Source organism: Odontesthes bonariensis, chromosome 7 (assembly GCF_027942865.1).
Source record: "Odontesthes bonariensis isolate fOdoBon6 chromosome 7, fOdoBon6.hap1, whole genome shotgun sequence".
NCBI classification, from domain to species: domain Eukaryota; kingdom Metazoa; phylum Chordata; class Actinopteri; order Atheriniformes; family Atherinopsidae; genus Odontesthes; species Odontesthes bonariensis.
Window position 1 is genome coordinate 27,819,200 of NC_134512.1, and position 217,154 is coordinate 28,036,353.

General features: G+C 42.4%; 6 protein-coding genes across 14 annotated transcripts; 5 read left to right on the forward strand and 1 right to left on the reverse strand.

Annotated features, from left to right (window-relative positions):
- The first annotated feature begins 1,552 nt into the window (after positions 1 to 1,552).
- snx22 (sorting nexin 22) lies at positions 1,553 to 9,583 on the forward strand. The gene is made up of 7 exons (XM_075470395.1): positions 1,553 to 1,817; positions 3,278 to 3,361; positions 3,642 to 3,746; positions 6,031 to 6,125; positions 6,385 to 6,417; positions 8,857 to 8,924; positions 9,009 to 9,583. Exons 1-7 carry the CDS (start codon positions 1,731 to 1,733, stop codon positions 9,125 to 9,127), a joined length of 591 nt encoding a protein of 196 aa, XP_075326510.1. The 5' UTR covers positions 1,553 to 1,730; the 3' UTR covers positions 9,128 to 9,583.
- An 18,089-nt stretch (positions 9,584 to 27,672) lies between these two features.
- On the forward strand, positions 27,673 to 34,331 carry adpgk (ADP-dependent glucokinase). 2 transcript variants are annotated; one of them, XM_075470397.1, is made up of 8 exons: positions 27,673 to 27,888; positions 29,145 to 29,379; positions 30,124 to 30,349; positions 30,465 to 30,527; positions 30,622 to 30,742; positions 30,824 to 31,020; positions 32,042 to 32,140; positions 32,275 to 34,331. In XM_075470397.1, exons 2-8 carry the CDS (start codon positions 29,162 to 29,164, stop codon positions 32,833 to 32,835), a joined length of 1,485 nt encoding a protein of 494 aa, XP_075326512.1. In that variant the 5' UTR covers positions 27,673 to 27,888; positions 29,145 to 29,161; the 3' UTR covers positions 32,836 to 34,331. The 2 variants fall into 2 exon arrangements, with proteins under 2 accessions (XP_075326512.1, XP_075326511.1); XM_075470396.1 differs by lacking the exons at positions 27,673 to 27,888; positions 29,145 to 29,379; positions 30,124 to 30,349; positions 30,465 to 30,527 and having other exon boundaries at positions 30,591 to 30,742; positions 32,272 to 34,331.
- Positions 34,332 to 34,853: 522 nt separating this feature from the next.
- ppib (peptidylprolyl isomerase B (cyclophilin B)) lies at positions 34,854 to 38,958 on the forward strand. Its single transcript, XM_075470398.1, has 5 exons — positions 34,854 to 35,086; positions 35,793 to 35,906; positions 36,059 to 36,152; positions 36,383 to 36,567; positions 38,518 to 38,958. Exons 1-5 carry the CDS (start codon positions 34,952 to 34,954, stop codon positions 38,638 to 38,640), a joined length of 651 nt encoding a protein of 216 aa, XP_075326513.1. The 5' UTR covers positions 34,854 to 34,951; the 3' UTR covers positions 38,641 to 38,958.
- A 16,794-nt stretch (positions 38,959 to 55,752) lies between these two features.
- oaz2a (ornithine decarboxylase antizyme 2a) lies at positions 55,753 to 66,116 on the forward strand. Its single transcript, XM_075470399.1, is given in 6 exon segments — positions 55,753 to 55,962; positions 61,650 to 61,716; positions 61,718 to 61,798; positions 63,247 to 63,419; positions 63,900 to 63,985; positions 64,279 to 66,116. Coding segments are annotated over 6 exon segments (648 nt in total). The 5' UTR covers positions 55,753 to 55,852; the 3' UTR covers positions 64,410 to 66,116.
- A 3,925-nt stretch (positions 66,117 to 70,041) lies between these two features.
- On the reverse strand, positions 70,042 to 76,742 carry psma4 (proteasome 20S subunit alpha 4). The gene is made up of 9 exons (XM_075470400.1): positions 76,666 to 76,742; positions 76,223 to 76,251; positions 75,639 to 75,681; positions 75,312 to 75,474; positions 75,027 to 75,104; positions 74,831 to 74,919; positions 73,544 to 73,674; positions 72,915 to 73,038; positions 70,042 to 70,324 (listed from the first exon to the last, which is right to left on the reverse strand). Exons 2-9 carry the CDS (start codon positions 76,223 to 76,225, stop codon positions 70,170 to 70,172), a joined length of 786 nt encoding a protein of 261 aa, XP_075326515.1. The 5' UTR covers positions 76,226 to 76,251; positions 76,666 to 76,742; the 3' UTR covers positions 70,042 to 70,169.
- Positions 76,743 to 88,527: 11,785 nt separating this feature from the next.
- Positions 88,528 to 216,602, forward strand: LOC142384281 (unconventional myosin-IXAa-like). Of its 8 annotated transcripts, none has more exons than XM_075470401.1 (44): positions 88,528 to 88,979; positions 121,048 to 122,017; positions 152,582 to 152,676; positions 153,789 to 153,851; positions 158,360 to 158,459; positions 161,222 to 161,275; positions 166,162 to 166,262; positions 166,460 to 166,586; positions 170,352 to 170,441; positions 178,614 to 178,730; positions 180,418 to 180,552; positions 188,146 to 188,267; positions 189,403 to 189,544; positions 192,209 to 192,404; positions 192,718 to 192,837; positions 195,579 to 195,654; positions 195,857 to 195,997; positions 196,143 to 196,182; positions 196,303 to 196,425; positions 196,646 to 196,726; positions 196,847 to 196,957; positions 197,041 to 197,163; positions 197,287 to 197,436; positions 199,581 to 199,882; positions 200,356 to 201,531; positions 201,778 to 201,868; positions 202,049 to 202,252; positions 203,674 to 203,771; positions 203,893 to 203,996; positions 204,249 to 204,469; positions 204,691 to 204,807; positions 204,913 to 205,101; positions 205,270 to 205,317; positions 205,421 to 205,532; positions 206,251 to 206,312; positions 206,924 to 207,116; positions 207,580 to 207,708; positions 207,878 to 207,983; positions 208,186 to 208,317; positions 208,897 to 209,020; positions 210,028 to 210,081; positions 212,426 to 212,685; positions 212,807 to 212,949; positions 213,675 to 216,602. In XM_075470401.1, the coding sequence occupies exons 2-44, from the start codon at positions 121,115 to 121,117 to the stop codon at positions 214,058 to 214,060; spliced, it is 7,461 nt and encodes a 2,486-aa protein (XP_075326516.1). In that variant the 5' UTR covers positions 88,528 to 88,979; positions 121,048 to 121,114; the 3' UTR covers positions 214,061 to 216,602. The 8 variants fall into 8 exon arrangements, with proteins under 8 accessions (XP_075326516.1, XP_075326518.1, XP_075326517.1 ...); XM_075470403.1 differs by having other exon boundaries at positions 202,052 to 202,252; XM_075470402.1 differs by having other exon boundaries at positions 166,165 to 166,262.
- The last annotated feature ends 552 nt before the right edge of the window (positions 216,603 to 217,154 follow it).

Sequence of the window (217,154 nt, forward strand, 5' to 3'; positions counted from 1 at the left end):
GCCTTCCACCGGAAAAGTGGTGCGATTCAAATATTGTAGAAATCAACAGAAAATGAAAAATTGTCATTCTGATACTTCCACTGGCATGCAACTTCATATAATTTAGCTTCCTCTTGGGAGATAATCTCTGGTTTAAACGTTTACAGTTGAATTACCCCAATATTAGCAATGCTAAACAGAACCTAGCGTAAAAAGAGTTGCAGGTCATCAGCAGGTGGGCGGGGAAAAAATTTGCATATTCATAGATCCCAACTCCTTGAATCAGTTAATTTCCCTTTTTAACAGAAAGAAAGTTTTGTTTGTTTTCATGGTAAAATCTAATTAACGTAGTTTTGAGGAACACAAGTGTGAAATGCTGAAATGGAACTTTAAGTCTACATAAATAACGGGTATGTTTATTGCATTGATGTTGTATTCGAGTGTTGGTTGGGTGTACCTATGATAGAAAACTGGAAATGGGTCAACACATAACACGGTTTTGCCGTTAAACCCGGATTTACAGCTGAATGCTGCTGTCTTTACTTCCTCAAAGTAGGCTTTGTGACTCCAAACAGGTCGGAAAATCACTCAAGAAAAGTGAGTATGGATGTCACACTTCTTTTTTTTTAACTTCCTTTTATTTCAAACTTTTTTACAATACACATGAAACATTTCTATATTATACGCCAGGGGATAAAAGAGGTCACGTGAAAATATTCAAGTGTTCACAGATGTCAACAGTCTTAATCGCTTTCTGGTTGTTTGAGAATTTAATGGAGGTCATGTGCTGCCTGAGGTCACAGAGAAAGGCAAGAAAAGATGTTTTTTTTTCATGAATTTACATTTATGGATATGAAATTTTGCCATTAAAATGATGAGGTTGATAATAAAAGTTATGTTTGCTTTTTCTTTGTTTTTTTTAAAGTCAGGGAGTCCAAACAATGCACTCCTCCAAGATAAATTAAACTCATTATCAATATTGTTAGCGATAAAGTTACAGCTATCACTCCACAGTCTTTGGACAATAGGGCAGTGCCAAAATAAATGGGTAACAGTTTCAGTATGTATAGAACAGAAATAGCCTATAGAACATTTCAAATAAATGTCTTTTTTTTAATCTTTTAACAATATGATCATTGGATGGATAAAATCTGTGAATTAACTTAAATTAAACTTCTCTGACTTTATTAGTTAACAGGTATCTGTTAGGTAAGAGACAGATCTTCTTCCAATCAGTGTGTTCCAAGTATTTGTTCCAGTGTGAGACCACGTATGGAACTATGGTGTAATCTCATTAGTTTGTTGCTTTTACCATTACTGGTCAAACAAGCTTTACCTACAGTCTGGGGTGTCTGACAACAGGGAGAAATGTCTGGATGTCACACTTCTACACCAACTTCCTCTACTCCCACCACACCCGTCACATTGCCCAGTTGCAGACATCAGACAACAGCCTCACACAGCGGTCATTACCGTCCGATTGACAACAGCTGCAGCGTCCTCGTTCTTCAGCGACTGCACCTTTAATATTTGTGTATGCGCGCGCGGGTGGGTTTGTCCAATTAGCGTGTAGGTGGAGCGCAGGAGGAAACCGACCGGAAAGGACAACACATACACACACACACACATCCGCGGACACTTTTTTTTTTTTTTTCCTCCCAGTTCCCGGGCACAGAGATATTCTCATGAAGTTTCCCTCACAGTTAGTTGTCAGCTGTAGAAAGTGAACCCCAAGCAGACGGCCGAGTCCGATGGTGCTGCAGGAGGATTTCTCCATGATTGAAGTATCGATACCATCGCTGGAGAGGGAAGTGGATGAGTCTGGCAAGGCGAAGAAGGTGAGCGCGCGCTGCGTTTTAATCTTGAGCTTTTTTTTTTTAACGCTCACTCGTGGGTTTGAAACGCGGTAAGCAGCTGTGCTGTTCGGCATTTGTTTTCCCACTTCAGCCTGAGCTGCTCATACTTTTGTTGTTTGGTACTTAAACCAAAGCGTCACACCAGGTGAGTCCGGTTACCTGCAGGAAGAGAGGGAGTGTGTGCGGCCGACGGAGATACTCGAAACGAATTTAAAGTCTGACACGTGAATTTAGGCTTCAGTCCACAGTGTAAAGTAGTATGTTTCGGGAGTGTTCAGTCAGGTAAAAGCAGCAGCACCAGCCTTGGAGAAGAAGCTGTATTACAGGTCACCGTCCTGCATTCAGACTGTATGTCAGCTGGAAAAGTACTGGCTGCAAAGCTCTGACAATACTTCATCACAATGGGCATTTTTGCACTGTTATATTATGGTGTGTCTTGATGTTGTGAGCAGCTTGAAAGCAAAACATCGTGGTGGCTTGAGAGTTATTTTTTTACTTACTTTTTGTAATCTTGCATGCTTTTAATATGCAGTTGAAAAAAAAGGCTTCTTTCTTCAAAGTAAAAGTCCTCCTGAAATCCAAGTTAAAAAAAAATATTTCTCATGCAGGCAAAAATCATACGATGTGACTAGAATTTCCCAGTTAATTAGAAGTCATAGCAGAATGATTACTCAATGTTTTAATCTGTATTTGAGTGATAATATGAGATGATGATAAAGATGTTCCCTCGCTCTAAAGCATGAGTTGAGTCCATGACTTCTCATGTGCTGTCATTTTAAGTGTATCTGTGAAATCAGTGCAGTGGGATGCAAAGTAAAGTTCTCTCTGAGCTGCAGTGGAGCACAAATGTAAAGAAAGAAATAATTGGAGCTTAGTTGTACCTCGGTAGATGTGAAGGAAAAGCTGAAAGGAGCATGTACGGTGTGAGGCAACTCAGTTTTGTAACCCAGGGGGCTCCCTGAAGCCAGACTTGCTGTTGAGCAGAGTTTCGTTCACACGCTTCATTCAGGCTTGTTTTTCAGAACGGTAAAAAGTGTTGCTGGTCTGAGGAATTTGCTCCACTTGACCCACAAAAACCCAACTTCCAACTCCTTATTGTAAAAATGTATCAGAGCAGGAGTTTTGGCACACCTTCAGATCTGAATGAACAATATTGTAACTCCACACAAATGTGTGACTGATTGTTCCACACGTCAGTCTTACAGTAATCAGGAGTGATTGTGTGTCGCAGCAGTAAGTGGAGAAATCTGCAGCTCTGTAGCTCCTCCTGCTGGAGAGCTGATGTCAATGTATCACAGATAATCAACTGAAACGTGGATCCAGAGTTAGAAAATCCCATTTCTGCTCTTTGTCTTTCATCCGTTGGCTCTAAACTCTGTTTAAAAGGCTCAGCCCCCCCGACTAATGACTATGAATGAATCTTCTGTGTGTTTTCTTGGCAGCTTTTCAGGGTTGAAGTCTTGTTTAATGAGAGGAAACATTATGTGCTCAGAAGAAACGGTGAATTCCAGACTCTCCACAGAAAAGTACGTAAATTAAACCTACCAACACTGCTTTATAGCCACAGCTACTGTTCCTATGGCGCCACTGAGTGGGATGTAAATGAAGTTTTGTGTCTGATGCTTTTTGTGCGCACTGTTTTAATGTAGCAGTGACTGATGGTCTCATGTATAATTACATGTATTCAATCGGGTTTGAAAGAAGATCAGAATTGCATTAAAAAGCTGTTTATGAAGTTTTCACATACTTTCGAGCAGTAATAAAGGGAATGTTTGAAGATTTTTGTTGTATCTGTCATCTCTGCAGCTCAGGAAGATCATTCAGACTCCAGATTTTCCCAGCAAAAGGAACCACAATCTGAGGACCAAACCCCTGGAGCAGAGGAGGCAGGAGCTGGAGGATTACATCCAGGTAAGGTATCGCAGCCAGTGATGAGACTCTTCTGTTGTTGGTAGGATACGTTGTCTTTCAACACAGTCACCATGGTTTGCATGCATGGTTGAGTCGAGCTACGGTTAGAGCTCGAAGCTCCGCTTTGCCATTTAACTGGACCACCATCCTGGACCCGGCTTACGTAAATGGGAATGAAATGGTTATTGACTGAAGTATGTCCAACATGGTGGACTGTGAGAAAAGAGTTGAAGACATTCTGCCGCTGCAAGAGATCATCATACATGTAACTATAGCTGAAATCACTGAACCCACTTTGTCTTTAAGGCAACACAAGAGAAATGTTGAACATTAAACCTGTGCTTCAGACTCTTTCTGATGTGCACCGACCTTTGTGCCTGGTTGGGTGTAAAAAAATTAAAATTCTTCAAAATAATTCCTTCGTTAATAATTGGTAACTAAAGGGGTTATAACAGACTAAATAGACCACATAGAACCCATTTCAGAATTTTTTTTTCCAAAATACCACCCCCCACTGTCAGAGATCTGTAATGTGACATATATGTCACATTGGGAGTTAAGAACCTGGATAATTTCTTCATCAAGGAAAATTATGGGGGACGTAAGGATGTGTGACACCTGTGTCACGGTGGGTGACACAGGTGCGGCTTATCTGCAGATATTCACATCTTCATTGTAAACAAATTAATAACATAGCTAATTACACCGGTCGGACTGTTCAGCTGTTTCAGACTGATACCCCCGGTTCAGGGTGCTCCTCATCCTCAACACGCACGTCTCTCTTTCAATCGCGGAAAATATTTTTCAATACTCATCTGGATTGAAGCAGCAAACATTCAGTGTAAGAGTTTAAAAAAACTACTTTATTTGATTCACAGCTGCTAGTGTTTAGACCTCGACAACCCAACTACATTTTTTTTTTTACGGCAAACTTGCAACTAGTTAACTTTATAAAGAAGGCGTAATCGCTTGTTTGCTATGGGACGGGTCGGGACAACATTGTATTCAAAATATAAAATATTTTTATAGGACTTTTTAATGTGTGATTTTACAAAGGTGCACGTGATACCAACCTTTCGTGAATTCTTTCGGTTGAGCTAATCTAACGCGACGCTGAAGCTAGCAAGCTTCCACGCTTCCAGGGAAGCACGGAGGGGAGGGGCTGTGTGTGTGTGTAGGCTATGCGAGAGAGACGGAGGGAGAGCAGGGAAAGGAAATGCAGCTTAACGAATACGAGTATTTTTTAAATGGCGTTTAAAAAAAATGATAATAACGAAACGCAATATGTGGCGGCCGGTGTTTAATCTGTGGCGCACCGCCACGAATTAGTCTATGTGTGGGAAACACTGCACATTATGTTGCACGTGTAGTGATTTCACATTAACGCCACATTCAGATCCTTTGTAAAAATATAAATCGGATCAAGCAAATTGTCTTCCATTTCCCAATTGTATTCTTGTGAGCACATTTGTTCATCACATATATCATAGTATTTGAAAAATATGCTCTTATTCTTGTAACGGCACCCTATGCTGTTTCTTGACATTTTTGGTGTCTTGTGGAGGTGTCTTTTGTCAGCCTCTGAAGCATGATACCAAATTCAAGTGAATAGCTGTGGGGTTACATCCCACAACTGTAGGGGAAGCCAAAGAGCAAAAACATGGCCAAATTATCTTGTGATGCTTTAAATGACTTGAACGGTGAGTTTGTCTGATGCTGTGGTTATAAAATTAGGATTTGTGACGGTCTGGAAATGCTGCTGCTGGTTGATATGTCGTCCTGATTTATCAATCTGTTCCCGACTTGTTTTGCTGTCTGACAAAGGAGAGGGTAAATTAAAATGAGAGCGGCTTTAGAGCGTATTCGGCTGCATTAATATATACTTGTACCATTTTCACTATAATATCCAAAAAGATGCCTCAGCCCACTTAAGTCTAGGCATCATCATGCAAGCCCAACTGGATTATTTTTGGATGTCTTAGTCCAGTCCTAAAACCAGCTTATGATTATGGTTGGACTAATATGTTTACATGTATTTTGTTTTGATCTGACTAACACAACATCAAATAAAAAAGTGAAGGAATCACGTTTAAGAATTAATGTTGAATATTTTAAGGGTGTTTTTTCATTTTCAAGGGAGTGATATGGTTTCTTTTTTCCCTTCATTAGGATGTCTTCCAAACAAAGGAGAGCAAGTGCACAAAACCATTCGGCACACGTTTAACTCTAACTTGATTCAAACTGATTTGCAGTGTGTTGAAGAGAATTATTTTTCTCGCGTCAGGATATCATCTATCAAAACGAAGACGTGCCGCAGGTTCTGCTGGACTTCCTCCATTTGAAACACTTCCACACAGGGAACAAGATCAGCAGCTTTGAGTAAGTCGGGCCCTCTGGTCTCCTGTGACAGCACCCAGAGATATACTGCTCATGTTGCTATATTTAGGCTCTCTGTTTTTGGACTGGGGGCAATGCAGCAACATGATAAAACTTCAAAAACATTTCTCACTGCGATGTGGAGCAGCAGCACTGGCCCTGACCCACATTATACTGGAGCTGATGATCCTGTACTTTTTATTAACCTTTATACTGACACTGTCCTCATGAAATATCTAATAGCTGTGTGATTTATTTTTAGATCACTGGATGAATTGGACAGTCAGGAATACAAGTAAGCTCTTTAGTATGTTCTATGCTGCAGTGTTTGTACTGTAATGACCTGCCGTGATCCTATTTGCACATTACTGTTTAATGAGTGTGTTTTACAAAACAATGATAAATACATGTTCATGAAAGCACCAGTGCTGGGAGATAAAAAACTCAAGGACTTTTATCAAAGTCATGGAAGTATGTTTAACGCCTGTCTCGTCAAATTTTTACCCATGGACTACCTCGATGTCACCAATGCTTTGACGACAAGAAGACGCACAAAAGCATCCTTGAAATTTCCCAAAACAAAGGACAAGGTCCTTCAAAGCACCCACAATCCTTTGTGCACATTAGTGATGGTGCAGATGGAGGATGGACTGAGGTTGTTCCTGTAGAGCAGTCATGTGTTCCATCAAAGGACAGCGCAGTAGAAATGGATGTTTGCTAACCAGTTAAGAGCTACAAGCTGTTTAACAGCCACATCCGTTTGTTAGCTTGTGTGTGTGTGTGTGTGTGTGTGTAGGGTGTAATGGATGGTGGAGCATTGCTGTAGCATATGCCCAGGAAGAAATTAGTTATTTGGAGCCAAAGACTTCGGGCTTGACTTTGAAGCTACTGTCCTACCATGAAAGCATCCGTGACTTCAGGGAGCACCAACTGACTGCACACTGTTCTGGTAACTCAAGTACTGCGAATAAACAACCTCAGTGCTGGTATTGAACAATATGGATGGGGTCTATATATTTTTTAAGAATCTAAATCATGGGGTGGCCCGGGGCATAGTGGGTTGAGCAGGCCCCCCATGTACAAGAGGCTATAGTCCTCGCTGCAGCCGGCCCCAGTTCGAGTCCCGCATCGGACGGCCCTGTGCTACATGTCGTTCCCCCTCTCTGTACCCCCTACTTCTTGTCTCTCTTAACTGTCCTATCCATTAAAGACAAAAAAGCCAAAAAAAATAATCTAAATCATGAACTTTACATATAATTAAAAGAAGGTTAATGCCCTCTAATCACAGGTCAACAACTCAGCTCTGGTGCTCCTCTTAAAGTGGGTGTCTGTGAAAATGCATTCATTCAAAGGAGGTTATTTTATTTTTGCCACCCTCTTTGCATCTTGTTTTTTTTTACAATTACAATGGTGGCATGAGCACAGCCAGTGTGTATTCTTTCCTTCTTCACCAATGTTTGCTTCTGACTCGGAAGCCCTGTTGACTCTTCAGGCATTGGTGTACTGGAGCAAAAGGTTCAAACTACTGCAGCTCAGAGTCACTATGGTCCTCCTACAGTAATGCCTACTTCTTGGAATTCTGGAGCTGAAAAATGATTTCATTTCAAAATGTTCTCCATGACGGGTGTCTTATAGTTCTGTGGAAGAGTCAGGCAGCTAATGCCTGGCACACTCAGGGCACACAGGATTGTCATATTAATCTATAGCCACACAGGCGATCTAAATTGGTAGCAAACGTGTTTTGTGTTTCCTGTAAACTCCAAATGTTGGCAAAGTAACCGTATACTTTATTAAAAATGTGGCTAAAGAGCAGGAATGTCCTTCAGATAGGTTTGTCGCTCAGAGCACAGATGGAATGTGGTGCAGGGGCTTCCTATGAACACACGGGTTTATGGCTGTCTAATGATGCTTAACAAGTGATGCAAGACTGCACAATGCTGCCAGTGTGTGACACACTCATGGGCCACTCGTCAGCTTTGGGCCATGTGTTGACTATTCCAGCCTAAAGGACAGGCTTGTGTCTGTCTCTCATTAAAAACATCCATGCCGGCACCAAACTTCCTCTGTGTCCTTCTGGCACATCCGAACAGCATATCCGTATGAACACGACATGTCGCTCTTGTGTGTTTTTAAAGCAGGGGTCTTCAACGTTTTTCAGGCCAGGGACCCCCAAACTGATGGAGAGTTGGAGCAGGGACCCCCCTACTATTCACATGGCATACAATTGTGTTTTATATTTAACGGGGCCTAGTGCCGTGTATAAGCATAGCTACTCTGTTATTGTACATTCAACACTAAGCTATTCAAATAATACACAGGTTAATATATTCATGTTTTTATTTTAAACATGTGCAAGGTACAAGATGGCCGTGCCACTGCCATTTATAAACAAACATCTTGCATACAACACTGAGCTATTCAAATAATCCACAGATTTTAACTTTAAACATGCATGTAGATGGGACAATGAATCCTTAAACCATATGTGGATGACACACGTTTGCACACAATTTGTGAGAAAAAACTGTTTGAAAAAAAAAAAAGAGAAATTTTGAAAAATCGTCTAATCAACCAAAGATTTCGCGACCCCCCCCTGCAGTACCTCCGCGGACCCCCTGTTGAAGACCTCTGTTTTAAAGGATGGACAGAGACTAGTGCTGTATGTTTCACATGAACAATGAGTTACTTCTTCAACTGCTGCATGAGCCGATGTTAATGATTTTTGTTTCCTCAGTATGCAGTTACCACATCAGCGTGTGTTGGGATTCTTTCAGGATCCTTATATCTCGGACTGCACATCGGGTAAGAAAGAGCAGACTGCTTATGTTTAACACTTAGTGGAATGCATTGTGAAACATTTTTGACACACACCGATCTGTTTTGTAGACCTCCCAGATATTGTTGTGGATGGGGTCCTTCAGGGTTTTTACCCTCGGGACGTCCGGGTCAGTTTCACTGCCTCCACCCTCTTTGAGCCTGACCCCACTCCTTCTATAGAGGCCTGAAGTACAGCAGAGTACAGTCATACACACTACGGGCAAAAATGAGAATAAAAAGCCATAAACGTATATCAAAGAATCATTTAATGGGATTGAAAGCCATCATCCAGTATCTGTTGCTGCGATGTTCCACCTAATCATTTCGCTCACAGCTTACTCAAACACCCTCTCTGCATGTCTGAACGAATTTCTGATCACAAAAGGAATTTAATATGTTGCCATTGAGCCCAGTAAAATGTAGACATATCTATTGATAATTTTAGTGATACTCTCATGAAATGTATGGGAATTTAAGTCATGGGATAGTTTTTACTTTTTAAGGACTTATTTTTTCTGACATTCTTGCTGTAACATTGTAAATATACCAAGTTCATATCAATTCTTAGTGTTTCCATTTTTTTTTTTTTTTTTTTTCATATATGGACTTTTGTATTATGTGGTTTATATTGAAATTTTAATAAACTATCAAAAGAAAAACTTGTGAGTTTTCTGTGTAAACTTGAGCCATAGTTGTTGAGTTGTAAATGCATGTGATGTGGTTATCCCATATAAACTCTGTTTGTTGTATTGAAGAAGAGTGTAAGCAAAGTGTGCCTTGTTCATTTGTGTTAAGGTCGTAAAAATTCCTTGTTAGGAATGCGGCCTGAAACTGGATCCCCCTGTCCTGTGTTTTGAGATGTGTTGTGATAAGATACCCCTTTCTTTGTTTCTTTGTTATACACACCCACTCTGAATAAAATTGAGGGGGCCGGGGGAGCAGCTTCAGAATTGATCAGGACGAAGCTGTGAAGGCTGTCTCCTCATCGGTTCTCCTCATGAGTTAAGATACCTATAACGTGTGTCTCTCACTACTTTATAAATTTGTAGGTATTTGAACCTGACAATAGTAAAGGAAAATGAGAACCCTAAAGTGAGGGCAGAACGCTGCTTGGAAACGGTGGGAATTCGGATTATTTTGAAGTCCAGGGAGCCAGTTTATGATCAGTGTTACTGCAGTGGGTGAGGAGAAATGATTGTGACGAGCCTTGAAAGCATGAATGAATTCTTTGCAGCTTGTGGCATGATTTACAGTATGTGGAATAAAGCCATTTATGGTGACGCTGGCATGCCTTCCTTAAATGTAAGGCCATATAGACACTGGATAACTCTCATTTACAAGGCTGTTATTGGCTTGGTTCCTACCCATTTATGCACTTTTCTTCTGAGAAATAAAAGCCGTTATGCCTTATAGTCAAATGACATTTTGTATTTCTCTGCTCCTCGTGTTCAAACTGTAACGGGAAAGAAAGCTTTCAGTTTCTCTGACCCCTCTGCATGGAATGATCTCCAATCTGTTTTGAAACTGTCAGAACTTGTTCCACTGAAAGCTTTCTGCTTTATTTAAAAAAAATTTAAAAAAAAAAGACAGTGGAAATCCTTCAAACAGTGCCTGTGTTTTAAATTTAGAACTTTTTATTTGGTACCGGAACAATAACTTCTGTACTTTATTTGTCAAACGGCTTGCACTTTATATTTTTAATGTTTGCGTATGTAGTTGTTGTCTGTCTTGTCCACCATGACCTGCTGCTGCCTTACTTGGCCAGGTCCCCTTGTGAAAGAGGTTTTGATCTCAATGGGTCTTTTATCTGGTTAAATAAAGGTGTAATAAAAAAAAAGTATTTTTTGATGGACCTGTCTTGATCTTTTTGTCTTTCATGGTAAATGACTGGACTTTTACAATATACAGGTAAAGTTCTACAAAGGGAGTCTCCTTTTTTTTTTGTTCTTTTTATTTCTCAGCTGCCACACCTCAGCTTAGAGCAAAATAGTTGACAAGCAGCAACATGTGGGTCAGACGGAGGAGGCGTGCTTGCTTGGCTTGAGGACAAAAGGCAGGCAGGAAGAGTTGTCTTTCATTCTGGCATTTTGTGGTCTTTTCTGATCATGTCGTTGTTAATTTATTCTAGACCCTGCTAAATCTGTTCACCCCAAAAGGGAACAAGGTCCTAATGGGGGTCTACACTCAAGTGTCCACTGCTCTTCCAGTAACAAAAGCACAGTCACATTATAACCATCTTTCTAAAATCAATTAAATCAGTGCTTTTTAAAATGGAAATCTTTCTTTTTCTCTGAGATTAATTTTGTTCCATAAAACTTACTGAAACGCATTGTATTTCACAGCTATTTAGCATATTTGTTAGGCCAATGCCATATAGTTTGCACACTCATGGGCACATACACGCTCTGTTCTCTTGTTTGGATCGTTTTGCTGTCTGCAGTTTTGTTTCTGTGGACTCTTCTGTTCAGTCTTTTTCAGGTCATACAGGACAGGTGTCAAAAATGGTACGTATCTTCATATGTTCCTGTGTGCAAAACCAGAGTCAGGAGGTAATGTGAGTTCCTCCTGCTTTAAGGAGCATATCCTGTATTGCACTTTTTCTCCTTGTTTATGATGTTTGTCTCTGCATGTTGGAATCTTCTTGTGTTCAGTGTTTTTTCAGGTCCTAGAGGTGTCAAATGGTATGTATGACATGTTCATATTTTCAACATTAAGCCTCTTTTCTGAGTCGTCTGCAATGTTTTAGAACCCCCCTCACCGCTTTTTTGATGTTTACTGCTGTCTCCGGTATTTGCCTAATTTTGATTCTTCTCAACCTGCTTCAGAATGGCAAGTCATGCGCATGTCCAAAAAGGTCCGTAAAAGCACCATAAACGTCCGTTTTCAAAATCATCAACTCACCGGAGTGGTTACTGGTGTGCACTGATAATCCATATCAAATTTCGTGGCGAAAAGTTGCTTCTGTCGTGTTTTATTTGGCAGCTCGTTCATGCTCGCACTATTTTCTTAGCGGTGGCAGAGTAATATCAACGAACATCCAGTACAAAATGTCTAATAAAACACGACAGAAGCAACTTTTCGCAACGAAATTTGATATGGATTACCAGTGCACACCAGTAACCACTCCGGGGAGTTGATGATTTTGAAAACGGACGTTTATTGTGCGTTTACGGACCTTTTAGGACATGCGCATGACTTGCCATTCTGAAGCAGGTTGAGAAGAATCAAAATTAGGCAAATACCGGAGACGGCAGTAAACATCAAAAAAGCGGTGAGGGGGGATCTAAAACGTTGCAGACGACTCAGAAAAGAGGCTTAATGTTGAAAATACTGCAGTTCCCCTTTAACTCATTGGCTGCCAGCCATTTTCAGTTCAGAGAGACCCATACTGCCAAGTGTTTTACAGTATTTTGACTGATTTTCCAAGACCCACAGAAAAGTGTGTCTTATGACTATGTACACACCGAAATTACCAAACAAAAGAGTAGACTCTCTTCTTTCACCAGGAAAAGAAAGTTTGTTTCTACCATTTTCAGTCCTTTAGTAATAGACAGTAGAACATAGGTTGGTTTCACCAAAAACAGCTGTTTGACCCAAAAAACGGAGAAAACACGCTTTTTCTTTTTGTGTGCAAAGTGGCACTGCTGCCACCTTGCGGGTAATTTTGCCAGTATATTCTCTGTTTAGTGTTTACAAGCCTAAGCTTTAGTGACAAACTCCGCTAGATTGTTCCCCAGCCCGCTCCGTTAAAAAACGCAATTGACGTCTATAGACGTCTTTGGCAGTCAGCGTTTTTTTTAAATTGACGTCTATAGACGTCAATGGCACTGAAAGAGTTAAGGTCTCCTCGTTCAGTTTTAATATAGTTCCTAGTTGTTCCTGACCCTGACTTGTACTCTCAAGAAGCACCCAGTAGGTTTGTAGTGCGCCTAAATCATTTACCAATAAGGGACTTTATTGGAGCAAAACATGTATTGATGGATGTATATATATTTGTAGAAAAGTCAATTAACATCTTTCAATAAGTACAATTACTTGGTGCTCGTGAGGTGTCTTGTTTTGCCATGATCATATCGATAAAACGTTTTCTTTTGAGGGTATCTGTCAAACATCGGTTTTGTCATCAACGTGGACACGTTGATGATGATGATTCCTGACCTGCTCCATGTTCAGCGTTATGTCTGCACATACCGCGTCAGTCAGGATCACTTGGAGCTTTTGTTCAATTCTGTCAGGGCATCAGGTAGAATTTTCACGTTTATAATTAGTCTTTTTAGTCCGTGGGCCAGACTGGGTACCATCTGGGTGGGCAAATTCTAGTCGAGATTTTTTAATTTGTTTATTATACATCCCTCGTTTACAGTATGTTTTGATGTGATAGACCTCTCAGACTTGTCACCTATTGGTGGCTATCATCTCATGAAGTAACCCTACCCCTAAAGTAAGCAGCACATCAGACACCAGTGAGATCTTTTTATAACCTACCTGACGGGAAAAGTAGTTATACAGTGTCCTTACTTACCCTCAGAAGATTTAACTTTTATGACTGACTGTCCTCATTAAACATCTCTGTAATCTAAGTATGTTTTTTATTTATTTTCTTTTTTTAGGAGGCTGGAATAACAACCCCAATGCTGAGCAGTTCCAGGGCATTTTCCACTGTCTGATGGTCTGTTGTGGTGTCTCACCAAGTGGGTCAGGCAACGTGTCAGCACAAGATGACACCGTGTCCCTGTCAGCTGCAGACATGCACTCTGCTTTAATGGCAGAGGAAGAGCTCCTGTCACCATTTGCAAACATTTCTGCAGTCATATGTGACCAGTTACCTGCCCACCCGCTTTGGTGGTCTTGTCGACAATGCCCTGGTCGATATTTCAGGGTTTGTTGTTAGAAAAATTCTGAAAAAACTGTCCTGTGAGGTGTGCAGTGCAAGCCTTGTCACAGCGGCTGTACACCTGCTTGAACTTAAAAACAATGGTGGGCTGATGATCCCCTCAGAGGGAACAGTGAAGGTGGTCAGAGCAGCGGAGCGTGTGATTTGCCAAAAATCAAAAGAACAAGGTGTCAGTGTGTCCTTTTTCAACCATTTCGTTTGGGCGGAGGCTGGTTCAGAGGATGTGTTCTTACTTGGGGAGCACATTGCAGAAACCCAATTTGGAATTGAGAACCATCATTTCATGCTTGTGTCATTTGTGGTGTCTGTATTACATAAAGTGAGACTGCACCACATCGCAAAACTAACCCGCAAGAAGCTGTGCAAAACGGTTCTTTTTCAAGGGTTTTAGCTCCCCAGCCCCAGTTGCAAGCCTAAGTAAGACCCTGGATTGACCTGGAATTATACTTTTATTACTTTTCTAGGCCTTTAAAAAAAAAAAAAGTACTGTGCCGGTACAGTATATATGGGAGCTTGTATGTATATGTGTTACAGAAGGGTTGTGTGTGTGTGTGTGTGTGTGTGTGTGAGATTATCACACAGGGTGTGTGTGAAGCGCCTAGTGCAGTATAGTGTAGAGGTGCTTGTAGTTAGTGCATGGTGCAAGCTGCTTTCTGCTTGTAACTTTCTGCTTTCAGCTACCGCCGCTGGCTAGCCGCCTCTGGGGGTGAAAAGAGGAGCCGAGTGCGTAGCCTCTCCACCACCAAGACTCCTGCATAACTGGGTACCTTGCAGTCCCAGGCCAAACTGCAGGGGATCTTGGAGCAGCAGTGGGCCGCACCCCATGTGGTGTGCAGGCCCACCATGCAGTGAACACGCCCTGATGCTCATCAACCACTGCCCCAGCTATGGGCAAATAGACCCACTGCCTCGTGGGTTAGTCTTTTGAGACAAAGGCTAAGGGAGCACACCCCAACAGTAAAGCATGTGCTGGTGGTACGCAATAGGTGGGCCTTAACAAGAGCTATGTCCCGGCAGCCTTCTGCAGCTAGGATGGGGAGCTGGTCGTCCTGGGCTTACCCATGCCACCAGACCTACCCCATCCTGGTGAAGATAGTGCTATTGGGTATAGCGGCGCACCCCCTGGAGCACTGAAAATGTTCTTTTGCGCAGGTATCCACCTTTGACCACGGTGAACTTACCTGGATCCACATCTGGTCAAAGTCTGGAAGCGATGGGGTATTTGGCAATGGGAGCAGGTTTGAATAGACTTGGAGCTCTTAGTCAGAGCCTTGCACATCAGCGGGACGGTGTAGGTCGGCAACACATGGGGCTGAGTGGCAGCTGTTCTCGGCAGACCCCTGTGCGACTGAGCAGTCCCTATTCAGGGACCACACTGCTCACCTCAAGCGAGGAAGAAAAGGTGGCCTAAAAATTGCCCACTCAACCCACACCTGGACAGGCAACCGCACCTGCCGGGTCTTTCTACTTCTGTGGTAGAAACAGAAGAAACAAGTATTTTAACCTCAAGCTGGCGTCATGGAATATAAGAACCCTCTTGGACTCATTTGGCAAGTTTGAACGACCTCATAGAAGGCTATAACGACATTGCTGCCCTGAGCGAAACTAGGCTCCTTGATGAGGGGTCTCTAACAGAGGAGGGCATGGGCTACACTTTCTACTGGAAAGGCTATCTCCAAGGTGGACAACATCTGCACGGCGTGGGACAGGCCATTAAGAACACACTACTGCCAAAACTCACTGAAACACCTGTGGGCATCAGTGAGGGGCTGATGACCCTCGTATCTCCCTGAAGAAGAGCCGCTATGCCACACTACTCAGCGTGTATGCTCCAACCCTACCATCCGACAGTGAGACTAAAGACTCCTTTTACCAAGCTCTGGATGAGAAACTAGGGGAGCTAGAACTCCTCCTAAGTGGTGACAGTGCCACAGAACAGCAGATGAGTTTAAAGTTCTGAAAGACCGGGATAGTATCCTAGTAAGGTGGGCTGAACATTTTAACACCCTACTAAATCAGGACTCTGATGCAGACTTCACCATCTTGGAAGAACTGCCTGAATTTCCCTCTATGGACAAACTGAGCCAACCTCCAACCTTCCTGGAAGTTCTGTCAGCTGTCCGCCACGTGAAGAATAACAAGTCTGCTAAAACAGGGAGGGTATTTGTGCACAAGTACACTGCACCGTTACATCACCAAGGTCTGGGCTGATGAGAACATCCCACAGCAATGGAGAGATGCCAGCATTGTCCCTATATTCAAGAACAAAGGTGATAAGGCTGTCTGGGGCAACCATAGGGGCATATCACTTCTTGCTGTGGCAGGCAAGGTCCTGACCAAGGTGATGCTTCAAAAGCTAATAAACAACATCACAGAGTCAATGCTACCTGAGTCGCAGTGCAGGTTTAGGAAGAACAGGAGCACAGTCGACATGGTTTTTACAACTCGGCAACTGCAAGAAAAGTGCAGCGAGCAACATCAAGACCTGTTTATGGCTTTTGTCGACCTCTCCAAAGCCTTCGACACTGTGAAGCGAGATCTCTTTTGGGACGTCCTACTCCGAGTTGGTTGCCCCATCAAGTTTGTTAACATCATCCGTCAATTTCATGATGGAATGACAGCTAGGGTGTTAATAAGAGGTCAAGAGTCCAGCCCCTTCCCAGTGCACACAGGGGTGAGACAATGGTGTGTACTAGCACCAGTACTTTTTAACATATTCCAGCTTCTCCACAAGGATATTGAAGAGAAGAGTGGGGTTACGGTAGTGTATAGGCTGGATGGTAACCTCTTTAATATTAGGAGGCTGCAGGCAACAACCAAACTACACAAAGTGAGGATACTTGAGTTGCAGTATGCAGATGACTGCGCTCTTGTATCTCACTCTCCACAAGACCTCCAGTCTGTACTAGATGCGGCAGCCAGGGCGTACAGAAAGAAGGGGCTGACCATCAACACCGCCAAAACAGAGGTAATCTGCCATTGGAGCGGCAACATCCCACCCACACCCCTTGTCTTCACTTTATCAGAGAAAAAACTGTCAGTTGTTCCATCCTTCAAATACCTGGGGAGCATTCTATCTGAAGACAACAACAATGACATGGAGATCCAGAACCGGATAAACCAAGCATCAGCGGCCTATCAGAGACTCAGATGCCAGGTTATTCAGAACAAAAACCTTAGCACAAAGAGTGAGAGAGATAAATTCAATTGAACAATCAAACTTGTTTCTTCGGATTTAAAAAATAAAAATAAAAGATGATGGCACTCCATAAGGGCTGTGTTGTTACTATTTCACTATAAATCTGGTGTGTGCGTGTAACAACTGTCATGTAGGTGTGTCGGATACCGCCAGATCCTGACAATGTCATGAATCCGTGGTAATTTTCAAAACGCACTCCAAAAGCAAATTAATGATATTCAAATAGTTTATTACACAAAAAGGAGCGACAAACACTTTTCCCTTATTGATTTAAAACTAATAATAATAAGTTTCGGGTAGCCTAATATGTTGGAGCCTCGTTGATTGAACCTCTTTGGTAGCATGTTATGTTTGTTCCATCAAACATAAGAGGAAAATACTGGATTTATGAAATGAAACATTACATGTAGCATTAAGTGGTCAAGTGTAGCGTTAAAAGTACCGGGATAAGTAAAAGTTTACTCATTCATTTTCTATACTCGCTTCAACCTGTTCAGGGTTGCAGGGGCCAGGAGCCAATCCCAGCTGCCACCAGGTGAGAGGTACGCCCAAGACATGTTGCCACCACATCTCAGGGCAAGCACAGAGACAAACAACCACCAATTTTTCACAATTTAGATTTAGAATCACTGATTTAGCCGACGGGTATGATTGTGAAATGTGTTAGAAAGCCCAAGCAGGTGCAGAGACCCCAGCTAAGATTTGAACTAGTAAGGCAACAGTGCTGACCAACACGCCAACCTATATAAAAGCTCTGACTGTAAAAATAGAAAATGCATGTTTGTTTACTTATTTATCAGCAATAATTTCACAACTGTCACAGCCACTGCTGTGACGCCTGGTCCTTGACTCGCCTGTGTTCCGTCTTCCCTGGATTCCCCCATTAGTTTAACTATTTGGTCTTCTCTGCGATTCTTTGCTTGTGTGTTCATGTTTTTGTTATGTCTGTTTAGTTAATAACCCTGGATCTTAACCTTTAGTGTTTCTGTGGATTAATTTCAGATCTTGGATTACCACGGATTTTGTTCCGATCCTGCTGGCCGACTTCTCTGCTTACCAGGCCAGGTTTCTCTCTGTGAGAGTTTTTTTTGTTAACAAATAAACTTTTTTTAAACTAAAGATTTGCTTCTCCCCACTCTGTGGCCGCACCGGGGTCCGCTCTTCAAAAAAAGTCTTAAATTTTACTTGTTGAAACCTGCAGATACCCTGGATTTTCACTCACAAAAATATGAATAGCCCTGTCTGAAAATACTTCGGAATTTGGTCGGTTGATGAAAAAATTGTGGAGCCTCGAGACAAATTCAAATGCAAGGTATGTAGGCTACAGTTAGCTTATCATTCCACCACCAGCAACATGTGGTTACATCTTGAAAACGCAGAAATTAATTTAGTTCATATGTAAGGACATGAGAACGATCAGTATCGTTGATGGGACAGGCTTCAGGGAGTTCTGTCGAGAACTGGAACCGAAGTACCGCATCCCATTCTCAGTCTTGGCCATCGGTTCATTTACTTATTTTTGTGTAAGTAATATGTTGTCAAATATGTTTAAACTTAAATAAACTACCTATACAAGTAGTTATGTCTCATTATATTAGTTTTGCCGGTTATTGATGTAATGCTGTCATCGCCTGGCAGTCTGACTGATCTAAAGCCCCCAGATGCAGCGGACGCAACCCACCGCAGATGCGTATGCGCATCATTGACAAAATGCGCAAATACAGATATTCGAATAGTTCGAATGTATGTGGGTTTCTTTCAGAGGGAATATCGAAAGTCCTTTTTGAGCAATTTTGACAGCTGTAATCCAGTCCATTTGTGTCTGAAATCCTTTCCAAGCAGTGACCAGGATCCTGCTGGTGGTTGACAGTGAACTAGTTATGGATTAAGTTGTTGTAAGAACAGCATGAAAATCAGGCGTTTTATGACGGCTTTTCCTTCTCACTATTCTTTTGTTCATGTTATTTGTGGTGTTCTTTTTAAATGTATGCAGAGGTGTTGTGATACTGCATACACTAACGTGTTCATTATCTGTGTGTTTTCGTCATTCTGATAGTTCTCCTTGTATCTAGCGGTTGTTCACATGATGTAAATCAGCTGGTTCCTGGTCACTGTTTGAAAAGGGTTTTACCCACAGATGATTGGATTCGCTGAGAAAAGCTGAAATACGTATGAACTTTCATGTTGCTGTGTAATATCAGAGATGGTTAAGAGTCGATTGTGGGAGCTGACCAATTCACTTTAGAAACAGAGGTTCATCTTCTACCAGAAGAAAAAGAAAATCAAGAATTTTGATGTTTGAACTCTTGGTTGACTTGATGTGAAATGTCTTTGACTTTTATTGTTTCATTTACTGTGTCTGGTTTTATTTGTTCGTGTAAAAGACGTCTAACATTGTTAAAGGGATAATCCGGAGTAAAATGCACTTTAGATCAATTTACGGGATGTTGGGAGTACATACGTTGAGTTGACATCAAAATCATGTCATTCGAATGTGTTTTGAGAATTTCTATTTGACCGTTTTTAGCCAAAAGTCGTTAGCCTGGAAGTGAATGGGGCAAATCATGTCACCGCTACAAAACGCTATTTTTATACCTCTTCTACAGCTCCAAACAACATAACACTTACGTGGTAGTGAGTAGAGGGTCCCTAAAGCCAAACCGAAGTGTCCCGAGGTCTTCATGTGGTCGGATATAGAGTCCAGAATGAATTTAATCAAGCCAGTACCTTTCCGGAAATGTGTCTGCTGCAGTTGCCGCTACAGACCGTGGTGAAGTTGGTTTGATATTGGTTTGAAAAAAAAGACACCTTATTTCCTTATTGTGAATATCTGTCGAATATCCAATATATTGGTATTGGTTCATTCGTCTAAAAGAAGGAGCTCGTCTGTTAATAAATGAATCATCAAATATTCTGATCGGGACTTCTCTGATTTTTTACATCATGTCATTGTCACTGGGAACAAAACAATGGGCCTCATGCAAGAATATTTTCTTCTTTTCTTCATTTAGAATATTCTTATTCTAAATGTCTCTAACTTTTTTCATATGAAGGTCTCATACGAACACACCACGTCAGATTCAACAAACGCTCCTAACTTCGGAAAAGTGTGTAAACGACCTGTGTAAATGATGAATGCCACCTGTGCGTATTTAAGTGCATTTAAGTGTATATAACAGTGGACTATTTGACGTGACTCCTACGACAGGTCTGGATTGCTTGTAAATTCTGTTCGAACCTGAAAGAAACTCAAAATATGAAAAAAAAAATGTATTTAAGCTCTCTTAAATCACTCGTGCGCACGATTTAAGAACAAATCTGTTCGTAAGAACATTTTCGCCACAACATCTCAATTCAAAGACAACGCAAGAGGGATTTCTTTTCTAAACTTCTCAGTTTGAAGCCTAAATTATACTTTTTTTTTTTAACAAAAGCAAACAAAAGAAAGAAGAAAGAAAAATCTTTTCTACCAAATTTCACAGCAGCACTTAGCTGACCGTCTGGAGAGGCCCAAATACTGAGTAAATCTAAAAGTACATATTAAAGCTGCCGTCGGCAGGTTTTTAAAATTCCGAGTCTAAAGTCGGAAAATTCGAACTGATACAACTTTTAGGTCCCTCCCCCTCTGTGGACGAGGTTGTGCACGTGAGTTCACACCAGTGTGTGCGCACACAAGCTGGGGGCAGACTCACGCTCAGCATGGAAGACGTGGTTGGTGACTGTTCTACTCAGATAATAGATAAATAATAAACCTAACGTGATTGGTTAAAAACAGCCGGGAGCGCTCGATTTTTGCAAGCACGATTACAGGCTTCAGAGGGAGCTACAGATTTCGGGATTTTTCCTAAACAGCCTATTTAATATTCTACTTCCAGAATCCCATGACAGTTCAAGCTAATATGACTAAAAAAAAGTTGCCGACGGCAGCTTTAATCAGTTTAAAAGGCTCCACTTTGAGTAAACTGTAAAAAAATAAAATCAATAGTGTCAAATCAAACTTGTAATTAACATTTTACTGGTTTTACTTTCGTACTTCAGGAGGTTCAGCTTGTGGTGAAGTCTTACTTTAACTTCAACACAGAAACCAAATTCTCTGTGTAGCGGTGGTGTTAAATAGAACTAGAGACTGAAACACACACACAGCTCTGATCAACAAGAGTTCTGTTTATGTCAAGAAAGAAAAAGCCCTGATGGGAATAAGAGCCCATCGATCATTTGATCACAAATCACGATGACTGTGATCTGAAATGTGCAAACTTTGTTTTCTTTTCGCTGGAACGAACTGAACCTGCGTGATCCAGTTTATGCAGGAAAATGACTGACCGGGTCTGCTGAAATCGTGTGCGCACACATGTACAAGATGACTGCATGCATGTCTGACCTCTGACTTCCTGACTGATAATTCTCAGAAGGCAGATCGGGCAAAGCGTGTCTTTTTCTAAACTTTTTCTTCTTGTCTGCATTTCAAATGAGGAGGCGTAAAAGGCACAAGGAGTTGACAGAAACGTCAGAGAACGTTCAAAGCTGCAGTCCTCCGGTCCACTTCCATAAGGAACACTTGCCTTTTACTTCTTCATCTAAAACAAATGCGAGCGATCAGGTGAGCTCTGTCTCTCTGTTTTGTGGGAGCAGAAAAAGTGAAACAATGGGCCTCATGCAAGAACATTTTCGTATTTTTAGGCCCCATCCACACGTAGCCGGGTATCTGCTAAAACGAATATATTTTTCTACGTTTGGACCTGTCATCCACATGAAAACGCATCATAAACGAATATTTTTAAAAACTCCGGGCAAAGTGAAGATTTTTGAAAACTCTGTTTATGCATTTGCGTGTAGACAGAGATAACCGGAGTTTTACGTTTTCGAACATCGCAATATGCGCCAAAACTACAACAAATCTGCTCTGACGTCAAACGTGCGAGCTTTGTTTACTGAAGAAGCATGGATGCCTTGAGAACTGTGGTGGTTATTATTGTGCAGGCGCTGTTTACTGCCTTGATTTTACACGCCCAACTACTGCTCCAAGAGCACAGGAGATGGGCAACATTGCGGTCGGTGATTTACCCCCTCATAACAACTCCACGTAGGCATTACTACTGGCACAGTGCTTACATTTATGTATAGAAACGTCCTACATGGAGTTATGAAAATGTTAATGTTAATACCTTGGAGAATGTAAAAGGAATTGAAAGTAAAATCAAGTCATTTTCATCTTTTTACCATGTTGCTTTATTTAAGATTTCTCACTTGCAAGGCAAAAGCACAATGGCAACACTGACAAACCTGCAATTCAGCTAACAATTGTATGTATGTGTTTTTTCATCAAGCAAATCAATGGACCTAAACCAGCAAAGAAGGCAATGTAGCAGTGTTCTGAGTTGACACACCTCTGAACCTGACCGTGTTATACACGCAGCATAGCAACCCACTCGCGTTGTTTTCTGTCAGTGAGTTCAGATTGGCAGGCAGCTAGCCACCATAACACCGTAACTCCAGCGCAGTAAACAAAACTCAAACCCTATCTTAACATTGGTGCATGGTAAAACAAAGGCAGAGTGCCATAACCATGGCCGCAACTCCGCTGTAACTTAATTCCAGCGCTCTAAAGTGCAGCGGAACAAAGCTAAAATACCGTAACTGATGTTACGGGCTTCTGTCTTGCTACAGGTGTTACACGATTAGCTTGTCTCGGCTTATGCTCACTATTGTCAGGCCAAAGTTAGCCATCTGAATTGCTAGCTACAGGTGGCAAATTGGCGGGTGCATTTGGCTTCGACTACTCAAACGTAACCGAGAATGTAAAAAGCTGCATTATCGTAGATAGCCAATCATTTAGTGCACTTTTCTGTAGCTAGAATCGAGGTTAGAAATGTAAGGAAGTTTATTTCAATGTACGTACCTTGACATGCTTCCGCAAGTTGGAGGATGAATTTTTGTAGGCGGTGATGAAGTTCTCTTTTGGTAAACAGAGCAAACACTTGAAGCGAAAACTATCATTAACTCTCATCTAATCTGACCATGGAGTTGACTTTGGCAGAAATCTGAAGGTGATTGCTGATAGGCTGTCCCAATCAGTGGTGCCTGCACAATCCAATCACGTTTGAGAGGGAAACAACAAATTGAGGGGTTTTTTTTGTTTTTTTTTTTACTCACGGTTATGGATAGAAATGTAGCGGAGTAAAGAGTACAATATTTGCCTCTCAAATGTACTTGAGTAAAGTCATGAGTACTCCCCAAAAATGATACTCGAGTAAAGTACAGATCCCTCAAAATTGTACTTAAGTACTGTACTCAAGTAAATGTACTCCGTTACTGTCCGGCTCTGGTAATGACGGAGAAAAACGAAGCAGATCAGTGCAGCAGTTGAGCTCACGTGTCCGGGATACAGTTTTTTTTAAACAGACTGCCCGCCGTCCAACCAACCCAAGCTGAACTTTAACTGTTTCCACGAAGTTGTTAGAGCTTATTTCTGGCACGACACTTTTTTTAAATGTTTTTTTTTTTTTTTAATTTAAATAGGCCTACAGACCTAGGCCCTAAAACTTAAAAGTTAAGGAACATGACTGATATCAAGTTACTCACCGATGTTTCCTGGAAAGCATGGCCCTTGACCAATTTATGCAATGATGGTGCATGTGTGTTTTATTGAGGGAACATCCGGAGATAGATTACAAACACTTTCTCCGTCTTTATTTTCACCAATAAGACAATCACCTAGGCGTAGCCTACTTTGGATAAATTTGGGCGCATGTCTAAATGCATACGGCTTATTCGCCCGCGACATTCGATGGACTGCGAGTGGCGGGGCTTAAACAGACTGATAAACTCTACAGATGCCGTCAAAGTTGGTTGATCAGTTGTGTGCCCAAAACTGCTTTTTCAGAACATTAAATAATATAGGCCTACAACACGTTTTTTTAAACACCATCCAAGTTGATAAAACACTGATTATAAGGCTGAATATGTTGCAAAACTAGTAGCCTAAAAAAACGACACACATCGGAATCGGTTGTTTAAAATTTGCTTGTTATTTATTAAACAGTATTGTATGATATTTCAGTCAAGCAGTAACTTGCTTTCACTTGGGGTCATAAAGCTTGTTACAACAATGAATACATAGCCTAGGCAAGGCCCTTACGTCTTACATTTATATATTGTAATGAACCATATCAACTTAATACAATTAAAACACATAACATAACATTTCACAACATGTAACACTCAACACTTCCTATATGTCCTTGTTGCGAGCAAGAAAAACTAGCATGTTAACCTTTTCATGTTTGAGAGACGACCTTAAATGGGTAACGATGCTTCCAGCGGTGCTGAACAGTGCACTTGTTGAGCATATGGACATGTACTTGCATGCAATCTTGGAGAGGAGAGGGAAGCGGAACTGGTTATCTCTCCACCACGCAAGCGGATCTGCGTTGGAGTCCAGCGGCTCCTCCTGGAGATTGTGAGCTCGCTGTCAGCTCGAACTCTCTTGGGGACAGCAGCAGAGGTGGTTACTTGTGCTTTTAGTAGGTCCCCAAAGGTTCTCTTTTTGGGGGGTGGTGGCATCGCTGTTTGTTCCACGGATAGGCCTACAGCAGGTGACGCGCCGCTCCCCCCATCTCCCATGCTCAGCATCTCTTCGATGAGCGCACCTAGCTGTGTTAATGTGTTTCTCCTGCCTTGCGGGGAATATACAATGTATCATTATTACTGTGCTGGCTTAAAAAAAGTATCAGTTCTGTCAGTCGCTTTGTATCTACTGTGCAGTCTTAAAAACTCTTTTAGTTTCTCGAGTTGTTCTGCGCGTGCAAGGGGGCGTGCGGTGGGCGGTGGTGGCGGTGGCCTGGACACGCACCGCGGAGGTCCTCTCAGCACAGCGGTGATTGCATTTTGCGGTTATCGCGACAGCCCTAGTATATATTTATTCATGTTTGCTTCAAAGTAATTAAATATACAATCCATTAGTCAAGTAAACTTAATTCGAATAACAGCGGACTATTTTACGAAACTCCTACGACAGGTCTGGATCACTCTTAAAGCTGCCGTCGGCAGGTTTTCAAAATTCCGAGTCTAAAGTCGGAAAATTCGAACTGATACAACTTTCAGGTCCCTCCCCCTCTGTGGACGAGGTTGTGCACGTGAGTTCACACTAGTGTGCGCGCACACAAGCTGGGGGCAGCAGACTCACACTCAGCATGGAAGAGGTGGTTGGTGACTGTTCTGCTCAGATAATAGATCAATAATAAACCTAACGTGATTGGTTAAAAACAGCCGGGAGCGCTCGATTTTTGCAGGCACGATTACAGGCTTTAGAGGGAGCTACAGAATTCGGGATTTTTCCTAAACAGCCTATTTAATATTCTACTTCCAGAATCCCATGACAGTTCAAGCTAATATGACTAAAAAAAAGTTGCCGACGGCAGCTTTAAATTCTGTTCGTACCTGAAAGAAAACGTAAAATACGAAAAGATTGGTGAATGCGCAAATTCTCTTAAATCACTCGTACGCACGACTTAAGAACAAATCTTTGCATACGAATGGTTCTTGCATGAGGCCCCATTAGCTTCAGAGACCTAATTTTAGTAATTTAATTATTTATCACAAACTAGGTTAAATTTGAGCATGCTAAAGCTTATATTGACAATTTATGGTTCCTGTGAGGTAAAATAATAAAGGCCCTTCTGATCCGTTATCACATTGGTGAATAACAAAGGTTACAAGGTCCAAGTTAACAGTGAAGCTTGAACTGTTTTGCTTGATTTATTTTTCCAAAACTTGTCAAATGTTTTGTTTTGAGAAAGGTTACTAAAGCTGGGGTCAGCTATAGCCAAGGCCCCACAGCCCTGCTTTAAAACAGAGAGCCACAGGTTAGTAGAATTTTTCATTTACTTCATCTGTTAACTAATACAGTCAATGAACAGCTTAGAGATTGCACAAGAAAGCTTAAGTTAAGTAGCTACTCTGGATTACAACGCTTTAAGGCCAGGAGCCAGTTAGCATTATGCAAATGTCATGTTTAGTCAAGTCAACTTTTATTGTCAATGCTGCCATATGTGCAGGACATACACAGAATTGAAATAGTGTTTCCCTCTTATACCTGCTGCAAAACAACAATAAACATAAAGTAAAATATAAAGTAGAAGATAAAAAAAAAAAATAAAAAAATTTATATACAAGCTAAAAGATATTAAAAAAAACGGCAGTTGCAAATCTGTATATATATGGCAGTATAAACAGAATTAACAGTATAAACAGAATTAACAGTATAAACAGAATTTACAGTATGAACAGTGAGCTATGTACAGTTAGTGTACAGTAATTGAGTGTATACAGTGCAATTTGGTTTGCAAGATTGTTTAGAGTTTGTAACGGGACTGGTGCCAATTGGTTTGTGCATGGGGGGTCAGTGTCCAGAGTTTTTGGGGCCAGGGGGCAGAGAGGGAAGGGGGGCAGTGCTGGGAGTGAGTTCAGCATCCTGACAGCCTGGTGGATGAGGCTGTCTCTCAGTCTGCTGGTTCTCGCCCGGAGGCTCCTCAGTCTCCTCCCGGAGAGTGGGAGAGTGGGTGGGATGGGTAAACTCACCCGCAATGCTGAGTGCTTTGCGGGCCAGGCGTGTGTGGGAGATGTCTTGGATCTTAATTTGGATTACATGAATGTATTTCAAAGGTTTGGGAGTTGCTCACCGGGAAGGGCTCTTATTTTGGCAAAAGATACAGGGCACAAGAAAGAATTATTGAAAGGGCATAGATCCACGGGTTCAAGGATCCAGAACCTCTAAAGTGACTTAAGACTTATTAGTGCTAAAAAGATGACTAATGACTTTGAGATGCAAAACAACTGAAAAACAACTACAAAATACCATAAAAATCAGTACGGAGAGACTAGGAAAAAACTGTCTTTTCAACTGTCTTCATACATATCTATCTGCCTAATTAGTTGTTAAACTTGGACAACACCTGCTCAACTACATTTAGGCACCTGATAACGCGTGGTTCTGCATATAAAACGGCTTTATTTCCTCACTTTTTCTCCAGTTTGGATGTAAATAGTCTCAAAGCTGACAGTCAAAACATTAAGCCCACATTTATTGTATATATATTGTGTATATATGTTACTTGAAAATGTCATGTTTTGGTGATAAAGAAAAAAGAAAGAAAGAAACTGTCAGTGTGCTAATATTTCCTGACCTAGATGTATGCCGGCCCATTGTCATTGCCTGACTTACTGGGAGACTTTGTGGAACTGGGGCGTCATTTACAAAATGTTATATCTGCATGGTGTGACAGGCCCAATTTGTCTTGTTTTTTTCTGAGTTGGTCAATTACATTTTTAGCTTAGATTTTAGCTCTTAGTTTTCCACATGTACCGTAAATTAGCGCCATAAGTCTTGCCCATAATACAGGATGGTGTTGCCCCCATTCATAAAAAAGCCAACACGTACAGCCAACTAAACAAACTTTTACACTTAAACTTATCCCACAACACGTTAAAACAGTTATTTTAAGCTCTCAATGTGATATAAATTATTAGTAGTAGTGAAATATGTCATTTTTGCGTGCATATGAATTCCTCGTTGGATTTTTCCGTTCTTCCCATTACGAACATTACTCGAATGCAGCGTTTATTCTGCAGTTGCGCATGCGCGGGATAGTGGACGGAAGCCACAGATGAGCGCTGGCGGTCTTGAGCTGCCCCTGTCTTTCTCAATCAATTCGTCTTCAATGACTTGTGCCGACTGTCACTTCTTCAGCTAACTGTCTCTCCACGGCGGTATTCAACCGACTAAATGCTCTTTCTGTCACTCACAAAGAAACGGTATCCTCTTCTCGGCTAACAAACCCGAAGCCTGCACATTACCGGTACGTGCCGCTAACGAACAACTCTTAAAGCTTTGGCGACTTCCCCCGCATCATAATATGTTTTCAGGCAAAAAGGAGGACTGCGGAGCAAGTGTTTGGCTGCCAGATTTCTCTCCAAATTGGATCGTTTGCTAAGCCGGGCTGGCTAAAGCTACTTGCCGCTGTCAGAGTCTCTTTCCTAAACTCCAGTCAAAGATACACCCTGCGTACAGTTGCTAGCGTGTTAGCTAACAAATTCAATGTGTCCACGTTAGCAGTAACTTAAGCCGTGAATACTATCCCATAATCTTCAGGACATAGCCGCAGCTTAAAGGGCAGAATCACTCAGTGCTCTCCTTATGGATGTCATCATTCACTTTTGAAGTGTAAGGGAGCACATAGAGTACATACACGCCTGCTCCGTCGTTCAAGTGTCTTGCTTATCACTAGAGTTTATTGCAACTTGATTCAGCATCTGCAGGGAGAGAATCAGTAAGTGGTGTAAATGTGACAATCCTGCAACGGCATGAAGCACTCTAATTTATTTTAAATAGATTTTCATTTGTCAAGCTCATTTATTTCTCTCAGGTGACCATGTTCCATCCTCGTCTTTAGTTATTTACTGTAGTGGATGTGGCAACTTTACTGTAGTGTGCACCGTTTGGACTGCATGTAGCTGTTAGTGTCATTATTGCTTTGTTAATGATTTGTCAGGAGATAATTGGCCTGTAATCGGTGTCAGTTTACAACACAAAATCTGGACGCAGCCTTATGAATTATTAATGGGAAGTCACCGGAGCAACTCTGAAAATCTGATCATTTTTCAGTTGGTCTGTAGATGAATCATCGGGGGTTATACAGCATGACTGTAGTGAATTCAGACATTGCTTTTGTTGATGTCAACATTAGTTATAATGGAGTTTTTAATATGACTTTGTTGTTTTTTATTTAGTTTTATTTGCCATGTTGAGATAACCGATATCTTGTGTTTTTGATTAGCTGTCGACATTTATGTAGTTGATACATTTTTTTTTTTAATAAAGGCATCCAGTAAATAGTTCCACTTAAGTAAACAAAATTGTTCTTCTAGAATTATCAGATTAGAAACCAAATCAGTTGACCAGTAAGCAGAAATGCATAGATGGCTGCATAGGTGGATAGATGTTCGTCATTGCTTGAAGTTGGTTACATTTAGTCTTTCACAGATAACGGCAGCAACATGAATCAGTTGGTTCTGAACCGTAACGGCGGATATGAAAAGAACTCCTTTGTTGCAGGAGTACGTGGGAGCATCATGTGGAGGAAGGCTTCGGCGGCGGTCCTGCTGGCAATAGCTGTTAACTATTTCTACAACAGCAGGCCGGACCTTTCTGAGCAGATCCTGCAGTACGTCGGCCTGCCAAACTTCCAGACGTCATCTCAGAACCCAAACAGCCTTGAGCAGGCCATCTCTTCCGCCTGGGAGGCTCTAATAACCTTACCGACCCGGCAGTGGAGCAAAGTGGCAGTGGGGTGAGTTACAGAGTCGAGCTGTTACAGATGTGGACGCTTTAGTTATTTTATTTGCAGTGCTGTGGCCTGGAGTCGATGTTTATTGCTGCATCAGTTTTCCTGCAGCTCTGCTGTGCACACGTAGAGAGGCTGCAGCCAGCTCCTCTGGTGAGAAGGAATGTGTTAGCGTGAGTCAGCTCAGATGGCTCAGTGCAAGAAGGAGGTGCCCCAGTGAATTATATTGCTTTACAGCCTATACCGAGTTTACGGCTTCAGTCTGCTTTTGGACAACAGTCTGAGTCAGGGTTTCAGGTGGCAGAGGATGATTGGCTGATGCAGAGGGACGGCCTATATGAGGAGGAAGTGAAGCAAAAATGCTTCAACAGGAGACTGAAATAGTCGTGTGTTTGCATATTTGATTAATCTCAAGATGAATAAGTAAGATATGTTTTATAAATTTAGGCCAAATGGAAAAAAAGTGTATTTGACTTAAGTGGAAAGGCTTTAGAACACAGAAGGATCAGAGATTATGAAAGTTTGAAAATACACGTTTGCAGGATTTGCCTTCACAAAGCCCTCTTATTAAGACACAGATGGTTTTGACACTTAAATTTTATCTCAAGTCATCAACAAGAATGTGGCTGTTTACTCAGGAGGATTTTTTTTTTTGCCTAACCAGCCAGAACATGATGATGATGATGATGATGATGATGATGATGATGAAGTTGTTCACAGTGAAGTGCAGCTTGTAATTCTCTCATAAAGGGTGAATGCCTGTGTCGACGTGGTGGTGTCCGGAGTGGGGCTGCTGCAGGCTCAGGCTGTGGATCCTGGCACCGGCCGGGATCACGAAGTGCTGCACTCCAAAGAGGACTTGAAGGAAGCCTTCATCCATTACATGGAGCGTGGAGCAGCTGCTGAGCGTTTCTTCAGCGACAAGGAAGCCTTTCAGAGGATCGCCCGTGCAGCAGCCGAGTACCCCGGTGCAAAGGCAAGGCCGCCTCCGTCCTCGGGCTTCCCAAGAGGACAGCTTCTCATTCTTGGATTCAGCCATTATTCCAGTGATCTCCTTCCCATTTAATTTGACTTTTGTCTCTTTTTTCCAGTTGTATGTGGGAGGAAACGCTGCCCTCATTGGTCAGAAACTCGCCACCTACCCTGATCTGATGGTACACCGGCATATTTCTGCTTCTGTTATAAACTCTTACACGTGACAGGAGGATGCATTTGTAGACTATGAAAATTGCCTTTTTTGTGTCACAGGTTTTGTTATGTGGGCCAGTTGGTCCTAAACTTCACGAGTTGCTGGATGAGCAGATACTTGTCCCCCCGGAATCTCTGCAGGAGACGGATGAGTTCCACCTCATTCTGGAGTATAAAGGAGGTAAAAAGAAGACGACGCCGCAGCGTCCACAGGATCCACAGCACTTGAGTCAAAATGACCGAGCTCCTCTTCTGTCTTCAGGTGAACGCTGGGGCTCAACGCTGGCACCTCAAGCTAACCGCTTCATCTTCTCTCACGATGTGTCCAATGGGGAGATGAGCTCACTGGAGACATTTGTGGCGAGTCTGGAGGAGTTCCAGCCTGAGTTGGTCGTCCTGTCGGGGCTCCACATGATGGATGGTCAGGGCAGAGGAGTGTGGGAGGAGCGACTGAAAGAGGTCAGGGCCCAAGAGCTTCTTAACCTGTATGTGTTCATCAGTAAAGCCTAGCAGTCTGCGGCCACCATACCACTGGAAATCTAACAAATACCATCTAATTTAAGTGATAGGTGACCCATCCTTCTTGCTAGTTCATATGGAACTCAAAAGTATGGCTGGCTTCAGTGTAGAGCAGTGATACTCACTATTTGTTTTCACAAGAGCCACATTGGCAGAGCAAAATCAAGGGAAGAGCCACTTTTACGACAACATACTAAGTCCCCTTTTGCAAATATGCATTTCTACATATAAAACATCCCACAAAAAAAGAAACAACACAGCCAATACATTTTCAATTAAGACCATATTTGCCTTAATACTGGGATGAGCGGAAGCTGGCATGCATGTCCTTGACTTTCTTCATGTTGTATTTGTAGTTTGTTGTTGTAATCATAGTGAGACATTCAGGATGGGCATGGTTTTTGTGCTGGTTTTTGCCCTTTTTTAATTAAACACCGATCCATTGTACCTGCATCTCGTGCTGGCTAAAGGACCTAGCGTGCACTGGGACGGTGGTTTAAGTGGGTTGCGTTGCCAGGTTTAACAGAGCCCCCTTTTGGAAACACCATTAAGACTTAATTAATACTTAATAAAAATACCTAATACTGTGCAGTATTCGCTGTGTGTTATTTGAAAAAATTATTGTTATTGTTACCATATTGTTATAAGCTACTATGCGAGTGTGAGCCACCAATTAAAGCTTGAGGAGCCACGCAATGAGTATCTCTGATGTAGAGGGTGGCAGTTAGAGAGCGAGCAGCTGTCCTGATAACGTTACAGCTGCTCGCCAAAACAAAACCAACAAGAGGGATGTCATCAGTCAGGCGTGAGAACGTTGTTGAGATGCAGACTGCCAGGCTAGAACTGTCTACTAATGGGAAACACTGCATAGATTTTGAGTAATTCATCACAAAGCATGCTTTATTATTATTTAATACATTCTGACCTGTATCATTTTGCGGTCTTTACTTCCTGTTTCCAGGCCGTGGCAGCCATATCTGACATTCCGAAAGACATTCCCATCCACCTGGAGCTGGCAAGCATGACCGACAAAGACTTCATGAACAGCATCATGCAGGAGGTACAAATGGAAAACAGGAGTGATGATTGATTCTTTCACTGGGAAAAGATGAATGTGCTCAAATCCCAGAGATCCCTAAAGAGTTCGGTATATTTAATTAAAGTTTTTTTTTTCTTCCTGCTTCCTGTTAGCAGGTCATGCCCATTGTCAGCTCCATTGGGCTGAACGAGCAGGAGCTGCTCTTCCTCTCTCAGGCGGCGGAGGGGCCTCATTCAGCTATGACTGCCTGGAAAGGCATCCCAGACGTGGGTCGGGTCAGTGACATCCTCCTCTGGATCCTGGAGCGTCATGGCCGCAGCGACCTGTCGTCCGAGGCCGATCTTACCCGCATTCATTTCCACACGCTGGCCTTCCACATCCTGGCCACAGTGGACGGGTACTGGGGGAATCAGGCGGCGGCAGTGATGGCTGGAGCACGGGTGGCCAGCAGTCAGGCCTGCGGCCTCCAGAAGGTTGACGTTGACAAAGTGGAGCTCAAGGCCCCGCTGGAGTTTCACAGCTCTCACACTGAGCCACGGGAGCAGCTGTCCCTGAACCCAGAAGAGCCCGTTACCGTGTGGCATCGTGGAAACGTCACCTTCCACCTCGCACCGGTACTGGTCTGCAAACGGCCTCTTCGGACAGTAGGGCTTGGGGATGCCATCTCTGCAGAGGGCCTAATTTACACAGAGTTAAAGACCCAGCAGCCATTTTGAGACTACCTTTAAGCTAACACACTATTTGTCTGGGAAATGTTGATAAGAAGAACTGAAAATGGCCGGCAAACTCACCTGCAGCAGTGGTTGCTGCGCTGTAGTCGTGGTTACTGAGCCTTTTGTCCATGATTCAGGTACATTATTCCCAAAGCTCTGCTGAGTTAAAGTGAACAATGGGGACAGTTTCAAAAAGCCTGCTCAGCCTCCTCTGTTGTCCTTGCTTTAACGCTGCAGCAGACAGAGAACTGAGCAGAACTGGATCTCACTGAGCTCAGAGGAGACCTCACTCCATGCGCCGGGCACAGCTCAAAGTCATCATCACAAACTCCAAGGACCTTTCTTTTTCTTTTCTTTTTTTTTTTTGACCTGCATCTCTTTAGTATGCTGTGCCTTTAGAAAAAGAAGAAATATTATCAACTATTTTAGCCATATTTCAGAGCCAAACAAAGGCAAAGCTTTGCGTCACTCACCGTCTGACACGTGTACGTTAAAAACTGGAAACCGTGTCAGATCAGATAATCTTGGCGTTCTTTGTTTTGTTTTACTTTTGGTGCATTCACTCCAGAGAACCTCTAGAAAACTTGAAAGCTCCTCCGACCCTGGATGTCCCGGGTTCGACTTGCATGTAATGACTCGACTTTTGTTACTTGCCGCGAGAGAAAGGAGATTCTGAACGTTTTTGAGTCTCCTCACCGTTTGACCAAAACACTCCCACTATAAAGATGCTTTTAGTTTAGAGTTTAGAGGCTTTTTAGATGTATGATAAACTCTTACAGTCATAAATGGTAACTATAAATCATAAATAATTGTATCTCTGTTTATAAAGTGAATAACGTATAATCAGATGCCAGCTAATTACCCAACGGGCTCTGTTACAAACAGAAAGTTAGGGAGATTCAAATTTCGAATGGGTTGTCGGTTGGAAGGTGTTAGAATTTCTGTTTGTGGGTGTTTTTTTTCTTTAGTACAAGCTCTTTCTTGTTTAAATTGATGTGCTTCTGTTAAGATTCAGATATGTGACATGATTTGTAATCCTTGGAGTTGGTCTGTGTAACCAGGTGGCAAGAAAAATGCTTCATGGTGGGTAGTTTGTTATCTGTGAACTTCTTTGACACTCCTGCATCATGTTAGAGGGACAGTACCCATAACTGTCAGAGCAATGCTTTTGTATACCTCAGATAGCCTCTTAAGGCATGCAATAATAATGGAGTCTTACTGCAAACATACGTGGAAAAAGGCACGCTGCATTTGGTTTCAGCGGAATAGATTTTTTTTTTTTTTTTTTTTGCACTGGTAGAAGCGACGGATGTGCCTGCAAAGGTGAATGTAACCTTACCCCCGAACCACCCCCCATTTGTTTGTTTTGGGGTTTTTTGGCAAGTACAATCTGTTAAAAGTTTACTCATTCAGTAGTCTGTGTCTCATGTTTTTGATATTTGTCACAAGTTTCTTTTACTTCCTCTTTGTTCTTTCTCATTAAATTGTGTATTGAGGGGTATTATTGTGATGGGGCTGCTTATTTTATGTCAGTGTTGAAGAACATATGTTTTAGTACAATGGTAATAAGCAATAATTTGGAAATTAATTAATTATATTTTGACAGTATTACAGTTTTGTGTCACGTTTAAATTTTAAAGGACAATAATGAAAATGACCCTATTTGAAATAGTTAGCCGTAATTGGAATAAACTGTTCTGTGTTCTAAGACCATATTTGTCATTGAATACATTACAAAAAAAAAAAACGTTTAAAAGTTTCAAACAGTAACTTGAAGTCTGCTCAGTACTAAAACGGGCAGTTTCCCACAATAACTGATTAGGTTTTAGCCGTTCTCTGATTGATGGAGAGATGACATGACAGGAAATCGCGCAAGTACTCCGGATAGCCCATTGTACGCGTCTGCCTGTGATTGGCTGAAAGGCCCCACTACGTGACCCAATCACAGCCCTGTGCGTTTTTTTCGCTCCACCCGGAAGTCCCGCCTCTGACAGCGCCATCGGGATCCTGGAGGTTTCAGTCCCCACCCAGGATACAGCACATTCCCCCCCCTCCCGGGCCATATAAAGCTTTCAGAACTACCAGGCTGTCTCCGGGCTGTAAATTTTTCCTCTCGTTGATGGTTAGACTCTGTGAGAGAAGGATGAAGTTCCTTGTAGCTGTTACGGTCATTGTGGGATCCCTGATTTTTCTCGCTTTCCCAAATGGCTCATCTGCGGACGAGAAGAAGAAAGGCCCCAAAGTAACGGCGAAGGTAGGTTAGCTGAGCTAGCTTGTGACAGGATGGGGAAAAAAAAAATCAAGGCTCTTCCTCATTGCTAAACGTTAATGCTAACCGGTAGCTGCAGCTGGTTAAGCCACGTCACACGCTGGCTGGCTGGCCTGCATCCTTTGCAGAAATCAGAGCTAACGTTAGCTACCAGGCGGCTAATATTAAATACCGTAGCTATCACTTTAGGTTAAATCCAAACAAATAGACTGACTTTCCAGTTGTGTGACCAGATGCATGACATCAAATCAGGGTCACGCAAAATGAGATGGGCATGCTTTTTGCTTCCTTAGATCGCATTCGTCCTCTGGACGTAACCTCGGCTGTGGGTAAATTCACCATAGAGCCTCGAACATTACGCCAGGACAAAACTGTTGTTTAAGTCCCGCTCTGTCTAACCTAAGCTCTCCTCTGGCTGCAGCTCTGGAGGATCTCATTGTGCCTGCAGGTTTGTCCACGTCTACAGAGACAAGGACGCTCAAAACTGACCCAGTTTGGGATCCCATATTGGGATTTATTGATATGAGTGATGTCCAACATTGTGGTTCCATCGATGAGCAGTTATCCCAACTCATCTTGTTCAGACTTTAAAAGTGTCAGTAAAAATGGATTTGAACCTTGAGGTAGAAGCCAGTACTTCAAATAACGTGGCAACCTGGACTTTTTTTTTTTCTTCTTCCTCCCCCCCAAGGTCTTCTTTGACATCAGAATTGGAGATGAAGATGTTGGAAGGGTTGTCATCGGGGTGTTCGGGAAAACGGTTCCCAAAACGGTGGACAACTTTGTCGCACTGGCAACCGGAGAGGTGAGAAACGCAGAGCCATTCTATTTTTTTTACTGAACTTTATTTATTTCTTTTTTATTTTTTTGTTCTAAAACGTCAGATACCGTTGGCTGCTATCATTTCAGCCCTTCCGAGCTTTGTTTACAGTGCTTTTGTTTATTCTACTTGAATAGAAGGGATTCGGTTACAAGGGCAGCAAATTCCACAGAGTCATCAAACAGTTCATGATCCAGGGTGGTGACTTCACCAGAGGAGACGGCACTGGAGGTAAAATATGACTTGACTTTGTACATCAGAACGCAAACATGACTGTACATAACATCATGTCATTATCCGTGGCTAAGAAAATGTCTTCAGATGAAATGAAGGGGAACATTTGGCAGCAGTCATGCAAATAAGGCGCAAAGGCCATAGCGGAAGAAACTAAGCATGACCTAATGTAATCTTATAAAGTTTTTTATTGTAGTGAATAAATGTTTCCATTTTCTCACATGAAGGCAAGAGTATCTATGGAGACCGTTTCCCTGACGAGAACTTCAAGCTGAAGCACTACGGCCCTGGCTGGCTCAGCATGGCCAATGCTGGCAAGGACACCAACGGCTCCCAGTTCTTCATCACCACAGTTCAGACTCCATGGCTGGACGGCAAGCACGTCGTCTTTGGAAAAATTCTTGAGGGCATGGTGGGTATCGCTGCATTTCCTCCAAGATCCCCCAAAATATATGCATGAAAGTCTTTCCATTTATTGAGGGGAACCCCCCACACACACACACACACACACACACACACACACACACACACACACACACAAACAAAACTCGTGTCTCGGTATTAGCTGCATTTGGACAGAGCAGTTCGAAGAACGCAGCTCTAAGAACGGTCCTCCTCGAATTTCGTTCTGATAACTGTCCTTCCCCAGTGGAACTGTTTCAGTTTGCATTCGCACATGAGTCGGGACCTGATAGACTGATGGGACGCAACCGCCTGCGACAGCGACGTGTTACTTTAGCGCCGCATTCAACAACAAAACAAAACCCGCAAAAAACACCACAAAGAAGCTAATATGGAGAGCGGGGAGGCCACCGTGTTTATGGTCTGCATGATGGTGATATTAATCATGGACGATCACATCAGGCGTCTAATATCGAGGCTGGAAAAGCTCACAGAGAGAGTCAGGAGACGAAGGATCGAGGGCAGACGATACTACTTCGTTTCATGAAGGAAGGAGAGCAGAGCGCTGCAGACAAAGGAGACCACGTGTAAGTTTAACTTATTAAACACGCGCAGGTTGTGTCCGTGCTGTATGAGGAAACATTTCAGCCGTGACAATATGACAAGGAGCGTAGCTACCGACCACCAAACACCTCCGTCAGATGTGTTCCTATAGAACCCTGAAAAGACCCAGCCTCGGAGAAGGAGCTGAAATAGTTACAGGAACTGAGGGCGATGGTCCCGAGTTCCTGTATGTGCGAATGTGGGAGAAAACGGCCCGGTTCCTTAGAAGGTTATAGGAACTGCCAAAGGTTTCTACTGTGCGAATGCGGCTATAGTTTGGGGTTCGTTTATGGCAGCACGTCGGTATCTGCCTGCATTGATCTCATACCTCGTGGAGTGATTAATTTTGGAGCATTTTTCCAATGTAGTTGGGGTTTGTATGCAGCCTTCTAAAAACTTAAACGTTTGTGGCCCTTGGAGATGTTGCTAAGTGTAGATCAATGCCGGCTGGTTGAAAGTTGGCTTTAGACGAAAGGGCAGAGCACGGAAAACTAGAGTAGGAAGAAGTGCAGGTGTACGGCGGCGCTGGACAGTCTTCATCATTTAGCGCTTGGTTTCACTCCCATCACAAAGCAGATCTTTGTCCACCGTCTCTTTTCCACAAGGCTAAAGGTCCAACAACGGCACTAAAAGATGAGCCCACAGCTCAGACCACATACGTTCCACATACTTCTGAGACTGCCCCCAAGTGGCTGATAAATATTATATTTTCCCTCTAAAGGCCTCGGTGTGCTACTCTGTAGCTATCCGACTGCGTGGTCACGCAGAGGCTATTAATCCTTTTGAAGTTGCGGATACGCAAGGCAATTCGCCTCCCGATCAGTAGGCGTCGCTACGTTAAACGACCCAATCTCGCGACGTCCATCGTGAAAGTCGTTGATTGATTATTTACCTTCCGGCTCCGTTCCACCCCTCGCAGCGCACGATGGCGACCGAGAGAGAAAGACTGTTGTTGGAGCTTATTGATATTGAAATGCAAATAATTTTGACCAAATGTTGACTGGCAGACAGTAAACTCCTGCAAAAATGGCGGTGTTGTTGTTCTGAGAGGAAGGCGCTAAACCGGAAAAGTGATTCCGGAAATTATGTTGTTAGCCGACCAATCACAACCCTTGCGGTCTCCGTCTCTTCGACGGATGGATAGGAATTTTGGCCGAAGCAACGGAGAGCGTCTCCGGGAGGGTCTCCAACAACGGAGAGGGCTCTCCGTGGCCTTTCCCAGACCACTATAAATCAGGCTTAATATTGTTTTTACTTCCACCGGTCCATCTGCTGCGGGCCAGCAGCTCGGGCGCGTCTGGTCACCTTTTCCTCTGCTCAAACCACCATTCTAACGTCTTCCTTTTTTGTCTTCCAGGATGTGGTGGAGAAGATCGAGGGCACAAAGACGGATGGCCGCGACAAACCTCTTAAAGATGTCACGATCCACGACTGTGGCAAGATCGAGGTGGAGAAGCCATTTGCGGTTGCCAAGGAATAGAGCGCTACTGTAAGGGCAAAACGGTGGGAGGGGGGTTTTAAAAACAAAAAAGTTGGACTGGGGGTTTTTGGGTGTTGAAGGAATTGTGCTGGCCACCTTGTTTTATCTCTAATAGCCATGCGGTCCAGGGGAAGGGGCCGCGGGCCATCTGACGTTGGTGGCTGCCATCTTAACGCACCAGTCGACCGTTAACGCAATCATGACATCACTCTGGGTCCATTTACCAACAAGCATTCCAAGGTGCACTTAACTGTTCATTGTTGGAGTATTTTGTAAAAAGAGAGGGAAATCTGAAATAAAGGTTTCAAGTTTTGTTAATTCTGTGTAAAGTTTATTACGCTTTCTGGTAAGTGTCTGCTCCCTCTTATTTTTGTTTAGATTTTAAAGTAGATTTTATGCACCCTTAATGTAGGATCACTCATCTTATTAGCACTAGGAACGCTGTTTCTTGTGGTGTTATAGGTTTTTATCCTGTCCGACTCCTCCAGCATAAGGCAAATTGCAAAGCTCGAGACTGACAGAAGCATGGATTTTTATTTTGCTCAGATTTTTACTATAAGCAGGAAGAGGGGGGGCATCACTGCCATATGTTGCAGGCTATTTGTTTTCTCACATATTGCATGGCTTTTAGGAACAAATTAAATGCTCTGAACAGTTTTGAGTGATCACCTTGACATAATCTGTAGCTGTTCTCAAGCTTTACTTATTTAGATCTATCCTTTTTTTTTTTAAATCAGGATTGATCTACACTGTTGAAACATTCAGCATTCAGTCATTTAAAATTGAAGTAAGGTCGAATAGTCTTTTCTGCTTAGGAAACAGTGAAAATGACCCGGCTGCGTCGACGTAGCCGCCGTGAGGTGGAGCCGTTTGAATCCTTTGAGTCCTTTGGGAGAGTATGGATATGGTTCCCACCCACAGTTGCTTGTGGTAGCAACATGGTTCTTGTAGATGAATGGGAGGGAGCAACCTATGTCAGCATCTTTCACTCTTATGCCATTTTCTCCTTTTTGAATGGCTAACCTTGATGATAAAGTAACAGAATCTATCTTGTTCTACAGCTGCGATTATGTGTGATCCAGCGTCTTTGTAACAATGTGGTAGGATTGCCGTAGACAAATTATTCAAGAGCGCTTTTCCTAAAAAGTTTCAATGCTGCACCTCATCACAGCCGAGTGTCACTGGGGTCAGATTCTCTCTGCTTTTCCAAAGTCCTCACAAACCGTCTTTCCTCACACTGGGGATATTTTCCAATGATAGACGAGGGGACGAGGAGATGATTTTCTTCTTTCACAATTGATACTCTAGGTGGGAGAATCGAGAGCTCCACAAGAAACATTTGTCGACAAAGACTAGATGCAGTTTGGAAGCTTGCTTTTTTTTTTCCTAACGTGAAACATTCATTCTCAAAACACCTGTTCAACATCAGTCCCATCACCTCTAAGAATAAGTAACGTTATGTCCATGCATTATGTCTTTTGAGTGAGTGACTTTTTAATCTGTCATATGTTTATCCAGATCAAAAAAAGTATTTGAATAAAATAAAACGAAGATTTCGATTAAATAAAAGCCCGTTTACACTTCGGCGATAGAAACATAATTTACAAAATGGGAACAGGGACAATAAACGACTCGAAGTTTAGTCATTATTCTTAAAATGGGATGGGGGTTCACCACTCTTAATTGTCATCACGTAGCCTTCTGTAGAGATTTCATCATCCTCGAATCCACAGCTATCTCTGCACAGGGGATTAAGGCTGAAAACCAGTAGCCCGTAAAATAAGAATCCATTCTTCAGTGGAAATCATGGACTCTGGAACATTTTTGTAAACGCGCTTTGTCATTGCATCTCGAAGATAAAACTACTCCTATCAGCAAAAAAAAAAAAAAAACGTAAAGACCTGCAGAGAAAAGGCAGCTTGGCTAAAAAGGAGAAGGACCTTTCGGTTCTGAAGCCAGCGTCTGTGATGTTATTTGAATCCGTGACAGTTAAACTCTGTTGAACACAGTGATAGACTTACCCTCATCCACACTAAACTAATCCCCATTTCTAATTTTGAGTTAAGAATAGGGCTTGTGGCCCTGTCTCTTTATGACCCCAATGTTTGAAAGAATTCAAAGTACATTACATTGCAAACAGTCTTCCCTACTGTTCAGAAGAGTTGGACATGTAGCAGTCTGTCTGATCTGCAGAGGGCTCCCTCACACCAGATATGCCAGCTGCACACCACGACAGAGACGTCGCATGTTTGTGGCTTCACGTGGTCTTGGCGCAATAACACAGGGAACTGTTCCTGTTGTGGTTCTCTGTTTATCATCCGGGAGGTAAAATGCCTCCCCTGGCTTTCGTGTTGGTGTGCAGACATTATTTATGGTGGAAAGAAGGAATGAGTTTTTAAAATGTCATGCTGCTCCTCGCTGGGTAGAGTCTAACCGCACCGAGGCAGCACGTTCAATAACAAAAAAGAAAGTGGACATTAGATGCTCCTTCCTGTGATTGTCTGAGTCTTCCTGATGCGGCTTCAAGCACATTAAAATAAACACTGCGGACGAGTTAAGGGTCTGGTTGTTGTTGTTTGACTCATGAACAGCAGTGGAATGGCCCCGACGCCACAAAGGGCACCACACAACCGTTAGTACGGTAAGTTACAGCCGCCCTTTTTAGTTCTGTTTTGTGAAAACAACATAAACGAACTGAAGTGTGATGTGTCGTTTATGGCCATGCAGGCATTTTTTAGACGCAGTCTGTGAAAACATGTGACAGTGCTGGGTGAGGGAGGTGCACGCTCTGTCAGCGGTGAGGTTTTTCATATGAAGATATCTTTAAAAAGAATCATGCTGTCTTTTATTTAGCCTCATTATTTATTGAATAAAAACTAAGCCAAAATGAAGAAACTGTGTGAAGAACAAAGCCCAACTTATGACTCAACAGCTTAAAGAACCACCTTTAGTCCCAATAACTTGAATTAATCCTTTTTAGTATGGCGCTATCAGTCCGCCACATTGCCGTGGAAGAGTCTTGGCCCACTCTCCTTTACAACTTCAGTACACTAATGTTTGTTGGCATTTGTTTATGCGCGGCCGTCTTGAGGTCCCACCACAGCATTTCAATCAAGTTGAAGTCTGGGCTCTGACTGGACCATTGCAATATCTTCGTTCTTTTCTTTTCAGTGACGTGGAAAACAAGCCCAAATCATCACCCCTCCACCACCGTGCTTGACAGTTGGTATGAAGTGTTTGTTTTTCACCAAATGTGGTGCTGTGCCTGATGACCAAACATCTCATCGTCTTTGCTGATCGCTTTCCTCCTCATCATTGTGATGACTCACACCTGAATGCTCCCAACTATGGAGGTGCTCACACCTGTTGATAATCAATTAATCAAGTGCATTTGATTAGCAGCACTTGGCTGCCCCTCACTCTTTCGATTCCTATGGAAGCAGTAAGGGTGAAGTAAGTCTTCAACACACTGCTGCTGCATTTTGGCTCAGTTTCTGTTATATAAACAGTCACATAACATGTGTTGTTGTTTATCTGAGGTTGTATTTGCATAATTCCAAGACCTGATAAGGATCAGATGATTTTTTTTTTCATTGTCCTGATGTATAAAGCTATAAAACACTGCATACTATGAAAGCATTATTCAGTTAAAGTTCACTTTACCGAACACTACAAATACACACCCTGACTTTGAATGCCTCCTACTGCTGGGAAAGTCTATTCATATTCATATTCAGGGGTGGTTTAGCATGACGTTGTGTAATTATAGAGAAGTAATGAAAAGCTATGATTGGGGTGTCATTTAGAGAGATTATCTCCCCATTATGTGAAATTATATCGTCCACTTTTGCAGTGATGAGTTGCGATTTTAAGAATGCTAGGAATTTAAAGCAGGAAAAATTGGGCCTCATTCGCCCCTTAAGGCACAGTATCCATTCTCTTTCATTGTAGTGTATGTTTCCTATTAATAAATGGCTGTCAGCAATCCAGCCAAGGAAGACTATTTTTTGAAGAGATGCAGAAAGCAGATCTCTTCCCTGCAGTCCTTGTTTTGCCCAGATTCACTCAGGCATCGAATGACTCACCAGAAGGGAAATATGGAAAGAATTCCCTGGAGTCGGCACAACCGTGGTTTTGGTTAAACCCTCTGTTGTTCAGTTTGCCCTTGTTTGTGGCAATTGGGGATTGTCCAGTGAAACTGTGTTATTCTTCACTTACTGGTCGTGTTGGAAAAGCCACGACGGGCCGGACATAGCTGGCATAGCTTCCTGCAAGAGGCTTTGTCAGAGAGATTAAAGGAACACTGGAGAGAATCACAACAAGAAGCGTGGACACATTCTGCCACACTGGAGTCGTCCACAAATGTTCACATCCTGTACGCCTGCCATCGACCACTGTTTTCCACCACACACTCACTGTCTGATAGCGGCAAATACAGGACTGATGTGTACGATAGAATTTCAATTAATTTCTCAGACAGAAAATGTTTTTGCCATGGGATAGCTTCTCACTTTTTAGCAACCCGTATGAAAGTCCTAAAACTAAAAGATGTGGTTTTTCTAATGTTTTTGGACTCCCTGCCCTTCAATATATGTTTTACCATAGCTTAAAGCTTTAATAGTTAATGATAGCAATGAGTTAAATGGCTATGTGTAATGTGAAGATGCCACTTCAGAGAGACAATCAACAGTAAAACAACAACACTGAGTTCATCTCAGCACGACAGTGATTTAAGTGGTTTAGGGTTGTGAACATCCAGGAGAAGAAAAAACAGACATGTCTCTCAGGAAGAGGTACAGACTATAGGGTTGAAAAAAAAGTAAATACTGTACTTAGGATATGCATATACTGGATTTACATTCTGACCAAAATTCCTTCTTCAAATGCTAATGTTGCTAGCTACCTGTGAACATAGTGGAGCATTTAGCAACTTTACCAGGAGACATTTGCTAATGGAGACCAAAAACAGAGCAAGAGCAACGGGTATTATTTGATGTACATCCACTGGGTGTAAAGAAGCACAACTCCAAACAAAGTAATATGAACTTTCCTGTTTTTTTTTATTAGCCAAAAAAATTGTTTGGCTAACACGTGATACATTACACTGTTTGTTGTTTGTGCTTTCTCAGCCTATTATATCTCAACCTTTCTCAGGTTTCACCTTAAATCCCTTAAAAAAAATGCTACTAATAGATAACAAAAAATCTAGAAACATTTCTGAAATGGATTATTTTGAGTTATGAGTGCTTTTCAAGAAACACTGCATACAATGCTAGTAATTATGTTGACAGTACATGCTAGCCTTTGTTTTGCTGGTAAAAGTAGTTGCTGGATTCTGTTTTTTAGTGAATCATGGAATGGAAGATGAAATAATCTTGTGTGTTGTCACTATGGATTTAACGCCATGTGTTTCTGAGGCTAACCTCGAGTCATGTGTTAAAAGTGGCTAAAGAGTTTCAACTTTTCAATATCCAGTGAAACCAGGATTATTTCTTACAAATTTGTTATTTAGCCTATATCTTATGCAGACAGAGTTGATATTAAAACAAGTTTGCAGAAAGACAATTAAAAGTTGAATATGTATTTCCTATTTGTATTGAGATGGTTGAAAACAGATGAGTTTGAAGACTTTGTTGCAGGATTTTTAAGGAACAGTTTCTCTTACAGTTTTTTTTTTTTAGCAGAGCCTTTTTCAGCTCTGTCAGTCTGGATTATCTGCTTCTGTTGTACAACCTGCAACGTTCAGTGTCTCCTCAGATTTCAGTTGACAAGGTTTAAGTCTGTTCTAACGCCACTGTAGTGTTGTCTCTCATTGTGTTTTGTAGCGTTGTTGTGTAGAAATTTGAATCTTCTTATCAGTCTTTTTTTATCGGTCAAATTTTAACGTGATTTCTTTAAGCTGCTCACTGTTTAAAATAAAAAATGGAATAGACTGCAGTCATTACCTTTTGACCAGGGCGCCTCTTTCTTACTTTGAAAAGGTCTCAATCTTAGTGGCTCAGTGTTAAAGACAGAGCTCATTTTGCTCCTTGGGGCCTTGTCAAAGCTTTTATATGTCGTATTGATGTCTGAACATAAAATCAATCTAAGTTCAACTCAGTGATACAGGAAAAAATATACTTAACTTGTGTTCCACCATCTTTTTTTTTTTTTTGTGTGTACATTGACACAAACTTGGTGTGCACTCTCACAGCATTTTATAAAACTAACCGGCCAAAAGTCTGGATTTAAAGGTGAAAGTTAAGACACATGACTGCCAGACATATTGGCTAGTTGTAACAAAAAACAAAAACAATTCTTATTAATCCGTATGGACAGACTGATTTTAATTTAGTGCCTAGTGACTGCACACGGTCATTTATAGTTTTCTAATGCTACGTTGTCAAGTTCGCAAATACAATTACAAGCGCCCTGTGCATGACTCCCTAGCTGCACATATGCAACTTTCTACATTTGTTATTTGCATCAACAACAACCACAGAAGATGTCATATTTGTGAAAATATTCGTGAGACTAGATTAAGACACACAAATGATTTTGAAATAGAAAAGTGTTTGCAGTAAATGGCATTTGGTTCTTGGGGAGGGCAAACAAATGTCCAGCAATTTATGAAAAGATGGAGAAGGATAAGAAAAGTAGAGGGCTAGCTTTTGCTGTTTTAGAAGCTAATGCGAAAAAACGCATGGAGTCCAATAGGCATCCTCACTCACTCGGACTAATAGGGCTGCATACTGAAATGATATGAATCAGATATGAAAATCAAAATTGATCAGATTTCTGTGTCTGCACAGCCTTGGAAAAAAACAGATTGAGGTCGTTTCAGCCTGGTAATGTTAAGGTGGCCTAAGAAGCCTGGTGTTGTAAGACCTTTAAAAAGCCAGGCTGCTCTACCTGCTCTGTTGCCTTCTCAGATATATTGTCAACTTTACAAAAATCTCTGCAGCTCAGAGGCCTGAATAAAGCCAAGATCAAGTTCAAAATAACAACAGCCAAGTCACGTCCACAAAGATAAGGAAATACAAACACGCAGTCTACAAGTCAGAGGGGAAACGGTTCTACAAGAGAAGTCTAAATATACAATACAAGCAGCAGCGTGGGAAAAGTCACTGTGGGAACTGGGCCTTGTTTTTTGTCAATGAGTTTTGGAAAGCATGGGTCTGACTCCAGCACAACAGACTTTTGGGCTCCCACCCAGAGTTATAACTGAGCAGTGGTGTCACATCCATTTCTTCATTGTTCTCCAGTTTCCTCTCTGCTTTCTTTACCCCTCCGTTGCAGCTCGCAGAGCTATGTTGTTCTCTGGAAGGAGCTTTCTACGGGACGTGGCTGTAGACATGCCGGTTCTCACGATCTCCTGCCCTTCCTCCAGAGTTACTGCTTGCTCACCGCTCTGGACAGGAAAACAGTGCAACAAGGCCACCGAGAGTGCGTGCTAATTTAGGCGAAGCTCTGCAGAGTTTCCATTGTCTTGTATAGGAATTACGTGAAAACCGAGTGCCTGTGTCTCCTCTGGAGCATGTGCATACATTAAGCTCGTGAGACTCAGATGCTTACAGAAGGATGGAGAGATGGGGGGGGGGGGGGGGGGGGGGGGGGAATGTTGCACACTTTATTTCTAGTCAAGGTCTGGGTTAGGAGTTTTCCACAGTAGACGCAACTTCTGAACCATCAGTTACTTAGTGACATCACCATGGAACACATCTGTATAATGAGTAACTAGCTTAGCACGCCTTAAACACTGAATGAGCCTGTTTACACTTCTCAACTTGAATTTCCACATGTATCTTGAGTGATCACTTGTGATCAGATGTCAACTGCTTACGGGATTTATAAATAAACACGTAGTCTACGTCTCAAGTTTCCATTTGCCACATCTGTGCAATAATGGGATGAAAAGTAAGAAAACCTGTCAACACAATTTAAAAAGTGAGATCATGGCCTCTAATCCATCCAGGTTATGGTAAAAAAAAAAATGATACCCCCAAAGTAAACAATTAACCTTTAAATGAGTATAGTAAGTGGTCTTTCATTTCAGCTCTACAGCTGTTTTTTTCTCAGTTGGTCCACTTTAGCTGGGTCTGAAGTAGCTCAGTGACTAATAAACAGATTGTTATGAATCTGTTTGCTTCTCAAAGCTTCTGCAAGCTGTGGTTTCGGAGTAAGAATTCTTTTAAACCTTTTTTTTTTATTATTGCTTTAACAACATCCCAACTTATCAGATATCTGTCTGAAGTTAGTCTTACTGTTTTTTCCCCCAGTAATTAGGGACCGAGCAGTGAAACTGCAAGGACCCTATTGTATCTGTAAGGTTTATTATCTTTTTTTCTGTGCTGTATGCATTTGATCTACAGTATGGATTTTGTTAAGTGACAAAACGTACAGTGCGAAACTGCTGCATTAGTTCCACACTTCCATCTTTTAATGAATAGTCTTAATGCTTAATAATCCATCTTCACCTCATCTTCTCTTCATCACCTCTGTCTCAGCCTCAGGATTGAAATCAAAATGTAGTTAATAAGTAAAATCCCAGGAGACAATGCATTCCCCTTCCTCTAAAATAGCTGTCCTCGACGCTCCATATGCTCTGTGCAGCATGTTCGGCTAATTAAAGTCGCTTCCGCTTTTGGCCTGCATGCATATTTCCAGTGATGTGATAAAACTGTGGACACACTGTTGAGAGCTCTGCCTGGAACAATAAAAGTGCTGCTGCATTCCTGTTCGTCCCATGTAGTTGGGTAATAACAGTTGCACTGGGTTATGCTGGCTACTACGCCGCTACTTGAGGGGGTTGTGTAAGCAATATGAAATATTTATCTTTCCATAGCTCTTTAGGCAACGGATGAGGTGCTGGTACAATATCTTCAAGTTATCTAGTTTGAAGATGGATGCATGAAAGAGTTAAACTGAGCACAGATGCATCCATTCAATACAATATTTATGGACCATCGCACAGAAGTAAGAAGCTATGACTTGATACTTCCACTAAAAGTCTTGTCGGCCCTTCCAGATTCTGCACTGTGGAGCATGTTCAGGATCTATGAACGGAAATAGGACAGCAGGACTTGCGTAATAAAGCACAAAGCTGAGGGGCAAGATGGGCTTCTTTTAGACAGAGCAGCTCTGTTGGCACTTCAGGCACAAGTCGATATGGAGCCCATGGAGAGATTACCCACTTTCACAGTTCCTGCTGTCTGCGTAAGCCACCCGAGGATGGCTGTAACCCTGCAGCCCAAGAAAGAGACAAATTAGTAGGAGAATAGTCTTGTCATCTCTGTATTAAGTTTGTATAATTGGTACTAAACCCCCTCTAGACTGTTTTTTCAGTTTAGTTCATCTTTCATTTTGTTCCATCATTAAGTTTCTGTATGCTCACACAGGATTCCATTTTCCTCATGATTGCTAATGTTAGCGATACAAGCCGATAACATCACATTCATCTTTATTTTGCGCATACAACCACGATAGTGATGTGTTCACTGATAGAGGTTTGACAGCACTGTCTATGTGATGGATTTAACGAGACACAAACTGATAGAAATGCTGATATTATACTGCTAATAATATCAATACCAATAGTAATAGTTCACACTTGCAACTATCACCGCAGCCAGGCTGGATTTTGAGATCCAAGTCTGGTGAGGTTTCTCTGATTTACCATGCTTGAAGTATGACTTTGGTATGGGGGTATTCTAGTTGATTCTTATACAGCACCATTTATATATATTAAAAAAAATAAATCCTTAGTAAAACTGCTCAGTCAGTGGAGACGCTCATCATTCATCACTGAAAACCACTTCGTTATCAAACTTGTCCCACCACTTACTTCAAGGTTTCACCAGGTTTGGTCCAAAGCCAGTGACTTTGGCATCAGGTTCTGCATCATTGGTGTGATGTTGTATGTAGCTGTGTTCTCCATAGCGCCTCCATTTCTCATCATAGTTGCTGAGTAACTACATTTATGTTTTCTAAATTGTCTTTGTTTTCTAAATTGTCTTCCCATTTGTCTAGGTACCTAACTTACTGCACTTACTCCAGCACTAGTTATGCTCTTAGCTGTTTGGTTTTGGAAGGAAATGCACTTATGCATAGCTTGGCGCTATTTTCTCTCTACCTTGTATCACTACAGGCTGTGTAGACCGTGCAGACCGAGCAGTCCCCTGCTTTCCAGCAGTAAACACCGTAACAGGTGCGGCTGTCGGCAGGTGGCAGCGCGCATTGATATGAAAGGAGAGAAAATAACGCCAAGCGATTGTGAGGTCTGACTTTTTCTGTTGAACGATTTTGTGATGCAAATGTATTACTCTTTTGAATGCATATTGTTTTGAGAAGCAAAACGCTTTATTTTTGTGGCCCCAGCCAACTAGCCGGACTACCTTCGTCAGCACCAAAACGAGGCTGGAACTCGGCTGCCAGGACGCAGCAGGGGGGTAAGTCAAATTTAATAAATTATATTGTTCATATGGGATGTCATACAGCTTCATGTCAAAAGAGGCGAACTATCCCTTTAAGTCACTCGAAGCTAGAATGCCAACAAAGGCTACGTTGTGGCTTATTGACATACTGTCATCAGTTCAGCACCGTCATGAACTTATGTATGAAGACAGATTACACGTGTCTGAAAACGAGATCAGCTGCGAGACACTCCTGCAGATGAGACAATCAGCTTATGAAGGTGCTGAGTGTGACTGCAGGGAGAACAGTGAGGCTCTGCGGCATGGACACAGAAGGTTGTCAGGTGAACACAGCCTCTGTTCATCCATAGTTAAAGCTCGAGCACAGGACTTTTACAGTTATGAATAAAAGGCTGTCACATTAAAGGTCATGCCTAGTCCACGCAATGCTGAATGGATCCCTGGGTTTTCTAGTACACCAGACTCTAGCCACAGAGAACTTTTTCAATGCATTTGCATGTGAAGTTCACAGTTGTGTTTGCAGCGATAATCTGCAGAAGTGAATCGAACATTTCCCTGCAGAAAAAGTGGGACGCTGCCACAAAGGAACATGGGACAATGGGTACTCGAATTAGATCAAGAAGTTGCTCGGGGATTGTCATGCAAGGGCAGGCCTGTCTGAAAAAAATACGTATTCACATAAAGAAGCAGATATATAAGCCCTGGTCTTGTCTGTCTTTGCTTTTTCTACACAGCAGCAGCTGTTTGCATGTAACCTGAAGATGGGTTCAGCAGTTCAAGCAGAGTGACCCCGTTCTTGTGTTTTCCCTCCGAAGAGTGTAAAGATGCAAGTGGGATCCTTTTGTTGTTCGTAAGTTGGACGTTTTTCCACAATTCGATCTGACTTGAAACATGATCCTGCAGGCTGTACAGTAAGATCACAATCTTTCAAACTGTTTGAGATTTTTCTCAGTCCTAGAAACAGCGGCGCAAGTTTAGAAACTACTAAATGCGGCATTTACAAGAAGCAGGCGGGATGCAGAGGCCTAAAAGGAAAAAATAAATAAACAAAAAGCTGTCAAATGTAAAGGTGTTAAAGTCCATGAAATGTGGACGTATTTTATATGATGTCAAATATTTATCACTAAATGAGCAACAACAACAAAAATATGTAAATAGACCATCCTAATTTAAATAAAGAAAAATTCGGGAATTCGATTGTTCGTGAATCTTGATTGGTGCCTGGTATCACGTGACGTTATTTTATGTTCGTTTTTCCAACAAGGCCACACCCACTTTATATAAAAAAAAAGAAAAGCACAGAGAAATACAGAAAATAATTCTTGTAAATAAAAAGTTTTGTCTCTGCAAAAAAATCCTCTGCGCCAACAGTTAGGTGCAGAGGTTCGTTGAAAACAACAGTAAGACTGCATCACTTCCCTCAGCCATAGCTGCAGCACGTACCACATTGTTGAAGAGGTCGGAGGTTGCTTTGAGCATGATTGTTGTGCAAGGCAGGAAATTCATGCAAACTAACTCCAAATAACTTGTGATTTGTGCCGAGTGCATTTTTATCTTTCACATTTTTACAGAAAAAGAAAAAAAACATGGAGGCAGAGAATTGCTCGCAAGTGGTGGGAGTAGTTCAACACAGATAACACCTCTGATCAGGCCCGTTTCCATTGTCAAAGCTCACCATTCCCCACCGAGCTCCTGCTGAATATTTCATCCTCCAAGCAGAGATAGAGTGTCCTGCGCGGTTCACACAATCTGCCTTTTGTTTTCTATGTGAAGAGCGAAACACCAGCTCACTTGCCGTGGTCTCAAACAGCATCGAGGAGATGTGTTGAAACACGAGAGTTGTTTTTGTTTTTCAGCCAGGCGCTCATGTGCGACTCTGTGCGGCTGCACGGGAGTTCATGATAGGCAGTCGAGGGACAGTTTGTCCTGAAAACTTAGAAGCGCTCACCTGAGATTCAGCGCGGGCTCCGATTGCTTTTACGTCTGCTGCTGCTGTACATGTGTCTCTAGCAATCCAGTATCAGAGTTATGTCAGCGAGACACTGAATGCTCCTTTTATATAAAGATGATACTAATACGGAATCTTTTTTTTATCATGAAATGTTTGCATTAGATGAGCAGTGATATCAGATAAAATAATCAACTCTAAATGTTTGGGTTTACCAAGGATTTCTTGGTTGCCACATGATGAACTCCAGCATGATGACGTTTTACGTAGCATATGGGGGGGTGGACATTTGTGGCTTCACATATAACATTTAAACAGCTTATTAAAAGTTATAAGACACATTCACATGCCCCTGTGCAGTGAGCCTGCTCTTCAAAAAGTGCAAGACAGGCGCTCAGTCCAGCCAGTTTAGGCAGGTATTATGTAAATATGTTTCACGGTGATGTCATTAAGTACAGAAAGAGAAGGCCGGACTAAAAACAAGGCATTTCAGGCAGGTCGGGATCATAGCCTCCTCTGGGAGTGAGCAAATCACTTTGGTGGGGACCTTGGACTCTGAATCTTTGGAGAACCTTTATACTCTATACTCTTTATACTTTATAAAAATAATATAAAACACTGAGGCACAGCGAAAAGTCCATGAAGCACAACCTCTTTAACCTCTTTGATAAAAGAGGTTAAACACTTAGAGGATTAGTGTGAAGGGTTTAGTGATATCCAGCGGTGAGGTTGCAGATTGCACCTAAGTATAGAGAAAAGCCTCAGTGTGGTCTTTTTAAGAAGGGCCTACTTTTTCAGTTTGAGAGCAGGATTCCCTGTTTTCACGCTCAGATATTTCACCGCTTCCACCAACATGATCTGCTCCAGTTCAAATCTATGTTCCTATCCTAGGATTCCCTTTTGTACAATTGTTCGATGGTCGAGTTGGTGCCCTCCTTACTCTTAGGTTTCTTCTGTCCAAACTTGCATGAAGTGCTTCATTTGATATGCTAATACGTAGGAGGCGGTAATACAGTAATCGGTCTAATCTCTCGGCCTGGGTTACCATGCCGTTACACGCTAGTCCTGAGGAATGTTAGCTCTTACCTGAAATCGGTACACTTGTAGTAAATCTAAACTGGATTTAGACTGAGCATGTGTCACTTTTATTACCCAACAAAGTCAAGTTCCCAGCTTGTCGGGTGGAAGCCAACACAGTGTGTGAGACAGACAACGAGCAAGTAGGGCTGTGGGTTAAACAATATCTCAGTGTTTCTTTGCATTGCCAATAATAACGCCAGGAATTTGACCTCTGACTCTTTATTGGTTTGTGGTTTCTGGGTGACTGAAATAAAAATGTCTGATATACTCTCTGCTGAGGCATAATTAGGCCATCAGTCTGCTTTCCACTCTACAGTGTCGGCTTGTTAACGAACTCTCCTATTCAGTATGTAAATAATATATACCATGCCCTCCTGTTAAAAGCTGTTTTCATTTAATCGTCAGCTGTCTTTTTTCCTTATATTTCATCACCTTTGAAATTTGTATGAACTTGCAAGCTAATTAAGGTCTGGGACCCTGCTAACAGTCAGTGGGTCTACATGATGAGATTAATTCAACTATAGCTATAGTTGGATTATGCTCCTTATTCAAGCAATGGCAATTATCCAAGTAAATATGGAGCTGAGTAAATGGAATCATTGGCACAAAGCATGTCATACGATAGGTGGCGCTGTACCCATTTCAACTGTTGCTAATAGAGCCACTTCCGGTTGACCGCTTCACCAACAACAACAACAACAAACTCAGGCATGCGAGAAAGATGGCGAACGAAGAGCAAGATGAACTACGTCCCTCTACATTTGGTTTGTGATGAGCTGCTTATTACACAAACGCGATGCACAACGGCGCATTCTCCAGCGCGTTGTTTGTTTGTTTTTCCAACGGCGGCGACAACAACAGTAATATCGTCTCCTTTGACTTCCGGGTCACGACCCCGGGAAAATATCTCGAGCATGCGCAGAACGCAAAGTCCAATTCACCACGTGCTTCACCGTCTACGAGCACGTTTAGTGTGACTTTCAACCGAGTTATCCCGGGGTCTTAATCTGACTGCGAGTAACCCGATCCGGTCCAATTTTTAGTCAAACTAAGGTGTGTACATGAACTTAGTAACTCAGTCTTATTGTAATTTAGCCATTAATCCGATTCTCTCAGTGCCACGTAACCCTACTGAGTTTTGTGAGAGTTCAAATCTCTTGGAGGGGTGCCTGAACTGTTGCATGGTGCTTCTTTATGTTAACTTTATGACCTCCGAAGTTCAAACTTTCATATGTCACTGTATGTTTAGTCAGTTTCATAATAGTTTTGGCTTCAGCTTATTGTGTATCTTCCTCCAGTTTGGAGGCCCCGGCTTGACTAGTGGCCTTGGTTTGTTTTTGCTTAGCCGTTTTAATAATTTCTATTGTATCTTAGTACAGCTCAAGGAAGTACATCTATAGTTGAATATGGACATCTCTGTACTAAATTAACATCAAAAGCAGACCTTTTTGAAGCTCCTAATACCCACATCTGCTCTTTGAATCATCTGTTCTCTCCCAAATCCAAACTTAGCATTCATTCAAGGTTTTGTTTATTGCCCTCATTGTTCAAGACTAAACTTCCTCTTGTGGCATTCTCTGAAGAGGCAAATCCTGGAAGGAGTGTTATCCGACATTACTGTTGGGGAATCTCAATCGCTTGAAAAGGAGGGGCCATAGATCAAGAAATGGGTTTACAATGGATGTTTGAAGGCTCCTAGATGCAGACTCTACACTGTCTGTTTCACCGAGACTCACGTGATGTTACATCTCAGCATACTTTCGCTGAGAAAGATGGGAGACGAAAATATTATTTTACCAGTAAAAGTGCCGTACAATGTTCTGGATACCCACGCTGTCGCTTCGTAGGTTTCACTCACTGTTACATCACAAATGTGCCGCAGCGTGGAGCCAGGCATGTGGCATTAACCCCCATGTCCTTTGCTCACCCAGTCATGCTGGACCTCCAACATTAACTTTGTGATGTGTGTACCAGGATCAAGTAGCCCGGCTGCTATCTTGTTACAAATCCAATAATCTGTTTGGTAACGGGGCAGCTTTCCATTCCTCCTTACATAACTGGGTCTATGTTCGGATTCACACTATAAGACTCTGAGCCAAGCTGAAGACTGTGGGGGACAGACAGACACTTTAAGGGGAAGAACGTGACTTTGTGGTCATTTTCGGATCTTTCGAATCATTCCTCCTGTTGTAGTGATTCCAACACAGGTTTCAGTCAACCATGATGCACAGCTCTGGAGTCTTTTTGAGAGTCTTGATCTTAGCAAATGACAGGTGGGTGCCCCTCTAACAAAATCCTTGTACCTGTAGCTTTTTAAGTGTTGAATAGAGTAGATGTGAACCTTATTGGTCACCTTAAGGCTTAAGGTAAGATGACACAATGTAGATTATCTCACACTTTTGAAGGACATAGAGGGGACTGCCTCTTTCTACAAACATTGCATTAGACAATGACAAAACTGTATTTTGACTCCCATTTGGTCAGCAACTTAATCACTGCCAGGACTGGTCTTGCAACAGAAGTTTCTGTTCCTCAGTCTGGTTTCCCCTTTTCTCCAGTTTTCAGCAGATATTTTTAAAATTGCACCACGCCGTGCACGTGTCAGCTTTTAGCTCTTTTACTTTTCGTTGTTCGACTTTAAACAGCACCCCCCCCCCCCTTTTATTCATTTTTCTTTGTACGTAGTACCTGGTCATCAATCATTTCAAACTACGTCAGCTGAGGTTCCAAGCAAGTTGAAATTAAACGAAAGGGGTGACATGAAAACCCTGCAGCACAGTTTCTCTACGGCGGCACTAAACAACAACACATTACTTTTATTCTTTGAAGCTTAAAGTGCTTTGCAAAGTATAGACCTGCGAGCATGGACTGCAAAACATAAGACACGGATATCCCATCCGTGGCCTCAGGTATGACGCATGATTTTTAATCTAAGTGTTTATTAGCTTTATTTTTTCGCAGTTGCCCGTCTTTTTCCAACTGTCACACACACACACAAGTGAAATTATGTTTTTAGGGCTACTCTGTTTCATTAAAAAACTAAGAAACAACAGTTAAGGATAAACTAAACTTATGCAACCTGTTCAAGTATCTTACAGCCATGGCACTGGGGGCTATTCAAAACAATTTGAATTACAATGATACAATTTCCGTGCATTTGTGTGAACATTTGAGTAGAAGCCATACAGTGGAACGTGTCCAACTTGCAAATACATCCTCAGTTCATTAAAGGTGTGTAGAATTAAGCGCACAGTTTGCATCTGAAGTTAGAATAGTTCAAACTAACCTGTGAAGTGTTTTTTTTTTTTTTTACCAAATTCAGTTTATATAAAAGCTATGAACGCTTTTGTCACCTCAGCAAAAAGTTAAATGAAAATGAAAGCAAACAACCACAAAAGGAAACGGGTGATTATTCTTTTCTCAAAAGGTCGGAATTTAGTTGTTGGTTACGGCTCATTTTAGCAGAAAATGTTACAGTCATGTCAAATAGAAAAAAAAACTCTACTCCAAAAATAAAGTTCATAACATGATTGCATGTGTGAGTTTGATCTGTTTCATTAGTGTAATTTCTGTTTTTGTTTTTTTTTTTGACTGGGAAAAAAAAATAATAACCTGAGGTGGATTACCCATGATGCCTTGCTGCAGCTATAAAACCAGCAGCCGACTAGCGGAGATCCGCAGACCTGCTGTGTTTATGCGACTAGTCGTCCTCTCATGTAAGCACTTGCGTTAGAGGCTTTAGCTACCGTCAGGTTTTTGTGTCAATTTACGAATGCTGAACATATCTGTGGAGCTCCTGTTGAACAGCAATAGTTTTAGTTGTCAAAAAGGATCTAAAGACCCGTGTTTCCTCGAAGCTATCATGCTGAACACAGAGGAAAGGTAGGGTGATGTTCGTATTTTTACAGAAACATTGAAAGCAGACGTTAACACTTGTGTGTGTGTGTGTTTGGGGGGGGGGGGTTTGTTTGTTTTTTTCCCGTTTTCTTTTGTCAGTCGGCCATGACAGCGCAGGCTGTTTTTAGTTCCCAGCTTGAAGCTCGCGAAAAATCTAGAAACGCGGTGGTTGAACTGGCAGATACTGAAGCGCTGTGTACGAACCAAACTGTGCCGTGGTGAAGTTGGTTTGATATTGGATATTCGACAGATATTCACAATAAGGAAATAAGGTGTCTTTTTTTTTTCCAAATACCTCCCAAGCCTTGTGACCTAGTGACTCCAAAAAAATGCAGAATAGTTCTCCTATGTAGTACCAACCGCACACACCTTTTTTTTAAAGCCAATTGTATGCACATTCTATTTTAGAGACCATTCCCTATAGGAAATAATGGCTTTTCCTTAAAAAAAAGATATTAAATAGAATGTGCATACAATTGGCTTTAAAAAAAAAGGTGTGTGTGGTTGGTACTACATAGGAGAACTATTCTGCATTGGTTTGGAGTCACTAGGTCACAAGGCTTGGGAGGTATTTGGAAAAAAAAAAGACACCTTATTTCCTTATTGTGAATATCTGTCGAATATCCAATATCAAACCAACTTCACCACGGTCCAAACTGTAGCTCTTCCCTGTATGTTTGCAGATGGACACAACAATGCAAAACGGTGGTTAATTTCCAGATATACACCTTTAAAATTGACTCTTAATCAGTCATTAGCAGAACTAACTGTAAGTCAAAATGAACTACAGCTATGTTAATAGGCAGATGTAAGCTTGGAGAGAGATTTAGTTTATTATTACTGTAGTTATTCTCACACATGGATGCTATGGAATTTTAGTTGGGATGCCTGGCTCTGAAATAACTCTGACTGGCCAAATGCTAAGATATTTAGATTTCTGTGACCTAAAATCACCTGATTGGATGGTGTAGGTTGAGGCTGGGGTTTCTGCCTCTGTGCATACTGAACATAGCCTTGTTGTAGCACCTCTTTCACTGTGTGGTTGTGATGTTACTGTGAGCATACACCAGGGTGTTGTGCTTTATTGCATCACCGTAGTCAGCCCAGTACGGGTATTGGGGGCAATTCTCTGGTGATTTTATCTTTTAATAAGTGATGCATGCTTATTTTCATCGAAGCATTTTCACGGTCAAATTGCTCCGTGAATGTTCTCTTTGTCCGCCGCTTCACTTAGAGACAGAAACTCTCTCTGGGTTTATCATCTGACCTGCAGTGGAGGGGGAGAGGGAGAGGTCCACCAACAACGGCTGTGACCCCTTCAGCTGAAGCCTGCATCAGTCTGGTTACATAACCCCGTCCCCTTCCGCGGGTTCACCTCTCAAGCATCAAAGGAATCTGTGTGTGGTAGTAGTGTGGAGGGGGGGCATTCACTCAGAAATTATCCTGAGATACCATGGTGCCGCTAAGTGCCCCTTTTAATTGACTGGCAGAGGGATCTCTTGAGTGGTTGCTGGGAGATTCAGGGCTGTATTTTTTTCCATGATGAAACCAGAACATAAACTGTGCCCAGTCACTTCCAGCTGACATGTGGAAGCACCGAGCCTGGCTTTCAAGCTCCTCCTGGAGGTATTGTTTTTTTGTAAGTAAGCTGATAAAGAAGCGGGAGTTTTTGGAGCAGTTGGGTCTTTAAATGATCAGTTGAGGTATGAAATTTACAGACTATTTGACATCTCGGTTGTAAGGATGTGTTGACTCCTCTCTTGCGCTGCCGGCTTGTATCGTCCTTCGGGGTGTTGGTTGGACAGAAGAAGACATTTGAAGACCTCGCTTTGGACAAAGGTTGTTATGTGACCTTTTTGGGGGGTTTTTTGTTGTTGTTTTTTGGTTGAGCAGCTGTTTAATCACAGCTCTTCCTCAAAGACATTTGGGCAGCATATCAAAATGAGTCGCTTTGCTTTCAATCTAAATGGACATGCACGTTTACCACCACAGCCATACCAGAGTGCTCAGGCAAAGCCTGTGTGGAGTTCAGCTAATGCAGGTGTGAGATTCCACAGCTTTTTAATTGGGTGGAACAACTCTGTAAGAGGCGTCCTTTAAAGTTTAATGCTTCCTCCTCCCACATCTTGGTTGGTTTATGTTTTTTTTTTTTCAGGCTAAAGGCTGATTTATACTTCTTTTAACTGCCCTTGGGCTTGCGTCTTGCGCGTATGTTAATGGCTCGAGACGTTTATGCTTAATTTTGCTTTGTCGGAGGTTGCGTGTGCTGCGTGGCGATTCACTGCCAGGACAGTAGGTGGAGTAGTGGGTTTTTTCAATGACAAGCCTACTATGATGAAAGGAAATTCACCGCCAGGACCTCTTCGAGTGGATTCATGCTTCTTCTTCTTGTAAATAGCCGGTATTTTGTCAGATTTTCAACACCTTGGGGGTCTAAACGACTACTTTCTTGCCTGAAAATGTTTCAAATGTTGCTAAAGTTATATATTTACAGAGTTTATAGCTTAAGGGAAATCAGCTTTTCAGGCTGGCTGATTTGGGCTCGGACAGGAGTGAAGTGCACTGTGTGTAAACGCTCTGCACACTGTCAGATCGATGAGTATGCCGTTTTCAAGTAGTAGGCGGTTTCGACCACAGCCAGTGGCTTGCGTCTTGCGTAAAGTTTAGAAAATTGAGGTGACACGCAAGCACGCAAGGGGGGGGGCTTGCGTTGCCGACTATAAACCAGGCTTTAAGCCAACCTTGCGAACGGTGTCTTTTTAAGCAGTTTAGTGCTTTGTTCTGTGATCCCTGTTGTCTTTAAGAAGCGGTTCAGCTCCTCACGTTGTTTTTTTTTTCTTTCTTAACCCCTTCAGTGCTTGTGTAACTGGCTTGGGTATGTTTGTTAACCTCTGTGTTCTGACCAGTCATGCACAGCCATGTGGGTTTATGGGTCAGAGCCATTTGTTTTAACAGGAATACGTCCTTCCACACTCGGGTTTCCGAGCACATGTTCCTTTCCTGTTTGTGTCTCAACATCTTTCCCGTCTCACTGTTCTGCTACACTTCCAGGGTTTTTGAGTCTCTAAGTTATGTTATGTGCAGAGTCTGGGTTTGTCTTGAGTATTTTTCCATGACTAAGATGCTAATTACAGTGTCAACTGGTTTTGCTGTGTCTTGGTCTTTTAGACGAGCTGTCGGAGAGCTTCCTGTTATGGTCGACTTCTGTGGATTTTGACTTTTGGCCAGCCTCTACCTCAGCGGCCCGGCCTAACCGGGCCATTCATCCCCCTGAAACAATTCACCTGAATCAGATCTCATAACAACTCACTTCTCAGGAAGAGCAACCGGGCAGTGGGAAGCATTCATCCTTTAAAAAGATAAATAAATAAATCCCTCACCCCTCCCAACACAACGGGACAATGACGCACTTGGCATCGCTGTGTCTCACTGAAACACACAGACGACTAAATCCTCACCGACATATTAATACTGCCCGAGCGTGCGAATGTGCTTGTCCTCCATGCTGGTACGGTCTGTGTCAGTCATCGACTTGAAGACGTAACCCATATTCTGTTTTTAGGGTGACCTTCTGACTTATTTGGGAGGGTGGCAGCTAAAGGGCAGCTCTGCAGGAGGAGGGTGGAGAGGGTGGCTGAAATGTCAGAGGCTTGTTTTGCCTTTCAAAACAAGCTGGTATTTCCATCAAGGGCAGAGTGTCTGAAAGGGAAGATGGGAGGGGTGGGGGGGTCGGAGAAGTAGGTCTTGACATCTTGGCAAGCGCTCTTGTTTATTCATCCATCTGCATCCTACCTGTTGTTCCCAGGCAGTCGATATCAGTTTGGTGTCTGTGAAAGCAAACAAGAGACTCTTGGCTATCGGCAATATTTTAATGGCGGTGTCAACTTTTCTATCACACAGTATTTTAGAAGGGACCATTATTTTGCTGTCCAAGACTATTTTAGTGCTCATTTGCTGTACTTTAGTACAATTTCCAGATACTAAGATGCTTTATATTACTTTACTTAAGACTCAAAAAATAAATAAATAAATTATTCAACTGTACTTATGTGTGCTCAGATTACTCACAAAACATCAGAAACGTTGCAAAATACCTACTACAATATCCCAAAACATGAAGGAATCCATTAGACCTAAACACTGGACACTAAACAATATTTAAAATGCTGTAATACAGCTCTTACTCTTAATTTTGGTCAAATAATCTAAATGCACCTCTGGAGGATGTGAAGCAGTGGTGCACTAAAATGGCACGTATAAGAGACTGATGTAATGCATCAGTTCATATGTCATCCCTGCATTGCTAAGAACTAATTGGAGAGACGAGAGTGCCCACAGCTGCTGCTGCAACATGAATAGGCCCGGGCATCGTTTGCTTTGTTTTCCACTGCTCACTCTCTGGGCTCGTGCAGATCAGGTCGCCCAGGTTACCTGTCCGGTTGGCCGGGAAACCGCGGCACACCTCCTCCGCTCCACAGAAAACACAGGTGCATGTAGGTCGATCTTCCTCTGTCGCGCGTGACTCGGAGACTGGCACTCGCTGACGGAACGGGTCAGTCTCCCCTGTTGCACTTAAAGATAATGGGATGTTGGTGCTGTTTGAAGGCCAAAGTTTGACGAAACGAGGATCCCACGTCCTCGTTTTCCAGCCCGTCTGCTGTCCGACACCCTGTCTGAAACACAAAACGCAGAGGATGTGTTGCCAAACGGCTCGCAAAGCTATTTACAGAGGTGTTTACGGATCATGTGCTTGTTTATGATAAATGCCTCCCACCACACGCACAGCCCATTAGGAACAATTTGAACGCAGTAATAAATCAGGCTTAGATTTAGTCACTGTGGCGGGCTCGTCATAATAAACAAACAGCCTTTGAGGGGGAGAGTCTGTGGACTGGAACTAGCTACAAGCAATCCTACATATGCTTGTTGGTTTTGTTCTGCTAACGCATTAGAAGAAGAAATACTGAAATCTATAAATATCCAAACTGAGGTTTGAGACCGGGTTACAGTCAAAGTGCAAATTCTTCTGATAAGAAAGTTGTTTGGCAGATCCGGTTTAAAACGCAACACTGCTTGTAGCACTAATGAAACTACAAAGGGGAGGAGTCTGTGCAGAGTTCTAACGAAGCGTTTCACCTGCTCGGTGATGGCGTGGGAGAAGCAAAAAGCACAGGGTTTACATCACCGCCGATGAGCCGTCATCAGTGGCTCAGTTTCAGCTCTGCTGCATTCTTGAAAGTTCTTCAAAGCTCTGTTTGCACAAAGCGCCTGTCAAGAGACGGAGATGAAACGGAGGCTCCCGGCTGTTGTATTCCAGCAGTCTTGTTGTAGGAAATTGGCCCAGTCGCATCGCTGCTGTGTGAATGACTAAATGTGAGAAACACTGAATGCACTCGGACATCTTTGGAAGCAGCTAAACAAACCAGATTCCTTTAGTAGAAAACTGAGAAGAACTTTGTGTAACTGTTAGTTTGACAGCTAAACCGAATTTCTTCTTTATTGGCGGGCCAGTCTTTTTTTTGAGAAACTATCCTTTTCATTGTGTGGGATTTGTTTGACTTTTGTTTAAAAAAAAAAAAAAAAGTAAAAAAAAACTTTTTTAACCTGTACGTAATAAGAGGGTACGATTTTGATGAGGAAAATCTGACAGTGGTTCATCTTTGTCCTTGCAGTTCCTGGTTAGCAGGGTCTTTGATGCCCAGCTCCATCCCTCAGGCTCCAGGGCCTCTGTGGTGCTCCTGATGCCCCTCACCCACAACTGAAGATCCCGGGTGGGCGAGGGACTGTGAGGGATCACTCTCATGGCGTGCTACTACACAAGGTAACAAAACTATTTTGTATCCACGCAGCAGCTCGACCAATAATGCTAAGTGCTACTTGAAGGCAGTAACGGTGCGAGCGGTGACGAGGTTACGGGCTTTAATATGCACCTATTGGACTCATTGCTGCTGTACTAAACCCCAAAAAGATTATTTCAGCTGTTAGTGTAACATGAACACAGGTCACTCTTTCCCATTTAAAACTGGGACTCATGAGGAAAAGCTTAAAACATGGCTAATGTTTGTAGTGATTTAACTTATGTAAACGTAATCCTTTGAAGCCAAATGCCCATCTTTAGTTTCTCCCTTTTTTTATTTTATTTATTTATTTCTTTTTTTTTTTAATGGTTACATTCACAGCACTGAGTACAGGAAGTGCAGCTCACAGTGCAACTGCAACAGGCTTCCAGAAGTCAGCCAATCAGAAGAAGGCAGGTTTCAAGGGGAGGGGGGCTCAGACTGCTTGTTCCAGACAGAAGATGAGCTCAGGTGCTGCACTTGGCCTATAAAAGATGAACGTTTTCTTAACTGTGACCCTTCTACAATTGTGGAATGTCAGAATTAGGTGTAGATTTATATTTATTTTGTATATAAATGTAAAATGGAGCTGGAAATTGGCTCAACAGTTGTTGTTTGTTTTTTTTAAAGTGGGCACATGTGGTTCTGATGGGCTGTAAGCACCTCAGATAATAATTGGGTTGAGTGCTTCATCCCTCAGGGACCATTTTCTGATTCCATGCACTGAACATGAACAATAATGAGTCAAACCCTTATTTTGCAAAGTCACTTTTAAAGCTAAAACTAAAATTAATCTTTCTCATCCATTTTGGATTTAATGCATGAATTCTTTCATTCACCTGGTTTCCTTTTGGGCACGCTCAGATTTAAGGGCATGAACTGCTTAATTTAAATCTCTTTGTTTTTTTTCCTTTTCGAGCCAGTGTGTGTGTGTCAGGTTGTCCCCCAGACATGTGACTGACAGGCTCAGGGGGGGCGGATTAGAGATCTTGGATCAGACAGATCAGTCATAACTGTCATCAACATCCTCATCTGTCCTCAGTGAGCGCTTAAGCAGATTTCGGTCACAGCTCTGAACAAGACAGTTGTTTTTTTTTGTGGGGGGGTTATGATTTTTTTTTAATTTATTTCTTCACTCTTACATGGAAGTCGGTCGTGACATGTTTTTCTGACACTTCTGCTGAGTGTTAATGACTAAGCTGGCCAAAAAGCACTTTTCTGCTTTTAAAATAGAATTTATGCTGCAAAATGAAATTCAGTTAATGAATAGAGCAAAGTTGTTTTTTTATAAACCACGTGTTTGTTACAGCATAGAACGCCGATGTGATATTTTTATTCATTTTTAAATTTCTTTGAGCATGTAAATCTGGCTTCAGAAACCTCCTTATTCTGAATCTGTTGCGCCCCCCCCCCCCCCGCTGTGTTGATGCAGGATGACAAGTTAACAGTGACGCAGGCCGCTCCAGCGAGTGGGAACCTTTCTCTCCTCCGCTTCCACTACCAGCTGAGTGAACGCCGCTCGGCCTTCTGGGATACGGCTCTATCGGAGGACAGCCTCTTCCTGGAGATTCCAGCTGGCCCGCTGGTGGAAGGAAGTAAAGAGGGGTACGTTCAAGAGGGTGTTTCCATTAAAACACCGAAAATGCTGCATCTATGTTGTGTGTTGAGCAGACAGTTTAGTGAAATCCTTTTATTAGATCTCATTTTATTTGTAACATTTTTTTCATAAAAGTGAGATGCATTTATTTCAGAAATCATTTTTTCCTCTCGACTGGAGCAGTTTAGTCCGCGGGCTTTTGTTTTGGAGGCTGTTTATCACGATCTTTCAAAGCTAGAAGTGCTTAAAGGAATGAATTGCTGCTGATAACTTGGCATTTCTCTGGCTTTTTATTTTGCTGTAATCGCTCCCCGGACAGAGTAACCTTCCCTGCTGCAGGCCCAATGCCAGCTTTGCAGCTGCCACTGCATTATTATGTAAAGTTTCAGTGCTTATGTAAAAAGAAGGGGGGGTGGGGAGTTTGTGCGTCATCACCACTCCTCTTTCCCTCGCTCACTGACTTGCTTGTCTCCCCGTGTCGTCCTCAGGCTAACCGCCCTGCTCGAATTCGCAGAGGAGAAGCTCAAAGTTAACTTCGTCTTCCTGTGGTTCCATAAAAGCAGAGAAGATCGATGTAAGGACTGCTGCTTTTAAAATTCTGCTTTTTTTTTTTTTTTTTTAGGCAGGGTTTGCTCCTGCTAGCCATTAATACTTAATGTGAAGATGCAGAGATGGTTTCAGATGTATAAAACATTATGGAGACACGGTAAACTGGGAATAGACTGCAAGGCCTGCATCAAATTTGAATGGTCTGTGCCAGTTTTGGGCTTTTTTTAAAAAAATTTTTAACAGCCCACATATAAAGGTTTTCCTGCTGACCGGTCTCTCTCTCTCTCTCTCTCTCACTCTCACTTTCCCCCCCCCCAGTGTCTATCATCAAGACGTTCCACTACATGGGCTTCGAGATGGTGAAGCCGGGTAACCCAATGGTACCAGCCCGGCCCGATCTGGCCTTCATGGTTTACTCTCTGGACAACAGCAGCTCGGATGAAGAGTGACTGCCACCGACTCCTGACACCTCCCACTCCCACCCTCACCCCACCCACACAATCACACCCTCTCCTTCCTTTTTCTTTTTTTTTTTTTTCCCTACTTCTTCTTCCTGAACCAAACCTGCCTTGATTTTTATTTTTTTACCCTCTGACAACAACCCTCCACCTCGGATATCGCCCATCACTGATGGCTGTGTCGCCCTGTTTCATACAGACTTCTGATTACTCTGCAGCCGCCCCCACCTCCCCCTCTGAAGATGACAAGAGATTGAAAAAGCAGGGAGCGGTGTAATTTGAACCGTGTCGTGTGATTCGGCCTTTTCTTTGTTTTTACCCCCCCCCCGATTCCTCTTTTGATCACATGATTTGTCTGTGTTGCCGTTAACAAGACAAACGACTGCTGGACATTCAGATGAAGGTGGTGTTTTACACTAAAATTCAGCATATCTCCTCTGACAGCTTCTACCTTTTTTTTTATAAGAGACTTTGGTTTGTCTTTGAGTGCTGTATACCACACAAGCTGTGTCGTTAGGGGTGTAAGTAGAGAATAAAATATTATTGCTTTATGATATAGATTGGCAAAAGCCAGATCTGCTACTCATGACTTTATTTTTATTTTTTTTCTTCTTTACTGTTCCCTCTGCAAACACATTGAGGCATCATTCCAGCACACGTCACTCACTCTGTCTTGAGCTTCTCAAGTATTTCATTGAAATCACCGAGCTGGGTATCCTTAGTTTTCTGTTTAAAAGCGTAACAGGATATCTGATATATCTGAAACTTAAAATGAGCACAGGCGTGTTTTTTTTTCTTCTTCAATGAGGCATTTAGTGGCAGAACCTGAGAAATGTATTGTGACACGGCTGTGTGACTGAGATGTATACAGGAGAAGTGAAAGCTGAGGCAAGTCGAGCCTTTTTCAGCCGTGCGGACACATCCACAGTACAATCCTGCACCAGTTAAAAGCTTTGTAGAAATTGAGGGGGGGTGAGGGAGGGTCGCTTTTGTGCCTAAAGAGGAGAGTGCAATGTTTGTTAGTCTTTTCTTTTTTTTTTTTTTTTTTTTTGGTTACTCTCAAGTCTTATTGAATGTCAGTTTTCACCCATGCAGATTCAGACCTGTGCTTTGTTGCACCCTCTGGGGTTAAAACAACAGGAGCACCTCAGGTGAATACCATATATGCAAGTAGAGTTAAAATCAAGAAGAAATCCTGTATAGTTTTGTTTTTATTTTCTAGATTTTAGTTCTCTGAACAAACCGCCAAAGAATCCCGTCTGTCTGCCGTCGATTCAAATCACCTTACTTATAAAATCCAGCTAATCTTAACCTGATATGGTATGTAAAGCAATATTAACCGACATTCCCCATGCGCTCCGTACTTATTCTAACATCTCACTCAGAAATATGTTAGTCTGTCCCATGTTGGGGTTTTCCTACTGCACGTGTTTTCCGATCATACCAGTCTTCATTGCTACTGATTGAGCCCTGACTATAAGCTGTTAGGAAATATCATTTTATGGAGTTTTTCAGAGGTATATTTTTATCTGAATATTTCTTTTCTGTTTGTTGTGATATTGTAGGGACTTATTGTTTGTTCTCAGTGGTTTAGTTAGCAACCATTCGGTGACAATCCACACTTGTATACAGATTTTTTTTTTTTTTTTTTTTTTGTCTTTTTGGGGAGGGCAGGTCAATAAATGTTGTTAAATAAAAGTGTCTTTTGTATTTTTCCTTTTTTCAAACAAACAAACAAACAAAAAAAGATCTAATGTGAAACTAAAGCAGTGGCTCTGCTTCAGCCGATTGATGACTCATGTTCTAATCCCCAGCCGCTTCACGCCATAAGTGGCAGCGAGCTTCCAAGTCGGTTGATGCGGGGCGGATCTATTTTCAGTGCCTGGGCCAGAACACACTCAGCTGCTCTGTCAGGCTCTTGGAAACAGCAGCAACCTTTTGTCTCCTGAAGGTGAAAACTGTTCGGGCCTGAATTCAGAGCTTTGGGCTGGGAACGCCGACGTCTTGGAAAAGGTTTAACCAAAGGAGAAATATTCTTAAAAAAAAAAGTTTACTTGTTCTGATTTGTCTTGTAAAATCTTACCTTTTTTTTTTTTTTACTGTAGAATTGAAGCAAAAGAAGAATGTTTAACCCATTTTGCTGGTTTAGGAAAGTCCCTGTCAATGCTGATATTCAGCTGCTACATGAACTGATGCCTTATGCACATGTAGGGTGCTTCGAGTCTGTCTGAAAGCCCCCTGCTGCTGGAGCATCATATATATATATATATATATTTTCTAGCCCCATCCCCCACCATCAGCATCATGTCACAGCAGCAAGTTGAGGCTGTGCCACTAATCCCCTGAACCAAAAATAAGAGGCAGATAGGAGCCTCCTGGCCTTAATCTTATGGTCACTTTACATAAACTCACCTTTAGATGGAAGCTGATCACCGGTTACGGCATCAGCTGCACTTAACTGCACGGCATTTCTCAGAAAGTGCCTCTGCGCACGTCCTCGCATCTCAGTTTCCAACGTCCTGTTTGTGGACTTAAAACCAGCACGTCAGCAGCTAATCCGCTCTGAAGATACTAAAACTGCTGCAGATCAAATGTTCTCAAATGTTCTCTGCTCCTACTCTGTATGGTGACCTGCCAGACAACTGCTGAGTGAATCCACCACCAAGTGGGTTTACTGGCTCTGGTGTTTACACAGTATGATCTTCAGCAGAAGGTGGGGTTCTCATTGTGGAGATGGATGTTTCAGCTTCTTCACAATGCCACATTTTGAATATTTTCAATAGAAAATAAAGATTGCAGCTGCAATACCAACTAATCTAATGATCAAGAATGCCACTACCTGAGCTTGAAAGTCAAAGCTTTCAGTATTAACATCCATCCCCAGTTAAAGAGAAACGCAAAGATTCAGTAATTGATGTCTCATATTTCAGAACGGTTTAAATTATGCATTACACAATTCGTACAAAATACGCTGAGTCCATCTGTCTTGCTCTAGAATACATTATGTCTAATCCTATGTTGAAAATATAAATCCACATGAATAAGAGCAAAATAACTTAATACCCTCAAAGTGGACTAAAAATACTCCAGTTTTCATGTAGTCGTATTTGTGCGAATGTCTGAAGGCCGTTCTATACCTTCACCGTGGTATCGCTGGCAAAAAGCTAACAATGCATAGGCTCCTGAGATGAGGGAGCAAAGAACAAAGAAGCAACAAGTGAAAACCACAGAGAGCAGCTGTCGCTCCACAATCATTATTTATTCAACACTTCGTTTCACACCACCACAAAGCAGCTCTTTGTGCACATGAGAGCAAAGCTAAAGGACCAACAACAGCACCAACACAACCAAGAGCAGGCCGCAGCTCAGACTGTTCCTTACCTTTAGAAAACTGCCCCCAAATGGTTGCAAAACTGTAACGGGTGGACGTTTAGCCCTTTAAGGAGTTATCAAGCAAGGCCAAAGCAGACTATCTGCTCAGGACTGCCATCTTTTATGGAGTGGTCTGCTGGGGCAGCAGCATCTTCACTTCTGACAGGAAGAGACTTGATCAAGTGATCAAGAAGGCCAGCTCTGTCCTGGGACGCCCCCTCGACTCGGTGGAGGTGGTAGGAGAGAGGAGGATGATGGCTGCTGTCATCTATGATGCTCTGGAGAGCTCCTCCAGCGACAGACTGCTTCACCCGAAGTGTGTGAAGGAGCGCTATCGCAGGTCCTTCCTTCCTTCAGCTGTCAGACTTTACAACCAGCAGTGCTCCCAGTGGACCACACACTCACCAAGACTGAACACTTTAATGTGCAATTGTGTAAGTTAAAACACTGTATATATACACATACACACTTATGTATATACAGTGCACAGTGAAAATGAGTACACCCTTGTTGAAAAGTAACATTTTGAACAATATTTTAATACACACACGTTATTCCCAAAACGTGCATAGAGTAAGTTTAATACAACATCTGTTCAGCTTACAACAGAAAAGAAAGGTCAATAATATAACTTAAATGACATATTTGTCCATTTTTGTGAAATTATGCTGGTGCTAAAGTGAGTACACCCCTATGTTAAACTCCCTGAGAATGGGCCGTGTTGGCCCGAAATGTCATGAAATGAAAAGGCATTAAAAGGGAGGTCATCGTTGTGCGTTTCATCCTTGCCTTACATTGAAATTTTACATTTTGAGTCTGCACCAGGCTAAAAGAGACGTGTGTGAGATTTGACTGAAATCCTATGGAGAGTATCATGATCTGCTTCAGTAGTCACAGTACATGTTGACAAGCATGTTTCTTTTGGTGAAATTCAGCTTCCTACTGTTGATGGCATCCATACAGCCCCAAACCATGTCACTCCCACTACTATGCTTGACTTTAAGCATGGGGCACTTTTCTTTGTACAAATCACTTTTTACCACCACACAGGCTTGACACCATCTAAAGCAAATTTGTTCATCTTGGTGTCATCAGATCACAGGACATGGTTCCAGCAATCCATATCCTTAGTTTGTTTGTCTCTGATGAGACAATGATAAACAAATTTGCTTTAGATGGTGTCAAGCCTGTGTGGTGGTAAAAAGTGATTTGTACATAGAAAAGTGCCCCATGCTTAAAGTCAAGCATAGTAGTGGGAGTGACATGGTTTGGGGCTGTATGGATGCCATCAACAGTAGGAAGCTGAATTTCACCAAAAGAAACATGCTTGTCAACATGTACTGTGACTACTGAAGCAGATCATGATACTCTCCATAGGATTTCAGTCAAATCTCACACACGTCTCTTTTAGCCTGGTGCAGACTCAAAATGTAAAATTTCAATGTAAGGCAAGGATGAAACGCACAACGATGACCTCCCTTTTAATGCCTTTTCATTTCATGACATTTCGGGCCAACACGGCCCATTCTCAGGGAGTTTAACATAGGGATGTACTCACTTTTGCACCAGCATAATTTCACAAAAATGGACAAATATGTCATTTAAGTTATATTATTGACCTTTCTTTTCTGTTGTAAGCTGAACAGATGTTGTATTAAACTTACTTTATGCACGTTTTGGGAATAACTTGTGTGTGTATTAAAATATTGTTCAAAATGTTACTTTTCAACAGGGGTGTACTCATTTTCACTGTGCACTGTAGGTCCTACATTGTTTATACTGTTATTTTAATTACTTTACTATTTTGGTATTTTTATTTTACGTTTCTATCTTTTTTTAATCCATTGCTGCGGCTGCTGCTGCAACATAAAAATTTCCCCACTGTCGGACGAATAAAGGTATTAACGTCATCTTCGACTCAGCCAAAAATTGCTTTTCAAGAGACCTGTTGACAGAAGCGCAAGAAGCCACACGATGAACTGGTTTGTCAGCTCAAGAATAATAATAAAAAGTTTACATTAGTACTTACATATAAGTTGGGTTTACATTGTGTGAGTGTTTTTATTTTGGGAAACGATGTAGAATTCCAAAGTTGAGTTAGCTGAATTACAAGTAGGACATCCAACTTTTGGGGGGTGTATCCTTTGTTTTTTTTTTCCATTTGGAGAAAGGAAATTCCGAGTTCACAATCACAAAAGATTCCAGCAACCTTATAAGGTAAAAATCAACTAAGTAGATAAATAACTTGACATTTGTTCTCATCAGTTTTGTTTTATTTGAAAGAAACGACGCATGCAAACGTACACACTCAAAACCTCACAATCGTACTTCTCAAAAAAAAAAAAAAAAAAAAAAAAAAAAAAGCGTTGCCAGGCACCATTACTTGTCCTTCTCTTTCTGATCCTTCTCTTTCTTGTCTTTCTCGGCTTTGGCCTCTTCGGCCTCGTGCTTCTTGATCAGCTCCTCCACCTCCTTCAGCTTCAGCGCCTTGATGCAGGTCTTGCCGTTCTCGCGGGTCAGAGTGGCGATCTCCACTGATGAAGCAAACAAGGACAGAAAAACAAATAAGTCAAATAAGTTTTAATAAATTCTTTAACAGACAACTGTGTTACACGTGCTCTGCATTCTTCAGGCAGACAAGGCGTCTCCAGCTAGCAGGCAGTGTTTAGAAAGCGTAAATGTCGATGGCTTGAGGACACGCACTCAGACGGCTGACTTGCCCACAAGCCGTGCGTAAACACTGAGCACCTGACTTGCAGTGAAAACCGGATGAACAGGTATGCGTCACCTGATGTTTACCTCACCGTCGTCTGTACACAATAGGCAAAGCTGCATAATTTGCACAAACAAATGACACCATGATAATGACACCTGGTCTTGTTTATGAGGAACAGGTGTCAACTGGTAGATCAATGCTTTTTATTTACAGGATGTATTTTTTTAGAGTGTTATTTTAAAGCATGCAGCATCTGTGACCTTGAAGATTGTTTTGTGTGTTGCATGATGTGTGGTGGACATTTTGCATGCCATTGATATTTTAATGTTGGACTTTTATTAACTGATTCGAAAGCAATTGATCTGACCACATCCTCACCTCGTCTCACTGGTTTGGGGCGCCGGTAATGAGTGATGGACACCAGGTGCGCTCACTGATGGAATGGATATAAGGTGGTAGAGGTTGGACACAGAAGAGAGGAAAAGAAAGGAATGACATGCAGGAAGGACAGTAGGACCGGTAAAGGGGGAACCCGAAAGAAAGGGAGGACAGCAGCAACGGCAACGGGGAGCTGATAAGAGGAAGGACAGCAGCACCATAGGAACGGCAAGGGGACGGGAGTGGAAGGAAAACGACCACACCGTCGCTGGTGCCGAATGGGTGAAACTGGAGCCTGCCGTCGGCTACGCGGATCTGAGCAGGGGTTTCATCCCAGGACGGTGGCACGGACAAGGACTTAACACAACGGCCTGCGTTAAGTTGGTCAAGGAAAGTACTTCCTCCTCTCTTAATTGTTCAAAGTATTTTGTCCTTTTTATCGTTGCTGGAAGCTTAGTACTCCTCTCTATTCTTTGAGGTGCAGTGGCGGGCCGTGGTTACGCCTGACGTGGATATCAGCTGATTACAAAGAGCCAAGAGAACTCCCCGGACCGGCCACTTGGCATATGACTGCGTACTGGACCTTGAAGCCCACTTAAAGACTCCTTGGGCCGTCGACTGCTGCATTTTATCCATTTAGCCTCTTTTATTTGTTGTATGAATGGTTTTAACCTATGGCTTTTTATTATTTCTGATCGGCACATTTTATTGTTTTTTGTTTTTTTTTTGTTTTTTAAAGCCTTTTTGCTTATTTGTTTTTTTTTTTTTTTTTTTTTTTTAATATTTGATCTGAAAATAAATATCACTGCGAACCCCAAATTTCTGTGGCTGCCATTTCTCAACAGTGGAATCATTTGCTGGTGTTATCAATATTTAATTTAGGAAATGTGTGATTCAGGAGCCTCTTAGTGGTTTGTTCCAAATCATTTTCATATTATGCCATCAATCCTAATAATCTAAACATACTGACAAGCCCCTACAGAGTTAAATTAATAACGACAGCCCCCAATGGAAGACCCGACTGCTCACAGTGGACACGTCAAGATGTCTCAGCTGTCTCCAAATTATGCAGAAACACCTCCAAAGCAACAAAGTTTGGTATCTTTGTGGCAACAGAATAAGCTCCGGGGGGGAAATGTGATGTTAATTCAGAGTTCTGCTCCAGCCCACCTGATGGCTGCGAGTTTCACATGTCCTGTTAGCTCGCATTTGGTTACCATGGAGCAATGAGCTCAGAGAAGCAATTGTTGCTGCCCATCCACCTGGGAAAGGTCATTTCCAAACTATTTGGAGTCGGTCATTCTACGGTGAGGAAGATTATTTACAGGTGGAAAAACTTTTCCCAGGAGTGGACGTCCCAGCAAGTTCACCCCAAGGTCAGACTGTGCAATGCTCAGAGAAACTGCAACAAACCCAAGAGCTACATCTCAGAGTCTAGCTTAGGTTTGCAAAGCTGCATCTGAACAAACCACAAGACTTCCGAAACAATCTCCTTTGTACAGATGAGACCAAAGTGGAGATTTTTGGTCATAATTCATAGTGCAACGTTTGGTGGAAACCAAACACAGCACATCAGCACAAACACCTCATACCAACTGTCAAGCACAGCGGTGGTGGGCTGATGATCTGGGCTTGCATCGCAGTCATTGAATCAGTCTTGACCTTATCTGCAAACCAAAGTATTCTGGAGCCAAATGTGAGGCCGACTGTCCGACAGCTAATTTCAAAGACCTGCTGAAGACCAGATCATGTTTTACTTTTCTTATTACAATGTTCACATAAACCGTTTGAATCCAAAGAGGATTCGTGTCTTTCTCCGTCACTTGAATTTATCCTTGGATGTTTCAGTGTTTATTTAATGTCTCTTTGTCCCACTTGTGCAGTCGCAATGTTAATTCATTTTGGCGTTTGAAAACAAAATCTCCCAGCGGGACTGTCAGTTTAAAAGCTGTTAGTGTGATACTGAGTTTACTGTGGGAAAACAAATGCTTGAAAACACCAGAGATCTGGGAATTTTAGAATCCGACTACCTTTCTCTGCAGACAGCTTGCTGACGTCCATCATTTTATTGAGGACTTTAATGGCGAGGGCGAGGGCAGAGGACAGGCTCATCTCCCCCTCCTTGAAGTCCTGCTTCAGCATCGACACGGCGGCCTAGAGGTGGGCAGAGAAAGCCATTATAAACAAAAAAAAGCTTCAGCCACTTCCAGTTACACGTAAACCTCAGCCGTCCTCGCTGGTTCACCATCTGTCCATCAAAACTGACAAGCTCACTGTGAGTAGTTCAACGCCAACACCGTCAGGGCCTCATTTAAAACAAACGTGTACTTATGTTACTGTCAAAACTTCAAAAATGTGCACGCACTGGTCCGAGGAGATTCCGCTACCCACAATGCTTTGTGTGCAACATTGTGAAAATCAACCATGAAGTGAGAGTTCTAAATTCAGCTGCTCCAACAGTCAGCACTGAGGCCACAGCTTGTTTTTTTTTCTGTGAGCGTCCAGTCTTCAGAGCTCCTGTGTAGCTGCGCCCTCTGGTGTCACAGTCTGGAATAGCTGCTCTGTCACACTTAAACCGGAACACATCTCCAATGTTTTAGCAACGTTTATCCACCTATTGCATACACAATGCCACGCGGGCCCTTTGCTCAAGACTTACGGCGCTGTTGTTTCCGATGCAGGTGGCCTTCCAGCCTCCGTAGTTCCCACTGGGATCGCTCTGGTAGAGCTGGAAGCCGTGGTGTTTATCCCAACCCATGTAGAGCAGCGACACTCCAAACGGACGCTTTCCTGTGAGAGCACACACACAAACTCAAATGAGACACGCAACACTCCCACCCTCCCCGATTCCGTGTTGGTTTAGAATCTATGCGCTAGACAACTTTTCCAGATGAGGAAAAAACAACAACTGCACGAATTGGTTTGTTGGGGAAACAAAATCCTGCAACTTGACAAATTAAACTTGCATTTAGTTTACTGCACAAATGACCTCAAAGCTGATCTCGTTGGGATAGAAGATCTACACTTATAGAGTACTGTGCAACAATCTTGAGCCATACCTGTGTTGTATATGTATGTATATGTTGCCAGGATAACAGGAAAGAAGTGCAGCGATTCATTGAAACATGCAAAAATAAATGTCTATAAGGGAATGTCAGATTTTATACAATTCTAACAAGCTTAAAAGTCAATATTTGACTGTCTCAACCCTCTTAGACGAGCTTTCTTGTCATTTCTGTAAGTGGTCTTCAGGAATAGTTCTCCAGGCTTCTTGAAGGACATCCCAAAGCTTTTCTTTGGATGTGGGCTCCCTTTTGTTCCGTTCTCCGTCAGGATGATCCCACACTGCTTCCATAATGTTGAGGTCTGGGCTCTGGGGAGGATTCCATAAGACCTGTTGCATCTGATTTTCAGTCCACTTCTGGTGTCCTTTGGCACAGCTCAGCCTTTTCACCCCGTTTCCCTTCCTTAAGAACAGCTTCTTGACAGCCACCCTTCCATGGAGCCCATTTCTGATGAGGCTTGGGCCAACAGTAGATGGATCAACTGAAGGTCCAGATGCATCTCTCAGGTTCTGTGTCAGGTCTTTGCTGGATTATATATATATATATATATTTATATTTCTTCTGTAGATAGTTTCTTTTGACCTCCACTTATCCAATGTTCATACATACTGAACATCATGCTGAGATATGCCGAATGATTTGGAAAAAGCTCTTTGAGAACCACCTTGTTGGTGCAAAAACACTATTTTATGTCAGTCGAACCAGGCAAGTTAGTTCACGAAGTGCCTGAAGATACAATTAAGAATTGGTTCTCTGCAATGTTGTCTGATATATGAAGACAACAATGGTTGAGATAAATGCATTGAAAGCTTCTTAGGTCAGCACAGTACCGCCGATATGAGACGCGTCTAAACGCAGAGCAGGGTGGTGGTGATCCTTACCTCCAAACTGGGTGTAGGCTTGTTTGATGTCGCACAGCGCTGTGACCAGCTGTTCGCAGGGGATCGGCTCCTGGTACTGCAGCAGGTACCTGCAAAAAGCAACACAGCCTGCCACATCCATATTCATATTCTGGCCCTGGTGGAGCCACAAAGGTGATCGCGATCCTCACTAATAAGACTCAGTGCTTGGGCTCACCTCTGAGCTATAAGCCTCAGCTCATTGGTCAGTACGTTGGCATCTGACGTGATTCCTGCCACACTGCACGCCATGTCTCTGTGTGGTAATGGACAGATGTGTTAGCATTGCAATCACAGGGTACTGCAGTTCTTTTAGCAATATAGACTGCTCTACATTATTCATAAGTAAACCTGTGAACACTGTGGAAACGTAGGTCCCGTTTAAGAACAGCGCATTACATTTAAAGCGTTCCACAAAAGGCAACAAAGAAATGACACTTAAGTGAAAGTTTGAGGGACTCACTCATTCAGCTTGTAGATTTTCTCAGAGAAAAACACGTCGTCCAGCAGCTTGTGGATGTTCCTCCTCTCTGCAGCCAGCAGCACGCCATCATTGGCTAAAATTCCCAGGCAGGTGCCGGCATGACCGATGGCTTCCATGGCGTACTCCACCTGGTACAGACGTCCTGCAAAAGCGGCACAAACAGCTGTGAGGATGAGGACGCACGGACAACGCGAGAAAAAAAAAACATTCACAACAAAGATGCCTTAGGTGTGAATGTGTGAGTTAGTCAGGTTTGGTTTTTTTATTCTGAAGAAGAAAAAAAACACCATGCTGAGCAGTTTTTACCTTCAGGGGAGAAGATGGTCGTCCGTGAATCATACCGTCGAGACTGTCAGGAGAAGAAGGGACAAAAAATAAATCCTCTTGTATAGAATAGACTTGTGATGATTTCTCGCTTTGAAAATCCCCAAGTGTTGTTAGCATCGATCTCCATCAGCTCTAGATACTTCTTAGTGGCAGTAGAGTGCTGAAAAGCTTACCAACGGGTGATTAAAATCTTATCTGTGTGACTAAAGGGATGTTTTCCGGAAACTGTCGTGCAAAATAACACCACTGCGTTATAGCATGTTAGCACTTCTTACAATCTTCATCAAAATAACAAAGAGGGGTTGAGTGCTGCTGCTCAGTAGAATCACTGACGCTGCTGTGGAGGATTCATTTCCCCCCACAACTCTATATCAATTTCTTTTGAGCCATCCAAATGTACGCAGCGGAAAGACTGTTTTCAAGCAAAAGGCCAAATGCTGTCATGAGACTACAGAAAGCTGCTCAGGGACGTTTCAGCCTGAACTGAACCAACTGTCAGCCTGTTGATGGGCTGTAGGGATGCTGGAAAGTACAAGAGAAAAAAACAAGTCGAGCTTACTCACCATTTTTAGACTGTAGTCAAACCCTGGGGCTGTGGAAGAAAAAAAATTAAAGTTTATTTGACTGTTTCTATGAAGACAGTGAGGTTTTCTGGAGCTCACCAGCTAACTGCAGCTGTCACACTGAAAGCGAAAGAGTCAAAACTGTCTTGCTCGCTAACCAGCACCAAACACACAGTGGTATAAAACAACTACTTGAACCATACGATTTTTTTTTTTAAAGAGATTAATTTTTAGCTTTAGATCAGCTGCTACTGGCTGTTAGCTACCTCTTCTGTAGAAATGGAGATGAGTCAACAAAATGTTCCCAGCAGCTGCGCGTGATAGTTTAGCTAAAAGCGCGTGCTTTTGGAACTCTGTTATAAACTGGCCAAGATATAACACACTCCCAAGAATTCAATAAAACAATAAAATTAAAATAAATCTAGAAATGTTTAAGTTCTTACCAATGGGAGAGCTTTCTGTGAGGCGCGTGCTGATGGCGTCACGCGTTTTGACAACTTTTATGTGCGCCGATTTAACAATATTTTTGCTGCGTTTGTCGACAACGGGAAATTCGGCCTTTCTTAATTTACAGGGCCTTCTTATTTATCCATGAAAGTTATAAGACATATACTAATAAATTCAAATTCGCATATGTTTAAATTTGTTTAAAGTTGCATAGAATTGTGACAAAAGGGGAATGTTTTTATTAACCCACAACACAGAGTGTGTATCTTATTTGTTTACCTCGCCCTGTCTAAATAAATAATAATAATAAAATATTCACAATAATAAAAGCACGGGACATTTTCTCCATCAATATTTAGTGGTCAGATGCTCAGAAAATATATACTTTTTATGGAAAAACCTGTAGAGTCAAGTAGGCCTTCTGATCTGTCAAATTACTCAAGGATTAAAAAAATAGCATTAATTTAACGGAAAGAAAATTTGCGTAAAATAAATAAACACATACACAAATAAATAAATGAATAAATAGATACAGCAACAGCTACATCCTTCATAAAGATTTTCCAAAACAGTGCACCTGTTTTGTAAGGCTGACACAAAAGATGCAATGCTATTAAATTCACTTGTCAATTCTGTAATGTAACTTTAACTACAGTTTTCATATGAATATATATATATTTTTTACTGTTTTAAAGGAATGTTTAACATGGCTATTCTCTTCAGAACGCCTCCTTTATCCAACACCTTTAACACCCTGAAACAGCTTACCTAGACTTATTTGCACCTCTATATCTCTTCTTTTGTAGAGTTAAGTCGATTTAGCACTAAATGCACAGACCAGGGTGTCTTACTACACAGCAGTTTCCTCATTTGGATGCTGCTTTGGATAAAAACGCCTGCTTAATGACTAAATGTAAATGTGATCTATCAATTTTCTATTCCTGCTTATTCCAATTTTAGGGTCACGGGGGGCTGGAACCTATCATGTCATTGGGCCAGAGGCAGGGTACACTCTGTCCATCCCAGGGCCACACAACCATGCACACTCACTCCAAGGGACAATTTAGAGACACCAATTAACCTGATATGCATGTTTTTGAACAGTGCACAAGGAAGCCAGAGCACCCGGAGAGAACCCACGCATACACAGGGGGAACATGCAAACTCCACACAGAAAGGACCCATTTTATCCTTTTTGTCTGGATGAAAGTCATTTTCACAATTCATACACCTGAAATAATGCAATAAACCTGACATTCTGAAAAACTCCAGTCAGTGTTGGCGTGGCAGCAGCACAACGGTGAATTTAACATTTTAAAAACAGCAGCAGCTATTAAAGAAAAACAAAAACAAAGAAAGAAAGACATACATGTAGCTTGTAAAATTATTCACATTTTTTACCAAAAACAGAGAGTTGCCAAACTGAGTTATCCCATTTTTCTGCTAAAGATGTCCACAGTGAAAATGAGATCGCACACACACAACCTTCTCTTGTAGGCCTTGGATGGATTGTTTAAGCCTTGTTCAGGTCAAATTTGACCCATCTTATATTATTACAAAATGAAAAATGGCACAAGAATAAATGATTTTCGCCTGAAGAATTGGTAAAATTAGATAAAAATGTTCAGGTCTCTCATTTGATATTTGAGACGAAAAAGACTTTCAGTCATTTACAATCCTCCACCAGCAATATGAGCAAAGGGTGCACTGCTCAGAGTGCCTTGGAGCTGCTCTCAGCAGACAATGAGACAGGTTGTGAATGGAAGGATAATTATATGAGGATTATGTAGAAACTAATTCTGATGATGATCAGGAATTTGATGAAGAGACTGACTCAGAGCATGCATCAAAAGGAACAACACAACCCCCCCCCCGCTGCAAAAGCCCCACAGCACAAAATACAGCAGCTGCTAACACTGGGAGGATGAATACGGGGTCCCACACGAGTGGCTGTGATGGACACTCATGATATGTCATTGTGTGAGCCGCTGATTCCTGACCCAGTCCGATGAAAAACATCCAGCACAGACCAGGCTTTAAGGGAGATGTGTTTTGGGGGACAATCTTGGGGGAGTCGACTAAAAGTCTGTGGGTTGCTGAGACAGAGGGAGTGATTTCTGGAGCTACAATGTCTCTGGAGAGCTTCCACATTTTCTCCGGGATTATCCGGTTCTTCACTCCCAAAAATGCGATAGTCGTATCTCTGTGCTTCTACTGATGTTCACTGGTTGTTGTGAACACGTTCCTGCTTTTACTGTTGCTCATGTGTTTGGTTTATGCCACCAGAGTAAAAATGATGATTTATCCCAAACATGAAGGATGTCCTGCGATGGACTGGTGACCTGTCCACCTCTTGCCTGATGGCAGCTGGGACTGTCTCTGTCAAACTGTCAAAATACAATTAAATGTGGCTTGGATGTAAATACTTTTGGGCTTAACTCAAACAGCCAAGCTTTTACTGCTCTGTGCAATAAACCTTTTTTACCACCAGGGGGCCACCTTGCCCTTAATGTGAAAATCTTATCATACACTTTCCATTTACAGTTTGCATCATCCAGTGTGAGAGTAAATGTTCTCTGAGATTTGTTTGAAAAAAAAAAAAACAGTGAATAATTTGCTTGAACGTGAAGAAGAGCGATGATTTAATGTCACTGATGACAGATCGCAGTGTGTGTGTGCCGCCTTTCAATCCCTTAAACTCTTTTTTTTATTTTCTACTGCAGTCGAAATCCAAATGTGTGAATTCAGAACAACTGGTTTATGGAAGGAGTCTCTTTAAAACTAAATTTCACTGAAGGTCAAACTAGTCACAGAGATTTTGACAAACAATGACACACAACCAGCCACCTCTGTAATTATCTAAGTCCAAATGCTTAATTCTTTTTACAATTCCCACTTAGCCATGGCTGCAAATTTAAAAAAAGTAAATATATCTCTCTTATTACCTTTTTGAAACAGCCCAAACTACACAAACTCCTTGTGATCGGATCCCAAGCTCAGATCAATAGAGCAAGTGACTAAATAGACCTTGAGATCAGTGTTTCTTTGTTAAAAGTAAACTACATTTACTTCACCAGATCATGAGGCATTGATTTAGATTTCAGTTGAAAAGGTGTATAAGACTGTATCACTAAAAACTTTTTTTTTTTTTTGGTATTTCATTTTATTTGACATTTTCCCGGAGCTTTACACATACCAGGCTCGCTAAAGTCTTGCAGGTTTCCTTGAGATAAAAAACAACAGCGGTGTTGTCCAGTGACTGCTGTAGAGAATCAGAGAGCTACAGCTGCACCCCCTCAATAAACAACTCATAATGCTGCAGTGTTTATTCAGACAGGAGACGAGCACAGCGTTATGATTTGTTTTGCTGTTCCCACAGTCCACTCCAACAAATCCTCTTTGTTGTCCCGGAAGACAAAGTGTACTTTCTCACATTTGACCTGAGCCTGCTTTGGATTTTCAGGACTGATTTCTTGAAGCAAACAACAGCACAACTTTGACACGCGGGCTCATTGCTGAGTGATGAACGTGGGCTCCTTGGTCTCCTCTGGCCTATAATTGTCTGGTATCATTAAACGGGCTTGTGATGTTGTAATCATTATTTAGCTGGAGGCCTGATAACACCAGACTTTTATGGGCCTCCATAAAAAAAATCAATGAGGTTGAGGGCTTGCTCAGCACCCAGGTGAAACATATGAAGCCAGGATGTCAAGCGACTAATCAGACTGAGGAGATTAGCTTTCTGGACTGGCAGAAGGCATCTTTTAGAGAATAATAGTTTTTAATCCTGAAAGGGATCCAGGTTGCAGGCTTGTGTGACAGTTTTTAGAAAGAAGCCACTCTTACACTCACCTCCAGAAGTTACTTCCTTCATTTAAGTCCACTTGCGTGTAGCAATGGAGCCTAAGTGTCTCATGTGCTCAGTATATACACACCAGCTGTGAAAGGCCCTGCAACACCACCAAGCAAGCAGCACAGTGAAGACCAAGGAGATCTCCAAACGAGTCAGTTACACAGATCTGGAATAGCGGAGATCAGAGTTGAGTAGTAAAAAAGACGAACAAGTATGGAAATCCCTCAGAGCGTCATTTAGAGAGGGAAAGAATATGACAGCAAATGGACCAAAGGTGAGCCCGATACAAACGCCACAAAGCAGTGGCCACATAAAAAAAGAAAAAACGGAAGAGAAAAAAAAAGTGAAAGAAGATATTAAGAAAGTATTTTTATCAGATGAGACTAAAATCCATTTGGCACAATCCAAACATCCCTCATATTCCTGACATCACAACCCCCACAGTGAAGCATGGTGGAGGCAGGATCATGCTGTGTAATGTTTTCCATCGACAAGGCCTGCAGGAATTTGTTAAACGAGAAAGGATGGTGCTGAATCCTAATAGATTATTGAAAAAAACACAGGTCTTCCAGAGCACTGACACCTGGGTTCAACTTTTAGCATGGGAATGACCTCACTGCTAAAGCAACACTGGAGCAATTTAAGGGGAAACATTGAAAAGTCATGGAATTTATGCTGATGAAATGCATATTAATTTACTATCAATTGTTCTACTACAAATATTAAGATGTATAATAAAACTACTTTGTAAATCGGCTCCAAATGTAGAGCAATTGTTTCACTATGTAACAGGAAAAATAATAAAACTTCAGTTCAATTATACAGCACTGCTCAGAATACTACCATCTGTCTTTGAGCGGTATGATGAAGTTAAACAGTTTCTGTTGGACGGAACTGATCAATCCGTGTGCTCCACGTCCTTTTCCTCAAAACTTTGAGTTTCAGTGGTGATTTGGTGTTTCCACGCTCACCGCTCATCACACGCAAGGAAACTGTGACACAAAGCAGGAGATTTTGAAATAGTGGCATTTCCAGGGAATCACAGCTGGTAAACTTGAGAGTTTGTCATCTCAGGAAAGTGTGAGACTGTGAACTTTTCTGTGGAATAATACCTGTGATGTTTCTACATGGCGAGAAAAACACTCACCAGACAATATCATCGAGTGACAAATTTGGGATAAGTTTTAGTCTTGCTGGATATAAAGGCATATCTAGGGAGGATTAGGTTTACCACACCCAAGATAGTCTGGTTCCTTGTTCACAATGGCTAAAGTGTCAAAACATTGGGAAATGTCAGAGAACAGATTAGACTGGGTAGACGCTGAGGTGACGCTCTGCGCAGCGTTCAGTTTGAGGGAGAGCTTGTATCGGTGAAGCAACACAACAAATGAAATTTTAAGGGAGGTATGGACCAAGAATCTGTAAAAAAATCTGCTTTATCATAAAACAACCCTGCTATTTGTACTGGGAAAACATCTTATATTGGAAGTTGTGGCAAACGCATCAAATGTGACATAAATTACATTTCACATGTCCTTATGTACATAACAAGGAAAAAAAAGTTCTTTATCTGGGCATGTATCATCTTCCCTAGGTCTTCACTCCACTAAGGAGCCTCTTTAAAGGTCTTTGGAAATCCAAAAACAAGGCAGATGTGGGTATGGTGTCACATAACTGTGGTCAAAATGGAAAAAAAAAAAAAATCAAAAGGTTCTCCTGTTGTTTCACATATGCTGGTTGCTACAGAGTTTGATATCTGTCAGAGAAGGTCATCCCAAAGGCAAATTGTAACCATTTGTCAGGGGTCAAAACAAGATGTTAGCCTAAAAACATGGCTTTAAAAAGAAAAAGCCAGAAGTTTCCATTTCTCCTGCTGTTGGGCGACGTGGAGTTTAACTAACCTGTTTCCATTTGGTGTGAGGGATTCTGCAAATTAGTCAGACAGTCTGAGTCAAGCAACGTCTGTGTCCCAGTGACTTAACAGTTTGAACTTTGCTCTGTTTTTGTTATCAGTCCAGTGAGTGATTAGATGTTTTTCCGAGGTCACGCCGTCAGGTGTAATAAGGAAACTGACACAAAGTGAAATAAACAGTGGGTTATGAAATAGTGAGGAAAAAAAAAATCACACCTCGGAAATGAAACAGTAAATCATATAAACGAGTCATGTCCTGCTGGAGGGAGGGAAGGTTAAAGTGAAAATGAAACAAACTGAAACTTTTTAATTAAAAAAAATAAAAATAAAAATTAATTTAATTCGTGAACTTGTCTGTTGACTTGTTTTTTTTCTTTTGAAACGAAATGTTGAATGTAAAAAAATGACAGAGCTGCTTCAGTTAATATGACCACAATACATTGCACATGGCGTGTTTAATTGTTTTTTAGGAAATTGTGATTCTATTCTGAAAAATATATTCTATTAATTTGAGAATAATCAGTGTTTGGTCACATTTCATAATAACCTGTCTTATCAGTTACTTTGATTTCATTTCTCTCAATGTCTATTTATTCATATCTTTAATTTCCAGATTTTTTTTCCTATCAAAAACCACTGGGTCTCCAAACGTGCACAATGCGTGTTACACATGAAATTAAACATAATGTGTAAGTTAGTGAGCTTTTGAGATGGGAAAGAGTCAGCTTAGCTGTTCTGATCTATCAGGACTCTTATTCTACAAGAGAAAAATGTCCAAACATAACAGTCACAAAAATACCAACAGCTTAATTTGTGGCTGCTGTCTCTGTCTTTGACGATTTTTTAATTTTTTTTTCTCATCTCATCTTACTTTTCATAGTTTGAATGCACAAGCCTGTCGCCCTCCTGGCTATGCTCTCAACCATCCAAGCTTTTGTCGTCAACTGTCTCCACCAGCCCACCCTTGGCCCTCAGCTACAGTCTGATATTTCATGTGGGGCTCCTGTCATTTTGGACCCTGACGCTGGCCTGAATGTGTGAGGCGAGGGCCCCATGACGTGGAGTAGGATTCCAGCTCCCAGGGCCGAAGGGAGGATTTCCTTTTCAACGTGTCTGAATGGTAAATATGTCACCAGACTGGAAAGTGATCCCGTGAAAAACAGGTGGAATGTTTTCAAAGCCGCCACAGGAGTATGCCTGATCTGTTTCATCCATAAAAAAGACTTGAAGGTGAAGAGATTCAATCCCCTGCCAGCAAAGGTATTGTCTTGTCAAGAGTAAGTGGTCCCGGAGCAGTTTATCTGAGATCTGCAGATTAATCTTCTCAAATTAAATTCACTGTGTGTTGTGTGACTATGCTACAAAAAGAGATGAATTTCACTGAACACCCCCACGGAAATAATGAAAATTAAGCCACATTGACCTTTCAAATGACAAAATCCATTTTGACAAGGGTGTGTGTTGTTTGAGGGCAGTGTTGACTCACATTTAAGGTAAGATTGTTGTCACCACTTCCCACAAGAAAGAAAAAAACTGTTACTCGTTCTCATAATGAAGTCACAGAAAAACACCTTAGTTTCAAATGAAAAGTTAATCAATACTTTCCAATACTTGCTCAATTTAACAACATAATAAAGAGTGATGATAGTGCCTCTGCTAGGCTATTCCTGTGCTAAATGCTAATGTTTACTTTAGTATGCTAGCAGGCTTACGTTCAAGTATTCACTCTAGTTTCCCACAAATTAAAAACCAAAATATATATAGTTGGTCCAGGCTCCCTTTTGAAGAAGTTGAGACACTGAATATTTGTCACTCCATTTATAGACACTGTCTCTATTGTTATCACACAAGAAATCATTTTATTTGGGAAATTAAGCATTTTTATTTCAAGAGAAACAGCACAACATTCATAGCTATTTCAGATTTCTTTCATACCTGTGCTTTGTTGCATAGACCAAACAGCCGTAGAAAACAAAAAGTGGCATGTGTACTGAAAGCAGCATTAAAGTCAAATGGCCATCTTATATGGAAAATACAATGGTCCAGTTCAAGGCTCAATTCAATTCTATTCAGTTTATTTATATAGCAACAACAAATGTCATCTCAAGGCACTTAAATATATTGTCCAATTCAACTCAATTGGAGTTAAATTCATTGTAATCATAATTAATTTCAATCTAATCTAATTCATTCATATAGAGCCAATTCAAAAACTATTTCCTACCGAATTGTCTTCAGTCCAATCTCCCGTCCTGAGCGTGCCTGAGGCGACTGTGGAGAGGAACGACTCCCTTTTAACAGGAAGAAACCTCTGGCAGAACCAGACTCAGGAAGGGCCGTCTGCCTCGACCAGCTGGGGTTTGAGAGGACAGAAAAGAGGGGACAACAAACACTGTAACACCATTCAAAGGATACCTGTTGGAACAGGGAAACACGAGTTAATGACCACAATAATGTCACAAGTACATAATATCATTCGAGAAATTAAACGGGGGAGTAAAGTGAGGAAGGGTGTGATAGATGAGGCCCCCAGCAGGCTGGGCCTATAGCAGCTTAACTATGGGATGTTTCAGGATCACCTGAGCCATCCCTAACTATAAGCTTTATCAAAAAGGAAAGTTTTAAGCCTGGTCTTAAAAGTGGAGAGGGTGTCTGCTTCCTGGACATTTACTGGCAGCTTATTCCACAATAGAGGGGCCTGATAACTGAAGGCTCTGCCTCCCATTCTACTTTTAGAAACTCTGGGAACTACAAGTAAACCTGCAGTTTGGGAGCAAAGTGCTCAGTTAGGAAAATATCTTACAATGAGATCTTTAAGATATGATGGAGCTCGGTCATTAAGAGCTTTATATGTGAGGAGAAGAATCTTAAATTCTATTCTGAATTTAACAGGGAGCCAATGAAGAGAAGCTAAAACTGGAGAAATACGATCTCTCCTGTTAGTTCTCATCAGAACTCTGGCTGCAGCATTTTGGATCAGCTGAGGGCTTTTCAGAGAGTATGTGGGACAGCCCAATAATAAAGAATTACAGTAGTCCAATCGTGAAGCAACAAATGCATGGACTAGTTTTTCTGCATCACTCTGAGACAAGATGTTCCTGATTTTAACAATATTACGAAGGTGAAAGAAGGCAGTCCTAGAAACCTGTTTTATATATGAGTCAAATGATAAATTTTGGTAAAAAACAACTCCAAGGTTCCTCACTGTAGTACGAGAAGCCAAGAAAATACCATCTAGAGTAATTATATAGCTAGACAGTTTCTCCCTGAAGCGCTCAGGTCCAAAGATAACGACTTCAGTTTTGTCTGAATTTAGAAGCAGACAGTTCTGAGTAATCCAGGTCTTTATGTCTTTAAGACATGCTTGTAGTTTGACCAACCTATTGGGTTCATCTGGTTTCATAGATAAGTACAGCTGAGTATCATCAGCATAGCAATGGCAATTTATGCCATGCTGTGTAATATTCGGTCCAAGCACAGAACCCTGAGGAACTCCGTAACTTACTCTGGTGTGTGAGGAAGATTCTTTATTTACAAGAACAAACTGTAATCTATCAGATAAATATGACTTAAACCAGACTAATGCAGTTCCTTTAATCACAATAACATGTTCAAGTCTCATTAATAAAATACTGTGATCGACCGTATCAAATGCAGCACTGAGATCCAACAGGACAAGCACAGACACAAGTCTGCTATCAGAGGCTAAGAGGAGATCATTGGTAACTTTCACCAGTGCTGTTTCTGTGCTATGATGCACTCTGAATCCTGACTGAAACTCTTTAAACTGATTATTTCTTTGTAAATGATCACAACGTTGAGCTGCAACTATTTTTTCAAGAACTTTAGACATAAAAGGGAGATTGGATATACGTTGATAATTAGCTAACACTTCTGAATCAAGAGTAGGTTTTTTTAAGTAAAGGTTTAATTACAGCAACCTTAATTACAGCAAGGCTGAGGTACATATCCTGTCAACAAAGACAGGATCCATCTCAGGTGTCCTTAGAGAAAGTCTTGCAGCAGGCTTATATTTCAACCACTGGTGAAAACAGTGTCCATCCAGAGATGTTAAACAGGGCAATTCTTATCTATATCTGTTGGTATAGCTCTTATGCTCCAAACCATAAACTGGTTATGGTTTGGAAGCAACTGCAGCCATTGTGCAAAGAATGCAGCAACTGCTGGATGGAAATATATAGTGCTCTCCTGTGTGTGTCTGATGGTTATTGACCTTGCTAATGCTCAAATATTTATTTTTTTATTCGACTGAATGATTGTGTCCATGCCACTAAATGTCACAGCAATCCATTCATCATTGTTTTGACATTTCACTTTTGAGTAAAAAAGGTCAACCTCCTCCTAACACTAGCTGAAAAAAGAAGACAAAGTTGTTTTTAGCCAGTGATAGCATCATGTCCAATAACCACAGTTCTGACTTGCTGGTCTGCTCGGCTGAAAGGTGTTGCAGATGCTACTGAAAAAGTACCCCAAAGACAACACCAGAAGTGGTGTTGTCTTTGGGGTACAGATATTCGTCCATTGTGGCATCACACATGGATGTTTGCATACACATGAATTACATTTCTTGCTAACTCCGCAGAAAGCAGTGGCAGTTAAATATATGGTACAGTTGTGCTGTCGTTTGTAAGTGTTACAGCCACTTGCATTTTCATTTTATTTCTGTTCCAATGCAAAAAGGCTAAAAGGTAAACTCTCAAGTGGCCAGGTGAAATGTAGGGACTTTGCTTGTGTGTTGGTATTGTTGACTGTGAATTGGTACTTGATCACATTTGGTGAGACAGCTCTAGTCTAGAGTTGGTTGCCTGATCTGGTCAGGTTTTGTTAATGTGGAGCTGGGCCAGCAGACTGATACTTAGGCCAGTTTTATACCTTTATGGACATATCTGTCTGCATTGCTCTCAGTACCCCCAGATAGCCATTTTTTTCAAGCAGATGGACAGATGTGTAGCTCTTCAAAATCCTAACGGTGCACTGGCTATGGAGAAGATGCTACATGTTAATCGAATGCTCACTGGTTTAAAGTCAGCTTAAGCAGGCAGGGAACTAATTCCATAACAAAGAGCACGAAAAGCCTAAAACCATAAATCGCAAAGAAGCACTGGTGACAGGCAAAGATCACAGCTGCACTGATTATTTAACACTAAACAAAGCTAAACAAAGCTAAACGATCAGCAACAACACCAACTCAACCAAGAGCAGCCCGTATCCCTGCTATTTCTGAGACTTCCCCCAGGTTCGCAGGAAAAGGCTATAACATGTAGAATTGTGTTAGTGAAGCCCCAACGCAAAGCAGAAAACCCGTATGTATGTCCAAAGCACCTTTAGACATATTCATACCAACAACAGACCATGCACGGTGACCTGAATTTGGACCAGATGGGCTATAGAGCTGGTTCTGTTTGAGCACCCACACTTTGGCCAGTGCTTGGGATGATTAAACATCATCATGCATAGCCTACTGGACATGGGTCAAGTTATCTCTTCATGCCTGCTGGATTTGAGGCACCATGGTGCAAATCCAAGTCACTACCTAAATTGAAGGTTTTGTAAGTTAAGAGCATACTATGTCTTTGCATCTCATTCATGTAAAAGAAGACTTATGTTTTTGCTTTACAAAACCTAATTTAGCTTCTGTTCCTTTTACAGAATACAATGGAAGCAAGCGTATTGACTAATATTTCAAAGAGATAGATATACCTCTAAAAAGATGTGTCTCCTTGTATATGCAGCACTGGTTTATATAATAGAGTATTTCTCTAAATAAACACTTTTTATTTACGTTTCACTGTGCAATGTGCACTGTGGCTTAATGCAGGCATTTTTGTGTGTCTATGTGTGTGTGACTGGGGGTTGGGGCACATAAGACCACTCAGAGGTCAACATTGGCCACACCCCACTTTCACGTCAGTCATGTGCTGAGTGACACGGGCCGCTATCAACATATTCTCTGTGCGAAAAGAACCCAACCAAACCCAGAGTGAATAGGCAATTCTTCCCTTGAAAACAATTACGTCGGAGGGTCCTCCCAAATCACACCCACCCACCCACCCTTATCGCGGCTATAAAGCTCCCACCCTACGTCCTACGTGGACGCGCGTCGCGAGTGCACGCACGGTGCTTGCAGCGATCGTAGACGTGAAGGAAAGCGAGAGAGGGAGCAGAGCGAGAGGAGCAGTGGGAGGAGGACGACGTGACGGGAGGACACAAACAGAAGCTCTCAGGACTACAACACTCAGACGGAGAAGGGAACCCAATTTAAAAAAAAAAAAAAAAAAAAAAAGACTGGATCATATCTGCAGCAGAAGTGGAGCTTTGCGCCGGCGGATACTTGGTGCGGATTGTTAACGCGGGACAGCGTTTCCCTGCGGTGAAATCAGCCTGAGTTTTTTTTTTTTTTTTTGGTCAGGAGGCGCACGGCTTGCTTGCTCTCCCTCGTCAGAGAAGGAAAAAAAAAAGAGGGTCTGTCTGTAGCGGGGAGGTTTACTGAGCAGCGGACTGAAGGCGCAGAGGAGGAAGAGGAGGTGAGTGTTCCTTTTCATTCAGGTTCAGCCCGTATTTACGCCGTGCTGTCAGTGAAACGCAGCGCAGAGTGTCAAATGTCCTCCGTCCTGCGGTCTGCTCACTGTAACCCTCTCTGTCAGCTCATCTGCTGCAGCCTCCCGCTCCCCCATTTGGTTTCAATGCCCAGAGTACATAACGCGCTTTATCCTTATAGAAATAAACCGACATGGTCTCAAGGCTCCTCAACCTCCCTCCTCCTCACCTCACCTCACCTCAGCTCACCCCCTCCATCGCCGCCGCCGCCTCGGACAAATGTCATGCTGTTTTCTTACATAATGCGTAAACGTGTACTTGCAGATGTTGCCGTGCGTGTGCTGGACGCCACATCTGGGGCTTCGGCCCGTGCGCATGGAGTCCGACACGGTGTATCGGCGGGGGTAAACGTGACGCACTGGTACAGGCGGATGGTATCATCGCGTAGAGCTCGGTTCACTGTCGCAGTGGCTGCTCTGTGCTGTTGGCCGCGTAAAAGGCGACACAGCTTTGTTTGTGTGCCGCGTACTCCCCTCATCGTTGCGTGTGCCGGGAGATGGGATGGATGGTTGGGACATTTTTCGTCATGTGAGGCGTAGGGGCAGCTTACATCACCCTGCTGCTGACCGACGGGGCAGGGCTGCTTTTTTACAGCAGGACACAAGGATGTTCGGCTGTTTTGCAATGCGTGTTAAGCATTGGGGGAGCTGCCGTGGATGAGCCTCAGTAGACAGCCACTGACAACCAAACCAGCTGCAGATGAAGCTGAAACGTCACTTCTCAGGGAGTCCTGTATAGTGATCATCCCAATATTTAGGAATGACTTGATGCTTTAATGACAATTCGTCAACTTCTGGAGCAGAACAAGTGATGGAAATGATGGCATGTCATAAAGGAAAGGATATTTTTGATGGATGTACTTTATTCTGGGCACAGTAGATGTTCTTGTTAGATATTTACTCCGTTAGAGGTGAAAAGCAGCATAAACCAAAAGGAGGTTGTTGCCCAGCCTTAAGTCGGGGCAGGAAAGAGGTTTTTCTAAACCATCTGACATGTTAAAACAGGCCTGTGTGACCTCGGCCAGACCAGGCCAGATTACCAGTGCCCCCAAGGTCTCTCTCCATCACTAGCTTGCCCCCCCCCCCCCCCCCCCCCCCCCCCCCCCCAGGCTCTGAGGTGCCTGAGCTGTGGAGTCATGCCTGCCTGTGATGAGTTGGCCTGTGGCAATCCACATGAAATGCCAAAGTGATGGCACTTTCAGAGGAACAGATGAAGCCATTTTTAGTTTGTGATTTGGAAATGCCAGAACAGTCGACTGCTTCTCAGCACGTCTGGGTGCAGTTGAGCCCCCCCACACACACACACACTCTGCTCTGCTGCTTAAGTCACAGGAGAATTCCCTTATTGCAACGTCAACTTTGCTGACATTAACATTTCATTCTGGTTATTATGTAAGTGGCGAAGCCATCTTGAGCAGAACTGAAAACATTGCTTTGACAGCTCCAGCTGCAGCTGCCCAGCGAATGTACTCGTGAGCGCATGCGGAGAGGCTCAAAAGCAGCTCGGGGATGCTCGGTGTGGCAGAAGAAGAGCGGAGTGACTTCTTATCCCACCCAGTCCCAGTCAATATTAACGTTGCTACAGTAATCGCAGTTAATGCTCTGGGTGCTGGAAGAGATGATCTTTTCTTTAAATTATTCAATTCTAAAGCACTGAATTTATGCTCTGGAGCTTTTTTTTTTTTTTTTTTTTTTTTTTTTTTTTGGTATTTTGGTTTGAACATCCCGGTGTGTCTGTTTGAACCTTTTCCAAACACTTGGGCACACATCCACTGTTCATTCAGTATTTATGAGGTTAACTTTGCATCCAGAACGAGGAGGAACATCAGCCTGATCTTGATCTGAGGGATATAAAGCCCCTTCCCTTTTTTATAATTTAAAGGGAGCCTGACATTAGAAAGCTCGTTATGTTGCAAAATAGTTTGAGAATATCATCATGCTTCCTATTTATTCATTTATTCCAGTGTTTGAATGATACCATCTGCTATCAGAAACGACCAATATGCTGTCCAGCAGTTCATAGTTTTCACATCTGCACTTTGTTAACTTGGTCCAGGATGGGACTAAAACTAAACATGTGTAGGGTTGAATAGTGGGCTTACGAAGCAGCAGCTCAAAGTGGCCAGAGTATTCACTTTGTAAACCAGAACAGGCCGTGATCCACTCCTAACCTTAGCCAAGAGCTGCCAAAGCCTAAACACTACGTCCTCAGTCACATGATAAGCTGCAGACCGACCACGGTACGTAGGATCATAGAGACGCAATCATCAGCAGATCTAATGAGCAGCCAAAGAGTGCATCTTCACAGCAAACCGCTGAAACTCATTTGAATCCACTCGACCGCTGAAAAGAATACGCTTTGCTGTTTGGAGCCGGTCGCCGCTGGCTGGATGCGCGCCAGGTTTCCTTGCCCCGAGCAATCGAGTCCCACTCGAACCTGCTGCTGCAAAACTGAGGGCCGGGTGTGAGACGACACCAGGATGAGGTCAAAGCTTCACATTCTGTGATAGTGCTGCGATGTTCATCCTTTAGCAGGTTTATTTATAGAGCCTTCCACAGCGGCGGTGTGTGTGTCTTAAATAGCGTCTGTCTTTGTCCTGACACAGATGACAAGACTCCAGAGGATGAATAGCTGTCAGGTTTCTTTTGTTGCCACTAGTGTTGTTTGTCAGAGAAATGTCAGTCGTTTTGCCCCCCCCCCCCGCCCACCTTTTTATTTATTTATTTATTTATTTTTTCTCTCTCCATGGATCATTATTAGTTATATTATGTTGGTTTGTTAAACGGTTCCCATTTGGAGTGTTTTTGGAGAAACATGCACTCTTATCACAGGATAAAAGAAGCATTTGAATAATTGTTGCATTATATATTGTTGATCCCGGAATGCCATTTCTGTGAGTCTGTGCTGCAGTTACCCCCCCCCCCCCCCCATCATCAGCTTGTGCAGCAGTGACTGATGTCCTGCAATACCATTTTGATAACTCCCAGAGATTGAGCTTGTTTTGGTTGCGTTAAGCTGTGGGATTTATGTTGTCGGGGTGAGCTGTAGTAAGTCTGGAGCTCACATTCAAATACACACAGCCACGTGGCCGCAGTGCATTATGGTCAGTTGAGGGAATTGTCATTTGAGGTTTTGGAATACCTTTTTGTCCTTTGACCTATTTGTCACTGCATGTTTTTGCATGTCTGTGCTTTTGCTTTGCTTTTTCTCTTTGAATCTGTTAGACGTTATTTCATAACTTAAATTATGATATTATATATTAATGTAATCATTTTCTCACTGAAATACGTGATGCGTCTGTATCATAGATCTTCGTCATTGCCTTAAATGTGCATTATGAACAGTATCTCCCAGCATTGCACTGCTTGGTGCGCAAATACTGAGAGATGGAGAAAGGCAGCGTTGGTTCTGATCTCGTCTTTGGATTTTGTTGACGGTTTAAATTGAACTATTCCAGGCAAGAACTCCACAGCAGGTGTAGGGAAGCATTGCATCGGGACACACATTTTAATTATTTCTGGCTATGTTGTCAATGAGTTGCTACAAAAAAACTGCTTCACATAAGCAAAAAAAACCCAACAACAATTTGAGCTTTAAAATTCTTTAGTCTTTGTAAAAGCTGGTTACTTCTCTGTGGAATTTGATGTGTCCTTGTGTCTATGGACTTGTTCCCAAAAAATATCCACGTCCACGTTAAGGATAACCTCCAATAAACATGTTTTCCTCCTTTTTCAAAGACGTCTTGTACAGTTGAGGTTAATTCAGGAACACATTTAGTTAGGTTTTACCTATTCTTCGGAGGGTAAAAATCAAAGACAAGACAGCCAGATAGAAATTCTTCCTTGCTTTTGTGCAGCTGTCTGATGATATTAAAATCTCACTTTTTCCACTGCCTGCTTCAAAAGGAATTGCCTCAGTATAAAACATGTTTCTGGATCACAGATCGTTTGCATGATAGCAAGAAGTCTTTTTGATTCCAGCATTGCTTGATTCTTAGTGAGGCACCGCTGTTTTTTTTCCTTCAATAAAGCCGAGCCCTCGGTGAATTTCTGAATCCATTATCGCTTCTCACATCTCTGCTCTAGTCATTTAACCTCACAGTATGGCTGTCGCTGCTTCAGGCACCATTTGAAGAGTATTCTTTGTGCAAATAAACATGTCTTGGGTTTTGTCTTAGGATTTGGAGAGCTTGATTGTGCTTCTTGCAACAGGCAGCAGCTGGTGTTAGCATGGATCAGTCCCCTGGCGCTGCCTGTGGGGGGGGCATCGCTCCCCGCCATCCTGTTGGATGACGGGGAGACTGAGACTGGCAGGAAACAAGCATGATTAAAAGAAGGAGTGAAGGTTCTGACACACGCTGAGGGTTCCACTTTCAAATCAATCAGCCCTTTCCACAGATTGGACCGTGGCTCCAGCTTTTCTGAATTGACTGTCAATGGAATATATGGTATGTAAAGGGAAAGTTGGGGTTTGTAACAACCTTGGACACGTTTTTTGTTGTTGTCAGATCTGTTATTCCTGTTATGCGTGCCAACACTGTCCTCACAGAGGTACGAAACGGGGCTCGACTAGGAGTCGTTGTGGCGATGATCACTTTTCCACCAATTCCAAATTCTAAGGGAGATATGGGGAAGAGTTGTTCCAGGACAAACAAAAAGATATAATCCCTCACCAGAACTCCTCAATTGTGCCTGGCCGGCTGTTCCTTCATGGCCCCCCATGCCTGTGGGAAGGTCTCTATGTAGACACAGTCCAGACTTTGTAGCCTTCAGCTCGTCTTTAGTTTGTTCTAAGCTTAACTGGGGACACACCCTAACGATCCTGCTGAAAAATGTCCACATTGTGTTCCTGTTTTTACTCTTTCACAACATCAGTAAAGTTCCATGATGTGGACTGACCGCTTGAAAGATTCATTTTCTCTCATAGATGTTGTTGTAAGTTTAATGCCGTAAAAGGTACAACTAACTCAGGGCTTGTCCAGTATCTCTTTATGGATTCATGCAGCTTTGTATGTATGTGCATCACTGGTATTGGTTTAATTTTTTTATTTATTTATTTATTTTTTTGAAAGGCACATCCACATGCTTTGTTTTTGTCATGAAATGCGTCTGCTTGCATTTAGAATGAGGAAGAGTCCAATACAGGCAAGATGCAGGTTTGAAAACCAAAAGCAGGAGCTAAAAGATGCAAAAAAGCCTGAATATCTGAGGGAAATTAAAAAGTTGATGCTTTATTACTACAGAACCAAACACTGATTATAGTAGCTCTGTATATAGAGTGCAAAAACATATGAATGTAACCGCTGTGGTGTCTCACATTGGTTTTATAGAATACATTTTAAGGCCTTGTACTTTTTTTTTTTTTTTTTTTTTTTTTTTTTTTTTGGGCCAGAAATGGCCAAATTGGAAACAGAGTGGAAGAATGAATGATCAGAAAATTCTAGCTCGACTTGTTTGGCGGGTTGCATCCTGTATTCACATTAAATGTTAAATCAACATGGATGGCAACTGTTTCCCGTCTCGCCAAAACACAGGAAAAAAAACATCATCAGCATTTGTGGTGCAATGAAAGACAACTGCTGTGTTTGATGCTATAATTGTCCATTAAGTACATTTAAATGGGAAACAACAGAATGAATATTTACTTGCCAACAAAAAAAAATCATGAGAATCATTGGTGGGTCTGTTTGTCCAGTTAACTTAAGAACGATCCATGATGGCAGCAACCAGCGACCTGATTTTAGAAAAAAAAAAAAAATAGAAATAAAATAAACATGAGGATTTGACACCTAATGATCAGCACACTGATCAGGACGAAATTGGGAACAGACACCATAAAGACTTTTGGGTAAAATGACTTATGGACATAGTTTTTTTTTTTTTTTGTTATGGGAGTCTGGAATTAAATGTTTTGGAGCCAACAATGGCAACTGAACCGCTTTATTTGGAGATCACGCCGATAGTTTGTGCTGCATTAATCCTTTTCCTTGCATTACAAAACCATCGACATGCACAGCCGAGCTGCTGCAGGTCAAAGCCGAACCAGAGAGCAGATCTGTGAACCGCGATATCTGACAGGAGACGCTTTGAGTCGTGGTTGTAGCTTTTCCAAATAGTCTTGGCTGATTGGGTCAAAGCCTTCACGATTATCTGAGTACAGGTGTCTTTTGTCCTGGTTCACAGCTTTTTAAACTTCTCCTCTAATGAAGATTTACTGCAGGATTTTAAGAATTATTTTTAAACGATGGCCAAAGAGACAAAAAAGACCCACATTGTGCGAAAGTGGAATTTCCCTCCGTGTCCACTTCTGGGTGGTTTAAAGAAAAAGATCCCATCCACATGACCCCATCCCGAGCATTAAGTGAGAAGTCATCTGCCCCGCTGAAGTGTCTTTGATCAGTATCCTGAATCCCTAAAAGCCTCGAGGTCACTGGCTTACAGCTGACCCTGCTCTCCTTAGACTACAGGCTGGGGCGAGAGCACGGGGCTTTCCCTGCAGTGATCGCTGAAATAGCAAATTAAACATTTTATCTGCTCATTTTGTTGTTGTTGTTGTTTTCTTTAAAGTTGTGTTTGTGCAAGTCAAGCAGCTGAAAGGAGCCAGGAGCCAGACTGTGAGCGTCTGTCCCAGCTGGGTGTCAGAAAACAATGGTGTGATTGAAAAAAAAATCATCAAAATGAGATGTTGTGACCCTGCAGTCAGCCGTAATCTGCGTTTGTCAGGAAGAGGAAGACGGTCAGACTGGTCCGAATGCTTGAACTTCCACTGAACGCCCTTCAGTGAGTTCAGGTGGCGTGTATCAGCCTGCAGTCTGTGTGCTGGTGCTGACGCTCGCTTTGTTTGTCTGACTGTGTTCACAGCAGATTGATGGAGCCGTTGCTCAGATTGACAGATCTAGCTCAGCCAGCGAGCCACTCTGCCCCAAAGCCAGCCGCCGAACTGCCTGCGAGGGTAAATCGGTAGTAAGTAAAACTCTCGCCCCCTCTGCAATTAGTACCGTGTCATTTAGGGGTTCAGAGAAGGACGATAACGTCGTCTCCCTTGTCTCTGCGGCTCAGTTGTGACTCTGACGGTGTGCCTGCTGACAGAGGAGGCCGCGTCGTGCGGCTCTACCGTCTTCCCTTCCTTCCCTGACTGCTGCATTACTGTCTCTGATAAGTGCTTTCCTCTTGTTTGTGCCGTTGGCTAGTTTGCAGGCAGTGTCTGGTCTCAGTGACCGTGGCCCCGTCTGTGGGCCGGGAGCCAGATGACGCCTTGCTGAAGAGTGCTGGCAGCCGCTACGCACGCGCAAGGAATTTGAATACACGCACGACACTACAGGCAGGCAAGAAAAGCATGTGACCTGCTGTCTGCCACCGCTCTGTTGCACGACGCTGTTGGCGGGGTGTGTGTGTGTGTGTGTGTGTGACGGTAGTGGCCAGAACAAAGCAGTCTGCACCCAGAGGACTTGGGTGTGGCATACTCGGCTTGATGAAGCACCACATGAAGTCTGTTTACTCCGTCTTTTGGCTCTCAGTGCTTGGGCTGCAGAGCCTCTGATCATGCACCAAAAACTGACTGACCTCCTGATGAGCGAGTGACATTTGTCTGTCACATTGGCCATAAGAACCTCTCAAGTATCAAAGCTTTGGAGGCCTTGCCAGGTCTTGTTTACCCACTATTTGATCAGATATCCCCTGAATTAGGTAACAATAATTCAGTGCTTTAGCCAAAACTGTCAGTTGATTTAAATCATTTATAGCACAACATTTTTTGAAAATAATTGTTCAAGAGAAATGAAGTATAAATGCATATAACGGAGCTTTCCTAACTTCTCATTCCCTTCCATATAAATCTTCAGCATCTTTGGCTCTTGTTGGGCTCATTTGTTCTCCTTCCTGTCTGTCCCTCTTCATCTCCCTCTTCCTGTATATTGACTATGAAAGCTTAGTCACTCTGCCAAGGTTGTCTGAAAGTTGCTCTGTCCTGCAGTCTGTCCTACTTTGGCACGTAACTCTAAACTGGGACGACACAATACGGATTTAGCAGTAGAGGCCAGTGGTTCGATCACTCGGAGTCACGTGATCTGCGGATGGGACGGTGCAGCATGCGGGACGCGTCTGTGTCATAGCGGTGCCATCGTCCTCCGCGCTGCTTTAACAAGTAAAGCAGAAAAATGTTAAAGTGGTTTGGGGATTCTGCTATGAGCCGTGGGGCTCATAAAGAATGTTCATTTCTTGTGTGTTTTAAACACAAGAGCCGCAACTAATAATAGTTTTTTGGTGTTTGAGTGCAACCTTCTGTTCCCTCTTCGAGAATCAGGGAAAATAAACTTCTATTACATCTATGGAACAAAAGGGGCCTGAAAGCACAGTCATGCCAACCAACCCGTTCTCTTTCCCAGGGCAGCAAACGCTGCAGTTGTGCCACAGCTGGTTGTCTTTCAGAAATGCACAAGGTGTCCTCAGATTTTTTTTTTCTATTTTGGGTGCTGTGACGCGTGAAAGTAATTTATTCAGACAGCAAACGCTGTGGCAACACGCAAGTCTGTTTGCCTTGTGAACAAGCACAAACAAACAGTAGAAAAATTTACAATCCGCTTCAAGTCCCGGGTTAAATGACTCTGCAGCAGTCACGCCACTCATATTTATACCTGACGGGAGCATCAACCAGTGGATAGAAAGAGGTGGGACGAATCTACTTCGTCAGTCCGCCGGGCAGCTCGGCCCCACCCCCGACATTACGGCACCAAAACTACATGTTTACCACATCTTTTGAAATCTTTTTTTAATTAGCTAACCATCTAATTAAGTTACACGCCACAGCAGAAGCCCTGTTGTTTCCGTGCCTGGTGTGACATCTGAAGAGTTGCCGTGCTCGTCCTTTTATGTCACACTGAACATCTTTGGAAGTAGTTTGTGCACGACATCAACATCTATTACATTTGCTTGACTGATCAGGTAATTTGAAAGCTAATCAGGTGATTACATGATTATTAGTTGCAGCCCTAAAGCGGCACCATTAAATATCCTCCTTCTGTCTCAGGAGCTCATGTCTGTTTTTGTTGGGCTCGTGAACACAAAGAGCTGCAGGAGCCATCGCGCTTTCCTCATCGTCTGCGCTATTCTGCCTCTGTTTTGTTTTCATCATCATTGTTTGAATGTTAATAAGCTATTAGTTATTTTTTTATTTCAGTGGATGTGGTGGTGTTCAATGCTCTGCCCTTCCTCCTCCTCCTCCTCCTCCTCCTCCTCCTCCTCCTCCTCACTCGGCTGCAGATCATACATTCATGCAGGCTCGTAGTCCCTCGGACAACGTAACCTATTCAACCTTCCCTGTCAGGCGGCAGTTGCTAGGAGCCAGACTCTCTTGTTGGCTCTCAAATAAGCAGCTATTTGGTAACAGTAAGGAGCGCTGCTGATGAGCCTCACAGAGGGTTTATTTCTTTGTGCGGGTGTGTTTATTAAGTCAGAAGCAGCATCAGGTAGGAGGGGTTGTTATTTCATATCTCTGTTAGCACAGACACAGTTGGACATAATGAATAGAGGCACGTTCTCACTCTGCTCAGGTGTGTGCTGATGCCTCAGAGCTGTCTTCACATTGTCCCGAGGAAATGTAACGTCTCCAGCTGAGCCGGGGTTGTTTATCTTGTTCTTGATTTGTAAATGTAGGCTGGCCATGTCAGCAGTTTATCCGAGAAACAAATCTACTGTGATATCGAGTCTTATTCTTGCATATTTTTGACCCGGCCGCATCACGTCCTAATGGGATAATCGGTTAGCTAATCAACAGACAATTAACCTGTAAGTCTTTGTGTCTTCTTGTTTAATGAAAATCGTCTCACTGCAGTGTCTCAAGTGCGAACGTGGAGCCTTAACGGAGACAAATGGGCGTCTTGTATCTTGGAAAACAAAGATGATGCATAGTCAGACATGAAGTGGAGCATGCAACGGTCAAAGGGGAGGCTGAGGATGCACAGCGGCTTCAGATGATGGATAAGGAGCGATATTTGTCAGGAAGCGCGCGGCGTGTATCCATCAGGGAGTCGAGGCGTCTTTGCAACTGCGCCGTTAATGAAAAGCTCTCAGGCAGCAGATGCTCTGCCATATAATGAGGAGAGCTGAGCAGCACCACTTCAGCCTCATGTGGAACAATGAAGAAAGCTGCTGGTGGAAAAAAAACGAGCCGCCAACGGAGCGTTCCCATTGGCCGGTGATGAACCAAGGGAGGCAAGCGATTGGCTCGCCGCTGCCGAGGGGCTGCAGTGTGGTTGGCTGTTGTCACGGCGCTTAAAAAGTCTCAACGGAGTGATGGTGTGTGTGTGTGTGAATCAGGCTCAAGGCAGATGTGTGACATGAGAATACTGTGTGTGTGTGTGTGTGTGTGTGTGTGCACTGAGGTGAGCACAGTGGGGTTTAATTTAGTTGGAGCCAGGTGTGAAAGCCGGCCCGCTGTGGCTGCATAGGTGTGAGAGCAGGGTCTCTGAGTCATGATCAGTTCATCAAACACACACGCACACGTACACAAATAACTGATGTGTATCAATTATTTCAGTGCACATTGCAGGGCTGCACATTGGACAGGTGCATTCTGCTCTACAGGCTTACACCTACGTTAAATACTCAGAATCAAAAACATCCCAGGTTTTTTATGCTTTGTGAAGGCTTGTTGGGGTGTGTTTGGTTCTACATGTGAAAGTGTGCAGCAGCAGCCTCCGTGAGAGTATTTCAAGCTAATTTCTTTCACATGTTACTGGACATCAATTTGTTTCCTCGTTCCTCAGAAGGAGGATACCATATGCCATTGCCACTTCCTGTGAACATTTTAGAGTTTTAAAATGGGCCCACTTTCCTCCTCAAACGGTTAGCTTTGTTGTGAGATATCCTTTTGCTGTGGCTGTGTTTTGTGCAGATCAGAAGGCTGGGCATGTTGATCAAAGAGGGAAATTTAAATCTCCGGACCTCTTTGGTCTTCTCTCTGACAGCTGATTAGGTGGTCGGAATGGAGAAAGGAGGCAGAGCAGCTGCTGCCGGAGAGAAAACAATCAGCGGGTCGCACACCGGCCTCTAAGTGGATTTGGTGGCTGGATGTAGAGAGAAGGAGCAAAAAAAATGGAGGGGGAGGGGAGACGGTGCCTGCGCTGCATGTCTAGATTGCCTTGTGGACGCTGTGTGTGTGTTTTTGGTTAGATGTACCTTTCGTTTTCAAGGTGTGTGTGTGTGTTAGATCTGTGCATGAATTGGTTTTGCCAGCAATGTGTCAGACATGTGTTTGTTGAAGATGAAATTTTAATCTGGGGGAATAAGTGTCTTTCCAACAACAAATCCATTAGATACAGTTGAGTAATTGAAAATTAAACAGATCCTTCAATTAATTGCAACTGTGCAACATCCAAACACAGCGTGGAACCACCCCTCATATCTTTGTGTTGCCAGGAAAACAGGAAATAATGGCAGAGATTTATCGAAACGTGCAGGCCGGGATGTAAATGCGGTATATCAGACAAAAACGGAGTTTGTACAATTCTAACAAGCTTGAAAGTCAGCATTTTATTGTCTGAACCCTCTTAGATGAGCTTTCTGGTCATTTCTTTTAGTAGTCTTCAGGAATGGTTCTCCAGGACAGTCCAAAGCTCTTCTGTGGATGTCGGTTCCCTTTTTGTTTCGTTCTCTGTCAGGATGATCCCACACTGCTTCAGTCATGTTGAGGTCTGCGTCGTCGGGGGGATTCATCCCTCCGGAAGACCTGTTGCCGCTGATTTCAGTCCACTTCTTGTGTCATTTGGCACAGCTCAGGCTTTTCTCCGCCCCTTCCTTGGAGACCATTTCTGAGCATGCTGCAGTGAGCAGTAGATGGATCAGCTGACAGTCCAGATGCATCTCTCAGCTCCTGTGTCAGGTCGTTCTCATTTCCTAAGGACATCGCTTTCAGATACCCTTCGTCTGCTGTCGATCATTTCTTTAGGTCTGCCACTCCTTTTGTCCTCCACTTGTACAGAGACACAGTCACCTTATTGGTAGAAAAACATTATCTGTGTGTTGTTTTTTTGGTATTTTTCATAGATTCAACTGAAGAAAGGATGTGTTTTTGCGACAGACTGCTCATGACAAAGTCTAAAGATACAATTTAAAATCGTCGTCTGTTATGTGAAGACTCAACACTGGCTTATCCCTTGACTTAGGGGCCTTGTTTGGGCTTGAATTATTTGTAGGTCAGTGTTAGGTGGCTCATCAAACAAAAACGCATTCCTCTGAAAATGGTCAGGCACAATGGGCTGGACTGAAAATGAGTGAAAAAGCAGCCGAATGTCCAAAGTACAACTTTGAAAATACTTTAGGAAAAACTGGAGAGATGTTGCTCAAGACTGCTTTGAAAGCTCAGGAGAAAGTCTGGCTCATTGGAAGCAAAATCTAAAGAAAAAAGGGGTGGCTCAACACTTTTGCACAGTACTGTATATACATATATATAATATACACATACAACATATTATATCTTAAACTTATTGAACTGATGATGCATGTCGAGGATCTGGTTTCATTTTTAGGAACGTTTGATCTGTAGAGTTTGTTTTGTTGGTAAAAGCTTTGCGAACCTTTGAGTCTGATTTCCTAACAGGGTTATGGTTAGGGCCCTCGTGCGGCTCTTTAAACTGACGATTAGATGAAACTTTACCAGGTTTTACATCCGCAGCTGTCGTCGCAGCATGCGATGACGTAGCCTGTGGCTGTATTTACCTAAAGCGTGTCAGTGTGTCTTGAATGCGGTCAGAGTTTGTGGTGCAGCATCGAAGGAAGTGTAGAGAGCTCCGTGTCATTGTTTCACTACTCTTTTTAGGTTGGCACAGTAAATAAATCCACTCGATGCCCGATAGCAGCCTGCAAGCAAATATTTAGCTTGATGCAATTACTCCTCGCTGTTCCCACTACCTGTGTTGCCTCGAACGGATGAAGCGCAAGAGAGGAAGTGTGGAAAACAATATAATATTTCACTGACGGATCATTTTCATTTTCTCCGTCTTGCTCCTCCACCCGTGAGGGCCCTCACGGTGACGCAGACTTCCTCTGGATTTCATGATTTCACCTCTGCATCCTTGCAATGATTTATTGATGAGGATGTAACCGGCGTCTTTGTTCCCAAAGCGGATTCACGCGAGCGTCTTTTGTATAATTCATCTGAACGTGTCGGTGTGTGTTAAAATTCACAGAAAGTAGTCTTGGAAACCGTGACCATGATGATGACTGTGTGTTTGGGAAGCTGCCTCCAGCCCCATCCATTTTTTTTTGAAACGTGCCCTGAGGCTCATCCTTGTGTGGGAGATGCGTTTGGTCTCGTAGTTGCATTCTTGGAGGTAAATGGAGTGTACATAATCCCTCGTCATTGATATCTCCTCCAACGTACACAGACACTGGAGGAGCGCTTGTGTCTTCCCCTCGGGGCCTCCGCTTAGGAAGCCAGTGGCCGGCGCTACAGACACATCTTTAAAATGTCATCATGAATGCGGCGCGTCGAAATGTTAAAGTCCCCGCTCAGAAATAGCTGCTGGCCATGAGGCCTCGTTACCGTATTAAATTTGTATTCTGACATCATCCTTCAGGATTCGGCGGTACTGCTGAGCTTTTTTTTTTTTTTTTCTCTCTTTCCTTTTTTGTCTCATTTGCTTCTCTTCTAGCCGAGAGAAAACACACATGCGGTCTGCAGGCGACTTGTGGGTTTTAAAAACATCCTCGGCGTTGTTTTGGAGGGTCGGCCTCAGTCTGAGGGCATTCGGTGCTCGGAGTCTGTCGCGGTCTCTGTTTCTGTGATATAATCCTCAAAGGATTCAGTTCCTCCGTTTGATGGTCATATCTAATCTGCGCCGGATTGGACTCGGAAAGCAGATGACTGAGCCTGGGCTGTTGCCATGGCAACCCTCGGACAAGGGATAATCATTGGGAATCTGGTTTCAGGAGAAGCATGCGTCTGAAGGGTTTCTGTGCCTCAGCGAATGGGAATTTCAGCCCAAGAGTCGAGGGGTCGATGCCGCAGAGCTGTAACTGCACATCTTTTGACACAATGATTAAATCTCCTTCCTTCTCCTCTGCTTCAAATATTGTTTCTCATCGTCTCAAATATAACCAAATGTAGCATGTATGACAGTCTGCACCCCTAAACTTAGGAAAAAAATAATATTTTCAATCTTGTTTTAATCTGTCGAAAAGAAAACGATTGTAAAGATGATTCTTTATGTTAAACAAGTTGCGCAAAGCCCGCATGAATCTGTCGTTCAGTGTCGGTCCCCGCACAAAGATGTTTGGTGGTCTGAGTAACTGTAACACGCGACGCTGATCTCGTTGAGATTCGACTGTGATTTATGACCCTGTTTGGAGTCGTCTTCGCTTGACCACAAAGAGAGGATGAGGACTGCTAGCAGCTCGAAAATCGTACTGATGCTGTAGCTCCATCCCTGTAGATCTAAAACTGTAGCTGTCCAGCACCACTGGCTACACACCGAGTTACAAAGCAGGAATAAAGAGTTTTTTCTTTTTTATAAATCTGTATGTTTGCCAACTCGTTGAACAGTTTTCCATGGTAAACGGTGAGGAGGAGTTTGCATTAATCCTCCATGGTCAGTAATGCACCATCCGGTGTAGGTGAAGTTGAACTGGTTGTTATTCGACCTGTAGCCCGATCTGCTGGTTTTAATCCCGACTGAACTAAAATTTTCATGACTGTTCCTGTTGGGATTCAACTATGGGAATTGTTTTTTATTATTTCTTTTTTCCTTATATTCAACAGGTCTTGAAATTAAGTTGAATTAAGTGGGGCTTTTCCACACAGCTAAACCATTCTGTAAATAGCCGCATTCGGACAGAGCAGTTCTAAGAACGGTCCTCCTCGAATTTCGTTCAGATAACTGTCCTTCCCCAACTGAACTGTTTCAGTCTGCATTTGCACATGAGTCGGGACTGATGCCACGCAACCGTCTGCGACAGCCAAACACCTCCGTCAGATGTGTTCCTATAGGACCCAGAAAAGACCCAGCCTCGGAGAAGGAGCTGAAATGGTTATAGGAACTGAGGGCCGTGGTCCCGAGTTCCTGTATGTGGGAATGGGGGAAAAAACGGCCCCGTTCCTGAAAAGGTTCCAGGAACTGCCAAAGGTTCCAACAGTGCGAATGCGGCTAATAACTGGCCTTCAGCACAGAGGGCGGCTCGTTTTAATGAGAATTTGCTTGTAGCTCGTTGAAAACCTTACCGCAGTTTGATAAAGAGATAGTTTTTTTTCTAATGGATCTAGCGAGTTTGAATCCGTGTATCTTTCGACGACCTTTGCTAATTAACAAGCTTCAGATAAAATGTGTCTCTTTAATTTATGGTGAATAGATTTCACTCAGGCTACATGTCGGCGGCTGTGTGAGGCTGTGCCCTTGACATAAACCATTCTGTGTTTAACGTGTGTAAATGAGACGGACATACGCTGGTCGTGGCCTAAAAGAGCGCTCCTCGTCAGGCGGTGCATCTGTAGTTGTGGGACTCTGTTCTTCTTTATGCTTTGGGTTGTTTGGGTTGTCATTTTTATGGTATTTTATGATCTGAAAAAATGCACATTACTGTGCCAAAGTGTTGAGCCACTCCATATTTCCTTATATATTGCAAGTAAAACGGTAAACCTTCAGACACTGTTCCTCTACTGTGGATTTTTCTTTTTGTCCTCCAGTTTCTGCACACCATGCTGAGTTATGCCAAGTTTTTTTGGTTAACAGTTGTTTGGGAGTCTGTTTGTGGGTTCAAAAAATAGTATTTTTATGTCAAACTGTGTTGTCTTTGGCATTTTTCATCGATGCAACGAGAGCACATTATGTGTTTGTGTAAGTGGTCTGTTCTGTGTAGACACAACACTGGTTCAACCCTTGAGTTTGGTGCATTTCTTTAATACTTGAATGAATCATAGGTCAGCGTTGAGTGGCCTAACAAACAAAAACACATTCTTCGGTAAATGGTTGGGTACAAGGACTGGACCGAAAATGAGTGAGAGCTTTGAAATGCCTTCAAAAGGCCTGTAGAACTATTGCTCAAGACCCCTTTATAAGATTGCAAGAGCGTCTGGCTCATTGGAAGCAAAGCATTAAGAAATGAGGGGTGTGGATCAACACTTTTGAACAATAGTGTAAATACATAAGGTTCCAAAGGATTTTGCATTTGGTGAAGGATGTGGAATGCTTTGCAGGACTTTAGGGCTTCGGAGACGATTGTTTTTCCAGTGATGGGATTGTTCTCCTCCGCCGGCCTTTTCCTGTGACGCCTCAGCAGAGCAGCGTGAGTCAACCTGCCGAAGGTGCTCCCATTTGGAAAAGACTCCTGTGCTGTAATGAAGGGTTAAACCAGCCACGCAGCCCTCAGAGCCCCCTTATTATGCCCCCTTATTATGTGTTGTAACTCCATGGCTCAGCAGTCAGATCTGCTTTTGACTGCTTGTTTTTGTCCCCTCCCATGTCTGTCTGACCTGCTCAGAGCGCTGCACTGTCATAGAAAACAATGCACCTTGTCAAGGAGGCTTGTGGGTAATGTTGGCCATCCTGTCAGTTCAGACACTCGGGTTTCCAGGGATATAATATCCAGGGCTCAGGTAGATGAGACGCAGAAGAAGACGGAGTGCTTTTGCTGATCAGCATATTTAAACTCACCCCCGCAGGGAAATGATTCATGTTGCAGAGGCAATGCAACGGGCTGAAAACCCTGAGATGGAAGTGAAAGTGACCACGTTGCCATGTTTATCCTCCTGCCTCTTATCGTGTCGTGTTTCACCAGAGTAAAAAGAGGACCTTGAAATCATCTTCCGCTTCCTCTAATTGGAGAGTCATTTCCTTTTGGGTTTCAGGGTGAAAGGGGAGCTGCACCGATGTGGCTGAATGGAGTGGGAACCGAGATAAACCTCTACCATAGAACGAAAGAGGGAACAGTGGGTGATGCAAGTGCCTGCGCGTGAACGTAGAGCAGTAAAGCTTTTGCACTGGTTTGACGGGGCCTGTTTGATTTCACTCAAATGCAGAGTCTGGCACACACAATAGGCGGGGCTGGGGAAAACAATACTGGCTTTTCCTGAGAAAACAAATCAAAACGTCAAAAGGACAGTTCTCGGAAACTGTAGCAGCACTTAACCGTGTACACCGATCCATTTCCCCAAATGAAACACCTCATTCTCTTGCAATTGTGCTTGAAAAGAGGCTGCCGGACCCGGTCGAACACGTTGTCGCCTCGCTTTCGGCTTCTGCTCAGCGTCAGAGGTCAAGGCTGAGATTATTATTTCCACCTCAGCATTCGAGTGCAGTGTTTACAAGCTCATAGGCAGGGTTTGTCGACGCTCAAGCATCTGGTCGAGGCACATTCTTCTCCTTTTTTTTTGGTCCGGTGTTGTCAGATTTCTGGAAGACCCCCACCCCCTTCCTCCCTTTTACAAACATGAACTCGGCCTCAGGTTGGATTAAGGCCCAGACAACAATAATACTAAACATGGGGCTTAGAAATTCCTCCAGTCTCTCAGTGAATGCATTGGACATGACGTTTCCACCAAGCATGTATTACACGGTGTCATTCCGTTTTGTAGGACAGCCTGTATTTAACTGGCTTTAAAGAATGGTCTTTACATATTCCTGTTTTCTTTTTTTTTTTTTTAACTGGTTTGTTGAGTGGGTCAGCCTCCATCCGTCTTCGCTGACAGTTGAGAACGTGAAGGTTCCTCTTCCCATCGGATGAGTGATGCCTCTTCTCAACACCAATGTTGCAACGGTTGGTGTCGTGACTCACTTTGACAGGAATCAGTCCTGGGGTCTCTTCTTTTAATCTGTTGTTTCCCATCAAGGCTTCTATGACTGTTTGTCTGCATTTCTCCCTCCTGCTTTGTGTTTACATTTCTTCCCTTTTCTGTCTTTTTCTTGCTTTAGCCACCAACAGAGATTTGAACAATTTATATATATATATATATATGTATGTGTATATATATATATATATATATATATGTATGTATATATATATGTATATATATATACATATATATATATGTATGTATATATATATGTATATATATATATATATATGTATATATATATATGTGTATATGTATATATATATATATATATATATATGTGTATATGTGTATATATATATATATATATGTATATATATATATATATATGTGTGTTGTGAGGCCCTTACATTTCAAGCTGACGTTTTGAACCAGCAGAAACAAAAAAGGGTCCCCAGCTGTGGGTCTGCCTGCACAAGAGGACTTAACTCTCCAGCGCAGAATGTGGACCACGTAGATTAAGCCGAGGGAAACAACGACTGCATAAAACCAGTTTTATTTGTCCAGTTTTTCTGTCTCACGAGGCATGTTTTGAAATGTTGAAACTACCAAAAAAAAACGTTGCATCGTTTAAAACAACACGTCACGGTTATTCTTTTGTACGTTCATTCTTTTATCAAGCGGTCCATCTTCATGCGTCACTACGTAGCGGGAGCTAATCTGAGTGATTTCTTTTACCAACAAACCCAAAACCGCAGTTTTGAAAACAAAGGTGTAAGACGTGCACCGACATTCCCGCCAGCCAACTGCGGGCTCACGGCGTCATCGACATGGACTATTAGGAACCGGGTTCATACCCCTTTACTCATGCTCATTTCAGGTTTCTGAAGATGTGTCAGCAGCTTTGTCAAACGGATCTTTACAAGTGCTGACTGTTGAAATATGCTGCATATTCAGGTGTTTAAATGCAGAATGTGGTGACATGCGCAGCACATAATTGGGGCACTCAAAAAATTCACTCATAACCATTACACTGGTGTGTCTTATTCAGCTGCACATAGTGGGATTGTTATCCAGTGGCTAATTTAAACCACACTTAAGACGCACGGACTTTGGTCGGGTGTGGAGATGTCACAATGCACCGTTTTTAAAAAAAAATTTTTATGCTTTTTGTGATATTCAAATCAATCAATATTGACATCGTGTTGATAATACACACATAATAATCTCAATATTGGTTCACCGCTGATTTAAAATCAAGCATGTTCGAATGAAGATTGCCTTTTCAAGTTCCTTAACTCCCATTTTTAGGGTAATGCAATGGGCCAAAAAAAAAAAAAAGAAGCTTAATGATGACGTTTACGCCCTTTAAATTTAAATGCCCTCATCTTGTCACTGACAAAAGAGCACCTGTTTCTCCTGGGCCTCCACTAGCCTGTCATGATATGTAAGCGATATTAGAATGATAATCACCATTTTCAAGAAAATCACGTAAGTTTTATAGACGTCTCCTATGTAATGGCAACCAGTGCAGGATCTGCTTTGTGGCTGCAGGGGTTTGTTTGGGTTCAGTGCTGGAGACGGCCACTAAAACAAAGTGGTAGTTGGGCTCTGACTCAGAGTTTCATTCTAGTTTGATGCCATCTTTGTTGGAGAGACAAATTTGGCCCTGGGTTAGAACCTTCCTGTGGAACCGTTCTTGATGTTCCAAAGAGTCTCATCCTTAAAAGGTTAAGAAATGATCAAAGCGATGTCATTTCAGTACTCATGCAGAAGTTAAAGGGACGTCGTCAAATGCAGTGCAACTGTCTAATGCTATCCCTTGTTTAAAAGGCATGCCACTAGTAATTCTCGTGGCACTCTTGTTTTGCTCCTCTTTGCCCTTTTCAGGCTGTGTGGCGACCAGTGTCGTGTTTCAGATGACTTTTTTTTTTTTGAAGTGCTGAAATATCTCAAAGCCGTTTCGCTCCGCTTGCTGCCGACTGCAGCTGCTTTCATGTATTTTTACACGCTCCCACGCACACGCGCACGCACCTGCATGCAACGCACACGCGCATTAGCCGCTGACCTGTTTTTGTCCGCATGCGAGGCGTGGCAGGCTGTTGACCTGAAGCCAAGGTAACAGGCCTGCAGGGAGAAAATGGGAAACGTGTTCCGACTCAAGTCACCTTTACGTGCCGTGCTGTGCTGTGCCGTGCTGTGTCTGACATGCTCTGATTTCACAGAATCTGTTCAGCAGACATCACAAAGAGGCCGGACTGTGACGGGGGCGGTTTTTTGAGTCTATACCCAAAAGCTGTTCTACTTACAAACAAACACACGCCTCTCTGTGAAAGTGACGTGTTCAGTTGTTCCTGGTCAAAAGCTGTGAGATCCATTATGAGGGACAGACTTGCTAAGCGTCGATCTTCCCCAAAATACAGCAAACTCACCGGCACAAGCATTACCGAGACGGATCTCCTTTTGGAATGACTGGAAAGTACCAAAGGAAAAAAGAAGGATGGCATCCTTTGTTTAATTGATCCTGACGGTTTACATCCACAGCCTTTTCTGGAGATGCATCTTGAGTGAGTCGTGAAGTATGAAATATGCCTTTTGTACTCTAAATTCTGAAATAACTCTGTATCCCTGCACTCTTTTAAAGGATGTCAGGGTGTTTACCCTAACTTGTGACAGTTGGAGCAGTGCAGTGGAATTAGCAATCGGAGCATTCATCTGAGCATTGATTTATTTGAAAAAGTGCACATCTAATGCACAAAACGGACTGGCTGCTATTGATCGCCGCGCAGCGAACACAAATCCCTGCACAGAGTTACGAGGCCAATGGGAAGCGGAGGTGGAAACTTGAGGATCAATGTGGATGATGGAGCCATTAGTGACGGCATGACCTGATAAGGTTCACTTGGTTTTTGTAGCATTGTTTGGAAAGTGGGACTTTCCATTCAGGCACAGCTGATGACAGGTCTGCGGTCGGTCTGTTGACACGTACGATGAAGGTTTCCTGCTACATTGAAAGGAGCTTGTGCCTCCCATCTGCCTTATTGAATTCTACTTTCATTTTCCACAGATCTGCGATGTCCAGTAGTTGATCTGTAATAGCTTCCTCTGGATGGTTTTCAGGGGCAAAACTGTGGGGGAGATCAGTTCTTGCTCTGGTGCTAAAGTCCAGGGCAAAGCTGCTTTAACGCAAGTTAACGCTAGTTTAATTTTCTTATATCAAGATGAACAATTCATTGTCTCTCCACAAATTAAACCTAGTTTTATGGCCTCAGTGGTTCACAGACAAAGGACAGACAAAGTTTGAATAACTGACTCTGAACTACAGAAGAAAGAAATTAAAGACGGAAAACAAGAAATATTGTGTCTAAAGGCTTTTGAACTCCATACCAACGTTAAGAACCAGCAGGGACAAAAGGCCCTCCTGCTAAGGAGAAACCACACTAAGTGGATTCCCCATCTATGCTGGCCAGCCACTCAGGATTATTTTTCTCTCTGACAGGCCTGATCCTGATTCAACCTGCTGAATCGGCTCCAAGAAAGGGGAGGAAAAAGAAAAAGAAAAAAAAAAAAGCATTGACAGGGTCTGACAGTGCAGTTTTGTTTTGACAGTTTTTTCCACGATGCACTTAAAAATAACTTTTCAACACTTGAACTCTGGATGCACCGTTTCTGCCGTTTAAAGTGCCGTTCGAGTGGATATTTAATATGCAACATAACACACGGGATCAAGTCCCCCTGACAGGAATGCATCAACTCTCTTTTCTTTTTGTTGTTGTTGTTGTTGTTGGTCGTCGTTTAGGCCAAATCTGAGGCAAGAAGTGAGCAGGACACACCCCACCGTGCTGCAGAGGTCGACTTCTCTCCACTCGCTGGTTCAGATCGATAACAGCTCACCGCTTGAGGAGTCATCTGTGTCTCTTGGGTGCTTGGTTAGCTGCTTGGTTAGCTGCATACTGAGAGATGAGCCCTGAGCCTGTGATTAAATGCTCTCTTTTCCAAGTATGCAACATTATTAATGCCGCTCTCACTGCTCCTGGATGTGCAGCTGCTAATGTAGATTGAAAAGATTTAAAGGGAAAGTAAAGAGGGGGGAAAATGGATGGAGGTAACAGAAAGACACAATGATAAAATCCAGTGTAGATTTGATTGAAGACCTATCATACACACACACACACACACACAATCTGGAAAAATACTAATGGATTTCATTCAGCTTGTAACCACGGCAACAGAGATGCTCAGTTGTTTTCATGCTGTTGTGAGGAGGGGCTCCCCAATCAATACCTGCGGTGGCTTTTTCTGATGCTCCAGTAATTTGTGTGTGTGTGTGTGTGTGTGTGTGTGTGTGTGTGTGGTGGCAGGAGGAGTGGATTGGGGTGAGGTCACGCCACTGGGGAGGTAGTGATGACGTCAGTGCAGAAGCTTTACAAGAAGCTGTGCAGCACACTCGCACATGCAGCATTGAGCTTCTCGAAGGACTCGGCGTTGCATGCGCCCACACATCTTGGTTTGAAAAAGCATTCGATCTGTTCGACATATCATACACTTTTACATTTCACTCTAAATGAATGACGTCTCACTCGAAAGAACAAAATACAAAGTACAAGTTTCATTTCATGCTGTTCTCCCTTGGGATTTTATGTCACATGGTAAATGAAACAGCCGAGCATCCCCACAACATGACACTTCCACCTCCATGCCTGACTGTAGGCTGAAGGTTCTGTTTGGTTAGCAAACCCATCCCGGATGTAATGGGACGCTGGTCTTTTAAACCGTGCAGTTCCATTTATCAGTGTGCAGCCGGTTTTTCCAACATGTTTGAGGGTCATCAAAATGTGTTGTCGCAAATTCACCGTCAATGACCGTAAAAAATGACCGTACTGGAAAGAGAGGAAAGAGAGGCCTATAGATGCTCGGATGAATTCCTTGGATCTTTTCTGACTTCCTGGATGAGCTCTTGGCGCGCTGTTGGAGGAATTTTTGAAGGAATTTTGTTGGAATTCTTTGTTCGTAGATAATGGCCTTCACAGATCCACCTTTTAATATCCTTTTCAAAAATGATGTATTTCAATTACTGTCTTCCTCATTTCTCCTGCAATGGCTTTTGATTTTGGCATGTGGTGCCGGTGAGAACTTCCAGGTAACCACATTCTTCTGGAAAATGGTCTCTTTAAACTGCCTTTTCCATTGAACAAAAACCCACTGACATTTGCCCTTCGATGGGAAGCGGTGCATTCAGTATTCAGTATTCAGTTACAGGGGAAGGGACTCTGCCTCAGTCGCATGCATTTATCAGCTCCAGCTTTGTTGGATCTGCGGTGATGCAAGCAACGGCTCCAAATGAACCAAATTAGCCAACCTAAGGCTAAAGATATGACGGAACCACCTTTATTGGTCCGCACAGCAGCTGCAGGCCCACGCTCAGTTCTGCGTTGGACTGACTCCTGCGGCCCAGTCGAGAGTAAACTCTTATTCTCAGGAGGACCTGCTTATCAGAAACGGTGGTCCACAACAGCTTGTTGGCTCTTTTCCTGTTGCAGTTGGCGCTGTGAGCAACAATTAGCTGTGTGTGTACTATCTGTCCTATATATCTATGTGCCAGACCACTGACTGTAAACACAATATTTTGGCGACTGAAATGGAGCTAAAGTCCTTAATTTAGTGGTTCGAAAGGCCATTTAGGAAATCTGCACATGCAACTTTTGGTGTGACGGAAGTGTTTGTCTATCGAGTAAGATAGGGCTGATATTTTGGGGTTCGGTAACCCAGAGAGCGAGTAGTTGCTCACACAGGTCCAGGTGAAGCTGGATGGCCTTTTTACTTTTATATCGTGCAAACAATTAGCATTTTAAAACTTGTCTCCGCTTGTTTCCTGTCCCAGTTTTCCCTTTTTTATCCTTATTTTCTCTTTTCTTTGTTTCCTCTCCTCTTGTCGGCTTTTCTCTCCTCTTCTACTCATTTCCTTTTCCACAAAGCAGGTCAAACAACAGTGTGCATAACAAAAATAAGGGGGGTAGACACGGTTTCCTGTGAAGGAGCGACGCAACACAGGTTTTTAGTTATTCTTTTCATGATAACAAACTATATTTTCTGGTTCAACATTTTTTTGTTTTTTTGTCTACTTCAAGACAGTGTTGCTGCTGTAGCTTGACTGAGCTCAAAGATATATATATATATATATATATATATATATATATATATATATATATATTAGCATCTTTTTGGGTGCAGAAGTTGCATCTCGCCCACTTTTTCCCACCCTAACAAACGATTGCAGCTCACACACCTCAGAGTGCTGTGCTGTGTGATTCGTCACTCTGCGTGCTGGTTTCTGGCAGAAGCTTGTGTCTGTGTGGGCTCTGTTCCCGTGAGCTGTGGTGGCCCGCTGGAATTGAGGAATGTGCACACATGCGCTTGCACACACACACACACACACACACACACAAAGCGTTTATTATTCAGTGTTTTTCTTTTATTTTAACTTTTGCAGAAACTTGCCCGGTTTTCCACCACAACACATTAAATGCAGCAGCACACCTCTTAATGGCTCTTTGGCCTTAAACAAACTAGTTTATTCAGCCGTGTCTGAAAGTCAAATTATGTTTTTTTTTTTTTTTAGCTACTGGCCTCACTTTGAGTTTGGGCGACAAACATGACATTCTTCTGAGGACCCGAGATGCAATGAATCCCATAAACGGGGGTTACTGCGAACACTCCCCCCCCCGACAGTTGAAGGTATTCATGGCGATACCCTCAGCTGTTTTCTTGAAAAGTCGTAGAAATGAGTTGTGGGGGAAGAATTAGGACCATATGAGCAAAGTGCAACTCCTGTGGACTGTCTCAGCTTAGCTTACACATGCAAAGTTGGCACAAATGTGGCTTTATCTGCTGTGGAAAGTAACAAATGGTTGGAACTGGCAAAGCGAAGGAAGGCGACTTTAGCTGAGATGCAGTTTTATGGTCTAGCATGAATATTTTAAGCATACTGACGACTGATGGGAGTCTTTATGTGAGAGTGAGAATCAATACTTGGTTCAAGAAGAACTCTCATGTGTTCACGAAGGCCAAAGTGGATCCTGCCATTTTTGTCCCAGTTATGTTAATTTTGCGATTTGTTGCCCCACACAGATGAGTATTTGGTGTTTTTGTGAGTAAATTCTTCTGCCCAGCACAGCCTGATCTTTTTGGCAGCTCCAGCAGGGCAGTTCTGAGGGTTTGGGTTTCACACTGAGGGGCACATCAGCTGTGGATGCTGAAAGAGAGAAAAAATGTTACAGATTTGTTTCCTCCGCCCACGTTCCCCTCAGACTGTGTGGGGATTTCAAATGGCAACTTTGTGGTCACAGATACAAATTCCTGACCTTCAAAATGTCAGCCTTTCAGGAACTGAGAACAAGAACTGTTTGTAGCGGGACAGGAATCAACAATGAATCTTTCGCAATATGCCGCAGATTCGAAGAGGTTTCTTTTGGCCAGTCATTTTTTTAGATAATTGCACTTTAACTCTGTTTATATTTTCAAAATCTGTCACAAATTTGTCAAATGTTACATTTTCACTGTATTAGATCAAAATCTTTGATGCAGTCTGTTTACAGATTATGAAAACAATGTTGAGATGGTGATCACAAGTGGTATTAATCTGTGATCTGTGTCTTTAGGGGCTTAAGTCTTAGGTAAATAGATAAATACAACTTCTTAAAAACTGCTTGTGACATTTTACGCACTTACGCCCCAATGCAGAAAAACTAAGTCCACCCTCTCTGCTTTTATAAGAATTAAGAGGGTAAATATGAGCAAAGTGCTGCTGATCTGATTAACTGACCATCAGCAAGTGTGAGACGGGAAATGGAAGGGAAGACGTCAGCAATGATCTTGGGCTGCAACAATTGCTTCTTTATATTCGCAAGTGGAAAACATCCAAGACACTTGCTAATCTCCCCAGGAGTGGACGTTCCAGCCAGTTCACCCCAAGGTCAGAGAAACTGGGAGAAAAAACTCCAAGAGTTGCATCTCAAACTCTACAGGCCTCAGTTGGCATGTTAAATGTTAAAGTTCATGTCAGTACAATTTGAAAAAGACTTCATTGGAAAGGTTGTAGAAGACCAAGCCTCTGCTCTCTTAACTGCACGACTTCTGGAAACGATGTCCTTTGGACAGATGAGACCAAAGCAGAGATGTTTGACTGTAATGCACAGCACCACGTTTGGTGAAAGTCGAACACTGCATTGTCAGCACAAACGCCTCATACCAACTGTGAAGCACGGTGGTGCAAGGCTGATGATTTGGGCTGGTTTTGCAAACACAACCCAACCACTGCAGAACTCTACAGCAGAATGGCTTAAAAGAGAAAATATTATAATAATAATAATAATAATAAAGGTGTTGCAAGGGTCCAGTCAATGTCCAGAGGTGAAACTGGTGGAAATACTGTGGCAGGACCTTCAGAGAGCTGTGCACGAGTGAGTCCACGAAGCTCATCGAACTGACACAAATTTTTTTTTTTTTTTTAAAAGGAAAATGGGGCAAAAATTATTTCCCAACAATGTGAGAGACTGATAACCTCCTAAAGAAAACATTTCATTCAAGCTGTTGCCTCTAAAGGTGACTCTACAAACTGTTAAATTATGGGGTGTGCTTGATTTGAGTTTTTCACACAAAGCATCAGTGTTTAGGCTTGGTGTTTGTTAAATAGATATTAACTCTGTGTAATATGTCAATCTGAGGTTTAATGTATGTCATTTTAAGACCGGGCACTAAATGGGTTACTTGTTTTTTATTTTTTTATTCCTTTATGTCTCGATACATAAAACCTCAGAATTGAAACGGGGCAAACTTTTTTTTTTTTCTCTCTCTCTCATTGCTGCAATAGATCAATAGACTTTAATGATTCGTGCGCTTGTGTGCATGCAGAATAATCTTTATATGTGAATCTGCAGTTGAGTGCAATTTCACCATGGAGCTCTTATTCTGCCTCATTTTAATAGCTGCGTCACGACTCTCGGTTACGGGATGAAAACGTATCTCCTTTGTTGGAGTGCGGGCGTGTGTATGTTTATGTGCATGTGAGCAGTGTTGAGGAATGCTGAGGTTTGGTGTTTATTGCTGGTGTATTGGTGAGAACCGGCTGTGAGAGACGAGGGGGTGTCTCTGTTTACCAGTCGGACTGAAGACCCGCAGGACGAGTTGAGCTTCTCATTTGCGTTTAATATCTTGATTGTCTGCCAGCTATTCCTGGCAGAGTTGCTGGCTTTTTATGCCACCTTAAAAATGAGCCAACTGCTGTTCTGCATTTGTTTCATAAGAAACCCAGTGTTATGCTGTAGTGCTGCTGTGAAATTCCTGTTTCTTATGTTTTCTTTGCCAGGGAAGCATCTGGGGATTTAGTTGCTTGAAAGAGGAGAATTATATGTCGCATACAATATATTAGCATTGTTAATGAGTCACACAATGTAAAAGTGCAGTTTTTTTTTTCTTTTTTTCTTTTTTTTTTAAATTTTCGACCAGCACCAGAATTGAGCTTGCTTATGCATTGCATTTGAAGATTAGGGTGGTTCAGGGTGTCGCGTTTGTAGGCTGTCAGCAGTGTTGGACGGGTTCAGATGGATTAAAACGGAAAACGTTCATGTATACAGTTCACCTTTTGAGAACTTTATTTAAGTCCCATATTGAACAAGTTCACATAATTCTTTTTTTTTTCTTCATAAACTTCTCTGTATTTACCTCCTTATATGGCGCACAGTAAATAAAAGTGCGTGACCTGTGTGACGATTAGCACATGTGGCTTTGACTTAGAACTCTCTAGTTGTTTTTCTTTCACTGGAACATTTTTTTTAGAGATATGTATGCATCGCCATTTAGCTAAAAAAAAATATTGAGCTTTGATATGATGAGATTTGTGGTTGATATCGCCCAGACCTAAGTGGGGTTGTGTGAGGTTCATGTGAGTAGTCACTGTCAGTCTTATGTGCAACACACAGTGGTCAGAGCGTTCTCAGTTGGGAGAAGAAGGAGGAATTGTGACATTCGCTCGGCGCTATGCAGCAGGTGTCACAGAAGGGCCAATTTTCTGCATCTCAACCAACTCAAAACCTTAGAAATCTGAGAGATGGTTCAAATGAAAACTGTATTTTGTGAGTTATACATTACGTCACTCTTGTGTCAGACAGTTATTTACTTTGTTATTATTTCCGTGTCATAACATGCTGCAGCCATAAGATGGCTGCTCAACGTATACCACTGAAGGGATACGTCAGACCTACCTCACATAACTTTACTTCAGAAAAAAAGGATCCTTTTAATAATGGTTCTACTCTGATGCCTGATGTTAAGAGGATAGCTTAAGTTGGCCGTGTCCCATGATGGAGGAGATGTCTTTCTAGTTCTCTCTTTTAACAGAACCATTTTTAAAGGAAAGTTTGAATTGGGCTGGTGTATTCTTCTGGCTCATCGGGTCAAGTCTTTATTTCTCTGCCAAGCAAGAGCTGAAAGGAGGTTTGTTTGACTGTTTTTTTTATTTTATTTATTTATTTTTTAGGAAGATTATTCAAAAATGACCAAGCTGAAATTGTACCCTGTACACCATGTGAAAAGCTGGAACATGTGCAAAGAAAGATGAAATGTTGTGGCTCAGGATCAGTCTTTACAACTATGAAATAACACATTGGCCTTGACAGTTTTAACAACTGCATTTCTATAAATGTGTGCAGTTAAAAACAAAAAAAGGTCCTTACAATTCTGAGTGTGTACAGTCAAGTCTTTTTTCTTTCCTTCCATGTGCTCTACTGTCTGAACGGTCTCTATGGTCAGTTTCTGTTCATCAGAACAGTTCGTATTTAACACGGAGTTATTTTGACAGTCCAGTCATGCACAGCTGCACAACATTAGCTGGCTCCAGGTGCAGATCTTTGTCAGGTAATAGTCCACTAACCTCATTTAAAGCTCTAGACTGGTGGTTGGACATCAAATTACATTTAAAGGCTGCATCTATGATCTCCGGTTATTGGTTTCTGCCATTTATAAACAGAATTAAAAGCTCTGGTTCAGTTCAGTTTGTCACAGGTGGATTTGTCCTCGTCAAACTTGAACTCCAAACCTTTTTCCTTTTATTTAACAGTCACATTTCTTTTGGGTTTAGAAGGGCCCCTGTTTTCTAACATCTGCAGTTTTCCACCACCTGAGTGACAGATGTGCATATCCGTGACCCGGAGCTGAACCTGCCCACCAGTCAGCCGACTGGCACGCCCTCATCAAGATGTCCTCTACTCTTTCATTCTCTCTTCACTTTAAAGCACAAGCTTATTGCTCCACCACATCAACTTACTGCCTTATCTTAACACACTGTCAGCACTTTAAATTTGACTGTCAAAACAAGACATAACAGACATTTAGCTTCCTGCGACTTTTCTCCCTCTCTCTCCACAACTTTCATCCCTTCGTCCCGCCTCCTCCCTTCTCTTCCATACTTGGCTTACATCACTTCCCAGCTACATTCATCACTGTCAAAACTCTGTCAGCATGAGTTTTTGCAATAAGTCATGGACATAGAGTATTTAAGTCATGTCCATTCTTTGCATTGCAGACTTTGTGTTTAACAGCCAATCAGTTTCTGCCTAAATGGCATCACTGCATGCAACTCTTCAAGGAAATGCCATAAAGGTATTATCGACTAACTAATCAATATGGGGGGGGGGGACCGGGACCATAACGACTCCATCGTGTGTAATTTGCAATCATGCATTGGTTTCCAGGACTGATCATCAGGAGGATTCATCACAGCCTCCCAGCTTGTAAAATCTTTGCAGGCCGACTCAGAAAAACAGGCAAAAAGGGTTGATTTGATCTAAACATCAGAGATTTTCTTTCTAACAGTTTTCTCGTGACTTGAGTTGTCCTTTGAAATAGTTCGGCACTTAGCTTTTGAGGCATCAGAAGAAGAAAATACGTCATTATACGAATTAGGGATTTGGATTACCGTTGTGTTTTTCAAACTGGTAATTCACATATCCTTTCATTTAGGCTACATCAGTGTGTCTGTGTGTGTGTTTCACTTGTGTATCATAGGGTCCTGCATTAGGAATCTTTTTCTTTTTCTTTGGATAAAATATGTTTAGTCTAAGTAGTCAATAGTAGTAGTCTAAGTAGTTCTCTTTAGTTAATTTAGTTAGCAAAACAGGCATTTATGCCTTAATGTGGTACTTTAGAAACAAGCACAGAATTCAAATTAGATACAAAAACCATAACCATAACGTTATGTTGGTAGTACTTCACTGCCACCCACAGACTCTCCCAGGCTGCTTTATCTACCTGTCATATATTCTCCCTGTGAAAGCTGCACGCTATTGGCTCTTAGCAGCTAGTGACAGGAAAGTATGAGAACAACAGTAATAAACAGTCAAACAAATCTGCACTCATGAGCTTATTCCATAGAATTCAGTAAACTGAGATTTCTGACTCATCACTTTGTATCACATCTGACAGGTGTAGGCTAATTAAGTGGTAATACCATACTGATGTTGAATTGTTTAGATTTTTAATGCAGTCATATTGGAAGAAAAAGTCATACTGGCCTGATGTCTGATTCTGACAGCATCTGTGACTATAATGCTGAACTAGCTTCCAGCCGAATGGCTACAAACACATTCTGAGAGATGCAACAAAATAAAATACAATTTCAGTAATAACAGTCTAATCTTCTCATTTTCTTGGAGCTGTTAATTTTGACCTGATTTTACATGCCCAGCAGCTGGTGCCATGAGCTGATGTACTAAGAGTTGTAGTCACGATACTGCAATACATTTTTAAAATTTTACAAACACTACAAACAGAGCTCCGCACAGCTCCAATAGACCATTAATGCTGAAACTTTGACCTCCTATCTATTTTAAAGGGTCATTTTCCCCCAAAGAGTGATTTTTATCAGTTATTTTGAGTTCTTCTTTCTCCCACATCTGTCTGTTTTTCTCTCCACTGTATCTTCCGCTGCTGCTCCGGCTTTCATCCCCCACAGTCCACCTCTTTGTTTCCCAGACACTCAGCTGTCTGTTTCCTCACTCTGTTCCTGTCTGGGGCTGGTGGGCCGCTGCAGACTGCTGTAGGTGGTCAGGATTACTCCAGGCAGCAGGAGGGCCTGCTGTCTGGAACACTCAAACGGCTGGCTCATCCGCTCTTTTCCTTCCATTTCTTTCTTTCCTTCTCTGTTAATGTAAACGTGTCTTAGTACTTTCCACATAGCTCAGAGAACTGCTCTAGTAAGCTGTTGTGCTGTAACAGAGTTTAAAGTAAGAGATGATCTGAGAGGAATCAGGAGATTTTGAGACTTGTTTGTTTTACTGTGAAGACCCAGAATGCAGTCTGAGAGACATGAAGTCAGATAGGAAAAAAGATCAGTGGAAAAATAAGTGATTATTATATTTGATGTAGTTCCTAGTAATATATATATTTTTTTCCACAAATGAATTAATTTTGCAAAGAAATACTCAATCCAACAGTTGTTTGGTTTCTCTCCCACACTCTATGGCACAATGAATTACACTTGCCCTCAGTTGACCCCTTTATTTTTTTCCAGTGTGACATTTGGAGCAGCTCAGTCAGTGAAGCTAGATGTGTGTGTGTGTGTGTGTGTGTGTGTGTGTGTGTGTTTGTTTGTGTGTGTGCACTCGCTGTGCGTTCAGGCGAGAGAGTGGGAGAATGAAGTGCCGTGTCCACTATCAACAGGGAAGTGGTGAATTATACCATTGTGCTCTGATTACAGCCACTCTTGTGTGGAAGGTGACAGCTGTTAATCTTGGCACACGTCTACAGCCCCTGGATTATCACGAGTACACACACACATGCACACACTCTAACAGAGGGTATGTATCTCTGATAAGCTATGCCAGTAGTAATTTATGAAGCAGCTACTGTTCCTCATTGTTTTGAATAGCTATCAGCTCCTTTTTCTCTCTTTGACTCTGTCCCATGCTCCTGTTGTGTAGCGTTTGTGATGGTTGTTCACGTTATGACCCAGAACAGAAAGGCCATTGAGTCAGCCCACGCTGTCATGGGACAGGATGAAATCGCCATGACTTTACTCATCCTTTTGTCACTCAAAGTAGTGGAATTGCCTGAAGCTGTGAGGGTATGAAGTGACATCTCGTGCCGCTATCTTTGTCCGTTGTGTTTCCGCCATTTTTAACCTAGTGTATCTTTTTCTCCCACTCTCTCTCCTTCTTTCTCTCCATCTCTGTCTTCCTGCAGTTGGGATGTCCTGAGTCAGTCCTACGGTCCCAGAGAGCAGTTTGCTGATGGGACCTGCTGCGCCGCCATGAGCTTACAAGATGGCGGCTGCAGCTACGCCAGCAGCGCCAATTTGGCCACCATTACTGGCAGCATGCGGCGGCGCCTGGAGGACCAGGAGTTCAGCCTGCGTGTCTATCCAGGCTCCCTGGCTGAGGGTACAATCTACTGCCCCGTCATCGCCCGCAAAAACACCACTGCTGCTGAAGCCATCGAGTGCCTCATTGAACGGTTGCATCTGGATCGTACCAAATGCTATGTGTTGGCAGAGGTGAAAGAGTTCGGAGGGGAAGAATGGATCCTAAATCCATGCGACTGTCCTGTTCAGCGCATGATGCTGTGGCCAAGAAGCGCCCTGGAGAACCGCAGCGGCCTGGGCAGCGGCGAAGACTATCGCTTCCTGCTGCGGGAGAAGAATCTAGATGGATCTATTCATTATGGCGGCAGTCTGCAGATGTGGCTGCGGGTGACTGAGGAACGTCAACGGATGGTGGAAAGGGGTTTCCTTCCTCAGCCAGCAGGGAGCGACCCTCCGTCTGATCTGTGCGCTCTTCCGGAGTTGACAGAGCGCGGCCTTTTGGAAAGCCTCCGCGCACGCTTCCGACAGGAGAAGATCTACACTTACATTGGGAGCATTCTTATTGTGATCAACCCCTTCCAATTCTTGCCAATCTACAATCCTAAATATGTCAAACTCTATGACAACCACACACTGGGAAAGCTGGAGCCTCACATTTACGCTGTGGCGGATGTGGCGTACCATGCCATGTTGCAGCGACGAAAAAACCAGTGCATAGTCATTTCTGGTGAGAGTGGATCTGGAAAGACGCAGAGCACCAATTTCCTCATTCATCACCTGACGGCTCTCAGCCAAAAGGGCTTCGCCAGTGGGGTGGAGCAGATCATCCTAGGAGCGGGACCTGTGCTGGAGGTAAGATTCTTCAAACGATTCTTCAAATGTACACTATTTGTGTCTTGATAACTCTTTTAGGACGGCTTTGCTGCTTGGTTTCTTCCATTTTCATAGCAACATAGCAAACATGAGGTGCTTTTCTTACTGTCTTACATTGGGGCAAGTGAAACTAGAGTGTCTTCAAAAGGCAAACTACTCGTGATGAACTGATGCATCTATCAATACAGCCCAAGATTGGAAGCACTTCCAGATCTTAATGTTTGAATTTAAACAGGTTACGGATGTTCGAAGTTTCACCGTGTTCAAAGTGATGTTCAAACTTCTCAGAAAACGGGACAGCCTTCCTGAATTCTCTACCCATTTGTCTGGTATGACTTTAAGGTCTTTGCAGTTGGACCCGGTAGTTCAACGAATGCAAGCAGTAACATGAAAGCAGAACTTTTAAGCCCCTCAGCTTGATTTCTAGTCTTCTTTATTTAGTTTTTGTATCATTTTGGCGGGAAAGAAACCAAAACAAAATGCAAATTGTATCCAACGCAAATATTTGGTGATGTTCAAAAGCACCTTTAGACACGTTCTTGGCAAATCACATCAGGGCAGTATAGTGAATGTTATTTAAATCAAGTGATTAGTAATTGCGTTTTACATTACACCCTGTGTTGTTGCTTTTTTAGTTTTTTTTTTTTTTTTTTTTACTGCTGACAATCCCTGCACTGTGAAGGGGCCTTCAGAGCGTATGATCATAACTCGCACCAACGAGGCTCCATTGGACATCCTGTGTGGGACTCATTATTCGAATGTAAAGCCTATTAAATCTTATCGCTGCATGAACTGTCACTGCGAGTTCAAGATGAATGCAAAGGCATATGTTGTGAATTATCCACAGATTGTGGAAAGGAAGTGACACAAGCGTGAAGAAATCTGCAGAGAAGTCAGCAGTTCTTTTTTTTTTTTTTTTTTCCCCCCAGCTTGTGATATTAGGCCTGAAATGGATTATATAGAAATGTCTCTGAAACTGGAATGCTTTAACAGAGAGAAACCTATATTTAGCACCAGCTTTAGCGCATATGACTTTATATACATATATTTGTATATATTACGTGACCCAGAAATGGGATTTTCCACAGTGTCCATTTTTTTTTTTTTTTTTTTTTTTCTTTTTTTTTCCGCATTGATAGAAAAAAAACCCGGAATGCTGCCTAATCCCCTTTGGATTATAAATCAGTAAAGGATTATGGATTATGGAATTTCATTGGGAATCCTGTGTTTAGGCAAGGTCTGTTGAAGGGCAACATGTTCTCTGTGGCCCGCTGTATGGGACTCGTTGTGGGCTCCGGGTCTCCCAACAGTTTTGTTTTTTCCTTCAACCGTTTTGTTCTGCAGCTCACAGCTTCCTGTCAGGATGCACAGGGATGTCATGTCAACATGCAGCTGTGCGTGTTGACACCATGTGCGTCCCATGTGGCGGCAGCTGGGGCTCTTAGCTGGATGCATTGTTTGCCATTTGAGAATTATCATTCAGCTAAAGTTTAGCTTTTGTGATGCACCTCTAAGAACCTCTTGCACAGCAACAGTACGGGAGGTGTAAAACGTGTGTGTGTGTGTGTGTGTGTGTGTGTGTGTGTGTGTGTGTAAAATGACAGACATTTTAATCGTGTTGGCTGTGGACCATCGGGGGAGGAACAGTTGCACTTCTCTGCAGGTCGACCGAATACCTGCACACAAATGCCAGAGGCAACAGACTGAAAGGCTTGTTTTGATGATAGTACTGATAGAGGAACATTACTGTACTCTCTGGGGAACTATGCACCCTTTAGTGGCTTGTGTGCTGTGTGTGGAAGCATGACTATGTTCCATATAATCACTTCCCCATTATTCACCTGTCTGGCCAAAGTGTCAGAAGCAGGGTGTGTGCATGTTACATGCGAGGAAAGGCGAAGGTGGTGAGACACTTCGTTTCTGCTTTTAAGTCGCTCTGCCTGGAGTTTCTCAAGTCTTAAAGGAATCGTGTGACATTTTGACAAACGTACATATTCACTTTCTGATAGAGAGATACATGGGAAGATTGATTCCCCCACCCCCCCCTGCCGCTGAACACGAGGTCCCTTATGGGCTGTTTAGATTAGTATGAAAATGACAAAATCCATCTTCCTGTTCCGGTAGAGCTACAAGCCCTGTAAACTGCTTAAAAAAAAAAAAAAAAATCAGATTAAACAAACATGATGATGATGATGATCAGTGAGTGAGCTTTAGAGACACTGGTAACTGGATTTTGCCAGCTAGCCTCAAAAGCATTCATCTGTAACAGACATGAGCCGGTAAATCTTGACAAAGCCTCTCAATCTTTTTTATTAATCCGCTCTAACATCACTGCGAAAGACACAGTGACCGTAGTAGTTGCATTAACAAATGCAAAAAAAAAAAAAAAAGTCCCTTTACACACACATGTAACATAGATGGCCTTATTTATCTGTCTAATGGCATTTAGTCATTCACAGATAATCACTTCTCTGTTAATGGCTCCGTCGCTCCTTCAGTTTTCTTACAGCAACAATTCATATCATCATAACAATCCATATTCGTGTTCTACCCCTTCTGGTTTAATTGCACTTACAACAAACCAGGCGAAATAAACCATATGAAACGTCCCATTTGATTTGAAAAATGAGACGGGCATCTTTTTTTTCTTTTACTATTTGTCAAGATTGCTCCAGCGTCACAAGACGGGCCTGGGATAAGAAACGAAAAGTATTTTTCAGGAGGAATTATGTCTCACTGGCAGGAGATGCTGTGGTTGGGCCCCGATTTGAGAACATTTGTATGAGAGCCTGTAGACGCAGATAAGTCATTCTTTTTGGATTCACTAAAGAAGCTTACTGCCAGCTGGATGAACGGAGGATGGGAGGAGAACCTGCAGATGAGTGAAATATTATTTTCTAAACCTTGTTCTTTATGAATACTTTAAATCAGTGATTGTAAATCTCCTGCGCCTTTTTGCATTGGACTGTCAAAATTGAAATGTGAATTATGTGGCATCTCACGGTGTGCTGCGAGGCATCAAGCTGGGATTACTTTTTTTTCCGTCTTATGTCTCAACGGTGAAAACTTCTTTCTGCTCAGGGGGAAATGAAAGACAATAAGATGTTTGTGAATGTGCAGGAAAAAAAAGGGAAATAAAAAGGGAGGCTAAAACGTGACGCATAACCCTTCAACTTCTTCCCCTTTGAATATCCCGTCCTCCTGCGTGTTGGATCCAGCGCGCCCATCAGCCCACTGCTCCACATCGTCTTAACATTAACAGAGGACTTGCACCTGTGTGGCAACTGTACTGACCTGTGTTGTTTTTTTTTTTTTTTTGTTTCTCGCACGCACAAAGTGCTCTAGAAGAAAATGTAACTGACATAAATGCTTACAGATGCACGCTGTGGTAGCTTTTCATCTTCATCTTCTCATGATCCTACCGTTGGCCTGACTTTTGGAGATTCTTTCTTTTTTTTTTTTTAAATCACGTAAAACAATAAAATAGGACATTTGCTATCCATATTGGCAAGTAAACTGTGAAGTTTATATCCACTCTCGATTACACTTTTTGTGTCCAAAAAACCTTTTTGCAATGGCTTCTGGCTCCCTGGTTTCCCAAACTGTTTGTCAGACAGCTTACTGCACAGAATTGTATGCTTCACTGCTCCCGGCTGCATGAGCACTTTATTTCTTGTTACATGAACAACTTTTGTCAATGCTGTCGAGAACCAAGTTAATGAGGTGATATGTTGGTTTTTTGTTTTACGTCTTGGGAATTTTGCACTTACATTTTGTACTAGAAAACTAATGTCAGGCCTGCTTTGCCACATAATCATGCACACAGCTTTCCATCTTGTGCTGAAGGCACAGCTCACTGCTCTTCTTTCAAGGACACACAGGTGTGTGTGTGTGTGTGTGTGTGTATAAATGTCCATGGATGTAAGTTCATTGTCTCCTTTTCAGTCCATCTGACTCGGTGCGGTTGGGCTCGCAGAGCTCTATCATCATGCTAAACGACCCCCGAGGTTCAGCGTGGTGACCTTTTTAGTTGCATAGTGACACATCTCAGAAATGCAGCAGTGCGGCTACTTGGCAAACCATCACCATTACATCACGGCAATGGTATCGTCTAACAGTTGTTGATATGCCCTGATCAACCACTGTAATCATTTCTTGTCATATAAAAGCCTTTAACAGTGCATCGCAGATGGCTCGTGGCTGCAGTCGGGTGTCATTTGAGCTGCGTTCAGAGTCAGGCCACAGAGATAGAGCTGCTGGGAAGACAGCTGGCAGGCTGATGGGAAGGACTCGTCTTTTGTGGTCATTAGTCTGGTGGTTGTTGTGCAGTCAGGTGATTTTGAGCCTCTTTTTTTTTTTTGTTTGTTTTTTTTGTCCCGTGTCTCACCATTGCTGCAGACTGAGTTTGAGACATTTCAGTATATACATGAAATACCTCATAAAAATATGAAAAACACATTAATGAGCCACATTAATGAAACTAGAAAAAAAAATTCAGTTCACTTTGCTTCAAAATTGATTTGGTTAGAAACTACAGTAATTTAACTGAAAAGAGGAACCAAGAGCTAGCATCTTCTTGTGAGGTCAATGGGGATAAAGATTGAAACCAGAAGCCATATAAGGCCAAGCTTAAGCTGCGAGACACTGAAACATTTGCATCCTTTTGTGCTACTTGGGGTTCCAAGACAACACTGGCCGTTGGGCATGTCTGAGTGGTGGTTGTCCTACATTCAGTTGGTGGGTTCAATCACCAACTTCTCCATCCCTACGTGTCAAAGTATTCTTGGGCAAGCTGTTGAACCCCACACAATATAGCATCTGTCAGGGGTCTTTGTGGTCTTTTTATTCTCTTTATCTGGGGCTATCAGGCATCTAGTCTTGGGAAATCTATGGATGCTGTTAAATAAAAAAAAAAAAAATGAATTGAGAATATTTCACACAACTATTTATTAGGGGTGGGCGAAAAAATCGATTCATGTACATATCACGATTTAAAAAAAAAAAAAAAAAATTTTATGGGATGATTTTAGAAATCGATTTTTCTCCCCTGAATCAATTATATTACGTCATATCCGTGTCCAGAAAAACTTCATCAATTCATTACATTAAGTTATGTTAAAACTCGCCCACATTTGTGCTGTGTGGACGTTTCAATTCATTTTGTAACTGTAAACTCTAAAAAATGCTGTACATGTTAAGAACCTATTTTTGTCTCAGTTGAAATAAATGTCAGCTGCTGGAATGACTGACACAGACTGATGTGCATTGTTTATGGGAATGGCATTCATTCTCAAAGTGTATGATTCAACTTGTTTCTTTTTTTAAGGAGGAAGAAAATTGCAATTACTGATTATATCGAATCGCAATACTTGTAGAATCGCAATTATCAAGAATCGTGATACAATCAAATCGTGACCAAAGCATATCGTTCCACCCCACTATTTATGGATGCTCTGTTTCAGATGTAAAAGACCAGTTTTTAACCTCACTGAACTGACATTGTCTAAGCTTAAATTACTTGAATGGTGGAATAAGTTGAACCCTGTTGTTGAGAAAATGAATAAATAAAGGAGCATCTTCATCCCCATGAGGTTAAAACTTCATTTGGTCAGTAAAGGCGGCTGATCCCCGTCTCAGATGGAACTAAAGGTGAACCAGCGGTTCTTGCATGACAAGCACACATCCGTACCTTTATCCAGGAAGGCCAACTGAGGCATTTACACAGACCTCATCTATACGATGCTGTGTCTTCAGCCCTCACACTGAGGGGCCCTGCAGGGGCCACAGGGGCCGCATTACAGCCTGTTTTTGTTCTGGTGGTGTGGCCAGTGGTAGCCAAACAGATACCCCTTCACCAGATGGTTCCCATCCAGATGTACCCCCAATTGCTTTTAACCAGGCCCTCAGGGACCAGGCCCGTCTCCTGTGGCTGATAGATAGCTCCAGGTAGTGCCTCGGTCCTCTGGTTTTAAAAGAATGTGACTTCAAAAGAGTGTGTATCATTAAGGTTGAGTGTGAAAGGGCTTGAGAGGCTACCCGGTACTCTTATCCAGCACCACCAAGGCTGGGATTGGAAACTGCTACTCCCTTTAAAGCTTTAAATCCTGTGTAGTCTGGTCATATGGACACACTTATTCCACAGTAACAGTAACAGGGCTGCTGTGGGTGAACCCACTGAACCCGACAGGCCAGATGAAAACCATAATACCTGTGACGAGGTTTGCAAAGGATGCATGAGCTACGGCGCCTTTGCTCCAGGCATGTGTGTTTCGTAGGGGAGCTTTTACTCCCCCTCTTCAGTGAGGGCACTGCTGCTCTGAATTGTTTTCCAATGCTCCGTGTGCGTACTATGTGTGTCTGTGTGTCCTGCTAACCTCTGTGCTGAGGAGAGGTGCCTGTCAGAACGTGTTAGCAGGCAGTTCTCCCAGCAGCAGGGGAATAGGAGATGTTCACCCATGACTGAGTGTGTCCTTAGTCTTTAAATCGCAATGAGACATCCAAAAGCTCTTTGCTATCAAGACTGGCCTTTGCAGGCTGGCTTTATTGCACGGCACTTCAGACGGTGGTGCTGCACTTGTGGGAGTGCTTCCCTTGGTGAATGGTCACATCGGCTCTCATTCATCTTGTGCACATGCCGCTTCAACAAGGCTGAAGGAACTACTTCCTCCTCATTTGATGATAACCCAGCACAGGTAGCATGCCAAACAAAGCTATACTTTGTGGTGAAATGTCCGACTTTTGGATTGTCCTTCTACTTCCTGTGCAGTCCTCCCTAGTGGATAGCAGATCCAATAAGTTGCATCAAATCCCAGCTTTTTTCCCAGCAGCAACAGTACAAGTCTCTATTCCATGACTTGTGGCTTAACGACGAGTGTTGCTAATCACGCAGCCCACCTCTGGCCCTCCTCGTTCCTGTTAGCACCTCCATCCCTATAATCTGTTCCCTCTGGGCAGTGAGCGATCTGCTCTCAAACATCTGCTCCCTGGATTATCCCCATCTCCTTCTCGTGCTGTCTTTTTTCTGGAGCATTCCCGCTTTCCTTTCACAGGAAGCTCAACGCACTGTGCATTTTCCCCCACAGACAGCTGTACAATGTACTCAAATGCTCTGTGGCAGTTTAGCGGACCTCGACGAGGTTCAGCCTGATCGCAGCAGCCAGGTTTTCTGCTCCAGCTGCTTCTTTCTGCAGCCGGGGAAATGATTCTCTGCTCTTTGTTTGGCCCGCTTCTGCTACAGAATGCTCCCCGTTTGTTTAAGAAATATTTCAGTGACCCCGCTGGTTAAGAAAACATGCACAGTATTTGCAAACCCAGCCAGTTTTCGGAGTTAATGGAGACATAAATGTGTAACAAGTCATTTGATTTAAACCTGTGGCTGATTTGTTTTTGCGAGCACTTCTAACCATTACTCATAGTAGTATGGCTTTATTGGAAGTTCTTCCTCTCTTCTTTCTTTTCTCCTCTCTTGAGGACTCCCCACTTCTCCACCCCACAGATTTAGTGAAAGGCTTCGAACAGGTAATTGATAGCCCAAAATGGACCTGATTGAATTTGAGCCTGCTGACGTGGTGTCACAGCAATCGGGTCCAGATGAGATTACAAACATTAGGAGTCTTAGTCGGACATGAGGCCATCTGGGCCTATGGAGGCAGTTGAGCAAACTAGATCTGCATTGGTGATCTTGACCATTTGAAACCGTTAACGAGACGCTAATCCATCAAAGCGAATCTAATCAAACAGCCATCGCCTGCTTTGTTTTCAGTTGTCAGCATTTTTCTGTACGTTTTGATTTATTTTCCAAAGCATTCTTTTTTCCAGATGGTTTTTATTTCTAAAGGTTTTAGAGAAAGACACGAGCCAGCCTGCTTTTTCCATTATCATCCCTCCTTGTAACCTGTGGTTGAGATCCAGCCTTTGAAAAGTTATTTTAACTTGGTAAAGAAAACAATTTAAGCTTTGTTTGTGAGTTTCTGGAGAAGCTTTGCCTCAGAATAATTGGTAGTCTTGGTGTATGACAGAGCAGATTGTATAAAGTAATGCTTTCTAAATTGGTGTGCATCACATGTTGGAGTTAAATCCATGTCTATACTTTATTTCATGAGTTAAAAAAAAATCACAGATTGGTCATTTGTCTTTGGGTCCTAAATGAACTCTTACCACACACGCAGTATGTTGTTTTTCTAGTTTAAATTTCTGTCAAACACCTGGAAAATTCTCCTTTAGCATTAACTGGTGTGTGTAAAGATTTTGTGCCACTCCTAATTTCTTTATACAGTTGCCAAGAAAACTGGAAAAATGTACAGCAATTTATTAATACATGTGCACACATCAATGGAAATACTTGACTGCATTAGAGTATAAGGCACAGTCGGTTTGTACCATTCAGGAGTAACAAGTTTAAAAGTCAACATTTGCTTTGAGCACCTTTAATCTTCAACACAGCCTGAACCCTCTTAGATAAGCTTTGGTGTCATTTATTTACGCCTTCAGGAATAGTTCTCCAGGCTTCTTTAAGGTCATCCCAAAGCTCTTCTTCGGATGTTGGCTGCCTTTAGTTCCATTCTTTAATAAGATGATCCCACGCAGCTTTAATAATGTTGAGGTCTAGGCTCTGGAGAGTACTCACCACTCCATAAGACCAGGGTCTGATTTTCGCTCCACTTCTTGTGTCATTTGGCATAGTTTTGCCTTTTCTCCCTGTTTCCCTTCCTTAAGAATGGCTTCTTGACAGCCACTTTTCCATGGAGGCCATTTCTGATGAAATCTCAGTGAGCAATATATGGTTCACGTGATTGCTCAGATGCATCTCTCTGGTCCTGTCAGTTATTATTCTTATTTCATAAAGAAATGGCTACTGTTCCTCTCCCTTGGATGGTTTTTAAGGCTTGCCATTTCTTCTTTTGTGCCACCGCTTGTCCATTTTCTTCTAGTTCTTTAAGAACACACTGTGCATAGGCCAAGTGAGAATGAGTGAAAAGGCAGCCAGTGGCCAAAGATCTTCAGAAAGTCTGGAGATTTATTACTCAAGACCACATTAAAAAGATTACAAGAAGGTCTGGCTATTTGGAAGCTAAATGTTAAGAAATGAGCTGCTAAGGATAGGCTTTGCATGTTAGAGTTGGTTAACCACACAAGCGCCTCCGTAGGGCTGCATTTCATTATTGTCTTAGCAGAATGCTAACAACAACAAGCCATCTTTTTCACAACGGACCTCCCTCTATCGAGTTTGTTTTGGTTCAGCCGCTGTTCAAGTTGAGCAATAATCAACCTATCAGACGGGCATGAAGTCATCTCCAGTGGCCTGTGTATTTGTCTTTGTGAGTGTGGATGATTAAAGATTTATCACACAAAAGTAGTCCCTATCATGCCTTTGGACTTTCTAACAAAACATGGCTTTACACACAAGCACTTAAGTAAGAAACCTTATCTGTCAAGTTGAAACAGGTCCCATAACCAAGCAAAGTACACTCAAAGCGGGGTGTTGTGGATGTATTAAATGGATACCGGGTTGAATGGTGCAGATGTGCCATTGAGTGTCCTGTTGAGTGTGTGAGTGGGTGGGTGAATGAAAAGGCAAGGAGTGGCTGGAAGCTTGAACACATTCCCACCCAAAGCCAGACGGGGGGACAGGGTTTGTCATTTTGTTCCATCTGCGTGTGTTTATGGTATTAGTGTTCTGTACATACAGTTGAACTGAGCTCATCTGAGCTATGTTTGTAGTTACTGTACATCTTAATCACGCCTTTACATTCTGTCTCTTTTATCCAGCAGCACAATAAGATACCTTCAATTTGCTGATAATTTTTCATAACTTTAAGGTCACAGAAATAGACGCTGCATAAAAGATAGCTTTCAGTCTCAGATGTAATCGTGAAATAGCTTTTTGGAGCCGGGGGTTGGCCATAGATAGAATAAAACATTTTCGAGGTCGCGCTTTATTACATTATGCTGATGAAAGACCAAATGAATCAGAGTTGCCACGGTGTATACTCGAGGCAGCTTGTCTCCACTTAATAAGACATGAGTTCTCCCGAAAAACATGATTTGTGAATTTTGGGCGGGTCTCTAAATCTTTGAAAGCATTCATTTTTCTCATGCAACAGTATGTTTCATGGATCACAAGGGACTTTCTCCTTCCTATCCTTTCCTGCTCATAACTGACAGCTTGCTGCTGTTTTGTTTTGTCATTGTTGTTATTGAACGTGTGAATCCGGCGCTTCGAGAGGAAGCACAAGGACGGTGCCATGACTTAAATCTCATTTTCTTAAAGTAGTAGAGCATGACCTAGTTTTTTTTTTTTTTCTTCCTGCTTGGCCAAACCAGAGCTCTGGAAAAAAAAATCATATCTTTTACTATTATCCCCTCAGATAAATCTAAGCCGTGGAGTCCTTGCACTTATCTAAGATGATTTTGTTCAAAGAGAACATTTTAGAAACCAGAGACTGTAAACTATCACTGTTTTTGTGACCATTATTTGCTATACTGTACTTGTAGTTTTTCTTCTGATTTCTGCCCTTTACTCTGCTGGTGCAATGACCTAATTTTCCCCATGGGGATGATTAAAGTTTAATTTAATCTAACAGACCCTAACAGCACAGTTGATGCTACCCCTGGCAGAAGCTCTGATGTTATAATTGGTTGCTCATTGGCTGTTATTAGTTGGGTGCTAACGTTTTTAATTTGTATTGTGTGCATGTCTTCTGTTTTCAGTTGATTAAAGTAAATGTGAATCTGGCTAAACTACGTAGAGTCCTGATGCAGTAATAGAAGTCAAATCAAATATAACAAGCTGCTTCACAGGTGTGCAGGACTGAAGTGCGTCTAGGCAGAGATTTTAGTTGGAGTCCTCCTCCACTAAAAATTGGTCTTTAACCTTGTTAATATGTCAAGTATGCTTTTTGTGTGTTACAAGACTTATCGAGGGCAAAATCATCCATCTATGCTCAAAGAGATGAGGTCATCCAGACTGTATATTTGTTAAAAAAATAGCTAGGGGCTAGCAGCCCCTTTCAAGGCTGAGCTAGGAGGTGCTAGTGGTTAGCCACTGAGGCTGGGCCAAGCAAACATGCAGCTGCTAGCTGCTAGGTCTTGGCCAAGTCCAAATGGGCGAGTGGTTGCTACCTGCTACTAGCTGGGACTCGGCCCACTTCAAGCAAACGAGCAGCTGCGAGTTGCCCAGGCCTAGTGAGCAGGTGTTAACTTGTTCGGCCGGGTGATGCTGTAATCACCCATAAACCCTGGCTAGCTTCTCATTTCGTGGCGGGCAAAGTTACGGATAGGGCTAAATTATCATTTAGCAGGATTGATAACTCCTGGAGTAGGGCTTTAAATACTGTTTTTTTTTTTTTTTTTTTTTTGTCAATTCTGTATTTTAAACTGATAAAGTTTCAAATAAAATTTGAATAAAAGTGAGTGCCTTAAAAGATGACTGTATGAATGCATTTTGATTGGTCAACATTTAAATTGAAAGCAGGTTATTTGAATCACAATTGTCTAAACTTAGACTTCAATTTATTCTGTTTAAGAGCCTGTCTAATCGCTGGTGTATGTGCTCGTTGAAGACATGTTGTCACAATACCCATTTGGCGTGTCTTCAAATATCTTGGTTAAAAAAAAAAACCTGCCAGAACAGTTGGAAGTGATGGTTTCCAATGCATGAAAAACCATACCCGATGCAGAGCTATATTGTCCCGGGTCTGCTGTATCACTGTAACCACTTACTGTGCCTTCTCCCTGATGCATGAGCCCTGCAGAGAGGAGATGAAAGCCCTCTGTTGCAGCATCGTGCTTCCCTGTCCTCATCCTCTTTTCATCCCACCCACCCCACTGCAGCACCAGGGGCACACTGGGAACAGAAAGATAAAAAAGGAAGGGGGGAGGATAGCAGTGAAGGAAGAAGGAGATGAGAGAAATCCTCTCTTAAATAATGGACAGCGAGTGAGTCATTTTCAAGCAAACAGGTTGCCAAGTGCCCCAGATCCAGGGGTTTAGTGAAATCGAGATGAGGCTTGTAACGCAGACAGATTGTACTCTGCTGTCTCCATGCTCCTTTGCCTTCCAGATGTGCAGCAGAAATACCCCTCAGGGTATTTTCGCCAGTCTGCCTTCACCTTGTAAACAAGAGACATGAGGAGTTGTGTCTAAGAGCCCTCGGAGCTCGGACTTCCGTAAGAATGTTTTAAAGGTGTTTATTAGGCCAGGTCTGTGCTGTTCATCACTTCCTCCCTGTAAGTGCAAAACAAAGCCTGTTTTATAGTAACGGTGACGACGCTCACTGGGAGGAGGTTGAACAAAAATGAGTTAGAGGAAGCTCAGTTGTCACACTAGTCCAGTGATACTCACTATTGTTTTCACAGGAGCCACATTGGCAGAGCAAAACCAAGGGAAGAGCCACTTTTACGACAACATACTAAGTCCCCTTTTGCAAATATGCATTTATACATATAAAACATCCCACAAAAAAAGAAATAACACAGCCAATACATTTTCAATTAAGACCACATTTACCTTAATACTGGGATGAGCGGAAGCTGGCATGCATGTCCTTGACTTTCTTTATGTTGTATTTGTAGTTTGTTGTTGTAATCATAGTGAGACATTCAAGATGAGCATGGTTTTTGTGCTGGTTTTTCCCCCTTTTTTTTTAATTAAAAACAGATCCATTGTACCTGTATCTCGTGATACACCCGACGTTTGCCTGCTCGTCCCCTCTCTGGCGTCTTCATGCTGATTGTCGTTTGGTTTTTGTGCTGGATTTTGCCCTTTTTTTTTAAATTTAAAAACCGATCTATTGTGCCTGCATCTCGCACTGGCTAAAGGAGCTACCGTGCACTGCGGTCAAGTGTGACGGTGGTTTAAGCGGGCTGCGTTGCCAGGTTTAACAGAGCCCCCTTTAGGAAACACCGTTAAGCCTTAAATAATACTTAATAAAAATACTTAATACTACAAAAAATGCAAACTTAATACAAATACTTAATACTGTGCAGTATTCGTTGTATGTTATTTGAAAAAATGTATTGTTATTGTTACCATATTGTTATAAGCTACTATGCGAGTGCGAGCCGCCAATTAAAGCTTGAGGAGCCGCATGTGGCAATGAGGATCTCTGCACTAGTCCAACACCAGTCAGTGACCCTTCATCCTCCTTCAACGTAATGCTTGTTTACTGAGTTAAGATGATCTGTAGATGTGATGCTGCTATCACTGAACCATCAGGACTTGGATGTTTAGAAGCAGTTTGAAAGCATAGGCGGGAGCGCCACAGTCTTTCATGGGAAGATGGATTTCTTTCAAATAAGCACTGGGAGCTTGTGGTGCGCATCTGAGGTTTTAATCTCTGCCTTGGATATGTGTGACGATACAGTGCTGTAAATGTATGTTTGTTTTAGGGGTACACGCAGCGACTACTGGTGTAATGTTCACTTTGGCGCCGTGCATTTTTGCGGCATCAGTGGCTGCTGCCTGAAGTAAAAATAGACCATGTCTCCTCTGCTGCTGAGTGAGGCATCATTCTGAAGTCTGAAACACGTCGGGTCTGGAAAGAAGTCAGTAACAATTAGAGGAGAACTGAATGACGAAGAAGGCGAAGGAAGCAGCGAAGGCTGCCTCAATAAATAAAGGGGGACATAAAAAATCTGAAACAAAAACAGCAATTTGATATTAGAAAAGTTCTTGTAGAATATGAAAGAATGAATGGTGTCTCGGTTTCCAAATGGACAAAGAGAAAATAGTGCAGTCTCACAGGAAGATGAGTGTCTGGCTTTAGGTCACATCACCTCCTGCCGATGTTTCCTCGCCCCCACCAACAGACACAGATAACACAGGAAATGCCTTTATTGAATTAGTTTGCCAAATCCACAGTTCATACAGAGCACTAATTCAACTTCCCCACTCTTTCCTCCCCTGGCACTTTGGTAACACAACTCTGTTCATGAGCGCAGAGATGAGACGATAATTCCACAGGACCTGCCATTGTGGCTCCTATCCTGGTGTTTGATGACTCGAAGTTAAAGCTGGAGTTATTTATTTGTTTTTTTAGGCAACGTTGGACATGGAAATGGCCAAACTGGACTTGTTAGGCAGAGTACTCTAAACCATCAATCTGCTATCTTTCCCACATCAATATCAAGATCTGTTCTTTTTCTTTCTTTTATTTTTATTTTTGTAATACATCAAATTTTTACTTAGGATTTAAAGCTGCACTAGATTTATTTTTGGGCTACTTTGGCCTTCGGAGGGTTCGGAAAGGCGGGAGAGACGCTGTGACATAAAGTGGAAACTGTAGGGTTCAGCTTTTTACACATTGCACCAGCTAAGCTGACGTGACACTCAATGCTGCGCCAAATCTAGCATTTAGCGAGATAACGCCACCTTTTCATCTTTTCTTGGTTTATTATTTCTCTTTAGATACGTTAGAGTTGTGATGGGTCCTCTGTGCCCATTTTCCCCTTCGCTTATTTTAACATGATACATTTACAACCAACAACTTTTACTTTTCTCTTCTTTCTCTGTTACTGGAAGTTTGAAAATAAGGTGTTCCAGGTTACTGGTCAGAGGAATTTGGACAAATAAAATGAATCTGTAAGGAATTCTAGTGTTTTTCATTTAAAACTGACAGCTGCTTTGGGACTAGCCTTCAGCCGGTTGTGTGCGTTTGTGGCAGGAAATTGGATTAAACCTTCTGGTAACTGACATCAGAGAAGTTTCTCCTGCTTAGTATTTTATATTATAGGCTAAGGTGATGTGTCAGATTTTTCAAACCTCCATGTCCTCTATGTGGAATATGACTCCTCATCCAGTTCCAGGAATTCCAAGAATAACCAGATGAGTGCTTTACCCATTTTTTTCACTTCTGAGACCAGAAAAGATGTTGGAGGCTGCTGCCTGTGTGCTCACACCAGCTTTGTTTTAAGCTGCTTTGTCTTCGTCAAAGTGGGCAAGTTCAAGCAGGGTGGAGCACTTTTAAGTGTGAGATTATCACTGATTGTCTCTAGCATTTTTGTGGTTATTCTTCCATGCTTTATCATACTGGTGCAGATATTGCAAAGACTGACTCACAGTGACAAATAAAAAACAATCCACCCCGAAGACGGCGCTTACTCGATCAATTTAAGGAGAAAAAAGAAAATTTGATTGAGCCTGATCTGCAGGTCACCAGTCGTATTCAGTTGAGTTGAAAATCAACTTATTCCAGTCACCAGTCAGGCCAAGCAATTGACACATCCTAATGTGCTATGATAAGACAATAATAAAGTGTTTCCATCTAGCGGCTCTTATTTATCTAGAACACTGAAAAAGATTTAAAGAAACCCTTACAATTAGGGCTGTAGCGATACACAAATCTTACGATACACGATATTCAGCCAACGATTCGATACACTTACATGATTTTCTGGGAAAAAAAGGGACAGTGTGATTTGACATGAATCGTCGCTGATTGGACTGGTGGTCCGTCCTATGAAGCGGAAGGACAACACCGCCAGACAAACAGAAACAAACGTGAGAGCTATGCACTTTATGTAACATTTTTATTAACTAATTTATCACTGTTTTGTAGAATGTGACCCCCTGGCATTGAATTGTATTATATTAATGTTCTGTGTTTTCACTAATTGGAATGTCTGACTTTTCAATAAAGTTTGCTTTAAAATAGATAAACAAAACCAAAACAAAAATACTCGTGGTCGAAAAATCGATACCTTATCGGGAAACAAAATATCGATATATATCGCAGTATCGATCAAATTACTCAGCCCTACTTACAATGTAGCAAAAAACTTTAACGTTTGCGAGAGGGGGAAAAGTTGGTATATTGATGAAAGGTAGATGCAAAGGAAAGAGGTGTAGACGATAAACGATGGTGCACAGAACTCGCATAACTTATGACTGCATACAGGGCTTTATTATTATTGATATTCCCATTGTGTTTAAAAAAAAATTAACAAGGAATTGGAGAGGAGTGAAATTGGTCTCATCTGGGGATCACATTTAAGAAAAGCTTATGTTCTGTATGTTCATTTCTAGTTACGAAAAGAGAATCCCAGTTACGTGTTCATTTGTTTATCTCCGACAATGCAGAGCTCCCGTCGGCGTTCTGCTCGGTTTGATAAACAGCAGCTCTCGGTGTCGACGCCGCTTGTGAGGAAATGAAAAGCAGCACCGAGCCTGCTTTGCCCCGTCGAACCGAGCTAATGAAGTGAATTTAAGAGCGTTGTTGACGAGGAGGAAAAGAAGATGAGAGGCAGGAAACGCCTGAGGTTGTTAGCGATGTTCCCTTCCCTGCAAGATTAAAAAAAGCACAAGCAGGTTTACAAATGCTATAACCATGCAAACACAACAACTCCAGATAAACTGCATGGATTCCCCATTAAAACTGCAGATTTGGTTTGTTTTAGAAAGAAAATTGCTCTGTCAGCTAAACTAAGGTATTTCACTGAGAGGATATGCAGAGTGGTCTTGTTAGTAAGGCCAGTAAAGACTACATAATTTGTAGTTTAAACAAATCTGTCTTGTATTTTCTGGAGGATTCATTCACACTTGCACAGTGTTTGTTTGTGGCTCGTGGATTCACGAGAACGCTGTACGTGCAGGGTGGGGGGGATTTTATATGGTAAATTAATAATGCCCACACAAAACGGCTGCCTTGAGTCACAGAGCCATATGCAATTCAGTGCTGGTCAAGTTTGTACACATCACCTGCACAATGATTCATGTCATGCGTGCAACCACAGAGCCGTACAGACGCATTAACATCTGTCCGAGGTGGAATTTCCTCACTGTGAATGAAGACACAATGCAGCTATAAATAAAGCTATCAAGGACACAGAGTCACAAGCAAGCAGCCTATCCTCGCTCTGTTAGATAGTGGGGCAACGTAATACTATTAAGTCTCTTTCTAATGTTCTGTCCAGTAACTTGACATTTGTGTGAGAGTGAGAGAAGATTTGTGGCAGTTATGGGTGGATAGTGAAAGTCGAAGCATTTACAGTGCTGGTCCAAAGTTTGGACATACCTACCCTTTTGAAATTAGTATGCAAGTGCGAATGTTTGACTAGTTTTATACTTTTTGCATCAGTGTGGCGTAACTACTCTTAAGGCCCATTTATGCCCTACGTTAACTACGGAAACGGACGCTTTCACCCGGTTCCGGGGGTCGTTTCATCCGTCAGTTTGTCCGTAGGTCAAGAGCTTAGCAATCCGGTGAGCTCCGGGCGAAACGGAGCAATACCAGAGGAATTCGTGGGGGCAGTAGAGAGTCAGGAGCATGTTGGCTCCGGAAGTTATGGAGGAAGAAGAAGAACGAAGAGTAGGAGATTTAAAAATTTTAAGATTTTAAAAATGCCAGGTAATGGAGGAGAGGATTTGTGAGATGGTCAGGGGGTATTTACATTTGTATGACTGCAACTTCCTCAATTGGCGCCATGTTCGTCAAACCCGCGGCCGACAATGACTCGATATATACCGCCCTCTAGAGGATTTCTTACGGACGTGCGCAATACAGACGAAGGCATAAACAGAAGCTCCGGGAGCAACGTATGGACCGGACAGACGAATTTCGTCCGGTTCCGTAGGGCATAAATCGGGCTTTACACTTCAAACTGATGTAAAGCGCCACGCAACGGCAGGATCCCCCAGCTCTGCCACCACTGTCTGGGAAAAGCAACTGTGATTGAGCACAAGGTGAAGAAAACCAGCTACAACGTACAATCATTGCCAAGAGGACATGACTTTGCAGTTTAGAAGTCTTTGTATTATTGAATAAGATAAAAATGTGAACATAAAAGATATTTGGGTAAAGTCGGGTCATTATCAGTTCAGTTTTCAGTATCCAACATGGTTCTATGAAGTTTTTAATGTGTTGAGACAAAAACAAAACAAAACTGCCATTCAGTTTAAGTCGACACATAATGGATTAATTTTTTCAACATTTCTGCTTTTGTGAAATGGTAAATAGGGTGTGCTTGTATTGCGTTTTTCCAGTCTAGCTGACCGCTCAAAGGGCTTTTATGCCACATTCACCCATTCATTCATACACACACACATAGAACATCTTAGTCTATAGAGCGTGACAGGCTGTGCTTTTTTAAAAATTTCCTCCTGTTACACACATTCTCACACACACGCACACACACACACATACAGATGGACGCATTGGAGGCGACGTGGGGTTCAGTTCGACTCTTCGACATGTGGTCAGAGGGAAGCTGGGAATCGAACCTTCCAATTGATCTTCCGATTGGCAGACGACTGCTCTTCCTCCTGAGCCACAGTCTGGGCTACAGCTGCCCTGGGAAGCCATTCAGCTGTATGCATTAAAAAAGAACTCAGTTAATGTCACATTAATGGAGTTCATTAACGGTTCCCAACAGTCAATCAGAGGGACCTGTCCCACTGACAGACCTGACGCTGATTCAACACGTTGAATCGGCCTAAAACGGAGTCCAACAGAGCCAACGGTTCGTTTTACCACAAACACAGGAGACGTTCACTGACGGACAGTTTTCAGCTTGCTGTATGTGGTCCCTGAAATGTCAAATTGTTCTTAGATTGTCATCGACAAAAACCCTAAATGGAAACTTTTTGTTTCTCAATAAAAGCTGGCGCTATAACCAATTTTCTGTCATATTTTTAATAATTGTGACCTCTCACTTGTGACAATGAGTTCAATCAATTATTTACATGATTCAAAGACCATAATCAGATTAAAACCCTTTCAGGTTTTCCTCTGTTCTTTAAAAGAACCTTTTTTTGCCCATACCTCAATATTTTTACATCGTAAGCATCAGAATGCTCTCGTTTCCCTCTCTCCCGCTCACATTCTTGCCAGTCATGGTGCTGCTCCTCCTGCACTCCCTGAACTATGTGAAACAGAAGGACAGTCTTATATAGACGTAATTGACCTTATTGAATTTTGTTCAAAAAGGTTCCTTCATGTTTTTCAGCTGGTGGATTTTTTTTTTGTGAAGGGCTATGAAGGAGTCTAAAAGTCAGTAAATGTAAATGATTACAGTGTGACCCAGCGGGCATTGCTCCCGTGATTGTATTTTGATCTGGTGTGTGTGTGTGTAATACTATATCTGCTTGTAGGAAAAAAAAAAAAAAAAAATCTGAATATATGAGTCGTTTACCAAGTATATTTGGGAGTCAACTACTTTGAATTGCAACTGTCGCTCAGCATGTTGCTGACAAACACAGAGGGAAAGGTGGGGGTGGGGTGGTGCCAGCAGGAGAAATGCACACAGGCAGCTTCATAGGGAACATAGACAGTATTAGATTATATCAGTATAAACGCCATCATCAGATTTCACTAGTTTAAAAATAATAAAATAAAAAATATCGGGATAGATTAGGAAATCGGTAAACCGCCCAGCTCTACTACACACATGAAAATTAATCATCCCACTGCTGCACACTCACACATTTCCACACAGCAGCATGTAGAAGTCCAGCTCTCGAGGGATTAACACTTCAGCACACTCAGTCGTGGGATTTTCCCACAGCACCTCGCAGGCTGAGTTACACTTACTGTCAGTCACACAGCGCTGCGTTGGAGGCTCACCGCCAGCTCCAAACACATCCCAGATACAGTCAGGATTTGCCCAACACGGAGAAGCTGTGGTGTGTAAGGGCACTGAATGGAAGCGAAACGGGCTCAGTGAGGCGTCTTACTGTTTGCAGAAGGGTGTATATAGCTCCTTTTTTTTATTTTGAGGGAACATAAAGCTTAGGGTTTAATGAGGCTTGGCTTGACTAATGTAGAAAGTAGTTTTATACACACAAACGGCGATCCACAGCCAGTTGTTCAGAGCTGGAGCGATAAACATTTCAACAAGGGGAATAGATGCAGACCTGTATCCATCGATATATCTCTGCAGCTTTACGGCCGACAGTTATTATGCATTTTGTGAACAAGAAAAACCTCAGAAGAAATGCTAGAATACTTGAAAAAAAGGAAAGAAATTAGGCTTTTTGCAAGCCAGCACTCTACCAGAAGGCCAAAAAATGAAAGAATAGAAGGCTGAATGACTGATTGTTTCCACCTGTCTCTGTAAGACAATATTCCCTTCTGACTTCGTCCAAGAAAGAAAACAAACAAACTATTTCTTTTTGAAGAAAAGACAATGCCAATGAAATCCATTTACAGTTTATTAGGGCATAATTTCACTTGACTCTTCTCCACCCTGAACATTTCCTCCATTGTCTCCTTCTGCTTCTTCCTTCCCTTCTCACCTCATTCCCACTACGTTTGTTTCTCTCCATTTCTTTGAGCCAGTCCCCCACCTCCTCCCGCACTACTTTTCTCTTAATCTCTCTCTTTCACCCCTTGGTCCTCCCCACCTCCTTGCTGACAGTGGTGGAGGGCCTGTTGACAGTCCTGTGCATTGGACGGAGGCTTTTATTGGGCCTCTGTGTTCAGCCCTTCCTGAGGCCAATGGGATCCAGATGTGGCCCGGCACAGCAGTGACAGTAGCCATTTATGGAAAAACGAGGAATGTGTGTGTGTGTGTGTGTGTGTGTGTGTGTGTGTGTGTGTGTGAGAGAAAGACTGTGCGAAAAAGATGTGAGTTTTCAGTGTCAGATGTCAGTGGGCTCTTTTTAACACGTGCACACGTGAACCCAGTAGGGAACTCACCAAAAGGTCATAAGCTTGTGATTAGAAGTGGCCACTTCTCCCCGAGGAAGTGAACCGTCCATTCAGCGCAAGGCTTTCTAGGTAACGCTGTTTAGTGCATGTGATTCAACTGGGCATCCTAATCGCCTGTGGTGAGAGAATCATACCACATAACCACAAACGCATTTACAGAGCGATGATGCAGGTCATCACTTTAACTCTCTCCATTGTCTGTCTGCCGTTTACTGTAAAATAAACCAAAATAAGCATCTAAACCATCGAAATGCAAATTTCACTCTCTTTTTTTTTTAATGTAAGCTATTATAAACCATGACAATGCTGCTTAAATGCATCGTTTTCCATTTCTCAAGAACTCACTTGGAAGATTCTAAGGAAATGGCCTTGGAGCGGGCGTTTCCATGGCAGCAGTTGACTGACCTTTGAGAGACGGTGTTGATATGAGACTGTCAACTTGATAACTAATACGGGCCCATATTAACACATTGGCTGATTCCCATCGGATGCTGCTTTTCATTCCTTTTCTTTTAGCCCCTGCAGAGTCACTGACAGCTCACGCCGAGCACAGCGCTGTATGTGTGCTGCAGTGTTGACCTTGCTGGCATTAGCCGCGTCTCTTCTGTGGACCGAGCTGCGGTGACGGCAGCGGACCAGACGGGCAAAATTCCCAGCCACATTTGGTCCTGGAACCTTAACACTGTTGTGTCACCCCAACATACCGTCATGTACAGAAGTTACTGAGGGGTACGCATGGTGTTGTAGCCACAGACTGGGCACCAGCTGACTGAACCAGTCAAATTACAGTAAAAGCTCACCAGCTCTTTTTGTTTGGGCTGTACACGTGTGATTTCTTTTCTTTTCTTTAGTAAATAAAAAAAAAAAATGCATGGCAGGGCTGTGTCCTGTGCGTTTGTCTTTGTGTGTGTATTGGTGTGTGACTGGATTAATGGGCCCCTTTTGGAAAGATGACCTTGATGCAGGCACAACAGACAGTAATACTATACCTTCATACTGGCACATTCTGATTTGTACTTGCATGCAGTTCTTCTGGCTCGAACAAGCCCAGTGCATCCTCTCTCTGGACTCCTGTTATTGAAAGCTGTTGTACATACATTCTTCTCCACTGTTTTTATATATGCGGACGGTTTGTTACTTCAGTGATCACGTATGCAGCCCTTCTTCAGAGCTGCATTTCATTCCACTGTGAACGTTTTGTTTTAGTGGAACCCACTCGAGTGTGACTGCATATCTATTTAGAATGAGCCTTTTGTAGTTTAAATGAGAATCTGTTATATGCTTTGGTGGATCCATGAGTCAATATCAGCCAGTTTTAGAGCTACTTATGGTTAAATTGGGCAATAAATACCATGCATATCTCAGTTGGATGATAGTAAACTCACTGTGCAAGAATTTTATGGGCATCACCAGCCATTAGGCTGTGACATTAACCGCTCACACTCGCCACATGAAGCACACCTCTGTTTTCAGTGCACCACCTAATAGGAGAGCGTTTTTGACCGATAGGTACACACAGATGGAGAGCCATGAGGTCAGATCTGCAGAAAGCTTACGCCAAAGGCGAGTAGATGCCGAAGGTGATGAGGATGATATAATGAATGTGAGTGACAACACATTTGTCTTGCAATATCCTGAAGATTCATGCTTTATTTTTGGATGCGTTAACTGTCAATGAACTGGATATCAAGTAGCAGATGGGCTGAGGAAGAGATGTGTAATTTAAAAGCACAGGATGTTACACAGGGAAAGGCAACCAAATGCACAGTTGGATCAATAGAAAGTGGCTTTAGAACAGCAGCACAAACAGATGTTTGATGGAACGCTATATTTATTGGCTTGTTGTGAAATCCTGTACAGGTATAAGATACCGTGTATCTTATGTACGATGCTTTTCTGGCTGTGGCTTAAACTCATTTTTATTCTCTGCTGCTGACGTTGGCAGCATGAATTTGTCCAACACTTAATTTGACACAACGATATGTAAGCATTAGTCTAATGCCTTAGTTTATGGCCAAATAGTTGCAGAAATAATGACAAACTTGGCTGGTGAACACGGTGGTGGCATTTAGCTGACGCGTAGCCTCCCAGCCGGTACCCTGACTGGAGAGTCATGATATCATTTCTGATGTAGGAAGGCAGCTAAATCTCTGATTCAATTCTGTAGATGTATTTGATAAATAGAGAAAAGGAAGCGGTAATAATTCAATAGAAGGCGTTTTGGGGCCGTGTTGTTTCCAGTGACTTTGTTGACTGTTCTGTCAGGACATGAGATAAACAGCGAGTTAACTGTCAAACAGGAAATAAGCTAATGGTTTTTAATAAAAGTCTGGAGGGCTTGAGGAAGTGCTCGAAAGCCAGTCTCATTGTGTGTGTGTGTGTGAGCTATTTTTACTACATGGGGTCTAAAACTGGGTGCCACTATACCTGTGGGGTCAGACATATTTGTGGGAATCAGAATGCTGGATCCCCACAAGTTTAAATGGTTGTTTCAGGGTCAGAGCTGGGTCTTAGGGTTGAAATAGCATGACTATGTGCGTACTTTAAAGCTGTGTCCAAATAATATTTACATCTATTTGTTTTTCCGTCACCCAAAGTAGTTAAATTTCTTTTCTACAAAAGCTGGCTGTTACAAAGAAGCCCCTCCTTCTCTGCGTGATCTGTCAGGATTATGTAACTGTACTCCCATTTCTCCGTCTTACTTCCTTTTCCCTCCCTTGCATCCTTTTTTCTCAGAAAGGAGGACTCATCCCATGTGTCTGAAGCAAAGGATAGAAAAAGAGCTGAAATGTATAAAACACTGGAAGAAGTGGAGGAAGGGTGCGGAAACACGGAGTGTTGCATGCAGAGAACAGAAAGATGAAAGTGTTTAATAAAGATGAGATGTAGACAAAAGGGAAATCTGTAAAACTGAGACAACTTTATTAGCTTTGTCCCCAATATTAGGAGCTCTTGTTTTAGATGTACGCCTACTAAGCCCTAAACTGTAACCTACATCTATATTTTGTCTGAAGGTGTAGGTCAGAAACTTTGAATACTTTGTTTTTCATTTATTTAAAAAAAAAAAAAGCATAACAAAAGTACTCCTGTTACTCCATTAATGACTGTTCATTATTCACATGTAAGGATTACTATTCGAGTAAACAGCTGCCATCTAACTTTACCAGTGATGTCACCTGCTTAGTGGCGGGTTGACATAGATAGATTGGATTACAAGTCACAGTTACGTTTAAAACGGCGTGTCAAAATACAGGCAGTGGTCTCGAGTAACTTCATTATATACACAGATTACCCAGGCTTAGCAGCCCTGCAAATGTATCCTAATAAAGTACAACGTGAGGGAAACAACTGTGGATGACAGTCATTTTATTGTAGGCGCATCCATCTGTTATCACTCTCCAAGCTTTAAATGTTCAGCAATAAGCCCCAAACGAGGTATTAAGGATGCATTACCTTTTTACTTTTTTTTCCCCCACCTGAGTACTAAATCCACTGGTCGCCACGTCGGTTCCTGCACTACTCTGACTACTCTGACTCTGGCTGCTTATGACAAATACCAGTCAGTTCAGGGATTGTGAACGCCCAGTTCCACGTGGTAGCAGCTGTCAAAGTTAGTGTTGGACATGTAGGGACAGCACTTGACCTAAGTCAACGCACACTCGTGCAATGCTGCCATTTGTCACATTCTACGAATGTTCCAGCTCACTGCTGTAAAGGGCAGAGCTCTTCACCATCACCTGCTTTCCTCTGTGTTTCCAAGCCTGACTGCTCACCCAGCGTGAGAGCCAGCTCGAGGCGAACCCCGACCGCACGTGCTCGCAGTTTTTTCCCAGCCTTCGCTGTGGTTGAGCTGCACCTGCTAGCAAAGGAATGCAAGTGTGATGTCATCTTGGTGCGTGCCATCATGACTGTAGTAAAGTTTAAAAGTAAAAAAAAAAAAAGAATCCAAACCTCGTGAAACCAACCAAAGAGGGTTATTTAGGCATTTCAGCTGCTCCAGATGCTGCTCAACAGCAGGAAACATGGAAAATGGATTTTAAAAGAATTGAGTTGATAGGATGAGTCCAAATTTATGGAGTGAATGGCACTGACATCTGTTTATCTGTGAGCTTTTTGTTATCCCAGGGATTAACGTGTTTCCTCAAATAAAGGCTGATGGTTTAATTTACTTCAACAGCTTATGGTATCAGGCCTCTATTAAAGGTAAGCCTATATTTCAGTGTCTGGAACGTTGCACATAAACACAATACCTTGTTTCCTCATACCTGTGCATTGATATGCTAGTCGGCCACAAAGCCATTAATTAAGACAAGAGTGCGAAGCCCTACTGTTGTTTTTTTCCCCCCTCAGTATTTCCCTCGAGCAAGTTGAAAAAGTTGAACTTTTGCGGTGGATTATGCAGAGATACCGCACTGTGTGCCGGAAAATGTTGAACGAACCAAGTGGGGAACAGGCTAATGAAGAATTAGCTTCACAAACTGTGACTACACACTTCTCGCATCCGATCAGATTAAAAACCGCGTTGGATATTGGACAGAAAACACCCTGTAATAGCAGGGCTTTCATGAGAAAGATGTGCAGTATGAAACAGCCTACAGAACTGCGCCAAAGTGCTATAAAATGATTAAAAAAAATAGTCTTTTTTTTCTCTTCTTCTTGAAAGGCTTGAAAATATTATACTTGCCAGCCTTAGAGCAAAGAAGGACTAAATATGGGAACGATTTAAAAAGAAAACCTGAACAAGTTAATATTATTGTTTGTTTTTTTTAGCAAAAATGTTCTAAAAGTTCTTTCACCACCTTGTTAATCATAATGTCCCAGATTTATCTTGGGAAAACAATAAGTCTTATGTATACTAGCAGATCATGACAGCAAAGGAACTGAAATTAAGCAGTAATTTATTACCCTCCAGAACCGTCTGTGATTGTGTCTCTCTATTTTTATACCACTGAGCTGTGCCTGTAGGGCAGACAAACTCTAAGAAGTGGGTACCAATAGAGCTACAGTGGAATAAATTGGGCTACTGTGAAGTAGACTGCAACGAAGCAGCCCAACACATCTTTAAAAGGAGATTCCTTTATTAGACTGCAGGGCTGTTATAGATCAAATGTCGTTTCTAACAGTATTACATTATTATTGTAGTTTACTCCTAAAATTGAGAGAGGGAAAATATTTCCTCTCGGTCTTATTTGCTGTGATTGAAAAGCCCTCACAGTGTTGGTACTTTGTTCTCATTAAATGACAGATGATTCAAGGGGAAGTTCTCCTCAGGGAATTGTTTCAATCCTTTTTCTCAGTTAATGCCGTGATTAATCTGTCAGTTGTGTGCAGTTTAGTGTGCGTAGCTTGTGTGTGTCAGCAGAGGAACTTTACAGTCAACTCCAGTCTACGTTACACCTGTTAAATGACGCAGAAAATGGATTTCATGTCACCATCCAAGATTGTGATCTTGAATTGAGGGCATTTGTGCATGCAAATGATGGCACTTACTGTGTGTGCCTGTTGATGTGTGTGTGTGTGGAGCCTTTCTGACACACTGCATAGAGGGTGTAGTTGAACTGCTGTGAAAGGCTGCCTGGATGCCCCAAAGGCTGAATTTAAGTTTCGATCTTTGGTTTGCTCGTGTTAGCATTACAGCTAGCTAAAGAAAAGAAGCAACATGATCTGTATCTGCAATATGTTGAGGAACTGTCATTTGCACTTCAATAATGACTTTAAGTCTAGAAAGTAAATCATATAAAATCAAATAATGTACAAATGTTAAGTAATATCCTTTATAATCTTGTACAATATCTGCTCTGTGGTTCCTGAAACTTGGACAGCAAGCTAATGGACAGCTAGCCCAGCTGTGGTTTTGGCACATCTCCATCTATAGTTCATGATATAGGTCAGCTAATGGGGAGGCACTGCAGATGTGTAGTGAATAAGACCAAGAAGGAAGGTGAAATAGTAGGAGAATGCGGCAGGTGATGAACATTAATATTTGAGCTAATTTTAGCCACGGTTTTAAGGAAGGTCTGGACATGCAAATGAACAGTCTTGTACCCATCTTGTCCCTCTACCCCCAACAATCCTGCACCGCTGCTTGTCTCTTCTGAGAATGTGGACCCCGGGGTTTTTCCCCAGATGTGGAGGAAATAACTAGCAAACGTAATGCGACAGCGTGGAAGAGCCCTCTGGGCCATCACATTGCATAAGCATAAATTAGCATATTGTTAGTTTGAAGTTTGGACTTAAATATAGAGACACGTGCACATTGTCACCGTATTATTAAACCTTTGGGTCAGCAGTTCTGCTTTAATATAAAATCTTAACTGACCTGCAAAGCAGTGTATCCTTTTATTTGTGTAAGTGGAAACTGTGATGAGCTGTTTTTAACATACTTAAAATGCTAATTTTTGGATTCTGTATGGCACCACAAGCTATGGAATGAAGACTTTGATTTATTCAGTTTATGTTCAATGAAATGACATTTTACAGTGAGTTGATCTTTTAAGTCTTAGTCCTGTATGGTGAAAGTGACTGTATCGGGTATTCCGTATTCTTGCCTGCTTCGTCAAGACAGAACAACCTGAAATCAGTTGTCTATTATTTTCAATATATATAATATCTGCCATTCATTTCATTGCCATGATTTTCTCCATGCAGTATGCATGTTCTGGGCTGTTGCATGTCAAATAAATCCAATACTTTCTCTTCCAAAAGAGTTTATTAAACTGATTTTTCACTGTAATTTTCCCAAAATTAATTGTATCACCTTACTCCTCGGTCTTTGTCACGTGCCCAGCAACAAAAAATGAATTTTAACCACATGATTTTTATACAGGTCAACCAGTCCATCATCTCAACACTCCAGTATCCTCTTTCAGTTAATCTTTCTCTGATAAATCATTTGACTCTTTGGCTTTCATTTGGCTTTTTTTTTTCATTGGTCTAGGGGCAACATAGGTTCACTTGTCGTCTTTGTTGACAAGTCCACCAAAGTAAGACCAAAATATCTTTGACCCACAGAAGTGTTTTCTGATTTGTTGCCTGCCAAAACCGTCTCAAATTTATTTTGTACAGTTAATCCATCCTCTAATGCGACAGCCACATGGCTAAAGTGTGGTCAGACTTAGGCTAATAGTAGCATATGTTGTAGCTTGGATTAGGGAAACATTGTGCTGTGGCTTGCAAATGACCACTGTGTGACGGCACATGCATCATTGTCTCCGCAGTTGCAGTAGTAAGCATGTGGTCGGGGAGCAAGCAAAAACAACATCGACTGAAGAAACTGATGGGAAATGAACTGGAGTCTCTGTTGTTACAATGCCTGACCAAGCTTTGTTATTCCAAAACTGCCGCTTCATCTCGCATCATAGCTAATACAACTACTGTAGGGTCTCATTCCCTGAGTTGTAAGAATGAGTGTTGCTTTGTGTCCTCCAGGTTTGTGGTTATAAAGAGCGAGGAGCTTGATATGCTGCAAATTGTGTGTATAATTTGTTTATCATGAACATTAATAGCAATGAAACAGGCCAGATGAAATTAAGTTCCCCTTGTTTGATTGACTTTCTGTCCCCCGTGCACTCTTTTCTCTTTTTTTCTATCATATAAAATTGAATTGGTCCTAAAACCTGCACGCTTAAAAGAAAGAGACAAGCTTTTGTTTTTGTAGTATTGCTCATTTTACTTTTACCCATCACAATCATTAAACAAAAAATACAGCTTGATTGAAACATCTTTTTTTTGTTGACTTATGAGGTTTTTAATGATCCTTAAGATCAACTCGTCAAACACTTGACAAATCAAGGAAGAGGAGCTGTCAGCCCCTGCCTCTAAAGTCTCAAAAGCACGGAGGAGGAAAGCTGCCTTAAGGCTTTTCCACTTTCAGATACTGTTCTGAGCCCTCGTATCACACGCACGCATCTGTTTTTTTACACGTAAAAGCCAACCAAACTCGATACTCTCTCCCCCGGTCTATGCACACTCATGCACACGCATTCGCAATGTGTGTGTTTTCCTGTGCTGTGGTCACAGCAGGCGTTGACCATGAAGCAGAGTTCACCATTAAATCATCCAGACACTGCCGCCCACCTCATTAATCTGTTTCAGACACACGCAGACGAGCTCCACGCGGTATGCCGCATGCATGCTCACATGGCACACATGCGTACAGAAATGTAGACATCTTTAGCATCCATCTTCTTGCATGCGCTAACACACAAACCTAGCAAAGAGAGTCCTCCCTGTTTCTACGTGCTGTGTTTTCCTCCACCATCGGTTTGCCCAGTTCAATCATTTCAGGAAGTGGATTTTCCCCCTAAAACTCCAAACTGGAAATATTTTGCCACAGAACGGCTCTTATATCCCAAAATTACGGAGGTTGAAAGCTATGTCATTATCATGCGAATTGCAGTTTCGATTTACATTTTGGATTCGGGATATTGGAGGAGAGCTCACTGGCCGCCCAATCTCTCTGTCTCTATGTCTCGACCCCGGAGAGATGGACACATATTATGTCCTAATAGGGCTGTGATGGAGGGATAAAATGGATATATTTTGTGAAAGAGGAATGAAGGGGTGACTGCGCAGGGGATTCAAGCAACTGTTTGAAAGATAGTGAAAGACTTCGAAAAGAGGAGAGAATCATCGACCTCAACTCTTGTTTCTCCTTCTGGCTGTTTTGTCTTTACTGCCTTTGTGAATGTGTGTCAAACTGGCCGTGTGTGTGTGTGTGTGTGTGGTGGGGGTGTTTCTGAATGAATCATTGCAGAGATCAAAGCCTGATTCAGAAGCAGGATTGTACTTTTATTAACCGTGTTATTCCAGAGCCGTAGTATTCACCCAGCAGCCACAATCAATTATGTGACGCCCACCTCTCCCTGAGCTTCTCCCTTTCTGTCCCCTCTGCTGCTTTTCTGCTGCTTCTTATGTAGTCATTTATCTCAGCTACATAATACTGATTGTATCTGCTTGAAATTTCACCACTGCTGCTCTGAACTGTAACACTTGACAGTCTCTTACCAGGCACATCTTTTCCTTTTCTTTTTTTCTTTTTAAGTTGTTCTCACCTCTGGGTATCCAGCCCAATTTCCATCTTTGCTGCTTTCTTTCTGCAGCTTCTTCTCTTTATACTTTCCATTTGTCTTTTTTTTTATCTTAATCCTCTTTGCTTTTGATCTTCTGTTCAGTCCTCATTTCCTCTCCTCTGTTGTCTCTCCACCTCTGTATCTCCTCTCCATGCTGGGTTTTCTCTCCTCGCTGCTGCCCTTATCCTTGTCATCTTTCGTCTTACTTCTCCTCTCCCTCTACCTCACTAACCCACCCCAGCAGGGCTCATCAGACTCCTAATGAGAACCTGAATGAGTCCTTCAGGGGCCTCTAACGATGGGCTCCCTCTGTGTGTATGTGTTTGTGCGTGTGTGCTGGCAGAAAATGCCCACAGACTCCCACAAGTAATGACTGTGTCTGTTTTCAGCTCCGGACTGTTTGCCTTCGCAGGAATTTGGCAGTTTAGTTCATGGTTGACGTGTCTGAGTGTGAGTTTAACTGTGAGTTTGTGTATTTGTGTGTGCGTGTCTGTTGCGGGCCCCTTGCTGCGCCTCCTGACCTCTGTTACTGTGCTGTGATTGGTAGCCTTTCCGTCTACTCCTAACACATTTTTTTCCCCCATTCCAATTCCCATAAAAAATTTTTTTTTTAAAAAGCTTGCAAAGAGATATCCAGACGCTGCAGACTGACACGTTTATCTGAAATTAAAACCTGCTGCTGAAAAGGGAGCTTAGTAGTATCATTTGCTGGTCAATTATAAAGAACTTTTCTGCTTTTCTTTATCAGTGTGGTGAATGAAGGAACACTCATTCATACTTTGGAATCACCACCTGTCTCGTATGAACTGCTGTACTTTCTCTCCTCAGGCCTTTGGGAACGCCAAGACGGCGCACAACAACAACTCCAGCCGCTTTGGCAAGTTCATCCAGGTCAACTATCAGGAGAGTGGCACTGTCAGGGGGTGAGACACACACACACACACACACACACACACACACACACACACACACACACACACACACACACACACACACACACGTGCGCAAAAAAAACTTGTATATAAACTGACACAGTCCCAAATAACACAATCCCATCTAAGGAAGAAAAAAAAGAGCTAGAAATGAATTGATAATGACTAAATCCTGTGTTATTCTCCACATAAAGGGTGTAAATCAGTGAAAAATGGATATAAAAACTGTTTGGATTAAACCTTTTCTCACTGTTTGCATAATTCAAATGGTGTGTTTAAATATTGTAAACTGCAATGAATTATGTATTGAACTGTAGCGTACATTTTTAAAATCTTGAAACGAAGCAATTCAGTAATCAGAACTGCAAAAAATCGGATACTTCTGCCTCCCAACATTCTCTTCTGCTTGTTGTCAACTTAACCTTTAAGGGGCGTCCGCAGCGATAACTATAACAAAGACGGCGATACACAAGATGCTTGTAAAGATTGTTCCAATCCAGGTGGATGGAGGAGTTCAAGTCACAACTATAACGACGATGGTGGTAATCAATATCATTGGGATTGATATTTGGATCGGTTGGAGAAGCAGAAAAAAGATGAGAGGGAATCAAAATAGACTCGGATCGCGTCTCCAAAGCTACACTTATTAAATGTACTATCACCGTGATATTTGGCCCCAAAAAAATACAAATAAAAGATAATTACCAAATTCAACATCCAATTACCTGCGGCACACGCTTGTTAGATTATGACAGGAGCCATGACATCATCAAAGAGTGAAATTACTTCCCAGTAACAGAGTGGTAGATCCCCCCCCCAGCTCCTCTCGTTCATGTAGGAATTTGTGAATTCCTACATGAACATGAACACTTTTCTCTTCCTTTCTCTGTGCGATGTACAGCAGCGGCAGGTCAACAAAATCCATTTTGGAGCGTGTAGAGCGCAGTGCCGGTGCTTACACCGTTATCGATTTAATTAGAGTAATCATTCCCGGTGTGGACGGCCCCTTTAGTATCAGTTGAGTTTTAGTCAGAGCCTCTGCGGCTTAGTCCTCAGGATCTTTTAACCTTTCTTTCTTTCTTTCTTTTTTCTTTTATTTCCAGAGCGTATGTAGAGAAGTATCTGCTGGAGAAATCCCGTCTGGTGTACCAGGAGCACAATGAGAGGTAAGTGAAGACAAAACTGATTCTGTTGTTCTGTTTTTTTTTTTAAATCAGGCTGTGGGATGAGTTGCTGGATTAAAGCTCTTTGACTACATTTGACTGGGTACTGATCAGTCGATCATTGGTACACCTGTTATTCAATTCAATTCAATTCAATTCAAAATACTTTATTAATCCCCGAGGGGGAAATTACAAGCAGTTCCAGTACACCCATCCAGACAGACAACATAAAAAACAAAAAGGGAGACAGGTGACCGAGGCCATGCAGCTCATTGTAAAGCGCTGCCAGATAGAAGAAAAAGGTAACACGTTAGGTAAGAAAACAACTCTTACAGAGTTGGCTCACCAACCACGATGTTGTCAGGTCATTGTCCTGGAGTTAATGGATTCTGACACATTTACAACCGAGGGTGTTACTGTTAAATATTTAAAACCAAAGCAACTTTTTGCTGTGTGTTTGTGTGTGTGTAGATGAGATGGGAAGTGAGACAATTAATTTAATTTTCTTCCCCTGTAAAAAGCTCAGAAAGATTAAAACAGTGAACCTGGAATAGCCCAAAGGGAAGTGATGCAGCCATGAATAAAAAAATAAAATAAGAATAAAAAAAGAGATCTGAAGCACCCATAGCCATAGTCTCATGTCTTGAAGAGATAAGATATTAAATCCATGTTTTTGTACTCGCATGTTTTCTGTCAAATAAACCCAATAATGAAGTAGTCTCCATTTCCTCTGCAAACTCAGATATATGAGGTGTCCATCCAAACAAGGCCTTTGTCATTTTCTTAAATATCTGTTCTCAGTTTGGCCTTTCCTCTTTCTAAAGACAGAGGGGGAATTACAGGAAGTGTTGTTTGAGACAAATGTATGTCAATACTTAGCCCCTTACTGGAGGATGAGAAAATATACAGATTTTTAAAAAACTTTCCTTTATGATTTCTTCTTTAGTGTAACTCAAACACAGATTATTTATTTATTTTTATCCCTTTTTACACAAAAGTGTAGCCACACTCATCTGTAAACTCACCTGCGTCATATCACTTACCTAACAGGCTGTGAGCATGTGCAAAGCGTTCATCTCCACGCTTAACCCAAAAATATTTCTTCTTCTTAGCACAGGCACATCCTCCTTTTTATCATATCGCTCAGATTACAGTAAAATAAATGTATTAGAAAAACAATGAAGTAACTGATCTTCCTGGCACGATGGCTTTCACGAGAGTAAAAAAAGATGTGAAAAGTCACCACTGGTCATTTAATCTCTGTAACCCTGAATGGCCTGAGGTTTCAATTTCACCCTGATGACAGGGCCTGGTGGCCATATTGATGGGGTAGAAACTAAAGACAGGACCTCCCAGACTGCTCTGACCAGAAGCATGAAGATGAAGTCGGAGGTCTGCTGATGATAAACTGCAAACCATCTTAAATCTTAAATCTGGGACATGTTGCCTCTGCACGACCCCAATTTAGGGAAGAAAAAAAAAACAAAACACAACACTAAGGAGGGAATTATCTGAGCTTTCAGGGATGCTGCTGAGCATAAAGTCAGAAAATGGAGTAAAAGTTCATTGCAGTGTTCATAGACCATTATTCCATTTGTAATTATTAGTGTGGTTACTGTGTAAACTTGTTAAAAGTTACTGTATTTAAACTTTTTGTTAGCTGTTTCACTAACTATTTGTCCTTGAAGGCATGTTCTAGTTTTTCCTGAGTGGGGTTGTGTGAGGAACTTATAAGTAGTGAGTAGTGAGAACGCTAGAGAGAGCGTTATCAGGTTGGAAAAATAGGAATTCTTGGAGCAGGAATTCTGATGAGGGAGCCAAGCGGGCAGGTGCTCAAAATGGGGACAGGACAGGTGAAGAACAAATTTACTTAATTTAAAACAATTCAAACCTCGTGAATTTATGGTAGTTTGAGTGAACGGTGTTTAAAGGATTTTCTCAGAGCTTCACTTTGCCCAGTACAATCACTGACCGGCGGCTGCGCGCTGCCTGCACAATGGAGCGAGAAGATGGCGTCCCTCAGAAAATAAACATCATAGAGTTAACTAAAAACTCACAAAATAGCATTCAGTCAAACCACTTTAAATTCACAAGTTTTCAGTTGTGTATGTATCTCCTGTCCCCGTTTTGAGTAGCTGTTCTGAGTAAGCTATCAGAAAGTTTGGTGTTCAAAGTTAAGCTAGTTTAACGAGCTGCTTGTTAGCATCTGTGTCCTTCCTGATTCTTCAAATTGAGAGCACTCTGGCGGCAGTCAACTTCATGGAAGACACTGACTACTCATAAATACCTCACACAACCACACTTGAAGAAAAAAAGACTATTATGGAATAACCCTTTAATGCTTAAAGGTGCCCTGTTGAGCTTTCTTCTAAAGATGTTTTTTTCATGAATTTTCATTTCTTTTTTTTCTTTTTTATAAACTGAAGATGCTTAATGATGTCAGCACGTGGTCACTATCAGCTGATAAATACTTTGAAATTAAGTATTGGCACTGACACATGATGGAAATCAATAGAGAAAGCTAGATGACACTGACGTTACTGTTTTAAAGAAACAAATGCTCAAGCCTGTGGAAGGCAGAGAAAAATTATGGTATTATTTCAAAATGTAACAAACTAATAAAAAAATATTGTGTGTTTTACATGCAAGCTTAAAAAGTTCTCTTGGTTTACGCAGTGAATATGTGCACTTGAAAAGCATTGTACTCTATCTTTCTTATCTGCCAGTAATTCATTATAATAAGAACACATCAAAGTTAGATTATTCATACGCTCATCTGGAATTTAATGGCAACAACATATCTCAAAATAGTGGGCAACAAAAGACTGTTAAAGGAGCAGTTCTACACAGGAACAGCTGGATGAAAATATTTAAACTAATAAGGTTAAGTGGCAATATATTGGTAACACGACTGGGTATAGAAACAGCACCTTAAAGAGGCGAAGTCTCTCGGATGGGCCGTGGTTCAGCAATCTGCAAAGAACTGCATCTACAATTTAATTCAATGTCAGTTCAATGTTCCTCAGTGTAAAATTGCAAAGACTAACTATTCCACCATCTATTGTACATAACACCATTACACGATTCCTTGAAACTGGAGAAATGCTTGTGATCTTTAGGCCCTCCTTTGTCACTGCATTAAACGGGCATAGTTCTGTCATGGAAAACCCTGCATGTGCTCAAGAACACCTCCAGAAATCATTGTTTGAACACAGACATCCAGCTTATCTGATGATATGGGGGTGCATTAGTACCCATAGAAATTGCAAGTTGCACAACAACATTGGTTCATAGCAGAAGAGTGCAGGTGCTGGACTGGCCCGCCAGCTGTCCAGACCTTTGACCAACTGAAAACATTTGGTGCACTGTGAAATGCAAAATATGCCAAAAAGACCCAGCAGACTGTTGAGCAGCTAGAATCCCATATAAAACAAGAACGGGACAACATTCCTGACTGTTGGGGATGCTACACGGTGGGAAAACATGGCCACGTCTTCATTATAGAGATTAGATGTGTTGCTGCCATCATATTCAGTATAAGCTTAATATTATCCACAGAATAGTAGAATGTTGCATTTTCAACATCTGATTCATTGTCTGTGTTTAGTTTAGAATGTTAATATATTGGTTTATGAGATATGCAAATCATTGCATTCTGTTTTTGATTTACATTTTACTTACCTTACTTTTGGAACTGATGTTGTGAAACATCGCTGTAGGTGAGCCTCATGGCTCAGCTTGTTGTGTCTAGCGCTTTAGTTTCTGCACTGCATGATTCTGCTCTGATTAGTTCTTTGAGGTAACTGCTCAAAGAACTAATCAAAGGTCCTTTTCTAGAACAACTGTATTAATCGAGCGACCTGATCTACACTGATTTGGTTACCTCATTAATTGTTCAGTAACAGTGTATTTTCAGTCCGTCTGTGTCACACACCAACCCACAGCTGTGTCAGATTGTTTTGATAGTCAAAAACTAAAGTATTATTAGTAGTGGTAATGCAATGAGGCAGCTTTTAGCGTCACCACCCTAAATTTAAGCTAATGGCAATCCTTGTTCCGTCAATTAAGATGGGGGTTCTTTGATCTCTTTCCTGGGTTTTAGAACTTTCCACCCTTCCGTCAAGCATTAAGTGTCCTTCTGCAGAGAAGAAAAGCTAACTTCCAGCTGTAATAGGGTTACATCTCAGCCTACTGGCTGAAACACCAGCCTTTGTCGTGGCTAATCAGAGCTCATTACGTTGACATGTGAGTCAACGGTGTGACTCATTCGTAACACGTTGTGGGCTTGTTTTTAGAGAAGATGCCATCATGTTGAATGTTCTTCACCGCTCTGAATTGTGGAGTGCGGTCTCCTTCTCAGATGCTGTTTTAATTAAGTTTTATTTAAGCAGATGGAAACACTGCTGCTCTCAGTTCACCTTTGAGGGAATTTAAGACTATTCAAGAAATCGATACAAGAGCGGTGTTTGGGTTTGTAGAATCTTACCTTCTAAATGTTTGTGTGTCTGCAGGAACTACCATGTGTTTTACTACCTGTTGGCTGGGTCCAGCGAAGAGGAGAGGACGGCTTTCCACCTGCTCAGACCCGAGGAATACCACTACCTCAACCAGGTCGGCACAGAAAACACACACAAAGACACTAACTTGAATCACAAAAAATGGATCATTTTTTGTCAAATGAAGTGAAGGTCTGCCTGTGTTGGCTTCTGTTTATTAATTTTCGTAACTGGAGCACTTTTAAATGCTCAGAAGTGTTGATTGCATCAGCCCAGAATTGGGCATCTGTGCGTGTGTGTGTGCATCTTGTGCAGTACATCTGTTTGTGCTGGCAGCTGATGCGTGAAGATTCATATTCCCTCCTTTTACAGTGCAGCCGCACAGTGGGGAGCCAACAAAAAGAAGACGAAAAGAAAACCCATCTTCTTTGTTCCGTCTCCCTCTCCTTTCCTTAAAAAGTAACGTTTTTTTTTTCTTATCCAATTTTCCTTTAATCCCCACCACCACAACAACAACATCGTCAACAACCCCCCTCTCGTTGCCTGCTACCATGCAGCTCTGTTTCCATGGAAACTGCAAAACTCTGGAGTCAGTCTGGCGCTGATTTGGTTATGTGTAGTGAGCGCCAGAAGTCGTGTGTTTGTGCACGCCTCACACTCAGTCCTTGCACCAATGTTTCCACAAAGGGGGCAAGCTTTGTATTATATTTAGCTTTTTCTCCTCTCAGAGATAGATGTCTGTGTCTATTTGTGTGTGTGTGTGTGTGTATCTCCCTTGGTGATAGATTGAACTGAGTACAGTTAATCAAGTATTAACCCTCAAGACTTGTAAATTTAAAGACCATCCACTATGAAATTTAAAGAGAAATGTGGTGTTCACGTCGTTCAGTGACTGTTCCAATTCCACAATGCACTGTGCAACATTGTACATATGCCAAAGTAGCAGATAAGTGATTCAAGAGCTGTCGTAAGATTTTATTTCACTACTATTCACTAATTAAGTGTCTCTTTCATGCTCAATTGGGAACAGTGAATAAGGGAAGGAGGGGATGTTTTTTAGATGAATCTTTCCCTCGTCAGAAATCCAGCAGAAAAGCTCCAGCTGTGCCAGCTGCAGCATGATTTAAATGGATATTTTGGGAACTTTGAAGTGGGGTTCTTTGTTGTCACTTTCTACTGCAGGTGGGTCGCTGATATACAAGTACTACAAACTCTGGACAGATGGTTTCTTGATGAATGAGCTGAAGCTAAAAGCTGCTTCTACTGAGGTCACTGACAGGGTGACTTTTTCGCCATCTAAAACAACTCAAAAATGGCATACGTCTGATTTATTTATTTATTATTATTTTTTTTAATTTTTTTGCAAACACTTCTTTTTGATAAATCTCACCTTTTTTTAAAAAAAAAACAAACAAAAAAAAAAAACTTCAAAATTTGAAAAGAAATTGAATTCAGGCGAGTCTCGCTAGATCTTGTAACATGAATCTTTGTCCACATGTCCAATACATAAGCTAGTAGTTTCGCAATCCAGGCCTAAACAGATGTGAGATTTATTTTAGGCAATCGTTTTTTTAAAGCAGTTGTTTTATGCAGGCTAGTGTCATGTGACGCGATGGAAACCGCAACCGGTAGGTGCTTTTGGATGCCCTCGGCTGCCCATTTGCCGAAAAGAACTGTTGTAGACATAAGCGGTGGTGTGTAAGACCGTTTCAGTCAGGCCGCTCGAGATACCGCTGTTTCCAGTCCTTCATCACACCGTTTTGCTCTGTGGTCGCTTTACATATTTGTGGGCTTTTGATATTTATGTATATGGCTGTACATGTGCGAGGCTCACACAGATATTTGTTTATCTGTTTTACCTTATTTTACAAGGTGACTCTCCGGTGACATCAAAGTCGGACAAGATGTCTAACCAGTGTGCGCAGCCTCGGGACCGTTATGTATCATGTCAAATGGCCACCAACCCGTGCCACATAAAATAGAATAAATCTATTGACTATAAAACGTAGTTTGTGACAATGTATGTTTTTCTAACTGTAACCATTAGCAGGTGGGAGAGAAGTAAAACAGCAGGTCATTGCAGAAGCAGAAAAGTGAAAGGACTGGGGTAAAAGTTTTGATGGAAGGAATTTGAACCATCGATATTTCGCTTGAAGGTTGGGAACCTTCTCGCTGATAAAGCATCTTTTTCCCAACTCAAGAGCGGGATCTATTGCTATCGTTCTGCCGTAGTTGTCAACATGTGGCAACGTCGTCAGGGGCGTGGCAGGAGCCTGTATCGCAGTAGAGAACAGCGGAAGCATAAAATTTAGCCTTTATTGTGACATTGCTGTGTATCTATCAACATACGTATTTTACCATCTGTCACATGATCGCGTTTTAACCGTGCTGGGTGGCATCAGAAGTGTTCATAGGGATGAATCAACATTTAGCTCGCCCCTTTTAATTATTAAACCTGCTACAGTTAGTTTACAGTTTTAGGAATTGATAAATTGCCTAATAATGATTTTATACACAAGGATTCTTTTTACGGACGTTGTAGCAGATAATGAAATGCAGAATTCTTTCACTCTTCAAACTTAGGTACTGTCACTTATGCTAAAGTAGATTTGTAATTGCAATTGTTTCCACCGCTTCAGTATAAGCAGTGCAGGGAATTTTTATACTCTCTCTGGTTACTGATTGAAATACTACAGTGTGTTACAGGACGTGTGTGTGTTTGTGTGTGAGGTTTAGATTATTTAACAGCATGCCAGAATTTTTTTTTTGCCCCCACTATATTTTTTTCTTTTCTTATTCAAAAAAAAAAGAAGAAGAAGAAAAAAAAAGATATGTGTGTAATTCAAGCTTTCTTAACCCGCTCTGCCTTGCTTCCAGATGACAAAGAAATCGCACAAACTCCACTGGGACAATTACTATGAAAGTGAGCCGGTCAGTATCGCGTGGATGACGAGTTGTCTGTGTACATCTGTGTTCAGGGTGTGTTGTGCTACGCCAGGTTTTGGGTGCCAGTCCTGGTCTTGTTGTCTCTTGGCTGTCCGCATCCGCCTGCTTTCAGCAAACTGGACCAAAGACGGAGGCGATCAGCACCGAGCTTTGTGATGAAATGCCTAAAAAAAAAAAAAAAAACGTTTGAAGGGATACTTTAGTAATCATTCTATTTCATTCATTCCTTCATCCCACAAGGTGAATTGTAGAAATCTGAACCTGAATCTTGAACTAGAACTTAAACTTGAATTTTCCCTCCTAATCGAAGTATAATGTAATTCTCTCTGAGGGGGGTTTGTTTGTTTTTACAGATAAAACAAATGGTTATGTGTCGATTAACCAAATACATTTCAGACGATAAGGAATCCCTTCAAACAAAGCTTCTGGATGATTTGCTGCTGGGAAATGGAAACTGCCATCTTTAAAGGGAAGGTTCGGGATCTCAGTCCATTAATTACATTATATGGCATTTAGTACTCAACTTTATCGCTGCTTACTGAGGGACTTCAGTAATACAGTTAAAAAAAAAATGTAATAGTTCTGAGCTGCTTTAACATGATTTCTTCACTTTTAAGGAATAACATCAATGATATTGATGCTCTACAGCAGGAGACAGATGGAGAACATGAGCATAGAGAGGAGCCCCATGTGCTCAAACACATGAAACACTTGAACTGAGAGATTTCACATTATAGTAGCGGCACTTTTGATAAGATTCCGCCAGCTTAAAGCCACCAGTTGTTGCAGGATATTTTGGTAAGGGTCTAAAAAACCACAACCACAGAAGCCATAACTTTCATAATATGCAGTAACATTTATGATACAGTAGACGACAGCTAAAACAACTTACATGCTAAAACGTTTCTCTCTTGTTCAAAGAGATGATTTTCAAAGCGATCAGTACTCCTCACATCCTGAAACTTCCCCACAAGGTGTGTAGTCCATTAGTTGTGTGTGTCTGCTGAGGAGCTGGTCCATGAGCCTGCCGCTGTCTTGCAAGCCTCCACCTCAAGTGTACATAATGTTTGGTCGGTGGGATTTGTTGTGTGTGTTTAAGGGATTCAGCATGTCCGTATAGTAGATTCTGTTACTCTGACTTTGCTGGTGAGCAAACACTCGAGACATGAGAATCGGTTCGTATAAATAACTCGTAGTCTTACCGTATATCGTTCTCGACGTTGGCTTCGTCTTCACACTCACTTCTTCTTTTAGCTCTTTTATCCAACAAAGGGTTTTAGCATGCTATCCACAACTCAAAATAATCAAAATGGGCTCGTGTTACCCTTAAAGTGGGCTCTAAAAAGCTATTGTCTTCTTAAATTCCAACTAGTTACAGATGTGACATGAAAGTTTTGAAGTATCTGTTTACATTTCTATTTTCTCAAATCGCTCACACAACACACTCACAGCAACACTGGAAGGAGCAAGCACAGCATCGCGTTATCTCAATGAGAGCTGTGCGGCACAAATCCAGACCGCTTCGAAAGACTTTGATTTTTCTTTTTCTTTTTCTGCTTTGACTCTGGGATACATTTAGAAGTAAATGTAACTTTTGTTAACCCACGATGACTACAGCTGCTGTGAAGCTGCAAACCCTTCACACGCTGTGCAAAGAGGGAATCTCTGAGTGTCAATAGATGGATTGACCTGTTTCTGTCCCTTAAAGACCGTTTTAAACTGTTCTGACCCGATGCAGCGCACAGTAAGTTTACTGTGCAGATGGGGCCTTTTGTCCTAATTTCTGAAAGGGAAACGTTTTGATGAACATGCTTAAAATAAGACGACATCAATGTACTTTTCCTAGCATAGAAGTTTAACAGAGGACATGGTTGGCCTGCTGAAACGGCAAGCTGTTTTTCTGGCACAGCTTTATAGCATTAACTGTACTCCAACTCAAATTCAAACTTATCTACACTTATCTTGTTATGTTTTGATTAAGCAAAACCAGATCAATTTAGTAACTAAATGAGTTCTGGAGAACTAAATAAGACTCATTGAAGCTGCTTGACCCGCCTTTTCATCCTTCAAATTTGAGGCTGTTCTTTTTTTTATATTTAAACTTCAGGACTGCTGCAATCAGGACATAATAAAGAAGGATCGGCTGGTCCTCACCAGGTCTTCGAATGAGGCAAATACAACCTCTGATAAACATTATTAACACGTGACATCATTTCTTTCACAAAAACTAAGCAGAAATGCAGAAGCAGTGTGTTTTCAAACACCTTTACTGCTTCCAACTGATCATGAGTAGGTGGGAGCAGCTCTGTAAAAGCCCACCTAGTTCAGCCATGTGTTGACACAATGCCAATGAGGAAAGAGATCAGCGTTTATCTCAGTGGAGCATTTGTTGCTGCCCATCAGTCTGGAAAGGGTTATAAATCTGTTTCCAAACTATTTGGTGTCCACCACTCTACAGTGAGAAAGATTTTTCACACGTGTTAAACCTTCACGACAAGTACCAATCTTCTCAGGGTCCTTAAGGTTGCACTTACCTAATTCTAAGATCTGAAGATCCTTTTTATGTCCTGATGTAAAATACCTTAGAGCTCACTTTATCCTTGTTTAGAAGTCTTTTTAAATACTAAATGGCTTTGAAAAGTAATGCAACAAACAAGTTTAATCTTTCTAAACAAAGGACATGTTAGTAATATTCGCATCTTATTTTCCAGGATGCAAAATAACATTCTCCTCCTCACCTTGTCAGACTACTCCTGTGTCTCTTCCTGTGCTCCTTCCCACACCACCTTCTTCCTCTTCCATACATATTCTGGCCTTACGCAACCGTCCCATCTCGCTTTGTGCTGACACAGCGTCTCCCTCTAAGGTCACTGACCCCCCCCCCCCCCCCCCCCCCCCCCTCCCCCCATCATCCAAGGAGATGATGTCACCGTCTTCACACACACACACAGAAAGTTTGGCAGCCTTTGACAGCTGTCTGAGCATCTGGGCCTATTTAACCTCTGACCTCTGCCACTGGTCAGTTTGCGCTGCAGTAAATAGAGACACGGAGAGCTTTGAACAGTGACAAGAGTACACGAACTCCAGATGCAGCGTCTGGAGCTAAAAATAGAAAACAAACAAATGTGAATAAGGAAACGTGGGTATTGCCTAAAGATCCCAAAGACCAAACATTTTCTGGTTGTCTGTTTTCTGATGAGTGCCGTTGGGTGTTTGGGACTGGGCTTCGGTGGTTTGTGTTTGTGTTTTATGCTTGTTTGGGTGTCTACAGTTTCTGGTTGTGTGGAATGTCTAGTGATGGAGTGGCATGCTGTATTTGGCACCAAAACGAGCAGGAGACTTGAAGCCATAAATCATGACCAAGTCATGGTAAGTAACGGCTAAGTGTAAACTAGAAGCGCATAGCTGCAATATTAACAGACTCCTCAGAGGGTCTGTTCCAAAGCTCCATGTGCACAGTCAACAGGGCTCTCGCCTTGAGGTTATTCACTGCCAATTTGCACCAGAAGTGTTGCAACTGGCATGAAATTTCAATTGTAGGCTCTGGAGTGAGAAAAAAAGCCTCTTTGTTTAAAATAAGTAATAAGAACAAGCTGTTTCTCAATCATCTCCTGACTTCACTTGGGCATCTCTTGTACTTTTCTGTCTTCTTAAAGCGTCAATAGCCAAGGTTTTAGTTTTCAACCAAAGCGTTCCCCCTGCAACTGTCAAAATTGATCTTTATTTTCTCAACTTCCTTCAATGCATCACATTGTGCTGTTTGGCACCGAGTTGGAACATACCCGGCAATTTGAAAACTTACCTTTCCGGGTCTCTCCGTGGCTCAAGAAGCCTCAAAACCCCTTTGTTGGAAGAGGAGAAGCTCACTAGAGAACACTGATTGTTGGCTCTGCAGTCCCCGACAATTTATAAGCCAAAGGAAAACAATGGAGAGGCAGAGGAGTGTGGAAGGGTGAAGTGTAGAAAAGGCAGTTTCGGAGTGTGGATTATAGGTTCCCGTGTTCTCTCGCTGGCCGGTCGCTGTGGTATGTGCTAATTACAGCCTGAGAGAGGCTCGCTGCTGGAGCAGAGACATGCTGACTGACCGGACGGCCCGAGGAGACGGATGATAACTGCATAAGTACACTTCCACACACTCCTTTACTCAACATTGCGCTCATTCATTCAACCATGGCAGCGCTTATTCATCTCAAAACGTGGTAACAAACACTGTATGATATCAGTGTCTCGTGATTACGCAGGAATGTGCTGGTGTTCACTTAGCAGGGTCTCCCCCAGCGGTGGCTTTGCTTCTCCGCGGCTGAAATAAACTCTGGAAATGATATGTTTTCTTGACATTATGACACGCTGGTTCAGCTGTTTGCTGTTAAGAAAATGTGCGATTTGACGGATTGATTGCTGATCCGAGTCGGACGACTGTGATAGATAATGAATGTGCGGGTCTTCTGACGGGTGATGCAGCCGACGGAAGGTTTGCTTGAAGTATAGATTCAAGTCGCATGACTTATGTCAAACTCACTCACGTGTTGATTCTTATTAATTAATCTGATGACAAACCGTTCTAAAAAAATGTGTAAAATGCCTTATTTTAAGTGTATTTTGAAGTCATAGATAGGAATGCGTTAAAAAGAACCCGTTAATAGTATCACATGTAGTGAGGGAAACTGATTCTTATACATAAAACATTTCATGAAACCCTGCTTTGTGAAACAGTAATTTTGCCTCTGATGGACAGTAAATCAGTATAGACAGCCTTTATTTTCTCAATGATGTTTCTTAATTAAGTTGGTGAGCTGTGTTTGCATTAAAAAAAATCCCACAGGTGTTGATTTTTCTCTTCTCTGTTTTTGTGTGCTTCCTCCCGACACCAGCAGGACTGCTTCACAGTTGAAGGAGAGGACCTGAAACATGACTTTGAGCGGCTGCAGCTGGCCATGGAGATGGTCGGCTTCCTACCCGCCACGCGCAAACAGTAAGATTGCCGACAGTCTGTCAGATTTTTAATTGACCAGTGGATCGGCCTTTTTTTTTTTTTCCCAGCTCGTGTTGCTGTCAGCTTGTTTTTCTTTTTCTTTCAATGGTCTTTCACAAATTTAAAAAGATAACTCAGCAGAGTAATTGCCCGAAAATGATCGAAATGTGAAAGTGACGGAGCGTCTTCCTTCTCAGGATTTTCTCCCTGCTGTCGGCGATCCTGCACCTGGGAAACATCCGTTACAAGAAGAAGACCTACAGGGATGATTCCATTGACATCTGCAACCCAGAGGTCCTGCCCATCGTCTCGGAGCTGCTGGAGGTGAGCGGATCACGCAGCCGTTTCATCCGCTCTGAATCGCATCATTTAGTTTTTTACCCTCTGAAAATGCAGCGGAAAATGTCTCATTAACATGCCGTTTGTCTCGTGTGCTTTATGCAGAAATGCAATCCTCTGCTCTTCTTGATGGGTGGTAAACATGAAGAATGGAAGCAGGGTTTTTACCACAGAGCTTGTTTATTCTCCCAAAGTTCTTAAGCTTTGCCATTTTGTGTCGCCCAAGTTATTCCATCACATCCCCACTAAAGATGCATAAGACTCCAATGAGTGGACTTTCAACACAAGGTAGCATCCATTTAAGGGAATAAGTCTTTCCTCTGTTCTGTGCTCTTTGAATGCTGTTAGAAAATGGGATTTCACCTCCCACATGTTTTTTTACAAAAAGCCTTCAGAGAGCAGACAGAGTACTCCTGGCACACAAGCACAGCTTGTGGTGACAGCGGAAGTTAAGAGGTGCTTCAGGTCCCAAAGAGCCGTCCAACCATCCAGTACTTCCACAAAGTACTGTTTGTGTCGAGGCTATTTTCAGAACTTTTGTGCAGGCGTTCTTCTCCCACCAGGAACAGCGAGTCTCTGTCTCTGTCCCAAAATCACCTGCATGGTTAAATCACTTTTAAATGACCAAACAGTCATATCAACCATTGATGCAGGCTTCAGAGACGATTCTTATTCAGTCAGTCAACTTTTCCTTCCTCAATACAACATTACAACAACATTACATATTTGAGAGCACATGAATTCTCTCAGTTCAATGAAAGTTCCTCCAGCCTCTGGTGTTAAAGTTGGATTGTAGAAGTAAAACTGAATATTAACGGTACTGGTGCACCTTCCACAATCTCGTGCTTGTTCATTATTCCTCTTTTTCTATATTTGGTTTTTATTTTTAAAACGGGCTAAAAGTGAAGGGCAGTTCAGTCTGTGAGTCTATACACACTAATCAGTGAGGCCTGTAGGTTTAGACTGCTGCGGACCTTTTATCTGTCCACAGGATGAAGCCAGACATGGAAAAAAATGTTTTCTGGCATGGGTCAATGCGCCACGCACTGTTTCCAAGTTTATGGGATTGAGAGACGGTGTCACCTCCCGGTCCCTGTTAAAAACCGCGACGATTAGCAGGATGTGCTTGTTGATTCGCTGACAAAACAATGTCCGAAGTGCACCGGAGACTCCTGTCAACAGCACCGCTGGGATGTTATGACTGTGGAGAGCATACCAGGGTTCCCCTTTAACATCCAGGCTGGTCTCTTTGATTCCCCAGAGATCCAAAGTGGCAGTGACGTGAGCTGAGCCACATGCCGGCCACATGCTCAAGGGTCAGTGTTTGAGTTCAAGTTTATTTTGGATGTCTGATAGGTGGCGCAGATGCAACGACTGTTCGTCCTCTGGGACCTATAAAGCATTCTTCAAGCAGAGATGAAGAAGAAAACCCAAACCACAGGGCATTAGATACAAAGAAGTTTTCAATTTGGCAACATAACTGCAGTTCTGCTGAGATGAAATGGCTAAAAAAAAAAAGATGTCAGTTAAAAGGAAAACAGTATTATAGATACATGTTTTTGTGGCACCTCTGTTAGTTTTTTTTGTCTTGCTCATCTAGCCCTACACCCGGTGGAAGTGTGTGTAGTTTTTAGAAGAAAAAAACATTTTTGAATCAAACATCACGCACATGTAAGATTGGATTTGATTTAATTCTTTGGTCTCATCGGGCTGCTGTAGTTAAGTGTATGGACCAGACGAGCACTTTCAAAACATCTTACCGTATGTTTTATTGATTAAGTGCTGTATAGCTTTATTTTGAGACACGTTGCATAACAGGGTCGACTAGATGGTAACATAGGTTGTTTATGATTGTTAAATGCGCTTCTATATGGGTCATGCCAGGCTGGAATTGCTTAAATGGAAAACTCAGCCACCGTATTCACACTCTGAACATAGAATTACTTCAGTTTGCATGAATAACAGATGTTTGATATGTAAGATAGTTCACATTTTGGACTGGATGTGAACCATTGCACTGTTTTTGCAAAGTGATGTGAAGCACCTCTCTTGGACTGTGTGGATTGATGCTTGAATGGGAATGAAACTGACTAGGACTTCCTGTTTCCTGCGGAGGTGCAACCTGAACAGGAAGTGGAGCATGTATGTATAGGCTGATGTATGGCTGACAAAAGTGATATCCTCTAGGGTTGAGAGTTGAATGATTGGAGATTGCCAGAAAGATTCCTATGCAAAGTGGAAACGAGTCCAGTGAGAGCACCTTTTTGTCAATTGAATTGGTTGACTGTTGGTTTGTTTTTACTCAGAAAACAGAAGAGCGACACCGGTCAGAATGAAAGTTTTGCCGTCCAAATTTTATTTTAGGTGTACTTCAAAACGGAAATTAGTGACTCCAAACCAGCGTTTACAAACCGCAGTGAGTTATGGAATTAGAGCTGTGATTATAAGAGAACACCGAGCCTGTTACCAAGCAACAAATACATGGAAATGTACCAGCTAAAGACCAATCACCAGGCTACAGAATAGGCTTTGCTCCTAGTTGAGGGATTACCAGGCAGTGTGAAATGAAGTCTGATTATACCACTCACTGCACACACACAGATGCACACGCACTCCCGCTGCTGTTCTCACCCCACCTCTGTTGAGCCCAGAGCCCTTTACAAAAGAGCTAACAGGCAAAAATAGATCCGTAATGGTATTAGTCAGAACGTTAACACCCTTTCTTTTTCTACGTGAAGACATCACGCAGACACTCAAAAGATGTGCTCTCACTTGTATTCGCACATCCACGTGGTCTCAGCAGCAGCTGTTCGGCCCACTCCCATAATCCCCGTAGATAGAGGAGATGTGTGCAGTGACATCTGCTTCTCCCAGTGTGGCCCTGTCATCAGCGGTTAGACTGGGGCCAAGTTTCCCACAGGCCACATAGGATTGTCCTCTGTGTGTGTGTGTGTGTGTTTGTGTGTGTGTCTGAAGACGGTATGCAGTGTTTACAGGCTTATCTTGGTCAGCTGTGTTAGATAGAAGCAGCAAGACAATTATGAGCTTCAGCACTGTGGGGAATAAGGTGTCGGTTAGATGAGTGACGTGAAAAGAATCATCCGACATGACATTTTATATCGTAATCACCATGACAGAGTCAACTAATGCATTGTCTGTAGATGCAACTGCTAAATGGGAACGTCTGTGTTTGACTGTCTGGTGCCTTAAATGCCTGATGAATTAGTTCAATTCATCATCATGATGGTGATTCTGGAAAAAAAACAAAAAAAAAAACAATGAATCTAATATACCAAAACAGCACAGTCACTCACCAGTTTGCCAATTTTTCAAGCTGCCAACATGCGCTCCACAAGGAGAAAAATAAAACAATTTTGTTAAAATCAACTTATTATCAGTGGTTGTGAAATACAATGTTTTGATTTTCTCAGCAGACATCAAATCACAGCGGCACGATATCGATATTTCAGTCTTAATATCACGACTTTTTTTTTTTTTTTACTTGTGTTTTTGGCAGACGCTTTTATCCAAAGCGACTTACAGGTAGGCAGGTCAGGGGGTCCTTAGGCAAGACCTCCTACTGGAGGAAGTACCTTTCATGCAGGGGATTTGAACCCAGGTCACCTACACGAAAGGTGGCAATCTTATCACTACACTATCCAGTCCCCTACATCTCTGTTTCCAGTGACACTGACCTTCATATTGCCCTTGTTCATGACTTTCTTTTTTTTGATTGTCTTCATTTTCCAGGTGAAAGAGGAGATGCTGCTCGAAGCCCTGACAACCAGGAAGACGGTGACTGTTGGGGAAAGGCTCATCGTGCCCTACAAACTTGCAGAGGTGACTTTTTAGTTGCCACACGATCGGCACCAAACAAGCACAATGATTGCTCCTAAAGGAATAAAGCCTGTCTGATCCTTTACTGCCACCACACATTCAACCCCAAGGGGCATTTGGCAGTAGTGAAGAGGTTACTGTGTGGTGCGGTGGCCAGTGTGTCTCAAGAAAGAATAGTGGAGCCGAAGGTTTTGTTATGAAGCACGTCAGCTGTAAGGGAGATTCTGTGTTTGTGTGCATGCTGTGGAGCATGTTGAGGAGGATTGTTGTGGCATTCCCCCAGCCCCCACCACTTCTGTCTAAGCCTCTTTTGATGGGGGTCTCTTCCTCTGCAACTTCCTGTTTCCTGTGGAGTCAGGCAACAGTGGTGTTTCTTAACCCTCCCCATACAGCCCTCTAGACTTGTAGTCTGGGAAATATACCTCTTGGGTGCCTCGGCTTGACCCAGATAGGCTCCACTGAAGAGCTGTAGTGTTGTAGTGCAACAGAATGTTAGCATTCGGTGGTTTTAGTTTATCTCTCTTGTCCCCAAAGCCTTTGGTGGTTCAGTTGAGAAACAGGTTTTTTTTTTGTCTGAGGAAGAGGAAATTTACACATGCAGTAAATTGCCTGTCAGCCAACGCAGCTACGAGCTAGTTTAGCCCAACAATAGTTGTTCCCACTCTCCCACACCCCATTGCTCCTGTCATGTGGTCTTGTCTTAGGAATGTGCAACCTCCACTGGAATATACAGCGCGCAGGCCAGAAACCAGATCCTTGTTCATTCTGTTTGTCTCTGTCTCCTTACACATAAATTAACTTTTTCTGAACCGGCTGTGGAGCACAGGCCCAGACGGCGTGATCAGAGATATAGTAACGAATGAGTCTCGCAGCTCTGATAAACTTTGTCCTGCGGCCTCTGTCGTCATGCCATGAAAGTTTTCCTCTTGTTATTCTAGACATGGTTTGATCTGAGGTCGAGGGATACACGAGGACACGCAGAGAGAAAAGCAAAAAACCCAAAGACCCTCTAAGGTCCCTGTTCATCACGAGAGACAAAACTAAAAGTGTGGAGTAAAAGAACATCAGCATAATGGGAAATCCCCAACTGTACGGCCAAAAGAGTCAGACACTGAGACATTGAATCAGCCTGGGGAGTCAGGGGGTCAGTGGATCAGTGATTCTGCAACAGAAGAAGGGGTTGTTTTTCGAATACCTCTGTATCTTTGTTAGGATAGTAAGTTTATGCTAAGAACGTGCCAAGAAACATCGCGATTTAAAATCAAAGATGGAGAATAGAATTACTGCTCGCTCGCAAATAAGCTAATAAGTGTAGGCGTCAGTGTATTTTTACCAGAACAATGTTACGAATGCTTTATAAGGATGAAATTAACTTTGTAAAAAAAGCTTGACGATGTACAGGAACAATGCTTTGGTAAGATGAAAAATAACAACACGGGACATCTTTAAGGCAAACTCGTAGAGTTCAAGATTGAAATTAGCTGGCATGTTCTCAAAGTTTTTGTGCCTGTGTATGTATTCCTAGCCTGGTCATTCCCAAACTTTGTCTCAACCTTTAAATAGAGGACTGGCTGAAATGTCTTTGCGTGCGAGAACTGCCCTGCCTCCTAAATCTTTGTATTCAAATCGGTCCTCACTTAGATGTAAAAGGGTACAGACACACACACACTACATGAATAGTGAAAGTGAGGGCCTGCCCCGATCTGACCGAAGGCCGTGGGAGCGAGTTGAGGCCACCTGTGGAATCCATAACACGCCTGTTTTTATACAAAGGAAACACAGGGGGAAAAAAAGAACCTGGCAAATGTTGCTGTCTCTTCTCAGAAATGATTTCTTCCTACTTGGATAAGAACATTTGAGAAAGTGTGTTAGGCAGCTGTCCCATCCACCCACAGCCGTCTCGGGGAGTTTTGGATGAGATGTCTCAGTGTCTGACCATCTGAACCTCAGGGTGCTGCACAGCAGAGGCTGGCATTTCCCTAACTTTCTGCCAAGAACAATTAAACAGAGAAAACTTAGTAGATTGGATGATGCTGTCGCTGAGTTAGGTGTAATACTTGTGTAATAAATGCCTTGAATTTAGTTCCGGAATAAGTTGAAGTAATTTCCTGTTCAAGCTGCAAAAATTGTGCTTCTCAACCATTTTGTCACTATTTTTGCTCATGGCCTCTGAAAAGACTTTTCACACCTTCCACAATTGGCTCAGTGGTTAGAGTGGGTCGTCCTTTAACCGGATGGTCCGTTGTTTGATTCCCACTCTAACCGCTCAAAAAGATTGACAGCTGGAGGGGTGGCAGTCCACCTCCTTGCCAAGGCTGAGGTGCCCGTACCCCCATGCTCCCTGAGTCTCCATGAGTGTGTGACCGCATGCATGTGCATATGTGTTCAACAGGTGCTGAACTGGATGGGTCAAAGGCGGAGGAGTAATTTCGTGTTAACATTCGTGTGTGCAAGTTGGGCATTCCTTTGATTGGAATACACATTTTCCAATCAAAGTGCTTCCCCCACTCTTAATATTCTTATTAAAGCAAAGATGGATGCAGAAACGGAAGGAAAAAAGCTCTTGGCTTCTGCAGTAATGAGTTCGGGTCTGTGTTTTGAAAATCAGCAGTAGCTCTCTTTATTCTTCCAAAGAGTCCCAGAGCAAGAGACGATGCCGCCGATGTAGTGTGTTTAGGGATAAAGTGGTAATTTGTCACAAAAAATAGGAAGAACATACACAACCTTCAGCTGCACTTTTTATGCAGTTGTACTTATCAAATGCGAAGATGCGCTTTGTCTGTCTCGCTTGAGGAAAAATTAATTGAGTAAATTCCTTTAAAGCTTTGAAATTGCTTTCCTATGTTAGATGGATTGACAGTCAACCTTATATTTCCAAGTGGAAACTGCAGAGGCATTTTGGTTGATATTAGAAGCGAGATAAGTTTGTAGGATGCTTGCTGTATAATGTAAAGAGTGCACACGCAGTTGTTTCCAGGAAGCATTTACCTGCATTAAGCACTAAGAAGCAGAGTCCGTATATTATATACACAGAGCAAAGCAATGTGGAAATCCATCCATTTCCTATACCTGCTTAAAGCTGCCGTCGGCAGGTTTTCAAAATTCCGAGTCTAAAGTCGGAAAATTCGAACTGATACAACTTTCAGGTCCCTCCTCCAACCTCTAACAAGCTCCGAATCGCCCCCCCAAACCCCTCACCCTCTGTGGACGAGGTTGTGCACGTGAGTTCACACCAGTGTGAGCGCACACAAGCTGGGGCAGACTCACGCTCAGCAGCGTGTGCACAAGCTGTGATTGACAGGTAGGATTCCTCCACCCTAACTTGATTGGTTAAAAACAGCCGGGAGCGCTCGGTTTTTGCAAGCATGATTACAGGCTTCAGAGGGAGCTACAGATTTCGTTATTTTTCCTAAACAGCCTATTTAATATTCTACTTCCAGAATCCCATGACAGTTCAAGCTAATATGACTAAAAAAAAGTTGCCAACCGCAGCTTTAATCCAGCTCGGGGTCGTGGGGGGTCTGGAGCCTATCCCAGCTGTCATAAGGCGAGAGGTAGGGTGCACCCTGGACAGGTCCAAAGTTAAAATCACAATAAATAAAATACAGCAAATCTGCTTTTTTGAGTTTGAGTTTTTACACTTTTTTTCGCCAACGATTCAATAGCATACGGAGGGAACGATTAACGTCGTCTGTTGAGTCTGAAACCGAACCAAAGGTTTGTTAGATTGTTTTGGAAATGATTTTGCTGTCATAGGACTACTTTGGAAGACAATGTTTGCCCTGTTATGCGGCTTAAAAGATGTAAAAGACGGCTTCTGTTGCAAAACATCTGACAGAACGACGGAGCGAGACATGTTAACAGAGAAGTTAATCTCCCGTAGCAGTCGCTGCTCGTGTCGGTAGATGGAACTTTAATGTCTTGCCAAGTAATTTGACATTTTTCGAACTGGGCTCTAGTGCGACACAAACTGTTTTTCAAATAATATTTGAATAACAGTGTTCTCCCACATCCTCTATCGTGCCTGAGGTGTATTTTTAAAAAGCAGTAGAATGCTGATTATAACTTTATGAATGTAAACAAACCAAATGTCTAACCTCACCTCAACAGCTGAGGTTAAACTCAAAAAGAAGTTATCCAGCTAAATTAGATTATATTTACTGCTGATACTCTGCACTTTAACTGCTTTTTGCATTTATTCACTACTACACTTAACATATGCACATACTCTGCACTTTAACTGCTTTTTGCACTTCTGGTTAGATGCTAAACTGCATTTCGTTGTCTCAGTACCTGTACTCTGTGCAATGACAATAAAGTTGAGTCTAATCAAATCTAATCTAAATCATTTGAAATTACACGTTTCCACTGGCCATGCAGGGTGCCAAAACTCTTGACCTTTGTGTGGTTTAGCTTAGGTTTAGAAAAGGTCCATCAGTTCACATGAGTGTTGGCCCAAGTCTGCAAAGATAATGTGAGCTGTTACACTCTGACATTTTCGATTAGAGTTCCAGATAATTCTCACACCACCACTTCCTTCTTCCTGTTTGAAAGACAGAAACGGGTAGGTGTGTGTGTGTGTGTTTGTCCTACTTAAGCACATTGCATTCTTATGCGAAGAACCATTTTATCTTAGTTTAAGAGAAACTGAAGATTTATGGTGAGCATATAAAACAACACGCTTCGTGCAAGGGGACTGTAAAATGTATGCACAGGGACACACATGCTCATATGGGCATTGACACAGACGGCAGGTACATAAATGCTTATTGAAAACATGCAAGTTAATATAATTTGGTGAAACACACACACGCGCGCACTCAAAACATCCTGCTGTGAGAAATCTTGCAGGCCACGTGCTGCGTGAAGTCATGCTGGTGTTTTACACCCCCTGTGGTTTTCAGGCAGAGGAAAAAGATAAATGGCGGCGCAACAACTTCCCCTCTTCAAGCCATTTAATTACGAACACCACAGAGACTTAGTTTAACAGCCACAACTGTTCCAGTTAACAAAAGTCTCTGATAAAGTCCTTCTAATTAAAATTGCCGTTTCTTGGGTGGCCCCCTTCAGTAAAACATTTTCAGCCCATTTGTTTCCAGCTATGTTTCCTCCTTGTTCCTCACCGGTCCCATTGTGTTGAATAATTAAGTTACATGGCAAAACACGGAGACAATACATGCTCAGTGAGCACGTCTCATCTGATCTGCCACTCCTGACATCCTGCTGGAGCATTTTTGTTGGGATTCTTCTTTAAACTTTGAATTATTCATGATACTCTTGCATAACTTCATTGGAACAGGGACGTCACAGGCCTGCCTGCTAAAAATATCGGGAATGATCAATAATGCAGGCGTGAAGAGACAGGCTTTAAAAGTGCGGTTTTGCTTCGTCATGCCAGCCGGCTGCGTGTGGCCTCAGCAAGTTTCTACGAGTCGTTTCAGACTTGGTGCGCCTGCAAAGGGGGTTCATAGTGAGTTACAGAAGCCTGGTTTTCAAATGTTCCATTCCAGACTTTTATGATTATTCATTTTTTTCACACTTCTGTAACTGGCCTATGTTTTAGAGACTTGTAAATAGTTATTTGTTTTGGAATGCAAAAGGAATGTTTTAGAGCAGTCTATGGTTTGTACTCTCTGTAGCAACCTATAAGGTAAAGGAGGAAGACCCCAGTGTCTTTGGATCCAAATGACTTGTTGTAAGGCAATAAAAACACCATAAGTGTCTTTTGGAATGTATAAAAACGCTCATTCAGCTAAATGACCCGACAGCCATCTTGACATGAGAAAATGTATCTTGTCATTCTCACTACTGCTTGCTGTTAATAACCATATTTGATGATAAGACAGGGATGATTGCTGGAGTTGTTACCCTCTCAGTCTGTGTTGTGGCATTGCAGTTCAAAGTGAGGCATCGAACCCGCTGAACATACTTGGTCATTAGCATTTATATGAGTATGACTTTGCATCTTTGCTATCGCAAGTTGTTGACATAGAGTCATATGTTTTACAGTCAAAGAGTCTTACCTTTCTTTTCTTTTTCTGATTACTAGACACACAAGTTAGGGATTCATGGCAAGAAAAAATGTTTGACCCACTTGAAGCAGATTTCTTTTGTCTTGTTCCACTTGCTTTTCAATAACAACGCATATCGCAGCCAAAGCACATGCTCTTCAGTCCAAGTCAAAACAAGTCACGTTGGCTTAGCATGCTTTTTGTCATATCAAAAAAGAATACATTCAAGTAGTTGTTGTTGGCTTGTTGAGATGCCATAATTGGTCTTCTTAGAAATGTTGTTTTTCTACGGATCAAAACGTGACCCAATTAAAGATCTGCTGGTCTGGAGGTACTTATGGCTCTGGTTCCTGAGTAAAAACATCAAAAGTGTTACTGAGGTGCTAAAAGCAAGACCAGTAACTGAGTTTTGAGCAGTCAGATGGAACATCACTTTAAAAGGCTTAAAAAACACAAGATAATTTCAACAATAAACTTATGATAATTAGAAACATTCAGGTTTTATGTAAAATAATGAACCTAAACAAGAACAGCTGGAAGTAATAAAACAACTTTAAAACTTGTATTGTAAAACAGTAGAAAGGTTTAATGCTACAAAGAACCGTTTCAGTTTTACATGCTCTGATAACAAATTCACGGTTACTGTGTGCAGCTGGGAAATCAGCAAAGCACCAAAAAAGGATTGAATAGAAGAGTGAGTGGCATCTGCACTACTGGGCAAAATATTATCACCCACAGCTGCAGAGGAAACCCTGCCATGAGTGTAAATTAGGAATAAAACAGGCCCTGGAGTTGAGCCTTGAGGGACACCAAATGTTTCTTGCTCTAGCTCAGATAGATGTAGATGCATATTGCTATTAGTCTAGAAAGTAACGTTAGAATTAAATTTCATATATTACTGGAGTGGTGGAATTTAAAACAAGAGGGGCATCAGTCCTAGTTTTGTGCTCGTCTTGAAAGCCTGAATGATGCATGCAAGAAATAGCATGCGAACAGAAAAATGGTTGGCTGATTTGAGAAGCCCGTGCGGTTCATATGCATAACATAGATTTCCAGATTGGCATCAAGGCAAGAAATGGATAAAAAAAAATGCATGTCACTCTTAATTCTCTTTATAAAATAAAAAAAGCTTTGTTTTGTTTTAGTTTTTGCTTTAACGTTTTAGTTTGTGTATGAATATAGAAATCAATGTTGTGTTTGTCTTGTCGAAGCTACTGCAGTGGGCAGGTGTTTGGCTGTAATCTAGTCAGGTTTCCTCTCCTACACTACCTACAATAGTTGTTAAAGGACCAACCACTCACACTGACAATAGTTTCTGCAGAGCTGCTAAAGAAAAAAAAAGAAAAGAGAAGATCAAAGTGCTTTCCTGGCTCCACAGCTGGTGTCTCTTCTTTCAGCACCATGATGCAACACCCGCAAAGTGCAATACAATTTAACATTGAAACTCTCTGGGGATTATAATGGAAGTGAATGGGCTTCCAGGTGGTATTGACCCTTTTTTAACGGAACATGTTATAGCAGGAAATGCAAAGGTGTTATAATGATGGCTGCATTCCACATGAGGGAAGGCCCTGCTGCTGTGCATTGTGCTGGTTCATTGTCAAAGTTTACTGAGGCACCTAAAGTAGCTTAACCACCGTCGGTGTCGACAGTACACTTGTGCTTGTCATGCTGTGACAAGCCGGACTGTCTGCTGTGAAAAAGGTCTGTGTCTGATGCACACGAGGAGGAGGTTGGAGCAGACGGATGAGTTTCACACAAAACAGCCAAATGTAGTTTTACCAACGCATTAACGTTCACATTGTAGTTTTTTTTTTTCTTTAAATCCTTAACATATTGTTTCACCAAACAAAACAAAATTGAAAACTACGATTTTCCTGTAATCTTTAACAGTCAACCAAAGCAAAAAATAAATAATTCAGCCAAGCTTCAGGTCAGGAAATACATGTTTTCTTCATTTTGGGATCCAAAGGGGGGAACTTGTTGTTCTGTTGGCACGATGAAAACACGGCCAGTCAGGAGAGGGTAGTTATTCCAGCAAGGCAGTGAGCAGGAGTGATAAAAACACGTTCCCAGGATTGGCTCCTTTTGCAAATAACAAATTCCATATGCTTTTGCTCAAGACATAACCAACATGTTGTTTTTTGTGTATATTCGTGGGTAGGCGGGTACAGTGAGGGACTCGATGGCCAAGTCACTATACAGCGCGCTGTTCGACTGGATTGTGTTCAGGACAAACCACGCCCTGCTCAACAACAAGGACCTGGAGGACAATTCAAAGGTAGGAAACCCAAAGCACACATGAAGACACACCTACAATATCTGGCTGAAAGGAGATGATTATCCTCCACCAAATGAAATGTTTATTTCTTAATAAAAGTGAAACCAATAATTCACAAAGACAACTTAAGGCACTCTAACATGTGTTTGTTACTTTATTTGCATCCTTTTTGGACTTTTTCAATATGATAGCATACAGTATATTGTCTTTTAGATTCATAGACTCGGACGGAACAAAAATACCAGATCAAAGGTCTAACAAGACCAGAAGCAGTGTGTCCACTATGAAGCTTATTATTAAAAAAAATGTACTGTCTGATTTAAAAAATAAATAATTAAATTAAAAAAAAGCCATTTTCCAAAAGTCTTTCATTGTTCTGTTCTCTTTCATATAACCAAATTTAGATATATTGTTTAAATTTGTGATGAATGAAAAGATATATGGCAGTATTTTTATTTCACAGTTTATCGTTTCCGTAATTATAAAAAAAATCACAACATGAATTATTATTATAATTATAATAAATATTATAATCTCTAAAACTGAGCATATACAACATCTCCAACATAATACAATTGACTACATTTAAATAGGGCATGTCAACGCTCTATTTTTCATACCTTTGTTTACTGTTTTTTTTCTTAGTCTTTTATTATGCTCTTTTGTGTGTGTGCATATTGAATTGGCAGCTGGCAAGTTTTACCCAGTGGGAGCATCTAAGGAATTAGAAAGCATATAACACTGTGTGTCTGTGTGTATATCTCTGTGTCTATTGGTCTGGTCTGTGTGCCAGGAACATTTGGACAGATGGCATCAAGTTCCCCTCAGCTCGTTTTACTCCCTGTGGTCCTCTGATGTCCCAGTGCAATGTGTGTGTGTGAGAGGGTATATGTATGTGTGTGTGTGTGTGTGTGCTTGTTTGTATTACTCGTATTGTGAGGATGTGGGGACAAAACAGCCACACTGAGAGGATTTGCTTCTCTTTCAGGAACAATAAAATCCCCATAATGTAAATCATCAAAGATAAAGGTCAGGCAAGCAGTGTTTCTGGTTGTAGTTAGGGCAAGTCTCCAGGAAATGCATGTAAAGTCTATGTAATGTCCTCAGAAGTGATGGAAAAACAACTTTGTGTGTGTGTATATGAGTGTGTGTGCGTGTGCGCCTCCCTTGGCACTCGCATCAAATGTCTGTGTGTGTTTGTCTCGGGGTCGATGAGGTTGCACTTGGTGTCAAGGTCATGGTTCTAATGTCAGATAACTGTGTATACATGCAGCCTGTGTTCATGTGTGCTTTGGTCGGTCGAGTGAAAAATACCCTTCAGAAAGAAATAAAACAAGGCTCGACGAAATCGAATAAATTGGAAACACCTTTTATAGTCCATTTCATAATTAAAGCCATTCTCCAAGTGAGAGCCTCCCTGAGATGGTGCACAGCAAAGATATACGATGGCATGAATCTTCCTGACACACAGCAACTGCAACTCTGAGGTTGTAAAGAATGGGATATAAAAAGCAGCACATTATTAAAACATAACTAAATAAGGTTGAAAAAGCATCATGAATCTTACAGCTGCTTACAATGTTGCCAAATAATCATTTTTCAGATTTCTATCACATTTTCTTTCATGGCTGGTCTCAGTAATATATAAACTGTAGAGACTTTATGAGCTGTTTGTCTTTCCCGTCAGATCCTGTCTATAGGAGTCCTGGATATCTTTGGGTTTGAAGACTATGAGAACAACAGCTTTGAACAGTTCTGCATCAATTTTGCCAACGAACGGCTCCAACACTATTTCAACCAGCACATCTTCAAACTGGAACAGGTACAGTCCTTTCAATTCCTTTTTTTTTTCTTTCCTTTCCTTTCCTTTCCTTTCCTTTCCTTTCCTTTCCTTTCCTTTCCTTTCCTTTCCTTTATACAATAGATATTGTGCAGCTGCTGATAACATATTGTTGCGTTTTGTGTTTTGCTGTCACTATGACGACACACTATCTGCTTCACTGTGCCACAATATGTGGTGATGTCAGTTTATGGTTTGCCGTCATGTCCCTGTACTGTTACATGCTGCTCAAAAACACTTTGATGTTTGTGAGCGATCGTGCTGATAGCGTGAACTATGAACCCACCAAGCCTCCTTTTGAAAGGGAGGACTTTTCCAGTTTTGCTTTATATGTCACACTGTTGGAAGTGAATGGCTGCATTGAGGGAACCTCTGAATGTACTTTAGTACAGTCATGTAAGAACAGTGTAAGAAGGGAGCTGCTTTGAACGTAGTTTAAAGTAAAATTGGGACGGGTTCCATTGAAGTGGCACCGGTGATAAATAAGCGCTAGCATCAAAGTCTGCCTCCCAGACAGTAGAAGAGTAACACAAGAGTAATGCAAGGAAAGAAAATGAAATTTGGGACATTGAGGGAAACCGAAAAAAAAGGCTGTTTTGCTGTTGAAACGATGTCGCTCTACTTGCTTCTGTTGTAATTTGAACATTCCTGAAAGCATCTGTTAGCTTTGCTGTACTAGCAGCAGAAGAGCTACAAAGCAAACATGAGAATTTAAGTTGCCTTCCTAGATGTACTAATAAAATGTAAAGATAATCTTTTATTTTTGTTTTTCTGTCATATACCACCAGCCTTTATCGTGTTTCATATGTACAAAGTTCAACATCCTTTCATGTGAGGTTGCTTAGCGCTAAACACCCATGTCCCCTCTGACGTTATGATGCTAACAGCTGTAATTATGCAGCTATGTTAAAATAGCAAGCATTTCCATTACAGTAAAAAGGTCTGAGGAAAATTGCAGAAGGCGGTTATGGTACTGGAGTCAATTAGAGCATGTGATCAGCATCTATCCTTCATTTTACCACTAATTTGGCTTTGATTTGACTCATCTCAGCTACAACAGAGTGACGTCCTCTCTGGCATTGGAACTACCTCCTCCAGCTACATTTTGCAACCATTATGCTTGTTTACCAATGTATTAGGCCTGCCAGGCCACTCAATATTGTGTGGGTATGTTTTGTTCTTATTCATATCCACAAAGAAAGCAAGACTGAGAGGGGAAAAATGTTCACAGATATTTTGGGTGCTATAATGACTCCTGATCAGCTGGATTGTGTCGCAGTGGCTGTCAGTTTTCATCTCCTCTTGCTGAATGCCGACAGGCCGTGGCAGCTTAGCAGGCGGGCACGTTGCTGTCGGCCAAAGCAGGAGCGGAAGGGAGTGAAAAAGAGCAGTGTTTCGGTAAACGAGTGCAATAACCCTCACCCTCAGTAGAGATTACAGACTGCCAATCAGCCTGCGCTAATGGCTGTGTTATCTGTCTCCGACTGTTAGCCCTCAGGCTGCACACACATCCATGCACAGAGACCTTTACATACACTGCAGGACGTGACATGTACTAACAAACTGGTTTTGTTAGAATAAATTATTTACTGTCTTCCTGCTTTTTACTTAGCAGGAAGATGCTGATTGTAAAGAAAACACACACTTTGACCTTAATGAACAATGATTAGGTTTTTTTTTTTTTTTTTTTTTTTTTTGAGATAGCAGGTGCTTCTTGATTAAATATCGTCTTAATGAACTTTCTTTTGAAGGTTTGTTCCATGTCCTATGTGGAACTAATAAGTGTCAAAGTGCAGCTGAGACACTCGCCCTCACAGGATGGTGCCCGGTATTGTTTCAGCAGAGTTCATGTTTGTTATCCTTTAATCACTGGGGGTCTCTGAAACTTTGGCTATCTGCCATCTCTGAGTTTACTTTACAGGACAGCAGTTGAGGTGGAGCTGGGCTCGGGGCCCCTCTGAGACGGGCTTTTGGAGCTTACTAATCGAGGGTTGCCAGATCTCAACTGATTTCTGTTTATTTGAATAAAGTTGAGCGTCATTTTGGGTATTAAGCTCTCTGCACCTTGTCTGTGGTATTGTATTCTGTTAGCAGTTGTTGACCTTAGATCAGCTGACACTTGCCTGTCGAAGATACAGAAACTTGCCTGGCTTCCATAAGCTGCAAGCTAATCATTACATTGCTGTATTTTTTTTATTCATATTTTAAGCTTACTGAGTTTCTTTTATTATTTGAAGAGTATTTTACATACTGGATTACATACAGCTGTGACTAAGATGAGGCTGTGATGGAAACAAAGCTGAACCTCATGAATAAAACAGACCATATACTGCAGTCTGCATCTTCCAGTCCCCTGCCGCTCCACTTTCTTTTTCCTCTTGCTTCCAGACCATTGTAGGAAAAAAGTAACACATTTGTTTTTGCATGCAAGCATTTTTTTTTAAGGCGCAACCTCTTTTTATAAACCTTTTAATTGTCACATAAAACTCATCAGGAATTCCGTGTTCGCATTCAGTGTTCTTGGATCGTGACTGAGTGAACTGAGCTGTGGGAGTAAAAGTGTCTGCTCAGATCTAAAAAGAGTAGGCGTCCAGAAAAGATCTACTGTCCGTGAATCCTCTGTTATGGAAATAAAAGTGAACTACTGCTTTGTATCAGCCTGCACTCCTGATTCAGAAAGGTGATTCTGACTATCCGTCAGTGGTGTTTTCCTCCTTTCTCCTCTCTGGGCTGTACTCTCCTCCAACCAATCAGTTGTCCTTATCAGCAGCGTGTATTTACCTTTGGAACTGCAGCCAAAGCTAACAGCACCTGACCAACCACAGCCCTCAGCTGGATGGAAGGAGAGTGTGTTTGAAGGCTCTGTGCTCCAGTGTTTGCACTCAATGTGCCAATTGGTGCTTGATTTCTTTTCACTGTTAGGACGATTTACCAAAGCGAGAAAACATACGATGGCCGCCGCCCAAGGCAAAACAGCGTCATGTTTAACTTGTGAGATATCAAGCTGGCTCACTGAAATCTAAAAACGTGTGGCCGGGTATGCTATCTTCTACATGGAGAATTCTGCCGCTTGCTGTTGAGTTTATGGTCAATATTCAACATTAAGCCAGGGAATCTTTGAGATTTCATCCCTCCTTCCTTAATGGGATCTTCCAGACTTTACCTGATATGTGCAGTTGTATTAAAGGTAATACTGAATAAGCATTCAGTCTTTGCAGATGTTAAACTCTATGCCTTGGCAAAACCCAGTTGCTGGGCATTTTTAATAGCAACCAAGCCAGCATGTCTTTTTATTTATTTTTCTCTCTCTCACTCTGTTTGTACTTCTCTTTCTCACTGTCGCTCTTACCAGGACTGGCTGCATCACATTTTTCCTCCTGTCTTCTCAATGAAAACACTCCGCTGTCATAAAAAGAGAGACAGGGTGTGTGGGTAGGAGAAATGCAAAGATAGGGAGGATAGAGAGGAGACGGGGGAGATGGCGGACTGCACGTAACCACATGCGGGCTCCCTCACCTCTACAGCAGCCAAACACAACTCAGGTTGTCTTTGTGCTGCACTGTGTTACGCAGCAGAGAGCAGAAATACACAGCTAACTAATGGATGAACGGATGGCCACAAATCCCCAACAACCTCATTGACCACAACACAACTCTCTGCTTTCTTCAACGCAGCGGGAGGTTGTTGGGAATTTTATTGCGTGCACATTGGCTTTAGCCTGGTATTTGAGTCCATTTCAAGGGCCTCGTATCCATTAAATCGCTCTGCGTTTAAAGAGATCAGCAGACATTTTAATGTTAATTTACCTCATTTCAGCTTGTTAAGGGACAGTCGGATATATGTAAGTAAGCATTAAAGTCCATTGTATTATAGTGGCGCAGGAACTTTTTCAAGTATTATGTCAAAGCTGAATTGTATCGGTTTACTGATGTCATACAGTAAACTCAGTAGATTTCATGTTTTCTGTCCACTGCTGACACACACCTTATTCCTGCTCTGTTAGCTTGACTCAGCAGAAGCTGGCGTTCATTACTATTTCATTCCCTAAACCGGTTTTTGTGTGCTTCCAGACATGGCAGTTATCCACTTTAAGTTATTTATTTAACCTGTGGTGAGTGTCAGTGTTGGAGAAAGACATTATCAGATCTTTCCCTTAAGAACATGTAGCAAGTAGCCATTTCGAAGAGAAAACGAGTTATTAACCCCTCGGCTAAACATGGATGATTGAAAAAAAATTGCATTATCCTCTTTTCTGAGTTGTTGAGGGAATGTCTGTTGAGGCTGTTTGGTTTGTGAAATCTTAAATGCACTATATAGATATAGAATATTTCTGTACTGTTTAACTGACTATTTAAATGACCTTTAGTACCAACTAAGCAAATTAGGAAACCTACAGTATGACTGCGGGCCACAATCTGCTGATGATGCCTTAACAAATGTCGGCGCAATGGAAAAACAAAGCTAGTGTTTGGTTAAGATCAGCAGTGGTTGTTAATCCTGGTCAACCTTGGTTAAAGTTTGTAAAGCTACTAAGAGTAAAATCATTACTACAAAGGCGGGTATCGGTGGTGATCCTCCCTCCTTCAGCTTGATTCTGCACAGAATCAATCCATTGGACTCAACTCCAGTTCTCTGAGTATGTGTGTGGCCCTTTAACAGCCACAGCGTACTTCTCAGCCTCTGCTCTTCACAAAGTCTGTATGTGCGCATGAAGTTCCCCTAAAACTTTGCCCTTCATTTCACTGAGCCCAACTCTGGTTCTCTGAGCACGGGTCTCGCCTTTTAGCATCCGCAGTGTCTCATTTCAACTCGTCTCATTTTTTTTGTCATTCCTCGAAGCTTGAGTTTTTCTGCAAACTCTGGCATCCATGCAGGAAAGATGCTTTCGTGTGAGGAAGGCAGATTAGTTTGAGAGCTACATGGCAGAATGCATAGCCAGTTGGTATACGGGTGTGTGGTCTTTTCACATTTCCAACTGCTTAATTCTACGCCTTTGAAAATAATGACTATCTTTAGTTTTGATTCTGACAGTAATCCGTTGCTTCAGAGTCCAATCTTTATACTCCCCAGCAAACTGAAGCCCTTTTTTTTTCTTCTTTTTTTTTTTTTTAACACTGCTGTTTAGTCACAATACTTTGAGTTCTCTTTTCATTGTGAGTGTAAGATAGATCTAAGTTTCACCACTAAACACTGCTATGAGAACCCCTGGCGATATTCCTCTATTTCACCAAACATTTAAGTGATTTCTGATGAACCTCAATCAAGATTTCTTTCTTCTTCTGCACAGATGATGTTTCACGACTATCATTCCTGGCTTTAAATGATGGTTTAAACTTTCCGTGCTTTCATTAGGCTGAAATGATGTATGATGGTTTTTCTGAGCACTTGCTTAATTAAGCTTTGTCTTAGCTTAGTGAAGTGAAACCCACAAAGATCAGGTTTCAGCAGACGAGCAGCTGTGTTCTCTGAGATGCTCTGACTTACTATACTATAATTAACATGCCGCTGTGGCTTTATGCTGTTTCCTTTGTTTGCTCAAAGAAGTCGGACATTTTCATTCTACCTCCTCCATCTCAGGGTTATAATTGAAGGTCAACCTTCAGGGTGCTTTTGCTCTGTTTTTCTGTGTCTTTATTAGCAATCTCTTCTGTTCAGTCTGAAATAACGCTTTCACTGGACCTCTATGGATTGTGTTGAATCATTACTGAAGCACCGTGTTTACGTGCTTCACACACTGAGTCAAAGCTTCACAGCTTTCTGTCTGAGGAGCCGGGCCGTTTACGTTCATGTGCGTACGTACTGTAAGGAAATGACTGAGTGTGTGTGTGTGTGTGTGTGTGTGTGAGTGTGTGTGAGTCTACCGCTTCATCAGTGTGTCTGCTTCTAATTGTCTCTCTTTCTCTGAGTCAACACATGTGTTCACAAACTGTCTCACAGACGCAACTAAATTAGCCAGATGAGCTGTATCAGCCATCGCTGAGCGCTCGCCTTGATGAGGTTTAACCCAGGGAACACACGCATGCAACTTTTTTACGGCTCTGTTTTCCTTCTGCACGATCCGGTTCAACTTCTGTACAAAACCAAACCCTCCACGTGCCCTGAATGCTTCCTCAGTGAATCAACAACCTAAAAAAAGAGAAGAGGAAGGCAGACATGTTGCGTATTTAATAGTATGTTCCAGCACTATTTTAAAATCGCTCGGCATGTGTTGCAGATAGTTGCCAAAATACTTCACATTTCTGTACTTCATTATAATGTTGTTAGTTCAAAAATACACGTCAACTCCGATAAAAACACACTGCTGAAAAGGGTGTAAACATGCAAAAATGAAGATATTCTTAAAGAAATGCACCATAGGTATACAATATGTCCAACACACAAGCTTGCATTCCATGTGTATAAAATCTCTAAGTCTACACACGCTGTGATATCGTAGCTTGGTGTTTTTTTTTTGTTTTTTTTTGGCACAAACCATTCTTGACCTTCCTCTGTATGCTGGATGTTTCGTGCCTACATACAGTACAGGTTATTCTTGTTGTGAATTAGTTTGTGAGATGCGTTATCTTACTTTCTCATGTTTGCGTACCTGAATAAACAGAGTCCAAGGCAAAAAAAAAAAGCCCTGAACACATGCACGCTCTCCTATTATTTATCAGAACTGCGTGCACAAGGAAGGGTATAAGCTCGTCTTTTCAAGAGGGATGAATAGTTGTGTTTGCAGTGACCCACTGGTTCCAGTAGCACGAGAAGTAGTCGGCTGTTCTTTTCGCTTCTGGCATCGATCAGCCCGATACGAAGCTCCTTCTCTTCCACCAACCGCCCCGCTGGAGCCGACTCAGGGTTATGAGTGTGTTTGCTCTTTCCAAGCAGTCCAACAGCAACACGCGGCGCGACCCGTGAGCTACTGGAGCAAGAACTGTTTATATGCCTTTCTCAAATGTACCACGACAACAGCTTCCCTTGGAGAGGAGAACGTAACCCACACACCCCAAAAAAAAAAACACTCTGACAACCACACACACACATTTTTCCAGCGATCATCCCAGCTGGCGGGGCATTCCAACTGGTGTCTTTCACTGGTTTCTCCCCTGTGGCTATTAAAGGGGACATGGGTCATATACCTCTGCTGTCATTGGCCCCCAGGGACATATACGCCTTACCAAAACACTTTTACTGACCGCCAACAAGCAGCCAGGTGTTTTCACAGACGTTCAATTCGGGTTTTTTTTGCTGCAGTGAAATCATCACCTGGATTTTTGATCCGTTACCGTGGAAAGTATTCTCGAGTATTAAAGTTTCTGACGCCTGTGAGTCGCACTGTTCTGTTTGTTATCATAGTCAGTGTCCCATCTGATAGTCTCAGCACTGGAAACTATCTCTACCATGAAAGAACCTCTGAGAAAACCACTTAACCCGTAAACTGTAAATAACTCGGTGTCAACCAGAAAAGAAGTGAGTGTTCCCTTGATTCCCCCCCCCCCCCACACACACACACACACACACACACACATCTTCCGCTGCGTTTGCTTTGTGTTTTTATTGACTGGAGTCCTTTCTTTGTGTTTCTCCTTGAAGGAGGAGTACAGGGCAGAGGGCATCACCTGGCACAACATCGAATACATCGACAACAGCGGCTGCCTCAACCTCATCAGCAAGAAACCCACAGCTCTGTTCCACCTGCTGGACGAGGAGTGCAAGTACGCCACCTGCTTATTTCAATAGATACCGACCTGTCCGGCCTTGTTCTCAGTATATCTCAGTATAGTAATCAGATGGCAGTAATCGGACTGCTTTTTCTGTGGTGAAATTTTCTGCCGCAGATCAGCACTTTGCCCCATGAATGAAATCCAACTCACTTACCCCCCCGCATGAAACCCCACCAGGCGGTACGCACAAAGCTGTATTTTTCTTTGTTAGCTGTCATCTTGACTGCCACTTAGCATAGCTGCTTCATCTGGATCTAATAACGCCTACAGTTGACCAAATCCTGTGCGTATACGTGTGGGTGTGTGGGAGAGGAGAAGGGGTCACTTTCTGAGAATCTGGGTCAAAGGGGGACCTCTTCTTAAATAAAGATGGGCAACTGTGTCTCTGTGGGGGTTTATGGTGCTAGTGGAAGAGGCCTCATGCTGAATGTTTAGAGAGAGAGGAAAAAAAGAAAGAAGGACACTTAGAGAGCTCATCCTTCACAGTTACTGGAGCTAGTGAGGCTTCAGGGCCTCTTGAGAGATGGATTAGGTTACTGCAGAATAGAGGGCTGAGTGCGGGGGGTTCATTTCTCCAGTAAAAGCATCAAGCTTCAGAACCCCTGCAGATATTCTTCAACCAGCAGTGTGTTTCAGAGGTGCAGGGAGAGGAGGTTGAGATGATATGAAACATCTCTTGGAATGCTGACTCAGCCAGCACAGGTTAGTAGCAAATAGGTCAAATGTCCATAAATCAAAGGTGAAACCACCAAAGAAGCAAGAGCGAGTGGAGGCAGTGCAGCCCTGGTTAAACTAAAGCCACAGTGATACGTTTGTGACAGAATGGTTACCCGGAGAGGAGCACAATTTATCTGTGTGTATATTCTCTCTTTAGATTTAAACAGTCCCCTTGAGAACTCCAGGATGTAGTATTCAGCTGCAGGAAAAGCAGCAGCAGATGTAAAATAAAACGAAGAAAACATTAAATGTACCATAACTGTTGTGTGTGCTATTGCATGTCGCCTCTACCCAAACGTCGCTGCGGAATAACTGCTAAATGAGAGTTTACTGGAAATGTCTAAAGATGAGTATTTACCATATTACAATTTGGATCTCATTCGGATTTAAATCCAAAATGTTTTTCCAGTTTCCCCCAAGCTTCCAATCAGACCTTGCTGGACAAGTTCAAGCGTCAGCATGAAGGAAACAGCTACATCGAGTTCCCTGCCGTCATGGAGCCCGCCTTCATCATCAGACACTACGCTGGAAAAGTCAAGTACGGAGTCAAGGTGAGATGAAAAAGCTTCGCTTAGACGTCCTTGTTTTGTTCACACTCTGGGTCACTGAGTGGACGCATCTATTAATGAGTGAAAATAACTGAAGTCATAATTCTTTAGTGCTCGTGTGATGCTACAAAATTGAGTTTAGGGACACTTTTGTGTGGTTCTTTGCCTTCCAAAAGGACGGAACTGTTTCTCCAAGTAACGCGTCAACGTCCCTGATCTTTGTAGCCTCCGCGGTGCTGTGTGTGTCTCTGTGGATTGTGGCGGCAACAACACGGGCAGGGTAAAAAAAAAAAAAAAAAAAAAAGGATTTATGTATCACAGTTATGGATTAGCAGCCTGACTCTGCCTGCTACATTCATAGTTGCAAAGTAGCCAAATATGAGGCATTATGAGTCATCCGTCTGTGACATGCCAGTCACAGTCTGAAATAATAATCGGTTCAAGTGTTCGCCAAGATACCGAAAGCTTCAACCATTATGAACGCAAGATCAAAAATTTAGTGGAGAAACCAGCAGCAGATCTACTTGTTGCCGTGTCGACCTATTTCTGTGGCTCGATTTTATTCTCTCAGCTGCGTTTTGATAAGAAGCACATGTGCTGGAGTGGGCTGAGCGTATTGTTGTTTCGCTGTATGATATAAATCCATAACAGCTGGTTATCATGGCTGTGGAAAAGTATCCCGTATCAGCTGGAAGCCAAGAAGTCGTTTAGGTGTCAATTTTGCAGCGGGAGCTTTAGTCGTGTAATGACGTTGAACACACAGCTGACTTGTATCATACGGAGAGTGAGAGAAGATTTTGAAGGGTTTATAGTCCATGGCTCTGTTATCGCGGCGCAGCTTCAGCCGAAGTTTTTCCTCCCTCACAGACAGATGGGCCAGAGGACACGGGGCTTGTATTTCTGAACTCATGTGGGTGTGAGGGGAATTTTCTCCACTTCACATTTAATGGGAAGTGAAAGGTGTAGGAAAGAGGAGTTTGAATCATTTCCATGCAGTCACGTGAAGAAGGAAATCCACCGTCTTTAGATTGTTACGTTCTATTTGTCAGGATATAATTAGGTCTTAAAATACTAAGTGCACTCCATGACTCAGTAGCTTGCAGAACATCAGTTTCCTGCATGATGTTCATCAGTAGTCTCCCACGGAATTGTGAGTGAACTTCAGGTCATTCAGGTTTGCAGCATTTGTTTGTGCACAGCTCTCTTAAGGTCCCGCCACAGCGTTTCAGGTTGAGGTCTGGACTTTGACTGGACCATTGCCACACCTTGATTCTTTTCTTTTTCAGACATTCTGTTGTAGATCTGCTGCTGTGCTGGGATCATTATCCTGTTGCATGACCCAGTTTTAGCCAAGCTTCAGCTGTGAGACAGATGGCCTCCAGAATTTAACTGGAACATTTAACTCCAGAATACTTTGGTATACAGAGGAGTTCTGCAAGGTACCCGGGTCCTGTGGCTGCAGAACCAGCCCAAATCATCACTCCTCTACCACCATGTTTGACAGTTGGTATGAGGTGTTTGTGCTGATATGCTGTGTTTGGTTTTCTCCAAACGTGCTGCTGTGCATTATGACCAAACAAATGTTCCAGAAAACTTAAAAGTTTGTTCAGATGCAGCTTTGCAAACCTAATCTGTGCTGCCATGTTCTTTTTAGAGAGAAGAGGCTTTCTCCTGCGACCCGTCCAAATAAGCCGTACTTGTTCAGTCTTTTTCTAATTCTACCGCAGAGTCTGAGACGTAACTCTTGGGTTTTTTTGCAGTTTCCCCAAACATTGCACAGTCAGACCTTTGGGTGAACTTGTTGGGATGCCCACTTTTGAGAAGATTGGCAGCTGTCTTGAATGTTTTCCACTTGTGAATGATTTTTCTCACAGTAGAATGATGGACTGCAGATAGTTTGGAAATTGCCTTATAATCCTCCCCAAATTGATGCGAAGCAACAATTAAATGCTCCAGACCAGCAAACGGCAGAAACTTCTGCTTTTATAGAGCTGCTCGCGCTTGTTGAATGCTGCTACTTCACCTTGAAAGTGTTACGGAAGCAGTAAGAGTGCAATCGGTGTTTCTACATTCTGTCTTAGTTTTTGTTCAATATATAATGACTTGGTGTGATATGTCATGTATTGTTGTTTATCTGAGGTTGTACTCGCCATATTTTAGACCTGCAAAGGAGCATGAAATTATTTATGTCCTGAAACAGTAAACCTTGAAAATGGACAGAATGTTAAGACTAGTTTGACTTATGAATACGTATATTACTTAGAACATCAAAATGCTACAAAAACTAAAAAAAAAAAAAAAAAAAAAAAAAAGAGGTCTCATTTTCAAAATGTGAAAATGTTCCTTTAACTGTTGAACTTAATTCCCGTAATTATGGAGTAACAATAGTGAAACATTTGCCCATAAGTAGTTGTAAACTCTGCTGCCAAGTGGTTTTCCACTACTTAACAAACAATAAAAGTCATTATAGACACTAATTGCTGCCATTGTTTGTTTTGATACTTGAGTTGTGTGTTTTTATGATTAAATGAAAAATGTTCCCCAGTGTTTACGGCCAATCATTTACTCGAGAGGTTAAAAAGAAACAAAGGGTAAAGGTAATGGTCCTACAAACTCAAAGGTCTCAGGAAATAACCACGACCTGGAACGGGACTTTGCTTTGTTCAGGACTTCAGGGAGAAGAACACTGACCACATGCGCCCCGACATCGTTGCCTTGCTTAAGAGCAGCAAGAACGCCTTCATTTGTGGTCTGATGGGAATCGATCCCGTGGCAACGTTCCGCTGGGCCGTGCTGCGGGCGTACTTCAGAGCCCATGTCGCTTTCAGGGAGGCCGGCCGCAGACACACCCACAAAAAGAAAGGTGAGGAACTTGGAAGAGTCAGAGTTTTGAAGTAGGTGGAGTTTAGCTTGGAACAAACAAGCGAGCAAAAAACACGATGGTCTGTCTCGTGCTAAAGAACACTAGTCAGCATTTATCAGTACAGTTGGTGGATTGTTGTGATTAAGCCGACTAGCCAAGTTCATTATTACCAATTTAGCTTTTTGTTCTCCGTACATCTGGTCATGTTCTTTAAGAGTGAGCATAGTAGAGTTAAACTCCTCTCTGTATAAACATGATGAAAACTTTCTTTCCATTATTAATCAAATAGAAATGCTTTTGTTTTCTGTTTTAGGGAATGATGCAGCAGTTCCTTGTGCTGTTGTGAAAACTGTTGACAATTTCAGTTTCCTTCACCATCCTGTTCACCAGAGGAGCCTTGAGATCCTTCAGAGATGTAAAGATGAGAAATACAGTGAGTAATTATGCGTGTTTCTGGGAACAGAAAATGTGAAGGAAGTGCTTCTGTTTATCGAAGCTTAAAATGATAATCGTACAAAAAGTGCAACCTTTTTTTGAGGCTGGTTTTCACACATTTTTATGTATTGGCAAGAAAAATAGAGATTCTCTCTTACGAAAAACCCCAGTGAACAGAGCATGGAAATTATCAAGGCAAAAGAGACTGACTGAATGACTGCATGTTTTATTCAAGCTTCTTCGTTCAGTCGAGTTGCCTTTTTGAAGCGGGAAGTAAGTGGAGCTGAAATGATTTGAAATGTAGTTAGTTTGAATCCAAAGTGATCTGCAATCTTCTTCATAAATGTCCATGCATGGGCATAACTCGGGTTATCCAGAACCAATAAAATGGGGGTTTATGATCTGTTTAGTTTGATTTCTTGAACCTGCAAACATGCAGTCAGACTGTGGGATCTAGATTAAAATAACTCTGGAAGTTTAAAGGACTGCATTTGTATAGTCTGTATTATTTTGAATAAAAGTGTAGACTTAATGATGGAAGGTGGGGAAATTGGTAATAGCTAAATTGAGGTTTAAATGCTTCCATATCTCCTTTTTTCAATCCAAAGCCTCAATCAGAGAAATCAGTCCTTGCCTTTCTTCTATAAAGTTTTGCTTCTGCACCACTCATGGTCTTTAGTCTTTCAGTAAGATAGTTTTTAATACGGCAGTTGAAAGGGAATCAAGTATGTGGGTCATTCTAAGCTCTGGACAGATTGACTCACCTCGGAGCAAAGCTCGTGACCAGTAATACTCTCACGCACGAGTGATCACACAAACGACCAGCCGGGTGTCAGGACACACACAGATTTTCCCGTCATCCTTGTAATTAAGTCTTTTCACCACCGATAACCACATTTGTGTGGCGGAGCGTGCCTCGGCACCGAAGCATGATTTTACACCTCCACATCAGTGTAGCTTACAGCATTAGTCATGATGAGTCCTACAAGTCGGCCACATGCAGGAGCTTTTTAAAAGAGAATGGGGGAGGGGGTTTGGAGCATGAATTTCAGTTGGCATCATGGTTTTTATTTTTTGTCTCAGTTCCACCATCTTCTTGGGATACACATCCACGCCCTCTAAATATGTTAGTTAGAAATGTTACCAGTCGCTCTAAAACAAAAAGCCTCATGCGGCCACAGACAGAGACTCTTTAAGTTACTGATCCTAGCTGAGAAACTTCCCGAACACGTGAAATTCTGTGCCAAACACGCCCTGGATATTAATCCGGTCAATAGAACAGCTTCTTTAACTGAAGCTGTGTATCGACCACAGGATCTTGAATGGGTCTTCCTCTCTGCCCCCTTCATTTCAACTACCAGAACCAGCAACTTAACAGAGTTCTGGGGAAGAGATTTTTTTTTCAGCAGTTCTGAGTTCTCTGAGAAACGAATAAAAACTTCTGAACAGAAGTGGTTCAGATTAGAAGGAGTTGATGATGAGCAATAGAACATTTATCTTCAATTCTTTTACAGCATTTGTTCCTTGGAAACGAATAAAAACACCCACATTCTGTGGACGTGTGTAACATAAACAGTTTTTGAGTTAATACACCTGAGGCAAACTTCCGGGCTGAACCGCTCTGATCAGCACCGACTCTTTGCTGAGGAATGTTGGCAAAGAGTGACACATTTCAGTGGCTTAATTTGCCTAACGTATCCCGTACCTTATCAAAAGATCTGAAAAATGCTCCACGCTGTTTAAGGTCTAATGCACCTTCATTATGATCACAGGCTTTGTTTGGGGGGGAAAAAAATCAATAAAATTAAAAAAAAAAAATGATTGAATATATAAATAAGCCTTCTAAAACATGAGGGTTTTCTGTTAAACTTAAAAAGCTCAGTGGGATATTTTATTTCTCTGCCTGCCTTAGGAGAGCTTAAAAATAGGAAATGAAAAAAATATTTGAAAGATTGAGCATTCATCTTTTATTGGAAACTATTGATTTTCCTCCTGTGTCGATCAGTGTTTTAAAGGGATATTCTCTGTTGTTTTTGGGGGTTTGTGTGAAGCAGTTAGAGCGCTTTCAGTTTGGAGAATCGGGGATTAATTCTGGCGGGGGAGCTAAGTTAAGAGCTACTGTAGAAGGGGGGCCCACAAACGAGAACATTTTCTCCATGTACAACATCTCAAACCTCAAATATCAGAATTTCGATTGAATAGTAAATTTTACTTTTTATTTTTATTTGTACTATATCTTAACTGTCCTATCCTCTCAAAGCTGCCTATGGACAAGTGTTGAGAATTAGCACTTGTGCTAAAACATTTAAACAATGCATCTGGTACGTCCAATGTAATTGCTGTCCATATCAAATAAATAGAGAAATAAATAAATAAATAAAATACACCACGTCACTTTTGTGTGAGACACTTCTTTACTTTGTCACTATTTTCTCAACCAAAAAACATCCCTTTACGGCCCACTTTAAAGCAAGAGAGAGATTAGATTTTAGTATTGGACTGAATGAAAAAAGCAGGATGGAAGAAGGTGCAAGGATAGTGAGTAAGTACAGGCTGAAGGCTCCGAGTGAAATTCATTGTGTGTGGGGTGAAAGTGAGCTTAAGGTGAAGAAAAGGTGGTTTGGGGGGTTTCTAGAGTATTTAAAATGACAGTAAAGGAAAGCGAAGATCAATTCAGTGAGCTCTAGTTCTCATTTGTCTTTCCTTTCCTTTGTGTTCCTGACCCCTCTCTGCATCTAGACATCACCAGGAAGAACCCAAGGACACCCCTGTCAGATCTTCAAGGAACTAACGCCCTGAATGAAAAGGCCAGCTGGTGAGTGCCGGACGATATGAGTGTTGGAGTCGAGGACGCCAACGGGAACCAGAAAATCGACATTCGCCCCTGAATTATTAATATTATATCAAATTACTCTGTAGTGTAGCTGACTTGAAAATAAGTGCTTTTAGTGGTCCCAAATCTGCTGGAGAATCAATGCCATGTTGTCACCCCGCTCCCGCTCCCTTTCCTTCTGTAGGGATGGCTATGGCGTTGGATGTAATGGTCGCAGCTCCAGATCAGGTCGGTTCCCTTCATCGGGCCCCACCCTAGAAGAGGATGGGATCTTCCTCAACTCAGCCAACAGCAAGCTCCTTGAGAGAGCTCAGGGTATCCTACTGTGAGTGATACAAACAGACAAACACACACACGCTAACGTAAAGTCATAAGATTCCTCTAAGGACACTGTTACAGGGTACATTTTTAGGGAATAAACTTTGCTGTTTATATTGGCTGCTTTAAAGAAAACTGTGTCTCATCTTTAGGAGAAACAAAAACTGCAAAGCTAAACCATCCCTTCCCAAGGTAAGACACTAAAACGACCTAAAACAAAGCACGTGTTTCAGAAACAACATGTTAAAAACGGGTTGAAAAAGGTTGAGTACAGTATTGCACGTTTCATATGTGATCTGGCTTTGTGTTAAGCACCTGTTGGACGTGAAGTCTCTGCGCTACCTGAGCAGTGTGACCCTCCACGACCGCATCACCAAGTCTCTACTCCACCTGCACAAGAAGAAGAAACCGCCCAGCATCAGCGCTCAATTCCAGGTCAGTGCTGCCGTCGCCATCTGCTGGAAGACCTGCTGAAGTACACCACCGTTAATCACACGGGAGACTGACCAAAGCAGATATCCGTCAACCATGAACTTTCTCATTCTTGAATCTCACATGTTAGATATTTAATGAACTGGTCGGATATATAAAAGCTGCATTTACTTTCGCATTGAAAGAGGATGTGACGTCACTGGCTTTGTGTTGGTGTGTGCAGGCTTCACTCAATAAGCTGATGGAGACTCTCGATCAGTCGGAGCCGTACTTCGTCAAGTGTATTCGCTCCAATGCAGAGAAGGTAGTAAACACTGCAACTGAACCGCAGCGTTTCTCGATGACTGCCTGCTGATGTGCCTCTTTTTAAAAAAATAAATAAATAAATAATTCTCACTGTCCTTTTGCACTTTGTGTCACTCAGCTGCCGCTGCGTTTCAACGACAGTCTGGTGCTTAGACAGCTGAGGTACACAGGAATGCTGGAAACCGTCCGGATTCGACAGTCGGGATACAGCATCAAGTACACCTTCCAGGTAGTCCAACTGTCCAACTGGCTCATTTCTTTTGAAAAGCTGAATTTTTTTGTCTCATTAAACACGCTCACAATTTCTCTTAGGATTTTGTGCGTCACTTTCACGTGCTGCTGCCTCGGGGCACAAGCCCAACAAAGTCGGGGATCAGGGAATTCTTCAGACGGATCCACCTGCCACCTGCGGGGTATCAAGTGGGCAACACGATGGTGTGTGTTCTCGGGAGTCCGTTTACCTGTTTTTTTTGTTGTTTTTTTTCTGTGGGTTTTCTTGCACGTACCATTTTTCCGTTGAACTGCGGCGGTACACTCATCTTCTCTGGTGTGATGCAGGTGTTCCTGCGGGAGGCGGAGCGTCAGCGTCTTCAAACCCTCCTCCACCAGGAAGTATTGCGGCGAATCGTCATGCTGCAGCGCCGCTTCAGGGCAGTCCTGGAGAGAAAGCACTTTGTCAGCATGCGACGAGCCGTATGTACCATCCAGGTGAGATGCTTCGATGGGAGGGCTGTTCTCTGATTCCACAATCACATTCCTGTGGCCTCCTAATCATTAGCTCTTCAACAGGAGTTTTAATAGTTCAATGAGACTTCTTTGTCCTGTGTAAGCATTCAGTGGTTCTCTAAATACGCTGTGTTTATTACACCTGATGATAACTCATGTCCTCACAGCAGGTTTCACTTATTACTTTGGCTGTTATTACTGTCTCCCTAGAGACTGTTTCGGTCAGTGTTGCTCATCATGGATATGGATGTCAGGGCAATATTGCGCGTTCACTGACACGTTTTTGAATCCACAAGTTTATTTATTTTGGAGGTACAGAAATCAGCGTTATGCACGCTTAAAATCATCAGTATTTAGTCAAATCTTCAGAAAGCTACAAAAATACCATTACGTCTCCTCCTCCTCATTAGAGCTTCCTGTGCCGATTATTGTTATTACTAAGGTGGATGTAGCTGATGAGAGTTTTTGTAACATCCACTGATTTGCTATAACAATGTATTTTGTTGCGATGTCTCCTTTTTTGATGAGCTGACCTCATAATGTCAGTCTTTTCTGGTGTTTTTCAAATCAGTTGAGACCCTGTTTCGAAATTCCTCTGATTTTTGTTGGTTATCCATTAAGCTCAGGGTTGTATGGCTTGCTTTTATAGTTGGGCTTATGCAGCTGTTCCGAACTGAAGTTGATGAGTTTGAGGCGGACTTAATGCAGCTAAGTGATTAAGGGGTGACTTTTCCCGTTCGTGAAAGTTGTGGTTTAGAGCTCTTAGCTTCTCTCCGCCGCCATACAAATGGTTTGTTTGACAGCACTCATTGGACTAACAACACAGATTACATTTGGAAAGTCCAAGGGCCTCAGTGCAGATGACAAAAGCATTATAGATTTACTCGAGTCAGGAATGTCTCCAAGTGACATTTCTAAACAACTGTAGATTCCAAGATCATCAGTTTAAACATTTGCCGGGAGGTACAAGCCATTAGGCAGCATATCCATTTAATCAAAGTCTGGAAGAAGGCCCAAGTTGTCATCCTCAGCTGGGAAGGAATTCTTTCAGTTGAGCAGAAACAACCAAGGCACAAGTGCGACGTGAACTGGGAGCTGCTGGAACACCAGTTTCACTTATTGCACTCAAGCTACTTTGTTAGTTTTGACTGAGGGGCTGCTGTTCCAAAATGAGCCCCTTGCTCAGGAGTTTACCGCTTCAAGCTTGACCGAATTAGCAGCTGACTCCACGGACGAGTAAAAAGCCTTCTCTTGGAAGGTTTTGTGATCACATTTGACAAAGATGTCTCAGATGTTTGCCCACAATCACCAGTTTAGAGGAACAAAGGTGAGAATTCAACCCCAGGAAAACTGCACCTACTGTTTAGCATGGTGTTGGTGGCATCATGCTCGGGGACTGTTTTGCTGCCAAATTGAACAAATAGACGAGGCAAATGGATGCAACGAAGAGTTCTTCATCATAACTTCAAACCATCAACCGATACAACTGAAAGCTGAATACGGCTGTGTGCTTATGATTGGATACTGAAAACATCAGGTCAAGGTGAAACCTGCTCATGGACACTGATTGAGCATGTGGAGATTTCAGAAAACTGACAATAGAGTAAATCCTGTGCACCAGATCCTTGTTTTCATTTGTAGTAAAACTGCATGTTGAAGCCTTTTTATTGCAAATTAAACCCATTCATATTCCAATTTTTAAATGAGGGATTATAAGCATGAAAAGAGAACAGATGGTGTTTAGTGAATCCTGTCATCTGTCAGAAGGGAAGCAAAGACGGAGAGCAGATAGACGATGGCACTTATGAGGAGAGCTGCCCATGTCTCTGTCAGGCTTTTATTTATATATATATATATGTATATATATATATGTGTGTGTGTATATATGTATATATATATATGTGTATATATATATATATGTGTGTATATATATATATATATATATATATGTGTATATATATAGAAAAACAGCTCTTACAGACACAAAAACTGAACCAGAACCAATGACGCAAAGACGGCTTTTGGGACAGAATAATTTGATAGTAGTGCCAACAATGCAGCTCAAGTTTGGAACTGGAGTTATTCAAGGGTTTCACCTCTTTCTCTCTCCTTGTCCGTCTCTGCAGCGATGGTGGCGATACTGCCTCTTCAAGCAGTCCGCTATCGATTTGAGTGTGGAGGAGGGAGCGGTGGTGTGTTTGCAAGCCGCGTGGAGGGGCTACAGGCAGCGCAGGAAGTTCCTACATTGGCAGGCCTCTGCCATCGTCATACAGAGGAGCTGGAGGAACTGCTCCCATCGCAGGTGTCGGGCAGCTACGACACTTCAAACAGCCTGGAGAGGGTTCAGACAGAGGAGCCACTACAGCAGAATGCAAGGGACGGTGACGCAGTTTCAGGCCAAAGGCAGGGGGTACCTGGCTCGACTCAGGTGAGTTAAAGACTCAGGCGGGAGCCTGAGGGTGTGATGAGTAGTTTGAGGAGTCTCTTCTTTAAAGGAACAGCTTGTTTGTTATCTATTTTTTTTTTATTTATTATTATTATTATTTTGGGCTTTTATGCCTTTAATGGATAGGACAGTTCAGAGAGACAGGAAGCAGGGGGCAAGGAGAGGGGGAACGACATGCAGCAAAGGGACTCGAACCGGGGCCAGCTGCAGCGAGGACTATAGCCTCTGTACATGGGGCGCCTGCTGTACCCACCCCATCTGTTATCTATTTTTAATGTTAAGAAAACGTATGTGCATGTGAAAGAAACACAACTTCCATTTACTTTCATTAGGCAAGAGACTGTGTTTAGACTGATTTCTATTGCCATCAAGTGGCCAAAAAAAGTAATGCTGTTCTGTGCGCGTCCTTTCTACAAGTACCCCAATGCCACTGACCTGTCTGATCTAATCTCCAGGTTTAAAGACCTAAAGGAGCAGCATGAGAACCTCGGGAGACAACTAAATCCAGCAGTAGAGGTGGATACAGGTACTTTGGAGGACTTTGCCTCACCAGGACACAGAGGTTACGTTGACGTAGAACCCTCTGCAGAATCTGAGCCCATTTTGCTTGATGCAACCGAGATGGAAAGAGAAGAGGACTCAGAACGAAGTAGGAGCGCAGATGACACTAGCCATAGGAACAGATCAAAGCGAGAGAGCAGACGGATGAGAGAGCTGGAGCAGGCTCAGTTTAGCTTGGAGCTTCTCAAGGTCAGAACTACCAGCATGGGGGGTTCCCTCACAGAAGATGCGGTCACAAGTAACAGCACCTGTCAGGTGGATGAGCATCACAGACATTCACCGCAGGGATCCCCAGCGAGTCAGGGAAGCTTTGAGCTGCTCAGTGTTGAAGAGATGGAGACCGAGGGCTCTGGAGGATTTGTCTCTCAGTCGACTCCACCTCAAGGAGAACCTCAAACTGTGGATGTTCTCAGAGACTCGAACCATAATGAAAAGCCTGTGATGAAGCAGCCACACAAGGTGGAAGGGCAAAGGCCAACATTTTTTATTGCTTCTGACCAAAGTCCAGTTCATGAACCGAAACCTAAAAGCCCCGGAAAATCACACAAAGAGAGGAGGGAGTCCACGTCTCGGAGGCCAGTGGTGGTGTTGATCAGTATGCAGAAGGAGAGTCCTGTGGATGAGGGAGAGCTGCTGGCAGCCCGAACTCTAGAAGGAGCTTCTCAAACAGGAGCAGCAGGCTCAGAAATGACACCCACCGCAGGCTTGGGGTTAGAATCGCACAAGGAAGAACCTCGTGGGATTTCAACCAAGGCAAAGAGGGACGTATCTGGGGTGGACAGGTCTTCTAAGAGAGAGAATCCAGAGGAGCTGGGGCTTTGTCCCTCTCAAGGGGACATTCAGATTGCCCTGCAGGCCAAGTCCAGTGGTCCCGCTGTTCCCAGCATTCTCCCAGGTCAGCAGGAGAGGAAGACGATCCGGCCTGCTCAGGAGGCTCCCAGCCCCGTCCTGGACACCAAACCACCAAAAGCTCAGAAGAAAAACTCCGCCCAGACTGTGATTGTGAACATGGTGGAGAAACCTTCCAACTCTGTGTTCTCCCCACCCAGACGCAAGCTGCCATTCTCCAAGTAAGCGAATCCCGCAAAACAGTTAGACATGCATACATCTCCGGGTCTTAAACATATGATATTTTACAGTACAAGGCATGAAACAGCAATGTTTGAAGAGTGGTGATGCTTTTTTTTTCCAATGTTTGAGTTTTTTTCTATTCCCACAAACCTTCACTCATTGCAGCGATGAGTTCTTTATGTCTGTCGAATTATCAGTGGAAAGTCTTTTTGAGAAAATATTTCCAACATGTTTGTGTATTGCAGGTCAGATAAGGATTTGGTGAACCAGGAGAGATCCCTTTCTCTCTCAATGTACAGGGATGACTCCAAATCTGCTGGATCCAGAACCAGAGAGGTGAGACACAAGTTAACAGTGCAATAAAAAAAAAAGATGAAAAGAGTAGAGGGTTGAAGAATCGAAAACATATTTTTCCAAGATATATTTACCCATGCTTTAATACAGGCACACACACACACACACACACACACACACAAGTAGGCTCACAGCTGATATGTTCCTGTGGTTGCCTGGAAGCAGGTGGGCCGCCCCGGCCCCAAAAAGAAAGCTCGAATGTCCCGGACGCGCTCCGACTTCCTCACCCGCTGTAACTCTGAGGGCGCCACCCAGTCAGACGACGATGATGAATACTACATCCCTGCCCACTCCTGCACGCTGCCCCCCTCCTTGTCTCCCCCACGTGCCCACCCTGAGGCTGACTGTCACAGTGACTCCGAGATGGTAAAATACCGGATCTCCACAGGTCCCCTGACCTCCGAACGAGTTTTCTGTCCACTCCGATCCTCCTTTCCACCCTTTTCTGCCGTGGGTCTGGCCACGCTGCAGGGGGAGGAGCTTTTTAACACCCGCTAACTCCATAAACAGACGTTCCTCCACTAACATGTAACGTGATATTTTCGAGCACAGATGAAGGTGAAAACATCGGACATCTTTTGCCTTTTGTAGTGAATGGTCTTGCACGCCGCTTTGGTTGCTGCTGGTTTGAAATGAAGCCCAAGCTTAGCTGCTACCTCCAGATGCCACCGCCTTCCTCATCTCGCCTCAGCTACCTCTTTTAGGAGTACATTAATCACCAGACTTCCTTCGATTTTACACGAGCCAGGTTGTGATATCCTGAGTCCTGAGATTTCACCTTCATTTAACCTTTTTTCTGTTATCAAATGGATAGCTCAGTCTTTCTAATTTGAAAAAGCGGCTTAGAGTGGCAACGCGACGTGACAAACCTGACGGCGACCCTCAAGTCGTTTCTGTTTTGATTAGCTGGTTGTCATTTTTTCAGACATAAAACGGAGACAAGCAGCAGGTAATGGCAGCTTTAAGGATGAATTGAGTAAATATTTGGCATTTTGCCCTGACAGAAAACTTCTTGCTAGTTGAGGCTGAGTCCTTTTTTGTTATTAAACTCGGCATCACTTTAAGCAAGCTTGAAATTATTGTCTGCTGGTGTAAAAAAAAAAAAAAAACTGCCAGGTTCTTTTTTGACAAATAAAGAAGAGAACCTCTGACAGTGTAGCAGTGGTCTGCTAAAACGGCTCATAATGTCGGAGTATTCGGGTATCCCTGTAACTACTTCATAGCAAGGATTCTTGTACTGTATGACTGATGGATTGTGGTTAAAGACATTGTCCTGTCATAAATTGATCTCCCGCTACTGACTTGTCCTGGAAACACAGCAGCCCGCATGCCATGTTGCACTGCATGCCAGCCACCTCTCCTGCATGCTGGAATTGATCAAACCTCGCTCAAAGTAACCTCAAATTAACCAGTTCCTCTCCTAACAGAATCGACATGGAAAGTATGACTTTTCATTCTTTGTAACATTCTCTTAACATCAGTGTAGTTCACGTTTATGATATTTTTCATTTCTGTAATAGTTTCTGATATTTTCGATTAGGTTCTGTAGTGCTTTACTTAAACTACACATAGTGTGTTTTGTGCACCTTAATGTAAGGCATGTCCCCCAGTAGTCCAACCTGTGGTTAACAGGAAACCATGTATTTAAAGAGTCTCACTGTACTCCACCTGCAACTACAGAATTTTAGACAAATCTGGAACCTGCCAAGGCCTTTATCACCTGACTGAGGTCGGGTTTAATAGGTTTTATGCCCTTTGTCACTCTGCATTATTTGCCTCCCCTCCAGTCATCTCACAAAGACCAGAAGAAGATTCATAAGACCATGTCATCGGGAGATCTCGGCAAGGTGGAAGTTATTAGGAAAACCACCAGTCAGGATGGAAGGTAGCCCCCTCGATTGACCCTTACAACATCTACAGCAAAAGTCAGATGATTTTTCTCACTTTGTATGGTGGATATCTGCTCAGGTTTTTTTTTTTTTTTTTTTTTTTTTCCCTCTTTCCAGCAGGATGAGAGGGAAGATGCGATTCTGGAGTAAGACGAAACACGGTGAGAAAAAACTTTCAAGAGAGAAGCAGGCCAGCAGGAGCGAAGCTGTGGAAACGCACGGTAAAACAAAAAAGATTCCGAATCTTGACTGTGACGATTTACATACACATATATTAAGCATATTTCAGTATATTCGGTATACACAGATAATTACAAACATTACAATGTGCTTGTATAAATTGCCTCAGCAGGCGAAAATATCATGAGGGGGAACTGAGGAGCAATATAAAGTTTCATTATGGAATTTTTTTCTTTGGTGATTTTCATTCCTGACTGATCTAATCTTCCATTTTCTCCATTTATGTCTCCCAGAGGGCTTATCTCCTCCTCACAGCCCAGATTTGGAGGCGGCTCCGTCTCATGGGCTCCGGGACAGCAAAGAGAACAAGGAGCCATCTCCCAAAATGAGGCGGCGGCGCAGTGTGAAGATCAGCAGCATCACTCTGGAACCTGCCCAGTGGCAGAACGACGCGCTGCACATCCTCTCCTCAGCCCACGACTACCGCAGCATGAATGACTTCCTCATGAAGAAGGTCAGAACTAACTCACTTTGACCCACCTAACATCTGTGTGTGGCTCCACTAAAAGCTTCAGTGTTCATATAACTCTGTCGAACAGTTTTTTTTTTTTAAAGCTTCGGGACTATTTTACTCCCAGCTTATTGTTAATATTCTAAAGCTGCACTCGTCAGTTGGTATTATAAATGACAAATTAGGCACTTAATTAATAAATCCAAACACTTTTGTCTCTCCAGATCGCCGACCTGGATTCTGAAGACAGTAAAAAGGACACTATGGTAGATGTTGTGTTCAAGAAAGCGCTGAAGGAGTTCCGGATCAACATTTTCAATTCGTACTCCACCGCCCTGGCTGTGAGTCATCCACACACTTTCCTGTGACTGTCTAATCTCTCTGATATGATTGTATGTTTCATGGCAGCTCTGTCTTTCTTTTTTTCTTTTATCCCTCATTGCTAGATGGATGATGGGAAGAGTATCCGTTACAAGGATCTGTACGCGCTGTTCGAGCACATCCTGGAGAAGACCATGCGCCTGGAGCAGAGAGACTGGAGCGAGTCACCTGTGAAGGTGTGGGTCAACACCTTTAAGGTCTTCCTGGATGAATTCATGACAGAATATAAACCCATGGAGGGAACCATAGGCAGGGTAAGAAAGTTGAAAAGCAAAGGGATTAGTTCAAAGATGACCGAGAAACGCTTCTTTAGGCTGCATGTGACACAGAAAATGACACACTATGATGTAAATAATCAGTTCCAGGGAAACCTCTTAAATGTTGCACACTCACAGTGCACATTTATCTCCGTCTCTTTTCAGGCTCCCAAGCGTGAGCGGAAGAAGTCGAGGAAGAAAGAAACTGACATTGTGAGTCTGGAGTCAGCCACTTTTTAGACTTTTGGATGACAAAAAAATTCTTAACTTTCATACCTTTAACTAAGCTGACTGGTGGCTCTGCTGCCCCCTACAGGTGGAGGAACACAACGGCCACATCTTCAAGTCCACTCAGTACAGCATCCCCACCTACTGCGAGTACTGCTCCTCCCTCATCTGGATGATGGACCGAGCCTGCGTCTGCAAACGTGAGGATCGGCGTAAAAAGCCCACAGAAGCACACATTTAGAAGCATGTTACTGCATGATATGATGGATTAAAGCCAAGCTAACCATATTATTATTGCACTGCTGTTGGGAACCGCTTAAATGTACATAAAATTTCTTCCTATTTCACTATTCGTTAATGTATTTGATCACTTCTTGTTCATGCTGTTATCCATCTACCACTGACTTTAATTTTTCCATCAGCGGTGTTTTGTGCTTATTTTTGTAATCACCCTAAAAGCAGGCTGTACAAATCTGCACTCTCACCCATATACACCCCAGAAGCAGCTCCTAATCTCCTCCTAACTCACTTACCCGCTGCCACTCAAGATTTTGTGTGTAGTTTCTGTTTCCAACTTCGCAGCACAACACACCCTCTCCTGCTCCTTTCACGTGCGCACATACTCACACATACACACCAGACGCCACAAAACTTACACACTTTCCACGCGAGCCTGAGTGTCGGCAAAATTCGATTAAACCTCCCGCTGCCTTCATAAATCTGTCTTCTATCGAGTTACTGAGCTCCATCTGTACCTCCTGACAGCAGCTTCGAGAGCAGACTCTCTGCTCGTCTCGACACTTACCCGAGTCTCTGAGCGCGTGACCAGCTGCCGCTGTTGTTGGTCTCCGCTGGGAGGAGTTTGCAGGCCGTCAGTCTGATTGCATTGAGTTTGTTTTTTTTGTTTTGTTTCTGCAGTGTGTCGCTACGCCTGCCACAGGAAATGCTGCTCCAAGATGACGACCAAGTGCAGTAAAAAGGTAGGTGGCGATTCTCTGGCGCTCGCTTTTCCCTTTCTTCGTTGTTGAATTAGTAAAGATGGCACAGGATAGATGAATAAGTCTCGGCACAATTTAATCGCTTGCTTAAGCAATCTGCAGCTGCCAACTTGGTTTATTGTGTCAGGATTCTTTTACCTGAAAAAAGAAAAGTGAAAAGTCATTTAACAGTAGGAAAAGTCCATTTTTTTGCAAGACTTGTGTGATCTTACCTACCGACACCAGATACCTGTCTTGGTCTGATTTGCTGTTTTAAATAGGTAGATTTGGGTTTGAGTCTGTTTACCTGAAAGAAGAAATATGATATTCCTCCTCTTGGAGAGGCAGCAGGAACTCCTTTTGGTTCTTGCAGACATTTTTATATCTGATCGAACGAGCGTCCTCTGTTCTAACTGCCTGGCTGGGTACCGAAACCCTGTCCCACCCCGGCTATCGTGTGGGTTGTCAGGACTGAACAATGAACATCACTGAATGAGTGTACGGACTTGAGCCTTAATCGGCTTGCTGTAATTTTTACTGGGCAACGCTGCCCGTCGGCAAACGGTCCGCTTTAAATGTGGCGTATTTCTGTGTTTGTGTTTTTTGTACACAAGTACGACCCAGAGCTGTCGTCGCGGCAGTATGGCGTGGAGTTGTCCCGTCTGACCAATGAGGAGCGTGCAGTTCCCCAGCTGGTTGAGAAACTCATCAACTACATCGAGATGCACGGCCTGTACACTGAGGGGATCTACAGGAAGTCGGGCTCCACCAATAAAATCAAAGAACTCCGACAGGGGCTGGACACGGGTGAGACTGACGCCAAACCTGATGTTTATAAAAAAAAAAAAAGAATAAATAAATGATTGATTTTTATTTGCAGTCATTTCATTTGGCACCACTGCAGTGATTGTACAACCTGAAAAAGCATATATAGAGGAAAGATCACGTAAAAACGGTCTACAGCAATGATAGCAAGTCAGGATAAACTTTTCAACATGCTAAGGGACAGTTTAATGGTCTCAGTCTGTGTCTCCCAAAATGTGTGAATGATGGAATATACGGATTGATATACCTCCAGCTCTACGAGCGTGAGCAACATTTGTTTTGAGGACAGGCTGTACGAGAAGATTTAGCGCTCACACAGTGAAAGAGTTGGTAGAAAATTTCCCAGCTGTCCATCCAGCTGTTGTTATGTTAGTGTGGACCAGCAGTAACAAAACAAAGGCAGGGAAAGAGAACTAACATGTCTGAATTAATCCTCCTGTCCTAGATGTGAGCAGTGTGAGCCTGGATGACTACAACATCCACGTTATTGCCAGTGTGCTCAAACAGTGGCTCCGGGACCTGCCCAGCCCTCTCATGACCTTTGAGCTGTACGAGGAGTTCCTCAGGGCCATGGGTAAGCTCCTAATTAAGCCCCTCAGTGCGTCCTTCTTGCTGCTTTTCTGTCCAGAGGCTCCTGCAGCTATTAGTCAGTTTCAGAAGATGCACTGGCCTGAACTCTCCGGTCTGATGATGTGTGTGTGTGTGTGTGTGTGTGTGTGTGTGTGTTTGTTTTCTATTTTCAGGCCAACCAGACAAGCGGGAGGTGATCCGAGGGGTGTATTCAGTGATCGACCAGCTCAGCAGGACACACCTCAGCACGCTGGAGCGCCTCATCTTCCATCTGGTCAGGTGAGTGTTGATATTAGTGTCAGCCTTAGGCAAGACAGCCCGTGTTTGCCATTGAGCGACATGTCTGCATCACCAGCCTTTTTTAAGTCACTTTTTTTCATTATAATTTATCAAACACTGGATTAGTTGTCTCGGTCATATGTCAAAATGTCAATATGGATTCATTTAGAGATTAAACCGATTTTCTGGTGGTATGTTACAGGATTGCCCTACAGGAGGAGACCAACAGGATGTCTGCCAACGCCCTCGCTATCGTGTTTGCTCCCTGCATCCTCCGCTGCCCCGACACCATCGACCCGCTGCAGAGCGTCCAAGACATCAGCAAAACCACTGCGTATGTCCAACACTGACCCCAAACCACCCTCTGTAGTTTCACAAACTTATGTTACATTGCATGAATTTGTTATGAATGTCTAAGTTCGAAAATTTAATTCGTTTTGTCCATTTTTTTAAATTTTTTTTTTTTTTTTTTGATTCACCGATATTGTGAAGATCTTGTAGATCTGTAATATTGAATAAACAAACCATTAATAGCAAAGAAGTACAGGTGAGAAGCAGAAACAACGGCTACATTGGTCACTTTGACTTCTGTCTCTTCCATAGCAGAGCAAAGCTAAAGGACCAACAACAGCACTAACACAACTAAGAGCAGCTCCCAGCTCAGATTTAAGAGACTGTATAAGATGTAGATATGCGTTTGCAAGGCACCAATGGAAGAGCGTACGCCATTATTTATTTCTTGTACATAGTAGACAGCTATAGTGGCAAGTTTACAAACTGCTAATGTTTTAATTGGTACGGCAAGCCTTTAATCACAAGGTTCAAACTTGTAACTGGAAAACTTGTTTTAACTTGTTAAAACCTCTGTTTTGATCTTCGCTGACCTAACTTCTGACCTGTCTTTGGCCTGTAGGTGTGTCGAGCTGATCATCAACGAGCAGATGAGCAAGTACAAAGCTCGTCTAAAGGATATCAACAGTCTGGAGTTTGCGGAGAGCAAAGCCAAGAGCAGACTGACCCACATCAGGAAGTCCATAGTAAGATGAGACAAAAGTTTCAAATTTGACAAGCTGAAAATTTTAATATGAATGATGCACATTGCCCGTCAATGAGGTGGATGTTTTGTCATTTCTTGTTCTTCCCACTCATAATTTAAATTGAAGCAATTCCCAGCTCCATGAGCAGCTGGCATGGTTTCCACACAGCCATGGCAGGAGTCCATTCCTCTGTGTTTCTTGGCATATTTCATTCCACAGATGTTTTTCTCACACAAGCAAAAAGCTGTTAAAAGTGTCAAATGTACTTTAAAAGCAGATAACACAGTAACTCCTGCTGTACATTTCTTAGAACTGTTGTCTAAATATCTTTCTATGGCGGCTTCCAATCATCTTCTAACATGCTAAAGACCTTAAGTGGTGCAGTGTAAAGAGCACTGATATTGGTCATTTATATTGATGAGTGAGTAAGTGATGAGTAAGCCTTGAGTTTGGATAACTTCAAATCAATGCAAATCTCAAATAAATAAACTGTTGATCGTCATTGAAAATGATGGAAATTGAACATGATGGTTTGACTTTACGCTGCGCTAGAAGCAGCTAGTGCCTTACACTAATTCGGTTGTAACTTTATACAGCGTAATTTCTAATACTACATTTCAACAGGAAATTTAATAACTATGCTCCCTCAAGAGCAGCATCCTGGAGGATATATCGTTCTGGCAAACCTAATCAGAAAGACGATGTCATGACTTCAAAGCCTCTCGAATTCTTCCTGCGAATGTGTCAGAACTTTCCAAGAAAGGATCATTTCAATGATTTGCTGGTCAGGAGATATCTAGACTGGATGAAACTTAATAAGATGCTGTTATAATGGCACGCGCAGAATTTCTTTGATGCCTTGAATTCTTTTGGTTTTCCTACTGATTTAAGCTCAGTTTAAGCCAAAAGTCTACACGTCTTCTGACAAGCAAATCACCAGATCCATTACCTTCCTCACTCCCTAACCTTGATCTGTCCTTCCTCCCTCCCTCTGCCCCTTCTTTCAGAAACCTGTACTAATTGCTGTTAGGTTTATGAGCATTACCCGCACTGCCACCCCGGTATGTATGCCCCTCCCACACCTACCAGTCCTGTCCTGTCCTGTCCTGTCCTGTCCTGTCCTGTCCTGTCCTGTCCATCAGTCTATTCGATCTGTCCACCCATACTGTCTGTAACGGCCGGTCACAGCACTCACCACGTCTGTCTGCAAACCAGCTATCTGTTGGGTGTCTGATCCTTTGTTTGCACTGTTGTTCTGTTACCGGTTGGTTGGTTGACAGTCACTAACATGGTCCTTCGCTTCAGTTCAAAACTAAATGTTGCAGCCAAAGAAAAGCGGCTTATGTTGTTCAGTGGTCTTGTGTCCCCCTCAACACGCAGAGAGATATTTTTATATTCAGCAAAGTATGTTTGTGTGACGGGTTTAGAAAAGTCTAACACTCACACGTAACTTTTCTTCAACTCTGCCGTCTCCGACTCGACTGTTTCCAATATTGGCTTAGATTTCGTTTAAAGAATTTGTTAAATGATAAACAAACGTGTCTTTTTTTTGTTTGTTTGTTTGGCACAAAATGTACAAAGTGCAGATTCAATCCCAAAAAGTTACTGAAGCTGTAGATAAAAACAGCCTGAAACTCTCAGTCTTGGCATTGATTGAATTCCCAAAACACTTAATTTCCGTGTTCTCGAAATGGCATTTTCACACTTTTTTCCCCCATGGGAAAAAAAAGAAGTCCCTATTGATTTGAAGAGTTGGCTTCAAATGGCTTGAATGGAAACTCTACTGCTTTACATCATTTAGTATGCGCATATCTTTAGCTACCTGTATGCAGATTAGCCCCGCCTATTTTTCCAACACTCACCTGGATGCAGCTGCTCCCCTCACTCTACAGAAACGGTCGAGACTCTCTTCACTACATCAGAAAACGGCTTCTAGCGTATGCCTTAAAATGTATTATAAAATGTTTTTTGACCAGTTTAACTGGAGGTGATATCTGCAACCTGATTGGGGGGGGAGGATATCAACTCAATCATTTTCTAATGGACCCACCAGCAGAAAGAGTGTAGGTTTTGACACCTCAATGTTAGACTAAAATCTAAAAGAAATTTTTTTTTTCTTTTTTCTCAAATGACAAAAGTTTATCCTTTTAGAATAGAAGGATTCCTGATCCAGAGATTCTTTTATTTATTTATTTTTACTCGACGACGTTCATCTTTTATTTACAATCTGAATCTGTGTTTTTGGAAGTGTCTTTGGTACTCCGCAGTTCCACAGTGGAAATGCTCAGCTTCCCCAGTATATTAATATATATATATAAGTGAAAGGACAGTGAAACTGCCGTATCGGATTAGTCTTTGAGGATTTCTTAATGAAGTTATTGCACTGACGTCTTTATTCAAGCGGCCAAATCAATAGTGGGAACCTTGTCACTTGGCACGATGTTGCAGGTGGACGACATCATCGACACATAGCAGCTGAACATGTAACGAAAGCATGGGTGGACATTTAGCAATTACAATTCAGAATCGCATGAGCCATCTCTCTGCAAATAAATAAATGGGAATCAGTGAGGGACATCCTAGTCATGATACACTTTTCTTTTCTTCTTTTTTTTTAAAGCCTTTTCCGTGAAACTGCCTCGTGCTGTGGAACCGGGTTGGCTCAGCCATGGCGTACAAAAAGCACCATGTATCATCATGTTAGCAAGGTTCAAAACTTAGCAAGCAGTCAATCCCACCTGTAAGGCCAGTGTTGCGCTAACAGATGAGATTCATTTCATTTTTAACTGGTAAGCCATAAAACAAATTTGACTTGACTCTTCATCTTTAAAAAGCCACGGGAAAGTTGTTGACTTGACGTTGCTCGCACTTAAAGCTGTCGCTCTGCTCTTCATGTAAATTCTGTTGCCAGAAGTATTTTTATGATGGTCCTTTTTCTGATAAACTCTGTAGAGGTCAAATCAAGATTATTAAAAAAAAAAAAAAAAAAAAGTTCCAGTGCTGTTAATCCAGTGATCCTGTTCCTGTGCTCTTGTAGTTTATGTTAATCGTGTGCGCTCAGAGTGCAGCAGTCTATCTGTGTAGCTCCACTGATCGCTCTGCTTTCTGTCTCTACCTTAAATTTAGCTGTGTTAGGCTGCATGTGAGCACGTTGTGAGGCAATGCCTACCTCTGTGTTTTTGTGTGTGCGTAGATGCAATCAACGAACCTCATATTTTTTTTTTTATCAGTGATGTTGTGAACTGTGATCAGCGTATCCGTGTAGTCGGTCAAAACATCCAACTGTGTCTATAGCCACCCAGCTGTCCTTGCTTCATCGCTGCCTCTATAAACAGTAAACTGCTTGGTCATTCTTCACTAACTCACTTCTTCGCTCTGATTTTCTTTGTGTGTGTGAACTTGCAGAACAAAGGCCGTGTCCGGCAAAGCAGCACTCAATCGGCCTCGCCTCCTCTGAGCCCCAAAGCGCCCTCTGTGGTTGATGGAGAAGCTGCTGCTGCTGCTGCAGCTTCAGGAGGAGGCGGAGGAGGAAGTGGAGGAAGTGGAGGAAGTGGAGGAAGTGGAGAGGATGCAGTGGAGGGGGGGCTAAACGAGCTGCAGCAGTTGGCCATGCAGCAGGAGGAGCGAATCCTCACGGAGCAGATCGAGAGCCTGCAGAAGGAGAAGTACGTTGTTGCCGTTGTTGTTCTGCGAGTGATGTCGGCCGCTGTGGGACACGCTCGGGCGAAGGTTTCCGAAGCGTGAAGAATGCAGATTCAGATAAAAGCTGACATTTCATGTCTGCAGGGAGGAGCTGACGTTTGAGATGTTGATCCTAGAGCCACGTGCGTCCGACGATGAAACTCCTGAATCCGAAGCCTCCATTGGCACAGCAGACAGCTCTGAGAACATCACCATGGAGACGGAGGGGGCGACATCTGACCCCTCTGGTACTTGTGTGTCTCACGTGTGTTAATGTCTGAGACCGCCTCAGTTTTGTGCTGCGTTTGCAGCTGGAAGTGAGCTGAGCGCACTGCTGGAAACGCAAAGTATCGATAAACGAAATCCCCGGAAGTGTTGTAGCTCATCTCATGTCGAGAATCTCAGCGAGTTTTTACTAATGACAAAGATAGATTTCTTTTTTTAATTCATAAAAACTTTTTTGATGTTGTGGTAAAATATTGAATGATTTATTGACAGACTTGTGCAGTCAACAGCTGAGCGTGTTCCATCCCTTTATCAAATCAAGCGTTATGAATGTTAGACACCCATCCAAACTGTTACTTTGTTTAGATATGAGCTGTGTAGTTTGTAGTTTGTGGCAGGAATTGATGAAGAGACTCTCGGTCAGACAGTCGGGTTTGACCGTCAGTTCTCTGCTTTCTCTTTATTACTCCACTTGTTCCAGCTGTTGCATTGCTTATTTTGCCTTAACTGTACACTAAAGTGTGCTTATGAACACATAGGAGGGGAGATGTAAACACTATAGTTGCCTAATTTTCATTCATATTACATTTACATGGCTTAAATTTAAAGTGTGTTTCAACTTACGACTTCCTGTTTGGGTAACGGAATCTGAATTTGAATCAGAATTTGGTGTTATACTGGAAGTGCTTTTGATCAGTTCCATGTTTGTGCTTTGAATACCTCTCTAATACCGTACTCTTTCCAACAGAGCGTGGCGCATACCGATCCAGAAAGTCGGACATGAAGAGCAGAAGAACTCTACGCCGCCAGCCCGACTCCCAGGACTCGGCCGACTCCACCTCCACCGTCTCCTCCTATCACCCTTCCTCTTCTCTCTCCTCCAACGCCTCTGGTTCCCCGTCTCCTCACTACCGTTTCCGCTCCTCCTCCTCCGGGCCCCTGCTCACATCCTGTGGCCTGGGGGCCCCGTTGTCAGAGGCAGAAGAGGGCAGCAGAACCGGGAAGACGCGCCTCAGGCTGAGGCTGAGCCGCAGCTCGCCACGCGACTCCACGGGAAGCCATCGGAGAGAGTCGGACTTCGGCTCGGGGCCACAGCAGCTGGTTCTGTATGGTAGCAACGAGTTCATGGTGTGATGACGGGGAGGAGTGGAACAGCAGCCGCTGCCGGTTTGAGCGCAAGAGGCTGTGTTTGAAGGGGAGGAGGGAGAGTTGAAAGGAGGCACTCCTCAGTGCCCGTCCCCCTCGTCCCCCTGGTCCAGTCGAAGCAGAAAGCTATGAGACTGGAAACATGACACTGAAGGACACAACAGCAGATGGTTGGAGGACAGAAAGCTGGAGAAGAGTGAAGGAAAAAAGACACGGCTAACCCTCTAAACTGATTGCCGTTTGACCCCTGCGGGAGCATCAGGGGTCGATTAGCGGAGCGAGAGGAGGAGGAGGAGAAGAAGAAGAAGAAGGGAGGGATGGAAGGTTGGACACGATAAAAAGAAAAAAACAAGAAAAACAAAAAAAACCTGCAAAGCCAAATCTTACAGCGCCCATTCTTTATTTTTTAGCATGTGGGCAGGTGGTTAAAGCCACCCAGAAGAAATGTAGCCATACTGACTAAACTGGCAGACATTTTGTCTGTAACCAACGCCAAGCTAAGTCTGCTTTTCACGTTTACACAGGACACACCAGCCAGGAGGCTGCATGCTTCTCCATCACACTTGTTCTGACATGAGTTAGAAGAGAGTGTGTCGAAATCTGTAACAGCTGTATGTCACTTATTATTATTATTATTATTATTATTGTTAATATGTAAGAGAGGACATAGGTGTACATAAAACTAAAGTCCAGTGCTGCTCCTGGGTTGTTCATTGTTGACTCGTCTCTATTTCCTGTTTTGTATAGTGAAGTGTCAGGAATTGAGATTCCACTTTTGTTTCTGTGCTAGTTTTACTCTGCTTTTTTTCTATTTCGCGGTGAACGCTGCCAGTTTTTTTTTTTTTTTTTTTGGGTGTACTCTCGAAAAAAAATAATAGAAGGACCTGACGATCAGCACTGGCAGCGCCACGTGTGGGCATCAAATGTCAGTCCGAAGTGTTTTGTTTCTGCCATTTCCTGCAGCCGTTTGTTTTCCTCTCCGTTTGGTTCAGAAACGTCAGTGTTACTGCATCAGGACTTGAATTTTTTTTAAATATATATTTATATATATATATATTAATGCTGTACTATAAGTGTTGTTGATATCCAAGATGTCAAGTTTTTGTTGTCACTATATGTATTTTCTTTTTTGTTGTTCTGATGAAAGCCATTTCTCTCCCCCCGTTTATGTGGCTGTCTGAGTGAATGAATGATTCCTTCCATCGTATCTCCTCCCACTCTGCATGTGTAGCCTCTCCGACACACTCACACACTTGTGTTTCCTACGCCATGTTCTTCATGTGAGAATGAAAAAATGTCTCCGCAGCCATTAGGTGACACTAAGAGACATTTAAGAGCAGGAGCTTTCCTGTCCCTTGCACTCATCCACACACTCAAACCGTCCATGATATCCTCTGAGCCACACGACATGCTCTCCTCCTCCACTTCTTCTCCTTCTTTGTCTTCGCAGTAAAAGTAGCTCTTCTATCCTCTTCTGTCGATTCTTGCTGTGGAAAGTAGCATTTAATCTGCCTGTTAACGGGACAAAATCAACAAAAGTAGCAACTAACTCAAACCGTCCATATGTTTCTGCATATTCTTCTCTCTCTCTGTCTCTGCCCAAATGGTATCCGAACAGTCCGTGTGTTGTTGACTTTCATAGGTCTCTGCTCAATGGCCTAACGCCAATTCTGTCTCTGTACTCTCTTTGCTCCTTTAAGCTTTCTTGCTTTCCATTTCGCCAACACGATCAGTGTTAATCGACTTTTCCTTGACGCCGAAAGTCTCAGGAAAGGACTTCGCTGATCGGTTTTAATGTAGGTCCGGAGACTTGGAGCTTCTTTTGCTTTTTGCTCCCCCCCCCATTTGCTGACATCATAATATGAACTACATAAACCGTAAACCTGTTGAGACTAAAAGGTGAATACGTTTCAGAAAGTGAGCTATTGGAACAAAAGTGATTCCTGGTAAAAAAATATATATATATATCTTGAAATTGATATTTGATGGGGATGCTGTTAGTCTTATCTGTCCATGTGGGATTCTATTTAAAAAAATGTAAAAAAAATAAAGGAAAAAAAAACGTAAATTAATAAATTAAAATAAAAAGTATTAAAAAAAAAAAAAAGTGAATGTACCCGTCACTGGAAGGCATGCTCTGCTTTCTCTAGTTGTTCTGTTCCTCTTTTATACACAGTGTATGTACTATTTATGATCATGCTTTTGGGATGTACTTTGGTTTAAAAGCATCTGTTATAAAAGGATATATTATCCTGTATACGGTTCATTACCTACTATTAATCATAGCAGCGTTTTAAAAGGCCTCACTCGGTTGGTCATTTTTGTGCCACGAAGCGTTTAAAGAAAAGAAGCGTCGAGTCTGTTCGTCTACACCACTCTGGACACTCCGGTCATGTATGTGTAAGGTGCAATTTGTGTTACATTTCTTTTTTTTAATGATATAAACATGTCTATGGTTGTAAGGAAAAAAAAAAAAAAAAAAAGACTTTATGGGGGAAAATTCATCTGCTTATTAAAAAAGCAAAAATGCAGCCAAAGTACACCGAGTTGTGTCATCTTTTGCTTCACTGGGTATCGATTGCACTTTGGAAGGATGTTGTTTTCCAGTCATTGTTAACTGCTCTTGGGGATTCCATCATCCATTTGTCAAAATGCATACACGACAGAAGAGCCCCAGCTGGGAGTTGAACCTGGAACCCTCTTGCTGTGAAGCGAAGGTGCTAACCACAACACCAGCTCTAAATCTAACGTATTAAATCTATCTTAAATCTATGTTTAAATGTTTAGAAAATATGCAAATGAACCCCGCCCCTTGTCGTACCCTCACATACAATTCCACCCACAACTGGTGACCGCGGATGAGAGGTGAAACCATAGACATAATAGTCTGTGTATGCAGCACAGCTCATTCACTCCATCGTACTCAAAGTTGTTGTCCACTTCGTCAAAATCTGATAAATATCCTGCCATGTTGCACAAAACTAGCAGTAGCAAACTCTGTGTGAAGTTAGCCGACCGTCACAGAGCACGGAGTAAATAAGCTGTGCTGCAGCGGCGCGCGGCAATGACATCATCCCACTGG

Coding starts and splice junctions, on each gene's coding strand:
- snx22 (XM_075470395.1), top strand. CDS start 1,731: ATGGTGCTGCAGGAGGATTTCTCCATGATTGAAGTATCGATACCATCG. Junction 1,818..3,277: donor AGTCTGGCAAGGCGAAGAAG/GTGAGCGCGCGC, acceptor TTTTCTTGGCAG/CTTTTCAGGGTTGAAGTCTT. Junction 8,925..9,008: donor TATCTCGGACTGCACATCGG/GTAAGAAAGAGC, acceptor TCTGTTTTGTAG/ACCTCCCAGATATTGTTGTG.
- adpgk (XM_075470397.1), top strand. CDS start 29,162: ATGTGGAGGAAGGCTTCGGCGGCGGTCCTGCTGGCAATAGCTGTTAAC. Junction 30,743..30,823: donor CATTCTGGAGTATAAAGGAG/GTAAAAAGAAGA, acceptor TTCTGTCTTCAG/GTGAACGCTGGGGCTCAACG. Junction 32,141..32,274: donor TGAACAGCATCATGCAGGAG/GTACAAATGGAA, acceptor TCCTGTTAGCAG/GTCATGCCCATTGTCAGCTC.
- ppib (XM_075470398.1), top strand. CDS start 34,952: ATGGTTAGACTCTGTGAGAGAAGGATGAAGTTCCTTGTAGCTGTTACG. Junction 35,087..35,792: donor GCCCCAAAGTAACGGCGAAG/GTAGGTTAGCTG, acceptor CTCCCCCCCAAG/GTCTTCTTTGACATCAGAAT. Junction 36,153..36,382: donor CAGAGGAGACGGCACTGGAG/GTAAAATATGAC, acceptor TCTCACATGAAG/GCAAGAGTATCTATGGAGAC.
- psma4 (XM_075470400.1), bottom strand. Junction 75,475..75,638: donor GACCATCTTCTCCCCTGAAG/GTAAAAACTGCT, acceptor CCGCTTTTGCAG/GACGTCTGTACCAGGTGGAG. Junction 73,675..74,830: donor AGCCTACACCCAGTTTGGAG/GTAAGGATCACC, acceptor GTGCTCTCACAG/GAAAGCGTCCGTTTGGAGTG.
- LOC142384281 (XM_075470401.1), top strand. CDS start 121,115: ATGAGCTTACAAGATGGCGGCTGCAGCTACGCCAGCAGCGCCAATTTG. Junction 201,532..201,777: donor CGCAAGCTGCCATTCTCCAA/GTAAGCGAATCC, acceptor TGTGTATTGCAG/GTCAGATAAGGATTTGGTGA. Junction 210,082..212,425: donor TTACCCGCACTGCCACCCCG/GTATGTATGCCC, acceptor GTGAACTTGCAG/AACAAAGGCCGTGTCCGGCA.